Source organism: Tachypleus tridentatus, chromosome 3 (genome assembly GCF_004210375.1).
Source record: "Tachypleus tridentatus isolate NWPU-2018 chromosome 3, ASM421037v1, whole genome shotgun sequence".
Taxonomy (NCBI): domain Eukaryota; kingdom Metazoa; phylum Arthropoda; class Merostomata; order Xiphosura; family Limulidae; genus Tachypleus; species Tachypleus tridentatus.
In genome coordinates this window covers 90,307,549-90,549,290 of record NC_134827.1, presented here as the reverse complement: position 1 = coordinate 90,549,290, position 241,742 = coordinate 90,307,549, and the positions used below count along the sequence as shown (strand labels likewise).

General features: G+C 33.3%; 1 protein-coding gene across 10 annotated transcripts; it reads left to right on the top strand.

Annotated features, from left to right (window-relative positions):
• Positions 1 to 34,287: 34,287 nt before the first annotated feature.
• On the top strand, positions 34,288 to 234,891 carry LOC143247452 (ankyrin repeat and IBR domain-containing protein 1-like). 10 transcript variants are annotated; one of them, XM_076495583.1, is made up of 23 exons: positions 34,288 to 34,377; positions 35,177 to 35,275; positions 49,623 to 49,822; positions 57,602 to 57,809; positions 64,384 to 64,440; positions 72,180 to 72,305; positions 100,310 to 100,363; positions 105,101 to 105,218; positions 116,334 to 116,533; positions 137,790 to 137,878; positions 140,575 to 140,719; positions 150,449 to 150,624; positions 154,432 to 154,520; positions 158,950 to 159,095; positions 165,322 to 165,456; positions 171,010 to 171,096; positions 173,700 to 173,912; positions 182,234 to 182,461; positions 197,937 to 198,111; positions 210,623 to 210,736; positions 222,669 to 222,795; positions 226,184 to 226,407; positions 233,956 to 234,891. In XM_076495583.1, exons 3-23 carry the CDS (start codon positions 49,635 to 49,637, stop codon positions 234,315 to 234,317), a joined length of 3,261 nt encoding a protein of 1,086 aa, XP_076351698.1. In that variant the 5' UTR covers positions 34,288 to 34,377; positions 35,177 to 35,275; positions 49,623 to 49,634; the 3' UTR covers positions 234,318 to 234,891. The 10 variants fall into 10 exon arrangements, with proteins under 10 accessions (XP_076351698.1, XP_076351699.1, XP_076351705.1 ...); XM_076495584.1 differs by lacking the exon at positions 34,288 to 34,377 and adding an exon at positions 34,691 to 34,709; XM_076495587.1 differs by lacking the exon at positions 34,288 to 34,377 and having other exon boundaries at positions 34,832 to 35,275; positions 158,965 to 159,095; positions 226,310 to 226,407.
• Positions 234,892 to 241,742: the final 6,851 nt, after the last annotated feature.

Below are 241,742 nucleotides of genomic sequence, written 5' to 3'. Positions count from 1 at the left end.
TAAACTGCAGATGTGGAGGTAATCTCCTCTCAATTGCATCAAGCAAAAAATAAAAACTCAATTTTATGTAAATAGCTACATATACAATTTTATGTAAATAGCTACATATACAATTTTATGTAAATAGCTACATATAAAGCTTCAACTAACTTAAATAATTCTGTATTCCAACTGTTTACTGTAAATACTAAATGTTGTAAGTTATTCTAGACTCTAGCATGAATAACAAACATTTCTGCTCCTGCTTTGTGAACTTCACTTTGCTCAAGTTTAGTTTGAATTAGTTAATTGGTAGCATTGACTCAAGTTATTGATACTCGTCTGATTTCTTCAGCTTGTTGTTCAATTGTCTGATTCAACAAGTGCATTATATCAGGTCATCCCATAAGTAATGTCTGAAAATTTAATACAGAAAGTGCATCATCATTTCTGTCTTTGTAGAAGGCTTTAATGACTAAAATATGTAGTAGAATGTGTATAAAAATGTTCAGACAAATAAAGAAACTAACCCAACTCCACTTTTTCAGATCATTAATCAAATAAACTCTTATGAAGATGAATGTATCTGAGGAGCACATTAGGCATATAATGCTTTATGAGTTTAAAAAAGGCAACAGTACAACAAAAACTACACTCAATGAAAGAAAATGTCGAAGGTGGTTTCAGAAGCTCAGAACAGGTGACTATGACTACCGCTTAAGTGATGCACCACGTTCAGGTCGTTCTGTTGAATTTAATGATGATTTTCTGCTGTCTGCACTTGACGAATATTGTGCAATAACAGTTAAAAAACTAGCACAAAAACTTAATTCAACCCATTCAATAGTTTATCGTCATCTGCAACAGCTTGAAAAGGTGTCAGAACTTGGAAAATGGGTCCCCCACGATTCGACAGAAGCCAACCTTAGAACAAGAGTGGACATTTGCACTTTTCTGCACTCTCGTGAACGTAACTCACCTTTTTTGGACAGGTTAGTGACTGGAGATGAAAAATGGATATCTTATAAAAATGCTAAATGCCGCAGACAATGGCTCAGTGCAGGTAAACTAGCTAAAGCACAACCCAAAACGAACCTCCACCCTATGAAAGTCTTGTTAAGTGTTTGGTGGGATATTGTTGTTATGATCCATTATGAGTTGCTACCACTAAATGTAACGATTACATCAGACTTCTATTGTCAACAGTTAGAACGCTTGAATGTTGCACTGTAAAAAAAGAGGTCTGATTTGATCAATCGTACAGGTGTTGTGTCACACCAGGATAATACATGGTCTCATACAGTAAGGATCACATCTGTAAACATTGAAGAGCTAGACAGGGAAACACTTCCACATCCTCCTTATTCTTCAGATCTTGCCCCATCTGATTATCATCTATTCCGAAGTTTACAGAATTATCTTGATAGAAAAACTTGGAACACATGAAGATGTCAAAACTACCTTCTCAACTTTCTGTTCCTCCAAACCTCAAGAATTTTATTGAAGTGGCTTTCAGAAGCTTGTGAATCGTTGACAAGAAGTAATTAATAATAATGGAACATACATTATTGATTAAATAACATTAAAAGCGTTTCAAATACTTTTTCTTTTTCTAAACCTAAAATCGAACATTAATTAAGGGATGACCTGATACTTGTCTGTTCACCTATTAAATGTATCATTAACTTTAATCATTAACTTTCTCATTTACTTCTGTCAACTAATCTGTTCTAAAAATAAATTTTAAAATACTTCTGCCTCCATTACTTTATCCATGCTTCTGTTTATGTCTATCGGAAATAGAAATGCTATTTTGATATCGTTTAGTTCGCTCAATAATTCGTCAGTTTCTGCAAAATATTTATAAATTATATTTGTTTGTTAAACCCATCTGCGTTATCTATAATAGATCCATTATAGCTACTTCTTTATTTGTAGATGTTGTAATTTTATCGTTTTCATTTAATTTCAAATTTACGCTACGTTCTAAATCCAGCAATTATTCAAATATTAGTAGTTCGTCTTATAAACGTGTCAATAATCTGACATATTACAAAAACGGAATATTTTCTATAATTATCCATTTATTTTCTCAAAATATCAAATTAACTTCTTCAACAAACACAGTTGTTAACTTCTTTTCTACTAGAAAAACACTCATATTTTTATCTTGTTATTATGCCAACAAGTAGAATCACAAAAATACAGTGTATCTAAAATATGTCTGCAAATAATATGCATAACTTAAGTATTAGCAAGAAAGAATATAACATAAACATGGATGCAATTACACATATTATTAACCCACGACGAAATATAGCAACTATGTTTATCAAGATAATTGAACATGAAGTTAAATGCTCTTATTACATTTAATTCATCATTATTTATATTCACTGGTTCTATGTAACTCTGGTGGCACAGTCATATGTTTCCAGACTTACAATGCCAGAACACGTTGTATAAAGATACATCTTGTGTATCTTTATGCTTAACTTACAAAAACAAATGATTATTTGGTGTGTGCTATAATACTTTCAGGTCAAGTCTTACTCTTCGATTTCCAAGTGCTGGTGTTGTTTGTGGTTGCTCTGTGGCAGTAAATGATAATCATGTGTAACTGGTTCTTCCTATGGTTCCTCAGATATAGCTATTTCTATTGTCTGATCATTTTCCGTACTTTCTGGTTCACTCTCTGGTTCATTCTCAGGGATAGATTTATCCTTTAGCACATTTTACCTGATGGTATGTGCTCTTTTTAATGAGTATTTAACTCCTTAGATACTTCTTCTTCATCTGACTTCTCATCCTTTGACTTTTCCACTTCAACTTTTTCTGTTTCTAGTTTTCTTGTTTTGTAAGAGCATGGTTGTCATTCTATAACTTTTAAACGGGTCTACATGTAATAACTGTTTATTTCTGTTATATAATTCTAGAATTTTAAGGTTAACTGAGTTTCTTTGCTCAATTACTCTAAATGGACCTTTCCATAACATATTTAGTTTTGCAATAATTTTAAATATATTTTCTCATGTTGTGTCAGAAAAGTCTTTCATCTATTCTACCATATCTTTCCGCCAATGCTAAGTGTGCCGCAAATGCCGTGATATGATAAGTTCTCATAACTTTATACTTTAACTTATAATATTTAAATTATTTCTTCTGCAGTTTGTTTATTGTTCTGAATAATAAAATCAAATATATCAACTTCTAGTACCTCTCCTCTTAACACTTTTTGTCTTAATACATAATCTACTGGATTCTCTTTCTACTCTTTGACTATATGATCTAAACCTAGTTGTCAAATGCAGTTTTTACTTCCTTTATCAGATTAACTATGTGTTTCTCTTTATTGCCAGCATCCTCTTTACTAATTCTACTAAATTATGTATCTACGTTAGAGTGTTTTCTACCTGGTACGTATCTAACTTCGAAATCGTACACCTGTAATAGTAAAGACCATCTAGCTAATCTAGACCATAGGTCTTTCAAGGTCATTAACCATCGTAAAGGAATATGATCTGCAACTGCAATAAATTTTCTTCCATACAGAATGCTTTAATACCGTGTACTACAGCTAAAAATTCCTATTTTATTACTGAATAATTAATTTCAGCTTTTTCAAACTGTCTACTTTGATAAAAATAGTTCTTGCCCATTTTCATCTAAGATAATACAGCACCTATCACAAAACATGAGGCATCTATGCTTAGAAAAAAATCTTTAATAAATTGTGGGTAACTCAAAATTGGAACTTTCTATAGTGTATCTTTCAATTTTCAAAAGCTTCTTGCCTTTTGACTGTCCACCGAAATTTCATGCCTTGCTTAGTCAATTCTTTTAAAGATTTAGCCAACATTGAAAAATGCCGAATAAATTATTTGTAAATATCTTCTACTATTTTTAGTAATGGATAATTTCGACATTTTTCCGATTTCTTTAGATCAGGTTTTACGCCTTCTGCGGTGACCCCATATTCTACTTTTTTTTTTTTTTTAAAAAAAAATTCCATTTCCTTTGTTTAAGCTATAACTTAGAATTATGGAGTTTATATGTATATATATCTCAATCTACCTAAATATTTTTTTTTTCAAAAATAGTGTCGAAGCAATGGCATAGCAATATAAAAGAAACATTCTTTGTCATGCAGTCCTAATATACAATGTCCATCAATCTCTGAAATGTAGAGAAAGCCTTTCGTAAACCAAATGGCATTCTGTTAAAATGGTATTTACCCGAAGTTACCTTGTGTTAAAAACCGTTTTATCTTGTCTTCTTTCTCTATCACTACTTGCAAATAACCAGTTTTCAAGCCGATAGACGAAAACTGTATACAGTTACCTAGCCTATCTAACATCTCCTGGATATTGGAAAATGGGTAAAGGTCTTTGGTAATAATACAGTTCAGTTTTAGAAAGTTCATGCAAAACCCCAAACCACTGTCCTTCTTCGGTACGAGTACAACTAGTCCTATATACAACTAGTACAACTAGTTCTATTATCCTTTATTACATCTTGATCAAGCATATCTTTTACATATGCTTTTAATTCGACTCGGTGCTTCTCTGGCCCACTATAAAGTCACTATGCTATGGACGTATTATCACATGCCACTATTTTACGTTTTACTGTATTTGTGTTCCCATTAGGATCACCTTGTCCAATATATCATTATACTCTTCTTACAACTATATCAACATATACTCTTCAAAAAAAGAAACGCAAAAAACAAAATTTGAGACAAATTGTTTACAAGTTTATTCCGGGTAGTTCTGTATGACATGTGTGAAACTTTGCACATTCACTGCTGAACATCCATAGTCTGCCAAGGCGAAGTCCACGCTCACTAGTTAAAGTTTAACTCTACCTCAGCTTGCAGCAGCTTTGCAGGCTGAGTGGACAGCCATTCCACAGGATGTGATTCGTCATCTCATCGCTTCCATGGGCAGGAGATGACGAATCACATCCTGTGGAATGGCTATCCACTCAGCCTACAAGCTGAGGTAGAGTCTGCGGTTGAGGGTTGTCGCCGTCGCAGACGTCGGTCCAACTCGTCCCAAAGATGTTCGATGGGGTTTAAATCTGGTAATCTGGAGGGCCAGGGAAGAACGTTGATGTTGTGGTGTCTCAAGAAGACAGTGGTGAGTCGGGCTGTGTGAGGACGGGCGTTGTCATGTTGAAAAACGTCGTTGCCGTTCACCATGATGGGTTGCACATGGAGCCTAAGAATCTCGTAGACGGTTGCGTACGGTCTGATTCTGATCGGAAATCCTACGCAGCCCTGGTATGGTTGAGAAAGTTGACGTCGCAGTGGTGGTCCTATCCGGATGGTGACGTAACCGGATGTTGCGATCTTGTGCAGGCGTGGTCACACGAGGTCGGCCAGATCGTGGACGGTCACGAGTTGATCCATGTTGTTGGTAACGATTCCATAGCCTTGTGATGGTGCTTGGGTGGACATTCACAGCTCTGGCAACATCTGATCGAGATTCGCCTGCTTCCAAGCGACCAATGGCGTTGTTGCGTTGTGCTTCAGTCAGTCTTGGCGTAACTGTATTGCGTGTAGGTGGCTTAACACTGAGCTATGGAAACCGAGAACCCGTCACTTTTATAGGGATTTTGCACATGTTGCACTTGCGGAACATGCAGATCTCTCAAACAAATTTATTGGACACGAATGTGTTTTGGCGAAAAATCCGATGTTTTCCTCCGTTTTCAAAGTGCACAACTTTTATTGTCATTTTGGTCTGACAATCAGTGCCTTAACACGTGTAACATCACATACTCTGAGCTTGTAACATTATTACATATATTTCTCTTTAAAATAAAATATATCCCTTTTGCGTTTCTTGTTTTGAAGAGTATATAACTTACAACTATATATTTTTGTTTATCTTCTATAAATCCTACAGTAGAATTTCAGTCTATTTTATATGTTCGGATCTTCATCTTATTAAGTTTTCCTACTCATGCTAAGTGTTTATGAAGAACTATTTTTTTCGTTCACATTTAATATCTTTATCGGGAGTGTGTTTCTTTCAGACACTTTACCCATACAAGAAGCTACATAAATGCTTGTTTCTTCTATTTCAACAAACTATATTAAAATATATTCATCTTTTAATTAAATTTTTAACACCAATACATCCCATTTTAAAATACATATTTTCACCTGTTTTAAAGTTTTCTATCTCAGCTTCAACTACGATTTGATCTCTTGAAGATACATTGTACTTTCGTAATTTGAGCTAAACGTACAAGTACTCTGTGACTGAAACTATCTGGTTGGGATTCTTTGTTTATTAGTTCTTTACTGAGGGTACAATCATTTTCTGTAGTTACTATTTTAGCTTTATCACCATGTTTCGGGCCCACATGGCCAAGTGGTTAAGACACATGTCTCGTAATCTGAGGGTCGCGGGTTAGAATCCTTGTAACATCAAACATGCTCGTCCCTTCAGCCGTGGGGGCGTTATAATGATATGATCAATCCCATTATTCGTTGGTAATTTGCCCAAGAGTTGGCAGTGGGTGGTGATGACTAGCTGCCTTCTCTCTAGTCTTACACTGCTAAATGAGGTATGGCTAGCACAGATAGCCCTTCTGCAGCTTTGCGCTGAATTAAAAAAAACAAACCAAACCACTAGGTTTCGTTTTTGCTCTGATAGTTTTATTCTTACTAAATCGTTTAATTTTTGTAGGATTATTCTTAGTTTTTTTTTTCACTATTACTCTCTTTTGCCTAGATTTATCGACTCCCTTCTTATCTTATTACACCTAGGTCTTTACAGTGTCTCTCTGCATGAAAAAGTGTCAGTGTTATTTGAAAGCTGTGCCAGATCATAAGTCTTGCTAAAAACAACTAGCATTTGTATATCTCTAGTCAGTAAAGAAGAATCTAATGTTTCAGTACCTACACTGGAAGAAGTAAACCCTTTAAAACTTCACATCTCTTTTTTTCAAACATGCAACTTAATCAAAGTGAGCGATGTACTGGTATCATAGACACATAAGAAATCTTGTCCCAAAATACCATTTGTTTCTAAATCTACTTTTTATTAAAAATGTAAAAGATATTTCAATTTTACTCTTCCTATTCTTATCTGTACCCTGTATTTAATTTATCTAATGCATTCACTGGATCTCATGTAATAGAAGTTACTTCGGATATTATCAAGTGCTGTTGGATTTCTTTTGACAATAACTGATATGCTATGATTTGTCCTACTGTTACTACTGCTGGGGACACTTCATTAATGTACTTCACAATCGATCGTTTGTACCAAACTACTAGAACTACTTTTGACGTGTGAATCCGACTGAACAACACTTTTGACTATCCTTAGAGAATTGCTGAAATAGTATTTTCTGGTAACTTTCGCAAATAAGTTACAACCTTTGGGAAATTATTTGTCTATTCATTTTCTTTATTGTTCTACATATTTTCGCCATATAACTATAGAGTCTACATCTAAAGCACATGATCTATATCTGTTTTTCCTGATGGCATTTTTTTAGCCACATTCCCTCACTCAGTGGTTCCCAAACTGTGTGCCAGGGGTTATTTCAAATTTTCGAGAGAAACACAGCGATATTGACATCTGTCGGACGCCGCCTGAACTATTAGCTCAAGGTAGTTCAGATCGCGCTACATTCCTTTCGATGATGTTCTCGAATGTTTGAGAGATGTTTTTGGTTACTTGTACTTTTGGCTACACCAGTAACTCCTCGAACTTTTGCGTTTCTTAGATTTTGTATATAAATACCTGTCGACTCTCCAGGTCCGTCAGTAATCGAAACAACTAAAGGGTGTTGTGGTCAAGTGTCTGCGAGGTCTACCGAAGTTCAGTGAATTATTTTGTTGATTATTAGTCCTTGTGCATGAAATTAGAAAGATTTTTGAATATTAATAAGTGTGGGAGTGAAAAAAAGGATGGCGAACCACAGACCAGTGGCAAAGTTGTGAAGACATGGAATTATCGGAAATATAACTATAGTTATATAGATTTTGGTTTTACTTCAGTATATGTCAGTCATCAAGTGTATCCACAGTGTTATGATATCTAAACGTTTTGACTCATGAGTACATGCTTCTAATTAAACTAAAACGCCACTTAAAGGCCAATCATCCTAATGTAGATGGTAAATTCCGTAATTATTTTACCAGAAAGTTAAAAGAATTGAAAGAACAAAAAGGTGCATTTTGAAAACAAGCATCAATACCAAGCAATGCTTTTTTAGCATCCTACAAGGTGGCATATATAGTCGTAATTTGTAAAAAAAAAACCTCATACCATCGCAAAAAAAAAAGATTTTATCGGTTGCAGTGGACATGATGAACATTATGGTTGGTAAGTCTGCGAGAAGACTGCTTTCAAAGGTTCCTTTATTCAACAATTCTAACAGTCGTACAATCCAACACATGACAATAAGCTAACTGAAAAAATGAAAGGGAAGGAATTCGGATAACAGCTAGATGAGTAGATGGGTAGTAAGAAGGATGGTCATTTGATTTGCTACACATGGTTCGTGGATGTTGACAAAATTGTGGAAGATCTTCTCTCTTCTAAAAGTATCACTACAGGTACAAAGGCTCGAGACTTATTTGAGATCCTTGACACTTTTGTGTGTGTAAAAAAACTTAGACTGGACTATGTGCGTTGGCGTCTGTACCGATGGTGGTAACTCTATGATCGTCTGTTATGGAGGATTGCAGGCACTTATAGGAAGGAAAGTGGACCCACTGCATAATCCACAGGGAAGCCCTTGCATCAAAGCACCTGAGTCCTCCATTGAACCTAGTCCTGGAAAGTGTGTTGAAAGTGGTGAACTTAATAAAAACTCAACCACAGAAAGCAATGAATTTTAAGAGACTGTGTGAAGATGTGGGATTTGAGCACACGTCTTTGTTGCACTACTGTAGCTTGCAATGGCTCTCCCTTGGGAAGTACTGTCCTATGTGTTCCAATTACGACAGGAACTCTACTCTTATCTCGAAAAAGAAGAACACGAATGTGCTAAAAACTTCTTGGATACTGATTTTTTTGTCAAAATTAGCATACCTGTGCGATCCCTTCAAAAAACTGAATGTTAAATCTCTACCTGCATGGAAGCAACACGCACATTCTAAAATTCGCAGAGAAGGATTCAGCTTTCAGAAAATGTTACTACTATGGAGAAGAAAAATAAATGAATATGGTGGCAAAGACTGTTACCCTCTGTTGCAACAGTTTGTTACATCCAATAAAGTCGATTTGACCCACGAACTAAAATCTGTTTTTGAGGAGCACTTAACACAGCTCAGTGGCTGGTTTGAAAATTACTTTCCAGAAGATATGGAGAAATTTACATGGATTCAAGACCCATTCAAGGCTAAGGCCCCATCTAAATTTACCTCTACAGAAAAAGAAAATCTTATTGAGCTGTCTTTTGGCAGCATGGAACTAACTGAGTTTTGGATATCAATAAAAGATGAATATCCGCTGCTAAAGACTAAAGCTCAGCGAATTTTTATTCTATATGCAATGTCATATCTCTGGGAAGCTGGGTTTTCGGCGGTTGTTGTGATAAAAAGCAAGTGACGCGCGAAAATCATTGTGGAGCAAGAAATGAGAGTGGTGGTGTCCAATCTGATTCCAAGGTTTCAAAAGATATGCAGTGCCCAACAGGCGCACACATCCCATAAGTAACTGTAATTATTTTAAAATGAAATAAAAATATTGTTTTTACTTTCAATTTACGTGAATCATTCTTTCAAACGGCTATTAAGATATTAGGACATAAATACGTATTAAGTATTAAATTGTTTGGACTTAAGTACTTAATAAACGAAATTGTCAGGTTTTTCTTTTTGCTCAGGAACGTTGTGAAAAAATTGCTGAGACACTAAGGGCGTCGTAAACCGAGAAAGTTTGGGATACGGTGGTTTAACTCATTGCAGTTAAAGCGTTTAAGTTCATCAGCTTTTGGTTGAGCTGTGTGTTGAAAGTTCGTTTTATTAAACTTTTGCTTAATAATTATGTTTATAGCCAAATTCTGCTTCTTATATATTTGTTTTTCTCTTAATTTTTCTCTGGTAGCTACTCCTATGAAATCTGATAATATAGCATCAGGTGTATTTGCCTCATTTACATTTCCTCCGTTTACGTTGCTAATTAGCCATTCTCATAATTTGATTTCAGGATATCCTAAACCAACTCTTAACCTCATGGATATCTATATGCTCGTTCCCCGCTGGTACAACGGTAAGTATATGGATTTAAAACCCTAAAATCGGCGATTCGATTCCCCTCGATGGACTCAGCAGATAGCCCGATGTGGTTTTGCTCTAAGGAAACACACACATCTATATGCTCTCCTTAATCTATTTTGTAAATTCTGCAACCTATGACAAAAATCTGAGATCAATTCACATTTTACTTAAACTGCTGCCTGTATTCTTTTCATTATCACGTTAGTTATTTCTCGCATAACATAATCCTTTAAGACTCTACTAGCCACATACTCGAAATCTGCGGAGTCTCTCAATTGTGCATAAGCCTTGATAAAACCCTTAATATAAGTATATTTGCCTTTTGAGTATCAGTACAACTTAATATTCTTGCAATCTTATTGATAGAGCTTAAAACCTTTCTACATCCTCATCTAGCTTCTCATAAACTACTGGCATGGTAGATGTTAGATGAGTGGCACCTCTTTGTATTGGAGTTACTGGTTGTTTGATTTATTCATTATCAGCTCCAGATAGACTACAATGAGCAGATTGTTTCTCTTTTTTGGGTGTTTGGGATGCATCCTGTTCGACAGTAGCTCCAACACTGGTAGCTATTGTACCTTCTTATATCTATGCCTACTTAGCTTATACGACTAATAATTACCTATACTATTCTACAGTAGCCTATTATTAAGCTTACATTATGTGTTTCTTTACTTTACTTAATATGCCATTGGTTTACCCAAAATTAGATCCTGTCAACTGTACCATACTGTAATAGACTGCTCTATCGTACGAACGAGAAAACATCGTTTGGGGTGATAAGACATCGTTTACAAGTGGTTTATTTCAAAACCCAGGACAGGAAGTCATGAGTGGGTACACAAGTCAACCAGCTCGAAGAACTTTAGAAATAATACAAGGAATAAATTACACTAAGTCCTATTCTACACAAGACGATATATACTTCATTAACATTTATGAACATGAAGAGATGAAGGCTTATACTACATTAACGTCTATTAAAATGAAGAATTATACTTTAGTCAACATTTATTAACATAAAGGTTTATATTGTCAGAAACATTTCTTAGTTCTATGATGTTTTTAACCTTAACACCTTATCTACATTACTCAGTTAACTTTAACAACTTTTGCGTCATATCTTATGGTTCCTCCTAGCAATATTATCAGTTAAGAGGAAGTAGCAATTAAAGCTTACATGGTGTTAATATAGTGCAATTCTTACATATATGAGTAAACTGCCATTATGTATTATTGTATATCTCGGGAAATTAGCTGAAGGACCAGAGCAACTGAAACAACTGTAAAATCTGGTACCCTCTAAAACAACCTCGAGGCCGTCTAGTTAGAATCACTGATATGTAGATGTTTAATACGAGTCGATTTGTGAGAATAACCAATTTTCTTTGATACATTTTGCATATGCCATTAGTCGTGAGCACCTCTGAAATATAAACTACAAATATAATTCTTTGTCGTTCTGTTGAATACTTTAATTTCGTTTTTTTTTTATTTGCCTATAAGCATTTAAACTTGTTTGTGCTGATGTGTGAAATGTCGAAAATCGAACAAACAAAAACTAGTGGTAGTTCATATAAAATGTATCCGTGAGTGCACTACATATAGACTTCAGGACAGAACTGGAAGCGATTATTAGTGAGTGAAAAGTAACGAAAACACCACAGGTCATCATTCCATCTTTCTGACTCGCATCTGATTAACAACTCCTTTGAAACATTGTTAAGATTAGCCAAACTGGAAGCAATGCTTTTAAGAGAAGAAACAAAATATTAAGTCTCTAGAAGAAAACATCAACATCTTTGTGTATGTAGAAGCAACTCACTGCATGCGACTATTTTGGTTGAAAATAAAATATAATATAGAAAGGGTTCAATATAAACGGACTATATTTAGAAATTTCGCTAAAAACTAGAAAGCAGCATTCCGTAATTTTTAAATAATACTAATAAATTAAGGGTAAGGTAGTAAGCAGAATCTATCTATAACTTGGAATAATCATGTCTAACCGAATAGTGTAATTTTCCTGTGGCTGTTATGCGGCACCAACGGCCTTAAAATACGAAATACATTTTGTTTTTTCGAAACAGAGAAATGTGAAAGTTTCAGTTTTGAGTTCAGAGCCCGAGCACATTTGTCTTCTTGAGGCACAGTAAAACCAGCTTTCGTCCTGGAGTAGGATAAAGCTCAATGATAGGTTGCCTTGAACCACAGAGGTTATAGATTGACTATCAAGAAAACTTGTTCTAAATTTCAATGAACACACTGATGTCTACGCTGAACCTAAACCCCCTTAATCTAAAACATAGACCAAATCACGAGGAAAATTATCGTGATTAGATGCTGTATCCATAACTATATATCCAGCCATATGACGTGAAAGATATTGGCTTGACCAGACTAGGAAATGGGACAAAATGGCCTACAAATTCAATTGTAAACTGATCAGAAGTACGATTTGCAAATGCATACGAACTAGTATGAGATCCTGGGTATATTGGCATAGTTTTGTTATTAAGCGCAAAGCTACACAACGGGCTGTGTATGATGTGCCCGGTACGGGTATCGAAACCCAATTGTCAGCATTACAAGCTTTCACACTCATCCCCAATCTACTGGGGGACAGATCCTATCTCATATCCCATTTTGGATATGAGATTACACAAGTGATTTATTAACACTGTCAAATTCATTTAGTATACTTAGCTTCTAAAATGCAGTTTCATTTGAATTATGCCGTTCTTTATGTTGAGTAATAGTCTGGCTAATTATTATGTAGGAATACTTTAATTTAACCAACTATAATTCACCTCTTGATCCCAAATCCTAAAACAATGTAGCTTGACTAAGTACTCGAAATTCAAGACTTATATTTTCCTACTAATTGTTTGATTATGCCCTCAAGAAAAGTACTATAACTTATAATCTCATTGTGGCTTCTGAATTTTAAGTACAAGAACTTTTCGCTGATCATTTTTATGTCTATCTTTAAGAACAGTGAATGTTATTATCGTTCGTACTCTTTGGAAAATGAACACATAAAATAATATAGCCGTCTACATATACAGTATCATCACATCTTTCATTTCGACGTCAGACAAAATTCCATCATACAGTAATGACTTCTATACTCTTTTAACAGTTTTGTCTGTTCCAGTCCGAGCATTAGCTTAACTGTTGGTTGTCGAGAAATAAATGTCGTTTTTGAACTGCGAAGTTTGGAAAAGTATAAACCAGTGTTGTAAAACATGCTTTAGTCAAAGTAAGTATCCTTTGCTTCAACACACTTTTGCCAATGTGCAACAATACTGTTTATGTCCCTGCTGTAGAAATCAGTTTCTATGGCCACTGAACTCCCTGAAAGCCTCTTTTACAACTGTTTGATTTTGAAAGCGTTTATTGTTCAAAAAGTTATTACAGTGCTTAAAAAATGAAAATCTGTAGGAGAAAGGTCTGCAGAATAAAGTGGATAAGGCAAACTTTGATTCTCAATTCGTTCAATTTTTGGAGCGTCATCCTTGATAGGTCTCATAACGCCGATTTTGTTGATTTTCAGTCAGTTTTGCGGAACCCACTTACTTAACTTTTTCGTCTTTCCAATCGCACTCAGATGATTTGCAATGCTTAATTTGTTTGTGTCTAGCTTTTCTACAAGCTAACGTACTGTTGTGCGAGGGTCTGTCTCAACTGCTTCCCTTAATACCTTTTCATCTAAGGATGACTTCCTTCCACGACCTTCGTGGTCTTCAAGATGTTCATCTCCATGTCAAAACCTTTGCAACCAACACTGAACTGTACGTTTAGTAACAGATCCATGGCCGAATGCTTGGTTGATGTTCCATGTAGTTTCGGTAGCTTTTCGCCCAAGTTTGAAGTCATAGAAGAAAATCAGACGAAAGTCCTTCTTGTTCATGCTGCCTTAGGGGCTGCGAAACTTACTCTGAGTAGAATTGAAAAAGAAAACAATTAAGGCACCTTGTAAGCGACAAACGTTGGATTAAACCAACCAACGATAAGTTACTCAATATTTAGCTTCTAAAATGTCATCGTAAAATTCCGACATTTATTTCTGGGCAACCTAATACAAACCACGCCACTGAACAAATACATGAGTAGGAAAATATTAGGTTTTTCTCACTAGTATTCTGTCTAGCTCGTTACTTCCAATATTTCAGGGCCCGGCATGGCCAAGCGTGTTAAGGCGTACGACTAGTAATCTGAGGGTCGCGGGTTCGCATCACCGTCGCGCCAAACATGCTCGCCCTTTCAGCCGTGGGAGCGTTATAATGTGACGATCAATCCCACTATTCGTTAGTAAAAGAGTAGCCCAAGAATTGGCGGTTGGGTGGTGATGACTAGCTGCCTTCCCTCTAGTCTTACACTGCTAAATTAGGGACGGTTAGCACAGATAGCCCTCGAGTAGCTTTGTACAAAATTCAAATACAAACAAACAATCCAATATTTATTCCATTTTGTCATGATTTTGAACGAATATGTTTGTCTCCTATGTTAAAAATCAATCATTTAACACTTGGAGGAAAACACATGGATAAATAAATCATACAATTACTTTCGTCTGGCGGATAGAATTGTAAAGAGGTATTTTGATTGTTAATATTTGGGCAAATATAATAGTGGTATAGCTAAGCGGTTAGGGCACTCGACTCACCATCTGAGGGTTACGTGTTCGTATCTCCCGTTCTACCAAACATGCTCGTTCTTTCAGCCATGAGAATGTTATCAAGTGACGTTCAAACCCATTATTCGCTGGTAAAAGAGTTGGTGATGGATGGGGATGACTAGCTGCCTTTTCTCTAGTAGTTCACTGCTAAATTAGGGACAGCTAGCGCAGATAGCCCTCTTATAGCCTTGAGCGAAATTCAGAACAAACAAAACTAATAAACTGTAAGTGTGTGCAATGAAATACTTAAACCATAGATTACTTAAATATTTTCACAGACTACGGAAAAGCATTAGGTTTTGAATTCCAGTCGTGTTTCAATTTACTATTCTCGTAAACAATGTATGTATAGGGTGTGTGTTGGAACAGAGTTTATGTTTTTAAGGCACAAAAAAATTAAGGCATAATATAAATAAACAACAAAATAAATACATTTTTATCTAATATATTTTTACTAACTGTTGCAGTGATGTAATTTTATGTATGTTTATATACTACATCATTTATTTAAATATGATATAAGTACTGGTTCTTTTCAAAATTCTAACGCCATTATTTTCCATATCTAATGACATTTCATTTTATAATCTTACATGAGAAAACATTTCATGTTTCTACGCTCTCTCATTCCACCAACACACTCACTACTTGATTAAATGAATTTGAATAAGAACAACATTTAAAGCAGGAACTGACATAAAACACTCGAGTAGCATTAGAAACATGTAGGGTAAAAAGCCGCAATTGAAAAACTAGTTTGGTTCTTACAAATATTTACTAACAGAAAAAATTCGTAATATGCAATCTAAGGTTGCTTGCCTTAAACAAAAAAAAGTATCACGTGATAAGAAGAAGCCTGAGAACGCCTGTAAACGTAAAGTCTCTAACAGGAACACCTCAGTCTCCCTTATGAGGATTATTTTGGTGGATGAACCAATGTAGTTAATCTCTAAAATGTAATATAGCTTCACTGATATCAATGAAACATTTTACATTAATCATATTGCAATAATTAAGAACCGGTTTAACGACACAAGACTTTTTGAATGTTTTATGTATTTTAATATTAATTTTTTAAAACGTCTATAACCTTTTAGTGTCTTGTGGATTATCATCACATTTTTCCTGATCCCAGTAAATATTTGGAGTCATAAAACAGCCTAGTTTTGGTAGTAAAGGCGAAAATATGAATATTTCGCAATACATACGTAATGTCATCTCATGACTACAACTTCAGAATTTGTCAATACATCAAGAAAGGAAATTATGTGATTAGCTTGATTGAAATTGCATGTCAGCCATAACTTTAAGTCGAAGTTAATTTTATTTGACCATGTCTTCAACAGATGGTGTTACAAGTCAAATATAATTACTAGTTTTATTTGTTGGAATTTTAGCTTGGTCGGTGAGATGTTAAAATACGAGTCTAATCATTATCGGTCGGTTTATGAGTTTTTATGCATCGAGAGAAAATAAAACCATTTTTACTATTTGACAAGCTTATCACAGTTTCTCAACGCTAAGCTAGTTTAATTTTATTTTCTCTTTCACTGTAATTTTACATAGCTCTTAACGTTAGTAAGTTTCTGTCGCTTATTTGTTGTTTGTTTAGAATTAAGCACAAAGCTACACAATGAGCAATCTGTGCTTTTCTCACCAGGGGTATCGAAACCCTATTTTTTCATTGTGAAGCCCTGACATCTGTTACTTATTCACTTTGAATTTTTTAATATTACATTTGATACTCTCTGATAAAATGGGATTATTTGTATTAATAATTTATTTTATAACAATTATCTTTAATCCAAAACTTTCTTTCATAAGTTCTAGTTATTTTTATTAATGTAAATATTTTATTAATGTAAATATTTGAGAATTGTAAATTATAATTAAAGTTGATTATGACTAAGAGGTAATGACTGTTTTATGTTTGGCTTGTAACCAAAACATGAATTACATAATTTGTTAAGTTATTTTTACCTTCAGACACTTCCTTATACGTAAAGTTTGTAACATATAAGTTTACTGTGATGCATATAAATATGCTTTCGGATGACCCTCTTCTCTCCCAAGATCAACTTGGATTTTCATAAATATTTCTACTTGGATCGTTTGCCATATTTTCGCAAGGGCAAATACAGAGTCCAAGTGGTATTTAAGAGATTGAAATTACTCCCGAGGCGCGAGTTACTCTGTGGTAGAGGTCTGGATTCTGGTTGACGAGCTGGTCAAATCCGTGTGATATCATAAAATATTAAATTTACTTTAGCTGTAGTTGACTATAAAAGTGATATTCTTTCCCTGATCATGGATAATGGGTGGTAAGCTGATGTTAACTGGTTGCCTTTCGTCGGTAGCTCAAAATTAGGCATGGTAGCAAATAATCTTTGTTGTTTTGACATAAACACAAATACGAAACGATTCCCAACGCAAGACCTTCCTATCGATGGCCAGTAGTGAGGGACCATGCTTATGACTAGATGGTATCTTGATATCACGTTACAAATTTCAGTTTCTCACAACTTTAGTTGCTTTCCTTTTCAACCCCTCGTCCCACTTACCCTCGTGGATATTCAAATTGTATGATATTGTTGAAATGTATGATGAAGAAGATTTTGCGTTTCCTGATACTGTTGATTTGGACTTCATTTATCTATCTACAAGACATCAAATACTATAATACCAAGTTTACATCTTCGCAAGTTTATCTTCAATTAATTATATATGTAACCAGTTTCTAGTTTGAGATATGATAAACGTCTTGCATAATTTTGCAAAACAAAATCCGTAGCCATAGTTGTACTATTAAACTACAGCTTTTATACTGATAGACTATTATAATTCTTTGAGTTTCAATGCTACTCTCAGTGGTCATTTATCTAACACAGCCATTGTGTCTTTGGGATTATGAAAGAGTTACTGTGCTTGCTATAATGTTCGGTTGTTAAATACATTTAAGATTAATTTATTACGTTTTCCATAGAATACAAATTTAGATATCTTAGTAATGATCACTTCTCCTTCATTAGATACATTTGACACAGTTAGTTGATATTTCCTAGGGAAATAAAACTATTTGTGTACACTTTGTGTTTGTGTGTGTGTTTCAATATATTCACAGATCCTGCCAAAAGCTAATGTGGTTAAGCTTGGTAGGTCCATTTAGCAACTGGCAAACAGAAAGGTATAAATCAACGCTAAAGTTACTAGGATGTTTGAAAAGGTTAAATTGTTTCAAGCGAATGGTATAAAAATAAGGAATCCAATATGTTTCGTAAGCCTATGTTGTTCTCAATCGTTTCTAGCCAGGATAACATAGCTCGGATGTTTTGATAAGATTTCGTTGTTTAAAAATGTTTGAATATAGTTACAGAGAGCAAGGAAAAGGCTGGACATGTTTGGTAATGCTGAGTTGTGTTAAACTGTCAAAGAATTATAAGACCTATAGGCTGTTTAGAAAGGTTATATTGTTATAAAGTGAATGTTTTAAGGCCAGGGCAACTAGGAGTTTTGGAGATGTTATTTTATTTTCGAGATTATTAATCACGGACAAAGCAGCAAAGATATTTCAATGATATGGATGAAACGTAAGCTGTCACATTTGGTATGAGTATATTCAAGTGTATGAAAAAGGATGAAATAGAATGTTTGGAAAGGTTATAATATTTTTAAGTGTAAAAATAAAGGATACAACAAGTAGAATGTTTGGCATAATTATTTTATTTTTAAGAGCACGAATAAAGGATAAAACACCTTGGCTAATTGAAAAGTTATGGTCATTAGAAGAGCATGTATTGAGGATAGGGAAGTTTGGCTGTTTGATAAAGTTATATTGTTTTTCAAGTGTATAAGGATAGAAAAAATATGTACTTACGTTGCTGTAGTTATGTTGTTTTCAATGTGTGGCTGAAAGACAATGTGGGTAGGATGTTTGGTAAAGTTTTATTATTTTCAAGTGTATGAACTAAGAATAAAGAAACTAGAATGTCTGGTAAAGTTAGGGTTAGGTAGAATTCAAGTAAACTTCTGGCGAAAATCTTAAGGCCAATGAACATAGAGAAAAAATATGCATTTTGCGTTGGTAGACTCAACCACTAATTTGAGTAGAGCTTCAAAAGATAAAAATAAGAAAAGGTAAAATAAAAATAAAAAACTTTTTAGCATTTAATAGGGAAAATGTGAACACTATGAAATTAGCCTAAATACTAGCTGGTCAAAAGTTTAAGACCATACTGAAACGAAGCGTTAATCGGTAAACACGTAACGAAATTTAGTCATTTGTGTTCAAGCATTAGCGTTGTCAACATTTCCCACTGACATCTCCTGTGTTGCATTTGGTAAAAACATGGCAAAGGCTAAAAAGTTGACAAAGTTTGAACGTGGCAGAATTGCCGAGCTACAAAAGCAAGGTCTCTCTCAACGTACTATCGCTGGTAGGATTGGGCGTAGTAAAACTGGTGTTACAAATTTCTTAAAAGACTCTGAGGGATACGAAACGAGAATTTCAAGTGGTCGGCCCAAGAAAATTTCGCTGGCGTTGAGCAGGAGGATTTGACGGGTTGTCTGGCAAGACACCAGACGATCGTCAAACCAGATTAAGGCCCTTACGTACGCAGAATGCAGCTCAAGAACAACAAGACGGCATCTACGAGAGAAATGCTTTAAAATTCGTAAACGTCTTCAAAGGCCACACCTCTTTCCACACCACGGAACAGCTCGGTTAAACTTTGTTGAGAAGCACCAAACATGGGACATAGAAAAGTGGAAGAAGGTTTTGATCTCTGATGAGAAAAAATTTAACCTGAATGGTCCAGATGGCTTCCAACGTTACTGGCACGATAAGGATATCCCACCAGAGACATTTTCTACACGACACAGTGGAGGAGGTTCCGTCATGATCTGGGGTGCTATCTCCTTCAATAGAACAATGGAGCTTCGGGTTATACAGGGGCATCAAACAGCAGCTGGCTACGTTGGCATGTTGGAGAGAGCATTTTTATTGACTGAAGGTCCTCGCTTGTGTGGAAATGACTGGATTCTTTCAGCAGGACAACGCTGCAATCCACAATGCCCGCAGGACAAAGGGGTTTTTCATGGCGAATAAAGTGATTCTTTTGGACCATCCAGCGTGTTCGCCCGAACTGAACACCATTGAAAATGTTTGGGGTGGATGACAAGGGAATTCTATAGAAATGGACGTCAATTCCAAACAGTGCATGATCTTCGTGAAGCCATCTTCACCACTTGGAATAGCATTCCAGCCAGCCTTCTGCAAACGCTTATATCGACCATGCGAAAGCGAATGTTTGAAGTTATTCGCAATGACGACCGTGCAACTCACTACTGAGACCACTTGTTGGGCGTTTCCTACACTGTTTAGGACTTTTTTTTGTATGGTCTTAAACTTTTGACCAGCTGGTATTTAGGCTAATTTCATAGTGTTCACATTTTCCCTATTAAATGCTAAAAAGGTTTTTTATTTTTATTTTCCCTTTTCTTATTTTCTTCTTTCGAAGCTCTACTCAAATAAATGGTTGAGTCTAATAACGAAAATGCATATTTTTTCTTTATATTCATTGACCTTAAGATTTTGGCAAGCAGTGTATATCAACAAAGGATAAGTTAATTGGGACATTTGATAAAGTTATTCTGTTTTCTAAATAAGGATATAAATTAAGCATAAAATTGTTAGAGTGTTAAGAAAGATTAAAGGTTTTTAAAGGGTATGATTCAACAATGAAACAATTGTGATGTTTGAAAACGTGATTTAGGAATCAAGGATAAAGCAGCTATGACAAATAATAAGGGATGTATTAGGTTCTTATAAATGTGTAAAGCAATGATGATGCAGCTAGGATATTTGGAAGTATTATATTGTGTTCAAGAGTACCAATCAAGGATAAGAAAGCTAAAGTGCTTATTAAGATTATAATGTTTTCAAGTGTAGGATACAAGCATTATGCAGCTAGTATAATTAGAAAAATTACATTTATTTAAATGTATAAATCAAAGACAAGACAGCTAGGATACTTGGAAATGATTTCTTGGTTTGAAGTTCACAAATCAAAAGCAAGATAGCTAAGATATTCAATAAAGTTACCATGTGTTGTTTTGTATGGAAAAAAGGAAAATGAAACTAGGATATTTTATAAAGTTAGTTTGTTTTTGTGAATCAAGACTAAAAGTGTGTTGCTTTCAAATGTATAAGTATACATAAGAATGATAAAGTATGTAGGTTGTTTACTAAAGCGTTTAGCTTTGAAGTGTGTGAATAAATGATAATACCGAGTTTGTTTTATTATTTGTTTTTCCAATTTCAAGTTTTTAACTTATAGCTCCACCATTCTTAATCTATTTGAGATGAAATTACAGTTTTCGACTCAGGATGTATTTGCCATCGCCCAAAGTCTCGTAGATTAAATTATTCTAATTATGCCCAAAAGAATTTTAATTTGAATGTTCTCTGATGAGTAATCAAATCGAATAGGTTATACATGCGCCCTTTGCTAGCCCCCAGAAACATAGTTAATAAAAAAGAAAAATCTTTAATATTAATTTACTCTTAACCTTCCTAAAAGAATTTCATGTGGTGCGGCAGTTGAGGATTCTATTGTGGTTTGAAAGTGTATCAATCAAGAATATAGTTCGATCGATCTATGACTCAAATAGGCCTAGTCCACCACAATTTCCAATAGCAATAATACTAGCACCATTTTATTGCAAATTCAAACACAATCAGATGCCTTGGCATGAAAGTTGACTGACTAATTTAAGGAGTAAAACTCAGATAAGCACTTACAACTTACTTAATAATGCCCTGATATATAATATCTATGCATTAATTATTGTATATTTATTGGTCTTATAATTGTATATCCATTGATGTGCTATTTTTTCCCAGTTTTGATTTTCATAACTTAAAATCCAACATATAATAAGTGTAAATATGCACATATTTGAATAAATGGGCGATATATTATGATTCATTTAGTAATTTATATTATTTTAGCTTGTTCGTGGTCACAATTACACTTAGACTTGAAATATATCATAGAGAAATTTTATTTCATACTGTATTATAGTATATCTATATAGATCAGGAGTCGCTAGAAACCGCAGAGTCAATTACTGCTTTGACGGCAAAAAATATATAAAAAGTGAGAAAGTAACCAGTAAACTTAGAAATCATCACAATGAGTCTGGCGAACGAGCCCACACTAAACCGGACAAATTTTCTGCACTATGAAATATATCCATAGAGCTAATAAGAAGCAATAAAATGAGATTGGGCCCTTGACCCTCTTTTTCAGGAATAATGCAAGCAAGGCGTTCTCAAGTCCATTTCATCAGTAACATAGTGTGTACACTTGGCAAAGACAATGTCTTGTCAAACACTGCCAATATGCAGAAGTTCATCAATATGCTTAGCCCTAAGTTAGAGTAAGAGGGCTATAAGGTACTGCATGCCAGATCAGATGTAGATGTCTTAATTGTCCAAATTGCCATCAGGTTTGTGATTCATCTTAACACCGTTCTGGTTGGAATTGACACTGACCTCCTTTTCTTGCTATGTCATCAATCACAATACATTTGTTTCAAACTGTACTTCAACTCGAAGAAAAGCTGCATTCCAAGAAAACAAACTATCACAGTGCTGAGATATTAAGCTGCTTCAGCAGTCACTTAGGAAGAATGTGTGTGACAAACTTTCTTTTTGTACATACCATTTGAGCAGTGACACGACATCCCTCTGAAGAAGGCAAAATCCAGTCTACCACCAACAACAGCAGTTGTCGAGAAATTTGTCGTCGCAACAACAGAGGTGGATGATCCAGGACAAGAATAGTATTTTTGTCTCAAATGACTTACAACTAGTTCCATTATACCTTCTTGAGGCCATTTGTTACAACTGCAATGTGGCTGTCACATGCGATGCTATGGGTGCAGAAAATTTGGGTTGGACTGTTCTTTCATTCTAATAATGTGACTGAAAAATCTTGATATGGATGTCAAACGTTCATTGTTAGAGATACATAATGACGCTATATTATTAATATTATTCGTAACGATTCTTAGTAGCATGTCTGTTATATCATGCTAATTAATGCACATACAGGAAGTTGGGTTATCATGTTAATGAGTGTAATTTCTCATGATATAATATACTAGCACTGGTGTTTATAGTAATTACTTCAATGTATTATTACATGTAATTAAGGGAATATAATCTATAACGTATTATTAATTTAATTCTTTTATTATTTATTAATGTGAATTATTTATCCAACTGATTGAATAAAAGCAAAAATGGATATTTTTTGAAAAAAAATAAATTTAACAGATACTCTTACAGAACACTTTATATCAGTTGGGTATTACTAAAGTTAGAGAATTTTACGTTTACCCTACCCCTAAAATGCATAACGGAATTTGTTGATGAAATATCTTACCTAAGCATAGCAAGTTTGACAATGTTTCCTACTTGAATTCTGGTTGATTTTTGATGCATTATTCTCTTTTGAAATTGAAGCAAGAAAATATTTATTTCTTTACTATTGGAATTTGTGGGGGATGTATCACCATATTGACTAGATTAATAATACGTTTTTAAATGTACCAATTAGAAATAAAAGAGCTAAGATACTTGATGAGTGTATGCTATTTCCAAGTGTATTATTTAAAAATAATGCTGGTAGAATGTTTGAATGGTTATGTTTTTTTTTTAATTGTATGAACTAAAAATGATAAAGTTAAAGGTTTGTTTGTCTTTGAATTTCGCGCAAAGTTACACGAGGGCTATTTGCGCTAGCCGTCTCTAATTTTGTAGTGTAAGACTAGAGGGAAGGCAGCTGGTCATCACCACCCACCACCAATTCTTGGGCTATTCTTTTACCATCGAATAGTGGGATTGACCGTCACATTATAACGTCTCCACGGCTGAAAGGGCGAGTATGTTTGGTGAAACCTAGAAGTAAGAGTAAAGAAATGTTGGGGGTTACTAAGCATTAAACAGAATTAGAAGATAAAACTAGAATTTCCAAAATATAATGTGTGAGTAACTAAATTGGTCAAACAAAAAGGAATTTAAAATACAGATTAAGGACATTAGGTTGCGTAATAAATACCACACAAACAACACTACGGTTGCGTAATAAATACTACCACACAAACAACACTAAGGTTGCGTAATAAATAATACCACACAAACAACATTAAGGTTGCATAGTAAATAATACCACATAAACAACATAAGACAAAATTTTACAAGTCAAGACTAAAATTTAACTAAATCTCGTAACATTACAGCTTTAAATATCAGAGAATAACTAGAAATAATAAAATTTAATAAAGAAAAAGAAATATTAAACAGAGATGAAACCACTGATGTTTGGTGTGATGTAACATGCAAAAGCTGACTAAGAAATTATGTAAATACAAAAACAGTGTAATATCACGTGGCAGGAAAAAATTATAAATTAGTTTGTCTTACAGATAACTCCTGAAAACGACGTAGAAACGTTGTACGTTGGGAGTGCATTTTTGAAGTACTCGTTTACGGCTTCAATTAAGATTTTTAAAATTGTGTAAATGTGAAATGTTGGTTTGAATTATTTATTAAACATTAGAAGATACACAAACATTGACCATTCATATGTATGAAAGCATGCGTGATTATGTCTATAACTGAAAACGACATCTGTATCCTGTCATACTTCATTTATTTTCTGTGCTATATACCCCAGAATTTAAGCACATAGAGAAAGCTGGTGATTGACAAGAAGCGTCACACTTGCGCTTGTACATCAAACTAAGTGTATTTTGGACCCATTTTTAAAAGCTAGCAGTTTCTGGAAAGTAGCAAATATAACAGAGCATGAAACCGTATAAAACAAAGCCAAACACCAAGAAATAAAATAAAAAGTTGGGTTTAATAAGAAATGATATTGAAACGTACTAATAACTTTCTAGCTAGATGATTGAATTAATCTCAAGTAAAAAGATTGTACTACTGTTTTCAGCTTTAAATCAAACTTTTCTCGTCTGAAAATTTAACAGGTTTCCTGTGTTTCTTGGTTAAACATGAGTATCTAGTATATGGACAGGTCGTAAGAAAATTCGACTCGCAATCTGAGGGTTGCAGGTTCAAATCCCTTGTCCTACCAAACATGCTTGTCCTTTCAGTAGTAGGGTCATTATAATTTACGGTCATTCCCATTATTCGTTGGTGGTGATGACTAGCTACTTTCCCTCTAGTATGTCACTGCTGCGTTAGGGACGACTAGTGCAGATCACCGTCGTGTAACTTTGCCGAAAAATTCAAAACAAACCTATCCAATATTTTAGTAAATTTAGTTATTTCTTCTTAAAAAAAAAAAAAGAGTATGTATTTCTACAATACTTTCAGGCTGTATATGAACAACACGTACTATGTTTATTCAAACGCTGCATGAAAAATAATGAAGGGCAAAGCAAGTAGAAAAATGTTTTCATTCTCTTCTCCAACACATTTTAAAAACTGGATGTCAAATTTGGTTATATATAGGTACAACTGGAACATTACACAATGAAAAAAAAAACAACTAAATATATGTGAAAAGTAGTTTAATGACTAATTATAGCCATTTATCTTTTATCTTACATTTTCAACTCTTATCCCATTTACAAAATTCATTTACTTGCGTATAAATATTATTTATCCATTTTAAGAAAAAAATTATTGTTTTGTTGAAATGTATAAACGATAAATCTACGTGTAATTTCACCATTGGTTCTTATTTTTCAAATTCAAAGAACAATTGTCTTGTTCACAGATAAAAATTGAAACAATAACAAGAAAATCTGGAGTAAAATTAAAAGTAGAGTTTGACTGAATTAGATAGTAGCATAAAAAAGTACAAGTGTTTCAGTTTCAAACAAATATAAAACAGTTTATTCCCGAAGAAAACGAAGATATGGCCCTTGATAAATAAGTCTGTTTGATTATGACTGGTTTCACTATATCTACAAATACAGCAAATGGATATACAAATAACTTCATGTAGATACGGATACTTTTGAAATCAAATGAACATAATGTACAAAAATTAAATCAAGCATTAGCTTCATCTTAACCATGTTTCAAGCTCTGAGAAATCCCTAGAAGGCCTCAACACACACGTCAGGAAATTGGACTTCTTATTAAATTACTCCTGTATCTTTCTTTAGCTATTTCCAGTTCGTCAGGCTCAACCATAAAAAGATTACAGATTTGTTTTGACTGTACATCCCATATACATACAGTCAAAACAGCGCTTACCCTGTGTGTGGGGAGCCTAGTGGTGAGAAAAATCTGAGTTCACAGCTGCTGATGTTATTTCTACATTCAGTTAAATATGTTCCAAGAGTTTATATAGATATTGCAGTTTTGAAACATTTAACAGAATATATAAAGTGTTGTTATTTTTTTCTAATTTTTAAAAGGATTATTATCTTCCTGTTGGAACTCTATTTTTCTTCATATCAAGTTACCTTCGGATGGACCTGAATTTTAAATTTAAAATAAAAACTTAACATCAAACGTTAAACCGATAATCATATTTAACAATATATTATTTATATAATTTTCTAAATGCGTCAATTAAATATTTGTAAAACATTTTAACTCACTCAAATATACATCTTATAATCAGCCTTTTGACACCGAGGTTTTAAATTTAAGACCGGGAGAAGTTTTCTTTGTTTTGGAATTTTGCGCAAAGCTACACGAGGGCTATCTGCGCTAGCCGTCCCCAATTTTCTACTGTAAGACTAGAGGGAAGGCAGCTAGTCATCATCATCCACCGCCAACTCTTGGGCTACTCATTCACCAATGAATAGTGGGACTGATCGTCACATTATAATGGCCCCACGGTGCGACGGGAATTCTAACTCGCAACCCTCAGATTACGAATCGAACTTTTTAACCCACTTGGCCATGCCGTGCCTACCTGGAGAAGTAAACTGTTATGAAAATCAAGATACACTCGTTTTTTTTTCTTTTATATTTAGAAAAATAAATAACATAAGGATTTTTTTTTTCATATTTTACATATCTGCATAAAAGTCTACAATTTTCATTTCATTACAATATTCAAAATGATTATGGAACAGGAAATGGAAATGGGTATAAGGAACAAATACTACACGAATGCCTCCCTTTGTCGTATGAAAATTAAATGCTCATAACTTTCATCTTTAGATGTTGTAAGTCAACCAGTCAGAGAATTCAGAAAGTATCACACCAATATATAAGCTATAAAAGTATAAGCAGTCATACTATAACTAGAAGTAAAAGTGTGCTGCAGTCATGGTTCCCAGGGCTACAACATGGTATTTTAGCATAAACGTTTTAGCAGAAAACCAAAACTCTCCATCCTGTTAAGTTCACCATCTAATTGTCACAACTTGTTATTTGTGACTCATGTATGCGTATCGCGTTTCTATAATTGTTTTCATTACTGTATATCTTAAAATAATTTATAAACTTTGCATTATATTACAAATTACCATAAAAAATTACAATTTGTATCAATACTCAGGTAAAGCTGCAAGTGCATAAGCAGAGAAAAGGGGTGCTGCAAGTGCAACTGAAACTCTCAAATAACACCCATATATCACAGTTAACATATTAAACCAAAATTGTTATCAGAAAAAAATTATTTGACTACGCCAGGATTCGAACTCAAATAATTGTACGTTTTTTTTTATTTTTCATTGAGGCTATAGAGTTTTGTCTTTTATATAGGTACTATATATATATATATATATATGTATGTATGTATGCGTGTATTTTAGTGAAAATTAATACATTTTAATGAACTTAAATAAACAAAATCACAAGGAAGGATCGCGTTAAAATAGTAAATCCAAACCTCTGACTAATTATATCAGTTTGTTATGACTTAAAAATAAGCCGAAACAAAAATAAATTGAACAAAAATTGTTGCACTAATTAAAAAGATCTCTGTGTATAATGTGGGTTTATAAAATGTACCCTAAGTTTTGGAGGTGACTGTGGAAGTAGGAAGTAGAAATTTAAATTAGGAGAGCGAGATGTGAGTGCTTAAGCCCACAACGTGTCACATCTATATCACCCTTCACTGCCTGCAGACAGATGTGGGAAGGTGACTGCTATCCTAAGTAAAGAGTAAAAATTAATTGAAATAAAAATAAGACAAAAATAAGGAAATAAGGTAATAACGTACTACCATTTGGGGGTAAATAAGTTGAAAACTTAACTCTTGAAGTTAGCTTTCTATCCTCCAATATGGTAAAAACTCATTAATTTACAGCACAGCAAACAAGCTATACCAGCATGAAGCGTCCCATCCAGCTATCCAAACAAACTAGTGTAATTCCTAACCACCACCAATAAAAACTGGATTTTGATACCTGTAGTAGGCAGAGAATTTATACCCCATATTGAAGTAAAATGTTATGAGCTGTTAATATTTAAAGTCATGAACTTTCAAGAATAGACTGAATCATCAGTACTTTGGATTTCAGATGAAAAGGCAAGTCATCAGATATATGAAATCCATAAAATTAAACTGAAAAAGCTTATTATTAGTTAGACATCGTTCAAAAAATAATAAATTAAATAGAAATAGATACAAGCTATTATGAGCCTTATGATATTTAGGATAAACAAATGTAGTTTCCCATTAAATTTTGAAGTAATTCTAGAAAGTTTGTTTGTTTGTTTTGAATTTCGCACAAAGCTACTCGAGGGCTATCTGTGCTAGCCGTCCCTAATTTAGCAGTGTAAGACTAAAGGTAAGGCAGCTAATCATCACCACCCAACCGCCAACTCTTGGGCTACTCTTTTACCAACGAATAGTGGGATTGACCGTCACGTTATAACGACCCCATGGCTGAAAGGACGAGTATGTTTGGCGTGACGAGGATGTGAACCCGCGACCTTCAGATTACGAGTGTGTGTTTGTGTGTGTTTTTCGTATAGCAAAGCCACGAAAGGCCAACTGCTCAGCCCACCTAGGGGAATTGAACCCCTGATTTTAGCGTTGTAAATCCGGAGACATACCGCTGTACTAGCGGGGGGCTCAGATTACGAGTCACACGCCTTGACACGCTTGGCCATGCCGGACTTATTCTAGAAAGAGAAAATAGTAATTTTGATTTATTTTGTATTTTATGGTAGTTACGAGGTCGATCAAATTGATCTAGTCTATAGTGAATAAGAATAGAACAAATAAAATATAAAAGATTAAGATTTATCGAAAATGGAAGAGTTAAACTGAGGGTTTGAATCGTCAGTAGAGTCTCCTAACTGCTTGGAGCCCAGACGTAACTGCACCACGGTTAATGCGGCTATGTATGTATCAATAAATCAGCTAGTTTTCTCTTAACCAAGAAGATAAAACTTATAATATATAATGCATTTTAGGGTCTTGCATTTTATAAAAGGTTTTAGTGTGACTAAAGAGTTGAAAATCAATTAACGTATTTCATGATTATTAAAAATTTGACAGAACTTGTCAAATACTTTTTGAATCTAAATAACACAACACATAAATAAAGATATTTCGTATTAATAATTTGATAATATTCGCTAGATTATCAGTACTTCATATACCAACTAAAATAAAAATTGCATGTGATAAGGCTTTGATTCTTATATAACATAAACATGGTTTTTAAAGGATATTGCGTGTTGGCAACTAAAGTCTATTGTATCCGGCTCATTCTTCTTGTAATTTTATGGCCCGGCATGGCCAAGCGTGTTAAGGCGTGCGACTCGTAATCTGAGGGTCGCGGGTTTGCATCCACGTCGCGCCAAACATGCTCGCCCTTTCAGCCGTGGGGACGTTATAATGTTACGGTCAATCCCACTATTCGTTGGTAAAAGAGTAGCCCAAGAGTTGGCGGTGGGTGGTGATGACTAGCTGCCTTACCTTTGTCTTACACTGCTAAATTAGGGACGGCTAGCACAGATAGTCATCGAGTAGCTTTGTGCGAAATTCAAAAATAAACAAATAAACTGATCTTTCAAGGAGAGAGCTTGCAGAATACTTTAGATTTTAATTTTTCCTTTTTTTACAAAATAAAAAGTCATGTTTGGGTTGTTCCCGTCATCTTGCCCTTTCAACTTTTTAATCCAGTTAGCTAACTAGAGAAGTGGTACATGGAGTTGAAATTTAACTTTGTTGGTAATGAAAAGCTTGAAGGGCTCCTACCACCTGTTATGTCATCTACTACACTTATGTCCGTCAGTTATCAAGAAGAATCTTTAGCGTTTGGATTTCAATGTTCCACTCTTTTCATCATCCCGATGTCTGTAAAAGAACGAAAGAAGCCCATCCAAAATGTTCCAGCTACTGTTCAGCTTCAATACCAATGATATCATTGTCTCTACTACCAATTCAGCCGCAAGTAAAAAATAACACTAAGAGATGGATTTTGTCCTCTTTATTGAAAGGTGTAAAAAACAACAACATAACTTTATATATGTGATCTTTATAGATATGTAATGAATTAACTTGATCTAACAATATATACAAGTGTTTAGATCTTATGGTTTCTAAACAAATATACAAATTTATTATACAGAGATAAATTTAATAGTTACAGGTAATTAATATTTGCATAAAAGTTTAAAAATATGAACATTTTGTTAAGTATGCTGCTAAATGTCTGGAACTCTTTTTTTTTATTGCTAAAACATGAAACATGTATTATTAACGAAAATAACTGCTTCAAAAGGAATATATAGAGTACAGAGTAAATGTTTGTCTTCCAAGAGCATTCCATGTCTTCCATGAGATTGAAGTCTAATGAATGTGCTAGTAATTTCTTTTAACTGATCTTTTTTTACTTCAATAAATGTGCTGACCAGTTTAGAAAAGTTGAAGATAGTATAATCATTCAGTTAGTTGAAGTCATAGCCAATTACATTATCGTGAGGTGGAACAGAGGGTCGTAGGATGTAGTTCTTACAGCGTGTGATATTTGTTGTGCCGTTTTGCTGAATATTGAAGCCAGATCATCTATCAATATTTATTCTGCCAATACCAAACCTATAGGAAACTAAGCTGGATTTAGTTAAAAAATTTCCCCCAAATGAGTAAATAGCCTATAACCCTATATATATATATATATATATATATATAAGTTTACTTTATATTACACATCCACTGAACATGTGCTTAGAATCATTGCGAGTGATTTGTTTTGTGTCTTGTTGTGAAGTCTCTTTCTAACTGACACGGTGCAGCAAACCCAAGACAACAGATTCAGTTGTTTGCTTGTATTTGGATGATGGCCTAGTTCTGGTTTCAAAAGTAGTTCCACATTTTTAAAAGAGTAACCATTTAGAACTTTCTGCAGTTCATCCTTTGGAAGTACATATTAAAATAGTGATGAGATTTTTTTTCATCTTTTATTGCTCAATAAGCAGTTTACTTCTTGCAACCTGAACTTCCTAGCTGAGTTATATCTTTCGCGTACATCATTTTTTATTCACCAAAGATGTTGTTGTTTTTGTTTTAAATTAAGCACAAAGCGACATAATGGGCTATCTGTACTCTGCCCACCACGGGTAACGAAACCCGGATTTTAGCGTTACAAGTCCGCATACATACCGCTGAGCCACTGGAGAGCTTCACCAAAGATCCATGTCAGACCCAAAACATGCCTGTGACAAATCTACACGTATAATGTCGTCCTCTAAACACGTGCCTATCATTTCTTTTTGACTCAATTTCGTAGCTTGAGCTCGAGTCACAACACACAGGAAACACTTTTGGATTCTCCTCAACAACATCATTCTTAGATGAAACAGTGATCTGCTCGCTACCCATTTTGAATTCGGCAAGAACTTTCTCTCAGCTAAATCATTTCCAAATTATACATTCTTAATTGCAAGGAAGGTCTTACTCCAACCACAACTTGTCCCGAAACTAGATCTGATGTCGAACTAATGTTATGATGAGGAATATTAAGAAAATCACCTTCAATACCCTGAGCTATAACATACTCACCAGTGGCAGAGCTCGAATTTAAAGGTAATATACCTTCTAACAACAATAATTGAGCAACCCCAGTATCACGTAAATTACGTATAGGTATGGGATTAGCAGAGTCACTTGTCGAAGACACAGAACAAGCAGACATAAAAAGTCTAAATTCCTCCCTTACTACAACAGCCTTTTTATCAATGACCAAGTAAACAGCATCGGGTGATCTGGTAAAACTACGTTCATAAGTGGACACAAGCGCATTGGGTGTTGCCTCGTTTTCTTTTCCTCTTTTTCAAACTCCAACAATCAAGCATAACATAACCAGGATTGTTTTTTACAAAAATAACAGAAAGATTTTAAGGTTTTGATAAAGTTTTATCATGACTGTCTGAAGATTTTGAACCATAGGAGCTGATTTTGAGAGGAATCCTCAACCAATAATATTATTTGCTGTTACATCTCGCTAGTTGCTTTTTATACGAATCACGCGAGACTAGAACTTTCAAGAATGTTCCAGTGCGTTTTCGTAAAAAAATTCTGTACAAAGTTCGAGAACAGGCGAAAACTTACGCAATATACAGCTAACAATGTATGTCACGTGCAAAAAAGAAAACTATAGAGAAACAAACGTAGGCACTGAAATAAAGGTATAACGGTAAATCCGTTACATAGCTAAGCTACAAAAATACTGCCTACTTATAAATAATTTACCCAGTCATGATTGGTGATGATAGGAGCAGTAGTTTCCAAGATCCTAGTTTTGGACATATACATCGCAAGATCTGTTATAACAAAGATTCCAGTTTGATTTTAAAATTCTTGAATTTCAATACTTTTAATTACTTTACCTTAACTACTTTTAATGACTTACCATAGACTTGTACCCCGTTGGTAGAGTGGTAAGTCTTCGGATTTACAAAACTAAAATCAGAGGTTCGATTTCCCTCGATGGACTCAGCAAATAACCCACGGTGGCTTTGCTATAAGAAAACGCCTTAGATTTGATCTAAAGTAAAAAAAAAAATGCAATGTGACGATGAAAGAAGACATTATTGTTCAAGGATAATAAAAATGCAAGAACACTCTTTATGAATACAGATTTCTAACATGAATAATTCTTCCAAATATTATTTTGTAGTAACTGAACGACAAAAAACACAGAAGGATGTGTTTTATGCTTGTTTATAGTTAAGCGCAACACTACACAATGGCCATCTGTGTTGTGCCTACGATGGGTTTCAAAACCCTGTTTCTAGCGTTATGAGTCCATAGGCTTGCCGCTGTGACACTTGGGGCGTTGTGTTTTATATAAAATTGTTTAATGACTGGAAGTTAAAAACAGCGGAAAATTATATCAGTGAGCATTTGATCACAATACTCCACTCTATCTCTGCTTATGTCACTACACTTAACGATTATTTTGATGAGCTTTATCAAAACGAGAAAACTTTTATTCATTTCATTTTTTTTCGAAAGTTATTTACTAATAAACTAAAGTTATAAAAATGGCCAGGTGAGTTAAGGCGTGCGACTTGTGATCTGAGGGTCGCGGGTTCACATCCCCGTCGCACCAAATATGCTCGCCTTTTTAGCCGTGAGGGCGTATAATATTACAGTCAATCCCACTATTCGGTAGTAAAAGAGTGGCCCAAGAGTTGGCGGTGGGTGGTGATGACTAGCTCCTTCCCTCTAGTCTTACACTGCTAAATTAGGGACGTCTAGCGCAGATAGCCCTCGAGTAGCTTTGCGCGAAATTCACAAACAAACAAACAATCCTAATCTCAGGAGGCATTTCACCTATCTTTCTGTCCCAGAGATGTTTGTCGTAATTTGTATGCCAAATCTTCAATTCAAGTGAATTGTCGAGGTATTCAGTAGTCTTGTCTTAAGTCCATCTTCGTGTTTGGTGGAGATATACATTGATATAAAGTCAAGTGTGAATAAAGTAATAAGGTTAAATTCTGAGTCAAAATTTACAAATTTTTCTAGATCGTCACTGTTATCTTGAATATAAGTAGGAAAACAATGAAATATGGGAGTTAGAATTTAACTGAGGTGTAAATAAAGACCTAATGAACTTAGGATGAGATAGTGGTAACTAGAAATGAGTTCAATTTAGCAACTACTTCGAAAACTATGGGTCTACCAGAATTGTCGAGCATATTAGAATACGAAAAGTCTAGTGTTTTACAATTAAAGTTTAAGCTTCTAATGGAAACTCGTTGGATTTTATCGATAGTTTCATAGTTTATGGAAATTATGTCGATATTCATAAAAATGAGTATTATCAAAAATAGGGTTGGATGATTGACCTATTACTTGTCGGTGAGCTTCCTGTAAGTCCTTTCTTCCAAATAACTACTATATATAGCCTACTAACCTAACGTAAATATGAGCTTTAGAAGAGATCTCAATATTTTAAATTTGATCTATGTCTCCTCTAGCTACTGGGCATCCCTGGTTACGTAAGCTTCTTGGAATTATTTAGATATGTTTTATATTACACTTTCCTCTTTCTTTTTTTTTTCGTTTCGAGCTTTTTTCTCTTTATTTTTTGATTTCATATTTCGATCTCTTCGTTAATATTTTTGGTATGTCAAACAACTGTTACCTGATCTATAAAAAAATATATCAAAATCGGCAATAGCATAAATCTTTTAACTGGTATTACTGACAAACAATTTATCACATTTTCTATAATTTAATTAACACGAAATTAAGAGCTTAATTTAAACCATAAAAATTGCTTACTTTTACTTTATCTCCTTGCACCGTTAATAGAAGTTTCAATTTCGTAGTGAGTATTAGAAAATATTTGTGGTTAATTGCAAACAAACAAACAAAAAATTATATAAATAAATATATAAGATATATATATATATATAGATTTATAATAATTACGTAAGAGAACGTCTCTATTTTTCTTAGGTTCATCACTATTGTTAGAACACCTTGAATGTGTTGTTTACTACGTTGTTATTCTAAACAAATAGATTTGACGTGCACTGTATTTGTTGCAGGTTTGCAGTCGTAAGTACTATGAGTTAGCGATCTACTTTTTAAATTGTCCAGCATAGAAAAATGTGCCATCTCGCTAAAGAAACAAGCATAAAAAACTGTATCATTGCACGGATGTTTCAGAAAGCAAAATTTTAAGTGCTCAACAGTCTTTCTCTATTACTATTACTTCTACTATTTTAACTTTTAGTACGAAGCAGGTGCCATATCCATCACATTGAAACGTTAACAGTGTTATCCTTACAGTTTCTCTCAGTTTCGGGATGAATGGTTAAAACAGGAAGAAGTTGAACTCGGTGAGATATTTCTACTCGGGAAGGAGGTTCCATGATTATCGATTGAGAGGTAAGAGCAGATGAATTTTGAACTTCAACTTTAAAGTAACCGTATTAACAAACCTTGTATTGTATTGACAAGAATATGAGGGGAAAAAGTATTATATTTTAATTACACAATTGTAATTGAGTTACAGTTATTAATACAATCCGCATGAATAATGGAAATGCTACTGAAAAATGAGTGAAACTGGTGAAGGCTATAATTTATAAATTTATGTGAGTAAATTGTTGACATCAGCTTTACATTGCATGGGTGTAGTACTAACAATAGTATGTGAAGTGACAATTTTATTAATTTATTCTAAAGGGTTCAAAGGAGGATGCTGGGAAAAGGGTGAAATAGTTACAAGTTACAGGGATAGGTTAAGATCTCTTACTTTATCTTAAGGGAATAAGAGTGAGGAATAGTCTTATTGGAGCTTACAACAACAACAACAAAATATTAAACAGCTTATAATTTTATATTTCAAAGAACTTTCTGCCCTTAAAATTATTTACTTTTAAATGTTTCAGTTATTCTGTTTATTGGAAAATTCTCTGTTCTGATCATTGCTCAAAGTCTAAATTCATTTATTTTACTACTTTAAGTTCTTATAGCATTACAATAATAACAGTGTAACCTACTATTAAATGTATCTTTGTACCTTGCTCTCACCCTAAGCCCATCTGTACATCTTATTTTTTTCATTTTTATTCTGGCTTTCTTAAGTATAAAGACCTGACCAAAATTATGTGAAATTTATTAATTATCATGCACTCTGTAATAAAATTATCTGTAATTTGAGTTATGATACCAAGAGAAGAAATCATACTGCTTAATACAATAAATGTTTTAGTAGAGATTGGTGATATAATCATCTCTGTTAAAGTTATGTGTTTTATTATGTAAAGAAAACAAGAGAGCATGGTATTATAAGAGAAAGATTTGAAAGGCTCCTATAATCTTTTAGGTATGAGCAATGTCACAGAAAAACATTTGAATTTTAAGATCACTTCTTTCCCAATCTCAAAAGAAAGAAACTAAATAAAGCAACAAAATCCAAGTATTGGAGACCTTCATTTCACTTCACACACATTTAATAAATGTAAGCAGTACACACACAGTCATCAAGATGCAAATTTTTAATTAACAGAAAGATTACTTTGTTCAAACAAATATTGATTTATCCAGTTATTCCAATTTGAATGCAGTTTTTTTTTCCTACAACTCAAATAAACCATCCATATGTATTTTATCTTAGCTAACATTTTAGTTTTAAACATTAGAATTGAGTATTTGAGCTGCAACACCTATAGATACTCAAAATTTAGAATGAGTAATTATTTGGATGTAATGTCCCCTGGGATACATCTGTAATTTTGTACATATAATTAATACTAATAATATCATTGGTAGTTAAAAGGGGGATTTTAGCATTAGATTTATTTGGAACTTAATTTATAAACTGTTATTGTTAAATAGCATTATTTTAGTTACATATATAAATTTTGAGTGGCTGAAATTGTAATTGAGAATAAAAACTATTCAACTATCAATATTGTTAGGGATGGTTCAGGGGTAAGATAGATGGAGTTTAAAAGATGTGATACATTCTATTTTTGGGAGATGTTTGATGATTGTACTTGGTTGCAGTTTTCAGAAGGTTTGGAAAGATTAAATTATTTCACTTACAGAGTTCTTACTAAGGGTAAGTAAGAGATAGCTTTGGGTAAGTTGTTCTGTTAGAAGTTAACTACCAAATTAGATTCAGAAACGAAGAATTGGACTATATCTGTTATCTAAGGTCCTTGCACTGATTTGCTTCTTATCCTGTTAAGTTTTTCTGGATCAGTCTTGTTTTCCACTTCTTAAGTATCTTAAAGAATGCAAACCTCTTCCTCTTTTGCATTTCCTCTCACATCAACCAGTTTGGACATTCTTTATTCAGTGATCACTATTCTTTAGCTGCATGCCTGGCTTTTATGTGATCCATTGGACAACATCAGGGATTCACCTCCCAAGTGACATCTTTATTAACATGGTTTATGTGGTATTCTTCATCAGATGTTTATCAACACAAGTGGCTTACTTATTGTCAGTGATCTTTCAGGCATGGTTTTGATCCTTCTTGCCCACTGTACTGCTTTTTCTTGATTTTGTATATGGTTATTTGATAAAGTTTGGCATCTTTTTCCACTTCTCTGCATAAAGCAGCTTAGTAAGTTACATTTTGTTTTTCTGGAAGTTGTAAGGTTTTTGTGAATCTCTAGTTTTGTCCTTGCTTCTGAAATTGTTTTGGATTATTTGTCCTTGGCATCCTTTCATGGTACCTAGTTGGGATATCTCAGTGGCTCTCTATGCCTTATTTTCTCCACCCTTTATACCTTTGACACCTGTATATCAGGGTGGTTAGTTACTTATTCTCTTGTTGGCTAGTGAACATTGACATTTGTTTGTTTTTAGAATTTTGCACAAAGCTACACAAGCACTATCTGCGCTAGCCGTCTCTAATTTAGCAGTGTAAGACTAGAGGAAAGGCAGCTAGTCATCACCACCCACTGCCAACTCTTGGGCTACTTTTTACCAACGAATAGTGGGATTGACTATAACATTATAATGCCCCTATGGCTGAAAGGGCGAGCATCTTTGGTGTGACAGGGATTCGAACCTGCGACCCTCCAATTACGAGTTGAATGCCTTAACCTACCTGGCCATTCCAGGCCATCAGCATTCGTATGCATTTGTGATTCATGTCCAGAGGACTCTACCATTCCACTTATGTTTCGTTGTATCCCAATAGGTCCTTTTTCCCAAAACTTTAGTGGTTAGAGAAAAGGATAAGGCTTTCTTTTCTATTCATCTTTTCTCCATTTCTGTGTTTATGATTGCTTTAATAAGGATAATTGCTTATACCCAGTTTAGGGGTTTTACTGCTTTTGTTTGTACAATGACTTATTCCCTGTCACTTTGACCAATTGGATTCATTAGTTTATGAGCATTTCTCATGCTGGGTCTTCATTGATAAAACAGAGACTTTGGATTTCATTTCATCAAATTTGTTGTATCTTGATGGCCTTAGTGGTTTAGAGAAAATTGTATGGGCTGGTTTGTGGACTGTGCCTAACACTTTTGTATTTTATCTTATTATTTACATGATTTTCTGGTTGCCTTCTTGAAAGGATTTTAACTACCATGCATGGTTGTCTTCCACACATCAACTGGTTTCTAAGAGAAGCACATGACTACACGTCTTTTGTGTTTATTTCTGTTTGTTTTCAAGCAGCCTCTCATCATTTTCATTTTAATCCTACTCTGTGACAGGTGTTTCTTGGTCAGATATGCTTGTTTCCAAATCTGTGCTAGCTACCATTCAACCAGTAAAATTTTCTATAGCAGTGAGCTCTACTGAGATGGGGTGTTCCATAAGACAACCTAGTGCACTTTTCAAGTTGTAACAGTAATAACAAAATCAAATATACTACTGGACCATCACTAATGAACGACCATGAGTAAAGTTGAAAGGAACTTTCTCATCCCTGCTGATCCCTAGACTGAATAACTTGGGGTTGGTTTGCTTTTCAAAATAAGGAACATGGTCCACCTTTTACAATGTCTTTGGAGCATTGTTCCTTGTGGCTCCTAAACACAAGTATCCCTCTCCATTTTTCTAGTGGAGCATGAGAACCCTTATCACTCTCAGGTTCTAGATGCTGGAGTGATAGACAAAGGTTTATTCCTCCCAAGGTATGCTTGAACTCACTATTCGACTGAAAGAAAAGAATGCAAAGCTGAATGCCTTCCTACCAAAAACCCTGAATGGTTTTTCCTAGATGTATGGTAGGAGCAGGACCAGTCTACTCTGGATCCATCTTGTAATTCTGGTTCAGAGATGACTATTCACTATCCAGTTAAGATCAGTGTGGTCCTACTTTTAGGTCATTCTTTTCATTTCAATTCTTGATGACAAGAAATCCACTTGAAATAAAAATGTATCTCAGAATGGCTGGTATAGGTATTAACACTTATCAATAAAAGTGTTAATATCCATAGCACCTGTTCTGAGATACATTTTCACTTCAATGATTATGGAAGAGGGTGCCCAATTCCTGTAACTCCACACATGGAGCATTGACTACTGTGCCAGTGGTTGGACTTAATTTTTTTCACATCCTCCTTGTAATTCCTGGGGCAAGAGGTGATGTTCAAGAGTTAGGATTTTGATTTGTAATTCCAGGCCAGATAATCTCTGTCTCCTCTGGTTGAGTTTGGCATGACAGGTCCCATAATACTGAGTTTGTTGTGTTCCATTTTGTGCTTCTTCAGCTTGGGGCAAGATCTTTTCCACTTGATATTGCTTACCTTCTTTTTTTTTATTCTGTTGGCTTGATATACAACATTCTGTGAAATTCGTGTTAGGTTCCAATTAATCAAAACAAAATACAGAACAGCCCTCCTGCTCTAACCACTATACAATGGATCAAAATTTGGAGACACAGCCCTGTAATTCCAGTAATAAGACGTGAGACCTTGTCTGCCTGGTTGTGGCTTGGACAAGTTCATGTTTTTCTGGCAAGGTTTTTACTTTGTTTCTCTGGTTGGTTGGTCTTTACTGTCCAAAAATTAGAATTCATGTTGTCTGAGTGAAGAGCATACCTATTCCAGAAGTAGTGCAGGCCCCACTAGTGTACTATTATGATATCTCATTTGGGCACACCTATTTTCGGTGGAGGTACTTTCTGTATTAATCTTGCCCTCACTGGCTTATCCACCTTGTTAATGTGGGAGTTGTGGCTGAAGTTTGAGAAGAGGTAAATGTACGTCAGAAGCTAAGATTTTGTTTTACTGAAAATATATTTCTGATGATACCCCATCTCTCACCCTTCCTACCCATTATGTTACCAGTTTAGGGTCTTCTAATTTGGACTGTTTTGTGTCGTGAAAAGTAAATAGGCAGTAATAGTGGGGAACTTGTATACAAATCTGATATAAGGGGTGCATTGATGTAAGTGTTGAGAATTACAATGTTTGGGATAAAACTAAACAGTGAAGGGAGTTAAGTATTATCAAAAATACATTTTTGGTATAAGAAAATGTTAACTTCCATGATTTTGAAGGCTAAATAGTGGGATAGCTTCATAGACTCCAGGGGCATGACTTTATCATTGTGAATTACACTGGGTATAACTGTGGAAATGCTGAAGTATTATCCTGAAGACCATGTGTTCCCAAAGAATTTAAACAAAGTGAAAAGAGAGAAGCACATATAGTAAAATTAAGTGATTAGGAAGAACTAGAGTGGTTCATTACTCAACTGAAAGATATTCAAATAAAAGATGTGACTTTGAACCCAGTTATTCAGTGACTCAAGAGTGATACAGAAAAACTTCATGGTAAATAATTGCTTCATAGAGCCAAAAAACAAAGATGTATTTATTACATTGGGATTCATTATGCTTACGGTTACATCAAGAAAGTGAAGATACCAATGGACAGAGGTAACAATTACAGTTGATACTTCCATAATCTACACATTCCACAACACTTCCACAATTTCCCAACAGCTGGGCACTTAGGTTATTGAGAGGCACTGGAGTAAGACAGTTTTTCTATTGGGTTAGTTAATGAGGATCTGTAAAGAACTGATGTAAAGATGGAAACATTGCTGTGAGTGAAACCTTCCATGAAAAAAGCAAGATCAACTACACTAATATTGTGTACAACTTGAAAAAGTTGCTGGTCCTTTTCCTCAAAGTAACGATGGAAAATAGCTACTTCATGATTTGCGTGAACTACTTTACCAAAATGTCAAAGCATGCATTGTTCTTAACCAAGAAATATAAATTATCAAGGAAATTTATGAGTAAGTTCATCTTAAGATTTGGCTTCTATGGAATATCACTCAGATTAGGAATGGAACTTTGGATCAGCCTTCTTGTCGAAGTATGTCAGATCTGAGGACCAAAAGGGCAACGACAACAGCCTTTCATCCATTTACTGTTACATGATGGGGAGATACAATTGTACATTGTTAAATCAATTAGAATGTTGACTGAATTAACATCACAAAACAGAATCAAATTATTTTACTGTTACATGAGTTAACATACAGTGCTATATGATAATAATGGGAATACACCATGATCACTATTGTTTAAGAGAATACTTAGTGTCAAAGAATCATCTGTTCTTTCATCCAGAGAATAATCATTCACAAGAGTCTAACACAGAATATGTAAAAAGATTATGTAACTTTGCTTGGGAAGATGATAAATGATACAACTATAAAATAAAAAATTGCTATGACATTAATGTTGATAAGACATGATATGGCTGTACTCTATCAACCTTCAGAAGGGACAAACTCCAAAGTTAAGTATGTGCAGAAAGGGACCACATACTGTACTGAAAAGATTGAATGACTTGGTTTACTGAATTTAGAAGGATAGATGATTCAAGCCAAAAGTCATGGAAGCTCATTGGTGAGAGAACAACCAGCTGAGTAACTCCAGAGAAATATTTGTCAGTGGCAACTTTAATTGCTAATAATCTAAGGGTTTCTGTTAATACCACTTCCAGAAGATCATCAAAGGTGGTGTTGCTAGAAGAATCACCTGATCACTTATCCAGAAAAAGACTTCTCCTATGGCAAGACATCTAGTAATAATAAAGGACAGTAGATCATCTCATGTAATTTGAGCCTTGGAATAGACAATTTAGTATCATTTTTAATTTCCATATCGAAATTACTCAAAAAACTTCACAATCCTTAAAGGAGCAGTGTTGTGAGCTACATTTTTAATATTTTAATTTATATATTAATTAGATGGTAGATGGAATTAAATTAGTACTCAAATACCTAGAACATTTTTAGAATATAGTGAACAAGACACTTTGCAAAGTGTCTAGGTACAAAGCTAACTGATCAGAACAAATAAGTTTAAAGCAGTGAAGTATTTGCATCAATGTTAGTTATCATGTTAATTCAGTTACTTGACTGATTAACCTTGGAACTGTACAAGTTGTGTTAATTTTAGTACCATTTCAGGATATTTATATTTCATTATTATAACATTACATTGAAAAGCAAAAAAGAGACCTATGGGTTCATATAGGCTTCCCTATCTACTAAATTATACTAAACCCTAAGAAAACACTAAAACCAGTTCTTATCATCCAAATATTTATCAAGCTTTTCCTTAAACTCCCTTGGATTAGCTGCATTCAGCACATTTGAAGGCAACCCATTTCATAGTCAAGCCACCCTCTTAGAAAATGTCCTAGTCTTACTGTTCTTACCACTAAGTAGGAAAAATGATGATGCATCGACACTATCAATTCCCTTAACAACCTTAATCATTTCCACAGTGGACTTGGATTACACCAATATTGTAACCAAAATGATTATCAGAATTTTCATACCATAACTTTTAATAAGGTATATGTATCTCCATTACATTTGGCAAGATTTAAGTAAACATTACAAGTATTTTATACACAAAAATTATACTTTTTTTTTTCTCACTTAAATTTTATATTTTCAGTTATTTATTAACACCAACACTGTATGATTTGATTGATCTTATAACCACTGTGCAAATGTATGAAATAAACCTAAATTACCCCTTTTTCTTTTTAGAAGAAGTGCAAATTGAAAGAAGAAACTACAGTTGCTTATCCTAGATAGCTTTAAGTCTTATAACAGTTGTATGTGTTTCTGCTTAGTTTTATTGTTTTATTACACTTAAAACCATGTCTGACTAATAGCCCTGCTAAACAATTTGTAAATCAAGTTACCTTAACAAAGCTACTTGTGGACATACTTCATGGTAAATTAATATTACCACTTTTCATTATCTTACCTGATCCAACCTAATAAGTTTCTAATGTTTAAATTTTAGACAATTTTATAACAATAAATAAAATATATGCAGGAAAAACGAAAAATATATTACATACAATGTAAGTTGAAATCTCATTTTTTGTTGTTGGTTGCTTAAAAAACTTAAACCTACTTTTTTATTATAATGATGATAATAGTATATTAAGTAATTTTTACTTATTTATGAAACACACCTAAGAATACAAGATAAAAATACATCTAAAGCAATGTCCTATAACTATAATAATTTAACTTGGTTCCTCACTAAGGCATAAGAGCTTTAAAATAATTCCCTTAGATATTCAACCAAAAAACTGGGAGAAAAATTGCAAAGTGAAGATGAAATAGACAGTAGCTATACTAAAATTAACAGTAAAATATGTTATTGATAGATTAAAACTTTTGTCTTTCTGTTGGTTATAAATGATACAATAGAAAATGCAAGAGAGAATCATTGGCAATTTGAGATAAAGGAGATATGATGGGTGTGACAAGTGGATCTAACTGTCTAATGTTTCTGTAAGCAAAGAAGATTGAAGATTATAGAAATTAGACTTTTTCTGATAATGTCTATGTTATAATGAGTAATTTACATTAAAATTTGCACTTCAGAGATGAGTAGTAAATAAATTACAGAATAGGCAAGACCTATAGAATGAATGTCATGATTTTTGTACAAGGAGAGAGAGAGAACTTATTCAAATATTTTCTTTTAAAATTAAAGCTATGAAATATTAATGTTTGTTTTGTCAAATATGTTTATTACCAATTTTTTTTGTATACATTGGTAATAAAGTATAATTAAATTTTGAATGTAACCCCATAAAAGATTGTGATGCACACTTCAACCTAACTGTACTGGGAGGGTTAAAACCTCATTGAGATCCCTTCTAACTCTCTTTTGTTTGTTTTCTCTAAGAGAAAATAAGTTCAGAGATCTTAACCTATTCTCATATGATAACATTTCCATCCCAGGTATAATCCCAGTAGCTCTTCTCTGAACCCTGTCCAACAATTCAATGTAAGGAGCCTAGTACCAAACACAGTACTCCAAATGTTGCCTCACAAATGACCTATACAATTTCATTATAATGTTGACTTCAAATCAATACTTCTATAAATAAATAACACCTAAAATACCATTGGTTGTACCACTAACCAAAGTACATTGCCTAAATGATTTAAGATACTAATGATCCAGAACATCAAAATTGTTTTTTTCCATAATACTGTTAAAATTATTCCCATAAAAATTATACTCAATTTAAATTGTGATATCTCGCATGCATTATCAAGTATTTATGATAATTAAAAACTTTTTGCGATTTAGTCACCCAAATAATCTAAATCCTTCTGTAAATCTGCAGCATCCTATTCACAGCCAGCAACACCAAAGACATTAATATCATCAGCAAATTTAAATAAGCTATTGACCATTCTTTCATCTGTCATTGATGTAAATTAAACAAATTTCTTAATATCAAACCTTTAGGTACAATACTCATGAGATTAATCCAGTTTGACTAAACTCTACTTGTAACAACCCTCTACTTTATTCCATCTATTTGGTCTTTTATCCATTGGGTCAAATTTGTCTCCTGTACCTATAGATAATTTTTTTCAACAAGCCTATATGTGAAACTTTGTCAAATGCTTTTTAAAGATCTAGATTCACCAAATTCACACTTGTACCCTAATCTACTTAAGTAATAACCTTTTCAAAGAATATCAAAAGATTATTAAGACAAGGTTTTTTCCCATGGTGAAACCATGATGACTATTCAACAAAATGTAAACTTTGTCAAATGACTTTGAAAACTTTTTCTGTTCCTGATGTAAGACTAATAGACATGTTATAACTGGATTACTTTTTCTGAACTCTCTTGAAAAATAAGAGTAAAATTACCTATCTTCCAGTCTTCTGGCACTGGCCACTGTTGAAGAAATGTGAAAAAATTATAGTAAATGGCTTGCATATCCATTCTTTAACCTATTTAAAAATCCTTTAGTAAATATCTGGTTCAGATGCTCTATCATTCTTTAAACTTTCCAATTTTTTGTCTTAACAACTTGAATCATCTTGTTCAGTTTCGTTTCCATCTAGCAACTGTTTGGGATGAGTTACTTTGCTTAAATCTTTTATTAGTAAAAACTAAAGAAAAAGTATAATTCACTAATCTAGCCATCACATAATCATCAGATATTAATCTTCCAGTGACATCCTTCAATGACCATATTCCAATTCTAACATTATGCTTACCCTTAATGTATTTGAAGAAATCCTTACTGTCAGTGCTTAAAGTGGGGTAAAGAGGAAGCAGGATCATTTGTGAAATTTTGGAAGCTAAGTGCTGTATTTCTTGTTTATCACTTGTATTATTTATTATTATAAAAGTAACTAAAATATAAAAATGAGAAACATATTAGGCAAGAAGTTTAGATTAGATAAAATAATGGGGAAAAATAAATAATAAAATTATTTGTGAGATGTACTTGCAAGCAGCTTATGAATTACAAAATCAATATTGTAAAGTGATCTGCATGTTCACTAAGTGACTTACAATTTTTGAGATGGGATTATTAATTAGACATGGTTCAAAGAACAATAAACAGATGTATACTCTTATCAGTAATAGTATGTAAACCATGAAGGTTACCTTGAGGTTATGAACTTGGTAACACCAACCAAGCATGTAACAAGTTGTAGTAAGAGGGCTTATTTGCTGCACCTATTTTGTCTCATTCTTTCCTCGCTGTTATATGACATTTTAAGAATAAAATTTTGTTTCTCTTCTCAGTCACATGCCACCATAAATATTTATTGCATCATCTGTTGAACATTTTCCTACTGAGGAGCTTAGATACTACTCAAAGGAAGTGAGATAGTTTCATGCTCTAATGAAAGAGATGGGATAGCACCCCCCAAGTTAAAAAAGTTCTTATTTTCTTATATGGTACATTAACTCTTCTCACATAAATAGCTATTCTTGCATGCCACAAGCCATCTATCTCCATCCAATTGGAATTGAGTGGTTCCAGTGCATCTCTCATGCAAATCTTCATGTACTAACCCTCCACCAGTAAAAGTGGGACATAATCTTATGATGCTTTAGATTTCCTCTATTCAATTCTACCAAACTATTACTTCCTGTTTGGCATTATCCCTGTTCAGACATTCTTTGCCTTTTGGTTCCCCTCATGATTTTAATAGTGGGATTTTTTTTATTCTTTTTCTTTCTTTACATTGAAAAATTCTTTTAATTTAACTTAATTTCCCAGGCTTTATTTTATTTCTTCCTGAAACATATATTTTACATCATGCAGTTTTGTTTAAGTATTTATACAATTAATTTTGAAATTTGTGTTTCCACTTTTGGTGTTATACCTCTAGCATTATTTTCACAAAGTGCAGGTAGGAGAGATCTGTTGTTGGATTTCTCTGCTATTATCCCTCATGAAATTGTTCATTATGTGGGTCAACCTTCTTTATTGAACTTGCCCTTCCAATCCTCCTGACAAGCCAAACCTGTTGGAGCTGATTAAGATTTGATAGCAATTTTACACCACTGGATTTTACTGTGTTTTTTCTCTACCCCTCCTGCAGAATCAAATAAGCTTAATATGGCATTTTTTTTACAAGGTTTCTCAGATATCTTTCATCCAATTCCCCATTTTTCTGATTTCTTATTATCTCCATATTGGCTCATTGTTTGTCTTCAGCTCTTGCTTTACATAAGTGGTTTCACTGTAGTTGTGGTTTTCTAGGTTTTGAAGCAACCTTGTCCTGTGTATGTTTGTCATCTTTTTTCTTTTCAGGATCTTTGTATTTTTTCTTTAGTGATATGTTTTTGATCATGTATCTGATACTTTGCAATCTTGGGTATAATTTGTGTGTCAACATTTGACCTATTTCTCTTTGGTTGCATGTTTTTGCAGCTGGAGCAATAACACACTGTCGTTACTCTCCTGTCTTGGTCTTTATCTACCCATCACTGTTCCATTTTATGAGGCTCTTACCTTATTGTTTTATTTAATGTTGATGAACATGTTGCAAACAATGCTGTAGACTAACCAGAGGGTTCTGGTCTAATGGGAGCTTGAGTATATTGCTTTGTCACCCTTTAGTGGTCTTTCACTACAGTTTCTTGATTTGCTTGGATTTTATCTTTAAAAAAAGTATTAGAAAGACGTGCCTTACTACTTTCCCCACCTCCTTTGTCTTTGGTACCCTTTTCCTTCCTTGTGACTTGAGATTTTGCTACCTTGTTTTGTTCCACAGTTTCTCATTTCCTTATTCTTGCTAATGATTTTTTCAATGAGGATTGGACCTACATGTTTGCCTACCTTTCCATTCTCCATTTTCTCTGAGTAATTCTGTTTATTCATGACACTGTGTTCAGTCCTTCTGATATATTTCCTGGCTATCTCAGCTGTGGTCTTTGTGGCTTCTCCAGCTCCAGCTTTCTCTTATGTTGTTTTTTCCTCTGTTTTTATCCCTTCTGTGCTACCTTGAGTTACCAGTGTTTTATCCAGACCTTTCTGTCCTCCATTTTTGTGCCTGGATTTTCTCTGTGCTTCTCCCAGTGGTTATCATTGTTTGTGGCTTGCTTCATTTGCCTTTCCTACATGGAAGTTTCTCAATATGAATGAAATTTTGTCATCATTGGTTTCTGAGTTCAGGGTTCTTATCCTGATCAATTCACTCTTTCTTAATCATGCAGATTTTCTCTATTGATTTTTGATTGGGGGTCTTCTGTCTCCTTGGTCTCAGTTTGTGGCAGGTTCTGTTCCACACCTTTTATTTTTTCCCAATACCACAGGTACTCTTCTACACATTAACTAGAGATGTGTTACTTCAAGATTTGTCATCTGCTGCAACATCCTTCCAGATGAGCATATTAATGTGCCATACTATGTCTGTTTGAACCACTCTGCTGGTGCTCCTTATTTCACCTTCCCTTATGTTTTCCTATGTGATTAAAAGCCATTTGCCATCTATTTGCCTAAGTCACCAAATAATTTAAGCTCTTTTGTAAACCAGAAATATCCTCTTTACAGCCAGTAACATTTAATATCATCAGCAAATGTAAGCAACTTACTATAAACTTGCTGTAAATAAAAAAAAAAAAAAAAATTGTAGCACTGAGTCCTGAGGTGTCCCACTTATTATTTTAATTTAGTTTTATTCATGACAATCCTCTGTTGTCTTCTGTCCAGCTATTTTTATATCCAGTAAACCAATTTATCACATATACAAAAATAATTTAACAAGCTTTTCATGTGGCATCTTATCAAACAAAGACATAGATTTGCCAATTTCTTACATTCTCTTTCACACATACAAGCATTAACTTCTCCAAAGAGTCTAAAAAGATAGTAAGGCAAGGGTTTTCTACCATGACTAATAAATGAAATTTTAAATTTTGTTAAATGAATTTAGAGTTATCTTTCATCATACTTTCAAAACATTTCCCCTCTGATTAAAGACTTTTAAGCATCTTGAAAAGAGAAGTTCCATTAACCATATATCTCAGGACAACTGGTATGGATATTAACACTTTTACTAATAAAGCAGAGAATGGTGTTTCAACCTTCTTAGATCATCTTCAGGTTAACAAAGTAGTTTTCTGCTTTACTACCCATACCAGCCATCCTAAGATACATTTTTACTTCAAGTGGGTTTCTCACCATAATGAATAACATGACCACTATTCAAGGACTTAGGAAAAATATTAGCAAGTGGCTTACACACCCAGTCCTTTGCCTCTTTCAGGAACTGCTGGAAAATATAACCTGTTCCAGGATATTTTTTATTCTTTAAACTTCCCAGATGTTTCTTAACTAGCATATAGTTAATGCAATCATCTTATTAGATCATGTATTTTGTATAGCAGCTGTTCCAGGCAAGGAATATTAGTTAAGTCTTCAATAGTCAAATTTAAAAAGTTTTAGTACATTCTACAGCATCAACTATTACCCAAGATGGTTTACTGTGTACTCACTCATTAGAGTTATGGTTATTTAACTTTAAAAAATAACATAAATAAAATGCAGAATTATTCTCACTTATAAACTTGAATAATGAAATTTTATTATTGCATATAATGCTTTGTTTATTTCTCGAAATCTTTCAATTTTTTTATAATCATCTGTATTTTTGAAAATAATGCATCTTTAAAGTTTTATCTTATCTATGTTAAAAACTGTTAAAGATTTATTTATATATCTTTGTAAAACACAGACTTCTCAAGTTTAGTAAAGTTTAACTTGTTCTGTAACTCATTTCCAGACAGAATTTTAGTGAGCACAAAACTATAGAATGAATATTCAGTCTTTCCATTAAAATATTTGGTGTAGATACACCATCAGTAAGAAATGTATACTGTAACAGCAAGTGCATCTTTAGCTCAATGTTCTCATGATAAATTTATGTATAAAACTATTTAAGAATGTTATAAAATTTTTAAACATCATTGTTTATTTTTTCTATTGTAGTTGTATATTAGTATGGGCAGTGCCTCAAGCAAGTTCAGAAAACATCTGCAAAAATGTGATGAATATGCAGCCCTGCAGGTGTTCCAGAACACACCTGAATTACGTCGAACACTTGATCCAAACTGTTCATATGGAGATTCATTACAGCATAACACTCCCCTTCATTTAGCAGCTAAGCATGCTATGAAACCTCTTCTAAGGTAAGCTAAGTCAAATCATGTGATAATTTTATGATGGTGCAGGGTTTTATTTCTAATGTTACGAGTGTTAAATATGATATAGTTGTTGTAAATGCAATAGCAATTCTTTGCCCATTTAAGCATTAGTTTCATTTCTTCTCACTTGTTCCAGTCATCTGTACTGCACTTAAATTTTCTTGCAGATAATTGTTTTGTGATACTCTCCACCTACATCAACATGCCCTCTGTTCAGGTACTGTATGCAAGCACTGCATTAAGATGATTTTATCATTTTTTCTCAACAGTGTCACTAATGAGTTTCTCAGTATTATGATCATTTGGAGATACTTTGAACATTGTCATGTTGTCTAATTGATTTTGCAAAAATAATAATATTAACAAAAAGTATGTATCATTATCTTGTGATTAGCAAGACAACTATTGTATGAATTCCTAAATTATTATTTCTTAGTTATAGTGAGAAACATATATTTGGATTTGTAGTGGTCCTCCAGGGTACTCTAAGGCTGCACTTGAGGGTGATACTCAACATTTTGGAGAGACACTAGATTTGCTTTTTCCTGTGCTTTCATTTAGTCTGTTGGATTTGCAACTCCTATGTGGGTCAGTGTTAGGTTCCCTAGGGTAGATGTGGAAAATGACTAACACTTGTTTTGCTCTAACAAAACAACTTTATCATGGTTTTTAAATGACCTATAAAATGGAAAGGAAGCCACTTTGGGATAAGCTTTCTTTGATTTTTTATTTTTTTTTATGCTGGTTCTTTGTGTGTGTGTGTGTGTGTGTGATGTTTTAGGCATTTTCCAGTTACTTTTGAGCCTGCAACCTGATTGATGACTGAAAGATGTTGGAGTGAATATTTTTTCTCCATGCATGAAAATTGTGGTTAGTGATGGAAGGTTTACCTCTTAGTTACATGAATGAACAGTTCAGCCTTAGATACATTTTTATAGATTTATGTATCCTGATGGGACAGAATACATCTATAAACTTGCAACTCAACATCTACATTTTGTTTTCTTGTACTTTGTTAGAAGATCATCAGGATCACCAGTTTCTTTGAGAATGAGTTGAATCCATTATTAGTGGGTGCATTGGTTCAGTTTTTGGATTCTACATTCCATCCAGTTGTTATTGTGGTCTCAAATTTTGTCTCTTACAGAGGGGTCATAGTTCCTCCCCTACTTGTGAGCATGGATCTCAGACATCAGCTCTTCAGTACATTGGTACTCAGAAAAAAATTCTGTCTGTATCCAAGGTTTTCACTGCTTAGTTCAATTACCAGTAGTATTGGTGATTGTAGTATACTTTAAGGAACTGTGATGTATTGTATTCTTAACCATCAGTCTAGAAGCTCTGCAAGTCCTTAGGTCACAGTTGGTTTTCTGTACACATCTTTCTCACTATTATTCACCCAACCTGTCAAGCTTCATTCTCCTGCAGTTCATCAGGACTTGGTACATGGTTCTAGAATTATCTAAGCCTGGTTGGTCAAGGGGTAGTGAGAGAGTCCAACTAGGTTGTAGTAGGCTCCTATTTGCACTTTGCCTTAGTGGTGGAGTCTCTTCACTATCAGAGATTGTGGTGCACAAGGTTCAGTTACTGCAGTTAAGAGGTTTTTTCTTCAGTTTTATATATACTTAAAATGGAATATGCTGTATTGTACAAGTGTTCTTGTCATCTTCATTTTATTGTGCTGTGCACACCCCATTGCATGGATGACAAGTTATTGCTGGCAACATCTTGTGAATTGTTAGACTGTCACATCATGATTCTACTTTCAGATACAACCAAGACAGGTTTCTTTTTAGGACTGTGGCATCTATTCTTGTTCCAATTCAATATGTCATTAGTCTGGGTATTTTTTATCTTTCATCTCATCTCTAAGTCAAGCTCGGCTGTTTTTCATCCTGCTCATTACAATAGAGTAGGATGCCTCACTCTTACTCACTTCTCCTTCTCTCACTTTAGTGTTTTTTAAGTGACAAGAGATTGTACACATCCACTTCCTGATTTCCTTAGTTTCTTTAGTCTGTTGGGATCATTTTTCTATGTCAAGTGGTTAAGTTGGGAACCTACTACAATTGTGATTCCTGTACTGCCAATTCATCCAGAATTCCCTTCTCTTTACAAATGCCTTGATTCATGAATGGAGTATGTATACCAACAGTCAGGATTTCCAGAGTCTATGCACAGATAATGAAGATTTTCTACACAATATTTTGTTCATCTTGCTTTTCAACAGTCAAGATCTCATGGTTGGGCTTCTTAAGGGGTAAATCGTCATACTTCACTCTGCTATTCAGCAGTGGTGTCTTATGTTTCTCATCAAAGAGGCATATGGTCTAGAGCTCCTTATTTCTGAAATTTGGACTTCTTTCTTGGAACTAGTCTTACCACTCTTCTAGCTTGCCATGTTCCACAGGTGATGCTTGTGGTAGTAGGTTTATTGTCTCAGTCCAAACAGAATAGATGTTACACAACAAGGTTCAGTTGGACTGTCTTTCATTTTACAACTGTGATTGGAGAGTTGGCCTCTCACTGGATCACCCAACTACTGGCAGTTTGATTTCCAGTACCTCAGCTTTGGGCCTTGGAAATAGATGCTTTCCATCTGGACAGGATGGGATTACAACTCTTAACCTTTTTTCCACTTCACATGTTATCCATGGTAAGAAATATTTTTCCAACCCTTTGCCAGATTCTATTTATTGCACCATATTGGTGGTTAGACCCAGGTGTTCAACTTTTCCACTTCTTTTTTGGCTCTCTCTGTGGAAGAACTCATAATCGGACATGGTGCAACAAGTTATCTAGGAGCTCAAGCTTTTAGCATAGAGATTATGGTAGTTTTCACACAACATTGGTGTTTAATTTTTAAAGTCGACATACATCTGTCTCAGTTTCTCCTTAATCCAAAAGTCACTTTTTCAAAGATAATGATAAGCATCTCAGCAATGTTGTATTGAGAGAGGATTGTACCCTTTTCAATCAGTGATGTTAATCATAACTCTTTTTTTCACTTTGCATTTTGACAGAGGGTTTTTTTTTTCATTTTTAAGTCACCATTGTTTATGGTGGCCTTATCAAATAACATTCAGTTACTACAACTACCTATTTTTAAGTCACCAGTGCTCACCAGGCTCCTCACAATGTTTTGGGTAATTGGTCCCAAATGTCCATTTCAGCTACCTAATAGGTAGATTAAGGTTGTCTTCTACACCTGTTTATGACCTGTCTCTTGTATGCTGTGTATCCCCTTAACTGAAAGTTTATTTTTCATGGCTTTTCATGCTGTTGTTTGGGTATAGTGCTCACAAAACTCTGGATTTGCTTCAGTGTCCTTGTTTACACCACATAGGGCTCCATGGTGGATAAGGTCAGTGGGCATCAAAATATTATTTCTTTATTATTGATCCCTCAAATAAAAACTTAAATGAAATAGTGAAAAACAGTCCATGGGTAAATGACCATGTCATGAAGATTCTGAGCAGCAGTCTTCAACATCTCTAACACCTGTACCTCATTTTCTTATGTTGCATTCTCTTTCAGAGAAACCTTTAGGGCAAATGTCTCCCTTTTTTATTCAGAGTGGACTAGAGGGACTTGCTGATTCTCCTAAGTCAGCCAAAAAGCTTCCCTCTGGTGACATATTGATGAAAACATCCACTGCTAAACACAGTGAACTCCTCTTGCATTTGAAGGTGATTGGGGATACACCTATTGAGGTTACTTCCCATGCTACTTTGGATTTGTCACAAACAGTTATTGTTGAAAGGGATTTGAAGAACAGCTCAAAGTTAGAGATCCTTGCTGGTTTTTCCACCCAAGGATTGTCTGCAGTGAGGCATATCTCTACTCGCAAAGATGAAATTATGATGCCGACCAATGTCTTCAGTTTGACATTTACATCACCACATCCACCTGCTGCCTACAAGGCAGGTTATCTTAATTGCAAGGTATGACCATATATTCCAAACCATCCCAGATATTTCTAATGTCAATAGTTCAATCACTTGAAGACATCATTTTGTGGTTCCTAGATGTGTGCTTGTTGTTGTGGCAAGACCCACGATGCCTATGAGTGTGAAAGAGACCCTCATTGCATCAATTGTAATGACTCTCACCCATCTCACTTTCGTTCTTACCCTAAGTGGTTGGAAGAAAAAGAGGTACAGTATTTGAAAACGATTCAAAATATTACTCAGTCAGGCTTGAAAGATACTGTCCACTACTTCATCTCAGATGAATGCTACAGTGGGAGTACAGATGGATCTCTCCGTGCCTCTGAAAGAATCATTCTCAAACCATATGAAAAGTCTTTTTGACTTCCATGGTTAAGAAAGTTGATGAATCAATGTCAACACCCATCTCTGTTCCTCATATTAATTCCAGCAAACCACCAGATCCACTTCCTAAGTAACCAGGCTATTGAGCTACCTCTCTCCAAGCCTGGGAAGGATCCCAAGATTTCTTAAAACTACAGTCCAATTGCTTTGATGAGCTGTTTTTGTAAGACCTTAGGGAGGATGGTTAATGCTCATCCTGTTTGTTTCCTCAAATCAAACAATCTTCTCTCACCCACCAGTGTGGGTTCTGGTGACAACACTCCACCATGGACCACCTAATTTGACTTGAAATGTTAATAAGAGAAGCATTTCTCTAATGATAACATCTTGTATCAATATTCTTTGACCTTGAGAAGGCTTATGATACTATGTGGAGTTATGGCATTTTGCAAGACCTCCACTTATATGGGTTATGTGGCCATTTGCCCATTTTTGTTCAAAAATTTTAATGGGCAGGCAATTCTAAGTTTGTGTGTGTTCAGCATTTTCCCATTCTTTCCTACAGAAATGTGAAGTCCCTCAGGGCTGTGTTTGAAGTGTCACACTTTTCAATATAAAGATTAATGCCATCACTGAACAACTCCCTCTTACTGTTGAAGCTTCAAAGCTTTGATCCTTACCACAGCATCCTACCTGGGGTTGTGTTTTCCTTCCTCAGTGTGCCATACTTTTTCAGAACAAACAATCTACCATCATTCCTTTTGGCCTTTGTATCCAAGCACAGTTGGATGAATTGGTTCTGTCCTCAGATAACATTGCTTTATCCACTGATCTGTCCATCCCATCATGGCTTATTGCAGTCCTCAAATGTGACATTTCTTTAAATTACATGAGAAAAGCAGATACTCCAGATTGGAAATACTGTCTTTTATTTGCTGAACATCTTTTGAACTATCTCTCTATTCCCATTTATATGGTGGTTCAAAATCAGATGACTCTGTGGGCTCTACCATGGTTTGTTGTGGTTCAGTGGTTGGGCACAGAATCCCCTCTACAGTTTCTTTGTTCACTGCCAAACTGTATGCCATTTCTCTTGCCCTGGATCACATAGAAGCTAAGCAGTACTCAAATTTCACTATTTATACTGATTTGCATAGTTCTCACCCTGTTCTTGCCAATATTCAAAATTAGCTGGCCCATTTCTCTTTAATATCTACTTCTATCCAGTTCTTCTGGATACCAGGCCCTGTTGATATTTGTGGGAAAAAGCTTACTGACACCACAGCTAAGTCTGTCTGCTCTGGCACTATTACTGCTGTGCCTATTCCATATATGGAGTATGGTCCTGCATTTAGGGCTCAGTTCCATGCCAATTGGCAGTCAACTTGGGAGTGAGCAACATGAAAACAAGCTTTTCCAGATAAAACCCTCTATTGGACTGATCGTCTTGCTCCCACAAGGATCAGAAAGAGGAAGTTGTCTTAAGTAGACTACACATTGGTCACAAATTTTAAACTCATTGTTTCCTTTTATCTAGGACTGATACACCAATATGTGGTCTGTGTGACACTCAGGTCACAATAGCTCACATCTTACTGTCATGTTATCATTATGGCTCTCAACAACAGTACCATTTTAGGCATGTTTTGTCCCAAGGTTTATCCCTAATGTTGGACAATGTTATTGGCAACGGTGATACCATCCACTATACAAATGTATGTAGTTTTTTAAAGGCCATTGGCCATTTTAACACTATTTAAGTTTTTAATTCTTAAGTTATACATTGTTTTTTAACACAATTCCTTTTTACGAATTAAAGTACAATTAGTTCGATATGAAATTGGATTATAGCTGTAACGTCAGATAACTCGAAACCAGGACTGCAGAGGCTAACTTCAGGAGACTAACGCTATGTTTGACCTTCCCATTAGTCATTCTGGTGAGGAATAATTAAAATCATGTTAAAGAAAGTCCTTCAAAACTTTTACTACTGTACTTCCTCTCTTACTGCTGTAAACTAGATTTAAAAATTGGATTTAATACTATTTAAGTTTTTAACTAAAAAATTCAACTTTGTTTTGTTTTACCTTGATTCCTTTTTAAAAATGTTAATAATTTTACTTTTAATTTTTTATGGGATATTTGGTGCAGATAACTTAGTTGCTTTGCACCATAAAACACCAACCAACCAATCACAAAATGTCTAATTACAAGTGATTTCATACTTATGATTTTTGTTATTGCATATAAGTCCTTTGGAAGGACAGTGGTAAGTCTACAGATTTACAATACTGAAATTTGGGGTTTGGTTGTTACAACATCACAGCAGATAGTTAGTCTGATGTGGTTTTGTCTATAAAAACACATGTTGTAGTGTAGTTTAAATAAGAACATTGACAAACAATGATAGTATTAATATATACACATACAACAAAATAGCTGGTGCTCATTGTAACTATTATTTTAGGTGAAATAAGTATCATGATTTTTTTTATCACATCTCCATAATTCATTGTTTTATAATGATTTTTTTTCATTGATCACAATATATATTTTTGCTATATAAAAAATGTAGTAACAACGAAACAGTAAATTTACATATATTTAATACATTAAAAAATTGAGGAGTGTTTAACAAGTACTTGTACAAATCAGTTTTCTTGAAACAGACACCTTCAAATATTGAAATTGTTCACTTGTGTTTACTCAGAAGTGACGTCTATGCCATCTAGTGAGTTATAAAGAAAACAAATTAATAATTACATTAAGGAGCAGATTATGTAATATCTGCTATCTAGTGACAATTTATAAAATTACATTCACATTGTTCACAGTATGATAAGTATTACTACTTGGATGATTTATATTAAATGTGTATGTATTATGGAATTATCTGTCTATAATGATAAACATAATCAGATCTATGATTATTATATAAAAATGTTACATAAGTGTCATTTCCTTTGCCAATAAAGGATTGTATTCCAAAAATTGATTTTTAAAACAAGATATTTTGCAAAATGAAATATAAAAGTTTGGTAATATATTAGTTCTATTATATCAGAATTATAGATTTTCACAGAGAAGCTGTGTACCAAATATTATAACTAAATTAAGTCATTCGGAAATGACAATGGAAGTACAATCATAATTTTTACAAAGGTCAGCAGGCCCTCAAGGCATCCAAATTGTAATTCTGTACATTTTTTTTACCTTAAGGTATTTAATGCTCTACTAAATATATGTATCACATATGATACTTAATACCATCTACAAAACAGCTTTAGTTCAGTCAACTTTCACACTGTGAAAATTATAAGATCAAACTAATAAATAATTTAAAATTAAGAAAAACATTTTATTTATTTGTTAAGATGCTATAAATGTGAACTTAATATATAAAAAGGATATATACATATCCAGGTACAAAACTTTCAAACTGTTTTTAGTATGCAGACTTTTATATAACAATAAAATCATCTTTTTTTAGGATATTTTTGAATGAGTTGGGTGGAAATCCCAATAAAAAAAATGGTAGCAATAAAACAGCTTTACATCTGGCGTGCCAAGGAAATTTAATTCGTAGTTTATCTACTCAAGAAAGAAGAGCAGCTTGTGTTTCTCTTATTCTTCAGTGGCGTGGACCTCTTTTAGCCAATGGAGAAGAAGAAAGGATCAATTTAAGTGCTGTAGATGAGGTTTGATATGAATTTTTCTTAATTATGCATCATACTGTGGAAAATCATACACAACATTTCATTACTGTACTGACTTACCAGTAGACTATTATATGTGTACATTGATTATAAATACCTTGAAATGACAAGAAAGTATGTAGAGATGAAGTTGTGGTATTGATATAAAACATGTTGATGAGTATAGTAACACTGTAAATATTCATTTCAAAGCACTTCTAAATATTTTTTACCATAGGCTAATTCACAAGTTTTGTTTATAGTTTTTATATTAAAAAAAACACTAGTCATTTTTCAATTAGAAATGAATATTTTTAAGACTGAGTTTTTGTTCATACATCAGTGTTTATTACATTTGGCCTTCCATTTATAAGGTGGTTGCTTTCCTGGAAAATGCCATTTTAAATTGAAATCATGTAAAGATACTAAAGCCCTACAGAAAATAAGGGACTTAGGTTCTGGGCTTACAAGCAGAATGGATTTATTGTTATGCATTTATTTTAATAGCTATGTTTGTTTCACATTGATGCATGTGACTTATATTGTTGGATGTGTATTGTGCAAGTCCTGCTTGTTCTCTAAATTTGTAGACAATTCTTGAGAGTAAGATTAAACAATATTTCTTTTATAAAAACGTTAGTGTGTCTTGAACATTGTTGAACATTTATGAATCTTATGTTAAACTATATAAACTGATGTGCCGAGATACAGAAAAGAATATATTATTGGTCACTACAGTCAGTATACTATAGGCTTCAGAAGCTATGATTGTGACAAACATTTATTAATCAGAGAACTACAGAATATTACCAAAAACTTTTGCAAATTTTTATCAATGCAAACTGTTAAACTTTAGTGAATTAACTTTGAACTATAGTATTTTTATGAGAACATTAAATATCTTTATCTGCATTTGACCAAACAATAATAGAGCTAGCTTGCATTCTTGTCATGTGAAGTACATCTGTGTATCAACATAAAAGTAATTTGTGCCTTGTAAACTTGGACTGTCAATAAAATGTTTAAGTTCCAGACCAGATAGACTGAATATTGTTTGTGAGTTTGTAACATTTTTGTATATAAATAATTATGTAATAACTATTTGTAATAACTGTTATTATAAATTGTATTGTCATTTGTGTGTTAAAATATATTTCTGTTAAGAAAGAAGATTGTGTATATCAATCTTGTTGACAAATATTATAAATTTGATACATATTAGCACTTAATTAACTTCTAATTTAAAATTAAAATTTCCAGCTACTTGAAATATGTAATGTATGTAACATAATAAATCAGAAACTCATCCAAGATAAATTATAATATATAACAAAAGATAACTGTAATGATATTCATCATATTCTCTAGAAAATATGAGTTTTACAAAACATCAAAAGTTTATGATAATTACCATTATATATATTTATTTATCAAGTTTCTAAGTAAGTGTTTTATAATTGTTTTTATTATATTTAGCAAGTGTTACACCTTAAACAAGTGCATTTATCAAATAATTTTAGTGAAATTTAAACTTATTAACCTTTAATAATGAGAGGATGGGAAGTCAGTGTCTGCTTGCTTAGTGTGATGTGTGTGTGTGTGTTTTGTTATCGTAAAGCCATATTGAGCCATCTGGTGTGTCCACTAAGGAAATCAAACCCTTGGTTTTAGCAGTGTAAATATGAAAACTTACCACTGTCCCACCAGGAGATTGATGACTGTGGAGTGGTGATGGTAATAGATGTTTAAAAAAAAAAACTGGTGATGGGCTTATTGTTTGGCTTTCTTATGCAACACTTGATCTAATTTTCTTATTATTTCTCCTCACCATATGCAAACAATTGATTCGTTAAGGGCTGAAACTCTTGCTGCAGATTATTAGCCTTCACTCTAAACAAGTATTTCAAAAATCTTCATTTTCTATATAAAAATTGGTGCTTTTTTAGGTCTCTTTGTAGTTTGAGTTTTTTGAGGTAATGAAAAGTATTTCTAATTTTAACATGAAAAATACTTAGTACACGAAATATTCAAAACAAATATTCTATATTTATGGACAAATCTTTATTTTATTTTATTAAAAATGCTTCATTAAAAATATGATTTTTTTATGTTAACGACTTGTAATATTAACTGAAGTACTGCTAAATTTTGTGAAGATATACAGTGATATTAAAAGTTAGATGTTTAATTATAAAAAGACTTTAAACAAGTATAAAGATGTCAACTACTGCCCAATTAGCCTAACCAATTGTATCAACAAAATTTTAGAAAGAATAATTAGTTATCGACTATCTATACACTTAGAAGTAAATTCAATATTACCTGAAATTCAAAACGGATTTAGAAAATACAGACAAACTACAGACCACCTAATTAGACTAACAGAATTAATTACAGACAGCTTTATCAAAGACGAATGCACTGTAGCTTGCTTTCTCAACATTGAGAAAGCATTTGACACAGTGTGGCATAACGGATTATGTCATCGGTTAACGGAAATGGCTTTACCCCAGGGAGTTATTCGCTAGCTATCAACTTCCTGGAAAACAGAACATGTAAAATAGATGTGAATGGGGCCCACTCAGGGTCCTTTTCACCCGAGGCAGGAGTCCCGCAGGGAGGGGTAGTTGGCCCCATATTATTTATCATGTATGTGAGTAATATGCCACTGTTGGACCTAAATTTAGGATTTGCATCACAATCTGCTGACAATGTAGCAGTCTGGAAATGTGCCCCCACTCCTTCAATTGCAGCAACAAACCTCCAACCAGTCCTAAATAATATAGAAGAATACTGCCAGAAACATGGAAAAAAATTAATATTCCGAAAACCCAAATAATATTATTCAGCAGATTAAATAAACTAAAAATAGATCCACCCAAGTTATACATGAATGGACCACTTTTACTGACTGCTACTTCTGCAAAATTTCTAGGATTAACTTATGATACCAAATTAATGTGGATACAGCATACAAACAATTTCCTGATAAGAATCTGGAAAAGAGCAAATTATGCAAGAAGTCTTTCGGGTAAAAATCAAGGAACATCACTTGATAATATGATAAAAATCTACAAAAAAATAAATCAGACCTATAATAGAATATGCATCTCCTGCCTGGATAAACATAACACAAAAACAATTACAGAAACTACAAAGAATACAAAACTTAGTTTTAACTTCAGCATATAAAGTACCATGCAGCACTTCATCCACATTCATGCACAAGTATCCAAACATAGAAACAATATCTGAAAGACTCTTGCATAATGAACTAAACTATTATAATAAGAATTGGCATAAAAATGACTTAATGTGTGATCTCGACAGATACTACATGCATGATGAAGATAGACCTAAATACTTCTCTCACATAAATGTATATTTAAGAAATATAAAACAAACTGGCCACCATGCACTAGACGCTTAAAACTAGTTTTATTTTATTGTACCTTACATTATTTTTATTATTTTTTTTATTAGTGTTCCATATATATGGGGGGAAAAAAAGATTATATACAAGTGAAGAAAAAAATAAGAAAATGAATAGAAATATTGAAAAAAAAACTTTAAATAATAAAAAAGGGAGGGGGCAAATCAAGACTATAAAAGGACATTGCCCTGAAAAGGGCCTGAGTATGGTGTAATACTCTGGCCCAAAGTTCTACCCAATAACACAATGTGTTCCTTAGTAGATGACATCAAAGTTTGGGATGGAGGAAGAGGTCTTGTGCACCTGACCCTCCTTGGTATTCAAAAATTAACATGCCCAAATACCCACACAGAAGAAGCGAAGATTACACAAATAGTATTAGATTTTTGGGATAAAGAATAGGTTTTAGTCATGCTTTAAAAATCACTTCATGCTGTGACTAGTAACAAAACAGACTCAATATTTTCACAATCAAACCTTTAGAGAAAATACTTCATTAAAAATTTAGAATTTTTATGTACAAAAAACTTAAATAATCACTATAAGTCTACCAAATTTTGTGAGGTATCACATTCAGCATTAAAAGTTAGTATAAATTCTTATTGTGAAACTGTGTATATGAACTTGTATTTTATGGTGAGCATTTTGTGAAAAGGTTATTGTGAAGATGTGTACAGCAGATTAATAACTTATAGAGAATTAGTAAAAAATGTGTAACTTGGATAGATTAATTAGAATATTTAATGTAGTAATGTGTAAAGGAGATAGATAAGTGTAAGTAATTAGTGTAATAATTTGTAAAACAAAATGATAGTTAAATACTCTCAGGTTTTGTATACAGGCTGGGATTCTTTTACTGTAGATTTCTGCAACTTGTAAAAAGGGCAAAGTGTTTTGAAACAGTTCAACCCTAACACACCAGATAAATGGTGATTCAAGGTTTTTGTATTATCAAAGTAAAAATAGTAGAATGCTTTGTGCATCTAAAAATAAACATATTGTGAATGAGGATAGTGATGATGAATCATTAACTCGTAATTTATTCAGTATATGATGGTACCATACATTGGCAAAAGGCATGAATTGTATGTAGACAGTTATTACATTAGTGTGTCCTTGGCTGAGGAACTGTTAATCTGGATATGGAACTGGGTGGTACAGTGAATGTAAATTGCATGCTTGCAGCTTTGAATCCATCTCTTTAAAAAAAAAAAAAAAAAAGGGGGGGGGGAATGCCAATCCTGTGTTCATGAGGAAAGGAAAACTGATCATATGTAATTTTTTATTCTTTAATTATCTGTATTCACAAACTACCTGCAGAAAACTGCCATAAAGGTGACAGTTTACCTACTCAGAGGGGTTTTGAGCAATAAATACTGTATATCAAAAACTATTTAATAACTCCCAATTATTTTTTTATGAAATTAAGTGATTTATTTGTGTGAAATCAGAAAAAAAAAGAACAAGCTATAAATTTCTCAAATACTGTAACAATATTGGATGTATGACATCATCAAATGTACAAACTAGATTGAATTATTTGCATAACTTGAATCTTCAGAACAGTTGTTTTTATGTGTAAGATACAGATAATTCATGCAAAAATGTGTGCAGCATATAAGTTACAGATATTAATAAAATAATATGTAGAAGAGATAAGTCATAGTGATTAATGTAATCATGTGTAGATTAGTTAGGTAGGTCATAGGTAACATTGCATAACAATTTTTTTTTTTAAAGTGTTGCTTCCTGAAAAGTTTTTGCTGTTGGGATAGATATCTGGTAGGTATGCACAAATATAGTTTTGGCTTTGCTTCATCACATAGGAACTCTGAGAAATAGACAGTTGACTGTTTATTGGCAATAACATATTTAATTGCATTTATGTTTCTAATATGCTATTAAGTTCAACATAATTAAGTGTTTTGCTCCTGATTTTCATTTGTATTTAATGTCCGGTGCATCACATTACATTATCCAACAGTAGTAAGCAAGCATTGACAGTTGCCCTGATATCGTTTTTCCATTGTAGCTATATCCTGGTGAAACTGAAGATTTTGATGAAACTGTACATGATGGGGAAATTTGGATGTGATTTTTGTGATCAGCATCCAAACATCTATAAAGAACACCCAACAGTGTTCAAGAAGCAAAACCTTTGTTGTGCAGTGTAATTAATACAAGAATATGTAGAGTAAATTGATGTGTTATAGATAAATAATGCAGAAGTATTTTGAGCAGAGATATCTTATGTTTATGCACATTAAATAACTTTTAATACTAAACAACAATACTAATGTAGTCCTTTTTATAGCACAAAAAATAAATCTACCAACATTATGATAAAATTTAAAAATAGAAAAGAAATTACTAAAGTATTTGTAGAGTGGCCACTAGTGTAGTAGAATAACTCTCTGATCATTTGACCAAAGCATTGATCATGTATTTACATACACATTAGAGTTTTTTCAAAAATGTGTTATTTTCTGAATGAAAAAGCTTCTCCATAAGGTCTTGTAGATTTTATTCATCTCTGTAAACCCTGCCTCTTGTGCTGTATTGAAACATAAACTATAAAAACTATCTGTAAACAAGTATAAACTTGATGCTGAGTGGTCAAAAACACAATCAACTAAAGAAAGCAGTATGTTATTTGTTTATCTGTGAGTAGAAACCCAAAAATCAGAATACTTTTACCTTTAAAGCAACAGGAGAAGTTGCACTAAAATTTGTGACGTGTTTTGGTATTCAAAACATTAGAACTGTGACACTATGTAAAATGGTTTATGATCTCTGATCTAAATGAATGGATGGTTCTTGATTATTTATAATTTTAAAGGTTATTGTTTTTCAATGATAAAACTGATAATAATTGATGTAATGCTCTGTAGCTTGGTATTTTCAACTGCTGTTAATTTTATTTGTATTTCTCACAAATGCTGTAATTTTCCATGTTGAAGGTAACCTGTGCAATGATTGAAATATTAATAAGTAAAAAATATTTTTAAGGTTATAACAAATTTAATTTGACCTTAAAACTTACTAAGCTGTATCAGTTAACAAAGAATTTGAGAACTATAATGATGCAGATACCTATAGAGTAGGAAGAATGTTTAATTTATTAAAATATTTTTTGTGCTGCAGGAAGGAAATACATCTCTTCATTATGCTGCTGGAACTGGACTAAAGAAATGTGTTGAAGTAAGTACTACAACATTTTACTTTTAAATAGTTTTATAGTGATGTGAACATGTCTGTCTTGTTTCTTGATACTTCCAAGTCATCACTAATGGTTTATTCATGAATACATATTGTCATTTCACAGTTAGCTAATAATGGTATGTACACATGAGACAATTATTGGTTATTGCATGATGGCTAACAAGTGTCCTACTTCTTACTTTAATTGAGAGGCATTATTCATATACTGCATGTACCTAAGAAAATAATTTGGATAACATAATGAGCTTCTAACATTGACTATCATCACCTGATGAAGATCTATACTAGTAGCTCAAAATATCATCCAAAAACACACTAGACAAAAAATGCAACCCTTTAACAGCACCTTTCAAGAAGACCTCTTACTTTTTAGATCAGTTTAGAAACACATACACAAAAAGGAAAATGATACATGATATATTAACCATTTCTCAATGGGTCACGGGTCAAAGGCCATGTCATCATGTTTATTGACTTGCATTCAGAATTTTATTGAACTACTATTTTTTTGAATTTATGTTGGTAAGTTTGGAATCAAATTGTAGATTATAATTCAAACTTTATTATTATATATGAGTTAATTTCTTAATTTAAAAGTAAATATTACAAGGACCCATCTAAGTATAGATTTTAGTGAATCACATAGTATGTTGAATGTAACACTGTTTAAAAGTAGATGTTTATGATGTCAAAATACTAAATTTTTAGCTTCATACAAATTAGAAACTGAAATTACTAATATTAAAAAGCTGTAATATAAAATAAGAACCTTGTATATTTTTATTTTGCTGAGATATGACTTATGTACTAAATCAAACATGCTGGTCCCATTCAACTTTTTCCATTTATTTTAAAATGGTACCTTATATACTCTTATACAGAACGTGATGTGAATAACCAATCAACAGCTTAGAATGTCCCCAGAGTGATTTTTCCCTGCTATTTTAATCTGTGAAAAGGTTACCACATTTTTGTTACCCAATTTTTCAAAGAACTACGTTGTGTCTTTGGTCTGCTCGAAGATTCATATTTTTTAAAATCTAAAGACGTCTCGGTTACTAAGAGTGAATTATTTTTACAATAAATTTCTCCATGAATATGTTTGCAAAGTGATTTCTGTGTCAAAATTAAAAATATTTTTCTTCATCTGAAACTTCTCAAATTTCATTTGTATAATTTCTAAAAAACCCTAAATAGATTTTAATATTTTTTTAGTAAATCTTTTAATATGTTATTTACTCTCCCTTTTCTCTCTGTATAAGGTTAAACAATTTGACAAACTTCATAATCAGAAAAGAAGACTAAATTACCATAGTTTTCTTTCTAGAATGACTTCAATTTGTAGCATGAAATTACATTTGTTTGTCCTACACATCTTTAAACATGTAACAGTATTTGTGTATTTATACTTAAATTGTATTGTTTTATTGTCTTTAGAATCATTATTAACTGACTTTTCTATGATAAAATTCTTAAATCATGTAGCAAATGTGTTACCTCATCAAATTATGTAACCTACAAGCTACTCAAATATTTCATGAAGAAATTTTATTATTATTCTCTATTTTACTTAATATAACTTTATCAACCCAAAATATTTCTTTTATTTTTACCCAATTACAGAACGTTTTTATTTGTTTTTGGTAACACAGTTGTGTTTGGTTACTCATTTTATGTTATGAATTCTCCATTACCACCTTGGAGATAATATTTTCTATTACCACATTTACACAGGCTTCACGTCACTGTACTTTGCAGCAAGATTTTCAGCTTTATTTTTTAAGAGATTAATCATTCAATAAAGTAATTTTCATCTGGCCTGATCTTGAATATGGGGGTGTACACCTTTGAAAAACAGGTTGTTGACTAAGGAAAGATGAGATGTACTACTCTTATAGTTTATGAATAATTGTGTTGTTAATATTATTATTTGTAGTTATTTGGATTCCATAACATCTGTTCCATAAGATTGGTTAATAATCGTAATTAAGTTTAGTCTTAGTTGTATCTTTTCTCCTTTGCCATTCACTTAGGCTTACCATGGTCTTTGTTATTTTGTAATTCATTGTACTGGAATATCAGTCACTAGGGTAGCTTATTGTTTTTTTCTTCCTAATATCACTTTTCCTACTTGTATTATTTGTACTGCATACTTTCATAATTTTATACAATCACATCTGTTTCATTTTTGTTATTATATATCCTATTTTTTAGTTTACCTGTTGTTCTACTTCCAGGTTAATTGATAATTAGGTTAAATATGATGTTTGATTAGGTTTAATAAGTCTTTTATTTTCAGTTTAGCTGTGGTCATATTTATAGGCTAATCGATAATTAGTTTAAGTATCTTTAATACATAACATCACGTACATGTTTATTTCACAAGACAGTTTTTTAACACTTCTACTATATTAATTATTTCATTTTTGTTTTGTTTATAGTTTATATTTTGTACCATTGATTTTGGTTTATTTGTAATTTATGCTTCTTACCATTAATTTCATTTTGGAAAGCCCCTGGGAGTCAGGGTCCATCCTACTTACTCCTAATATTGCTTGCCTTCCTCTTAGCTGGATCTGTTTTCCAACTACCAAGATTTTGTAGTTTCCTCCACCTTATCATAGATTGCCTTCCAGGGCTCTACTGCAGAATGTGCTAACCCTACCTCAGTTATTTGCCTTAGACACATTTTACAGTATGTTCCCCTTCTCATAACATTGTTTCATGATGTTCTTTTTTGTCTATGTTTTGAAAGTGTGTACTTGCCTCAACCAATACAGGCTTTAACTTTTGTGGTTCATGTGGTATATTTCTTTCAACTTCTTGATTTTTTACCATGGTTCACATTTGCTCTCTGTGGAATCAAGATGATCTCCTCTGTTCTGTATATGTGAGAGTCACTTCATTGTTTCCAATGCTTCTTTCCATTTAATCCATTTCCTGTATTCCCCCCTGCTCCACTTCTTTGTCTCTGATTTCATTTCCCTTTCTCAAGTACCCATTGGGTTTGGATTGTGATTCATTTGGTCTATTATTACTTCTTTCCTTCTTCTCATCTTCACTTCCTGATGCCATCACTCTGATCATGCACCTTCCATTTTCCCTGCATGACTACCCTGTCATTCACTGGAGGTTCTTCATATGTCAAGCACTGAGTCTACATCTCATACGTTCATTTCCCATTCTCTGCTTTGGGTTGCTTTTTCTTTCTTGTCAGGGAACTGTCATCCACCTATTCCTATCTTTCACTGTTTTATGAGACTGTGATTGGGTAAGTTACATTTTAGTGTGTCTTCATTTTCTGGAGCATGACCCTCTTTTTCTTTCTGGATCCTGCTTGTGGTGAGTGGTGCCTGACCAGATATTCTTTAACCATTCAAATTTATATTGTCAAGCCATGTCAATGTGCATATTATGATTCCATGGCCACACAGTGCACACTGTGGAGATGGGATGTTCCACAAGATCACTTGCAGGTTTATCCTTGTGATAGGTTTGCTTCGTACATTCGCCCATCCTGGACTCTACTTACCCATGGACTACATGGGTAAAGAAGAAGTGGATAGCTGCCTATTCCTGCATGAGTTGAAATGAATAAATCAATGTGGATTGCTTTTTCAAAATAGGATTTCTTGGTTGCCCATTGCATTGTCTCAGGTGTTGTCATTTCTGCAGACTGTTCAGTGCACTTTGTTCCTCCAGACTCTCCATTGCATTTTACTCCCCTTTTCTTCTACTGGAATTTGAGAGTCCTTACCACTTTCCATTTCCAAGCTACTGGGGTGGCAGACCATGAGAACATCCTCCTGAATTATATATATATATAAATGATTATAAACCCATTTAAGTGGTGGTATTCTCCCGGTATAGATGATGAAATTTCCCCCACTACGTAACATTGGAGTGAGCCAACAAAATTGCAGTTCATCCCTTCGACAGGGATCCTTCATTCTACACCCACAAGGATCCCCATTCCCAGTTACTAGGTTTTGGATTTAGATCTGAACCAATCAACATAGGTTCTCACATATGTATTACAGATGTTTCTATTCCCTCATTTGTTTCTATTCTTATTACTCCATTTGTGTTGTGGATCATGGTGGAGGTTCTTGCATATTACTATGGTTCTTCCTTTATGCTGTTCTTGTTATTCCAAGAATGTTACTGTGCATGGTGTGGTTCTGATCATTATATATTTGAGTGAGATGGTTTACATTCAACATACATATTTTAGATGCTCAGTGTTGAGTTCCTCAATTGAACATTCAGTTTCTCACACTGTTATTATGTGTCTGTTGATAGGTCAGGAGTACAATATTCTATTTAGTCTCATGAACTTGATGTGAAAATGGTATTTTCCTCTTTTCTACCCCCACTAGATGGCTCTAGCCACTCTACATCTAGGGGCACATTTTTTAATCTCATCCACTTTTATGTTTTCTGGGATTGAATTTAATAAATAATGTATGGTTTGGATCAGTATTCTGCCATAGTTCTTTCCCATATTGATGTACTTTTCCATCTTTAGGCACATATAAACAACAGCTTTCCACAGTGGGCAAAGAGTATACCTGTTTCAGAAGTGTTGCAGTCTCCCATATGTGACCTTTGATTCAGAAGATCTCCTTCTGAAGGAGTGCCCTTTGTGTGCTTGTGAAGGATACTCCTTTCTTTCCCTTGCACTAGTCCCTCTACCTATTTAGTATTGGACTCTAGCTCTGCATGTAAGAGGAGTTAATGTATCATAGTGAAAGTTATAATTTTCCTATACTGGAAATATATTTCCGATATGTACTTACCTACTCTCAAATTTCCAACCTTTCTTCGTCACTTAAAACTGATGCTTCCGTTCTCTGCCAACTTTCGAAGTGATAGTTCAATAAAATTTGATAGAGGGAGTGGATCACACCGTTATTAGTGGAGAGTTGTCACATGACAGTTTACATGCAAGAAGCATTGAAATTAGTTGATTCCAGAAAGATGAAAGTTTCAAGACTTGTGGTGTGCTCCAAAATATTTTTGCATATAGTAGGCATCACTGAATGAGAATAGCAATTTACGTAAGAGGAGGTAACTACCTATTAGAATTACATTTTTTGTATAAGAAAATTATAATTTTCTGCATGCGTAATATGTTCTTTTGTCCTGATTTCAATTGATTTTGTTTCTTGTTTTACAGGTATCTAAAATGGCTCTTTACAGGATAGTTATAAATGATTAATTAACCCTGTAACATTGTAAGTTTTGAAATCTGTAAAAAAACAAACAAAAAAAAGCATTGTTCCTCTAATGTGTAGTCTCATAACTATGGTTTTTACTGTTAATATACTGATTTTGAAGAGTATAAAGTTGACAGGAAAGCTAAATTCCTTATATGAAGAGAAAGGCACTTAGATGCTTGGCTGTAAGCTACCATAGGGAGAAAAAAAAGAAATTAGTAGTTGTGCTTTCTTTGGATTGGCTGTCGTAAGTTTAGGACATTATTAATCAATCATTCATTTTGAGAACATTAATTATTTTGTAAACAACTGGGCTAACTGACCTGTGTGGTGGTCTAAAACATAGAGCAAAATAGATTATTCAGTATATATTGAAGAAAATACTTTCATTTCTTGTGAATTATAACTTATATAGTAAATAGCATGCCTGTTTATTAAAATAATTTGTGAATAAAGTTAGTTATTATTGGGAAAAAAATTCATAAATATCAATCATTTCATATTTTATGAAAGAACACCAACAAAGCCTGATTTTATCAAACTGAACAAAGCTACTTACTTGGAATTTATTTTTGTTTTTGGTCTGTAGTAAAACTGCTATTAAACAAGATAAACTTTTATACTCACTACTCCTTGATAATTGTACTTTATGAAGGTGCTTGAGGAAATGTACAAATTTGTTATTCAGAAAATAGTAATCACAGAAGAGTCCAACAATAAAATATATATGTGTACCATTGTAATACCTGCTGCATCTAAATATTTGTTGGATTTACTGTTAATGGTGTTCCAACTAAGATTCAATTGGATTAGTGAACTGGTAAGAAATCATTAGATCTTGACTGATATAACAGCAAAATATTGAACTGATAAAGTTACATTCTGGAAATATAGGTTGTTAATTTTATTTTATGTGTATAAATGTGTCTTGCAATAAACTCCTGTTTGCACTAAATAAAGTTAAAAATTATTATTACTTAAACCTAATTATTAATGAGCTTATCCATTTCTTTTATAGTAGTATGACTTAGTTGTTTTACTGCATGTTGAAACTTTTCTGTACCTTATTGTATTTCACTCAAACTTTAGTTAGGATTATCACATTTACTGTTATGTATATTGAGTACATTATTTGTATATATTTGACAAAGCATTTTATTTCAAATTCTATAGGATTTATTTTTTTAATTTTATATTCTTATAACAGTATGCATCTTATTTAGCATTAATAATATATCAAACTGAAATATACAAAACCAGTACTTTTTTCCTGTCCTCATTTTTTAGAAAGGTAAATACTTTTTAACCTAGCATAACTTTAAAATATGTAATTCTTAAATTGACATCCACTGAAAATATTTCTACTTGACAGACAATTACCTTCCAAAACATGGTTAATCAAAATGGAACAATCATGAATAATTGCTGACATATAAAAAATGAATATTTCTTTTTATTTTGGTTTGTGTAAAAATGAGAAATATCATTTTTCAGTATCATACATAAGTATTAGTTAACTATTTAAAATACATTTTGTCAGCTCTCATTGTTGTACAAATATTTGGCTGTTCAGTGTTACACTTGTAAAGTTTTCCTAAAACACATGGATGTTCCTAGTACATTACATTAATGTATGAGTTCTACAAGGAATTCTGTGTCTTTTGATAATTAATTCTTTACTACAGCTAGGTGTTCATACTGTTGCATATCATTATATTCTTTCAGTGGCATATGGTAGAAAACAGTTATGAAAAACTAAATTAATGTATTTCAATGAGGAAAGCTCCTTCTGATGTTACGTTATGAATACTAAGTGCTTCATATGACATTAAAAAATATAGTTAAATAAGCCTTGATTGTTACATGATAGTAAAATTAATAGTTGTATATAAATGTGATGCCAAATAACATAATCTTTGAATATCTGATATTAATGTGGTAGATTTGCTTTAGATACATGTAAGTGGGTAAACTGAATGGCATCAATAAACAAATAAAAGTTGTTTCAAGATGTACAGAATAATTCTCATTTGACTGTTTCATTTTTGCTTGTACTAAATTTTTTCCTAATAGCATGTATTTGATTTATAATTAGTCATTTAAAATATGACACATATGTAATACACTCATTAAAAGTTGATTATTCTCTCATTGAAATCTAAAATAAAATACAAGATATACTTGTAATGTTTACTGGGGCTTAACAGAGATACTCATCTCTTTGATATGTTTCTAAGTGTTCTTGTGGACAAATATATGGTACATGAATGTGTGTTTTTTAACTTTGTTATTTTATATCATATTGAAATTATCAGGTTAAATATATGAGGAATTACATATATCTATCTTAATAAATAAATAATTTTCAGTGAATTTAAAGGTACTTGTATAATTATTGTGCATTTGAATTTTAATTTATGTAAGATACAATACTTTTCTTAGCATTAATTGAGTTTGCTAATGTTTTTCATGCAATTAACAGTTTAGTATTTTTAAAAGCTCTTGGCAGCACATGGAGCACCACTATTTATAGAAAACAATGATAAGGACACAGCATGTGATCTTGCTGAAAGAGCTAATCATGAAGACATTGCTCATTTCCTGGAATCAAAGATGCTATTTTCAGTATGTATTATCTGTAATGATTATTTTATTATCATTTTTAATTATAGTCACACACTATTGTAGAAAGTTTAAAATTAGTTGTTTTTTTTACTTCTCTTGGAAACAAAGTACAACACATGCAAGAAAACCACTGCTCCAATTTATACAGGACAGAAAATGAGGACTGTATTTGTGACCACTTCTTGACGTGACAAAACAATATTAACATTTGAATAATTTTGTGCAAACTAGCTATTTACAAAGGTGGCTACATGTATTAGTAAAATACTTGAAACTTCAGCTGGACACAGACAATAATGCATTCACTAGTAAATAGTTTACTCTATGTTTAGGTGATGATTACCATTCCATATGACTAAATCTGTACTGATGAATGAGACTTCATTTGCCCATTGTGGTACAAGACAGCTCATAATTAACTTTGCTACTTGTAAAAAATAATTAGGGTTTGGCAATGAGTGATATTTATAACTTGTAAACAAATTGATGACTATCAGTTTTGCACCAGTTAATTCCATCTTCAGGTGTAAAACATAGCACTATATTTTACTAAAAGACACTATTTTTTATATTTTCATAGCATCAACAATAAAGTGCTTGTAGAACTAAGAACATTAATTTTGGGCCTCAACTTATAAATGAGCAAACTCTTTTATTCAGTGTCTTTGTACATCATTGGCATTGGCCAAGATTTTAAGGAAATTAGAATGGATGAGAAAGTCACATTTGCCTAGGGTATGCACAAGTATATTAGACGTAACTCATAACCTTAAGTTATTATGTTCTTTCACGTGTTAACAATTTTGTTTTAGTAGAATTAATATAACAGTGCTGACAGTGGGACAAGTAAATCTGTAAATAACAAAAGATGATTGTCAAGTAAGAATTTGGTTTTTGAATTTAAAAAGGTGTCTAAAAAGTACTTCAGCTGCATCTGCAAGTATACCTTGCAAATAACATTTTTCAGTTGGTACTTGATATGTAAAGAATTGTATCTACATAGAGTAGACTAATAACTAAAAAATATTTAGGCACATCCATAAGACAAGGTATATCAACACTTTAAATAACAGTGAAGTATTCTGTTGATAACAAAGCATAGAAAATCATTTTTACACAATAATTCTTTGATATTCATAATTTTTTTATGTAAATTCCTTTATGTGCTAGATACCTCATAAGCAGGGTGAAAATGTATTGTAACAAAATTGTCTTTACAAATACTATGAATAAAGCTTGCAAAATTAAAATACAAGCTTGTAAAGATTTTTATGAGGCACTTCACATTTGAATTACCCACTGTTAGTACTGGTTAATGAATCTGGAAGATCATAAACTTCCATTTTGCAGTAGTGTTTTGGATACAGATTTGTTAAGAACTTTGAATGTAACCATACTGATGTGTCTGGCCATGCTTAATCCTTAAACATCAGGAATGTTGTAGGTAGCAGCATCAGTTAATGATAGCTGCCATTTGAGGGGCAATCGGGTTCTAACTTTCGCAGTAAGAGTAGTTTTCCAGATATAAAGTTTTTGGTGAGTGCCTATGTCCAAGGTCTGTTTAATGAATGCACACACATTGACATATGTATCTATGGTTAATTCTTTTATTTTCTCTCTCCCTTTTTTTTTTTTCCATAAATTTTCTTTACTTAGATTTTATAATGCTGGCTAAATTATTTTAGCTGAAGTTATAATGGGAAAATATTGGTTTGAGTATTTAAGTAAGATATTTATGAATTACTGTGGTTGTTTTCATATATTTTTATATATAATCTAGGTGTAACTTTTCCACAAACCATCTTGTAGTTCCTTTTGATATTGTCACATATGCATTTCATTGTTGAAGTAGCAAAAATTACATAAAACATGAAAGGTTTATACATAGTTAACATAATTTATTGATAAGTAATATTTCTGGCTGTGGCATTTCTTAAGACCTAGGTACACATCATTAAAGATTTGAAAGATAAATAATGCCAAGTGGTTTAAACAATACAGTTTGATAATATTGTACAACAATATTGGTAATAAAGAAAATAATGTAATAAATACTTTTGAACTGTATGAAAGTAGGATATACATGAAATTAAAAGAACATCTTAGTCAAATAAGACTGAATAAAGACCATCCCAATGGATGATACTTTAGTAACTTGTAATATCATCAACTTCTTAAATTCTGTTATCTAGATGTTTGTTCAGTATATAATTTTCCACATCATTTGCATATAATACAGTAAATCAGCCATTGGGATATGCAAATGAAAGACTGTTGTATGTCAAAGGGTATAAGAATTTAACTCTATGTATTTGAGTATTATTGTTAACATATTTACAAATGACACACCTTGGTCGTTTATACAATTTTGTATTTATAAGAAGTAGCAGTAGTATCTATAACAAGATATGATACTGATTTTAGAATCTATTGTGGCTAAACGAAAATCTTCATGTGCTTTACTAACATCATAAATATGTGAGGACAGTATGAAAATTACTAAAGTACATGTACAAGTAGGTTTGTTGTGGAAAAAATTTAAATAAGTATCAGATAAAAACTAAATTATGGTAAGCATTCTTTCATTACAAAAAAAGCTTTCTTTGTCAGTTTTGCATTATTACAAGGCATAAGTTCTAATGCTGCATTAGTACTATTTTGTTTCAGTTGCCTTAAATTTATACAACCAAAACATTTTCAACTAATTTTTTCATTCTATAGTTGTACATTTATTAACAATAACAGGAATAACCTATTGTTATCTATAAATTTGGTTACAAGTAGGCGATATTTTTATAATAATGATTTCACAGAGAACATTTAACATCAGTGTGTTGTATTGTTTTATTATAAATTGCAGCTTTTACAGTAAGTAACTTTTACAGTGCTGTAAAAGCTGTAATTTGTAATAAAATATTTTTAATTGGTAAGTAAACTCCAAATGAAACTATTAATGTACTGTGTTCCAGGACTTGCAATACACATACAGTTAAACAATAACAATGAAATGTTATTTACAGGCCTGGCATGACCAGGTGGTTTAAGGTGTTTGACTCATAATCTGAGGGTCATGGGTTCGAATCCTTGTAGCACCAAACATTTTCTCCCTTTCAGCCATGGATGCATTATAATGTGAGGGTCAATCTGCCTGTTCGTTGGTAAAAGAGTGACCCAAGAGTTGGCAGTGGGTAGTGATGACTAGCTGCCTTCCCTCTAGTCTTACACTGCAAAATTAGGGACAGTTAGCCCTTTTGTAGCTTTGAGGGATATTAAAAAAACAAACAAACAAACTCTTATTTACAAAATGAGCACATAGTCATTTTCTGTTAGGTTTTTCTGTGGTCAAAAGTTTTGTAACCCTAATTTTCAAAAAAGTGTTGTGGGATCATAACTTAAATATTTTATTTAACACCACTTAATCAAAGAGTATCGAAAATGTCTACTGGAAGTCATAATTGTAGTACTTTGTATTTGCAGTACATTCTATGGATTTTCAGGACTTTCTTCATCTTCCTAAGATTGAACTTATGTGCTACTGAAGGGCTGAGCTACTGTTTAAATGTTACATTATTTAGCATGCATGAACAATTAACATTTTCTTCCCAATAAAATTTCAACTGCCAACTTAGCCTGTTTACTGGCTTGTCTAAGACTACAAGTTTGGCTCTCTGGTAAGCTTGATAAATAGACTTATTCTGTAAGCCATGGTCACTTACCTTTAATTAATGTTTGAAATTACAGTATGTTTATAAAGACCAATTTGATGGACACTATAGAAAGTTTGAATCTGTGTGAAAAGTTAATGTTTTCATAAATTGAAAATGTATTTCCAATAATACTTACCATCTCTCATACTTACAACTATTACTTGACAACCAAGGTTTCTTCCTTTGCCCATCTCAGCATAGGTTAAATTATTCTCATTTGATCCAGACTTTTACACCTCACTTAACTGCCATTGGCAGTATCTGTCTTTTGACATTTGTCACTTATGTCAGTGTGCCTTTGCATTGGTACTCTATATAAGCATTTTTTTCAGATGATATTTTCACTTTTTCTCTACAAAGTGGCCACTAACAAGTTTCTCTGTAATATCACTCAATCATTGAGCATTCATCATGTTAACTATTTGATTTTTGAATATGAATTCCCAGATTAACATATTGGACACAGGGGCAAATCAGATCTCACCTGTCTCACCATTGACATCTAGTATTGCTCTCAAATCAGGGAGGTAGACACTTCAGTTGACGCTGTTTGTGATCTTATCCATAGCGAAATGGAAACATACATTTGGTCCAGTGGTTTCTTCAAGAAGTTGTGAGGTTGCAGGCATTCATGGACATTCTGAGAGAGAGAGAGAATTTAGATTTGCTTTTTCCAGTGCTTTCTTTTACTCTGTCAGCTTCCCAGAGGTCAATTTGAATTAGATGCCTCTGACTCCTTTTCTTCAATAGATATGTATGTAATGTTTTGGGTCTTTCCCTGATTGCTTTTGAGTCTGTACCTTTCTTGGAGGTGGAATGGTCTGAGGGTGAATACTTAGTTCTCCATCCATCCCCTGATATTACAGTTCATATGAGGAGGTTTACTACTCAGTTACATGAAAAGACAGTTATGCCTTGTCTGCCACGTTTTTCAGAACAACATGCTTTAACCTACTTCTGCCAGTTGGATGCATATTTAGATTCAGAGAATAGACCCATTTCTGAAAAGGTGTGGTTTCCAAATAGAGGCTGTAGCCTACCTGAGTAGATCACAGTTTTTTAGGGTTCATACGACCCTCAATATAGAGCTGAGATGTTTATTTTCCCTCCACGTTTTTATGGAAGCCTGTCAGTGATTGCTATATCTTATTGATGAATAGTTGGCACCATTGTTAGCATTCATCTTGGTTTCTTTGTTAGCTTCTGCACTTTCTCTAGTCTGTTTGTATGTTGTTGTTATAATGTCACTCTCTGTGAGTTACCTGAGGCTGAGGTTAATTTTTATTAGCATTCCAAAGTATTTGGATTCAAAGGTTGATATCACTCATTTGCATTTATCCCTATCATTGTTGGCTTCTCAACTTTCCTTTTAGTACAGAAGAGGGGTTATATTTCCACCCATATTCACATGCTCCAACTCTTGATATTAGCCTCTCAGTCCATTGGTATCCAGAACAAATTCTGTTCACATCCATGAGGTTTTTTTGCTTGGTCAGAATGCTGCCAGCAGTGTCTGTAACTATCATATGCCTTTGAAGTATATGGGGGCTTGGATCTGCAAATTTGTGTATATACAAAAATCCTTGTGTCAGGATTGGTCATTCAGTTCACATCACCACCACCATTCTCCTCAAACCTGAAGTGTTTCTACCTCTTGTAGATCCTTGGATTTTTTATGTTTATTCCATCGCTATCATCAATTTATTGGTCAAGGAAGCAATGGAAAGCATCATTTCAGTTCTTCCTGGGTTTTATTCCCATCTTTATATTGTGCATAAGATGATTAAAAATTGGTGTCTCAACATCAATCTCTCTTCTCTTAGTCAATTCCTAGGTTCTCCAATGTTCATGATGGAGTGATTTCTCACTCTGTGTTGGTATTTTTTTGCCAGGACAGAATGATCAAGTTTGATGTTGCCTATCTGCACATTTCCATAGCAGAGTCATCCTACTACTGTCAGCATTTTGTGCTTGAATCTCTCATTCCTTTTGGATTTATGCAGATGAGATCATTTCAGTGATCTATGTGTGACCAGTTTATGATCCACAAGGCCTCAGTGAATTCTTCTGTTCTCTTGTTCAGAATCAACATTTTCAATCATGAGTTGTGGTTAGATCAGAAAAATACTATGATTTGTGTTTCTTTGTTATCACCTCATCCAGAGATCTTTATATTAATGTGTGCTTTGCTTTAGATATGGTGTACATATCTAAATTGTCAGGTATTCCAGAGTCTATGGATGGACAGCGAGGATTCAGCTATATCAGTAATTTGAACTTCTTCCTGTTCAAAAGGTGATGTCTCAAGGTCTGTAATTATTGAGAGGTAAAGCCATTATGCTCCTGTCAAGAGGGCATTTGGTTCAGATCTCTTTGTTTGAAAACCTTCGTTCTTTTATATTGGGCTCACTCACATCATTGTACTAGCTAGCCACATTCCAAGTTGGTGGGTTTTCTGGCAGATAAATTTTCTCAAACTACTTGGATTATCCTGAGAGAAAGTATGCTTCATCAAGGGGTTTTTAATGAACTTTCTCCATTTTCAGGACCCCAATTATTGATGCATTTACTACTCATTGGAACATTCCATCACCAGCATTTTGATCTCTGTTCCTTCTTCCCTGGCCATTTGCAATAAATGCATTTAGTTAGAACTGTACTAGATTGCACCTATGTGCCTACCCACCAATTAGTCTGTAACACAGGGACTCAACAATGATTCATTCAACTCATTGTTATATTCTGTTGGTATCACCAGACTGGCTGGCTGAACTCTAGTTTCTTCTTTTATGTTAAGGTAATGCAGTCCTTTGCACATCATTGGGTTTTAATATCTAAAGTTGTCATGAACATGTCTCAATCTGTACATCATCCCATAATGGGCACTTCTTAATTGAAATGGCCCACATATTGACAATGATTTATTGCAAGGAGGCTGAACCTGCTTCTTCTAGACATGCCAATGTTTAGCTTGGCTCTTTGACAAGGACTTCACATCTTCCACAATCATCCTATACAAGGTTGTGTTTTCAGCTTCTTTTACATACTTGAAGAGGCAGAAATTCTTTGAATCCACAGTGTTCTCCAACCTCTCATCATTCAAGTCCTTATCCTCATATATCATGTATCACATTTCCTTTAAGGTTTATTTTTTATTGCCAGTCAGATTTGTTTACACTGCATATGGACATGGTGCTTTATCATTCTACATCCAGATATGTCCTTACCTAAGACACTGGCAGCCATGGAAGGGGTTACATTTTTTTTACTGATTCATCTGACTACTATTTCTCACTTCTATGACCAATTGGATCTAAATAATTTATTTTGTCCAGAAAAGGCTTTGAGATGTTGTCCACACTTAAACTTTTAGAGATGCTGGAGAATGGATTTTTTATTTACTGTGTCCTTTCAAGTTTTCTGACATTTCTCTGTGGTTACTGTTAAAGGGATAGGTATGAAAATTGATCCATCTTGCTTATTCTGGACTCTCTTTGGTGGTGATGAGACTTTTGTGAGTCATATCTCATCAGATTTGTCACATTTCTATGTCCTTAGTGATGCAGTTAAATTGCCCACTGGAGACATTTTGTACACTCTTGTGCAAATTAATTGAAACAAATGGTCATTTTACAATATTTTCAGCATGGCAACCAGTGTAGGCTTGCTAGACCCGCTGATTTCATTTAATAGTCATTTTTTCACACAAACGGCATCATTAGCTGTGTTTTGTAGTACGGTCGATCTATTTTTAAGATATATGACGAATTTATGAGGAATATTATGTCATTCAAAATTGCATTAGAAGGGCAAGGAGACCAGTCAAGAAACAACTTCTTACCAACTCAATGAAAAACGGTATCACTGGGGTCTGAAATACAAGAACTGGATGCAAGAACAATGAAGGAAGGTGTTATTCAGTGACGAGACTCATTTCTTCATACAGGGTCAAAGAAGACTGCATGTTTGCAGATCTCCAAGTGAGAAACTTCGAGAATCTCACATCAATCAGTTCATAAAACATCCCTTGAAGAAGATGTTTTGCAGCTTTTTCAGCTACTATGGCATCAGAGGCTTACATATCATAGAAGGTATGGTGCGAGGACCACAGTACATCAAAGTTTTGCAGAGAAGATTCATTCCAGAATTGAAAAAGAGATTTCCAAATGTTATTGGCATTTTTCAGCAAGATCTGGCCCTTGCCACACATTGAAACTTGTGAAGAATTTTATGACTACATGCAAATAAAGGTGCTGGACTGGCCTGGAAATTCTCCGGACTTAAATCCTATTGAAAATCTTTGGGCGATTTGTAAAGAAAGACTTCAGGAAAAAAAATGTACAATGAAAGATAAGCTAATTGAGGCCATAATTGAGGTGTGGACTCGATGCCAAAGTGGATTAATGATCTTCTGAAAAGTAGTGGCGGTCATATCATGTATTAATTTGCGAGTAATTTCTGATTCTCAAAAATAAAATGCAAAAAATTGAAAAAAATAAAATTTTCCGTCTTGTTTCAATTAATTTGCACAAGGGTATAGGCTGGTGTGTGAACTTCCCCCAGTAGTTTTATCTTATGTTACAAGCATTACCTGGCAGTATCTTCCTGTGAGAGTTTTTAACTATTCACTGTAGCAATATTAACCACATTCACTAGATTATATGTACAGAGTGGGGAGTATTTTCATTAACAATCTTTTCTTTCCCTTCTAGGGTCCCTTACTTTTTTGTCACAGGATTCCATTCTGTGGTAGGTGCTATCCACTTAGGCATGATTTTATCAAACCAAATCCACTCTAGCAACCACTAACACAGTATACTTTATCTATGTTGTGACAGGCTCTGTAGAAATGAGGTGCTTCACAAGACCATTTAAGAGTCAGACCAAGTGGTATTACTGTATCATGCTGGTTCATAATTCAGGGACTATCATGAGTAAAGCATAAGGGAATCCTTCCCATCCCTGTCAATAAATGAATTGCATAAATCATGATCAGTTTACTTTTAAAAATTCATGAAATTTGGTTCACCTATTGCACTGTTTTTAAAGCATTGTTTCTCAGGGCTTTCCAATAACTCCTCCATATTCTACTAATGTAGTTTGGAAGTCCTTACCATCCCTGAACATTAATCTCTCTTCTCTCACTCAATTCTAGATCCTCCAATTTCCATGTCCACTTTACCAAAATTGATATTTGATGCTTTATTATATGTCCTGATCTGTATGCTTGCCCATCTGTTGCTTTTTTGGGTTGGCTAACAACTCTGTTAATAAGGTATGCTTTTACTCATCACATCCATTAAAGTAATCATTGATGTGGCCCCTATGTTTCTTAATAAGTCATTTGTGATAGCTGGCTTAGCTTTCTAAATCAGTCATGACCCTACCCTCTATCTTCTTTACATTTGAGGCAGGCTAAGCTTTCTTTTTTGTCTTTGAGATATGAGCTGTCATGTCATCTCCTTTTTCCAGCATGAGAAGTTTTGTCTCTTTTGGGGACTTTCTTCTTCTTTCTCTTTCACACACTCATATGCCTGTATCTCAGTAGACTCTGACTTATCAGTGAAGTAAATTTAAAGATCCACAGTTTTCTATGTATTTCCCTTCATCACCTCTTGCTATTGTGGTGACTCAGGTGATCCCACATGATTTTGGGCATTTCTCTTCTCCCACTTCGTCCAGATTCAGTACTTCTGAGCACTTATATGGGATTCATTATCCATGGTAGGCACAGCACAGATCACTCATTGTTGCAGCTTTGCAGTTAGCAACAACTTGATTTACCAACAAATGCCCTACAGTTTGGTCTCTATTAGGACTGATATCTCCATATCAATGCCCTTGAGATTCTAGGTGTTAAACAAGTTTGATGTCACTTTAAATCTTATATGTTCAACTTATCATAATCCCTTTAGACAACTTCACTGTTGTTTTGTAAATCAGCTGACAGGGTGGGATATGTTTTCTTTCTCCAGATTTCCTCTTTTATTTTCATTATTACCACATTCACTTGTCGCCTGTCTTCTAACCTTTTGACTGTTATGGTAGCTCAAATATCTTACATATACTAGATACATTGAGTAGAGTGATCTGTGTATTCTTGAGTGTTTTTAGTGGAGTTGTTTGCACTTTAAAAACAGTCCTTGCATCACCTCCTTTGCAACCCACCTTAATTTCAAATTCATACTTTTTGGTCTTCTCTCCTGAACTCTGGAGTGGATGATCTGAGTCCTGAGTGGTCCATTCTCTTTTTGTATTCCAATTTCTACTATTAGCAGTTACAGAGCAACTTTGCCAATGACCTTTCTTCTCTTCCCTGATTCTTATGGGTCTCTTCCAAATTTTTTTATCATTGGACCTCTTCATCCAGTACCTCTTTTAGACTGGAACTTCTGCTTAGTTCTGAGGATTGTTACATACTCCCTTTTTGAGCCATTGCCTACCTCTTTTCTGAACCTGCTTCTTCTTATAACACATTCCTTCTACAACACTCAGTCTTGAACATTTCCCTCACTCCTTTTCACAGGGACATCCTAATATTATCATCTTACTGCTCCTTCCTCCCCAGAATAGGAGGATGATCATATGTTGTCTTGCATTGCCCACCTTTTCTTTGTGTAGTTACTGTGAGCAATTGCACAAATAACTGTGTTAACTTTGTCACTATGGGTCATGGGTCAAAGGCCACATCATCACATTTGTTGACTTGCATTCAAAATTTTATTAAACTACTATTTTATGAATTTATGTCAATAAGTTTGGAATCAATTTGTAAATTATAGTTCAAACTTTAATATTATATGTGAGTTAAGTTCTTAATTTAAAAGTAAATATTAAAGGAATGCATCTGCATATAGATTTTAGTGAGTTGTGTATGTTGAATGCAGCACTGTTTAAAATTAGATATTTGTGATGCCAAAATACTAAGTCTAATTGTGTACAAGTTAGAAACTCAAATTACTAACATTGACAAGCTAGAATTTAAAATAAGAACCTCATGTTTTTTTTTATTTACTCAGATACAGCTTATGTACTAAATCAAACACAGTGGTGCCCCATTTAAATTTTTTTTTTGCAATAGTTCCTTATATATTCTGGCTGCAGAATATGAATTGTGAATAACCAATCAACAGCTTAGAATGCCCCCAGAATAGTTTTCTCAGCCATTTTAATCTGTGAAAATATTTCTTTCAATCCAGGTTTTCAAGGTAGTAGGTTGTGTCTTTAGTCTGCTATATTTAAAATTTAAAGACATCTTAGTTACTAAGCTTAATAAATTATAATGGAATTGTATGGTGTCAGTGCAGTTACTTATAGATTTTGGTTATTTATATGTGTATAATATTAAAAAAAATTGTTTGATATTCTCCACTTGTGAAATTATAAAAGGCTTAGCAATCTTCGTCCAGCAACAAAGGTCATAGCGAGAAGAGATGATTGTTTGCTTTACTTATTGATTTATTGTATTATATTGTAATAAAAATAAGTTTAGTAATTTATTTCTACATACATGTATAATGTATAATAATTGAAATGTGACTGTATATTACAAAATATTAGAACACTAAAACACAACCAAGACAGGGGAGACTAAAGGTCAGTTTATATTACTGGATATGTAACATGAGTGCATGTGCACTGCATCAATGCAAGTTATGTAATGTTAACTAGATGTGACTGGAAGGTCAAAATAATAAAAAATAATAAATACATATGTTCATATATATATGTAACATTATGAGACTTAAACTACTTGAACAATTTGTATTTTCATGTTATAATATGTAGCCAGTATGGCACAAAAAAGCATAATTTATAGTTATTTTCTAATTTTTTATGGTGGTTATGAGGTTGGTCAGGTGACAGACCCTGCATAATTAGGACCACCCCTCTAGGATGGTGGTAAATCTGGATTTACTGCACTAAAATTAGGGGTTCAATTCCACTCAGTAGACACAGCAGATAGCCTAATGTGGCTTTGCTATAAGAAAACACACATATACACACTTTATTAGAGCATAGAAATTAACATAAAGTGCAAAGTCTAGCTGAAAATAAATGCTTGAAATGTATTTAGGAGGTTTAAGAGATTATGCAAATAATATTTGATATTTTGGGGACAAAGAATAGTTTTTTTGATCAGAACATGAAATTGTTTTGCACTCAGACTAATAATGAAACATGCAATTTTCACAAACAAATCCTTAGTAAAAAAAAATGTCCTTAAAAATTGATTTTTTTATATACAGAATACCTGTAATCTTTACCAAAAGTCTACCAACTTTTGTGAAAATACACATGATGTACCAAAGCTATATTGCAAATACTTATTGTATGCAAACATGTAGATGAGCTTGTATATTATACTGAGCCCACAGTGAAAGGGTTAACTCTTTCCATAAAGGGTTGGTCAATGTGACCAACCTTGTAACCACAACATATCAGAAATTCCATACTCTAATTTTTAAAATATTTTGTGTACCTTCATGAAATTTTACAAGTTTTCAGTAAATATGGCATTCTTTTGTGCATATAAAATAAATTGTTTAGTTGACTGTTTTTGCTTAAGTTATTTTATACTTAATTTTATTATTTTATTACTTTTTGAACCATGTATAACTCAGAATCTTGCCACACAAGTTGTAAATTACATGGCAAATTTATAGATTACATTAAAGTATGGAGGATGCAATGCATGAGCTACTCACAAATATACTTCATGAAAAATTATTATTATGATATTTCATTAAGTTAGGTGATCTTATGTAATATTTTCCTGATTTTTTTTTTACATTTTATTTAGTTTTATAACAATAAATAAATAACACACATGAAAAAAAATAAATTTACAATTTACTTTTGACAGTGTTTTGATTTTTGTTGTCAATTGCCAATGAAATTTAAACCTACTTTATTTAATAATGATTGTGCTAGTACACTAAATTTTTATTTACTTAAACAATGCATCTGAGGACACAGAATAATATGCACAAAATGAATAATGTACTATTATTATTATAATTTAATTGGTTTTCTAACTAAGTATGGCATAAGAACGTTAAAATACTTCCATACACTTCTTGTTCTGAACATCACAAGAGAAACTTTCAAATTGAAGATAAAATAGACAGTATCTATACTAAAAATAACAATATAATATGTCATTTGATAGATGAAAACTCTGATCTTTCTATTGGTTATAAATGATGTAATATAAAATGTCGGAGAATATTATTGGCAATTTGTTAAAAAGAGGATGTGACAGGTGCATGTAGCAAGTGGGTCTAACTTTTCAGTATATTTCTTCATCAATAAAGAAGATTGAAGGCTATCAATATTACTTTGCTTTATAGCATGTATGTTATAATGTGTAATTTATATTACTGTATATTTTAAAGTGAGGTAGTAAATAAGTTAGAGAATTCATGATGATGAGAAACCCACTTGAAGTAAAAATGTATCTCAGGACGAATGGTATGGGTATTAACACTTTTAACTTGAAGATGACCTAAGAAGTTCAAAATGTTGTTCTCTGCTTTATGTTGATAAAAGTGTTAATACAATGCCACCCATCCTGAAATACAAGTTAGAGAATAAGCAAGACCTCAAGAACAAATATTAGGATTCTCAAAGAAAAGGAGATTAAAAATTTATTTCAGTATGTCCTATTAAGATTAAGAGATTAAAAGTTGATTTATTAAGTATGATTTGATTTCATTGTCATTTGTATACATTGAGAGTAAAGTAGCTTAAATGCAGATTTAAAAACAAACAAGGAAACAAATAAACTCACAAGAGTTTCTATTTTTTTTGCAAGCAAGACCAAAGCAGCAACCATGAAATCTCTTTATCAATGTTAGAGAAAGAGAATAATTGAAAACAAGTATCATATGGTGTAGCAAAATATGTAAAAAGAAGTAGAACAAAATATGGCTAGAAAGCCACCAATAACATGAGTAAAGAAATGTTTTCTATCTTTTCTTAGGTCTTCACATAAAGGGGATCAGTACAATCCCTGAGATTGTCACCTAGTGTTCAACAACCTGATTATTTCAATGATTGTTTTTCAGCAAGACATGAGAATTACAACTTTGGTAAAAGATAACATTGAATATATGAAAAATGTCTAATTGAAAACTTTTTCAAGTTTATTTTGTGTGAAATTTAGAGCAAATGCCCTTCAACAGGCAGTAATGACCATGTTAGAGTGGAATTAAGCTGAAATTTTCTGAACCCAATTCCATTGAAAAACAGTCTTTACTGCCTGACAAATAGCATCACATAAAATGAACTAGAGAAAGTTTTCATTCAAACATAGCTCATTTATTTTTTGTCATTTATCACAACTACCAGCTAAGCACTTAAGTTAAGCTAAGATGATTTGGAGACCGTTCTCAATGCCTCATCAATACCACTCCTGAATTATCACTACTTCTATATTTCATTGTCACTGCTTCTGCTGTGGTTTGGACCATAAGACAGTGTATAAAGATTTAGACACTTGGCAAATAGAAATGTTGGTACTGTATGGTGAATTAATATATTTTTATTTTTGTACAGTCATTGTTGTACAGTGAAGTTGTACCATTAAAGCAACATGATCTAATCAGCAATTTGAATACATAAAATTCACCAACGATGTCAGCAACACATGGTCATAATTAAGAAATTAAAAGTGAACCTCCTTCCACACAGGCAACATTGGTAATGTTTGACAGCACATTCTTGTCATAAAGTATGGGTATTCAGGTGTGATCATATAGCTTGCATACATAATTATATTTTCTGCCTTGTCCAATGTTTGTGACAAAATCACTTCAGTTCTAGTATTACTAATATTAGCATATAGGGTGAATAGACAGTGTCTGTACAGATAAGCCAACACTGTGATTAGGGAAAAACTCGGCTACAAATACAAAAGTAGTTTATGGAAAAACTGAAAAATTAGGATCAGTTGATGTTTTTGTGCACATTAAAATAATTTCCTGATTTCAATTTCAAGCTTGCATCTTTGGTTTGCTGAAACATCATGTTCAGGTCTAATTGGCAACCTAAACTTTGTGTCTAAGAACAGTAATGTTATCCCCATTTCTCTATGCAGATTTTTTTCAAGTGTAGGCTTCATTATTCTTGAGAAAGTAGCAGGTGTGTTAAAACAAACAGGATTCTTCAGAAGTAATTAGTAGAATTCTATACAATATTGTTGATATATTAAAAAAATATGTAGCTTTTACTACTTTAGAAACTCTAAGGTTATACACCTACAAGCAATTTGGTACCTAAATAGTTTTAAAACGTTATTTAAAAGTATGATGTGGACACGTTGGTAATTCTAAGGTTAGTAACCTTATCTGTTGTATTTCCAGGTGAAACCTGAGTCAATGGGTAAGTATTAATCTCCACAAAAACATTTCTTTAAGATTTATATCAGAAAAAATAAGATTAATTTATAAGCAAAGGAAAGATTCAATCTTGCTTAATACAATAATATAATCATTGTATGCAGATGAGATAGCTCTTGTTTCTGCTCATATAAAATGGTTACTGGTTCATAGAAGAACCTGAATTTTCTTCTCAATAAAGGCAGAATAAATTGTATCTAAACAACAGTTAATCAGTCCAAAATCTTAGTGCTTTATTGTGCAGTTCTCAGTTATGTGTATCAGTGATAATTTCCTTTTAATACATCTGAGGAGAGATAAATTCCCAGCTCATACTAACTTGTACACCATCCCTTCACTTACTGTGACCCATATCCCTGAGAAATTGACTGTAGGATGTTCAAACAAGTATAAGTTCTACATAACAGCTAGTGTGGGATTTTACAACCATTTACATCCTGTTGGCAAAGATGTTGCAAAATATGCACAAAATTGTTTAAAACAACATTCACAAACATACCTAAATAAAGATATATGACATTTAACTGTTATCATTTGCTACAGTTCCTCGTATTGGATTTAATTCAGCAATATCACATTTAAAGCTATGAGTACAATCCTACCTAAGGAACTAAATGGGTAAAAGAGTTTTTAGTGCCTCTCATTTTAGTGTTGTTTTTTTTAAACTGAAAAGCGTAATTATTTTTTGAAAAGTGAGCTCTTTGATTTCAGTATCACAGAATTGTTTTTTGACTTGTAAAGTGCTGGGAAAGCAGTTGCCTTTGTAAATATGTCCAAGAAGAATGGTTGTTTATTATTACTACAATCATTAGTTTGTGTAGCACCTTATTTTGGATGGATGTAAATAACCAGTTCAGTTGGACTAGTTTTTAAAACAGTGTCCAAGTAATGTTTCTTTGTAGCACAGACAGTGCAAAATAAATGTTACTCTGATTGTTTTTTTAATGGTCTACCTTCTTTAAGTTATGTAAACTTCCGAAAATTATAACAAAAATAAATTGAAGTAAAATAAAATAGTTAAATATTTCTATAATTTAGCCATACTGTAGTAAGGCAGGCACAAAACTGTTTGTTGAATTAAGGTTTAATATTACTTCCCTTCCAATCAAGCTACATACATAGAATGAAACTAAGGGCCAATCTGACAATAAGTATAACTAATTAAACATACTTTTCTTATGTTTCATAAAGGTTAAAATACATTGTTTCATTAGTTGGATAATTTTGCTTTTAATGTTACTTTTTGCCATAATCTCAGTAATTCACATGGTTCAGTCTTAGAGATTTTTGTGTCACTAGTTTTCAGGGGACTCACATGTAAAGTTATGAGATTTCTCAATGCTTGTCATAATGATATAATTATATAGCAATAGCCCTCCACCTACAGTAGGGTGATCCAACCTCTCTGTGCACTAGCTCCCTTTAAACTTTTGCACGTGTGATATTTGTTGGTTTTCTTCAACACTGCCCAAATAAAACGTTTGTTTTATGTTCATAATTTACAAAAGTTTGAAGCCTGTTAAAGTGTCTTTATTTTATCTATATCTTAGAAATATGAACTCTCAAGTTCATGTTACCTCAACATCTGAGTGAGGAATATCATAATTCTAGTAAAATTTCAAACTTCATTACTGAAAGCATGTTAAATGTGAATGACATGACAACCTATGTACAACCATTATGCAGCTGGGGGTTTTGAAGCCTGTTCATTTGTCTGGGATTCTTTCTTCTCATTCTGAGAGGAAATATAATGAGGAAGATTACTTTGGCCATTTATTTCCTACTCTTGCTTATGTTTTAGGAACCTCTCTCTCACATTACACACACATGCTCTGTTCTGTCTCTCTTTCTCATGTTCTATGGCTCTTCCCATTCCATCCTGCCACAGCTCTCACCCTAATGAACTTTTTGTTTTTCTCATTCTTCTAATGTTAATGTCAATGCTATGTCTTTTTTTTCAGGCCAGCTTCACTTCCATGACTTTATGCCTCCTCGTCCTCCCATATTCCTTTATCGTGGCCTTTATCCTTTATCATAATTCAAACTTCTCATTTCTGAAGTTTGTCTTGTCTGTTTAGAGGGTATACCTGTTAGGGACAGTATCACTCTCCATTGCTCAATTTTCTTGCCTTTGCCTAACCCTGTGTTCTTTACCTCATTACCTTTGCTCTCTGCACATTATGTCAGAAGCACCTCATTGACCCCCTCGGTGTGGATTCCTGTACATGGTGAGGGGACCTCCCAGGGAAGGTTCTGTTCTGTCTGGTTACCTTCTCTGGGATCTAAACATCCACCCACGTTTGCCATGCGTGGCGACCCGTGAAGGGGAGGAGAGGATCCTGGTGGTTGATGGGTCCAACCCTAACACACCACTTTGGCCTTGAATTTCTGTAGACGGGCAGCCTTTGGGTGGCCCCCCTTGGTTCAGTCGGCTGATCCACTTGGATTAGAGTTAACCAAGTACCAGTGTTGGAAGTTCTCAATGGGTATTGTGGACACTGTGCCTAATGCTGGTGTTTGGGTATAGTGCTCACGAAACTCTGGCGTTGCTGCATTGTCCTTGCATGACATTGTAGTGCGTCCCCTCGTAGGGCTCCATGGTGGGTGGGGTAAGTGGATACCGAAATTTTTCTTTTTTCTTATGGATCTTCATTCGAAAAATTTAAATAAAATAGTGAAAAAACAGTCAATAGGTAAGCAACCATGTCTTGAAGACTCTGGGCAGCAATCTTCAAGATCTGTAACACTTGTACCTCATTTTCTTATATTACATTCTCTTTTAGAAATACCTTTAGGGCAATTGTCCCCATTTTTTATTCAGAAGGGACTAGAGGGTCTTGCTGGCTCTCCAAAGTCAGTAAAGAAGCTTCAATCTGGAGACATATCAGTTGAAACATCCACAACTCACCACAGAGAACTCTTTTTGAATTCAATGGCAATTGGGGATATACCTATTATAGTCACCCCTTATGCTACCTTGAATTCATCATGAGGAGTTATTGTTGAGAGGGATTTGAAGAATGTCCCTGAGTAAGAGATTCTTGCTGGTTTCTCCACTCAAGGAGTTTCTGCAGTGAGGCGCATCTCCACTCGCAAAGATGAAGTTACACTGCCAACAAATACCCTCGTCTTGACATTTACATCATCACGTGCACCTGCAACCATCAAGGCAGGTTATCTAATTTGCAGGGTACGGCCATACATTCCAAACCCTCTCCGATGTTTCCAATGTTAGAGGTTCGGCCACTCAAAGACATCATGTTGTGGTGCCCTGACATGTGCTTGTTGCGGTGGCAAGGACCACGATGCCTGTGAATGTGACATGAACCCACATTGCGTCAACTGCAATGGTTCTCACCCTTCCTACTTTCATTCTTGCCCGAAATGGTTGGAGGAAACAGAGGTGCAGCGTTTGAAAACGACTCATAACATTAGTTATTCTGAGGCTCGGAAATTGCTGCCTGCCACTCCATCTCGAACAATTGCTGCTGTACTTCATTCCACAACTACAGTGGGAGTGCAGACAGATCTCCCTGTGCCTCCAAGAGAATCGTTTTCAAAACAAATAAAAAGGCTTTTGATTTCCATGGTTAAAAAGGTTGATGAATCGACTTCCACACCCATCTCTGTTCCTCCCATACATTTCAACAAACCTCAAGATCCACATCTTTCAGTTTCAGATACATGCATTTCTTCTGATACATCTTTTTCTCCCACCCCAGGAGGCAAAACAATCATTTGTTCACGTCCTCAGTCACTGGAATCCCCTTCCAATAACAAAGACCTGTCCAATCGACCCAGAGCAGGATTCATGGAGGTTGATAGACCTCCTCCGACTAAGGACAGTAAGGAAAAAAAAAAAGGTCGTAAACAGAAGGGTTCTCCAGCCACTTTGCCTACCCGTCATTAAAAATGGCCACCTTGATACAATGGAACTGTCAAGGTTTACGTTCTAATCTCGATGATATCAAAACACTGATTGCTTCCTACCATCCTGTATGTCTTTTCTTACCAGAAACATTTCTAAAACCTGCTGATGCAGTCACCATTCAGCGGTTTTCTCTGTACAGAAATGACAGGCTGTGTGATGGACGAGTACATGGAGGGGTGGCGCTATTGGTTGATCAGCATGTGCCCACCCTGTCTTTGTCACTCAACACACCCTTGAAGGCCGTAGCCATCCGTGTTTCCTTGGGTCATACAATCACTGTTTGTTCTCTCTACCTGTCTCCTGGAAAGACATATGATCAAACAGACCTTAATGCTTTCGTTGAACAGTTGCCATCTCCCTTTCTACTTCTGGGGGACTTTAATGGACACCATCCCCTCTGGGGAAGTGCTGTTATTGATGGGAGGGGTCACTCTGTAGAGTGTATGCTCTCTGATCACAATCTTTTTCTTTTCAATACTGGTTCTTCCACTTATTTTCATGCACCTAGTCAGTTCTTTACCACTGTTGATCTCTCAGTTTGCTCCCCTTCATTATTATCCCGTTTTTCATGGAGGGTTGACAATTATCTGCTAGGCAGTGATCATTTTCCTATACTTTTGAGAGAGACTGGCTGTGGTTGATGCCATCCTTCCCACATGCCCCGGTGAAAGCTGGATCAGGCAGACTGGTCCACTTTCACTGCTTTCGCAGAACTTGATCCTGCAATCGTGAACAGCCATCAATAGACGACTGTGTGGCAGCTGTAACAGGCTGCTCAGTGTATTCCTAAAACCTCGACACGTTTTCCATGATATCCTCGTCCATGGGGGAATCTAGCTTGCCACTTAGCACGGAAGGCTCAAAGACGGGTCTGGAATACTTTTCGAAGATATCTCACACTTTCGAACAGCATTGCTTTCTAACAGGCCCGTGCACATGCTAGGTGGGTAAGACGTCAAAGCCAGAAGGAATCTTGGATTAAGTTCACAACTAGCATATCTTCTACCACCAGTTCCAAGGTCATATGGGACAGGATTTGAAAGGTCAGTGGGCACTACAATTCTGTTCCCCTCTCGATCTTACTCTCTGATGGTCAGGAGGTGGCTGATGTCCGGAGCATCGCTCATACTCTAGGTCAATGCTTTTGCCAGGTATCTAGCACTTCTGCTTGTTCCTCCACCTTCTTGGCCATCAAGACTTGGGCAGAGCATTCACCTCTTTCCTTTAGAATTGACTGTCTTTTTTACTATAATTATCCCTTTAAACTGGTGGAACTGAAAGTGGCCCTTCATCGGTCTGGCAGTACATCTGTTGGACCTGATGATGTACACCATGACATGCTGCACCATCTATCTCCTGCTTCTCTTGATGTCCTTCTAATTGTCTTTAACCGGATCTGGCAGGAGAATGTTTTTCCTGATGCCTAGCACCAGGCTATTATTTTACCTTTCTCTAAGCCAGGGAAAGATCCCAAGATTCCTTCAAACTACCGTCCAATTGCTTTGATGAGCTGTCTCTGTAAGATTTTAGAGAGGATGGTTAATGCTCATCTTGTTTGGTTCCTCGAATCAAACAACCTCCTCTCACCCACCCAGTGTGGGTTCTGACGACAGCACTCCACCACAGACCACCTAATTCGACTTGAAACGTCAATCAGAGAAGCCTTTCTCAAACACCAACATCTTGTATCAATATTCTTTGACATTGAGAAGGCTTATGACACAACATGGAGGTATGGCATTTTGTGAGACCTCCACACATATGGCCATTACGTGGCCATTTACCCATGGTTATTAAAAAATTTTTAATGGACAGGAGTTTCCAAGTTCGTGTGGGTTCGACACTTTCCCGTTATTTTGTACAGGAACTTGGAGTCCCTCATGGTTGTGTTTTGAGTGTCACACTTTTCAGTGTAAAGATAGGTGCCATCACTGAACAACTTCCTCTCACTATTGCGAATGGGCTGTATATCGATGACTTTCACATCTTATGTCAGTCATCGAACATGAGATATATTGAACGGCAACTACAAACTGCCCTCAATCGTGTACTGAAGTGGACTATGGCGAACGGCTTTAATTTCTCTCTTGCTAAAACCGTTTGCATGCACTTTTGCCACCAACAGGGTATACACCCTGATCCTGAACTTCATATCAGTGAAGTTTCGCTGCTAGTGGTTCTTGGGACTTATCTTTGACCTTAAGCTGACCTTTATACCACACTTAAAGCAGCTATGGGTCAAATGCACAAGAGCACTGAACATTCTCCATGTCCTCTCTACTACCAGTTAGATAGCAGATTGATATTCTATGTTAAAGGTATATCGTGCTCTTATTCGATCAAAACTTGACAATGGATCAATGGTCTGTGGCTCTGCCAGACCCTCGGCCTTAAAGATGCTAGACCCCATTCATCACCAAGGACTTCGACTCTGCACTGGGGCATTCCACTCCTCCCCAGTTCAAAGTTTATATGTTGAATCTCATGAACCTTCTCTGCACCTTCTCTGCTTGCAACTATCTTTACTATATTCTTCAAAACTTTGTTCCTTACCAAAGCATCCCACCTGGGGATGTGTTTTCCTTCCTCGGTGGGCTGTAATTTTTCAGAACAGACGATCTGCCATTGCTCCGTTTGGCCTTTGCATCCAGGTGCAATTGGATGACTTGGGTCTGTCCTTGGATAACATTGCAGATTCCACAGGTCAGCCCATCCCACCATGGCTTACTACAGTCCTCAATTGTGACCTTTCTTTCAGTCATCTGAAAAAGGTAGATACTCCAGATTGGAAGTGCCATCATTTATTTAATGAACATCTTTCAAACAATCATTCCTTTCCCATTTATACAGAAGGTTCCAAATCAGGTAATTCAGTGGGCTCTGCTATGGTTTGCTGCAGTTCAGTGGTTGCACGCAGAATCCCCTCTACAGCTTCTCTGTGTTCACTGCTGAACTGTATGCCATATCTCTTGCCCTGGATCATATTGAAGCTGAGCAATACTCCAACTGCACTATTTATACTGACTCACTTAGTTCTATACTGGCCCTGGAATCGCTACATGTTGGTTCACACCCTGTTCTCACTGATATTCAAAACCGACTGGCCCATTTCTCATTAACTGCTACTTCTATCCAGTTTTTCTGGATACCAGGCCATGTTGGTATTCACGGGAACGAGCTTGCAGACATGGCAGCTAAATCTATATGCTCCGGCACTATCACCACTGTGCCTATTCCGTACATGGACTATGGTCTTGTATTCAAGGCTCGGCTCCGTGCCAGCTGGCAGTCCACTTGGAGTGAGCAACGCGACAACAAGCTTTTTCAAATAAAACCCTATATTGGGCTTTGGCCATGTAGCTTCCGTAAGGTTCAGAAGGAGGAAGTTGTTCTAACTAGACTACGCATTGGTCACAGTTTTTTTAACTCATCGTTTTCTTTTATCTGGAATTGATGCACCAGTGTGTAGTTTGTGTAACACTCAAATCACTATCAGCCACATTTTACTTTCTTGCCATCGTTACGATTCTCAACGACAGTAATATTTTAAACATGTTTTTTCCCAGGATTTATCTGTAATATTGGACAGTGTTATTGGTAATGGTGACACTGTCCACCTTGATAAAGTTTTTAGTTTTTTAATGGCCATTAATCCTTTTAATCTCATTTAAATGTTGGATATTTATTCATTACATCTTTTTAATTGTGGTTCCCTTTCACAGTTTCATTCTCTCTAGTTCAATTTGACATTGAAAAATGGCCAGAACATTAAATAACTCGACACCAGGACTGGAAAGGCCAACTTCAGGTGACTAACGCTACTGTTTGAACTACCCGTTAGTCGTCCTGGCGAGTTGTTATTCCAATGTTGCTGCATGTTTTTTAAACTTTTATTATTTTACCCTTTAGTACTGGCCATAATGACACACAACCCGGAACCAGGACTGGAAAGACCAACTTCAGGTGACTGACGGTGGTTCTGGTACTTGCCTGTTAGTCTTCCTAGTGGATTGTGATCGTTACCATTCTGCTACAGAAGTTCTTTACAACTTTATAGATTGGATGTCAACATCGGTTTTATGCAATTTTCTGTTTTTAATTGCTGTTTTGTTTTTACCTTCGTTTACTTTTACAAATTTTACTACATTTACTTTACTTTTACTTTTTTACTGGACATTTGGCTACTCATTATTATGATTTTGCTATATGTCTTTTAAAACTTCTATTATTTTACATTTTGATAATGGCTGCTGTGACACATAACCCGGAACCAGGACTGGAAAGACCAACTTCAGGTGACTGACGGTGGTTCTTGAACTTACCTGTTAGTCTTCCTGGTGGGTTGTGATCATTACCATTTTGCTAGAGTAAATACCTTATAACTTCTCTTACTCTGCTTTCTCTCTTACCATTGTAAACTAGGTGTCAACATTGGTTTTATGCTTTTTCTGTTTTTCAGTGATGTTTTGTTTTACCTTCATTTCCTTTTCTGTATTTTACTACATTTAATTTATTTTTAATTTTTTACTGGATGTTTGTCGCAGATAGCCTAGCTGCTTTGTGCCATAAAACATTAAATCCACCACCACCACCTCATTGACGCCTAGGTGACGTTATTAACAATTTGTCTTTGCTTTTCCTTTCCACCATGGTTTATACTGCTCACTTAGTTTCTCTGTTAATAGTAAAGAATATCCTTCTGTCCCTCCCTGTATTCCCTTCTCCTTTTTAAGAGACCTCTCCCTTGCCCCTTTTCTTAACCTTTCTGTTTATGGGGAAAATTATGATACTGTTAAATCTTGAGCAGAATTTGTTTTCCTTCCTCTTTTCCTGTCTGCCTTTTTCCAATAGGAGGATGACACACTTTTGTGTAAAATAACTCCACTCTGCAATTGCACTCAATAAATTCATCTAGCATTGATGTGTTTAAATTTCTCATCTATGTTCAATTTATTGAGATTTACAGAATCAACAAAATTTTGATTTTCGTTTTCTAGGGAATTTGTTTTAAAATCTTTAATTTTTATCATGAATTTGCAAGTAACGGTGACTTATATTTAGTCTTGAGTTTAGGATGTTGATCACACTTATGCCTTCTTTTTGCTATGGCTTTTGGAAGCTCATCAAGGTCATTACATCTATTGTTTAACATGTTATATTGCACCTTGACTCTCATTTCTTCAGCTATATTTCTTTCTCCTGATGTGGAAAACATTTATTACCCAATTCAATCAGGTGATGGTCATAATATAATAGATACAGTCATAGTAGACTGTAATTTTACAAACGGAAAATTATAGTCTCTTTCTGGATTTCTTTCTCAAGCACATTCCTTTTCCATCTCTTTTTCCCTGTGTTGTGTATTCCTTTTCCTTTTCTCATTTTCTGACCCAAGATTCTTGGGTTTATCTTGTCTTTTCTCCTTGCTTGTTTTTAGGTTTCCTACTGTCTCCTTTATCTAATAGCACCTTTTTCATGGCTGAATGTCTCATTTCCTTCTTGTTTGTGACTCCTCTTAATATGTAGACTTTCTTCACATTTCTTGATTCTATGTTGTTTGTATTTACCTGTTCAACTTGGAGGTCAACCTCTTTATTTTCTATTTCACTTTCTAGTTCCCCGTTCACATATTTTTTTTGTCTTTTTGCTCTCTACCTTTCCGTTTCCCTCTTCTGTCTCTACATTTTATCTTATGCATTTTTTAATCCTTCTTTATGTATTTGTTCTCTTCTTTATTTGTACTCTTCCACATCTTCTGCTCTATCCCACCATATTCTTGTCTCTGCCAGTAGGTTAATTTCCTCTTTTTACCCTTCCTTCTCCTTCTATACTTCTTTTTTCTCTGACTCAGTTTCTTCACCCAGATGTCTTCTGTGGTGTTCCTTTCCACCTGATGATGTGGACTGTTGTCATAAGATTGCTGCTCCCGATTTCCTCTTTCATGATCTTGCCTGTTACTTTTTATTTCTCATCTAGATCTTTCTCTTTTGTACCTGTGGCCCACCATAACCTGGTGGTTAGGGAGCTTGACTCATAATCTGAGATTGTGGGTTTAATTCCTCTTCACACCAAACATGCTCACCATTTCAGTCATGGAGGTGTTATAATTTGACAGCCAATTTCATTATCTGTTGGTAAAAGAGTAACCCATGAGTTAGCAGTAGGTGGTGATGACTACCTGCCTTCTGTATAGTCATACACTGCTAAATTAGGGACATCTAGTTCAGATAGCCCTTGTGTAGCTTTGCACAAAATGAAAAACGAAAACTTTTTCACCTTCCCATTCTGAATTTTAGGTTTTTCTCTTTTTTATTTTCATTTCTTCCTTTCATTATACCTAATTAATCATTCATCTTATGAGGTGTACAATTCTTTGAGCACCTCACTTTTATCCTGCTCTTGATATTACTTTCTTCCACAGTTGTTTTTAGTTTCTCCATCTTAGTCTGTTTCCTCATTCCTCCTTCCTTTTCCTTTTCATCTACCTCTAACTAATCCACAGTTTCTTTTTCAACTGGTTAGTAGTTGACAATAGTTAATGTGTTGGACACCTTCCCACACATCTTTTTTACCCATACTCCCTTTCCTTTCTGTTCTTCATTTTTATGTTTACCAAATCTTTCTTCTTCCCTTTAACTCAGTTTCACCCTCTCTTATATTCTTTGTCATAATGTAGGTCTTTGCTTGCCATATTGACAGGCTGGGACTAGCATTCCTTGCTGAATTATTCTGTTATTTCTTTCTTGAATGTTTCCTCTTCTCCTGTCTCCCTTTCATTCCTGTGGCTATTCAGTTGTGGAGATTTGTTCTAGGGTCTATATCCTTTCTCACACCCATTAAGTGTTTGGTACTTTTGATCTTTTCTTATCTTGTCTAAACTGAGCTCAGCCTTTTTTGCCTGCAAGCTGTGACGTATCTGACACCAGGTTTTACACTTCTCATTCTCTTATTATGCAAAATAATATTTTGCTCTTGGAGACTGGCTTCTGTATATCTCATTCATTTGGGGAAAAGCATAATGTTTTCTCCAACTCTTTCCCTTATGGACCTATGGTTTTCATTGATGGTGTCTTTCTTCCCCATTGTAACCATCTCCTTGAGGTACTGTGCTTAAACTATACTTGTACCATTTCCTGAATTTGCTTGCCACCTCTCACACAGGATCTCTCCCTTTTTTTATGCTTCTCTGTCTGTTTAGGACAGGACTTCTGATGATTTGATTCTGGAATTATTGATCCTTTCTCTATTCTTTGGACATGTTCCTATTTCTGCTCCTGCTTGTGGATCACTTGGTTTTGTTTCACTCAGTCTCTTGCATTGCCATTTCTTACATCAATCATCCATGAATATGATGTTCCAGCTCCTTTTACCTTAAGGTATTTATCATATAACTTTGGGCCCATTCACATCAGGTTGATCTTCTTGCCTATCATTTGCCAAAAATTCATATCCAGATGGCAGACCACCCAACTTGGCCAATCTACATTCTGTTGATTGAGTGATATTACCTTTGTTGGGTACATCTGTTACCTGTCACATTTTTGGGCTTCCTCTGTTGTGGCATAGTCCTCCCTTTTTTCATGCATTCATTCCACTACGCACCTGCAGTCCTAACCTTTACACACACTTTTTGAGTCCGATTATTGATGGCTCTTGGCTCAGCTTACCCTTGGTCCATTGGAAAATGGACTCCTTTTTCATTCTTCCCCTTTTTCACTTATGCTTTACTCTCATGCATTCCTCCTTCTTCAAGAACTGTTTTTCCTCTCCTGTGTGCATGGAAGTTGCCCAGTCTGTCACCCTTTGCACTAGACTTTTCACTTTTATATCACTTCTCTTGTCACATTCTTGTCTTTCTACCACCTCTTCCTATCATAGAATTTGACAAGTGTTTTGCTATCTATCTTTGTGCCATCCATTTCCTCTTGGCAGTCATCCTTTGGACACTTTTTTTCTTTTTGACTGTTCATCATGGGCTCTTGGTTTGTACCTCTAGTAATTATCAGGAAGTCTTGTCCATAGCTTTTCTCCTTTTCTGGTACCATGAGGGTTTTTCCCCATGTTCTTTCCATTTTGTTCTGCACCTACTTTCATTTTCACCATGCTCAAATGCTTGCGACTTTAATAGAGTTTATATGATCTGGTGCATGCCCATTTAGGTCATTATCTTTCTGCCTTTTCTACCATCTTTTTGTCTTGGCTTGTTTTCTCCTCCTTCACATTTATTATTATTGCTCTTCAGATGACTATTCTGTGGTTGTTTCTTGCACCATCTTCTTTTGGGCACTTGACTTGCAATCTGAGAATTCTGGGTTCATATTCCCTTCCCACCAAACATGCTTACCCTTTCAGCATTAAATTATCAGTTGATGATAGCCGCCTTTTTACAGGAAACATCAATTGATAGTGATTGCTGTTTAAGGATTAAATAGCAGTATGGTTGGAAGTGGGAAGACAGTGGCTATACACCTGTGTCCTTCTCTTGTGGCTGTTGTGGAGAGGTGTGGTATCATTGTGGAAGTGAAAATTTTCTTTACCTGAAAATGTATTTTTAATAGATACTCACCTCTCATACACATTTCCTTGCATCCTCTCCACTTCTGGTGCATCTTTGTATTCCTAGCCTCACTAAAGTATGAATTTCTTGAGTGCAACTGTATGAGAAAAGTTATTATGTATAGACATATGTCTTCCTTTGGTAGAGGGCTTTACTAAATTATTACATCATGAAGGTCACAAGAAATTAGGTGGGAGTTGCCTCAGAGCTAGTGAAATACATATCTCTTTGGCAAATGCACAAAGAAGATAATTGACTATGTGCAGAGATATTTGTCAGAAATAGATTTTCAGGTGAGGAATATGGTAACTTTTTGTGATTGTTTATCATAAGCTGAATATTGTACTATTCTTTGTTTCTAACAAACACTTTTTTTTACTACATTTGTTTGTTTCTTTTTTTTTCAGACAGATTCTGGTTGTACAGCTCTAGAAAATGATTTTTGCTATGAAAACCTTGAGGTAAATTTCATTCAGTCTTATGTTTAATGGTTTTTATAGAATAAAACATTGTCTCATAAAGAATGAAAAAATGCAACATAACATAAAATGACAATAAAAGGCCTTTTGATCCTTTTTGGCTGTCTTATCCACAAAATTAAAGTAAACCCTTATTTAAAAAAAAGCTCTGAAAGCCAGCCCTTATTATTTAATTAAATTCCCTTAAATTAATTGCATCCACCACATCCAAAGGCTTCCTATTCCAAGGACCAACCACTGTTTTAGAAAAATAAATCTATCTTAGCAGAAGGTAACTTCTTCCCTGATAAATTTTATGCCTGTGTTCCCTAGACTTACTAATCTCACCATTAAGTATGAAAAAAATATGATAGGTCAATGCTTTCAATTCCTTTACAGTCTTAAACACCTCTATTAAATCCCCTTTAACTCTGCTTTTTTTAAAGAGAAGACAAGCTCAGAAATCTTAATCTATCCTTATTTGACAACCTTTCTCTCCTAGGCATTGTATATTAGTAACCCTTTTCTGAACCCTTTTCAAAAATTCATTGTCATTTCTGAGGTAAAGAGCCCAAGACTAAATACAGTATTCCGAATGTGGCTACCCAATGATCTATACAATGATGTTATATAACCTCTTCAGACTTATATACAATATTTTTGTAGATGCAACCTGAAATCCTATTTCTTCCTCCATTTATCAACAGCACCTTACATGGATGGCTTAAGAGACTGATTAATTAGAACACCAACAATTTTTTTTCCATAACACAGTTGAGGTTACTCCCATTACAATAATACTAATAATACCAATAATGATATCCTACATGCATTAACTTGCATTCATTATAATTAAAAGCCATCTGCCATTTATGCATACAACTCCACCTATATTCCAAATTCATTTTCAAGGTAATAACATCTCCTTAGAGCCAGCAACACCCAAAAATATTATAACATTGAACATGGTATTTGCATTGTAATGAAATGTTCAAAACTATTACTAAATATTATAAATCTCTTGTGGGCATAACTTGGAACTTGAAATTAAGTATTTTTACTGAAACTTTGTTTGTAAATAAATGGAGTCAGAGTATTGACTGCTCTGAGTGCAAAGTGATTTTCATGTGGAGATTAAAAATGCTTTTGCTGAAAACCCTCAAATTTCATTTGTCTAATCTCGGGAACATCCTAAATAAATATCAATTGTGTTTTTTTTCAGAATATCTTTATAATTAAACTGTTAATTTCCTTACCCCAGCTCTTTAAAGGGTTGGTCAATTTGACCCACCTCATAACCACCATTAAAACTAAAGGTTAAAAAAGTGAAATAAAGTAATTAATACTGTCCTACCCCCTTGAGTATTGGCTGTGAAGTTCCAAAGTGTTTCTCCTGAGAGTTTCTACTTCTAATTTTATTACACAGTTTTTATGTTTATTTTAGTGTTAGCAGCTGAAATAGAAACTTGATAAACAAAAAGCAGTAAACACTGCTTCTACCATTAGACTGTTTATGAGACTCCATTGATAGCAAATAAGATCATGCAGCACAATAGCCGAACATTCCTGTAGAGTTTATAATAATCCAAGATTTGATAACATAGTAAGAGAGGATTTATAAGTATGTTTTCAGTACAGTGGTTCAAATGAAAATTGTCTAAAGTAATCTCTGTTTATTACTGTCACTAATAGTAAGCCCAGGATAGTCCAAGTAAATTAAGGTTGTAAAGGGAACAAATTACAGCATAATTTATTTCACCATAGTGAATTTTTTTAGGTTTGAATAGCATAATAAAAGTCCTAAAAGCTGTGGGACAGGAAATATGCTTAATTTGCATGAAACTTGCATGTATCTCAAGATGGCTGTTTATAGGTATTAAAACTTTTATTAAAATAAAGTAGAGAACAACGTTTTGACCTGCTTAGGTCATCTTCAGGTTAAAAAAGTTAACTTATATGGCCACCAAATATCTATATATTTTAATACCATTACTTTTAGAAGACATATTTTCACAACATAAACTTCTGAAATTGGGTTTCTAGATATGGTTAATCACATGAAAACTATTTGAATTTACATGGATGAAAGCCTTTTGAGTATAATTCTGATATATCTCCCTAGTACTAATCTGTTGCAATGAAATTACTTCAATATTACAGTTTTCTTTAAATTGGGGTACTTAAATGGAAGCTTGTAAGATTAAGATGTATAGGAGGAATGTAACACTGTTCATGGATTACAAAGTAATTTGTATAAATCCAGTATGGCTGTCAAATGTAGACATATAATCAGATTCCTACCTGTAAATCACACAAAAAGATGTCAAAATTCAAAAGTGAATGAAAGATTGTATGAAATACCTTTTTTCTCCCCCTTTAAATTGAAGCTGTAAACTAATGCAATAACTTACATGAATAAAGTATTTGAAATGGATTTTTTATCCTAATTTATTTATTACTAAATAGTAATGACAAAGTAGTCATAACAAAGTGAATGTTTTACTGATTATCATACAATAAACATGTCCCAGTTCGAACAAAATGTTGTCCTTCGTTTAGCCTGTAACAAAATACATTTCACAGACTTTTTCTGTTAAATAACAAACTGATATACAGTGATAATTTGGTAAGTATGCACTTGTATAACAAACCTGTATTTCAAGAATCACTGGGGTTAGGTTTTATGGTGAGCATTACTCTGCTCTAAATGTCTGTATCCTGATCATGGTCATTACTGAAGTCTAGCCCCTGCTGCATTTGTACAACTTGTCCCATGACATTCTCTGTAGATAGCAATGCAAGACAGCCCATGTTTTCAACAAGTACACCTCCTACATTTGCAATCTTGCTTGCAGAAATACTTTATAACATCAAGCACTTTTAATGATGCTGCAGGTTGATCAGTCTGAGTTGGAAGATATTCTTCATCACTCATCTGGCTTCAATTTTTTTGAGTTCCCCTACCATTCTCTACTCTGAAACCCATGGAGGTTGTGGCACCAAGCCACAGCTAATTATGGTGGTACAGTTTGTGCCTCAACATAAGATGCACTTTTAGAAACCTTCTCACAGAATGTTCTATATCATAATGCATCCAATTATTTCTCCCCTTTACTCAAACAAGGCAGCCCTTGCTGACGCTTGGTGGAAGGCAGTGTCCAGTATATTGTTGATGGTGGTTCTCTGCTTCATCGTCTTCCATGGCTTAGCAGTTTGTCATGTGTCAGTGCATGTGTGGTATGTACATTAGATATGTGAAACAGAAATATGGTAGGGACTTTCATCATCTATGACAGCTACAAAGAGGTTCCCACAATAAATGATGTTGCACACCTTAGAAGAAAAGGTTGATGTGTAAGTATGATAGTGAACTTTGCATGGGGAATAGTAATTCAGTCGAGGGGGAGGAATTCTTCAACAACATAACAGACAAACACCACTTTATCCATCATCTCAGTGACAACCTAGACATAGCTTGTTGTACCACTGATCATGAAAGGTGTAATGCTGACTTACTGACTGTGCATACAGCTGTGGAGTATGCTAGAAGCAAATTACCTTGTTATCCATGAATAGTGTTCTATTCCTCTTATACACATTGTTCTTCAGAAGTGCCATTTAAGTACCTAAATTTAAAGAAAACTGTGTTATGGAAGTAATTCTGTTGTAGTACATGAGGATTTGGCAGCAATATTGGAATTATGCTAATGAACCTTTCACCCAGTCAAATTCAGATAGCTTCCATGTGATTCTCCACATTGAGAAATCCTATTTTAGAATCTTAAATTGTGAAAATGTGTCCTCTAGGTCAATATTTAACAATATATAGATATTTGGTGGCCATATTGGTTTTATGCAAATTAGACAAATTTCCCATGCAAGTAAGTATATCTTAGGAGTTTTACTATATCATTAGGGAATCTCCAAGAAATGCACCATAGTGAAATAAACTGTTACAATTTATTCCCTTTTGAGTGAAAGTGTGGTCTAGATTTCTTTGGTTGCTAATTTCAAGTAAAAACTCAAAGTAAAACTTTAAATTACAAATGATTACCTAAAAATATCATTATAAAAAATTGTGTTTATTTGATAAACAATCATTTTTTTGTTTTTGCTTCTATGGGTTTTAAAGTAAAGTATTAATTTTTTTTTGTATCTTTATATTGTCATGCAAACATATTTTTTACTTTTTTTTTCATTTTAATCATGCCTTTCAACTTATTTTATGTTAGTTTACCTAAATAAATTAAATAGCAACTACATTTTTCTGACAATTGCTAGTTTTGAAACTGGCAACAAAACTTTAATTTTTACTGATGTTTTTAAAGAATATTGCATATGTCAGTTTCCAGTGTGCAATAATTGAGTTATTACAATTATTGAGAACTGTCAGTGAGAGCTATTTTCCAAAGAAAAATGGTGATATGATATCTCTCTTAAATTATATTAAAAACAAATTACAGATACATACTTCCTTGTAGATATTAATATAACTTCACCTGCTTCTGTAACTTGGGTTAGGATAGGTGAATAAAGTGATGATAATGGTAAAACCAACTTTGAACATACAAACTTTAAACGAAATATTGCTCAGTAGATGGTTTGCTGTAAATGATAATTTGTTCAGTTTTGGTTGTTGCAGGACTATAATGAATTACAACAGCCTACCAGAAACTGTTGCATAAGTGATTTAATATTAATGACATCTTGATCTGGAGATGTTGGTTTTGGGTTTTGCAGGACTATACTGGTTTACGACAGCAAGATCTTCAGGAAGCAAAAGACCAGCTACTAGTTGAGACAGCTGACATGCTTCATGTTCCATTGTTTACTGCTGAAGCCCTTCTTAGGAATTATGGTAAATGTTTCTTTGCTGGTTTTTTTTTCAACATAAAATATATCACAGCCTTGATACAAAAAGTAAAATAATTCCAAAACATGCTTACCATCTACTGACAATATATCTATTCTCTAACTTTGTCTGTCTAAACATTGGTCTCACATGCTCTAATCTTTCATACCCCAGTTAAATTATCTTGGTGACATCTAATTTGCAATTTTATCCACCCTTGTCAGTGCCCCCCCCCCCCAACTTGGTATGATATAGATAATATAATCACTTTTCTCAACAAAGCATTTTTCTCTAATGAAATGTTTAGTGTTGTCCTGTTATGGATTGCAATTTTCATGCCACCTTGTGGATTTCAGTGTAATTATAAATATATATATATATCTTTTAAAAGAAAAACTAAATTAGGCATGATATTTATGGCTATGAATTTCCATATTACTGTTGTCAGCAAGGCAGCTTATCCAACCTCCCTTATTCCCCTTTTGTTATCCAGCATCTTTCTACAGTTTTATCCACTGAGAGATGGAGATGTTCATATAGCCTGGGGTATTTTCTCCTGTCTTCTGAAGTTGCCTTTTTTTGTTGAACCTGAGGAGAATTTGAATTCTATTTCTTGACACTTTCCTCTAATACATTGGCTTCTCACAAAATCAGTTTGGATCTTACTCCATTACTCATTTGGACTTATGAGATTGAAGGGACCTTTAATTGTCCCCTTTGAGTCTATTACTCCCTTAATGTGGAGAATGAGACAACTTAGTTTCTCCTCCTTCCTGATTTTTCTGGTTCAGGCTGGGAGATTTACTGTTTTATTACATGAAGGGATAAACAGACCTTGTATTCTCTTTGTCTGTTTGCTTGCCTTGATTTTATGTCTCCTGGTGGAAGTATATTATTTTGGCTACTGACACATCATAAGTTGGAGTTATTTTGCTGTCTGTAGGACTTTCTCTTTTCCCTTAGTTCCTGCTGTATCCTTATAGGCCCTTTCTGAATCTTTGGTAGCTAGGAAAGGGGGTACTTCCATCTCTGCAATTCTTTTGCCATTAATTTTCCACACCTGCAATCAGTTGTAATTTAATCATTTGTTTTGGCCTGTCAATCTTGTAAGCATTATGTGAACCACTTTACCTCATTTTGTAGTGAACATCTTATCTATGTTTTCATTGGGAATTTTCAGTTTTCAGTTATTTTCCCCATTTCCTTAGAGGTGGATTCCCAAATGTCCATATTACATATTTTGGTCTTTAGAAGTGAGATATCTTTTGAATTGCATTTCAACAGATTCAGCACATTTTGTTTTTGCTGGCCATTTCATTTATCCAGTTCAGAACGTTTTATGGGCCAGAATTTAGATTTCTTCCAACGCTTTTCTCTCATATTTTTTACATGCTCTAGCAACTTTCTGCTGGGTGTTTTTCCTTAACCCATGGCCATAACTTCTTCTGGATTATAAGGAGGAGGGGTACTTTTGTCCAATCTTGTCTCTTTCTTTGTTTTTCCAGGGCCCCTTACATCTCGCTTTCACTAGAACCCACTTTGTGATGAGTGTTGCCTAATCAGATGGGCTTCTCTCACTCCAGTTCTGCACCAGCAACTGAATTGATTATTCCTACCATTGCTTATGACAGGCTTTGTAGAAATGACATTTGTAGACCATCTGGCATTTACCAGATGATATTACTACATTATCATGAACTGCCACTAATAGACTATCATGAGTAAAGCTAAAGGGTATTCTTCCTGTCCCTGCTTACCATTGGATTGAATATATCAAGGTTGGTTTGCTTTTGGAAATTTAGGAAACTTAGTTTAACAATTGTTCTGCTATCAGGATATTGTTCCTCAGGACTTTTCAACATGCATTACCCCCCACCCCACCCAGATTCTACTAGTAGAGCTAGGGAGCTCTTATCATACCCAGTTTCCAGTCACAGGAATATTTGATCAGTGTTGGTTTTGTATATTATTCGTGAAAAGAGATCCACTATCTCCTCATAATCCCAACTGCAAAGTGGTTTTAGGCTATTGGTTGAGTAAAGGTTCCTCATCCTCTCCATACTTCCAGGTGCAAGTGGGATACTCCTTCTTCATTCAGTTGGAGAGTGAAGACAAGTGTTCATAATTCCTGACTAGATGTGTTTTGTTCCTTTGGTTGAGTATGGCATACATGATCCCATCATTTTGGCCAAGCCTTGGGTGTTGCCTTTTGGATTTATTCAGGTGGAGGAGAAAATTTGTCCACTTCAGTGTTTCTTACTTTCTAGTCAGCTACAGGTTTGGATCCAATAGCCTTAGCCACCAAAGTGAGATATAGGAATCTAGACACCTTGATTCTAATCTGAAGTAATGAAACCTTGATGATGTGTTTGGGGCTGGTCTTTAATGGTTACTCATATACTCTTCCACACTTGATACAGGAACTCAGTTCCTGGTTCAGACCATACATGTTCTGAATGTAGTGTCGTTTCCCCACTCGTGTACCACTTTTATCTTGGTACATCACTGTTCTATGCAGATGCTTTCTGTGTGAATCATGCCCACATCAGCTCCTCCACCTTCTCAGTTTCAGATTTAAGCTGTATTGCCAGCAGATGGTATGTATGTTTTGAAAATTAATACTTTCCTAAACTGAAAAATATATATTTCCAATAATTCTTGCATCTGCTAACACTCTGATACTCTGCTCCCCACTAAGATTTGATATAAGTCTCAAAAAAGTGATTAAATTAGCTAAGTAAGATGCTAGGACATATTAATGAGGATGGAGAAATTTGCAAATTAGATATTATCAAAGGGCATATAAGTGGTATATAAAAGACTGAAGCATACAAGACAAATGATTTGATAGGCAAAGCCAATGTTGAAAAATGCCTGTATTATCAGTAAATGTAAGTATTATTAGAAATAGGTTTTTAGTTTGGAAAAATGTTAATATTCCTAATATTTTATTAAATAATATCATTTTTGCAGTTGCACAAGGTAATCTAATTAGCTTTGTGTTTATTACATGTATATCTGCTTATGCAAGTTATGCTTGTACAATAAATTTCAAGAGTGAAGTATCATGTTTGGTGATGCTGTGTTATTTGTTCAAGTTTCTCATGTTTTGATGATCTTTGTTCATTAAATCATCCAATATTATCTATCATACAAGTATCTGTTGTGAATGAATATTTTGTTCTAGTTATACTTTCAACATTTATCTGTAATTAGATTATTCTTTGAATAATCTTGTGTTTTATAAAAATAATTTTTAGGTAGTTGACCAAGAATTAATACTATTCTACCAAAATTGAAAAGTTTTCATTAGCTTTTTGTAAAGTATTGATGGATGAAAAAATATCAGTGATATACTTTTTAGTTTAATTGAATGATTAATGTCAAATTTTATTTTCTTGTAAACAGGCTGAAATACCCATAGACTGACTGGGAATATTTAAACTTAATTAAAACAATGTAAGTTTAACAGCAGTTGTATATTTAAATGTAATAACTTGAACATAAACTTTATCTCAAAATTTTAAAATTGTAACAAACCTTCTTCATAAACAGTATTTGCAGTCTAGCAGCTTTCATAGTTTGATCTTGAAACTTGAATCCATTTAGAATATTCATAATTGTCTAAAGTGTCAACACGAAGAGATTGGCTTAATAGGCTTGGAATAAATAACCATCAGGCTTTACAAAATATAAATAGGGTTAATTTCAGTTTTGACCCCATAGAACATTCTTCATAGTTCATAGAATTTACATACACATTTTGGTTGAGATTGGCCCAATAGGCTCAGAGTAGTCAGGGTGCAAACAAATGCACATTTTGTCTTTTTCAGAGTAATAACTTTTTATTGCAAGTCTTTTACTACAGGCCAGTGAGTTTTTTCTGTTTAAAGTTCACTTTTAAAAGGTTTTAATTGTAGAAACATAAATGTTATAGTTTTGAAGAATTAACTCATTCGTTATAGTTCAGCATGTTGTGAAATGTAGCTTATAATTAAGAACTCTAAATTTGTAGATTATGTAGTATATAAAATTGGTTATAATTTCTCTGTTATCATATCTGCACTTTTGTTTAAAAGATTATTAATATCTAGCTGAAGTATCTGTACCCTCGACAAAAGTTATGTAAATTCATGATTAATGAATGATATTCTTGGAACATAAAGTTGCTTCCCTTATACACAGTTGTAAAAGATGCAAATAATAACTTCAGGATATAAAATGGAAAACCACAATTTGCATGTATCTCTGCATGGACCCAACAAACCTTCATGCCAAATTTTTTTAAGATCCATCAACAAAGAGCAAAGTAGTGGTTAATAAAAATGCTTATAAAAACTGCAAAACTAAAACTTTATATCTGATCTAATAAAACTACAAACCATATTTGGTGAAGATCTATCTACAGGAGGTGAGATAGTGGTAGTGCAAAATTAAAAAATCCCCATAAAAACTGTAGAATGCAAAATTGAAAATTTGTATGTACTCTTACTGCCTTGTATGGTCAGGTGGTTAGTGAACTGAATTCACAATGTGGGTGCACAGTTTCAAATTCCTGTCCTGCCAAACATGTTTGCCCTTTAACTGAGAGGATGTCATAATGTATGGTCAATCTCGCTATTCATTGGTGAAAGACTAGCCTAAGAGTTGACAGTAGTAGTCTTACAATGTTAACTTAGAGATGGCTAATGCATATAGCCTTCATGTATATTTGAGAGAAATTCAAAACAAGCAAACAGTTTACACCCACATGAACTTAATAAACGTCCATGCCAATTTTGGTGAAGATCCATCTATAAACTGCAAAGTAGTTACATGGTCATACAACAGAGAGTACTGTTATATAGATTCATAAAATTCTGAAACATTATGAATCCTCTCAGAAAAATGCACTCCTGGCTTTCCTTACTGACTCTAACAATAACTTGAAGTTTTTTCTAACTCTAATCTGATTAGTAAAATATTACATTTCCTTTTCTACACTGAAGCTATTCTTAATTTGTATTATCTTATGTTTAAAGAAATTTCTAAGTAACAATTCTTATTTGTGAATTTGTTTTTGTAAATCATGATTTAAAATTTTTCAAAACTTGTATGTGTATAAAAGATAAACTAATCCTGTTTGTAAGCATTTCATGTAACAGGGAGCTACAAGAAGTTTATAATTTTAAAGTCTTGACCAGTTTTCTTTACTAAAAATGCTTATTTATGAGTTATTTTATATATTATTACATTACTTCTTTGGCCTGGTTTAGGTATCTCTGCAAGAAACCAAATATTGTACCCATGGAAAATATTTAAATAAAAATAATGTTTATCCATATAATATACTAAGAAAGTGAATGAATATTTTGTAAAATATTAAAAATTCTGAGGAAAAGTTTTTGATTAATGCATGTCACTATCAGTCCTTAATAACTTAAGAAAAACACTACTGTATAAAACAAAACATCTGAACATGAAACTTCTTTAATTAGTATAGTTGAAAGAAAAGTGCAAAAGAGAAATCATTAAGGATTAGCTGTACATGTAACAGATGTTCTGATTTATTTATCCCTCATAACCTTTCTTCTTTAAGTGATGTTTCAGTCACCACTATACCAGGGTTGATTTGCTAACTTATCAGATTTGCATATTAATACTTATCTCCTGACTCCCTACAGTGTGTTTTTACAGGTGTCATCACATGAGGTTAGAAATCCTATACTTCCTTGGCTGCCCATTAACATCTTTATTTGGAAGAAATCATCAAGGCTGGCAGGTGGACCACCCCCACATGTTCATCTCCCATTAACCCAACTGGGTGAATGTTTCTTCATCATCTAGATGTCAATACCTGTAGCAATATTATACACACCAGTTCAACTATGAGCTTTCTTTTGTCTCAAAAGGTCACATTTCTCTTTTATATTTGATCCCACTGTGTGGTAAGTGGTGCCTGCCTAGATTTATTTATTCTTCAGTTCTACACTGTATGGCCAGTAAGGTTAATAACACTCACCATTGAGATGTGATGCTATGCAAGCTATATTTCTAGTAGGTTCTTCATTGTGGGGTTTTGCATCATAAATACATCTGTTCTGAACCATACACTCATGGTCTAGTATGAGTAAAGCAGAGGGGGATTGCTGCCCAACTCTTGCTGCTTTTTAATTGCATAAGTAAGGAATTACATACTTTTAAAAATACTTGTTGCTGCATTCCCCCACTTACCAGCTTCTAGCAGCTGAGGTAATGGACCATGGAAACTTCTTCTTGAGTGTGCTTACTCAGTTGAATGTAGGGTGGTGGTATTCTGCCAGTGTATGTGACATTGATTATCCTCCCACTGCAAACCTGATGAACAGTTCTGGATGTTATATGGTTTTGGACTGGATATTTCTGTCACATACAGTTCACCCCTCTAGCTGTGAACCCACCTACCTACCACTGCATGGATGTCTGTTCCCAGGTGATTGATGTTCATTGGAGCTAGACCAGCTGACTTAAGTCCTTGTATGTGAATGAACTGGGACCCTCCTACTGCTGCAGATTGGAAAATACCTTTCCAATGTTCATGGTTTTGGACTGAAGTTGAGCCTGGCATCTTGCATGCCACTTTCCTACTATTGTCTGGACATTGTCAGTTCCTGGAAAGCTTTACAAGTCTTGGTTGTGTTAGGGATGCACACATGATAGCTTAGGTGTTTGGAATTGAAGTACCTTTGTTGTTGTGATTCATGATGTCTAAGGTGATAATGATGGTAGAGGACCTTCCTTCTACTGTGAATTAGGTGACCTATTCCCAGGTGTGCTTATTTTATATTGTTGTTGACTTCTCTTTTACAGTAGAGATAAAAATAGCTGAGAACCCTCCTCTTACCATTAGACAGAATGATCCATTCTCAGTTCCTCTGGTTTTTGGACTAGATTTGTCCACCTGTCTCTGGTCTGACAGGCCTTATATACTCTGTATCTGAATCATATGTGCCTCTTTTCCACCCTTTTAGCAACACATTAATTCATTGAGGGTGAAGAGTATGTCTGGCTCAGATGGGGTGTGGTACCCTGCTGGGACAGCAGTAAGTGATCAGATTTGCATCACTAAAATCAGGGGATTTGACTTCCCTTCAGTGGACACAGCAGATAGCCTGATGTAGCTTTACTATAAGAAAACACGTACCCACAAGTATGTTCCTCTAACAAGAGAAATCACACTCAATGGCTTTCTTCAGACACTTTCTAAAGAGTTCTCATTTAGGTAAACTTTGCACCAGTCTCTTCACCAGGTAGGTATGGGATTCTAGCTGTCATGAGAGAATGGGTAAGATATTGTTTTGGAAGTTAATATTTTCTTACACTGAACTTAATATATTTTCAATTATTCCAATTATTGAGTAACCAAAATATGACTTCTCATAATTATTTTGGACTGATTCATGTTTTTGCATATTGTCAGAATTAATTTGACTGACCTTGTAATCATCATATAACCAAGAAAGTATGCATACTTTAACCCTGAATGTACTAAGCTTAACTTCGCAACATTTGCTTAGTGTTAAGCAAACATTACACTTGTGTTCATAACAAATCGGGTTCTTAACGAAGTATTTATATGAAAGATTTCTCTTTGAATTTTTAAAGTATTTACTAAGTCATTATGAGTGAAAATTGATGCTCTCCTGTGCTGAAATTTTATTTGTAATAGATACTTCTCTTCCATAATAGCTTTTCTTGTTCAGTGCTGCTGTCTATATGCAAAAAACTTTTGCTTGCTACTAGCTTTGAAACTTCCATCTACCCCATATTTCCCTGTGGTTCAGTTGCATTGTAGCATGCAAGTAAGCATGTGACAACCTACCACCAATTAGAGCATGACAAACACTGTCTTGTCACAGGTGGTTTCCTGTATACTGTAGAAATCAAGCTTTGCTTTGAGATTAGGCAAAAGTGGGGAGAAAGGAAGTGGGAGGAGTTCAGTATTTGATGGAAATATATTCAATTAGTGATTATTTTTTTGACGTTAATTAACTTAATCATTTTTATTTTTCATGCCACTAACTGAAGAAATTTTACTCGTAAATATTCAACTTAATCACTCAGTTGTACTTCATGTTTACATGGAAACAATATAGCTCTAAAGCAGAAAATATTTTGGACTTGGGGGGGGGAACTTTGGGAGTGATGCATGTTATTATAAACATACAGTAGCCAATTATCAGACCACATTCCTGTATACATGTTGAGAGATGATGTAAACACAGCACGTATGCACAGTCCAAAATAAAGCTGACTACAGTAGTGAAATTATAGAGTTCTAACCTCTTCTTTACAGATAGTTGCTCTTGATAAAGCTGATTGTTTGCATAACCTTAAAAAAATTAATCAGTGTGTGCTGGTCAGTGTCATTTACTATGGAAGCAAAAGCTTTTGCTTTGGTGTACTTTTGATATGACCCATCATTGACAAAAGGTTTAACTTGCATTAATAAAAGAATATTTTGCAGTTGTAAGACTGTATTATATTCATAGAATTTGTGGCTGTATAAGATGAAATCACAATAAGCTATTAATTCACAAAGTAGAAAGCTTCTACAGTTTTGAAATAATTTGATATATAAGTAAAACTGATTCATAGATTTACCTGTTCTCAAAATTTGTGTTGTTACTGAAATAAAATATTCAGTAGAATAAAGTAGCTGTTATACATGAATTTTATTTTAAAAAGAAATACTTATGGTATTGTGTTCTACATTTTAGCTTATGATACAGTATTTCCATCCTCTCAAAAGATTACCTTTTCAAGTTCATTGCTGCCTCCCTGTGTGCAAACTTTATCTTTATGTGTGCCAGAAGTCTTCTGTTCACCCATTGAATCGTGATTCCAACATGTCATACGTCACCTATCTACCAATAGAAACATTATGTACTCGCATGACTTCCTCTATGTTCTTGTATCACTTCTCTTTTGGCAGCACTTGTACTTAGACAAGTTTCTTTTTTACCTGATTTTAGTTTGAGATATAATTTCTCCACAAAGTAGTTATACTTTATAAAACACCCAGTGCTCTTTAGAATTATTTCAATTCTGCCTCACTATAGTTGCCTCTTTTTTTGTATATACATTTGTCTTTCTTTGTAGATTCTTGAAGCATGAATTCTGAAGTTAATGTCACTGCTTTGGGTGTTTTAAATTCAACAGGCACTTCATCTCAGACATCATGTGTGGGTAACCACATTGGTTAGTTTGACATTACATGGGTCAACCTCTATCTCCAGACATTGTCTTACTTTCCCCTGAACATGTTGAATCTCTTCAGGCTGTTGAGGACTTTGATCATCTTTTTACACCTTTTGATTTTACCATGCCTTCCTATACCTTTCCTGAGGATTCAGTTCAGTGTTCCATGTTTTTTTCAGACTATTGTTCTTACTTCTTATGACCCACATCCTTCCTTACTACATAAACATTCTTCTTGACCCTATTTGGTTTTGTCCCTCTCATGTCATTCAGGTTTATGCTGAACAGTTTGCCTCCCAATTACACAATGGCATTAATGTGCACTGTTCCCCATGGTTTTCATATCATTCTCTCCTTGCTTGTCATCATACAAATTGTTCTTATCTCAACCAGCAGCAGTTTAACCTTCTTACCCTCACAATTCGTTTGTTGTAATTTTTCACTATTCATGTATATGAGGCTCTTCACAGAAATCTTAAAGGGGTTTTTGAGGACATCCTCTTCCTCCTTGCCTCCATGTTGGCTCATTCATTCTCTTTGGTTCTGGCATTACGTAGGTGATTTCTTTGTTGGGACCTTCTGGGTTGGGATGCTATCTTATCTAGGCCTTGTTTACCTACACCTTATCTCCTATAGGTAGAGAGGTGATGCTTGATGATTCATATGAGAGATGTGTTGGAATCATTTGATTCCAATAGGAGGTAGTGAAAGACTTGTGGAAAGAAAAAGCCTGCATGTGGGGGTGGCAATGAACAAGAATAACCAATCTTGTGAGAAGATGGAAGTACTTATCGGAAATACATTTTCATTATAGAAAATTATAACTTGTTGTAGATTTCTTCTTGGAAAAGTTTAGCATATTGGCATTATTGACTGTAATACATAACCCAGATTTACTAGGTAAACTTCTTGGCTACCAGAGGCTGAGTTCTTCTAGATTTGCAAATTTTAACTATTTTATTCTTGACCAGCAAATCATCCTGTTTAGCCTACCTTATTGTTTCCATGGAAAATAAGCTTTTTCATGTAGATAGGGAATTTCAAGAATCTTGTTAAACCTTTCAGAGATTTTGTAGACAAAAAATTCTCCAAACTTCCAAGGCACTGTTGTTAACTGAGCATGCATCAATAAGTAATGTTATGTGTTTTTCCATTGTCTGTCACCACAGTGAAGGACCAAAATATGCTTCTCTAAACTATTAACAACAAAGGAAATCAGTTTCTATGCCAAGTCACTGTGTTACTGTTAATAAGAAGACAAGGTGTTGGCAAGAAATTTCAGCAAGACTGTAGTTATCATTGCTTAATTCATCAATAATAATAATGATGGTCAGAAATTAAAAATCATTCTAATATGTCATGTAGTGCATAGTGCTATAATGTTTGTTTTTAATCCACAATCATAACTGGCTTAGTTCTTAATTTCTTAAAATTATTAATCACATAGTGTGCATAGAATTAATTTTAAGTATTTTATAACTATCCAAATAAATGTGCTGTTGAAAAACAAAATTAATAATTAAAGAGAGTATTGGGATACTAAATTTTTAAGCTGTTTATGTTCAGTTAAAGTTTAGGCTTGGCTCTGTTATAGTTAGTTCACCCATATTGTAAATAAAAGAATTCATGATTCATGACTTGTTACTAAAATGTGTTTCACTATTTTGTGTTGTAGGAGCACTGTAAAAGGGATGGTCCAATCTTACTAACCTAACAAACAAGAATTGGCACTAGGTGTAGTAACTTCTAAATTACTAACAGCTATGCACAAATAGCTTTTGTGAAACTTTGCAAAAATTTATGAAATTAAATATTCAATTGAGAAAAATACAATTTTTTATGAAAATAACAAAATAATGAAAATATTGATAATAAAAAAATATGGTTTTGTAAAAATTTTAGAATGGTCAAGAGAGACACTACTTGAAGCATGGGTGAGTGACCCAGTAGCCTGCTGTCAAAAGTCTGGTGTTCAGCCCCCACCTAGTGCTTTTCAGCAACTTTCAACAGCAAGTGTGTTGGACATTCAAAGTGAAGATGAATATCTTAACAAAGCCATCACAAGTATGAATAGCATCGATTCAACAGAAAAAGAGTTCTTGGTATATAAATGTTTTGTTGATATTTTTGAAGAAAACTGTGTGGAAGTTGTATATTTATTAGCTCACTTTTAAGATTACAGTTCATTTCTTTCTTTAATAAGTAATATAGAACTATCAGAATAGAGCATAAATTTATATTGTATTTGTAGAGGGAAGAATTGCTTTCTGATTTAAACATATACGTTAACTGCATATTGCATTAAGTATGTAAGGTCAAATATTAGAATGTCGTAGTTCAGCTGTGTCATACTGAGTATTTGATTTCTGTGTACACAGATTAAGCATAGTATTTGACAGTGATGGTTCTGCTGTATTAGATAACCAGTTGCCTACAATTGTATGTAGAGTGTACAAATAGTTTTCCATTCCAGTAGTATATTAACCTTCAACAACTTTGCATTATTTAGTTTTTCAAGTATAAACTAATGACAAAGATGAAGAAATGGCCCATAAAGTATTCAAATTTAGTTATTATATTAAAGTTTTGGGTGTTGCTTAGAAGGAGGATTTTTTATAAAAGGATTTGGATTACTTGTTGACCTGGATAAATAAATAGAAGATGTGTTTTAATTATAATAAATGCAATATCATAACTTGAATTATGAGTATAATTTTGATGGGAATAACCTTGACAGTGTTATGAAAGAAAAGGACCTTGGTGTAATTGCTCATTAATCTCTGAAACCATTCAAGCAATGTGCTGTTGCTAGTAGCAGGACGTATAGGATTTTTGGTTCTGTCTCCAGAATTATTGAATTCTAGTGTAAAAAAAGTTATAATTTCATTATGTAAATAATTTGTTAGGCTACATTTGGAATATTGGGTTCCTTATTTTATGAAGGATATTGATCTGTTGAAAATGGTTCAAAAGAAAGCTACCAGAATGATACCTGGTATGGAAAGGTTATCATACAAGGAAAGATTAAGATATTTGAAATTATTTTCTCTTGAAGAAAAAAAAGAATTAGAGGAGATCTGATTTGGGTATTTAAGATTTGTAAGGGAATTGATAATGTTGATGCATTTATCTTTTTTGTCTTTTGAATGGTAAGGACATGAATATATATTTTACCAGGGTAAGAGTCATCTTCAGCAAAGACTATTTTTTTTCTAATTTGGTGGCTGGTTTTGAAAAGAGTTGCCTTCAGATGCAGCAAGCCAAAGGGAATTCAAGGGAAGCCATAGGAAATATCTGCATGATAAGGATTACCTTTGAGTGTTTTCTTTTCATTTTAAAGTTTACTTTAATGGATGGGATTCATCAACAGGTCTTTTGATGCTGTAACTCTCCCACTATGGGTAGATCAAAGTGTGCATTTCACCATGACCTTTTGCAGGGTACATTCAAAATGTAATTAAAAGTACTTTATTATCTATGGATACGAATTAAACTTAAGTATGAATGTACATAAATTGTTAGAAATCTCAAGTTAATTAGGATAAAAAATGTTTGATTTATTTTGATTTTTTTAGGGTGTTTTCAAGATTATTCAAGTCAACTGGGACAATATAGATTTAAGGCATAGAAATTAATAGATAAAATGTAAAGTTTTACTGAAAGAAAAAAAAAAAAAACTATTTATTCATTTATGAGATCTTGCAGGTTATGTAAATATAATTTGAAAATTTTCAGATGAGAAAAAGTATTTTTTAATTTTAACAGAAAATGACTTTGTTCTCAAAGTCAGCACTTTCATACCAGATGTTAACAGACATTAGTTAATTACAAAACTGATTTTATTTGAACAAAATACTTGTAATGCTTACTGAAGCATTGCCAATTTTTTTGAAAGTACACAACAAAACATTAAATGTTATAGTATGGAACCTCTGAACTTTACTTTTTGATACAAGGTCAGTTACATTAACTGATCCCAAGTGGAAAGAGTTAAGTTATATATGTGTGTTTGTATAATTAAAGGCCCCATTAAACTATGATTAGCACAGTGTTTATCAATCCATAGTAAATAAAGTATAAAGAAGAAGAAAAAAAGCAGTGTGTGCTAAGCCAGTGGCTTCTCTTCTGGTCCCAAAACTAAAACTAATAAGAGGCTGGTAGCAGCTGCTGTCAGCCAGTTGCCTTCCCTGTAGCAGGGATGACCAATTCATAATGATGAATGCTGAGAACAATAAGCTTTTACCATTATACTTTGTCCATTGAACAATTACATTTTATTTAATGTATTTTTCAGTACAGCTTTGAAATTGCTGAGTCATCAGCATTATGAAACTAAAACAACATACTTGAAATGTATGATGTGCAAACATTATACACAAAATCTATAGATCTTTTATCTTGTAAATTACAAATGTAACTACAATATAAGAGGCTGTGATAGCCTTTAGAAATTGTTTTTTTTAAGGATATACTTTGATAAATCTGCATTTTCATTCATAGCATCTACTTTTATACATGTTGTTTCAAAAATATATATATCATGGACCAAAATAGTGGTTGATAATAGGGTCTGCACAAGAATTTTGGCAAAACTTTAATAGAACATTTGGGCAAACCACCTTGGAAAGATTTATTTTTTTAAACAATGCTCAAAATCTTTCTTTTCAACAGTTTAGATCACCCAAACATTAATAATAAGCAAAATAAGTGATTTCACAATTGATGGAAAAATTTTGATTATTGTCTGTTTTTTCGTATTATTGTCTCACCAGCCTTCAGAAAATTGGTTCTGTAACTTGCACCAAAATGCAAGCACATATACTATATGGAATGCTGTGAATGTTCCTGACCCATTGAAAAATTATTTTTCATTGAAAGTTGATTTACACAGTTATAAGTGCTTAACTTGTGCAGTGTTCTTCTGAGCAGCTGCTTTTGTTCTTCAAGTATGTTAAATCCATTTACTTGACCATGCATACAGAGCTTCCTAGCTCAGAAAATAATCACTTTAAAAGACACAAAGCTGTATTTAACCCTTTCATGAGAGGTCAAAGGCCATAACATTGCATTTGTTGACTTGCATTCAAAATTTTATTGCATTACTGTTTTATGAACTATGTCAATAAGTTTGGAATCAAATTGTAGATTATAATTCAATCTTTAATATTATATATGAGTTAATTTCTTAATTTGAAAGTAAATAATAAAAGAACATACCTAAATATAGATTTTATTGTGCCACATGGTATGTTGAATGTAGCACTGCTTAAAATTAGATGTTTGTGATGTCAAAATACATACAAAGTCTTTAGTTCCCTACAGATTAGGAACTCAAATTATTAGTATTAAAAAACTAATATAAAATAAGAACCTCATATCTTTTTTTAATTTTGCTGAGATATGGCTTATGTACTGAATCAAGTACAGTAAGCCTCATTCACTTCTTTCCATTTTTGAAAATGGCCCCTTGTATACACTTACTTCAATATACGACGTGAATAACCAATCGACAGCTTGGAATGTCCTTCTAGTGGTTTTTTGGCCATTTTAATCTTTGAACCTGTTGTGAATATATAAAGTGATGTTTTAGGCATTTGTTTGAAAAGACTGCTTTTCTACTGGTAAAATGTAGTGCATGTTTATTGGATGTTGTTTCCTATTCTATGCACATATTTACCTATTGCTGTGTATTAAAGAAGCCAACGTAGTAGATAGATAAAAATTGTGAACTTAAAATATACAAGTAGGAATCATAAAATGTGAAATTTCACAGGAATTTTGCTGCTTAATTCAATCTCCTTAACCTTGTCATGCTGTGAAATTTGCTAAATCACTCACTTTCCACCATAAAACATTTTGATATTTTCTTAGTGTGCACATTGTTTGGAAGGTACAACTTATGCAGTTTTTAGTGTATTAACCAAAAATTACAAAAAAAAAGTCAGATTTTTAATGAAATATTTCGCATCAGGCTTGGGATAATATACACGAGTTGGTCTACATATTTGCACATGTCAAGTATTTGCATTATATATTTTGATACAGCATGTGTATCTTCACAAAACCGGGTAGACTTTTAGCAAAAATTTAAAAAAAAAAGTCAGATTCTTAATGAAATATTTTTATGAAAGATTTGTTTGTGAAAATATTGAGTCTGTTTTGTTACTAGCCTGAGTGCAAAGTGATTTTATATTATGATTAAAAAAATTATTCTTCTTCCCACAAATCTCATATATTCTTTACATAAGCTCTAAAACCTACTAATTACATTTCAAACCTTTCCTTTGAGTAAGACTTCATGTTTTAATTAATTTTCTATACTGAAACTATGTGGGATCTGTCACTTGACCCTGTCATAAAAAATTAAAGAATAAATATAAGTTATGCTACTTTTATGCTAGAATAACTACATATTATAACAGGAAAATACAAATGTTTAGTTTAAATGGCTTAAGTTTCATAACATTATATATTTATTATTTTTTATTATATTCACATTCCAGTCATGCCAAGCTAATATTGTACAATAACAAATAAATCAAGAAGTAAACCAAAGAATTATTTCTTCTGGATACAACCTTTGAACTCTGTTGCTGCTGAACATAGGTTGCCAAGTCTTTTAAAATTTCAGATGTGGAAAACAGAAACGTTTTTTAGTTTATATATATACAGTTGAATAACCAGAAAAGCATAAATAATTATACTGTTACCATAGAATTCTTCTTAGTAACTAATATGTATTTGGATTTTAAAAAATACAAAACTTCAAGCAGACTAAAAACAAAACCTACCTCCTTGTAATCTTGATTTAAAAGAAGGAGTAGCCTTTTCACAGATTAAAATGGCTGAAAAAACAACTAGAGGGGCACTATACTGTTCATTGGTTATTCACAAGTCATATATTGAAGTAAGTGTATATAAGGGACTGTTTCCAAAAATGGACCCCTCTGTGTGGATTCCTGTTCGTGGTGAGGGGAACTCCCAGGGAAGGTCCTGTTCTTTCAGTTTACCTCCTCTGAGATCTAATCATCCACCCATGTGTTTGCCGTGCGTGGCGACCCATGAAGGAGAGGAGAGGATCCTGGTGGGTGAGGGGTCCAACCCTAACACACCACTTTGGCCTTGAATTCCTGTAGACGGGTGGCCTTTAGGTGGCTCCCCTTGGGTCATTCAGCTGGTCTACTTGGGCTAAAGTCAACCAAGTACCAGTATTAGAAGTTCTCAACGGGTGTTGTGGACATTGTGTCTGATGCTGGTGTTTGGGTATAGTGCTCACGAAACCCTGGCGTTGCTGCAATGTCCTTGCATGACATTGTAGTGCATCCCCTGTAGGGTTCCATGGTGGATGGGGTCAGTGAGTACCGAAATTTTCCTTTTTTCCTTTGGATCCTCCAATAAAAAATTTAAATAAAATAGTGAAAAAACTGTCAATAGGTAAACAACCACGTCTTGAAGACACTGAGCAGCAATCTCCAACATCTGTAACACCTGTACCCCATTTTCTTATATAACATTCTCTTTCAGAAAAACCTTAAGGGCAAATGTCCCCTTTTTTATTCAAAAGGGACTAGAGGGACTTGCTGGCTCTCCAAAGTTAGTAAAGAAGCTTCAATCTGGAGACATATTGATTGAAACATCCACATCCCAACACAGTGAACTCCTCTTGAATTCAAAGGCAATTGGGGATGTACCTCTTGAGGTTACCCCTCATGCTATCTTGAATTCATCACGAGGAGTTATTGTTGAGAGGGATGTGAAGAACGTCCCCGAGTCAGAGATTCTTGCTGGTCTTTTCACTCAAGGAGTTTCTGCAGTGAGGCGCATCTCCACTCGCAAAGACGGAGTTACACTGCCGACAAATATCCTCGTTTTGACATTTACATCACCACGTGAACCTGCCACCATTAAGGCAGGTTATCTAATTTGCAGGGTATGGCCATACATTCCAAACCCTCTTCGATGTTTCCAATGTCAGAGGTTCGACAATCAAAGACGTCCTGTCATGGTTCCCTGACATGTGCTCGTTGTGGTGGCAAGGACCACGATGCCTCAGAGTGTCACACGGACCCACATTTTGTCAACTGCAATGGTTCCCACCCTTCCTACTTTCGTTCTTGCCCAAAATGGTTGGAGGAAAAAGAGGTGCAGGGTTTGAAAACAACCTATAACATTAGTTATCCTGAGGCTTGGAAATTGCTGTCTGCCACTCCATCTTGGACATATGCTGCTGCACTTCGTTCCACAACTACAGTGGGAGTGCAGACAGATCTCTCTGTACCTCCAAGAGAATCATTTTCAAAACAAATGAAAAGCCTTTTGACCTCCATGGTTAAAAAGGTTGATGAATCGCCTTCTACACCCATCTCTGTTCCTCCCATACAGTCCAACAAATCTCAAGATCCACATCTTTCAGTTTCAAATACAGGCATTTCTTCTGATACATCTTTTTCTCCAATCCCACGATGCAAAACAATCATTCATTTGCGTCCTCAGTCACTGGAATCCCCTTCCAACAACAAAGACCTGCCTCATCGACCCAGGGCAGGATCTATGGAGGTCAACAGACCTCCTCCGAATAAGGACAGTAAGGAAAAAAGACATGGTTGTAAACAGAAGGGTTCTCCAGCCACTTCACCTACCCATCATTAAAAAAGGCCACCTTGATACAATGGAAATGTCGAGGTTTACATTCTAATCTGGATGATATCAAAACACTGATTGCTTCCTACCATCCTGTATGTCTTTCCTTACAAGAAACATTTCTAAAACCTGCTGATACAGTCACCATTCAGCAGTTTTCTCTGTACAGAAATGACAGGCTGTGTGATGGACGAGTACATGGAGGGGTGGCACTATTGGTTGATCAGCATGTGCCCACCCTGTCTTTGTCACTCAACACACCCTTGGAGGCCGTAGCCATCCGTGTTTCCTTGGGTCATACAATCACTGTTTGTTTTCTCTACCTGTCCCCTGGAGAGACATATGATCAAACAGACCTTGATGCTCTCGTTGAACAGTTGCCATCTCCCTTTCTACTCCTGGGGGACTTTAATGAACATCATCCCCTCTGGGGAAGTCCTGTTATTGATAGGAGGGGGTCGCTTTGTAGTGCATATGCTCTCTGATCACAATCTTTCTCTTTTCAGTACTGGTTTTTCCACTTATTTTCATGCACCTAGTCAGTCCTTCACTGCTATTGATCTCTCAGTTTGCTCCCCTTCATTATTCTCCCATTTTTCATGGAGGGTTGACAATAATCCACTTGGCAGTGATCATTTTCCTATACTTTTGAGAGAGACTGACCGTGGTCGATGCCACCCTACCCGCGTGCCCCAGTGATAGCTGGATCAGACATACTGGTCCACATTCACTGCTCTCGCAGAACTTGATCCTGCCATCGTTAATCAGCCATCAATAGATGACTGTGTGGCAGTGGTAACTGACTGTATTATACAAGCAGCTGCTCAGTGTATTCCTAAAACCTCGACACGTTTTCCACATTATCCTCCTCCGTGGTGGAATCCTGCTTGGCACGGAAGGCTCAAAAAAGGGCCTGAGATACTTTCTGTAGATGTCCCACACTTTCGAACCTCATCGCTTTCCAACGGGCCCGTGCACATGCTAGGTGGGTAAGACATCAAAGCCAGAAGGAATCTTGGATTAAGTTCACAACTATCATATTTTCTACCACTAGTTCCATGGTCATATTGGGCAGGATTCGAAAGGTCAGTGGGCACTACAATTCTGTTCTCCTCTCCATCTTGCTCTCTGATAACCAAGAGGTAGCTGATGTTCAGAGCATTGCCGATACTCTAGGACGTCTAGGTGAAAGCTTTTGCTGGGTATCTAGCACTTCTGCTTGTTCCTCCACCTTCTTGGCCATCAAGACTCGGGCAAAGTGTTCACCTCTTTCCTTTAGAACTGACTGTCTTTTTTACTATAATTGTCACTTTACACTGGTGGAACTGAAAATGATCCTTCATTGGTCTGGCAGTACATCTGTTGGACCTGATGATGTACAGTATGACATGCTGCTCTATCTCTCTCCTGCTTCTCTTGATATTCTTCTACTTGTTTTTAACCAGATCTGGCAGGAGAATGTTTTTCCTGATGCCTAGTGCCAGGCTATTATCTTACCCTTCTCTAAACCTGGGAAAGATCCCAAGATTCCTTCAAACTACTGTCCAATTGCTTTGATGAGCTGTCTCTTTAAGACCTTAGAGAGGATGGTTAATGCTCGTCTTGTTTGGTTCCTCGAATCAAACAACCTCTCACCCACCCAGTGTGGGTTTTGACGACAGCATTCCACCACAGACCACCTAATTCAACTTGATGTTTTGAAACATCAATCAGAGAAGCCTTTCTCAAATGCCAACATCTTGTTTCAATATTCTTTGACATTGAGAAGGCTTATGACACAACATAGAGGTATGGCATTTTGCGAGACCTCCATATATATGGGTTACGTGGCCATTTACCTATGTTTATTAAAAAATTTTTAATGGACAGGAGATTCCAAGTTCGTCTGAGTTCGGCACTTTCCCGTTCTTTTGTACAGGAACTTGGGGTCCCTCAGGGCTGTGTTTTGAGTGTCACACTTTTCAGTGTAAAGATAAATGCCATCACTGAACAACTCCCTCTCACTGTTACAAACGGGCTCTATGTTGACCACTTTCACATCTTGTGTCAGTCGTCGAACATGAGATATATTGAGCGGCAACTACAAACTGCCCCCAATCGTGTATTGAAGTGGACTATGGTGAACGGCTTTAATTTTTCTCTCTCCAAAACCGTTTGCATGCACTTTTACCGCCAACGGGGTATCCACCCTGATCCTGAACTTTGTATCAATGAAGTTTTGCTGAGACCAAGTTCTTGGGGCTTATATTTGACCATAAGCTGATCTTTATCCACACTTAAAGCAGCTATGGGTCAAATGCACAAGAGCACTGAACATCCTCAGTGCCCTCTCTTCTGCCAGTTGGAGAGCAGATCGATGATAACGTGACAACAAGCTTTTTCAAATAAAACCCTATATTGGGCTTTGGCCATCTAGCTTCTGTAAGGGTTGGAAGGAGGAAGTTGTTCTAACTAGACTATGCATTGGTCACAGTTTTTTAACTCATCGTTTTCTTTTATCTGGAACTGATGCACCAGTGTGTAGTTTGTGTAACACTCAAATCACTGTAAGCCACATTTTACTTTCCTGCCATTGTTAAGACTCTCATCGACAGCACTGTTCTGTCCCAGGGTTTGTCTATGACATTGGACAGTGTTAGTGGTGATGGTGACACTGTCCACCTTGATAAAGTTTTTAGTTTTTTAGTGGTCATTAATCTTTTTAACCTCATTTAAATGTTTGTTATTTATTCATTACACCTTTTAATTGTGGTTGCCTTTTCAGTCTCAATCTCTCTAGTTCAATTTGACATTGTAAAATGGCCAGAACATTAAATAACTCGACACCAGGACTGGAAAGGCCAACTTCAGGTGACTAACGCTGCTGTTTGAACTATTCGTTTTAACTACCCGTTAGTCGTCCTGGCAAGTTGTTATTACACTTTTGCTGCATGTCATTTAACACTTTTATTACTTTACCTTTTTGTACTAGCCATAATGACACATAATCCGGAACCAGGACTGGAAAGACCAACTTCAGGTGACTGATGGTGGTTCTTGTACTTACCTGTTAGTCTTCCTGGTAGGTTGTGATCATTACCATTTTGCTACAGGAAGTCCTTTACAACTTTGTAGACAGGATGTCAACATTGGTTTTACGCCATTTTATGTTTTGTTTATACCTTTGTTTCCTTTTACGAATTTTACTACATTTACTTTACTTTTACCTTTTTACAGGACAGTTGGCTAATTTTTATTACGATTTTGCTATATGTCTTTTAACACTTTTCTTATTTTACCTTTTGATAATGGCTGTTATGACAACATAACTCGGCACCAGGACTGGAAAGGCCAACTTCAGGTGACTGATGGTGGTTCTTGTACTTACCTGTTAATCTTCCTGGTGGGTTATGATCATTACCATTTTGCTAGAGAAAGTCCTTTACAACTTCTCTTACTCTGCTTTCTCTCTTAACATTGTAGAATAGGTGTCAACATTGATTTTATACCTTTTCTGTTTTTCAGTAATGTTTTGTTTTACCTTCATTCCCTTTTATGTATTTTGCTACATTTAATTTATTTTTACCTTTTTATTGGACGTTTGGCACAGATAGTCTAGCTACTTTGTGCCATAAAACACTAAATCAATCCAAAAATGGATGCTTTCATAAGGATTGGAATGAGAAAGTTTTTCTGGCTACGCTACACATTGGTGACAGTTTTTTAACTCACTACTTTCTTTTATCTGGTATTGGTGCACCAATCTGTGTTCTGTGTGGCACTCAAATCACAATAACACACATCTTATTGTCATGTCGTCGTTACAATTGAAAACTGCAGCATCATTTCAAACGTGATTCATCCTTGACATTGGTTATTGTCAATGGTGAGGGTGATAATGTCCATCTCAGTTGTGTTTTTAAATTTTTAAGGGCCATTGGTCTTTTGAACTCTATTTAATATTTTAATCTGAAAATTGGACTGTGTTCTGTTTTAGCATGGTTCCATTTTACATATTTTACTGGTTTTACTTTTTACTGGTTATTTGGCACAAATTGCCCAGTTGCTTTGTGCCAATAAAAACTAAACCAACCAAAAATGGAAACAGTTGAACAGGTCCACTATGTTTGATTCAGAAAATAAGACATAGCTCAGCAAAATAAAAATATATCAGGTTTTTATTTTACATTATAGCTTGTCAATATTGTTAATTTGAGATTCTAATTAATAGGAAGCTATATCCTTAGTATTTTGACATCATAAATATCTAATTTTAACCAGTGCTGCATTCAGTATACCATGTGACTCACTAAAATCCATTTTTAAATGCATTCTTTTAATATTTACTTTTTAAATTAAGAAATTAACTCATATATAATATTAGAGTTTCAATTATAATCTACAATTTGATTCCAGGCTTATTAATATAAATTCTTAAAATAGTAGTTCAATAAAATTTTGAATGCAAATCAACAAATGTGATGACATAGTCTTTGACCTGTGACCCATTGCAAAAGGGTTAATGGGAAACTGCGTATGAAAGGTTACTGGTTTCACTGTTGCATATCGTTATTCAGGTTGCTGTTGTTCATTGTTATTCAAGTTTCCTGTTTTTGGTGGATTTTAGCAACTATATTTCAGCAAGTTTTTACTGTAGGTGTTTACCATAATAGATTTTCTTACTCAGATGACAGTGGTGATTCTTTCTACTGTTTCTTATACCCATCTGAAATTGTGAGTGTGTATTCATTGTTTATTAACACTTCATATAATAGTATTTTGTATAGCTATAACTATATTTAAGTGGTTGGTGTTGAGGTAGTGGTTGTAAATATTATTGATAATTGGCAACTTACACTAGGTGTTTTGCTGTTGTCTATCTTGCATGTATTATTTGTGCCACTTTATTCTAGCAAAACTTATGCACAACAGACAGTTGAATAACATAAATATATACTATGTAGATCTAAAAAGGTAATCATGTTGCTGAATCTGTATACATTGCATTAATCTGTGATAAATTATCTTAAACATTATTTAATTCTGATGAGGTTGCTTTGTTACTCATATTTTGGTATATTATGTTGTGACATTGGAAGCCAGTCAGTAAATGTATAATGATACAATTTTTGTCTTTAAGAGGGTAATTTGAGAACAACACTGCATTTTGTTTGTTGTGGTTGCATACAAGTACACATGTTTATTCTTTGTTGTACGTGTGTTATTTATTTTGAATAGGTTTGTTGTGGATTTTGGATGGGAAAGAAAAAACAGTGAAGCAGTTGACTATTGAAAATGCATATAGCATCCAATTGAATGCATTTGTATATATGTATCTTATATTTTTATGTTAATTTATAGAAAATAAATGTTAAGAAACAAGATTAGTAGAAACTTATAATTTAAAAAGAGGTATAGGAATTGCCATAAAGTACAGAAACAAGTTGAATCAAATTAAAACATATTTTTTAGCCTACAATTAGGAACTGTTAAAAAAAAGTAAACAAAAAAGGCTGAAATAGTGTCTATTATTTTTTCAAGCTACAAATCCCCATTTTGACTCAACTGAAATTGATAAGTGCTATATACATCAAGAAAAAGCAAACTGGATACAGTATTAAAGATATACACTTTATTTCACATAAAAATATGAAGTTTAAATGATAAATTGTAAACCATCAGAGCTGAAATAGGTTATGTTGATGTTTTATTTTATTCAGCTGTCTTTTTACTGGGTGAAATGCACAATGATTTCACTGAACAAAGACCAAATAAACATGAAAGATTCTCAGAAGAAATTAACTTTGTTTAGAATTATATTACAAATCTAAGCTTCTTTAGCAATTTTCAGAATGCCATGACATCATGCAAGCTCCTATAGAAACTACATCTTCTTATTTTTCTGTTTTCATATTTTACCAAAATATACACACACTGGCTTAAGAATTATCCATTAAGCTAGCCATGTGTAATCTTGAGTGTGGACAACAGCACATGCCATGAAAATTACACAAGATAAACTTGAACATGTAAGATATATAAATTAGGGCTTTATAATAATGAAACATTTTAAGAGTTTTATATATATATATATATATAAAACAAACAGTGCAACAGAACTAACATTAAACACTTTTCACTATCAGTCCTAATTCTAAACATTAAGTTGTAATGGATAAGTTCTGTGACCATAGCATGCATACAAATGTGTTAGGATTGTTTCATTTCATTTCTACTTTGGTAATTGTAAGAACATTGATAGGTAACTGCCTTTCCATAACTGGCTACATACAATGAAAAGCAGTAGGAGTTAGGACGTTGTGGGTGTTAGCACTCGTCACCATACTCTTAATTGATTTTTCATAATTACTGGCTAGTTTAACATCAGGATTTGTGGTATATGTGATATTCCCAGTGTATTTGGGAGCTATTACCACAGACAGTATTTGTCTTTTGCAAAGACTTTCCTAATGTTTATTTTATGTTACTTTCATTGTTGTTTCAGAGTGCTGATTTTAATTGCTTGTTAACAGTTAATGTAAGTGATAGTTTTGAAGCTGTTTATTTCATTATATATAAAATACACCCATATCAGATAAAAGCAAGATGAATACAGCACCAATACAAATATAAGTAGTATTAGTTTATATTAATGTACATTTGACTGAAACATTAGAAAAATAACAACTGAATAATGAGGTACTTACAAATAAATATAGCATGATGTTTTGGAACAATGTGGAACCTATTAGTCCATCTGGCTGTTCTACACTTAAAAGAACCATAAAACTAGCTCTTAGCACTCACATAGTTATCAAGCTTTCTGTTAAACTTAATTAAATCTATTGCCTCCACAATATCTTGAGATAACCCACTCCAAAGGTGAACTACCCTGTTAGAAAAATAAAACTTAGCTGAAGATGACTTCTACCCTGCCAAAATTTGTACTTGTATCCCTTAGTCCTACTATTTCACTGTTAAATATGAAAAAAAAATTGTCAATACTATCAATTCCTTTTATAATCTTAAACATCTCAATAAGATTCCATTAACTCTTCTTTTTCAAGAGAAAACATTGTGAGAGATTTCAGCTTCTCCTCATATGGCAACCCCTCTATCACAGGCACCATTCTACTAACCCTTCTCTGAACTCTTTCCAACAATTCAATGTCATTCTTAAGGTAAGGAGCCCAAGAATTAACACATTATTCTAAATATGGCCTAACCAGTGACCTGTACAATAAAGTTTTTCCCTCTTTATACTTATATTCAGTATTTCTGTAGACACAACCTAAAGTCCTATTTGTCCTACCACTAACAACAGCCTTTCTTTCAAAATATTGTTAAAGCTATTCCTATCTAAATTATGCTTATAACTGAAATTATAATAACCCATGTGCATTATCTTGCATTACATATTATTAAAATCCATCTGCCATTTATTTCCCCAACTCAGTAAATGCTCTAAATCCCTTTGTAAGTTAGCAACATCCTGTTCATGGCCAGCAATACTAAAGATCTTAATACAGTGGAACGCCATTAAGCCGCAGTATTTGGGGGGTCAACCTGCTTAACCACGGCTTAAGTGGTCCGCGGCTTAAACCTTTGTGACTGAAAAGCCGAAGTCGCCAACAGCTCTGCCGAGGAGCCTCATCCAGGCCATTGCGTGATCATTATATTGGATTATCGAATTAAAAATAATACTTTAATTATTGATCACTTTTTTCACAGATTTACTGTGGATTAACTTTAATGTATGGAGAGGTGTGATTCGGTTACAATGGTGGCCTGTGACATAGAGAACCGATAAGGTAGATTAACGGTCGATTTCTATTGTAATATATTTTATTTATTTCCCAAATTAAAGCAAATTCTTTTTAAATATCCCCTAGAAGTTATAAAGCCAGGATTAAATTCATAAGCCGTGTTTGTACACATTCTTAAATTAGCGGTGAGCCACGATAATCATCGCTCTCAAGACTTGCTACAGCGGCTTAAGCGATTTCGTGGTTTACTGGTTTGCAGCTTAATGGCGCTCCACTGTATCATCTTCAAATGTAAGTTATTTATTGACTATTCCTACATCTATATCATTGATATAAATAAAAAAGAGCAAAGGTCATAAGACTGAGTCTTGAGGTACTCCACTTATGACATTAATTCAGTCTAACTGAATTTCATTTGTAACAACCCCTGCCTTCTTCCTTCCAGCCACTCTTCTATCTCATTTGTGAACTTATCTCCCACACCTAAAGAGAGAAAAATTTTTACAAGTCTTTTATGTAGTACCTTGTAAAATGCTTTCTTAAAATCCAGATACACAAAATCAACACCCTTGTAACCTCATCTGCATTAGCAGTAACTTTTTTAAAGTATGTCAAAGATTTGTAAGGCAAGATTTTCCATTAGTGAAACCAATTTGACTATCCAATAAAATTCTAAATTTTGTGAAAATACTTTGCAAATAATTTTGTAATAGACATTTCAAAACTTTTCCCACAACAGATATAAGACTGATGGGTCTATAATTACTAGGACAGTTTTTATATAACTTTCAATCCTCTGGCACCTGCCTGCTATTCAAGGACTGACAAAAAACAGTAGTAAGTAGCTTGCATATCCAATCTTTAACGTCCTTCAAAACCACTAGGAAAATACTTTCTGGCTCAGTAATCTTATTAATTTTTTAAACTTCCCAATTTTTTCTTAACTGGCTCAGAATTAATGAGGTTATCTTGTTTGATCTCAGTATTGTTTATCATCTGTTAAGATTGTGGAATACTGCTTAAATCTTATTTAGTAAAAACCAAAGAAAAAAAGCAAAATTTAATAATCAAATTATCACATAATTGTCAAATACCAGCTTTCCTTTATCCCCCATCAAAGGTCCTACCTCCATTCTAACATTTTTGTTACTCTTAGTGTATTTGAAGAAATCCTTAATGTTAATCTTAACATTTCCAGCCAACCTTTTCTCATACATCCTTTTTGATGTCCTAATTTCACCTAATTTATTGTTATCCTGTAATCTTCTGAGTCTCCTGTCATGTCAGTCAATTAAAATTTCTTAAATATACAATGCTTTTTTTTAATTTATCACTTAAACTCTTTGTAAGCCAACCTTTTTTTTGTTTACAGCTACCATTTTCTTTCTGTAAGGAGTGTGTTTTCCTTGAACATTTAAAAATTTATTTATAAAACTTTTCTCACATCTGATTATTGTCTCTGAATACCTCATTTGCCCAATTCACAACAGATAATTCTTGTTACATCCCTTCAAAATTAGGTTGTTTTTCTTTAAATTTGTGACCAAAATATCTTTGTTCCTTATCTCCTTATGTAGTAAAACATCAAACCTAATGGAGCAATGAACATTTGCACCCAGATGTTCCCTGCTTTCTACCCTTTTGATCATCTATGTATTTGAAGTTACCAGTAAATCTAAAATAGCATTATTTCTAGTAAGTTTCTTCACTAATTGGAGGAGAAAAGCCATCTTGAACAGTTTCCAAAAACCTTTCTTCCTTGTGGTTTGACTCTAGCATTTTACAGTCTATATGCCTGAAATTAAAATCACCCATAATTATGATTTTGTTAACAGCTGAAATCTTAATCTTATTGTAAAGGTTCTCATTAATTTCATAAATACCATTTGATGTACTGTAACCCACTAAAATCCTTTTCCCTTTTTGTCCATTAATAGAAACCCAAATGAATTCAATCTCTTTGCTATTATTTTTAATATCCTCAACTTAGTATGATGTAACTCATTTTTACATATAAAGCCACTTTTACTTCCCTTTAATATGCTATTTCTGTTAAATAGCTTGTCACCCTGCATTTCAAAGAAATTTTTGTAATCAAAATCATCATTTTTTGACCATGTTTCAGTTATTCCCATCACATTCACATCCTCCATTCCTACCAGTGCTCTAAGGTCATCTGTTTTATTTCTTATAATTCTAGCATTGGAATAATAACAACTAAGCCTATCCTTATGACTACTTCTTTACTAATGTTTTGTGATAAACGTTTCTCAGCCTCTTTTTTTTTTTTTTTTATGCATTAAGTTTATCCTGGCCCTCAACTCTCTTTAGTTTTAGTTTAAAATCTCTTACATCTGAGTTATTAGTCTTTGCAAACAAACCATCTATTCCAAAAAGCTTCTTTCTTTCACTGAACTGATTCCACAAGTCCAACCAGCCTCTCTGCGCATCCTTACGTACAAACTTAAGCCTAACATTTAGCCCTGGTGCCCACTTATAACTTCATCCTCACTGTCAATTCTGGCTATTATTCCTGATAAAATTAAATTATGAACTTTTACTTTAAATGCTGTTACCAATCCTTTCTACTTTTAATTAACTCCTTTGATCTACCATTTCCCACATCATTAGCTTCTACATGCATCACCAAAACTGCATCTCTCCTGACTCCTTTTATTGTATTTTCTGCTCTATCAGTTATATTCTCCATCTTTGACCCCGGGTAGCATAATCTGATTCTTTTTTCCTTATTTTCCTCACACACTATTCTATCCACATGCCTTATCAAGGAATCACCTCTTTATATAAACTTCTTATCATCTACATCCATCTCTGACCCTTTTGTTTTCCTTCCTTTCAATAGTTTCTCATCTGCAGAATCCAAGAGCTGAAATTTGTTTTTAAAAGAATAAGCTTATTACAACTAAATTCACTACTGTGTACTCTAATACTATTCTTTCTATCTTCCTGAAAGCCATTGTTAGCTGATGTATTCCTTGCATGTTAAAGCTTAATCTCTTCTTGATATCCTGCTGCTACTTTTGAATGTCATAGCTCTATGTCATTACCCACTTGCTTGAATTGCCCTCTGGAAGATATTGTGGGGGGCTGGTACTTGGATTACTCTTAATACTTTGCTATCTCATTACGCACTTGATCTGGCAGTTTCCTCTTCTGAGGGTTTTTGACTACCCCCTGTAGCTATTGTGACCACATCTGTTAGACTTTAACCAGAGGTAAGTATTTTTCTCAGTCATGTACTCTTCTATTTCCAGGATTTATTTATTTTTCATTAGATCCCATTCTGTAACAGGTGTTGCCCAGGCAGGTATGCTTTCTCTTCTCACTTCTGCACAAGTAACCACTTTCACTATAATTACTACAGGTTGCAACAGACTTTGTCAAAATGGAGTGTTCATAAAACCATCTAGGTGCCTACCAGATGATATTACTTTATTATGGAGTGCCAATTGTGGACAATTATGAGTAATGTTAAAGAGGATCCTGTATGTCTCTGCTGATCTTCAGGTTGAATAAATCAACATCTCTTTGCTTTCAAAATGTAGGGAACTTAGTTCACCTATTGCACAGTTTCCAGAGCACTATTTCTCAGGACTTCCCGATTTTCCACTCCCTCACACTGTATTTGGGACTTGGGAGTCCTTATCAGTCCTAGTTTCCAGTCACTATGAGCATGTTCCACCATTCTTGAAGAAGAGTGCAGAGTTGGGGGCCTTCCTACTTGGAGCCCTGAATGTATTTCCCATATGTAAATAGAAGTGGCAACATTCTCCACAGGAGCCTACTATTAATTCCAAATCAGATTTGACTTGAAGTTGTCCTGTTGGAGAGTCCATGGCCCTTCTCTTTGTTTAGTATTGGTTTTATATATTGTTCATGGAGTGTAGTCCACTATCTCCTCATAATTCCAAATGTAAATTCATCCCATCCTAGGTCCACGATTGAACATAGGTTCTACGTTTTCTCCATAATTCTAGGGGCAAGAAGAGTACTCCTCATCCACTTTGTTGGTGAGTGAATGTTCATAATTCCATGCTGGATGGTTGAGTATAGCATAAGTAATCCTGTCATTCCAAGCCTAGGGTTTTGCCTTTTGAACTTCTTTGGGTGGAAAAGAAAGTTTGTCCACTTGGGTGTTGCTTACTTCCTCATTGCAGTTCCAGTGGTGTGAAACATATTACTCTATGGCTATAGATTGGGATACAATAAAAAGTATGTTTTAACCATAATTTTTTAAAGCCAAAACAGTGCACATTAAAATTAAACAAAATACACTGCATTTTTTAAAAATTATCCCAGGGTACAAGCTACAACGTGGGATTATAAAATGTATCTTAGGTTTTGGAGGTGACAGAAGAAGTAGGACCCACATTGTGGTGGGGATACATTGTCTATCAGTCTTAGCCTCCAATTTGCTAGTCTCACATAAGAAATATACACGATTAGATTAGAAATTAGGAGAGCAAGATGTGGATGCTCAAACTCACAATGTCCCACATCTGTATCACCCTTCACTCCCAAGTTAAAATAAGAATAAGGAAAAGAAAAGATAAAAATAAAGAAATAAGACAAATGGTAGAACCAAAACAAAAAACTGCACTAATTGAAAAGATTCCTGGGTACAAGCTATAATAGCTCATAACAAACTTATATATAAAACATTGTGGTTCAATAGCTCTAACTACTAATGTGGGATACAAGTATCACAATGTTTTATTTCTAACACCAAGTTGTAGAACCTTGACTATCTGGTTGGGGTTAGCCTATACTGAAGATTACTCATATTCTATTTCACCTTTGATATAGCAACTCAGTTCCAGATGAAGAGCATTCCTGTTCTAGATGTAGTGTGATTCTCTCAATTTTGTATCTGTTTTTTCTCTCTCATGGTTCACTCCTGCTCTCTGCAGATGTTTTCTGTATCAATCATGTCTGCACCAGTCCCTCCACCTTCTCAGTGTGGGTTCTGACTATAGCGTCAGCAGATGTTAAGTTAGTTTTGGAAATTAACATTTTCATAAATTGAATATATTTCCAATAATACCTCTCCTGACACTCTTCTGCCCTACTTCCTTCTAAAAGACAGTTTATGCCTTGAAAAAGTAATTACACTGCTGGAATGAAGTGCTTATATACAGTAACTAGATAGAGTGAGCATTGAAGTTAGGGGAGAAATTTACAAATTAGAATTTGCCTAAGACAGTAGGGTATAAAAGACTGAAGCAAGCATTTTCAATGCCTAGATAGGCAAAGAATGGGAACCCTGGAGATTGAGAAGTGCCTTGAGTGTCAGCAGAGGTAAGTGTTATTGGAAATACATTTTCTGTTTGGGAAAATGTTATCCTAAGTGGATGTATCAGCTGCGAGAGAAATGGAATAAAAATGTTTTGGAGCTTTTAGTTTAGAAAATAAGAACCTAGAGAAAAAGTCATAGACTTTTACATGAGAAATAATCTGTCAACTATGAATACCCTTTTCACACATAAACACGCATGAATGGAACTGGTACTAAAAATTGTGCATGATAGTTAATTATTACTCTGCTATGTCTGTGATTGATTTAGTGTTAGTGTCAAATAGGAGAAAAATCTCATCCATTCAGAGTATGCCATCAGTCTCACTGGACTTGCACTATAGGTTGATAGTATGTAAAACCTTTTAAAAATAAGATGTATTTCATTTACTTGGAGATGTCAGATGAAAACCACTTCTGTTGTCTCTCTAAGAGTATGCTGACAGTGAGTTTGAAATAAAAAACGATCAATGAGTTGATACATTCAGTTTGAATAAAGCAAAACTTAATAATATTGTAATATTGTTCAAGTAAAACAGTGATTTATGTGAATGTGATGATGTAATATGATATTTACTTGAACCTGCAAAATGCTTAAAAAACAATGCAGTGGAAAAGCAGTCTGTGAATACAAGTGATTTGTTGTGTGTGTGTGTGACTAGTACTGTGAATTTGTATTGTAGTAATTAGGTAATTGGTTGAAACAGAATTATGGTTTTTGGAAAGATAATGAAATAGTTCTTTGTTTATATAATTTGTATTGTTTTTTTTTACATATGTGATAATAAGTTGCTTTTTTTTTGTATACCTATCTTTACTAATATTAACCATCATTTATTGATTAATAATGCAGCAGTGTCCATTGTATTCTAAATAACCAATTCAACTATCCAGATGCCTTAATGACCTGGACAATTTAGTTCACTACAAATGTGTTCAGATTAATAAGGTTTCATTGTGTACATATTGTATTTTTATATTTTTTTTTAAATTAAACTGTTTTCTGTTAATAAATTAGTAAACAGTTGTCATTTACAGCTAATGTTTATTCTTTTTTCTGCAATATATCAGGCTGTAATTTTTTAAGGTGTTAATATTTTTTCACTTTCAAATGTTTGACAGTCAACAAAAAAGTAGTAATACCATGAACATAACAAACACAAGATGAAGTGATATATTAACCATAATAGTAGTAACAAGTAAGCACCAGTGTGAGTCATCAGTTTGACCAAAATTGTTTTAACAAGGTTGATGATTTTTTTCTTGTTTGTAATGAATTTGTAAAGCAAAGGTACAACAAATTAATTTGAATAATGTCTTTTGTTAGCAAAAACTTACAGCTTGAAATTATAATCTTATTGGCTCAGTATTATTTATTTATCTGGTGCTTTTATGTGAGTATTTGTTAGTCAGATAATTTTTACTGAAAAATGTCAGTCTAGTATAATGTTAATTTTATCAATATACCAGTTTTATATCAATAATGTCCTTCTTCTTTAGTATTTTCTGTATTTATCTTGTATTTCTGTAACAGTTCTTTTGTAAAGATTGGAAGCTATATTTTCTATAAATATATAAACTGTTTATATAAGAAACACTGCACTTGAAAAGAGTATTAGTAGAAAAAATCATCTACTTTTAGTCATTCTGTTTTTTTAGTGTGAGATCTGTGCCAGTTTTATTACAAAGAATGAAGATCCAGTACTTGTGCCTTGCCTTCATAATTTTTGTCAGTCATGCTGGAAAGGGTATGTAGTTAATAGGTGTAATTATGCTGTTTTCATACATAATAGTGAATCACTTAAGTTAAAGATAAATTAATAGTAGTCATGCCCTCCAGTGGCTCAGGGCTATGTCTGCAGACTTACTAAAAACCAGGTTTCAATACCTGTAATGAACAGAGCACATGTAACCCATTGTGTAGCTTTGTGCTTAATTCAACTATAACAATAGTAGTTATTCTCTATTTTGAAATTACATTATTATTTGCTTCAGAAATAGTAATAGGTTGGTAGTAGTTGAATATTTTCCAGTCAACTCAAAATAATTTAAAAAGGTTGTGTGTCGTACATTTTATTTACCCATATATTTAATGTTGATATTATTATGCCTAACACTTCACACTGAGTCATAAATTTTTATTCATTTTAATTTAAATTTAAGATGGGTTAAGATAAAACTACACTAGGTCATAAAGGTTGATGTATATGTTATAAAAGATATTATGAAAGTTTAAAAATGTACTACTTAAATATTTTGAAGGACATGCATCACAGAAATTAACTATTATGTTATGTTACAAAAAACAAATATGTACTTAAACCATATATCTGAGAAGACAGCTTTTATTCTGAAATGTGTTCAACAAAGATTATCCCCCAAAAAATTATATATTTCAGCTGGATTTGTATTTAAGAAAATGAATGAACACAATTTCTTCACTTAATATGATTCAATTGTATGAATAGTTTTTTGTTGGTTATAACCCATGGAAAATGAATATCCTTAAATTCTTAGTGATTAAAAACAGAAACTGACTGAACCACCTTTGGTAAAAAGAAATACCTAACTTTCACATTTTTGTACTTGTATTGCATTATAGTTTATCATTCTAGGTTTAGAATACCATCCATGGTCGATTGTGTAAGTTTTCACTTTAAAGTATATTTCTGTCTGATGTCTAGACAGTTTTTATAAATCTCTTCCACTCTCTCTCATAAATCCTCTTGTGTTTATTTCTGTAGATGGTGAGAGGACCTCTCAGAGAAGGTTCTGTACTTTCAGTTTACCTCCTCTGGGATTTAAACATCCACCCATGTGTTTATTTGTGCATGGAAGGGTTGGAGAGTATCCTGGTGGTTGAGGGATCCCAACAATAACATACCACTTTGGCCTTGAATTCCTGCAGATGGGTGGCCTTGGGGTCTTCCCCCCCAGGGTTAATCAGTTGGCCAACTTGGGCTAAAGTCAACCAAGCACCAGTGTTGGACATTCTCAGTAGGTGTTGTGAACAATGTGTTTGATGCTGGTGTTTGGGTATGGTGCTTACAAAACCAAGGTGTTGCTGCAGTGTCATTGTTTGGCATTATTATGTGTCCCTTCATTGGGTTCCATGGTGAATGGGGTCAGTGGGCACTGAAACGTATTGCCTTTATTATGGATACCCCCATTCATGAAAAAATAATTAAAAATTAAGAACAGATTATTGGAAAATGACCATGCATGGCCAACGAAGTTGTACAGTCACCATCACCTTGATTTCTAATTATGCATTCTTTATCCAAGAAATTCTTAGAGCAGATGTTTCCCTTTTTTATTCTAAAGGGATTAGAGGGGTTTGCTAGCTCCCCAGATCCGTAAGGAAGTTACTTTCTGGAGACATTTTGGCAGAAACATCTTCACCACAGCATACCAAACTTCTTTTGAAATTGAAGGCCACTTGAGATCAAGAGTTCATGATGAACAAATGAATTCCGAGTCAACATAGATTCAATTCACTTAACTGGGAACTAGCTAGTGTTGTATTCTTTGCTAGTCTCATGCTATATACAAGCTCATTTTTCCCTGCAGAAGTTTTGTAATGTTTTATAAAGTTTTAAATCTATAAATGTTCCTGTACAAATACCTGTAGTTTCCTGATTAACAAGCAGTAATCACAATTATAGCTTCCGAGGTTTACAGCATACCAACTGTAGTGAACTAGCAATATTTACTGTCTCCCCATGTGTTGAAATTGCTACCTTTTATAATTGTTAGGCAAGATTATCGAAATTCCAGTTAGCAACAGTACTGGCACTTACATACATATATACATTATTGATTCTTATGCTTAAGAATCTTCTACAAATTTAGGGAATAGATGGGAATTTCATGATACACATTTCACAGTGTAAGTTAATATATTTTTAAATATATATTTAACTAAGACAAACACTGATATTAAAATAAATATGCAATACTAAATCTTCATACTCATTATACAAGTGTTTTTGCCTCAAAAAATTTTCAGGTTGCATGAAGAATATTCTCAATACAGATTTCCTATGTGCATATGAAAGCAAACTAAAAATATATTCTCAAATTTAGTTTTGCATTGGCCCATGTTTTTCTTTTTCACTAGAATGTATTTCTAGAATGTTAAAAATAATATTTGGTGATTTTTGTTTCATATCAAATAATTAAACATATGAAAAGTTTGATAGTAAGTACTCAATTTTTATAAAATATTAATGAAAATTTCTTTGACTATGATTTGAAACTGGGACTTCTACTTAGTATACATCTAAATGGTGGCTTTGTTATTAATTACTTATTCTGTTTATTTAAAATAGCATATAGTATTTTGTTTATTCAGTTTCTAGTAATTATGTAGATTAAAAACTTGTGAGTTTTTGGGAGAATGAAATCAAACATTGTGCATGCTAAAAAATTTTTTTTTATTAAGGTATCTGACTGTTAAAATTCAGGACGGAGATGCTCACAGTATAATGTGTCCTGCATATAAGTGTCCTCACCTTGTGCCAGTAGATGTCATAGAGAAATTAGTTTCTCCAGAAATGGTTCGTCGATATCTACAATTTGATATAGAGGTAAACCTTGGAATTGTACTTTTATATTGATGCTGTGCATAGTTTGCTGAAATGTTTTTAAACTAATTTACCTAGTGTCCACTTATAAGATAAGCACTTACTGTGTGATAGATAAGAATAGATTTGACAACAACATAGACATACTATGTCAATAAAGTAAACATATCATTTTGGAGCTTGTTCAAGCTGTTAACTGGTTTAGTTATGTTGACAAACTATGTAGCAAACAAACAATGTTTATTTTATATATGAAGATAAAGAGAGATTAACTCTTCTTTAAAAAATATGGCAATTTAAGGGAATAAAATAAAAACGTCATTAAAACATGATTGTGTAAATCCTAGAGACACAAATGGTTGAATTTTGCTTAGTATCTAAAGCTTTGAAACTGGAACTCAAAGAATGTATTCTACAAATGTCTTTTGACCTTTGCCTATTAACTGTGGTATTATTATGAAGTGTGTTGATATTACAATGTATATAGTGTTGGCAAGAGATAGTCCTTTATAATAATGAAAAGTTATATTTCTGTAGTTGACTCAATATGAAGTTTCTTGTATGTGTTTAATGTTAAAAGTATGCAGGAAGTAATTAAATTATTGAAGTGCATCTCTCTTGATACTTGAAAATGATAATATGTTTATACAATTCAGCATTACAAAGTATGCGAAGTTAAAAAGTAAATAGTATAGTATTCTCTGCATATGTGTATATAGTTATATATATCTTGAATTTTTGTCTTGCTGGCCTAAGTCACAGTGAAGTCCAACTTGTTGATATAATATGACAAAAACATTACATTTTTCATTTGTGGCTATAGGTGGCAGTGAACTTCATATATAATTTCAGAAAATTATATAGAAATTATGTAATCTAAATTTCATACAAATCACAAATAATCAGTTGTCTAAGAACTTTTATTCAACAAAAGTTTTTCTTAAGAAGCTCATAAGTAAAGGAAGCAGGCATTATTGGCTAAACAAATGTGTAAGAATTATTTAGAAGAGTCACATCGCATGCTTCAAAACTGTGAAAAAGGCTATAAATAAAAGAATGTTTAGCATAAATGTAGACAAGTGCAGGTGCTGAAAGTAGTGAAATAACTTTTCATATAAGTTAAGAGATCCCTACAGACAGATTTTGTGGTAACTTTTGATTCACTTGAATAAAATTCTGATGTGCTTCAAAAGTGTGTAAAAGGCTTGAGATAATAGATATTATAGCATAATCGTAGACAAGTACATGTGTTAAAAGTAGTGAAATAACTTCATACAAGTTAACATGGTTACATTGTGTGGCCAAAACAACCAGCACGACACGTTATGTATTATTAACAAGATTGGTAGTTTTGTGAATTCCCATTTTCTGTAACTGAGACTGTGGTATTTTAAACTATTACATAGTTTCAGTGAATGTACTCTGCTGGTCCCTTTCTTCACAAACCAAATTTCAATGCAATCCATTAATAAACCATGATATATTAAATCTACAATTTTTATTACATTTTTTTCTTTTTTTACCTTGTACGTAAAGTACAGAAAATTTAATTTTTATGGATTACTTTCATCTTTGCTATATTGATAGATAGATCTTTACGGCCTCTGATTAGATATAAAATTTGGTCTAAACATAAGCCATATGTGTAAAGTTATTCAAAGAAAGTACTCAGTTTTGGCCACACAAGTAATGGGTCTTAAATTTTTAATACAGCTTCATCTAAGAATAAAAGTGGACTGTTCTTAGTATTTTCTCATTCAGCTTAAAGATGGTTGATTACAATACAAAAACTGTAGGGTGAAAGATATTTAAGTATTGGTTAGGCCAAGTAAATTAGATTAACAGAGTCTAGCTCAAGTTTTCAGAAGAATCATATGTGAGAATGGTTGTTATTCATTATTCATTGCCAACTTTTAACCACAAATTTTGCTAAATTTTATAAAATTCTCCTAATTAAATATCATTTAGTGACTTGTTATTAACATAAGTAATGATTCTTGTTACAGATGTACTGGGCACATGGGTGATGACAAGAAACTGTAAATGTAGTTTTCGTGTTATTACTATAAAAGTTATTAACACTGTTTTAGATAGAAAAGAACTACCATCATATATTTTATAAAGAAACTGGTTGGTTCGATAAAGTGTAAGTCTGTTCCAAATATTAGGGTAGCAGTCCTAAAGCTTATGTTGTTTACTATTGACTATCACTTTTTTCTTACTTGCTGTAGTTTGTTGATGAGTATTGACAAAAAGTTGCAGTATGTTATTGAACACATTAGGTGTTTCTGATAGGTGCAGCCAAAAACAGATTAAGTGTATGGCTTTAAAGAATGAAATTAAAATTGGCAGCTACACTTATTTCACTAAGCTTATTAACTAAAATTTATTTAGATTTTATAAAATATGAAACTTCAAGCAGACTAAAGAGACACAACTTAAGTGATTGAAATGTTGGATTGAAAGAACAAGGAATCCTTTTCAAAAATTAAAATGAGGAATAAAACTGCTATGGAGACATTCTGAGCTGTTGATTATTAACATGTCATATGTTGAAGTAAGTGTATATAAAGAACCATTTCAAAATAATGAAAAGAGTTGAATTTGGCCACCATGTTTGATTTAGTACATAAGACATATCTCAACAAAATTAAAAGATATATGGTTACTATTTTATATTCTGGCATGTCAATATTAGTAATTTGAGTTACTAATTTGTACAAAATTATAGGCTTAACATTTTGACATCACAAGTATCTAATTGTAAACAGTGCTGCATTCAACATACCACATGACTCACTAAAATTTATATTTAGGTGAAATATTTTAATATTTACTTTTAAATTAAGAAATTAAATCATATACAGTATTAGTGTTTGAATTATAATCTACAATTTTATTCCAAACTTATTGACATAATTTGTAAAATAGTAGCTCAATAAACTTTTGAATGCTAGTAAAAAAATATGATGACATAGCCTTTGACCCCTGACATATTACAAATGGGTTAATCAGCTGTTGCTGTGGTAATTGTTTTAATTTATATGCTTTGAATTCTTCTGTTTAAAGTGAGGCTCCTGCCACCTCATAGCCTATAGAAGCTGTTTTTTTTTTTTATTTACTCTTATTTTGTAACTGTTTCTCTTGTGTGGTTTATTAAGACAATAATGATACTATTTTTACTGTTAGGTTATGACATTTTAACATAATGGACCAATAGGACTGATGTAACTATGACTGTATGTATAAAATCTTATTCAACTAGCTTACATACCTTGTTCCAGAGAAGAAGTGACAATACATGAAAGCAAAAGAATTCATGTGTGTGCTATGCAGGAAGTATTATTGCTAAAACCTTTCTGTACAACATTTATCATTGCCTGACTTCAGTGTTTTTGCTGTAGTACAATTTACTGGCTAATCAAAAAATTGTGTATTATAATCAGCAGAATGTGAAATTAGTTTTCACTTAGAAATACTGGCACTCTTTCAATGTGTGAATATGGATGAAGGGAAAACTTTCAGGAATATTTAAGTGGTAATTCAACCAGCAAAGTTAGCAAACAAGCAGATTGTTGTTATAGATATAAAGCACAATTTATATCAACACATAATCTGACATAATATCAAAAATAACATAATGTAGTCTCTACAGCAGAGTTTCAGGTTTGTTTGTTTGTTTGTTTTTTTGCTGTTTTTTTGTTTTGTTTTTTTAAAAGAGAACAAGTCCCTTTTAAGTTTAGTGCTTATTAAGCAAGTAATTCTATTCCTGCCAAATTGGAAGCTCAAGGTATCATCTTAGACAATTATTCAAACTGCTAAACTGATCCTCTGCTGGTTTTTCCTCATCCATAAATATCTTCCTCCCCATCAGTGAACTTAAATCTCAACTACAGTATCCCTAATGCTTTCAGACTCGGTGTGTGACATCATCTTTGATTTCTGATCCAACCATTTCACATCTGTGACATACAGCTTTATCTTATAAATATGTTAAGTGCATTATTGTGCACAACATGATCACTGCAGTCATTTCATGAGATACAGAATAGTGCAGCCAAAATTGAGATGTTTGTATGTCAGTCTTCTGGCTCAAACTTTCATTCAAATGGTTCTCTATAGCTTCTCTTTTTGCATGTAATAAATTTACATGTTGTTGACATGTAAACTCATTACCAGTTACTGCACATCTCAGCCAATACATGTATTCTTATAGACACTGTGACACATTAGCACTGGGTGACAGAATATACATTGAATCAGTAAGAGTTATACTTTCTGTCCAAACATCAAGAGGCCCAACAAACTTCCAGCTGATTGCTGTTCAGTTACATGGTATGCCATCATGATGTGTAGTATGTGCTCATTGTAATTTGTTAAGTTAGGGATTATAAGTTTCACATATGTATGGTTGATAGTCAGTAGTTTTCATTCTGTGAAATTATCTGATTGTGAATGGTGCAGTGATTCATAAGTGTTCAATACACTTAGTATTCTGCACAACTTTACAAGACACAGAGTTTGAAGTTTGCATCTTGATCTTCATGGATTATTTCTGGCACTCTGTATCCTGTTGTCTAATGTTCAATTATGTAGTAGTGATGACTTGCACATATTTACCAAACCCAACTATCACACTTCTCTATAAGTGGTATTGAAATTTGCTAAGTGTTCTATATGACTTTTTCTAGATATTTTATCTTGTACCATCTTTTGTGCATTACCTTAATAGGAATGAACTGTACTGAAATTACCACCAAAGTAATTAAGAAGGATCTGCTCATACTACATACTTTTATCAGCCAAAGGTGGTTGACCAACTACACTCAAACTATGCTCCGAAATGAAGACCTGCAGTTTGCTGCTTTGGCTTACCATGTCATGGCTGGCATTTTCTTTAGACAATATGACAGTGCAGTATTTACATCACATTTCAATACAAGTACAGCTAAAATAATCATTTTGACATGTTTACTATGGTGTGTGAATTTCTGTGTGTGTCCTCCAGCATTTGCATTCTACCTTAGAGAACTTAAAACAATAGCTATATCAAATTGTCTACCATGTTTTTGTGAATCACAGCAGCAGCATAACACACCGTTTTGCACTGAAACTTCCCAAGCATGCAAATATTAATCATCCAAACTGAATTTTCCAACCTAATATCTTCATCTTGCTGAAGGAAAAGTAGCACCTTGTGACAGTTACACAGGACAGTAGTAAGCCTGCAATGTTGCAATGCATATAATCATAGCTTTTTAAGTTTGGAAGGCCACTGTGTATGGTTTACTTGTGTAGTGAATTACTACCATGCAGTTAACAACAGTTGACAAACTTAACAACTGAAAATACATCTTTTTAATGTAACTCGTATACACAGTTATACAATCCATACTGTCCTGTATCTGCAACAATAACTGTTCTAGTCCCACTATTATTGGAATTTGTATCCAGTGTGAATAAGCAATCTTGTTGATCATATTCCATTGACTTAATTTAAATTGTTCTTTAGTGATTGGAATTACTGTTCATATTCCCCATTCTCTTCAAAGTGCATTTCAACCTTTGTCAGTGCAGACACAAGCTATCTTGGAGCAGTTGGACATAAATCATTGGTAATAAGATGAAAAAAAAAAAAATTTCTGGGGATCTGTTTACAATCCAGCACCATATGTCATGTGAACTAGAAATTCTGCTTAAATATACCTCAGCACAGAACTTTTCTGGTTTCAGTTTTAAGCTTACTCTCTTAATCTGCTGAAGTAGCAAGCTCAAATGTTCAACTAATTTTAGGTATTTTTACATTTTTTTTTTATCAACAGCACTTTTCAGTGACCACTGTTACACATACAAACATGACATGAAATTCATACAAACCATTTCTATTACTTAAAACAATCTTTAAGTCTTTCAGTATCCAGCTTTATATACTAGACTACCTCTAAATTTTAATGTACACACATTGTAGAATTTATGGATTCAGTCTCAGTATTAGATGGTTTTGCTATAGAATTGCAGCTTTTCTGTCACACAGACAAAATTGCCTTATAACGTTCAAAACAGATTCATTCCTTTTTTTTCTCTCTTTCTATTTCTCTCTCTCTCTCATGGGTTCATTCTTCAAACTTTGAACTTATTATTATTCAGGTACTCATATGTGGTAAGTACTAGACCATCCAAGTTGAACATTAGACATTGTACAATCTGTTCTGCTTCCAACTATTCCAGATAACAGCCAGCTTGAAATGTTTCATTTACTAGTATAGATTATTATGAGGCCATTCCTTTGAAAATTTAAAAGACTTAGCTCTTTGACCTCATCAACATTCAGCAGAGGAAAAAAAATTAACTTCATAAACAGGTGCTAGCCATTGGTTTATCCAGTCACTCTTGAGTTTTTGTCATTAGGATTGCCAAGAGATCCTTACATCCAAATAAACACAAGTCTGCCATTCAACACCAGAAAAGCAATGAATTATGAATTCAGATTCATCCACAGCCAGCTTTGCACGGTTGTAATTCTCTGACAACATTGATGGATTCTGTGATCTACTTGTTCTCACATACGTGTATTTGGTTACATCTTAAGTCCACATCTTCTTCAGATGCTTGATTCTTTGCTTTCTGATGTGAAAAATTCTGTTGGTAAATCTTCCTTTCTGTACCCCAATAACATGTGTCTCTGATAAACAACAACACCTCTAACTTCTGAAAAAAAGACCCCACTGAGAGATTTCAAGGTGACCGAGTCTTCTTTCACCACTATAGTTGAATTTGTGCTCTTGTGATGTGTGAGTGTCAAATGGAAGATCTTTTAATAGCAAAGCTTAAGGGGTTCTCCATTCATCCAGCAATAGACTCCTGTGAGCACTTTCAACTTCTCTAGGCCTAATTCTAGTTGTTAAACTCCTTCTCATCAATGTAAGTCTTGTAATTTGAGAACAGATTTCATTGTTGACAAAGTTGAATCATTGGTCATGACACAAGTATTTATTGCTGTGTGTGCTTCATCTTGTTATATATTATAAGAATAATAGTGATAATTAACTAAAAAGTAAAATACTACATGATTATTATATACATCAGTATCAATTTTGTTGTTTTCCAACAAACAGTCACTACTGTCAAAAACAACATTCTCAATGTAGTTGCTCCAACAAAATGTAGGTGGTTTCTTAATAAACTGGCTGTTGGAATTGGAATGTCTTAACAGCACCTAAACAATGGCAGTTTTGTCTCATAAGCCTTGTTCTAGATTTACTCACAGCTTTGGTTTACAATCCCAGAAGTTCTGGTTGCTTAGATTAGAGATAAATTCACTTGCATTTCAGGTGAGATTGCATTTTCTTTCTTTCTAACATATTTTCCAAGTATCCAGAAAGCAGTATAACCTTTCATAAAATAAAAGCTACTTACTGGCCCCTCAAACTACCAGATAAGATTAATTTTAATTACCTCATGTTTACAAGGCCATCCACTAAATGTATGGAAATAGCATTGGAGTTTCAATTACATTCTCATTGTAAGTTGTGAAAAGGTTAAAACTTGGTAGCTAAAGCTACCATATGTATGTGAGAAGGTTGCAACGTAGTTGTCCTAACAAGTATTATGAAGCATGCCAAACTTGTGAAATTATCTCTGTGTAATAACAACTCTCTCAACACAGGCTCAGTGAATTTGACTGACCTTTTTGTACTTGTTTAAAGTCTCTATAGATTTAATACTTCTAACTTTCAATATAGTTTGTACATCTTCACAAAACTGGAAGTCTTTTGTTAACATTTATTAGCCTTTTACAAAAAAAAAATCATATTTTTAGTGAAGTTTTTAATAAACTAAATTAAAAATTTGTCAATGAATATATATGTGACGTATTCATGTTGAATAGTTCATGTACGAAGTAATTTTCATGTAAAGTTGGAAAATACTTTTCCTTATTTCAAAAAATCTAAAATTTTCTTTGTGTATTCACAAAACTTCTTAAATATATATCAAACATTGTCTTGCATTAAAACTTTATATTTCTTTTGTTATTTTTAGTACCCAAACTCAAAATAAGATCATTAACTTTGACCAACCTCTTAACTGCCAAAAAAAACAGAAATAAATCTAAAATACTCCTTTGCTTTCTAGAATGACTTAAAATTGTAATATGAAATTACATGAGTTTATCCTAAGTGGATAAAAGTATACATCTGTTGATAATTAACTTTGTTTTAAAGCCTTTGAACTTTGTCTAACTACCATTTGCACCATAATATGTTGTAAATCACTCAGGGGCACATGCAGCTCAAATCATGCTATCAAATTACATTACACATTTGCTGCTCATGTGCTTACTTCATGCCTTGTGAACCATTTTTATTATATTATTACTTCTTTTAAATAATCTAATATAAACTAACCAAGAAAGATCCCTGTTTTTTACATTTTAGTTACTTTTATAATAATAAAAAAAAAGTAAACAGAAAAACAAAATTTAAATTATTCACTCAGTCTTTTTCCTTTCTGTCAGTTGTTGAGAACACTTAAGCTCACATGTTGCTAAATGTAGTAGTGCATTAAATAATTTTCATTTAATTAAATAACATACTAGAGTGGAGAACTTTCTCTAACTCTCATAAATTTTCTAGGTTTCTAACTGTGTAACAAAATCCATTACAAATTCATCTAAACTAGCCATTATGATTCCCATGAGAACCAAAGTTATATGATAGGTGAAATTGTTGTTTATCTATTCAGAACACAATGTAATACAATACAGTATTTGATAGATGAAAATCTTGATGGTCTACTGGTTGTAGGTACTATATGATTAATGGTAAAAGAGGACTATTAACAAAGACTGAAAGAGAGGATGTAACAGATAAGTAGGGCAAGAGGTGTGTGATTTTTCTATTTATAGTTCTATAATGAAGCAGAATTTAAGGCAATAAATAGTAGTCTGTCTGAGTAATAACAATTCCATAAGGAGCAACTTACATTTAATTTCATACATTTTGAAGGGGTTTTGGATATAATAGAGAAGAGAAGATACCAATATTAATTTTTATAACATAAACAAAAAAGTAGTTTATTACAATTTGGAATGTAAGACTAAAACTTTGTGTCATTAGCAGTAAAGGATACCAAGGTCGAAAACGTTAATCACTGCTAACTCTTTACATTATGCCAGTAGTTGTGTTTTCATGTTTAGTAATGTTGAACACCTTAGAAATAAAGTGAGCTAATAGACTTTCAATTTAAATAACATGTAGTTTCAATCTGCTAAACTCAGATTCTGTAACTGTGATCTGTTGCTGTCAGCTTCAACTTGTAACTTAGATCTGCATATAACCAAAGGTCGGTTGTAAAGAAATTTACTACTTATAACCAGTTTCTATTTATAAACAGGGTTTAAGAATTTCAGCTTTATTAGATTTTTATTTTAAAAAATGCAGTTACTTCTTTCTTTTGCATTAATTGTTATTGGTTTTATATGTTGCTTCCCCAAAAGGAAGAGCAATTATGCACATACATTACTTACAGTGAAAGATAAATAATATATGTGTGTGTGTGTGTCTATATTTTAATACACAGACATACAATAAAACTGACTGATAAGTTGTATTAATTTTCTTTTTGTTCATGATTGTTTGTTTTTAAACAATTTAGTAAGCATCTTATTTGTTCAAGCATTTTTGTATTGATTTAACATTTACCATTATTCTGATCATTTTTGTCATTGTAAAGGCTTTTGTTGAAAGCAACCCAAATATCAAGTGGTGCCCTTTTCCTGGTTGTGGACAAGCTGTTAGACTACCAGAAAATGAAATAGCAACACCCGAGTTTATTGCAGTTCCCAATACTTCTCCACCTTCTCCTGTTTCACATGCAGTAGATTGTGGTAATGGTCATTATTTCTGTTGGTAAGAATTCTTTTTGTATTAATATTCTATCAAGTGATAGAATATAAAGAAAGTTAAATAAACATCTTTCAAAGACTAAGAATAAATACACAAAAGTCATCAACTGTTAGTAAAAATTGTATATTTTTTACTTTTATCCTTTTTTTAATTTTGGAGAAACTAGTATTCAAGTATTTGTTGATTATATATTTACTGTTTCAAGATTGTAAATGGTTTGTTGTACTTTACAAACATTGAGTTTATATACTAGTTGTCATTTACTTTTAGAATGTTGTGAAAATAAAACTGGCAATACCCACTTTGTGACTTAGATATTTGTGAATGTATGTAAGGTTAATTGCATCAACATTGTAAATGGCTTGTTCTATTCTATAGACATTAAGATAAATTTTGTTGGTGTAACAGTATAGAAATACTAGTGTTAAAAGATTTTAGTCAAAATTACATAAATAGTGAGTATTTTTCTACAGGATACACATAAAACCTGTAAAAGACATTTAAGTAAAAGTGTTACCTGGGATCAAACTTGAAATTTTATGCCTGTGATTGAGCTAAAGCTCTGTGGCTACTGTTATGAACTGTACCAATGTAGAGTCATTCTAGAAATATTCATTGTTTCACAGAATACGTGTTCAAAGCTTTGATTATTTGACATCCAGTGCTTCACTGAGTGAAATGCCATTTTTTTATTACTAAACATCAAATTTTTCTTCTGATTAATGTGTTATAAAAAAAGTGATCTGAGACTGTCAAAGTTATTTGTTCAATATGAATTATAAAAAAAACTGCTATGTGTATTTTATGTTACTTCTGTTGAATGGAAGGTTAGTATGTGATAAAGAGAATTATGTAAAGCAGTGTTGATTTAAGCTATGTGTAATATTTGCTTTGATATTTCCATAATGGACCCTTGAATTAACCTTAACACATGTTTCTAAGATTCTGCTTGAATTCAATTGCCAACACTAGTAGTAGTGTCAGTGGCTTTAAATGAAGTTATTACTTCAAAAGCTAATGTTTGCATGCATGATGTTTTGTGTAGAAATATATTTATTCTAACAGAATTAAAATTGCAAAACAGTATTTTTAGTCTGTATTGTGTAGTTATAAAATCTAACATGCTGATATTTAAAAGTTTTTATACAGTGCAGTTGGAAAATGTTTCCTGGATGTTTTCAAATGAGATACATTGCAATTTACATCTGACAGACTTGTAAAACCTCAGGGAAACAAATGACAACATTCATAACTTGTACACATCTGTTTCTTTTGTCTCAGTGTCAGATAAATTTTCTCCATGCACTAACTCTCCTCCATTAGATTCAGCTGTACCTCTTCTACCAGCTCTGGCAGTTAGTGCCTTCAGCCTGGATTGGTCACACAAGTATCTTTATAAATACCCATCTATCCATTTATTTTGTCAGATGATTTCTCTTGTACATTTCACTCCTTGTCTAGTTCATCTGATTTCTCCCTCTTTGCCAACTCACCCAACAACTACTACTCTCATCCAATTTTCCCTCTTTTTTTCATTTACCTCAATCACATTCTGCTTCTTCATACCTGGCATTCATCTGGACCTTGGCAAAATGATCCAGTTTCACATGTCAAGTTACTTCCTGGTTAGCTAATTCCATCCATCCATCTTTCATAGATGTGTACATATGCAAATGTGATGTATTCCACAGTTGGTCTGCAACCAGAGAATTTCCTGCTGATAATCCTAAAATGGCTCATGTGACAGACATTTCTCATCTAGCTTTTCATACTTTGGGTCTTTGGTCTTCTCACATTTTGGATATTGGACAGCTTTTTTCCAATACCATTTGTTTTCAATACTTTTTCAGTTTTTACTTACGGTGTTCTTACCTTGCTCAAGTGTTACTTCCAGATATGTCTCTGGATTTTGGATTGGGTCATTTGTATGATGTAATATTTCTTTGATTTACTTTTATTTGAACCACTTACTCGTGTTCCATGTTTCATCTTTCCCATAAAACATAATTCCTTCTCTTAGCCTGTGGACGACGAAGGTTGGATTTGTTTGCCATTGACGTTTAGGTATGCCTTATCACCCTACTGGCCTACTCCTTTATCCAGATCATCATTTTCTCCCTAAGGCCTCAGCATCTTGGGACTGGTTTTCCCTTTAATTTCCCTTCCCTACATTTTCCTTCTTTTTGCTTAACCTGGATACTTTTCAGTATCCGATCAGGGATCTTAATTCTTACATAGCTCATGTTGCTCACTTCCAGGGTACACATTCACAACTCTTAATTCTCTAACAATCCTCTTGTCAGGATATTTTACTTTCTACCCTTACCACTTGAGTCCACCTTGTGGTTTAATTGGCTTACTATTTTCTACCTTTATCCTTCTGATCTTTGTTCCCACTGTCTTTCCATCAGATCTAGTACCTCACTCTCTCCCTTGCTTTTAATTTTCATGTCCAGTGGAAGAAATTCTGCAATCCAGCATATGGACCATTCCTGTTATGTTCATCTCCCCCTGTCTCTATCATATTGTGGTTTCTTTTTCATCGAGGCTTTCACCTATCATCTGTGGTCATGCTTCTGACTTTGGTGTAGCTCTTATTAGTATGTTTTTATTCACACTTTCTTTTTTTCAGGGGCCTTTATCTTATTTTTAGCATATGGATCCCATTTCCAGGGATTCTTTAACTCTAAATCTGCACTGTACAGTCAAGTTGATCAAGCTTTATCTTCCCTGGTTTCACAGTGATTACTGTTAAGATGGTGTATTTCACAAGATTGCTTTTAGGTGAAGAACTGGTTGTGAGAGGAATTCTACTGCTTCATAAAAAAAATTTAGATTATTTGGTGAGTTTGAAGAATAAATAGAAAACAGCTCATACTTGTTATAAGTGGTAATACATACAAATTATCAGAATTTGAATTATAAATATTTTTAGATGAATAAATAATAATAATGTTATTGAAGAAAAGGTTCTTGATATTGTGATTGATCAGTTTCTTGAGTTATTCAAGCAGTCTCCTGTGAATAATAGTAGGGTAAATATGATTTTAGGTTAAAAGTATAAAGTGGTTATAACTCCATTGTATAGTCACTTATTAGACATCATTTGGAGTATTGTGTTCAGTCTTGGGTTCCTTACCTAAGGAATGACAGTAAATTGTTGGAAAGGATTTGGAGCAGGGTTTTAGGAGGATACCTGAGATGTTTCCATCTCAGGAAATCAGGAAATTTTAATCTTTGAAATTGTTTTTCCTTGAAAAAAGAAGAGCAGAAAGGGATGAGATTTACTTGTTTAAGATTTTTGAAGGAACTGATAGAGTTGATGTATCAGTTTCTTTCATACTTAATGGTGAGAGTGATAGGACTAGATGACAAAAATAGGAATTTTAGCAGGAAAAAAGTTGTTTTCAGCTGAGGTAATTTAATTTGTTTGACTGAGTGGTTGGCCTTTGGATTGATTTGCCTTCAGATATGGTGAATACAATAACTTTGAGTAAAAGGGTTGAATGATAAGAATTGCCTTGCATTGTGTTTTGTTGTGTTTTTTTTAACTTTTAGTTTAGTCTATGGAGTGGCCTAGATGAACCAACAGGATTCTTCTTCTCCATAAAGTTTTTGTTACTATGTATAGTGGTTATTGCTTACTTTTTATTTTGAGAAAACAAAAGAACTTTTATTTAGGTAATTTTACACTTTACATATGGATAAACTTTTATTGTAGAAACTTCACTATTTTTGTCAGTTCTTTATGTCTAAGTAAATGTTTTTTCACATGACACTTTGAGATGACTGATTGCTGTCAATTTTCAGGGAATGCCTTAGCGAAGCTCATGCACCTTGTGACTGTAACAGATGGAGAGAATGGCATGCTAAGATAGCAGAAATTAAACCGGAAGAATGTAACTATGTTTCCTAATAAAATGTTGTTATATGCATGTGTGTACGTACATATATATATATAAGTAGAAAAATGCAAAGGTGATTAAATATATAAATTAGAGTTTTGGAGATAAATCACCTGTTAGAAACTATAATAGGTAATTTGTTTTCTCAGCAACATTTCAAGCGGATGCTCTTTTTAAAGCCAGAAACAAGCATAGCAATTATACGAATGTTTCAAAATGAAACAATACATGAAAATAAGATGTGAGGCAATATAAAACTACAAGAATTAAACAGTATAGTAAAACAATATTATAAAGCTACTGGCTAAACATATACTGGATGCCACTTATTGTGATCACTTCTTCACACAATTGCATTGATAATAATAATAACCGCATGATAACATTAACTGATAAAATAAAAATTCAGTAATTACAGTAATGGTTTTGATACAGGGTAGCAAACAGATTGCCTAAAAGTTTGAAAGTTCAATTTGTATGTTTATTGGCATATTTAAAAACAATTAAAACAAGAATTAGAAAAATTTATTGAATGTTGACTGTCTGCAATTGTTTTAGAGCAATTCATTAATACAACTTTCATATTCATACTGTTTTTGAAACTTGTCTGAACTATGCCATATACAAAGTCATAAAATTCGAAACACTACTTGGATTACACCACTTATTGAAGGTTTATCAACTTTACAGTATTTCACATTTTTTCAAATGATTGCAACAAAATTGTCTTTTTCCCATTTTTGTACTTAGCTCTTTTGCTTTCTGCCACACCAGTGGTCTGTTTACATGAAAATCTTTCCCTGAACATCAGTAAATGAAAGTTTTAATGCTTGTTTGACCTGGTCATCTTTTCCACTGTACTTTTTCTTACAGGATGGAAAATTCAGTTCAATTTTTTCAAAATTTAAAAAAAAAAAAGAGGTTGGGAAATTTTTAGTTGCACTGCTGTATTGCATTGTCTCATTTTTGATAATTTATCATTGTATTCTAAAATAATTGAAATTTTTGGGAGCTCTGTCTTTCAGAAAGTAATGAAAACAACTGTACTGTAATTATGGAAAGGAAATGCAAGTGTTTAGGATCTTACTGACAACTTAGTCATGCCCTATTTTATGGTGAAGCTTTCCCACAAAAGAACATGAACAAATAGTTATGGAAAGGAAAAACAACAAGAGTGTAGGGGATCTCAATGAGTAACTTAACTATTTCTATTTTATGGTGAACCTTCCTCAAGTTGCTTGACCTTGAGATAGTTAAACTGATTAAGAAGAAACAAAGTGCTAATTACTGTAAACAATGTTCTTCCTATATAATTTTTCTATGTTTGGTCAGGACTTAGTAATTCTGATAACATTATACAAATGCTAACATTATCCATGATTGCAATAAGCAGCATCCAGTGTAGCATTAAAAATTATTAAAAACATAACACGGCAAAAAAAAAAAATATATATATATATAGTGATAAAAGAATCTTCATTTAAAATTTTTATGTATCAATTGAACTGTTCATTAATACCTCAAGGACTTCATCCTTTTGCCACAGGTATCCTTTACTATGCATGACATAGTGTTTTACATTTAAAATTTTATTAAATTACATTTTGTTTTTGTTACACCATTTAGAATAGCATAAACTCTTAGCTAATAATCCATATTTTATTAGTATACAGGTGTTTTAAGTTCTTAGTGCTACAAGGCAATATTAGAAAACATCCTGTATTTCCCTTAGTGCGACATATGTGACACATTTTCTCTTAGCTTGTCCTTTTTCCTATTTCATCCACCACCCATTGAAAAAGTATGAATTCAAACATAAATTACTCTCTATAAAATTGTTATTGATCAGAGAAATCTGATTTTATAGTCTTAAATTTTGTGTGCTATTGAATAGAAAATCAAACCCCTCCTCTCACATCCTTTCTTTCACAATTCATTAACAGTTCTCTTTTACATTTAATTATAATTTACCTATAAACAATAGAAAGTCGAGGTTTACTTTTACCAAATGATTCACCATATAACATTAAGTTCTGAATTGTTAAATGTCAATTTCACGCAGAGTACTAACATCATTCCTCTGAGAAAGTAAGTGACCAGCTTGGATCAATTTTTAACGACTCTTGTCACTTAATTATAATGCCAGAAAAATTTTGAGAGACGAAGGAATTTGTTTACTTTTTGCATTTTATTAGTCTATATTGTTTTGTGCATTATTTAATCAAATAAAAATTAAGGGCATTACTGTCATTAGTATAAAAAATTAGGGTTACCTCTCTTTAAAAATCAAGAGCAAGAACAAAAAAGATTGGTCATGTATTTTATTTCTTGTTTTTCGTGTGTATTCTTTATGTATAATTATAAAAGTAATTAAAATGCAAAAATTTGGATCCTTTTATGTTAGTTAAGATTAGATTAGGTAAAAGAAATAATAATATTATAAGAAAAATATTACACAAGGCATACACACAAACAGCTTGTAGTAGCTTGTGAGTAATGTAATTTAATTGCATAACTTGTATGTTTGGTTATAATGGCACTGATAGTAGTTACACATGGTTCAAAGGGCAATAAAACAATAAAATGTCACTATAAGTAGATGTTTACTTAGGGTCAAGAAATGTAATTTCATGTTACAATTTGAAATCGTTCTAGAAAGAAAAAAAAAGGTAATTTAGATTTCAATTTTTTTTTATGGTTACAAGGTTGGTTAGTTGGGTCAATTCAATTTTGTGATAGGGTAGAGAAAATAACAGATAAACTATAAATTTTAACAAAAAAGTTTCACATACATTTAGAAGGTTTTAGGGATTACAAAAAGGAAATTTGAGATTCTTAAGATGAGGAAAAGTATTTCCTATTTTAATGTGAAAATTTCTTTACACACAGACTGTTCAAAACAAATATTCAATATATTCATGGACAGATTTTTATTTTATTAAAAATAATTCACTAAAAAATATGCTCTTTGTATGAAAGACTTGTAATATTTAACTAATATACAGCCATAGTTTGGGAAGACATACACATTATATTGAAAGTTAGGATTATTAAACCTAAAAAGACTAAAACACACACACATAAATGTCATGTGGTCAGTCAAATTGACTGAACAATTATTTAGAGAGTTAAACAACTCAAGATATATATAAAATAGTTTATTTGGTTTGATCAGTATGAAAATATGTGACTGTATTTTACTATGTGTACATCACTGCTTAATAGAAACCTAAAAATAATGGATGACTTGTGGTTATAAAATCCTTTATTAAAAATTATGTGCTTCATTGGAGATCTTCTCTATGCATTCATAATTTCTATTTGATATTCAATCTTGTAAATTTTCTTAATACTTTTTTATATTTAAATAATGATATAGGCCTTTATAACTTTGATTCATATAGTGTTTGTTTATTTATTGAATTTGAAGCCTCAGTCTGCTGAAACTTATCATTTATGTATTTTATTTTGGTGCTATAAAACTACTAATACAATAAAAAAACAATAATAATAAAGTGTTTCATTTACATGTAATAAGTATAAAAACAAAAGTCTTTCAAAATTTTGTAAGGACACAAAGTGTAATCAACAGAAATATCTTGGTGTAAAAGTGTAAAAGTAATTATGTTCATATGATAGGTTCTTATTTGTCTACTTTTATTATATTCTTGCTATAAAGAGTGTTAATTAATGTTTTGGTGTAAAATTAACAAAGCAAAATTTGTTTTTATTTACAAATTTGGAACTACATTATTCAGGTTTATAAGCTAGATTTTTGGTCTAAACTTTAATTACCTAATCATACAAATATGAAGTATAAAAAAAGAAAATTTTTGAGATTTAACATAAACCAATGTAATTATTTACAAAAACGATAATTTTATTATTTTTTAAAGAAATACTTGATGCTGAGATGAAACACAAGTTGATATAATCATTATGAAAACTGTTATTAGGAAAGACATCCAGCTTTTATTTTAAAATGTTTATTCATATTAACATCATTCAAAGAAGACATGTCTCTTTCTTAAGAGTTTGAGGTCTTGGCCTATTCTTTACAAATTTCAATGTAGAACAGGAAGATTAACTCCTTAACATTTAAGTTGAGGCTCCCTTCTCATCATCAACTATGGGATTTTTTTTAATGTAGAATGATTTATGTTTCTTTATTTCTTATTTAACACAAATGCCAGTGAGGTAAAAAAATTAATACTCTAGTCATTTTCCACAAAAAATTCTTTTTCATTTCTGAAAATAAAATATGACTAGTTGTATTTAGGATATAATCAGAATAATTTTTTACTGACACACTATTGATTCTGTAATGACTGAATTGCTAAAAAATTAAAAATCATTGTGATTCATGATAATATTTTTTTATCCTTACAAGAATCAAATCTGTTTAATTTCATTTGGCATAAAGTTTCTGTCATTTTAGTGAGAACCACATGTGCGAGGACAGAAGATGCAGCTAACTGTTTGTGGCTAGTAACTAATTCCAAACCTTGCCCAAGTTGTAAATCTCCAATTCAAAAGAATGAAGGCTGCAACCACATGAAATGTTCTAAAGTAAGTCTTGCTATATAGTGATTCTGTGGTTTATAACTTATGATCACTTGAAGTGTCCTAAAATAATATTTACCATACAGTAATGGCTTCCACAGTCATACAAATATGACTGCTGGATGGATTGAAAACTGTGATTGAAAGAAATAAAACTAGATTGTTTTTAGATAATATTAATCAGGAAATTCCATTTCATATATCCAGTTAGGCCTGATTTGTTTTATTTTCATCAGTTACTTATATTCTTACTTATTTTTACATATTGAGCCAGTTATGTAGCCATGAAATTAGCATAAAACACTGATGAACAGTAAAAGCATTGATTGATATAAGTGCAACTTTGACTCACATCCTAGGTGTATACAGATATAGGGGATATTTTTCCATCTATAATTTTGGCCAAGCTTAGTAATAATTGTAGCTTATTTTTTTAATAACAAAGTTGTTGTTAAACTTTTATGTGTTGTTTGAATGATAAAATAAATTTACTAATGCATACAAATAAACAAGCTTTTCTGTCATCTGAATAATTTTCTGTTGCAAGACTCCTAGTTTACTCCACTCAACTAACCCTAAATATTCTTACCTTATTTATGTGTTTCCTGTTGTTTTAAAACAGACATGAAGTCTCAGTGCACTTTGATTTCTCTTTTTTTTTTCTTCCCAATTCAATTGCCCAGGAAAGCATGGTGTTGTCTGGTAGTTAAGAGCTTGGACTTGCAAACTGAAGATCACAGTTTTGAATCTCTGTCACCAAACATGCCCACCCTTTCAGCCATAGGGGCATTACAGTGTGATGTTCAATCCTACTATTCATTGTTGAAAGAGTTAGCAGTGGGTGGTGTTGACTAGCTGCATTCTATTTAGTCTACCACTGCTAAAGTAGAGGCAGCTATCACAAATAACCTTTGTGTGCTTTGCATGAAATTCAAAACAAAGCTAACCAATTGTCCAGAGTAATCCCATTGTACAAAAGCTACAGCTGTGTGAAGTGTTCTAAAATAAAAGTTACCTTACAATAATCCCAAGATACAAACAAATTACTGAACATGTCCAAAGCATTATCAGTTATCTTTCCTTTAATTTATTATGATATAACACTGTATAGAATCTCAGAAAAGAAAGGTACTAACAGTACACTTCAGCCTACATATTTTCTGAATTATGGAACCATTTCTACCTATGCTAAGATTTGTCCATGAGTGAAAATTCTGATTTGTTACTTGTTAAATATTTTTCCTGTGTGGCATGACAAACCTAATATTTTGAGATTGCTTCAATCATCCTGTTATGGGCATCTTTTTCTGTGCATGTAATGAGACTTGACTGAGTTACATTCAACATATAATTAAAGTACGTTCTTATCATGGTGTACAAATACACTTGGCATCAAAATTTAGCTAATAATCCAATTTTTAATATTATATAAGTCTTAGTCTCTTAATTTTAATAGTTAATATTAAAAAAAATCTTCAATTTACTACAGTATGAGAATTCTGAGATTTGTTCTCTAGGTATTATCTCTTCTCTAATTTATTTACCACTCCTCTTGGAAGTATAAAACTGAACATAAATGTTGTCAATGCTCAGGCAAAGCATAGTGTTTTTAGCCTACAATTTTATTTGGTTACTGAGCCATAAACTAGAAAGTCACACTGCTCTCGCTATCCCCTCGGTGTGGAATCCTGTACATGATGAGACCTCCCAGGGAAGGTTCTGTTCTTTCAGTTTATCTCCTCTGGGATCTAAACATCCACCGACGTGTTTGCTGTGTATGGTTACCTGTGAAAGGGGGGAGAGGATCCTGGTGGTTGAGTGGTCCGACCCTAACACACCACTTTGACCTTGAATTCCTGTAGATGGTCGACCTTGTAGTTGCCCTCCTTGAGTTAGTTGGCTGGTCCATTTGGGCTAGGGTCAACCAAGTACCAGTGTTGCTGCAGTGTCCTTGTTTGACATTGTAGTGCTTTCCCTTGTAGTGGGCACCGAAATTTTCCTTTTTTCATTATGGATACTCCAATTAAAAATGTTAATAAGATAGTGAAAAACAATCTATAGGTAAACAACCACATCTTGGCAATTCTTAGCATTAATCCTCACCATCTGTACCACCTGTTGTACCTCATTTTTTTATATTGCATTCACTTTTATACAAACCTTTAGGGCAAATGTCTCCCTTTTTCATTCAGAAGGGACTAGAAGAACTTGCTGGCTCTCCAAAGTTAGTAAAGAAGCTTTGATCTAGTGACATATTGGTGGATATATCCACGTCTCAACACAGTGAACTCCTCTTGCATTCAAAGGCTATTGGGGATGTACCTATTGAGGTTACACCTCATGCTACTTTGAATTCAACATGAGGAGTTATTGTTGAGAGGGATTTGAAGAACATCCCAGAGTCAGAGATTCTCGCTGGTTTCTCCACCCAAGGAGTTTCTGAAGTGAGGCTTATATCCACTCGCAAATGGGTAATTATGATGCCAACTAATGTCCTCGTTCTCACATTTACGTCACCATGTCCACCTGCTACTGTCAAGACAGGTTATCTTAATTCAAAATATGGCCATACATTCCAAACCCTTTCCGATGTTTCTAGTGTCAGCAATTTGGTCACTCAAAGAAGTCATGTTGTGGTTCCTTGATGTGTGCTCGTTGAGGTGGCAAGGACCATGATGTTTATGAGTGTGGAAAGGACCCTCATTGTGTCAACTGCAATGGCTCTCACCCATCCTACTTTTGTTCTTGCCCTAAATGGTTGGAAGAAAAAGAGGTGCAACGTTTGAAAATGATTCATAACATTACTCATCCTGAGGCTCACAAGTTGTTGTCCACCATTTCATCTCAGACATATGCTGCTGCAACTTCAACACCCACTACTACAGATCCCCTTCCTTTGGTATTGGGTAAAGGCATTTCCTTGGATACATCTTTTTCTCCTACCCCATGATGCAAAACAATAAGACGTCCTCTCTGATGCTTCCAAAGAAAGAATAGATCTCAAAATAAATGAAAAGTCTGGTTTAAACAGAAGGGTTGACCTCCATGGCCACCTTTACAAAAGGTTGATGAATCAACTTCAACACCATCCTATATATCTCTCTTGAAACATTTCTGAAACCTGCCAATACAGTCATCTTTTAGCAATTTTCTTTATACAGAAATGATAAGCTGTGTGATGGACAAGTGCATAGATGGGTGGCACTGTTGGTTGATCAGCATGTGCCCACCCTTCCAACAAGTCCCAAGATTTCCTTGGGTCTTTCCTTCCTTTACCTGTCACCTGGATTGATCAATCAGACCTTGGTAAAGAACAGCATTTCCATTTTAATTGGATACATCTTTTTTCCTTTTCAGTTAATGGTGCCTACCCCATGATGCTTGGCTAGATATTCTGATTGCTTTCACAGAGTAGCTTCACATTCAGTCTGTTCCATTAACCCTTCGTTTACCATCTATCTATGCAACTGGGGCATTTGTTGCTCTTGGGCATTGACTCAGGGTTTCTTACCCAACAGTTGCCTGTATTTCTAAGTGTCTTATCTAAGTCTTTAAGGGGGTTTCTTTAGTCCCAATTCAGGTGGCATTTTCCTTACTTCCTGTTTTTCCCATTTCTGCATAGTCCTTGTTGTTCTTTCTATATTAATCCATTCCTTCTGGCTCCATCAGCTGCTGAAACATCTGTCACTCTTGGTTTGGGACATTTTTATAGTCCTTCTTGCCCTTACCTTATCTCTGTATGCATCTCTGTCTGTGTATTTCCTGTTCTACCTCTCTTTGATGACATATTTTTCCTCCTCTCAACCTACAGTTGTTGTAGGTCAGATAATTTCACATCCTAAGCATTACCAGGTCCTTGTGCTGCACCTTATCCTTTCACCAGATCATTATTTTTTTTTCTACAGCATCTGTAGCTTGTGATGTTCAGGTCTCTTTCTCCTAATTGCCTTCCCTCAGTTTCTGATTTCTACCCTTCTCTTCATTGAGGTAGACTCCTCTGTTGTTATATTACTCACTTAGCTTTCTGACAAGGTCTTTGTTCTCACCTGTTTCTCTCTTTGTAATCTTCCTCTTCCTGTGGCCTTTCACTGATTAGCCTAACCACTTAGGTTTGATGTTAGATCCTTGTGGGTTATACCTCTTTGTCTCCTTCCTGGCATGACCTCTTTCACATCAAATGCATCACCTTCCCTTTTCCCTTGCTTCTTATCTTCATCAGACATTGGAGGATATTCTACTATATGGTATGTGGAGGAGTTTGAACAGTTTATCTCCCACTACCTATGCCACACTGTGGTTTCTGCTTACTCAGGGTATCACCTACTGCTAGTGGTTCTTCTCCTGACTTTGGCATGGTTGTGATACAAGCTAAGATTTTATTCATGCTTTCTTTTCTTTAAGGAGCCCCTGCTGCAGATTCACTTTGATTCTACTTTGTGGCAAGTGGTGTCTGATCAGGTATACTGTCTGTACTATGAATGGGTTCCAATTAGATGACTGTAACCATTCACAGATATCTGTCCATCAAATTCACACTGTAGCCCATGTTGATTCCTAAATTTCCATGGCTGTGTATGCTCACTCTTGACATGGGATGTTTCACAAGATCACTCAGTCCTGTGATATTTGCATCATAATATGCTCATCATGGATGGCATCACCCATGAATGGCATGGGTAAAGCAGAAAAGCATTGCTGCCCATTCCTTCCATACCTCGGTTGCATAAATCAGTGTGGTTTACTTTTAAAAACAGATTTTCATGATTACCTGTTGCAGTGTCTTGGGTGTTGCAATCCCTCCAGACTTCCCAATGCACTCCTTCTCTTTTTTTCCAGTGATATACAGGATTTCTTACCAGTTTCCAGTTCAAAGCCTTTTGGGTGGTTGAATGTGGAGGCAACCTGCTGAGTGAGTTCCATAAAGATGGCCATAGCCATTCAGTTCAGAGTTAGTCGATAGTGTTCTGCTGATATAGAAAGAATTACAAGGTCCTTCAGATGGGTGATTTTCCCAGACTTGAGATGCCCAAATGCACTTCAGCCATCTAATTTAGTGACATTCTCTACCCCTTGTGTGGATCTTGATATCCAGTGAGTGAGGTTTTGGAGATAAAGAGAACCAATCATATAAGTCTTCTCTTACATTTTGTGTTGTCGATCTTCCGCTCTCGGCTGCTTTTCTATGTAGTTGGTCACAAAAGGCCTTTGTGACATATTTCTACTTCTGTCATGAATTTTCTCTCATTACAAGTTTATTGATGACCCTGGTCATTTTAGGCTTGTACATGATCATGGGGGTCAAATGCATGCAGTATACTTTCCTCAGGTTCTGGAGATATATTCTCAGGTCTCTTCCTTTAGGCCACCCTTATAGGTTTCTGGACTTTTTCTGCCCTCATGATAATGTCAGTACTCAGCAAATGAGGTTTCAGATGTAGCTCACTTGTAGAGCATGGTCTGTTGCAGCCTAGCCACTCTACTTTTTATGGCACATAATCTTTTACCCACCTTTCATCATGAGATTGAGTAGTTCTACATCTTTTATATCTCTTTGTTCCACCATCCTTTCTCATGCAGATGTGCTCTTTTCTTGTTCTACCATATCTGGTCCTCTTGACATTATTACTTTTCCTGGAAAAATATGTGATGCAGTGCCTCTCCTCAAATATTCTGATCTGTTCCTTTCAGTTAAGGAGTGTTCTTTGGATGATTTCAGGGGATATGCCTGTGATTCCTTAACACCAGTTTCTCCTCCAATTCAATGTGGAATTCAAGCTAATCTTGTGCACAAATGGAAAGTACCATATTGAAAGTTGTAATTTTTTTAAATAAAAATGTATTTTTGATAACTATTTCCCTCTTCTCGCATTTCCTATCTTTCCTCCACACATTCTTCCAGTACTCACGTCTGTTGCCAAACTACAAAATGAAGTTTAGTAGTGTCAAATGCATCACATTGTAGTATTGTTTTCCTGTTGCTGGAGAGGTGGCACATAATGTTTTACGTGGCAGACCTGTTGGAACTTTGGGTTCCAACAGATGGAGGGTTGAAGGCTTGTTGTATGTGTTCAAAAAATGTTCATAAATAGAGAGCAGCACAAAATGAGAAAACTAATCTTGTGAGTGGACAGAACTACTCATCAGAAATAAATTTTCATTTAGAAAAATTATAACTTTAATATGAGGATTAAGTGTATATATTGTTAAATAAATTGTAAAACATATTTTCCAGTGCAAACATGATTTCTGTTGGGTGTGCCTGGAGTCATGGAAAAGACATAGCTCTGCCACAGGAGGTTACTTTCGATGTAATCGCTATGATGCAGTCCATAAGGCAGAAGAGAGAGCTGGAATGTTGATTTGTGAAGTGAGTGGTCTTCAAATCCAGAAATTTAAAAAAGAATAAGGCCATTTTGTTTTTTAATCATTAAATTTCATACTGACAGGTTGACTCTGTATATACTATCAAAAGCCTTAAAAGCAGGTGTTATTAATAAAAATGGTAAAGGTATCACCATTATATAAATAACTCATGATCAAAGTAAGTAGCCTGTATAGATCAGAACTAAATATTAATCAATGATGTTGTTAACCTTATATGTTGGCCAATTACAAGCATGCTTAATGGTAAAATAAAAATTCATAATGACTTAAATGCATTTATTCATTAGTTTGGTATAACTGGATAATTTGATTAATATAATTTATTACTTTTGAGAAATTATTACGTTGATTAGTGACATGTAAACTAATAAGTTGAACAACATTACAATTAATTTAAATATCATGAAAATAAACAACTATTTTAAATTGGTGTTTTTGACTATTAATATTTTAAATTACTTCAACTACCCCATGACTGAAATATTGCCATTATATTTATTTGCTGTTAAGCACAAATCTACTTAACATTGGTCATAATCTGTGGTATTGAAATCTGATTTAACATTATGTTGTTTTTTGTTTTCATTTACTTAAATTTTGTTCAACTTTGGATCAACATGACCTGGTTATTTAAGGGATCTCACAATTCACACAATATGAAATAAATATAAATTATTCTTTGTCATTTTAGAATGACTGCATTTTGAGACATGAAACTACAATTGTTTATCCTAAAAAGTTTTAATCTTGTAGCAGTACACATTTATTTAAACTTAATTTTATTGTTTTAATGTCCTTTGACATGTATAACTAAAGGTCATAATCCTGTTAGAAAATGTTCATTTTTTCTAAGTTTTTTTTTTCAATGAGGTATGAATACTAGGATTATCAATTACTAGCACAAACAGCCATTTACAGGGTAGTATGTCTGCTAATGGTACTAATACAATAAATAATGGATCTAAGAATATAGAATAGCATGCACAAAGCAAATAATGTATTATAAAATATCAAACCAGTTTATTAATTTGGGAATAAGAGGGTATGATAGGTTAATGTAACAAATGGATCTGATTTTCTAGTTTATGATTCTGGGAATAAGTAAGATTGAAGGCTGTGACATTATGCTTCACTTCAGTAATGTCTGTATTATAACAGCTAATTTATGTTAAATTTCATACTTGTAAGAAGGGTGGTAAATAAATTAGAGAAGAAAAAAAAACCTAGAGAACAAATGTCTCTATTCTTATACTTACGGGAGCTTGAGAATTTTTAAATTAACTCCTAATAAAATTAATAACTTAAAAGATAAATTAAAATTTGATTTGTTAACTATGTTTTGATGCCACATATTTATATATGTTCACAACAAAGTATTTTAATTAAATTTTCAATATAACTAAAAATTCATAATGAGCTTTTTCACTTACCCATAGCAAAAGGGTTAAATACTAGGAACAGATACACATTTAATGCTAGTGTTCATTATCTCTAGGTAATTATGAGAAATTACTTTCCACTAATAAGTCATAAAAGCAATGAAATAATAAATTATGAAAAGTTAGTTGTTACTGATGAATAAAACGTATGAATAAAGATTTACTTAAGTTGCAATGAAAACTTGTTGTACAGTTGTCACTTAAAAGCAAATAAATGCTTGAAACAAGTGATATTTTTCTTTTATGAAGTCTGTTTGTCATTGATATTGCATAAAATTTGTTATTCCCTACTACACAATAAAGCAAAATATGAATGTGTTAACAAGAAGCATTTATTAAAATGTTCAGAATCCTCACAATTCCATCATCAGTAATGTAGAGGTACAACCAAATAAACAGTGTTTGTAATTACAATATAAATATATACATAAGAAATAAAGTAAACAATTTAAATATAAAATTACAAGATGAGAAAATGAAAAATGTGAAAAATAAGTTTAAATTAATTGATATATATATATATATATATAAAGCTTCATATATTTTTGTATCTTCTTACTTTTTTTAAAACTTTCCTATAAATGTTTTATTTTACAAAACTGAAAATTTTGTCTTTGTATTAAAAAAAAAAAAGGTGAATTTGATTATAGTTTGGTTAAGTAGAATGTCATTTATATTGTACACGAGTAATTGTAAGCATAGTGAAACTACATGCATTAGTTTTTTTTTAATCAAATCATTGTTAATTAGGTTTCATTTAATATATCTTGAGTTTTAAATGTGTTTTATGTTTATTTACTTGATATTTTTTGTCCATTCAGTTACTTAGGTCAATAAAGTAATGTAAACAAAGCCTAACATGGATGTCTTGTTATCAAAACAAAATTTCTTGGATACAAAACAAAATTATTTTGTTTCATAAGAAAGTAAAAACATTTCTTATCATATTTTGATGTCATTATTTAAATGAAATATAACATGATAAATAAGCTTATATAAACTTCTAAAAAAATAGAACTAATTGTAAATGAAGGTTGTTTATAAACACTTTTTCTTTTAGCGTTATATGATCAAGCTAAGTCTCTGTGCAAATCTCTACTGAACTGGAAGCAATAGGAGATTTTACAATTTAAAAAAATAATGTTTGTGATGTATTTTGATCAATGGTTCATGATTTCTTATAGGTGAGATAATTCCATCACAGCCTAGGTTTAGAAACATTAATTCCCAAAAGTATCGATAAAAACTACACTTTTATTCAAGTTACAAGGAAATATTAATGACATTTTGTTCCAACTTATAATGACTTCCTTCCTAAAGGAGCTACAAATTCCATAGTAAGCTTAGAAAAAGTTCATAAAGTTTAAACAATTAATGAGTTTATTGGGAGTATGCTGGTACCAACACATTATGAAAATTTGCAATTTTCATTTACCTGTATAAGGTTAAAGTATTCTTTTTATTGAATAAATTTCAACTCTGAATGATTAACATGCAAATAAATGATAGATTATTTTCTGTAATTTATTTAATTCAGTTGTGTAATTCTGTCCTTAAAATAGACTATACCACCTAGTCATGACAGAGCTAATTGCTATATAAAAGTCAGTTGTGTGGTGAGGTTCTGCAGCAGTCAGTCCAGTTATGAACTAAGAAACAATTATACCTAATTCAAAGTAATACACGGTGTTTGGAAAGTCACTGTGCACTTATATATTTATTAACAGACATGTTTCAATATAGAATACAGGAGACAAATATGAACGACAATTATAAACAATGTTGAAAGTGACCCCCCGTTGGCATCAATACAGGCCTGGATCCTTCTTATTTTGTTTCTAAACACCACTATCAGTTGCTGACTTGAAATAGACTGAATAAAATATGATTACAAAACTGCACAGTGACTTTCCGAACACCCTGTAGAAGAAAAAGACATAACATTTTAACTGCATGATGTCAATGTAAAATGAATTGTTCCTCTAAAGCTGTGAAACAGTACAAAAATTAGAATATAAGGATTAGATTGAAAGTGGTGAAAGATTAAGATATACTAGTTGTAGTAACTAACAATACATTTTATGAAATATGAATTTCTGTAAAAATACACCTCAAATCATGATTGATAATCATTACTTTAAAGAAAATTGTTCAGTTGAAATGCAAGTTTGCTGGTAAAATAGAAGCTTTCATTAATCAAAAATCTTCACAGCTATTAAAGCACATGGGTCTTATTCTGATTTTTGTTATAATGTATTTTTGTTTTGTTTTTTTGTGCTTTCAGAGCATGAATATTTTATTTTAGATTTTTTTTTCAACAGCAAAACTAGAATGCTTTGAAGTTAGAGGGTCATTGTCAACATCATTAAAGTTTTAATGTTTACATTTTGCTTGGCTTGTTATAAAGTAATGTATAAATATCATCAGAATTTTCTACTTGTTTGAAATAATATCAGATGTTCAGTAATAATAGTGTGAAGCCAGAAGTGATGGTTTGAAGTAATAATTTTTTTTTCTGTAAAATACAGAAAGAGTTGTGTAAAAAAAAGAAAAGATATATATAGGGTTCTATGATAATGAAAATCATCAGAATATAGAAACATGTGACATTTCACATGTGACATGTGAAGATTTTTATGTAATTTCATCAGTAGTTGTATACATTATTTGTTAAGTTTCAGTGTTTTACTTCCATGAAAATTAGTTATTCCCATTAAAATACATAGTACTAGACTTTGTGATTTCTCTGTGTTTATAATTAATTTTTCATTGTATACTTTAAATTTCACTCTGTGTGCTGTACTACGTCAGTGAAAGTAAGGTCAGTTACTTAATTTAAAGTGTCTCCTTTCCATGATAATTGTTTCTGAACTCTTCATCCCATGTATGAAATGACTTATGTTTGGTTATAAATCTATTAACTTATGCCACATTACTGTCAATGTGGTCAGGAGAGTGTACAGCTGGATGTTGTAATTCACATTTTTGTTCTCTAGGTCACTTGTATTTGATACATTGATTCAACATTGTTACTGCATAAAAGTTAGATATCCTTTTTTAATACTAAGTGTATTGTACTTAGAAGTGAAAACTGTAAAAAAAATTAAAACATAAAAGCCAATGAAATAGCTAGTAGGTAATAAAAATGAAAACACACTCAATATTGTTACTGAAAAAAATGAAGTTTAGCATAGTGGTGGATAATTACTTAAGCCATTGAGGTGGTACTCTGCTGCTAGTAGAAAATCAAATAGAATTTTAGAATGTGTTTATAGTTACAAGTTCAAAAAGTAGTTATCTCTACATCAATCACTATTTAGGTTTTACTTGGAATACTATATACGTTTTTATACCCTTTATACCTAAGAAAGGATATTGGCTTAATTGGAAAGATTTTAGAGAAGGGTTAGTTTAATAATTCTGGGAAAGGAAGAGTGATCTGGTAGGAATACATAAAGATTTTTTATCTTGAAAATACAAACCAATCGCTTTGATGTTTCAAAATTAACTGGAGAACTCACAGAGTAAAAGCCTCTAATTTATTTTTGTTATATTCTAAAAATAGTGAGAGAGAGAACATAATTGTAAAAAACTTTAAAAAGCAGGGTGGGCTATGGTTAAACAGTTTTCTTTTTATAAAAGGGTGGTTATTTTATAAAATGCATTGCTTTTGGCTCTACCATAAGTTGTCACTTGAGAAGAGTATAAAAGGGAGAATTGATAATCTTCTGTAAGATTCTGTTGGTTTCAGTTTTACCTTTTCTCAAGTGTGGTTATCATGTGATAGATTTAAAGGGCCAAGTGATCACTTGTTATGCATATGTCATGCAATATAAAATGCATCTTGCAAAAATTAATCTCACAAAGTAAATATTTTATACTGATATATGCACTTTTGTTTTTGCTATAAAATATAAACTTTCCTGTTTCCCTGCATCTAAAGAAAATAAATGTTAATTAACTAAATATTTTGTACAAGCAATAAACTAAAGGTTTTAGTATTGAAATTGTGTGTATATTTTAAAAAGTTGGTTAAATATTCTTCTGTTTACTGTTTTGGCTATTAAAGATTTTTCTATTTTTTTCATTTATATTAGGCAGAGGCAAAAAATAAACAGATGCAAGAGCTGAAACGATTTGTTCATTATTACACACGTTTTAAGAATCATGAAAATAGTCATAAGGTAAGTAATATATTCTAACACTGTTTATTTCTGGTATTGTAAGAAATCAGTCTAACATTTCATGATGTTGTTTTTTGACATTAGCATTTATAACTTGTTGCTTTTGTCATTGCATTATTTATCTTGTTGTCTTAAGCAATTGTGATAATAGATTAAATCATTTAAATTTAAAAATCATATAAGCATGTAAAAGTGTAAGTTGTTAAATGTACACCTTGAAATGACTGCCTGGGCCTGCACATATCAATGAATTACATTAAAATAATTATGTAAGTACTTTTTGATATGATTTCTTATTCACGTGTGTATAGGTGCTTCAGGGCTCAAAGTTACATAAAAATAAAAGAAATAATGTTTGAAATATGTTTTTAAGTACAAACACATATACTTATGAATTTAGTATGTGCAGATTTCACATTCAGAGAAACTTTCTCTTTCTAGCAAAAAATGTTGTAATAAAGTTCAACATTTTTGTAAATTACTATGATTTAATATTATTAGTGGATACTGAATAATGCTTGTTGGTTGGTTTAGAGTTTTGCTGTTTAAGGTATTTTCTTCTTGTTTTTTTTCTTAAGCCAGATTGTCTGGTATTATCTTTTTTGTGCTCCAATTAAAACTCTCTTACAATATTGATTTTAGCATGAAGTAATTGCAACTTTATTTTAAATTTGTGTAACATTAAGTTAAGTGTAACACATGTATATGATTTTATTTAGGTGAAACAAGAAGAGAACTCTTTAAAACTAATATTTTTTCTAACATCAGAAAGAAACCAAATGTTCCATATTTGAAAACAATATTAAAAGTCTGTAAAGTGAAACTGATCTAAACAGGAGGAAAAGTTATGACATGGCATGGTGGTTAGGGTGTTCAACTTACAATCTCTGAGTCATGGGTTCAAAATACATCACTGAACATGTTTGTTGTCATGAGAGCATTTTAGTGTGATAATTAATCCCTCAATTTGTTGGTAAAGAGCAATCCAAGCATTGATAGTTTTGACTACCAACCTTCCCTCTCTGGTCTTTCACTTCAATATTAGGAATAATATCCCAGATAGCCCTCAAGTAGTTTTGTGTGAAATTCAACAAACGATAACTGAAAAAAAAATTGCAGAAATTTCATAAATAAAAAATTTAAAAACTTTGAATAAATATTCTGGATGTCCTCTTTATTTTTACTAATTACCATTAGTGTTATTCTAAACTGTGTACTTTATAAATAATTGATTGCAACCTATGTGAAACACTAATAACTTAATGTGTACACAGGCAAGTATAACAGGTTTTGAATTTCTGTTATTAATTATACATAACCTGAAATTGTCTATTTCTTTTGTGTGTGATATGATGTAGTTTTAATTACTTAAAAGAAATGTTTCCCCTGTAAACCTGGTTTTGACATTAACCTTGCAGAATCATGTTTCATTTGTTATGATTTTGCAAGTGGTATTTATTGACTCTAACTTACTCATCCAAAGTATTTTTAATGCTTTGATTTGCAAAAAATTTACATTTCTACAGCTTTATACAATAATATATAGCATTGTTTTGTAATACACTTAGAACAAAGACTAAAAACATATTGAAAAATTAAAAATGGTAATCTTTAAAAAAGAAAAAGCAAATGCTTTTAAAATGTGTTATTTGGTAAGAATGTTTAGGAAATGTGTGTTCTAGTTTTATCATATACAAATATTTTGTAAAATATACGAGACATTAAGTAAAGCTGTTTCAGTTTATATGTAGTAAACTACTTTCAAGTTGATTGTCAACCAACCTGGATGAATGAGAACTTGTATGAACAATCAAGTTATTAGAGCGTGAATGCTGCACATATTTCCAAGATATTGTGAAATATATATATCCTAAGGAATATTCATAACATGACTTAAAAATTGTTGAAATCTATATCAAACTTTAGTAAAAGCCTGTAATGCACATTTAAGTGTAAGTAATGGCAACCTGATGAATATTTTTCTCATTATATTAGCTGTTACTTGAAAAGCATTATGACAGTTTATTTAAGAACTGCTGAATCTCTGTGCAGTAAGTTTGCATATCTTCAGTAAAACTAAACTTTTGGTTATGACCTTCTGTAGTAGATTAATTTGTGCTTTAATATATCATGTCAAATTATTTTTTGATGTTTGAAGTACAAGTTTTTCATATCAATACCTACTTTCCTCTTTTCATCACTTGGCTGATCCAATGAATTGTTTTTAATATATGATGTTTTTAATGTGTGCTTATTCTTTTCTCATTTTATTCAGTTAGTCCATATTGAAAACCATAGGTTCAGCTAAACCAGAATAAAAACTTTTTTTTTATCTCTCTAACCTGTAATATTCAACTTAAATATTGATTTATACATTTAGAAGTTTTGTACATGTTAGGCCATTTACTCGTGTTTGGAAGACCATGTATTATTAAAGATTTCATTCATTTGTCTGTACAGTTAAATGGCTTGTATTGTAAGTCACTGTCATCTCTTCTGTTGAGGAATTTTATCTCTGATGTAATTCTTATAACTTTTGTTTTTTTAAATGATGAGCAGAGAACCCTTGTAATTTAAAAAAAGTCATATCACTATATTTACAGTTAGAAGAACCACTTCTGGATACAATCAGGGAAAAAATTGAAATACTGACTTCCAATGTAGACGATCCTGTTGCAGCTGAGTTGGAAACTCGCTTCCTAGAAGAAGCAGTGCGGGAGTTACTGCGAGCACGGCGTGTTCTCTGTGGTTCATATGTTTATGGATATTATCTTGAAGATAATGGCTATAACAAGACAATATTTGAATTTATGCAGGTAATAAAGAAACTGTAACAGTATACTTTTTTTTATTTACCATCTTGACTTTTCTTATCCTGTCTCATATCATTTGCATAATTTCTAAAACCTCCAAAGTATATTTCAAACATTTGTTTTAGTAAGAATTTATATTTTATGTTATTTTATATACCATAACTATGTGTGGTCTGTCCTTTCATCAGCCTCATAACTATCGTAAAAAAATTAGTAAATAAATATAAATTTTAGCTTTTTGTGCTAAAATTACTACATATTAAACACAAAAATACAAATTTTTAGTCTAAGTAGCTTAAATCTCATAACACTATATATGTATATACATATTTTTTATTATTTTGACCTTCCAGTCATACCTAGTTAACATTACATAACTTGCATTGATGCAGTGCACATGCACTCATGTTACATATCCAGTAATATGAAACTGACCTGTAGTCTTTTCTGTCTTAGCTATGTTTTAGTGAACTAATATTTTGTAATATACAGTCACATTTCAATTATTATACATATATATATAGATAGATAGATAGATTATTACTATTTAGAAATAAATTATTAAAAGTATTTTTCTTAAAATATAAAATAATAAATAAAGAAATAAAGCAAACAATTATTTCTTCTAGTCACAGATTTTGGACTTGGTTTTGCAGAACATTAGTAGTTCAGCCTTTTAAAATTTTGCTTTTGGAGGATATGAAACAAAATTTTTTTTAGGTTTTGTGTATACAGTTGTGTAACCAAAAAATCATAAATAATTATACTGATACCATAGAATTACATTATAATTTATTAAGCTGAGTAACTAAGATGTATTTAGGTTTTAAAAAATATGGAACTTAGAGCAGACTAAAGACTCAACCTACCTTGAAATCTTGGTAACCTTTTCAGAGCATAAAACAGCTGAGAAAAATCTTCAGAGGACATTCTAAACTGTTCATTTGGTTATTCACATGTCATATATTGAAGTAAGTGTATATAAGGGACCATTTACAAAAATAGAAAGAGACAAATGGGGGACCACTGTGTTTGATTCACATCTCAACAAAAAATAAAAATTTGATGTTCTTATTTCATATTCTAGCTTGTCAATATTAGTAGTCTGAATACCTAATTTGTATGAAACTATAGACTTAATATTTTTGACATTGCTGACATCTAATTGTAAATAGTGCTACATTCAACATACCACAATACTGTAAGATTTATATTTAGGTATGTTTATAAAATATTCACCATTAAATTAAGAAATTAACTTGTATATTATATTAAAGTTTGAATTATAATCTACAGTTTGATTCCAGACTTATTTACATAAATTCATGAAATAGTGGTTCAATAAAATTTGGAATGCAATTCAACAAACATGATGCCATGGCCTTTGACCTCTGACCTGTTGCAAATGGGTTAAATTATCTTTAATTTTTGTCTTTTAATAAATTTTGTAATTTGGAACACATGTCCCACTACCTATGATAAGGTTTTCTACAGCATGTTGTTGTAATCTAGCATATACATTTCATTAAGTACTTTTCCATGTTATCATTAGACTAGTGACTTTGACTTGTATATTATCAACTTGCTAAATCAATTTTTATTTTTAAAAAGAAAAAGTGATTTTGTGTCATACAAATTGCACTTTCATATTTCCTTGTTTTTGATATATTCTGACATTCTAACACTCCTTAACAGAAGTCATACAGTAGTGTAATAGTGAATGGAGATGTCTTAGGGTCAATGATATTCCTGCTATTGTGCAACAGATGGTTGGTTTCATTCTAACTGTACATCCAAAATTTCTGACCTCCTGTTTCCTTTATCTCTGCTTAACATGCTCCACCTTTCAATAAGTTTCACCAATCTTGTTTTTGTTCTTGGTTTGGCTTCTAGTTCTCTCTTTGTAATAAGGATCTTATAGCTCCACCTACATCATTCACTTACTGAATTAATGATGACACATTTATGTGTCTCTTGTTTTTTCTTTCTTTGATTTTTTTTTCTGAATCTTGGTGTACCTTGCTGAATGAGCCTCCATCACTTGAGTCTTTTCTTTCAGCTTTGAGATCTCTTTCATTTCCATTCTTTTTTCTTTTCTCTCTCACTCTCCATCTTCATTCTTTACTAACCCAACTTCCTCAGTATCTGTTCACTCTTTACTTTGTTTTAGAGGCTTTACATCAAGACCCTTTCTTCTTTACTACAGAAACTGGCACATACCTGTTTTCCATCTTGCTTTTGATTTAATCTTCCATTGTGTTCAAATTAACTGTGTTTATGTGCTTAGTCAGATTACCTTACTTTCAGGTATTCACTTCCATTAGTCTTATGAAGAACCATCATTTGGCACCAAGCCTTTGAGGTAAGGTTTTTTGATATGATTCTTAGAATTTGGAAACTCAAAGTTAGATTGTTCTTCAACAGCCTTTACTGGTTTCTTTGGTTTCCAGATTTTCTTGGTCTTGGGGGATACAACAAGTTTCTCATTTTTGGGAGTCTTTTCAGATTTTCCCTTCTCATGTTCCCCAGCAAATGCATCTATATAATAAACACATATTAATAACACAGTGGTTTGGTAGTGATTATGTGTTAATGTACGTAATGTTTATGTAAATGTGTGGACTACCAGAGACATTGTTATTATAAAACCAAATTGGTATGTTTAAATACCAACATGGTACATTCATGTTACCATTCTACTACATTGTAACTACCTTCTGTTGGTTTCTACCTCTTCTTAGCACCTTGTTTATACCTTTCAGTTCCACCCAGAATACTTTCAATATATTCACTTACAAAAATAAATAAGAAATATCTAATATCATTGATACAACATTACAAATTAAAAATCATTACAAACATTTGCAGTGCAAATATGGTTGCATCTAAGTTTATGTCAAAAAATGAATACTTTGTTTCATGCATTATGAAACTCAGACAAAATGGATGCATGACTTACCAGTGATGTCATTATATTCTCTGTTTTACTTTTGTCTTCAATACATTTCAAATTTGGCTATGTTATATTTTAAATATTTTAATTGCTATTTAATAGTCCCATATGTTGTGAAGTAACATTCTGTTCTACGTTTTATTCACACATTACCAAATCACTACCATGTCACTACATAATAAATAGATAGTGTGCTTGCTGGGTTCCCCATCCTTTTACTCCTTTTTTTACATTTTCTCCCTACCTCTCAAAGGGTTGATCATCATGGATTGTAGAAGTGGCTTGTTTTTGAAGCCTCCTCTTGGCTCTGATCTGGTGAGAGCTCAGCTATCTCTCTTTGCACACTTGTGGACTCCATTTGACTTTTTTTTCTCTCTCTCTCTCTTTGGGTCACACAGACTCTTTTTACATGGTTTTTTCTCTTTGGGTCACACAGACTCTTTTACATGGATTTTTCTTTTTTCTCTTTGGGTCACACAGACTCTTTTACATGGATTTTTCTTTTTTCCCTTTGGGTCACACAGACTCTTTTACATGGATTTTTCTTTTTTCTCTTTGGGTCACACAGACTCTTTTACATGGATTTTTCTTTTTTCTCTTTGGGTCACACAGACTCTTTTACATGGATTTTTCTTTTTTCTCTTTGGGTCACACAGACTCTTTTACATGGATTTTTCTTTTTTCTCTTTGGGTCACACACACTCTTTTACATGGATTTTTTTTTTTCTCTTTTGGTCACACACACTCTTTTACATCTTTTACATTTTTTTTTTCTCTTTGGGTCACACACACTCTTTTACATGGATTTTCTTTTTTCTCTTTGGTCACACAGACTCTTTTTTTCTTTTTTCTCTTTGGGTCACACAGACTCTTTTACATGGATTTTTCTTTTTTCTCTTTGGGTCACACACACATGGATTTTTCTTTTACATGGATTTTTTTTTTTTCTCTTTGGGTCACACACACTCTTTTACATGGATTTTTCTTTTTTCTCTTTGGGTCACACACACTCTTTTACATGGATTTTTCTTTTTTCTCTTTGGGTCACACACACTCTTTTACATGGATTTTTTTTTTTTTCTCTTTGGGTCACACAGACTCTTTTACATGGATTTTTCTTTTTTCTCTTTGGGTACACAGACTCTTTTACATGGATTTTTCTTTTTTCTCTTTGGGTCACAGACTCTTTTACATGGATTTTTCTTTTTTCTCTTTGGGTCACACACACTCTTTTACATGGATTTTTTTTTTTTTTCATACTCAACCCTCCTTTTTTTTTCCATTGTCTTTCCACTTTAAAAGATTTCAGACACCTTATGTAATTAAAGCAGGCTCTTTGTCTACTTGTTGTCATTATTATATATCATTGTGTATGTATTATTGCACACACATACCTATATATGAGAAGTGATGGAACTCGCCAAAGGACCACAGATATCTTACACGGAAAACTTCTCTTTCTCAACATCTGCATCAAATAGAGAATACAGAGTTATTAAGCCCATCTGTCCCTTCTCAATACCCACTGTTTAAATAGGTTGCTTTTGCTTCAACAGCATATATACATTTTCTCTTCAGTGCTGTACTGCTCAAGAAAAAAAAAAAGCACAGATGTGTGCCCTGCCCTTACATCTGGTTAGTGCCTGCTGTTCAATATTCAGGATTATTCATGGGATATTATTGTGAGACAAGTGGGATTTGCACAATACACGTTTAACAATATACATTACATGCAATAAACTGAAACAAGCATAGATATTAAAATATATGTATAACAGTAAATTCATTACACTTCACTCTTTAGAGAATTAAAAATTAGCATTGGACAATTTTTAAGTAAGATAAAAATATAGACACTGATAACAATATATTAAATACAACACATTGTCAAAAAATTATACAATTTCACATATCATGACAATATATAACACAATTACTAAAAATAACCTTATGATCTTAAAATTCCATAGCATGTGAAAGTGTTTAAACACTAATGTTAACTTTCTGGCTTCACACAATCAATAATCACACAACTGACGTGGTCTTCAAAAGCTGAGATATATTTCAAAAAGCAACAGGAAATTTCTGGTTAGGTTTTCCAAATTGACATGCATGATAACTTTTATAAAACTGAGTAATATTCTGCCTAATTTTTAGCCAAAAGAAATGTCTCATAATTTTATCACCTTGTTTTTTGTCACCTAAATGACCTCACATGGAGATTTTATGGGCAGTTTTCAATATTTCAGAATGATATTCCTTTGGAACAATGATTTGATAAATTATAGTCCAGTTTTCTCAAGCTGGTACTTTTGATGGTCTCCATTTTCTCATGAACATCCCATTAATGAAGAAACGACCATTTAGAACTTTCTCCAGTTCATTTTTTTAAATGTGTATTTAAAAAATCTGCAGATCCTTTTCATGCATGGTGATCAGTTTACTTCTAGAAAATGAAACTTTGCCAGGTGAACTAGATCCATCACATCTCATTGTCACTCACTGAAAAATTGTCAGTGTGACAATCATTCACAAGATCCCTATCAGATACAAAAGAATGTCTGACACAAATTTATAATATCATCATCTGAACAAGTATATACCATTTATTTTGGGTGTAATTTTTTTGTCTGAGCTCGAGTAACAGCACATGAGGGAAACATGTCTGTATTCTCCTCAACAGCAACATTGTCCTTAGATGAAACAGTGGTTATCTTGCTAACCACCATGGGTTTGGCAACAACTTTTCCCCCAACCAAGCTGTTTCTCGACAATAATGATATACCCTTAAATGGCAGGGTAGGTCTTACTCAAACTATAAGTGGTCCAGAAACTAGGGCTTATGCTGAATAAATATTATGAAGAGGAATATTAGCAGGGCCACCCTCAACATACTGAGCAATAACAGACTCACCAGTGGCAGAACTCAAATATAAGGGCACAATATACCCTGTGACAACAATGATTGAATCGTCCCAGTATCATGTAAAATACGTATAGGTGAGGGACTAGCAGTATCATTTGTCAAAGACACAGAACCAATGGATACAAAAGGTCTAACTTTCTTCCAAACTACATCAGTCTTTTTTATCAGAGGCCAAATCAACAACATGAGATGATCTGGTGAAACTACATTCATGTGTGGGCATGAATGCCCTGAGTGTTACCTCCTCCTTTTTTTCTTTTTCAGACTCCAATAATTGGACATTACATGACCAGGTTTTTTTACAGAAATGGCAGACAAGCTTTGGTGGTTTTGATCAAGTTTGACTGGCTGAATATATCAAAATAGATAAGTTGGATTTTGAAGAAGAATCCTCAACATTAGGTACAGGTTTTTGCTGACCTGGCAGGAATTTCTTTAATTAAAAGTGATTTTGTGTGTCAAAGTGTAATCATTGGAAAGGCAGCTGCTTCCTCTAGTGTTTCAACTTTCTTTTCATCCAAACAATTTATGAGTCCACCACTTGTATAGCATATAAATTCCTTAATTAGACATTATTATCTTAATAAAGAGGTTTGTTTTATATAAAACATTAATGATATTAAAGAAATTAGCTTAATTCAAAAATTATTTGAGTTTAAAATTGAATCAATATTTGTATTGTCATAATAAATTTAATATACTAGGTCAGGTGATCCCATAGTATTTCTCTACTTTAGGCTTCTTGTACCCACACTCACTGCACACTACACTTATAAGGTTTCATAAAACAACCACCTCACAGCTCTCTTGCTGTAATGGGCAGACAGTAATTGAACTGTTTTATCTGGATAAAGGCATTTTGACTTCTGTGATTCCTCCTGTTTTGTTTACATAGGTACCTAACCTATATAATGTTTTGCAGTTTCATATATTATGATATATAGTGGTTTAGTAATATATCACAGACATAAATAAGATGGTCAGAGAATTAAATATTTTGGTGTGGGAAAAGTCAGGGTATTTCATTCCACTTGAGTTGTGCAAACAGTTATGTAGCTTATATGAATAATGTAAATTTTGTGTTGCTTATGTGAATAACATTGATGTTATGCAGCTTGTATGAGTGATGTAGATATTATGTGTCTCATATGAAGAATGTTAATCTTATGTAGCTTACTTGAAGGAGGTAGACATTATACAACTTAATTTAAATTAAAATGTAGATAAAATAAATTACAACTTGCAAGTAGAACATTTTATATGAGGTATATCCTTCTCAGAGCAAATACGAGAATATATACTTTTGAATAAACTTAATTAGATTAATAATTCATTTTTAATGTTAAACATGCATATAACTTAAGGCTTAACTTTTAACTTGAGACTATATCCAGAAAAAACGATCAGGTTGGTGCTAAAAAAAAACCTTTGACTTTATATTAATGGATTTTCCATTACAGTGCATGTTTAAAATGGTATGTTTTGAATGCTTAGCTGCATTAAGGACTAAAGTATCGTACTTCATGAGATATGTTTTTCACTGAATTTTGAATCTAAGCTGAAAGCTATTTCATCTTTTTTTTGTTTTCATGAACAATTTGTAGGCCCAAGATTAAACCAGAACCTTGTATGTTAAAGCCAGAAGCACAAGTTTGAGAAAAATTTTGTTCATTTCAGACATTATGGGACATACTTTAAAGATGATCACTCACAGTTTTAAATGTTTTTAAGAACTAATGTTTATTACACAGGTAAACATCAAGTAGTGGAGAATAGGGGTCATTGAGTAAGTTCTCAGTTTAATTTCTTCAGTAGACTTGGCCAGGAATTCTTATCATTTTAAAATGAATAAAATTAATAAATGTATAATTCATACTTTTAATAATGGAGTGTTATATATACATGTCAAACAAAATGTGAAATGCAAAAATCTTGCTTTATTTAAAAAAAAACCATTGTGTGTATAAGTATGGTACAATGGTAGTTTTCAGACTTAAATCTACATCAGATAATAATTAAATGCTATGCTATTAATACCCTAGCAAGTGGCATGAATTTGTGTGTAAGGTAGAAATTTTAAATTGATCAATTGTTAAGTTCTTATTTATGTCATATTTTTATAACACATATTTTTTTTCAGTAAAACTTTTTTCTTTGTTGTAACTGGGTTTAAGTACAAATGTGTTCATTCTCAAGATAGATTGTATAGGTATTAAGACTTTAATTAAAAGAAAGTACAGAACAACATTTCAACCTTTATAGGTCATCTTCAGGTTAACGTTAACCTGAAGATGACCTATAAAGGTTGAAATGTTGTTCTGTATTTTATTTTAATTAAAGTTTTAATACCCATACCAACCATCCTGAGATACAAGTTAGAGAATGAGCAAGACCTCAAGAACGTCAAGTGGGTTTCTCTTCATCATGAAATGTGTTCATTACCAGCATGATTTAGAGGAAGCAGCAGAAAAACTTTCAGAGATGGTGGCTCGTCCATACCTCAGGACTCCTCGTGATAAAATCATACAAACTACAATCTACTGTCGCCGCAAACGTCATGAGTTTGTTACAGCTGTTTCTAAAGGACTTATTCCACCAGAAACACCACCAAGCCTCCGTCGCACTAAACATAGACGTTACCCAGGCCTCATGGGCATTGATTCTGTTGAAGATGTAAGTATATTAAATAAAGATAATGACTGATGTCAAATGGTTGATGGTACTACTTTTGTATCAACTGTACTTCTTATAAGGATATTAAGAGTTTTATTGCAGTGATTTTATTTAAGAGATTAATATAATTTATGACCATTCTACATAATATGTGTTATTTTTCTTAAGGTTATGTTTTGGCATCTTTACTAACTAGATCAGTAAGAGCACATACAGATGTGCTCTTCTGAAAGTCACTGTGCAGTTTTGTCTGTTAATAAATATATAAGTGACTTTCCAAACACCGTGTATAAGAAACTACTATCAACAAACACAAAAGCTATTCCTAAAGAAATGTTTTCTTAATTTTTAATGAGTAGGTTAAAAAATGGAGGTTATATAGCTTTATGAATATATCATTTTCATTTTTTCAGAAATTAAAAAAATTAGGATATAGGTAATTATCACTAGAAACTGCTTAACACTCTAACAAAATCTCTTGGTGGATATCTATTAAAATCTTTAGAAAAACTCAAAAATCTGCATAAAAGAAAAGAGCTTGACTTTTAAATACTAATATACAGTAAGATAAACAAAACCAAAATACTCAACCCACATGCCTCATTTATGTCTTTAAACCCTGAGCCATTACATGATTTAGTGACAGAAAAGACAACTATCTAATTCGGTATTTTACAAGTAAAATCACAGTTATCATTCCTACAATAAAACTCACTTAATGACCAACTAGTGAATCTAGTCTCTTTCACACCTAAATTAAGAAGTTATGTTGCTTACTTAAGCAATCATCTATGTCCAAAATAAACACAGCAAAAACAATTTTTAAAAATTTTACTTATTAACTAAAAAAATAACAAACATACTGTACACCACACCTTTCTTGGATGACTGTAATTCTGAAACTATCAAAAAGCAAATTAAAGCACATCAATGAAGAAATTGAACTTCATCCTTACTCCACTAAAACCATTTGCCCCATATTACTATCAATAACATACAGAAAACCAACTTTACAAAACAGTACAATGAAACTAAATTAATTACTCTAACTCTCTGAGAATGGGTGAAAAAAAGTGTGCATGTCACAACCTTTTCCCAGAGTTACATTTGAAAGTTAATTAAGCAACTATTAAGGTAAATGTAGCAACAAAGTATAGTTTATAATTGAAGTTTTAATATTAAAAGTTTTAATTTCTTAATTTTAAAAGGAAATATTTCAATAAATTTTAAATTTAACTTCTCTGTATCAGATAACATTTTTTTGCTCCAAATTGATTGTTTTAGATTTATTATTTGCTTTTATATTATCTTCTATGTTTTGGAGGAATTACACACTTATACCTTACGTGGTTTTTTGGTAAAATGAAATTTGTAACCTCTGATCTTCTTGCTTTACAGAAATACAAACCAGAGAGAGTGAAACTCACATGCACACCCTTTCAAAAATGTTAGTAATTTTCTAAGACATTTGCTGTTTGATCAATTTTAACATTGCAAGAAGAAGTTTTCAATTTACTGAATGGGACAAGGCTAGTAGCTTTTGGAATAACCATTTTTGAATATTTAGTTTCCTATTCTTTGTTTTCAGATGTTGAAACTCTGCTTGATCAGATTTGTGAATTATTTAACCAATTTGTTTTAGGACATTCTGTTTCAATATTTTATGTTCTAAGTTGCATATTTAAGGTTTTAAGAATAATTTCTGAGGGATCATTACAAAAAATTAGCATTACAGTTTGTTATAAACATCTATTGTATGAGTACAAATGCTTGAGAAAGCCACTAATTCTGAGATAGGTACTAAATTTCTTGTTTTTTATTGGTATTTTTATTCATTCTTATGAAGGTAACTAAAATGTAAAAATTACAAACATATTAGGTTACATAAGAAAATTTTTGTAAACGAAGTTCTTGAATATTATGCATTCAGCATGAGCATCTGCTGGTAACTTGATCCTTTGTTTCTCACAAAGCTATTCCACATAATAAACAGATATGACCTACTATAATAGAGATTTAATGCAACTGTAATGAAATAAAACTAAATGAAAATATTACTTTCTGAGACAATTACTCACCTCTGTACAAAGATCAGCTATTTTCCTCGTGAATCATGCTATTCTGATTTAGATACTTGCATTCCACCAGCTTTATGAAATTCCTTCCTAAAATATTTATGATAACACATGAAATAGCATTACTGTAGCATATCACTCCACCAACAGGAGTTTAACACACTTTCTTTGCAAATATTTCTTCTACAATCATGTACAGCAATCTTCATTCTCTTCCTCAATACAGTTGTGTAGACTAATAATACTAAGACATGTCAGATTATTCATTAACTTTGCTTTATAGTGTATCCTTAATAGAAATTCACAATTCAGTGTGAATTCTTCTTTTTAGGAAGTTATGATAATTCAATTCACAATGACAAGTTTATTTATTCAAGAAGGTCTTTGTTAGTGGATGGCATTACAATCATTATCCAACATATCATTTGTACCTTCTTCTTTTGTTCATGCTACTTGTTTCTCTTCTCAGGAGTTTGAAACTAAAGGACAATATGGAGCATCTTTTTCCAACTTATAATTTTGTATTTTGTTCTCTCAGGGGAGTAAGTTCAGACCTCTTCAGGTTTCCAAAAACTAATTTCACAGTTATATGTTATTCTTTCCCCATTACTTATGGCACTTCTTGTTCTCTTCCTCACAACCCCTCTCCTTATTTTTTGTCTTTTCTCCCTTTCATAATATTTCTATTCATGCTACTTCCTTCCTAAAGCAGCTTTCTGCTCATAACACTATGCCATTTGCAGGCATACAGTAACTCTTTTTTTTTTCTTCTAAGACATTCACTTCTTGGAGTAACTTTTGTCAGAGTGGGGACAGACTCTGTAAGCTGGTATCTTCAAATTCTCAATTTTCCAGCCTTTGTGTCTTCCTTAACATCCTCCTTAGGTACCTCTTCTGTCGTCACTTCATGGCAGAAATACTCCACCATTTTTCTTGATGATTTTGTCAAGGATATCCAAACTCTTCTTTTCTCTTCCCTGGCCCATTCTACCTTATTAGTCCATTCCCTTCTTAAATTGATTTATTTTATAAGAGATAACTTGCTGTTCCATGTGTGACCACCTTTCTCCATAACCTTTAATTTGCCTCTTCTTCCATCAGGAGGTATATGGTGTTGTATCTGATTCTCTGGTATCAGAGACTGAAGCTGCATGCCATCAGTTTTTCGTCTTCTCTTTAGTATGACATTTAACCTAATCCTCAACCTTACCCAATATCAGGCCTTCCTTTTTTTGCTCCTCTTCATTCCATATTCACACTAACAGTTGGTGGTTCAGGCTCCATGCTAGCCTGTCACTCACAATTTGCCCACATGTAGCCATCTTTCACTCCATATTCAACCTCTGACCTTTTAACTCCTCAAATTCAACCTACTTCCCTTGTCTGTATAAGGCAGTCTCTGATATGTTGAAGAAACGAGCCAAAGAGTGACTACAACCCTTCTCTAGTCTATTACTTTCATCTCTTTATGGTCTTCCCAAAAAGACTGGGGAACAATGTCAGATCATCAACCTCTCTTCTCACAATCATTATTTGATCAGCCCTGACATTTGGTTGGAGAATTCCTTTTCTGTTTGTCTATTCAGCCTGACCAATGGATGACCAAAGTAGATGTGTTGGATGTGATTCCACACATTCAAATAGCCCATTTTCTGATGTTATCTCATGTTTCTTTATTGAGACTATGTCTCTAAGTTCAGGGTCTTACAAATCAAAATAGTGCCATTCCCACATGTTTTCATTTGAATAATGTGAGCATTCATTCATCATATACATTAATTATGAGTGTGTTTCCACTTTTATATGGATGGCTGGTTTCATTTTGCCCATTGTCCATTCCTAGAAAGAATCCTGAAATCACACTTCCTTTCTTTTTTTTGGAGCCACTCACATAGGCTGACTTGTCAAGGCCTCTAAATCTTTCTTCATATCAATCCATTATCAAATTCACCTTGGTATACTGTTCAATACTCACTTCAGTCATGCCCAGTCTTCCCATTCATGTTTACTATATTTAGAGAATCTACTCACCATGTTCCATGCCTCTACTATTCCAACTGTATGGAAAGTTCTGTTTCTTTTAGGGACTTGGGCTTCTCTAGAATCTCTCATTTTATTTTACCACTCATACGTCTGTAACTCCTGTAATGAAACATGCATAACTAATGAAATATCTACAAGTCTTCTTAGATACTTCTTTCTCTCTTTATCGTAAAGGATCTCATGTGGTGGTCAAACTAGTTGAACACTACCATTGGTGTTCCACTTTGTTTCCCACAAGTGACTTCCATCTTTTCATTGGCACATTTCTCACTGAGTGTAGAACATCCACAAACATTACCCTCCATAATCCACCAGGACATTATACAAGACTGACAACACCTACACACACACACACACACACACTAACCTGAAGAAGAAAGGTGGAAGACTTTTGTAACATCGTCCCCTACACTTGTGTCTCCACAATAGGCAGTTGCTGTCCATTCTACAAAGTTTCAACATTACCCTCATTTCAAGACCATAGACCTCAGAAGAGATTTCTTATGTTTATATTAGTTAAACACTGCAGAAGCTGTATTATTGAAGTTGTACAAACTAAATAGGATAGTTATAGTTTAACATTATGAGGTGCTTAAGCATGAAGTGCTCCTTTATCTCTGTCCTGGTGCCTTGGGGGAAAGGAGTGAATCCTCAAAGTGCTGAGGATGCTGGATCTACCAATGGACTGATGGTGTTGGTGGATGCCATTGTTGATGCAGCTCCTAGAATGTTTGGAAAAACAATCTGTAGCTTTCCTGTTAGTCCTGACATGGCCAGGTGGTTAGGGTGCTCGACTCTCAATCTAAGGGTGACAGGTTTGAATTCTCATCTCACCAAACATGCTCACCATTTCAGCCATGGGAGCATTGTAACATGACAGTCAATCCCACTATTCCTTTGGTAAAAGAGTATCCCAAAAGTTAGCAGTAGGTGGTGATGACTGAATGTCTTCCCTTTCGTTTTTCACTGCTGAAGTAGGGATGGCTAGATATCCCTTATGTAGTTTTGCATGAAATTCAAAACAAACAAACTTTCTTTCTTAGATAATTTTATTTTGGATTGCAGTTTTGGGAAGGTCCAGTGAGGATGAGAGATGTGGTAGTTTGCTGAAGTTGGAGATGCAGTATGGCCTTTGTTCTTATTAAGAAAATACCCTCTAACATAACACTAACTCTTCTCCTGGCATTCAGATTTCACTTTGGTTTTAGACATGGACTTCTTTCATGGTTTACCATCCAGAAGCATTGGATTATGGTCAGATCTGAAAGAATCCTCTTTTATTAGCTGCAGTGGATGGTTAGAGGAAAGTGGTATTTCAGGATATGTCTCAGAGACTTCAACAAACTACTTGTTGTCTCTGTTGTAACACAGATGCCTAACACATCATTCATTGGCTGTGCAGAGATAAAGAAGAGGCACAAGTGTTTCATCTGGTTAGAAACTGAAACATCAGAAAAATAAATTAAGAAGTTTGGCATCACAGATTCCTTCCATTGTTGTGCAGAGATTCAGGACTGGTACCTGCTGAAACAATAAAAAAAACAGGTTTTGACTGGCTTGGTAAAAACTAGTTTAAGAATTTGATCTTAATAAAATTCAGGATTGAAAATGTGGGTCTAAAGAACTTTGATTGGTTGTAATTTTTAAAAAGCTTAGATTCAAGTTTTAATGGTCCATTTGAAAATATATTCTAACCTAAAATTTTACTTACAAGTAGAGTATGAAAAACAACAAAAATAAACTTTGATCATCAAGTGCCACACCTGCAGGTGTACATGTGCTCATGTTTAATCTACTTGTAGGACAAAATCCCTAATACCTGTAGACAGATAAATTGATGCATGTTTTATGTTTGACCTATATTTTTAGCTGCATTCTCCAAGGTTGCCACAACTATAACAGTGGTTCAGAGCTATTTTGAAACCCTGACACATATTTTCCATTATCATTTGATTGTTACATAAAACCCCAGTGTAGTAGTATGTAATGGAGGGAAAACTGCATGGACCCACACAAAAATAGGTTGAATGGCATGTAGGAGATAAATAACGGAATTTTTCCAACCACAGAAATTCAATAATGTTAACATCTCATCTCCATTTTGAATATCTTCAGTTACAAGATTAGCAAAGATGAAAGCCAACTACAAAGCCACACCATGAAGGTATTACTTCTTGCTTTTGGCAATACATGCACAGTTTATGTTTTTGCTCATTATTATTGCAGTTGAACTAGAATAATATTAATAAAATATTTAAAAAACTATTTACTTTTGAAATATTTTAATATGATCAAACATATTAAAACATAATCAAACAACTACTGGGTACACTAAGTTTACATTTGTTATGCTACTCATCACTATTTGTGAATTTATGGCCATTGGAGATGTACCTATCAAGGTTACTCCTCATGCAACTTTGAATTCTTCCAGAGGAATTATAGTTGAGAGGGATTTATGGAACATTCCCAAATCAGATTTCCTCATTTGTTTCTCCAGCCAAGCTGTTTCTGTGGTGCACAGAATTTCCACTCGCAGAGTTGGAATTATGATGCCTATTAATGTTCTGATATTGGCATTTATATCACCACATCCTCCTGCCATAGTCAAAACAGATTACCTGAACTGTAAGGATATTCCATACCCTCTTAGATGTTTCCAGTGTCAGTGGTTCGGTCACTCAAAGACATAATGACATGGTTCTTTAACATGTGCTTGTTGTGGTACCAAAGACCACAACACCTACAAGTGTGAACTGGAACAACCACACTGTATTAACTGTTGTGTTTCACACCCCTCTTACTCTATTTCATGCCGTAAGTGGGTGGAGGAGAAAGAGATGCAATGCTTGAAGACTACAAACAATATCTCCTACACACAGGCTTGAAAGTTATTGTTCCCCACACCATATCAGACATATTCTGCTGTACTCCATTCAGTTGCCAGTGTGATTGCAAACAGATTTTTCCATGCTTCAAGCAGAGTTCTTTGCAAAACATAGGAAGAGTCTTTTGCCCTTCATAGTTAAAAAAGTTGGCAAATCTACATCTACTTCCATCTCTGTCCCTACCACTCCTTCCAGTGACTGCCTGGATCCATTTCCTTTGGCTTTGGGTGTTTCCTCAAGTCCATCCTCTTCTGCAGCTTTGAAATGGAAAATGATTATTCGTTCATGTCCTAAGTTGCTGGAATCTTTGTCCACAGACATAGACCTGCCTACTTGACTCATGGCAGGATCCATGAGGTCAATAGATCTCCTTCCAATAAAGAAAAAAACATGGTCAAAAACAGAAGGGCTCCCTACTCCATTCTCCTCTACATAAATAAAAATAGCCACTTTGATAAACTGGAATTGTTAGAGTTTTTGTTTTAATATAGATGACATTAAGGATTTGATTGATTCTTACCATCCTGTGTCTTTCCTCTTACAGGAAACATTTCTGAAACCTGCCAGTTGAATCACCCTTTAGCAGTTTTCTTTGTGCACAAATGACAGACTGTGTGATGGATGAGTGCATGGAAGGGTGGCACTACTGTTTGATCAGCATGTTCTCCCTGTCTTTGCTTTGGAGGAGATAGCTATCTGTGCTTCCTTGGGTCGTACCATCACTATTTGTTCTCTATACCAGACTCCTGAGAGACCTATGGTCAGTCAGACCTTGATGCTCTCAATGAGCAGTTACCATCTCCCTTTTTAATCCTGAGGGATTTTGATTAACATAATCTGCTTTTGGGTGGTGCTGATTTTAATTGGTGGAGTTGTTCCATTGAGCATATGCTCTCAGATCACAACCTTTCTCTCTTTAATACTGGTTCTTATACTTATTTTCGTGCATCTAGTCAGTTTTTTACTGCTATTGATCTATCTGTCTGCTCCCATTCACTTTTTGCTTACATTTCATTGAGGGTTGTTAGTAACCCACGGGGCAGCGATAATTTTCCTGTCATTTTGAGAGAGACTGGTAATGGTCAGTGCCACCTGATCCACATGCCTTGGCACTTGTTTGCTGCTCTTTTGGAACTTGATCCTACCATTATATTTAAGCCATCAGCAAATGACTGCATGGAAGCAGTAACTGACTGCATTGTCCATGCAGCTGCTCAAAGTATTCCTGAAACCTCAACATGTTTTCCATAGCATTATCATCCATGGTGGAATCCTAATTACCACATGGCACAGAAGTTTCAAAGACAGACTTGAAATAACTTTCATAGGTATCCCACACTTTTAAATCATATTGCTTTTCAGGGGCCCATGCACATGCTTGGCAGGTCAGATGTCAAAGTCAAAAGGAATCTTTGATTAAACACACATCAAGCATCTCTTGTACCAACAGTTCCAAAGTCATATGGGATAAGATTCGAAAGGTCAGTGGACAGTATACTTCTGTCCCCTTTCAATCTTGCTCTTTGATGGGTATGAAGTTGCTGATGCTCAAAGCATCACTGATACTCTTGGTGAAAGCTTTTTTCATGCATCTTACACTTCTGCTTCATCCCTCACCTTCTTATCCATCAAGACATGGTGAGAATGATCACCTATTTCCTTTTGGCTGATTATTTCTATGAATGTAATTGCCCCTTTACACTGGTAGAACTCGAGTTTGCTCTTCATCGGACTTGCAGTACATCAGTTGGATCTGATGATATTCACTGATAGATGCTGTGCCATCTCTTTTTTTCTGCCTCTCTTGCTATTCTTCTGGTTATTTTTAACTGGATCTGGCAGGAGTATGTCTTTCCTGATGCTTGATGCCTTTCTGTTATCCTCCCTTTTCCTAAGCCTGGAAAGGATCCCAAAATTCCTTCAAACTACAATCCATTTGCTTTGATGAGCTGCCTCTGCAAGATCTTAAAGAGAATGGCTAACGCATGTTGTGTTTAGTTCCTTGAATCAAACAACCCCTCTCATTCATCCAGTGTGAGTTTTGACAACAATACTTCACTGTGCATTCCCTTGATTTGACTTAAACATCAGTTAGGAAGCCTTTTTCAAGCAAGAACATTTTGTTTCTGAATTTGTTTACCTTGAGAAAGCTTATGATACTATGTGAAGGTATGGCATCCTGAGAGATTTCCACTCATATTGGTTGTGTGGCCATTTGCCTATTTTTATTAAACATCTTTTAATGGACCAGCAATTCTAAGTCTACATGGGTTTGACATTTTCTCATTCTTTCCCACAGGAACTTGGAGTTCCTCAGGGCTGTGTCTTGAGTGTCACACTTTTGTTATAAAGGGTAATGCCATCAGTAGACAACTCCCCCTTAAAGTTGCAAATGGGCTCTATGTCAACAACTTTCACATCTCGTGTCAGTCATTGAATATGAGTTTTATTGAACAGCAGCTACAGACTGCCCTCAGTTGTTTACAGAAGTGGACCACAGCAAACATTATCTTTTATCATTCTAAAACTGTTTGCATGCACTTCTGTAACCAGTGGAGTATTTACCCTGATCCCATACTCCATCCTTTGAGAATTTGTGCTTCCTGTGGTCTCTGAGGCAAAGTCTTGAAGATGTTGGACCCTGTTCATCATCAGGGGCTTCAGCTCTGCACAGGGGCCTTCCACACTTCTTCAGTCCAAAGATTGTACACTGAGTCTTATGTACCTCCTCTACACCTGTGCCATTTGTAAGTCTGCTGTATGCTTCAAAACTTCTATCCTTACCACAGCATCCCACCTGGGGTTGTGTTTTCCTTCCTCAGTGAGAGCCTTGCTTTTTCAAAATAGATGGTCTACCACAGTTACTTTTGCCCTTCATATCCAGGTGCAGTTGGATGAATTGGGCCTGTCCTTGGATAACATTTCTGTATCCACTGGTCAGCCCTTTCCACCATGGCTTATTACCATCTGCAAATGTAACTTATCTTTGAGTCATCTGAAGAAGGTTGATAATCCCAATTGGAAGTGTCACCTTCTATTTGTTCTCAGGTTTGAAATCAGGTGACTCTGTAGGCTCTGCCATGGTTTGTTGTGATTCAGTGGTCACACACAGAATCTCTTCTACAGTTTGTGTTCACTTGCCAAATTGTATACCATTTCTCTTGCCCTGGATCACGTAGAAACTAGGCAGTACACAAAGTATACAATTTATACTGACCCACTTAGCTCTATACTGGCCCTTGAATTGCTTCACATTAGTTCTCACTCTCTTCTCATCAGTATTCAGAATCAACTGGCCCATTTCTCTTTATTATCTACTTCTATCTCGTTTTCTGGATACCAGCCCACATCAGTATTCATGGAAACAAGCTCACTGACATTGCAGCTAAGTCTGTCTGCTCTGGTGCTACCACCACCATGTCATCCTATACATGTACTACAGTCCTGTATTTAAGACTCAGCTCCATGCCAGTTAGCTGTAAGCTTGGAGTGAGCAATGTGATAACAAGCTTTTCTAGATCAAACCTTCTATTGCTCTTTGGCAGTCTTGCTTTGTACTAAGAAATACCAACCAATTAACCAACCATTAATTTTCAACCAAGTGGTCATTCTAGCTGTTGATCTGGCATTTAATCCCAGCCATGCAATTCTTTGGGTACTTCTTCATCTAGCTTGTGTGTCTGCCAGTGATTTTCTTATCCACTTCATAGAGTCTTATTGACATTGTAGCAGTAGTAAATGGGCCATACATCATATTTATAGTAACATTAAAAAAAGGAAGCAACCAGAATCCCTAAAAACGAAAATTGTGTTAACACTAAGAGAGAAAATGTGAAAAGTAACCTTTATTAGTCCTCTCTCACACCCAATAAGCTAAAACAAAAAACAATTATAAATATAAATAACCTCTAGAAAGGTAATGTAAAACAAAACTCTTAAGTTACACTGGAAATTTCTTAACTTGTTCACTACTCAGTCATTGAATTATACTGACCATCTAACCTCAAAGGGACCATCAGAGTTTCCATATTATAACTTTTTACATGTTTTATGTCTCTTCACAAAATTTGTTAAGCCTTAATTAACATGATAAACTTTCTTTATACAGAATTTTTAATAAGTATTTTTATTGAAAATGTGTCCATGAGTATACTGAGTTAGAGTGTTGCCTACTCCAAGTATGGTGAGATTTTCATGTTAAAATTAGAAATACATTTGTTCATCAGAACATTAATATTTTCAAATTTAGTTTACACAGTCTCTAAAATCTTCTAAAAAAATTTTTTTAACAAAAAACTTTATATTTTATTGTTAAATTTCTATACCCCTACTCTGTAAGGGAGCCAGTCAATTTGACTTATCTTGTAGCTACCATAAAACTTTATAAAGGTTGAAAAATATTCAAGAAATTGAGTGATACTATTTTATCTTCTGTAATATTTACCATGAAGTTTCAAAGTACTTTGGGCCCGACATGGCCTGATGGTTAAGGTACTTGACTCGTAATCTGAGGACCATGGGTTCTAATCCCCATCACACCAAACATGCTCACCCTTTCAACCATGGGGCATTATAAAGTGACAGTCAATTTCACTATTTGTTGGTAAAAAAAATAACCCAAAAGTTGGTGATGACTTGCTGCCTTCCCTCTATCTAGTCTTACACTGCAAAATTAGGGACAGCTAGTGCAGATAGCCTTCATGTAGCTTTGCACAAAATTCAAAACAAACCAAACAGAAGTACTTCCCCTTGGGGTTTCTGGTTCTAAACATTTCAGTTCTATTTTCTATGTTTATTTTACTGTTAGCAGCTGAAGTAGAAACCTGCCAGTCATAGAATATTGAATTGCCACTCTTAACTCTTAGCCTGTTTACATGATACCATAATATTGCACAGCTAGTAGCACCTAACCTCATGCAGGACAATGACCAGAAGTTTCACACAGAGTTCGTCATAATCCAAACTTCAAGGACACAGTTGGAGGAAAGTTATTAGCATGATTATAGTACAGTGATGGCAACAAGACTTGCTTGTAGTAAGAATAGTAGAACAAAAGATTTGTTGTATGGTTCTGTACAAAGTCTGGGCCAATCCATTGAATTTACTAAATATTTTAATGCTAGTTATCCTCCCAGGGTGGTCAGAATTTGTGGTATAGGTGTATAAATGTGTATGTCTTGTTACTATTTACTCATGAATACTTAATTTTTAGTTATTTTCCTTAAAACATGACACAATAAATTAATACAATGATTTCTAGTACTTATAATGTTACTAAGTTGGTTTGTATTCTCTCATTTGGAGTGAATAACCAATTATTTTTTGTAAATTTCAATGATGCAAGTTATAAAACCAAAAAAGTACCAAATTTATATACTGATATGTATAAAACAACTCTTAACTTATCTGGCTTTCTAACCAAAATAAATATTTCTGTTCATGACAACCACTTTCTCCACAGACTTCAAAATTTTCAGTCAAATAGAAATTTCCCTTTAAGCCAATAACAAATACCTGACAGATTTACATGATTTGGAATATGCTCTTTTTATTCAGAGATTCTTATTTTATATTCTAACTTGCAAATGTCTGAAGTTTAATTTTTAATTCATTAACTAAGTAATAAGACATGCAGTATGACACACAGAAATATATATTTGGCATCAAATTAAAATATTAACACATATATAACATTAAAATTTGAATTATAAGCTACCTTATGATTACATTTTTATTGGCCTACAGTGAAACATTTCCTCTAAAATGTATGCAAAGTAAAGTATGAATATATTATGGTGTGATATAGAATTTTGAACTACATGATATATTATTCAAAAAGGAATAAATACAAGCAGTTAAAAATCTATACTGGTTGCAACAATGAATCATATGATTTTAAATATTTGTATGGATATTATTTTAGAGGAGGTGGTGTTTCAGAAATAATTTTGTGTTGTGCTTAAACTAGTTTGGGAAAGGCTTTCAATTGGTGAGAAAATATATATATGCATTATACACCTCCCTCTTCTTGTGGATTTGTTATATCTGGATTATTGACATTTTAGTCACTCTTGTTGTCATTACTGATTTAAGCACATGTTAAGTTATGTGGAGAACTTTGATTCTTCTCATGATACTTATTACCTCTTTTTTTTCTCCTTAAAGCTTGTCATCATGTTTTATTGAATTTCAGAAAGTTTAACATGAGAAATAACTATTTGCATAAATGAATTTATAGATGTTTTTAGAAAAAAAATCCTTCATGAACACTAATTCCTATTCAATTTTCTTAACTACTGAGTTTTATAGAATGTAGAACACTAGAATACAGTTCTTTAATCATTCATCTTACTCATTGTGAATGACAACAATATTAAATATGCACTATTTAATTAATGTTAATCTGGTACTTTTACTGATTATGAAGCTTTGTATGTAAGTTAAGCTGCTCATGCTATAAAAATAAGAATTAAACAATAGTACTTGACTGATGTTAGTTGCAAATAAAAAAAAACTTGTTCATACTAAATGTTAGGTCTATAACTTAACCTTCATTTCTCTTCTAGCATAAGTCTGTTGAAAAGACTTTAATTATATGTTTAAATCCAGAGTTGCAAAATCTTAATTAAAATTAACAATCTTTCCTCTGTTTTATCTGCCTCATGGCAGTCATGTATACAAGTGAAGTATCTTCAGAAAAAAAAATTCATTTAAGCTGTTAACGTTTTCTTTATTTTTCTGTATTTTGTACAGCATTTGTCAGCTACATAACTTTATCAATGTTTTGATTACGTGTGCATTTTTTTTTTCTCTGTGCTTTGTTCTATTTTCACACTGAACAGGATTTTTAGACAGTTGATATGAGTCTTACTTGGACAGCTTGATTTCTGCACTGTGATTTTACATATTTTACTGGATGATATAAATAACATTGGTACAACTGCCTTCTGTTAATCCTTCAGCTATGTCCTATTTGTTTTATTCTTTGTATGTTTTATTTTATGTTCTGTGTTATTACATTTCAGTGTACTAAGTATAGTATGATGTGACATAAGACTGTTCTGTTTAGCTGTAAAAGGTGTTTCTAACCTTTCTTACCACTGCCTTCATCTCCTTACCTCTTTTGTGGCAAAATTAGCTATTATTTTCTGAGATTTTGTCACCTAATTGACTTGCGTAATCATCATTAGGTACATAAAGGATCTTAAATAGTTGCTGCCTAAGCAGAATGAGTTGCTGTTTGCTGGAAATTTGACACACAATTAACTTTAGTGGTCATCATTAGTGTATGTGGATGGCCTTGGATGGTTATTGTCTCATATCAAGTGTTACGATAGCCTTTCACTGTAGATATTACAAAGGTACCAAACCAATTAGGTAATAAATGTTTATTCTTTACAAGTTTAGGAATATTTTGAGTTTTGGTAGGAACACAATGTGCTCTGAGAGATTAGTGCCTTTAGAAAACACAAATTTTACATTTTATATAATGCACATACACGCACATATATACAAATTTTGTGCTTTTTCAGAATGATCATCATTCATTTTTTCTTAAAAACGTTATAATTTTTACAATGACGTAAATAGACATAGTAGGATTTGTACTTTTAATGACTTTTGTCTAAATGAGGATTTCTGTATATTTGACTTGTACTTCAGCATTAAACTTCATTTATTGTTATGTTCTTTTCTCTAAATTACTTTTAAATATTAAATTTTACACAAATGTCAAATAATATTAGTAGTGTTTATATCTTATGTCTTCAATTGATATGTCATTTATAATTTTGAGTACAATATAAAAGTTTGTTGTTTTTGTTTTTTCATTTACTGCAAACATGACTTGAATTTACTCCTGCACTGTAATGGAAAATTCATTTTTGTTTGTTATTTTGTTCCATGAAATACATAGAACTATAATTTTAGACAATATCTTATTGTCAGGATGGAACTTGTTGTATGCTATTCTAAATTTTTGGAATTAGGTAGTGCACTGTTCTCTAGTATTTTAATTATGTCATCTGATATTGTGCTTGGTGTTGATACAGGCTTTTTAAAGTGAAAATGTCAAATTTAGGGACAGATTTTCACTTATAACCTCACATTTTCTGTCCTAAGATCTGTCTAACATATTTTTTCTTGTTTTTGTTTAATAAACAAACTTTTCACAACTTCCAGTTAGCTAGCAGTGCATGATAATTTATTACTGAGACATTCCTAGGGAGCTCTAAAATGTGATTTCAAATTTGATTTTTATTAATTATTCACCTTGTGTTGCATGAAAATAGAAGTTAAGCATGATGGTTGTTGTATTCCCTTTCTGTTTTCTGTACATTTTAATTACATCAGATCACAAGATTGCATTTTATCATATCTGTTAGTTACATCCCTAAAATTAAAGTTACTTAATACAATTGTTTTCTTATGTCTCTTTTTGTATGTCTCTAATGATGGTGATGTTTCCAGGAACAAATATCACAAGCTATCATGGCATCACTGTGTGATATGGATCCCAAAAATCCATGGGTGAAGGATGTACAAGGACGGCATTCGAACTTGTCGGCTATTTATGACTGGCCTGACTGTGATAGTGATGACAGTGAGGCATATACTCATAATGCATTGGCTGTCAGTATTTTAGGTAAGATTAATAGAAACAGGGAATGGTACATTTATTATTTTTATATTTCATTTGCCTTTAAATGTTGTAGTGGATTAAGTTTTAAATCTAATGAAAAATAAATTATGCATTTATGTGTCTACAGTTGGGCATATATGCTCTTTTATACTTTCTCAATGTTATTGTAGACAGTAATATGTTTAAACTGTAACAAGTAAGTTACAAGGCCAAAGTACAGGAGATTCTAAAGGATATGTACTACTTGATAATAAAATGAATACATACAACAAGTGAGAACTTGAAAAATAACACAATAAGACATCAGTTATTTGAATTTACAGCTTACTGCTGTTTATAAGTAAATATTTGTTACAGCCAGCTGTTATTTTAACATAAAAATTCATGGCTGATTGAAATGGAAAAATACTTCTGCAAGAGAGAAAGATGACCAAAGTAATTTTGTTGATATACTGTTATTCAAATCACAGTTCTAGATTGTCTATTCAAGTAATCATTCTTATAACACTTCCAGGAAAATAACTCCTAGCTTGCATCAACTTGTATGTAAGCATGTGAATATAATTCACACCCAATTGGAGAAGCAATACAGAAGCTTGACCAGATGAAAATAAGATTTGCTGAATTATAACTGTTGTATGTAATTATTTTTAGAACAAATCGTTGAAAAGGTTTAAGATGTTTTTAAAATATATACAGTCATGTGAAAGAGATAGGACACCCTATGAAAGCCTGTGTATTTTTGTAACATTTTTGGATATATAGATATTTAATCTCAATTTTAACAATACTGAGAGATTATAGTTTGCCCTACTTCTCAATGCAGAATTCTGTCAGCTGTAAGATGTTTGAGGGGTTTCTTGCGTGTACAGCCCATTTCAAGTCATCCAACAGCATCTCAATGGGATTAAGATTTGGGCTTTGACTCGGCCATTCCAGGACTCTCCATTTCTAAGTTTTCAGCCAGTCCTTGGTGGATTTACTGGTATGTTTTGGGTCATTGTCATGTTGCAGAGTCCACTTCCACTTCAGCTTTAATTTTCTTACAGATGGACTCGCATGTTCCTTAAGCACCCTCTGATACACAGTAGAATTCATGGTGGATTCTATGATTGTGAACTGTCCAGGTCCTGCTGCAGCAAAACAGCCCCAAACCATGACACTTCCACCTCCGTGCTTCACAGTTGGTATGAGGTTCTTTTCCTGGAATGCTGTATTTGGTTTATGCCAAACATGTCTTCTGTTCTGGTGACCAAATAATTCAATTTTGGACTTATCTGTCCAAAGAACATTATTCCAGAAGTCCTGGTCTTTGTCTACATTCTCTCTGGCAAACTTCAGTCTAGCCTTGATGTTTCTCTTAGAGAGCAAAGGTCTCCTTTTTGCACACCTCCCATGCAAGTTAAACTTGTGCAGTCTCTTTCTGATTGTAGAGGCATGCATTTTCACATCAACAGTAGCCAGATCCTGCTGTAGTTCCCATTATGATATGTTAGGATGTTTGGAGACCTCTTTTAGCATCTTGCGGTCTACTCTCGGGGTAAACTTGCTTGGACAATCAGACCTGGGAATGTTGGCAGTTGTTTCAAAAGCCAACTTGTTGACTATTTGTCGGATAGTGGAATGGCTGATTTAAAAATCTTTTGAGATCTTTTTAAATCTCTTACTTTCTGAAGGCCTCAGACAGCTCTTTTTCTTTTATCATGGTGCTCACTCTCACTTCAACAGTCAGGAGCACACTAGACTAAATGTCTGAGGTTTAAATAGGGCAAGCTTCATTCAAAATGCTGAGTAATGATCTTTTAATCATGTGCACCTGGTGTGATACACCTATGTGTGAGTTGAGCCATTTTAAGTGGGAATAAATGTGGGGGTGTCCTAACATTTTTCATCAGTTAGAGTATGCATTTTTGTATAATTACATTTACAGAAGATCTTGAAAAGTCTTTTCTTCACTTTTAATTGTTTAGTTATATTCCTATAATCTCTCAGTATTGTTAAAATTGAGATTAAATATATATATATATCCAAAAATGTTACAAAAATACACAGGCTTTCATAGGGTGTCCTAACTTTTTCACATGACTGTATACACATTAGTAAAGATACTATAAAATGGTTGAACCTGACAAGTTCCAATATGATCACTCATCTCTATACACAAAATGCTATTTTCCAGTAGAATTCATGCTAATCTGCCACCAGCTTTGTGAAAATTTCCAACTAAATTTCTTATGAAACGTGAATTTGCACTATTGCACGATGTATTCAAATAAGAGCCTAGCATATCTTTTACAAATGTGCCCTCTACCTTCACATCTGAAAGTTTTCATTCTTTTCCATAGTATAGTTGTGCAAAGACTTGTTTATTGATGTTGAAACTTGTTGAAATATTTTATATAAACAACATTACTTTGTTTTTTACCTTTAAGTGTGAATTTACAGTTTTATGTGAATTCTTTCTCTGCTTAAGTGAGTACAAGTATCAGTAACAATTATTAAGAACCTAGGAAATTCTTTGCCTGATGAAAACTTAACACCTGTTGTTCAAAATGTGGTGGAATTCATGTTGCCATGAGGAGAATCCTTATTTCATCCCTGCCATACAATTCCCTTCACAAGGTTTTTAATTTGAAGTTGATGTGGATGAAATGATTTTTTCAACTTGATGCTTTTGACTAAAGTACTTCCTTTCTTTCTCAAGGGCATGTTTAATCCTTTTTATGTTTTTTTATGAACTTATTACCCAGGTATTTGCCTTTTTTTTTTTACTCAGACCCTCTCAAAGTGGATTCCTGCACATGGCAAGGAAACCTTTCATAGAAGATTCTGTATTTGTACTTTACCTCCTATGGGATCTGAACATCCACCCATGTGTTTGCCATGTGGCAAACTGTGAAGGGGAGGAGAAGATGCTGGTGGTTGAGTTGCATCTGGGGCACTGCTTAAATTCCTGTAAATGGATGGCCTTGTGGTAGTTCCTCCAGGGTCAGTTGGCTGGACCTTTTGGGTTAGGGTCAACTGAGTACCTGTGTTGTACATTCTCAGTGGATGTTATGGACATTGTGTTTGATACTGGTATTTTGGTATAGTGCTACTCCTGTCCTGCTTCCAGTGACTGCCCAAGTCCATTTCCTTTAGCTTCAAGATGCAGAATGAACATTTTTTCTCTGGAATCTACTTTTACTGAGAAACATCTGCCCTCTCGCACCAGGACAGAATCTGTGGAGGTTGACAGACTTCCCTCTTGTAAAGAAAAATGATATAGTTGTAAACAGAATGGTTCTTCACCCAGTTTTCCTCCACTTAAATAAAAATGGCAACTTTGATATAATAGAAATTTCAAGAATTTTTTTCTAATTTAGATTACATTAAGGCTTTGATTGATTTCTATCATCCTATGTTTGTTTCTCCGTACAGGAATCATTCAAGTAACCTAACAATACTTTCACCTTTTGGCTGTTTTCCTTACACAAGAATGACTGTTTGTGTGATGGATGAGTTAATAAAGAATTGGCACTGATGGTTGACCAGTATGTACCTACTTGATACACCCTTGGAGGCCATACTTTTGTATATCTAGTCAGTTTTGTACTGTTATTGATTTGTCTATCTGTTCCCCTTCACTTTTTTTTCATTTTTCTTGGAGGATTGATAGTGACCCATAGGACAGTGATCATTTTCAGGGAGATTGGCTTTAATCAGTACTAACTGACCCCTGTGCCAAAGTGGAAGTTGGACTGGGCCAGCTAACTTTCTTTTATATCTCTCTTAGAACTCAATCATGCTGCCATAAATCTTCTGTTTATTAATGGCTGCATGGAGGCAGTAACTTATTGAATCATTCAAGCAACTATTCATTCTATACCAAATACCTTGATACCTTTCTAATGGTATCCTTTTCCATAATGGTCTCCAGTTTGCCAGCAAGCATGAAAGACACAGAAATGGACCTGAGATACCTTTTGCTAGTAACCTGCTTTTTTCAATTGCATAACTTTACAGCAGGCTCATGCTCATGCTAAACAGTTCAGAATTCAAAGGCAAGAGGAATCTTGGATTAAGTTAACAACTAGGATCTCTTCTACCACCAGTTCTAAAGTCATATGGGACAAAATTCAGAAGTTTAATGGGAAGTATTGTTCTCATCTCCACCTTGCTCTCCAATGAACAGGAAGTTTCAGATCTACAGAGCATAACCAATACTCTTAAAAAGAGCTTTGCTTGTTGTTCTAGTACCTGTGTTTCTTCTCCCACCTTCTTGGACATCCTCTCTTTCTCTAAGACTATAATTCCCCCTTACCATGGTGAAACTGAAGTTTGCTCTTCTTTGGTCTAACAGTACATCAGCTAGACCTCATGATGCTTACTATGAAATGCTGTGCCAGCTTTCTCCTACCTCTCTAGCTATTATTCTGATTGTTTTTAACCAGATCGGGTAGGAGAACGTATGTCCTAATGCTTGGTACAAGACTATTGTCGTACTTTTCTTAACCTAGGAATGATTAAAAAATTCCTTCTAATTATTGTTCAGTTGCTTTGACTAGCTATCTTTATAAAATCTAAGAGAGGATGATTAATGCTTGTCTTGTTTAGCTCCTTGAATTAAACATCATCATCTCACCTACCCAGTATGATTTGCATCAGCCAGTCATTGCTGTGGCCCACTTGATTTGACTTGATGATGAGTGAAGCATTCCTCAAGAGAGAACATATTGTTTGTCTTTTTTTGTCTTAAGAATGCTTATAACACAACCTGGAGGCATAAAGTTCTGTGGGACTTTTATTGATATGGGTTGCAAGGCCATTGCCAATTTTTATTTTTTACTAGACAGGAATTTTTCAGGGACTGTGTCTTGAATGTCTCAGTTTTCAATATCAAGATCAATGCCATTACTCGCTAACTTCTTCCTACTGTTGCAAGTGGCTTCTGTAGTAACAACTTCCACATTTTTAGTCACTCATCAGATATGATGTTTATTGAATATCTGTTTCAAATTGCCCTCTGTCACTTGTTGAAGTGGACCACAGCAAATGGTTTTACCTTTCATTTCTCCAAAACCATTTGCATGCACTTTTGCCACCAGTGAGATTTATATCCCAATCACAAATCCATTTCAATGGTTTTCTTTGACTGTAAGCTTACTTTAAAGTCTCACATCAATTATCTACATGTCAAGTATACAAGGGCACTGAACATTCTCCCTACCACCTCTTGGGGAGTGGATTTATGTTCTATGCTCAATTCAAGCTGGACTATGGGACTCTTGTATGTGGTTCTGCCAGGACCTCTATCTTGAAGATATTGAACCCTGTTTGCCATCTGGGGCTTCGGCTATACACAGGGCTTTCCATATTTTTCTAGTCAAAAATTTGTACACACAGACCCATGACCCTCTATACCTCCTTCATTTGCAACTTTCTCTGTAGCATGCTACCAAGCTTTGATCTTTGCCACAGCATCCCACCTGGGGTTGTGTCTTCCTTTCTCAGCGCGCTATGATAAAGAAGATAACTGTGTTCCAATAAACATCATATGTTTGAATAAAAAGTTAAACTTCTCTGACAAATATCTTACTAATGACATTTGCCATGTAAAAAATATGTATATTAAGTAAAGTTCTTGTTAGCTTGCAGCACAAAATGTAGCCTAGAGTTTAGACTATGGAAGTTTGACTTACTGGCTACAAAGAGAAACATTAATAAAAAACATAGTTACTAAAACAACAGAAACATACAATGCTTTTCAAAAGTATTCACCCCCTATCAAAAAGGACACATTCTGATATGGTGCATTACCTACTCTCACATAAAAAGCTATACTTGTTCAATGCTGCCCTCTATATGCAAATACAAAATTTAATAAGAATGCAAGCTACTCCCATGATGCATGTGACTTTCTCTGCTCATTGCTACCAAACTATCAATTTTCGTTTGGCAATACTTGTGTTCAGAGGGGTTTTGTACCCTTCATGCAATTTTAATCATTTATTTCCAAAGTGGGATTTCTTCAATAATTCTTATTTTTCGCACTGAAGAAGTATTTTACTTTAACTTCATTTCACAGTCTTTCTTTTTTTTTTCTTACTGCAGTAAATTCTGAGGTTCATGTTACCACTTCTAGTATCATACTTCCTACTACCATCATTTCACAAGCTGCAGGTAGAGGAGAGCCATCATTGGATTTATCTGCAGTTATCTGCTATGATATTGATTATTATATGGATTAACTTCCTTCCCCTGAACTTGCCTCATTAATCCTTCTGACAAGCCAAACCTGTCAGGACCAGTGAAAATTTGATACCATTTTACACAACCAGATTTTACTGTGTTTTTCCCTACTCTTCCTGCAGAATTGTCCTACTTTGTTACACAATAATATTCTTCCTTTCCATATTTAAATTTCCTACCCTTCCCACAGGGTGGTTTATCAGTTTTTATACACTGCCCTTTGGTCTCCTCTGTTTTTTGTCAGGTGGCCAGACCATTCACTTGTCACTTGCATGGTCATAGGTTGTGCTTTTCTCATTACATAGATGACTAGCTACTGTTAATTTGTTTCAAACAGGCATCTACTCATCACATCCAACACCTTCTCATGAAAGTAACTCAAGTTACTAGTTAATCAAGTTAGAAAACTTATTCCTGTGTCCTTCACAATATTCTGTCCATCTGGGTGTTTTTCAACATCCATTTTAATTGAATCCATTGTTCTCCTCTTTGACTTTGTTGAGTAGAGCTTTCAATTCTCCACACACATAAACTTTCCCCATATAAGAGATCCTTTGACAGTGTTCATTACTCTCCTTCTAATGCTGGTTGACAACCTACATTGGTGGTTAGATAACACTCACACATCAGTGGGTATCCCATTTTCTCATCAGCATTTACTTATTTTCATGGATGCATCTCTAGAGATGGATGAGGATGGGTTGATCAAAAGTAAGCTCCAAGGTATTGGGCTGCAGCTGAGAGGACTTATAATATCAACATGTTGAAGCTTCTCACTGTACATTGTGCTTTGGTTCATTTTCTTTAACTAACCATAGATTATCTAGTAATAATAAATTCCAACAATTCTACGATGGTTGCTTATCCCAGTCATGTGAAGGTGGCATCCATTCTCAGTACTTCTGTATTCAAATGTTTGGATCTTCTTTTTTGAGTCCACACACTCAGTATTTATGTCATTGCATGTCATGTTCTGTGTGCTTTCAATCTTGTTGTGGATCAGCTTTTCTGTCTATACAAAGTATATACAACTGAATGGTCTCTTGATCCTTTTATTTTCCATTCACTTTGCCTTTAGTAGGATACTCCTAATATCTGTACTTTTGGTATGCTTCTCAACCACATAATGCCTCTGTTTTGGTCTCTGATCCCTCATCCTCTTGTTCTGACTGTCCATGCTTTTGGCCAGAATTGGATCAACAAATACCTATATGTCCATCCTCATATTAGACTTTTTCAGTGGGTTATTTCAGTCATCCTTGCTACTCTGTTTCAAGTTTTTCTGATTGTTCCTTACTGGCTGGCACAGACATTGTTTCTATGGCTTCTTCAGCTCCAACTTACTCTTCATTACTTGTTTTCTTTGTCAACTTTGATGACCAGTACTTCATTGAGTCTTTCCTGTACTTTGTCTTCATGCATGATTTCATCCAGCACCTGACAAGGAGATCCACCTTGTTCTGACGGGTAGCTTCTTTTCTGGCTCATTCTATTCAGCCTGTCTCCACAGAAGTTCATGAACATAAATGTGTCATTTCTGTCATTGATCTCTGGGTTGAGAATTTTCCCCTGTTCAACCCAGTGTTCCTCGTATTACAAATTTCCTCACTTTGCTTTTTAGTCAGGGGTCTTTTGTCTCTGCAATCTCAGGTTCTCAGGCAGTTTTTTCCCCACCTTTTATTTTTCTCAATACCATGAGGTGTTTTTCTCTCACACTCTTTCACTGTTAACACATTTCTTCCATATTCATTGTCCACCATAGCAGACTGTCCTTCCAAATTAGAATGTTCATGAGATACTTCACTGCCTCACTTTTTCTCTGTTCAAACCACTCTCCACATGTTCCTTGTTTCACTTTACTCCTGAGACATATTTTCTTCTCCTCTTAATCTGTGGGTGTCAATAGACTGATTTATTTGCCATTGATGCTTCACATACTCTTTATCATAATTGCATATTTCCTTAATCTGAATCATTCTTTCTTCCCTAGAACTTTGGTAGCTCATGAAAGTAACTCCTTCCTTCCTTCCATTTCCCACCTTTATCCTCATCCCAATGTCAACAGATTTCTGTGTCATTTATATGCTCTTTACTGTTATATTGCCCACACAGCTTCCTTCTGTGGTGCCTATTTCCACCTCTTTATTCCTTGGTGACTGTTCTCTGTTTGTGGTCTTTCTCCTTCACCCTCATCAGATGGGTTTGGCTTTTAATTTAATTGGTTTATTCTTCTTTATAATATTCCTCTAGTTCTTTGTTCATGGTGTCTTCTTATCAAATTTGGCACCTTACCTTTTCATTGGTATCTCATTTTATCACCCCTTGAAGAAAATTTTTCAATCAGGCATGCAGACTACTACTAATACATTTATCTTTCACTATTTGCAAAAGATCATGTTTCTTTCTGTTCAGGATTTCATCTTCTGCCTATAGCCATTCTTCAGACTTTAGTGAGACTCTGACTAAGTTATTTGTTATTGTTCTTTATATCTTTTCAGGGAGCCTTTTTTCCTTTTTTTTTATTATTACTCATTATTTGGATCCCTCTCTGTGATGAGTGGTGCCTGACTAGGTATTCTTTAACTTATCAGTTCCACACTCTAAAACTATGTCAACTTATATATATTCTCATGGCCATGTAGTGCACACCACAGAGATGAGGTAGTTCACGAGATTTCTTGTAGGTTTATCATCATGATGGAATTGCTTACTAATTATGTCTGTCCCAGACCAAACTCGCCCATGGGACTACATTCGTAAAGCAGAAGAGGATAAATGCCCATTTGTGATATGTCTTGTATTGAATAAATCATTATGGTCTGCTTTTAAAAATAGGATTTTGTGGTTACCCATTGCACTATCTCAGGTGTTGTTGTCCCTCTACACTCTTACCAAATTTTTTATTCTATTGAAGTTTGAGTCCTTACCACTTTCCAGTTACAAGCCACTGGGGTGGTGGACCATGGAAGCATTCTCCTGAATGGACTAATGAAATATAATCAAAATATAAATGTGATTATAAAACCATTCATTTGAGAGTAGGGTAGTGGTGTAGGTGAGGTGATAGCCTCCAATATGAAACAATTAAATAAATATCGTTCATGGGTCTGGGGTTTCTTGGTTCTCTCCATCCTCATGAACTTGATGGGAAGATGGTATGATCCTCTTTTCTACCTCCAGTTGGATGTCAGTACCTGATGGCATGGTTTTGGATTGTAGTTGACTTATAAACAGTATGATCCTCATCCTACCCTCTCCATAGATGTTGGTTTCCAGCAGCATTGGGATTTGAACATAGTTGACTAACTAGTATACACCTATGTCATGTCCTTTTAATTTTACCCACTTTTCTATTTTCTGGGATATAGTTGCATAAATATGTATGTGTATATATATTATATGGTTCAGATCACTATCCAACATTAATTCTCTTCCACTTGGATGTGTTCCTCTGTTTTCCCATATATGCAGCATCTTTCTGTGACAGGCAGAGAAGATACATGGCTCAAACGTTATGCAGTCCCTCACAGCAGGTCTTAGAATTTCTTTTAGGGAGTGTCCTTCAGATGTTTTCAAATATTTTTTTTTCCTTCCCTCGCACTGATCTGTTCAGTGTGGGATTTTAACTATTTATGTAGGGAAGGTAGTGTACCATAGGGAAGTTGTAATTTTTCTGCACTGAAAATATATTTTCGATGAGTACTTGCCTCCAATCACACTTTCCACCTTTCCTCCCCATTAAAAACTGGTGCTTCCATCTGCTGCTAAAACTCAAAGTGATAGTTCAATAGTATTGAATAGCGGGAGTCACATACATCATGAAGGTAAGTTGAACTTTTATTGGTGGATGGTTGACACATGAGTTGCATGAAATTCATTTGAATCAACTGCTTGCAATGGAGGTGAGATAAAAGGCTTGTAGCATGCATTGATTTGCATATTAGAGGACAATACTAAATGAGAATAGCTGTTTACTGTGATCAGAAATACATTTTCAGTATAAGATAAATTGTAACTTATGATGAAATAAAACTTTTCAATATAAAAATGCACATGGCATTACAGGTTGCTTTGATTTTGCTCCTGTCTGGATTATTTTTTAAGACATTAGGCTAAAAGAAATTTATTTAAATAGTTTGCTCAGATAAAAAAGTTGTTATAGAAACTTTTTTTCAGTTATAAATGCTGTCTGTATGAGCATAAACATACAGACAAATATTACGACTTGTTGCAACTCCCAAATTATTATATATTAGATAGGCCTATACAATAAAGTGATAAATTGTTCCCCCAGGGCTTGAAAAGGGTGAAAAGAAAATTTCTAGTGAGATACAAATAAATTTTTATAATAAATAAAAGACATAGTCCAAATGGCTACTTGCAATAATCATGTTTGTGCTTGAAATAATAAAAAATATTTGTATCTCCGATGTCTACCAGTAGTTTGAGCGTGGTACTTCTCCATACTGGGTACGTTACGTCATCAGTGCTTGTCAGCCAATCAGTGCTCGCGTAGATGGGTATTTCTCGTTTTCTAAGTGGCATAGAAACACCAATGCGATCGTTCACAAGATGGAAAAAAAGAGGCCTCGTTCATCAGATTGTCTTGTTTCTGGCAAATCTTAAAGGACTAAAACTGTGAAAGGGCTCTGTCTACAGTATTATGCTCAGTCATTTGAAATAGTTGGCATCTCTGATAACTTCATGATTTTCCACTGAAGTATTGAGTTGTTGGTGTAGCTTTAGTGAAGAAAGCAGAATTATATGTCTTTGGCTTCAAGTTCTCTTCATTTATTAATATTAAATTTACACACATATAGAATATGAAAAGGCTTAGTTCTTCTTTTGCCACAGAATACTTCATGTTATTAAAGAAAATTACCTTTCTTTTTTAATTTGTTTAAGAATTTCATGTAAATAGTACAAAATTCAACATGCTTATTTTCATTCTCTTACTAATTCTCATAAATAGTGAATTGGTGGATTTCATTCATACATTGCTGTGCATACTTAATTTGACATGTACAGACTGTTTCTGTAAGATACTATTTAAAACTGTTAGAAGACTTGAATGTGATTAAGTTTAGTTGATAAATGTGTTGTGTGGAGAAACATTGCACCTAATTTTGTTAATCCAGAATCATATTGTTTTAATAAACCTGTATGAATTACAAATTTTTAATATATCTGTGTATAACATTAATGTGCAGAATTATATATATGTATGTGTATATGTATAACATTAGTACTCTTAGACAGTTAACCTGGGTAATTCAAAAGTAAGTGTGAGAACTTGTAATACCAGAAATTGAGTTTCAGTACCTGTGTTGAGCAGAGCACAAAGAGCCCATTGTACAGCTTTCTAATTAACGACAAACAAAACCTTAATGCAGTCAGATTCCAAATAAATTAGTTGTTGTGGTAGTTTTCAATGATTCATTGTTGTTTTGTAATCTAAATGTTCATTGGTATTATCAATGCATTTTAGAAGTTTTGAAAAGAAAATATTAAAGAACATTAACAAACTTTGCACCTGTTATAATGCAGAACTACTCTTAGTCAACAATGATATTTTGTAATTTTTGATGTGCAAGAAATATAAAAAGTTAAATGTCTTGCTAACTGTGAACTGTAAATAATAAGAGAGTTCAAAATAAAGAGTAAGAAAATATTTTATCTTTATGGGTAGGGAAGGTAGATATGCACTGTAACATAATGGAATATTAACATTTTATTTTTATGCAAGTTATTTGTTACAATATAAAAGATATTTTGATGTTTTGTGAAGTAAATATTAATTCCATATCTTTGCAATAACTTATGTTTAATAAATAAACAGTATTTTGTAGTGGTAGCTAGTTGAGAAAACTTCTGATATGCTTTAAATTTAAGTGGTGTTTTTGTGAAATATACTTCACAAATTTTGTATGTATTATTTATGGCTTCTTGTAAGATTAATTATATAATCAGTAGTTTATATTTCACCTGTTTTTTGTAGTTATTTTGTAAGATAAGCTTTGTATTATTCATGTGTTTGTATTTCTTTAAATAAATTTAACCTATGTTTATCATTCAATTTTAATATCAATTATGTACTTCAGCTCTATAATTGTAATGATTTTTATAGATTTTACTGTACAGCAAAGTTTTAGCTTATCAGAAAAGGAAAACTTAAATCTTTGATCAATCTTAAAATAAGATACCCATAGTTTAAAAATGTTTGCATATTATAGATATTGATAACAAATATTATATATCAACCTATTTTAATGTTTTGATATAGGGGTCTGTGCTCGAAAGGGTTGTCAAAAGGCTCGGGCTCGTAACCCAAGAACTGGTACACTCCATGAATATTGCTCATTACAGTGTCAACAAAATTGTACAGAAGGAGTAGAAGGTAATAGGTTTTATAATATCAGTTAATGTCTTGTGAAGTATTTATGGAGCAAAAAGGTTTTGTGTTTTTTTTGTTGATAAAGTAGAAGGTAATAGGTTTTATAATATCAGTTAATGTTTTGTGAAGTATTTATGGAGCAAGAAGGTTTTGTGTTTTTTTTTTTGGGTTTTTTCATTTCTTGGACAGTTATTTTTAATATCTGTTGTATAACCAAATGCTAAGTTTTGATTATATATAAATATCTTTTTGCTTATCCATGAAATACATTGTTTATATTTATCAAAAACTTAACTGAATAAACATTATTAGTCTTATGAACAAAATTTCCTTGAGGTTACACATTACTGAAGTAAAGCAATTCAAAAATAATAACAGAATCAAGAACTGAGACGAAATGAGCATAGTGAGGTCAGAAAAATGAAAAGAAAGAATAAAGAAATATTGACAATGTATTGAGTTAGGCATGCTAAACCTTCTTAAAGAAACAACTGAATGGCATACTTTATTAACTAGTTAAAAATAAAAGTGACTGTTGTGGAAATAAGTTTTATGTTATCAAAACATTTAAGGCAATTTGATTAAAAGAGCACTTTGTTAACATGCTTTTTGCATGTAAATTAATACTGGTGTCTGAGTACACTTTTTTGAAAACAGTTAAATTTTTGTTTTATAAGTTTAGCAGCAATAATAGTAAGTAAATAAAGTTTGATTGTGCTGTATGTTTACTTTTTGTTAATTTATTTATTTTTGTAGTTTTATGAAACTAACAAATACCATATCTATGAAGTTTAATTCTAATAAGTACCTTAACAATTAGAAATCTGCTGAAAATTCCAAATTGTATCTTAAACAGTGACAAAAACGACCAATGTTATATATCTATTAATTTCACAAAATAGCAAAAATATAGCTCAATTACATATTTGCTATTTTACTCTTAAATTAAAGTACTTATTTTGTTGTTGTTGTTGTTTCATTTTTGCCAAAGCTACTGTAACAATAGCCAGCATTATTCACGTGACAGAATAGTGAACTAATTATCAAAGCTGAAGAAGTGAGTAATTCAGATTATCACATCATGTTATAATTAGTTGCATTTTAGTACATTAATCAAGGAGAAACAGTAATAATAATAATAAAATCATAATGTATTTTAAAGCTTAAATTATTTCTACATTCATCATTTGTTTTCTTGTATTACTGTTTTAGAATAGACTTTTAATTAATTTTTTTATACCAGCATATCATACAAACTTAATAAATATTTATGTATGAAAATTATACAAATGATTACATTTTAATGATTCACTTCTTGTGGCATCTATAATTCAACAGAACAAATTGATAACATTTCAGCTCTACTCAATTCTTAAACAAAGAAATTGTCTCAAAATAAACACGATTCCAACACACTTTGTTTTCCAATTGTTAGTATCTGAACACTAAGTCAACATCATAATAACTAGCTGTCTCAGAAATCAGACTGATACTGAATTTTTCTCTTTCTAATCCTGATTATCAGAAACTGGTTCACTCGGATGCCCTGGACACTAAAGTTTATAAAGCTACTTTATACACTAAAGTTCTTCACTTTTTCTTTATCATTCTTTATGGAGAATAGTTTAGGCATAATTCTGCAATCATTATTTATATGAGTGAAAATTACACAACAGTCAGGCTACGCTTAATTCTAACATATAACTGCACGTGTAATATGGTTTCTGATAAACTTGATTGTAAGAAATAATTTAGAAAACAGTTATCCATGAAATCAAAATAAGTTATGGTTCTTTGTGATTCTTTAGTTTGGTCAGATGTAATGCTTTATATATTGTGTGATAAAATATTAGGACTATAACTTATTTATAACTTTGAAAATTAATTTGTCTTTACTCAGATGTGTTCATGTACAATTTATCTGAATTCTGAAACATATTCCTGTATTTACAAATTCTGTATGAACTTGTATAAAGTTGGCCTTGTCTTCTTAATTGTACCTTTTGTGTGTTTTTTCATGCTTTCATAGATAAAAATCTAGTTTCTGGACTACTTGGTGGATTACCCTCTGGACAAACGTTACTGAGATACCTAGCATGTTGATCTCAAATAAAAATAAGAAATTTGGAGACTTGTTTGTCTTTTCTTTTAATAGAACTTACTCTTTCTAAGTTCTATATAATGAACTTATAAAGAAACTTGTCTTTCCATGTGTTCATAGGTACAATCCTGGCACTTAGCCTGCTTGCTGAATAATCTTCTAAATAAATATCACTGTGATGCCTCACATGTTCCTTATAACATGGGTATACATGGCTCTTTTGGAAGTTCTGATGAAGCTTAGTATTGGTTGTAATTCTAAACAAAGTGTTTTTTTATTCAAAACTTTCCTGGGTGGTTATATTGTAAAATTGTGTGGTCAAAGTTTTCTGTAGCATTTGTTGTTTTCCATATTTCAGTTTGTTGGTGCATACAGAGTAGTTCCTCAAATTTTCAAGAAAGCAGATATTGTAAATTTTCATATACTAAGAAAGAGTTCAAAGTACAGTGAAAAACATAAAATCAAATGAAAGCAGATGCTGAAAGGTTATAAGCTGAGGTTATCAGGATAAATAATTGTGATTATCCAGTACAATGTTTGATTTAATTTTATATTTTTCAAAATTATTCATTTCACTACAGTTAGTGTTATGATAGAGAAAATAATATATAGAATTTAAAACTTTATTGAAATACTTTTGGTATTCATTCAGAAATATCAAGGTGTTATATAAACAGAATAAGAAAAGTGTAAGATGAAAATATGAAAAGTTTTTATTTTAAACATGAAAATCAACTTTTACTCAAACTAACTTAGTAGAGCATTTGGAAATTCACAGGCAGATCTTTAATTTTTTTTGCATACAATGAACTTGAAATGTTTATTAAAAGCTTTCCAGGTGCTGTAAAGATATATATAGAATTTTCAAATTGTAATAAATATTACTGTGGTAGGTTCACAGATATACAGTAGGTTCAGTTGGTGTATGTATCTACTCTTGGGAATATACAGAATACTAAGTGTACATGAGGTTAAAAAAGTGTTATTTTAATCTTTTCACTACATGTCATGAAGCAAAGGCCACATCATCACATATGTTGACTTACATTCAAAATGTTATTGAACTACTATTTTATGAATTTATGTTAATACATTTGGAATTAAACTGTAGATTATAATCTAAACTTTAATATTGTATAGGAGTTAATATCTTAATTTAGAAGTAAATATTAAAAGAACACATCTAAATATAGATTTTAGTGAGTCACATGGTAGGTTGAATGCAGTACTGTTTAAAATTGGATGTTTATGATGTCAAAATACTACGTCTGTAGTTTCTTCCAAATTAGTAACTCAAATTACTAATATTTACAACCTAGAATATAAAATAAGAACCTCATATCTTTTTATTTTGCTGAGATATGTCTTATATACTAAATCAAACACAGTTGCCCTGTTCAGCACTTTCAATTTTTGAAAATGAGAATGCCCCTAATGGATTTCTCAGACATTTTAATCTGTGAAAATGCTACCATTTTCTTTCAAATGAAGATTTCAAGAAGGTAGGTTGTATCTTTAGTCTGCTCAAAATTGCATATGTTTTAAACTCTAAATTCATCTTAGTTACTAAGCTTAATAAATTATAGTGGAATTTTATGGTATCAGTATAGTTATTTAGGATTTTTTGAGTATTCAACAGTATATATAAAAATACCTTAAAAATTTTGTTTGATATCTTCCATGCTTGAAATTTTAAAAGGCTCAACAACCTATGTCCAGCAGCAATGAAGTACAAAAGTCTCAGCAACAAGAGATAATTGTTTGCTTTACTTCTTGATTTATTGTCCTGTATTTTAAGAAAAACAAGTTTAATAATTTATTTCTAAATAATAATAATCTATATACATACATAAAATGTATAATAATTGAAATGTGATTGTATATAACAAAATACTAGTCCATTAAAACATAGCCAAGACAGGGAAGACTAAGGGCCAGTTTTATATTACTGGATACTTAAAATTAGTGCATGTATATTGCTTTAAGTCAGTATAATAAAAATATATATGTTCATATATAGTGTTATGATACTTAAACTACTTAAACGTTTGTATTTTCATGTTATACTATGTAGTCATTCTAGCATGAAAAAAGTATAATTTGTATTTATTTCTTAATTTTTTTATGATGGTTATGAGATTGGTTAAGTGACAGCCCCCACATAGAGTGTAAAAAACAACATAAAATATAGACTTACTGAAAACAAACATTTAAAATGTATTTAAGAGGTTATAGAGATTATGCAAATAATAGATGAGATATTTGAGATGAAGAATAGTTTTTAATCATTACGTGAAATCACTTTTCACTCAAACTAGTAACAAAAAAAGACTATTTTCACAAACAAATCATCAGTAAAAATATTTCATTAAAAAATCATATTTTTTGAATGCAAATGCTTGTAATCTTTACTAAAAGCCAAATGTCTAGATGAACTTGTGTATTATACCAAGCCCGTAGTGAAAGGGTTAAACAATGAATTCTTTTCACAATTGAAATGTTTTTCATGTAACATTTTGTTTTAGATGAAAGTCCATCTTTATTTTATGAACCAAAGTTTTGCTATTAATCAGTTTTGCAGTTTATTTATAATTATTTGTTTATTTGGCTAATAGTTTTAGCCAAGGTGTATGCTTAGTTAATCAACAGTGTTGTCAACAATCAAGTATGACTGATAATAACACTGTCTCTAATAATTTTTATCATAGTTAAAGGTTCATATTTATATTATAATTGCTGTTCTATTTGCTGTATGTTTATTATGCTTATAGGTATGTTTAGTTAACAACTTTATGTTAAAATGACTGTGACTGTTAACCTGCTTGAAACAGTTACTATTAAGTAAATATCTGTTTTGCTTTTAAAAGTCAGATGCAGCTCCTTTTATTGGCTGCAATAAAGTGCTCTTAAAGTGAAAGCTTACTACATGTAGGTATGTGGATCATTTGCACATACATAAAAAATGTGTACTTATTTAAAATGTTAAAATATGATTACACTTCTTTATAACATATTTTTCAGTTACATACATTTTATTTTATTTTATTTACATATATTATCTGTAAAAGTAAATGGTTTTCAACCAAACATAAACTAATAGTTGTGGTGACATCATCCATATATGTTGCAAATTTATACGGTTCAAGGTTGGAATCTTTCAAGGTCAAAACTTTACCTTTGTTACAGTCTTAGTTTTTTATTAGCAGCAAGAAACTGCTTTAATGGCTTGAGTGACTTAACTTTTACTATCTTAACAGCATGAAAAAAACAACAAAAATGAGTTTGAGTCATTTTAATGTTTATTAAATGTATGATCCAAATTATGATAGCTAGAATACATTACCTTATACATATTGTAGAATAACAATTTGGGACAAAGGACCTGTTTGTCCCCTTAGACTGTTTGATCCTTTAAACTAAACTAAAACTATTAAATAATGAAAAAAAAAACACCTCATAGTTAGCCATTAGCACCGATATAGTTATTAAGGTTACTTTTAAATTCACTGCCTCCACCACATCAATAAGTAATCAGAGCAACTATATGCACCTTGTTAGGAAAACAAAGCTGTATTACCTGAGGATGGCTTCTACCCTTCAAAAATTTATATTTATGTTCCCTTGTAAAATGAAGTTTACATTTAAAAAGACTTTCTAGCCTTTCAACAAGCTAGAAATAAAAAACAAAGGTTAAAATATTAAAGTGCATATGATTTGTTAACAAGATGTCCATTTTCTCTGAAACTGCCTTTATTGCTAATAAATTGTGCTATTTTGTGACTTTATGTCTTAGATAATAACTTTATACCTGCTTTGCTAATCAAAACTGACTGTTCATCTGGCATCTTTGCCTCAAACTTAAGTATTAATTAATACATGGCTTTAAAAATAATAAAGAAACAAATCATGAAAGTCACATTTGCAAGTCAAGTATTATAACTATTAGTAAAGGCTGTTGTCAGTCAAATTAAAGCTATGTTTTAAAATTTAAAAGCCATACTTTAGTCTGTTAGTTTCAGTTAAATTTAAACTAGATCTTGCAAAATAAAGATATGTGATTGGCTGAAAGAAATTTTATATGACAAAATATTAGTTCAGCCTATATCCACAATCCATATTGTAGCATAATTCTTAAAGCCTGAATGTAATGAAAAATCTATAACCTGACTTGAAATCCTATCAGATTTGTAAGAATTGTCATATATATATATATATATATATATATATATATATATATATACATGCACATGCTTGTTTATTTATCTCAGATGAAAGCAAATATTATTCCAAGTAAAAGAGACTATGTGCTGTTCCAAACTCATAGAAGTCAAATTTCCATAACTTGATCAAGCAAACTTGGTTGCAGTGGAATTTACTTTTAATAATCAAAAGCTACTTACAGTGCTAAACTAATGACAATAGGTTAGTACAAACATACAAAATAAAATATATCATAAATACTTGCACTATTACAAGGGAAAATTCTCTGGAAATTATCACATTGTATCAGTATAACAAGAGGGAATAAAAGTTTTCCATAATATTAGCTTAGTGAAATATCTGTGGTCATGAGATGGTGCTGTGAGCTAAAAGTTTGTACTTAAAAAAAAAAAAAAAAAACATTCATTCTATAAGCTGCTATTCCACAGTTAAATGTGATATTATTTTGTTATAATTATAGATAATATTGACTAGCAAAATCACAGAGTTAAACTAATTCATTATTGCCTATTTGTAAGGAGTTTCAAAATTATTAAATTTGTCAATGGTCAAACAGCCCTCTTCAAATACTTTTGAAATTCTGTGGCACTACAGAAAATACTTCTCATGCCAAAATTGATTTACAAAGTTTGAATGTTGAAAGAAGACAAAACTTAGTGTATATTTTGTTGGGTTGTGAAAGCCTTTGTCTCACTTCTACATACTCAATGATTGCATTTACACCACTACATGGACAACTGGCTCCTGTTAGCTCATTCCAAACTGGAGTCTTTTCAACACATACATCTGCTACTGACAAAGCAGTTTATGTTGTTGGATTCTCAAGTTGGAAAAATCTTTCCTTGTGCTTACCCAATATCTTATCTACTTGGATGTATTCTTCAATACCAACTTCATTTAGGCCCAACCTTCTGCATTTCCTCTTTGTTTAATGTAACTTTCAGTTCTTCACACTCTTACTGCTACCACTCTTTCTGGACAAGGTTCAATTGCTTTGGAGACTTGTGCTTCTGTGGAAGTCCATATCCACTTGGGTTTGGCACATATGCATTCCCATCACGGAGCTCTGCAAAACCAATGGAATATTGCTTGAAGTCACTTGTAGATTAACCCTTGAGGTAGATTCCTGTATGCAGTGAGGGGACCTCCTAGAAAGGGTTCTGTATTTTCAGTTTACCTTCTCTGGGATCTGAACATCATCCACCAGTGTGTTTACTGTGTGTGGTGACCCGTGAACTGAAGATTCTGTTGGTTGAGTGGTGTCTGTGACACTTCAACAAACCACTTTGGTCTTGAATTCCTGTATACAAGAGACCTTAGGGTGGCTCCCAGGATCAGTTAGGTTAGATTCAACTGAGTACCAGTGTCAGGCATTCTCAGCAGATGTTGCATATGTTGTGTCTGATGCTGATGTTTGGGTATAAAACTCATGAAGTCCTGACATAGCTGCATTGTCCTCATTTGGCATTGTAGTGTGTCCCCTCGTATGACTCTACAGTTGGTGAGGTCAGTGGCCACTGGATCTTTCTCTTAATATTACGGATCCCTCAAATCTTCATAAAAGTAATAAAAAAGATTATGGGTATGCTACCAAGTCTTGAAGACTCAACAGCAGTCTACACCTCACTTTGCATTTTTACCTCATTTTATCATAATGCATTCTTTGTCAAACAAACCTATAGAACAAATGTCTCTCTCTTTATTCAGGAAGGATTAGAGGATCTTTCTGGCTCTCCAGCAATATTCAGAAAACTACATTGTGGGGACATCTTGATGGAAACATCTACACCAACATACAATGAACTCCTGCTCAATTCAAGAGCCATTAGAGATACACTTATTGAAGTTACTCCCCATGCTACTTTGTATTTCTTGTGAGGAGTTATTGTTATGAGGGATATGGAGAACAATACTGAGTCAGAATATTGGAGTACTGCTTCCTCCTAACTCATCTAGATGTGTATCTGTTGACAGATCCTTCTATCCATGGTTGGTGGGATTCCAAACATTGGTCCTCAGAAGAAAAATTGTACTTTATCAACATCTTGGAGCTACTGGTGGTGTGGTATACTTGAAATCATTTTTTTCCTGTTGTATGGGACCAGTTCGTCATGATCCATCCAGGCATTTTCATGATTGTGGCTTATATCAGTCACCAAGGATACATACACCCTTTTCCTTTGTGGTTGAATGTTAGAATTATTTTATTGGGCTGGCACACTATAGATTCATCTTCTTGCAGGTCATTCTGGGTTCATTCAACCTTATTCTGAATTGACTTTATAGATGCACAAATGTTTATCCCACAGAGTGGTCTTTCAATCCTCAGGTTATCATGTGGCAATGTACTTGATGGGAGGCTCCTCATTTGGATGTTTTTGCTACTTTCCTCAGCATGAAGTTACCTCTTTTTCAGCCTGTGATTCCTCATTCTAAGGTCCTGACTGTATATGCTTTCAGTCAAGACTAGACCAACCAGTACCTTTATGCTTACCTCCTCATCAGGCAGTTCTTCTGGATTTGAACATCAGTTTTGATCTTCTCTGACTTACACTTCTTCATTTGAACCTTTATTCTCATGCTTCTTGTTTCACTTATCCTTTAAGACTTATTCTCTACTCCTTCTAGTCTCTTAGCATCAATAGCCTGATATTTCTTTTGTGTTTGCCATTGACATTTCACATACTCTGTTTCATTCTACATATGTTCTCTTTTATCCATATCAGCTGTTTCTACCTAAACTTTAATTACCTCATGAGGAACAATCTTCTTTCTTGCCAATTTTACTTCCATCCATTTACCACCTTTGTTCTTGGCCTGATCATAATAGACCTTTTTGTCCATTTTGTGTTCTTATTTTTACATGCCTGTATGGCCTCCTTCCATTTGAACTTTTTTATCCCCCTAACAACAGTCCTCTGTATGTGACCTTTCTCCTTTTTCCTTTACAAGTTGGGTTCACCAACTGATTCAATTGGCATATTTTGCCTTGTCTCTTTCTTCCAAAAATCTATTCCAGGTGTCACTGCATGAGATTGGGCACCTTACCTTTTCCCTGATGTCTCACCTCCATCATCCTTTGGAGGAAATTCTTTAATTGGATATGTGGACTACACATGGGTTCATCTCCCACCCTCTTAGTAGGGTGGCTATTTCTTCCTCATTAAAATACCACCTTCTGTCTGTTGCCATCCTTCAAACTTTGGTGTGACTGTGACTGGGCAAGTTATTTTTTTCTCTATATTTTTCCTTCCAGTAGTACATCCCATTTAGCCTGAGAACCATACTCAGTGGTGAGCATTACCTGTCTGGATCTGCTATCTATTTCTCAATTTCACAATGTACAACCAAGGTGTAAAACCCGTAGCCAGAATACCCATTTTCAGGATGTTGTGTTCCACAGGATTTGCTAGTAGGTTTTTCTTGCAAAATATTTGTTTCATAAATATACCTGTTCTGGACTGTACTGTATTTACATGGTTAAGCAGAATTGAATAGCTGCCTATCCCTGCTGTCCATTTAATTGAATAAATCAGGAATGGTTTGCTTTCCAGTATAGACATTTCTGTATAACCCATTACACTGTCTTTGATGCCTGCATTCCTCCAGACTCTCCACTGCACTTTGCATCCCTTGATTTTCTAGTGGAATGTAGGAGTCTTTTCCATTTTTCAGTTCCAAACTGCTGGGGTGGTGGGCCATGGAGTAGTCCACCTGAATGTGATCAATTCCATTCAGTAGCGTGAAAGTGGTGGTGTTCTGCTGGTGTAGTTGATCTTCAATCCTCCAATCATGAGCTTTGCCTCTGTTCAGTGGATCCCAAAGGTTTATGTTGAGCCCATTTTCTGTGCATTTCTATCCTGAGGGTGAGGTTAAATGATTTTTATAGAAGCAGTTCACTTCAAAAGTTCAGTTCACTCTTCTGATTAGGATCCCTTGTTCTACCATCATTTGTATGATGATTCCAACTGAGTGATTTTGGATTAGAGCAGGACCATAAATCTTCACATGTATTGGTTGAGCTTTCTCATCCTAACTCAGTTTAGTTGTTTCATTCTCCACATCTGTAAGCAGTTGGTCCCTGAGGTTAACAATGCATGCACATGTGAATCCTTAGTGGCAAAATGCACCAGTTTTATTATAGACCAACACTGGAATTGTTTTAATGTTTAAACATCATTTCTGCACCTTTTTGTTTCTTCTCTCCTCAAGTAGTACATTTTTATACAAAGACTTAGTATTGAAACTTGTATAATGTTGAATTTAAGTTATTGGAATATTTTTTCAGGAAAATTCAACATCTTTCAGGATGTATTAATCTGAGGAAAATGTTTTATAAACATTCCACCATAAAACCATACACAGTATGATTATAAGTGCAAATATTAGATGCAATTGGTGTTAAGGGTCATCCTTTCTCAATAACCTATAATAGTCTATAAAAAATACCAGAATGACTACTAAATGATCTAATTTTCAAATATTGTTTTTTAACTAAGAAAATTGTTTACTTTAACAAAAACCTCTAATCCACCTTCCCTCTTATCAGCTGGATCATGATTGAGTTTTGTAAATTTAGTACTATCATGGACAATTCTTCATCATCTTGTTTAAAATTACAATATTGTTATTCCTTTCTGAATTAAAAACAACAGTACTTTTATATCTTCTTAAATTTTTAACACTTTAAGTTCTTCAGCATTTAAACTAGAAAAGTGTTTGTATTCATTATGGTAATTGTTACAAGTAAGAGCTGTACCATTGATCTAAGTTCCAATATTATAAAAACTATGGCTTGAATTAATCCAAATCATTTGATGTGATGTTTTAGAAACTCATTATATTAAACAAAATAATCATCAAATTTAAATTTGTTAGAAATGCTCTGAGCTTATACTTTTTGCCCAGTGTCATTCAGAACACACCTAGAGAAATTAATTATCACATGATCAGGTTTCTCCAAGTCCATATAGTGTTAATGTAGAACAAATAACAGTTGAAATTTAAAGTTTTACTAATAAAACTTTTGATATTCATTTAGGGGGTTCTAGAAGTTATGCAAATAAAATTTGAAACCTGTAAGATGAAAAAAAAAGTATTTTTTTTCATAACAGAGAAAACATCTTGCACATCTGTAGTAAAAAACTTAATTAAAAATTCTGGTGTTATCTATATAAAAAAATGTGTTTACCAAAAGTTTGCCAAATTTCATGAAAGTAAAACTTTAACATTAAAAAATTATAGTATATGTATACTTTCATGATTACCTGATGACTCAACATCATTTATCTCAGGATGTAGTCTCCGAATCAAAAGACTTTTTATAAAGAGGCTTATTTGATAATTGGTCATAGATAGGATCCTAAAGAAATTAGCTTTCTGAAAAAAAAAGGAATAACACATAAAATAACTTGATTTTCAGATTCCCTATCAAATCTAGTGTAGTTGAACATTGTCCTATGAGATGGTGATATAGTTATCACATTCAGTTTGATGTTATGTTAGCTGACAGGTTACTTAGGAATTACCAGATCAGTGAAAATAAAAAAATCACATACAGAGAGACTTAATTCAATATTAATTTCACCATGTGTTTATTAAAAAACTTTTCAGATAGAAGTCACCTTACATATGAACTTGATTATTCTATGGACCTTCTGATTGCTTTGGAAATGTCTCGTCTACAGATGATTGAAGATATGAACAGAGTTCAACTCTCTGGGACTGAAAGTACTGTCAAGTAAGTTAAGAAAATAATTAAACTAAAGTATGTGGCATGCACAATATTCGATTTTTTTTATAAATTATACATGTTATTTAAAAAAGTGCTTTCACACAAATACACACATATATATATATAGACACACACACACTTTTCCTTCCTTCACAAAGACAATCAGTTTCTTTTCAAAGTATGTCAGTAGAACTATCTACCACATTATACTCATTTGTAGTTAAGTATTACAGCGAAATACATTGCTTGATGAAATATTTTGTTTTAGAATAATTTACAGTCTTTCAGTCTATTCTTTTTGTTTGTTTGTTTGTTGTTTTTTACAAATGTCAAGTTTGTTAAATTTTTGCTTGAATTTTTATTTCTTGATTAATTTGGGTTTTTGCTGTAAAAGAAGGTTCTCTAGCTACTTTTTAAATACTTATATACAGATAAAATCATCTTATTAAATGATTCCTCCAGTTAACTTTCAAATTACTGAGTTATGTAAATGCCATTAATTACAGTTGGAGTCCAAGTATTGCATCATTTTAAGTAACTTAATTTTTTTTTCCCTGTTAACACAAAACAATACACCAAATCAGTTGAGTGAAATCCCTTATTTCCTGTGTAAAATACAGCAATGAATGTGATTACTTGCAATATAGGTAGTATTTTTATTTTCACATTATTATAGTGTAACTTGTATTAAGGGACTGTGTAACCAATAAAGTGATAGACTTATGGTAATTTACTGCATAATTTGTAATAAAAATTGCATTTGAAAAGTTTATGTGCCCTAAATGGATCCTGTGGATTAGTTAAGGATTACAATCTGTGTGTTATAATGACAAGCATCTCATTTTGTGTTACTTTCTCAATTTTGAATATTTATATAATGTTAACATTCTATAACAAGTTACATAACTAGCATCAGTATCCTTGCCTCAGTAGGCAAAACATTTAACTTCAGTGTAGAATTATGAATAGGATCATATAGTTAATGCACAAGATATTTTTTAAGAAATTTCATTAAAATATCTTTCATAAAATTAAATCTACATGAATTAAATCATTTAATTTTGGAATACAGCTTTTCATGTTCACGGAATTCTTTTTTTTTTTTTTTCCAAACAAAAATGTTGATATGTTTTGGGGTCCACAAAAATTTCTTAAATTAAAGGGTCCTCAGATTACCAAAGTTATGAGTAATGTATTTTATATATGGCATGTTCTCTCTGTACTTTGTTTTCTTAAAAGTTAAACTATACAATTTCAGGGAAAGTGGTTTATGTTACTTTTGACATACATTTTGCATAAGATAATAATAGTCACAGCTCATAAATTTCTGAAAGAAACCACAGTTTCATCTCCTTTAACACTTATAATGTAGCTTAATTTTTCTAAGTTTTCATTTCATTCCTTATGTCACAGGCTAAGAATTACTGAATTATACAGAAGTTGAGTATATTATGTTAAAAGGACTATGGAGTTTCACCATGTCCAGTCAGACTCCATCTGATAACCATACATTTTGATGATAGTTATTCAGTATCCATCACAGAAACCTCCATCATAAATATGGTTTTCCAAAATTTTTTGTATTTTACAAGTGACCCAGAACATTGTCCTGACATCAAGCAGACTCTAATTTGACCTTTTTATCTACTTCCTTTTTCCTGTATTTGCCTATGGTACAGTATTCAGCAATAATTATAAAATACTTCAAAATCTTTCACATCATGCCATGTACCACTTTTGTAAAATTATTTTCACCCATTGACCAGTAAAAAAATGGCAAAATATATGTTAGTTTTCAAAGACTTTGGGCGTTTTTTCCAAATTAACAAAACAAGAAAACATGATCCAATCCATTGCAAGTTAATTGCCAGCTTACAGGTACAAACCAGTCATATAGCTGGGTAAAATGGAACAAGTGGGGTAAAGCATTGCTCAAGGATGTGATAGCATAATGCAGGCCAGCCTCAATATTACAACCATCTGACTAAGAGTCCAAAGAAGCAGCTTAGCCATGCTGCTCCTATAGTTAAAACACAATTGTCGGCCTAGTTTAAAAATTTTCTATCTTGCATGTAAGCCATTATATGCCAAATCACTGTATGCAGTAGATCATAAGAACATAATATAACAAGATATTCCATTTTGTGTAGCTCTTAAAGCCTTAATTTGTTATAGTCTGGGTATTTTACTGTACATATCATGTAAAAAAAACAATTTCAAGAAGAGATATTCTTTATGCTTTTTGAGTGCTTGACATACAGCAAAACTAAAATTACATATTTATTTATAATTCTGTTGTTATTTCATGTACGTACATATATTAGTTTTTTTATAACCTAAAAACAAGCTAAAACAAAAATAAAAAATAATAAACAAAAATGCTGCACTAATTGAAAAAATCCCAGGGTACAAGCTATTGTGTGAGATATAAAATGCACCCTAGGTTTTTAAGGTAACTGCGAGAGGTAGGACCCACATTATGGTAGGACTACACAATCTGTCAGTGTTAACCTCCATTTGCTAGTCTCACATAAAGAAATAAAATAAAAAAGTAGCAATAGATATAGAAATAGAAATTAGGGAATTTGAGATGTGGGTGTTTAAGACCACAACGTCCCACATCTATATCACCCTTCACTGCCTGCAGACAGTTGTGGGAAGGTGACTGCTCTCTGAAGTAAAGAAGAAGAAAGCATTAATTAAAAAATAAGAATAAGAAAGATAAAGTACTGCCATCTAGTGGTAAATAAATTAAAACTTACCTTTTGAAGTTAACCCTCCAGCCCCCATTATGGTAGAAAGGCACTAATTGGTAGCCCAATAAACAAATTGTACTAGTATGAAACGTCCCATCCAGTTATCTAAATAAACTAGTATAGCTCCCAACCACCACCCATTTATTAAGTCTTCTGTGACTATCACGCTCCAAACAAGTTTGTATATGTGGCAAGGTGTACATCTGCATAAAGTAGTGCCAGGTTGTTAAATGACTTGATTCATAACTAAAAATAGTTATTAGAAATGTTTAGTAAAACTTCTCCAATTTTTTATATATTTATATTTATGTAATACATTCTTATATTTCTTACAGAATAATTTAATAATCTTATTTAGTTTTTTTTTATTAAATCCATTATTATTAGTATTAATTTCCTCTAAAATATATATATATATATCTCTTCCAAGAGCCTTGTTATCTTTACTTACTTTCCTTTAGTATGTCAGTTGCCTTACTGTAAGATGTTGTACGAATATTATTTAGATTATTTTACGTGTAAAATACTTGCTTACATTAGTGTTATCTAAGTATAAGACTAATAACAATACTGCTCTTCACTTACTTCCTAATGCAGTTTTTATTAACAATAAATGTCCTGTTTCTCTAATTGCATAGAGTGAGTGAAGATACTTACCAAAATGATATAAACAACACTACCCCTGTTAAATATAATACCATTATTGCTAATACTGTTTCTGCTTGTGCTACTACTAATACTACTACTACCACTACTGCTATCAGTGTATCTGAAAATCAAGAGAAAGAACCACATGAATCAACAGAAAAAGAAGTTTCTCAAGATCCAAAGCCTTGTGATAGCCAGCATATTACTTCGTCTGGTGGGTTCCTTTTCTTATATTTATATAGATTTGTAGAAGAAAAATGTTGAATTTGTCTATTTGAAAATCGTCAGCTAGATGTGCAGATTCCATTCATCAATATAGTGATAATTATGATAGCCTGTGATCTTAGCTGGAAATATCTTTCGTTACAGTTGGAATTTGATATAAAATAACTAATGTAATTTGCTAAGAAATAGATTATGTTGCACCTTTATTCTGTGTTGTTTTGGTTTTGATTTAATTGCTTGAGACTGAGCTGTAAACTTTAGGTAAAAATGAAGTTGAAAATATTTCCATTTTAGACACACTGTGTATAGTACATTATTTTAGACTTGTTAAATATGATCTTAACATTTTATGTGTATCATAGACAAATTACTGATACACAGCAAAATTAAACTTCTCAGTACAAACTATGTCATCAGTGAATTTTACTTAATAACTTTTAGCTTACTTTACTTTCTGGGAACTGTCTTGGTAAGGGAAGTGTTAAGTTTAACCAAAACTTCTCACTATCAAGTTTGTCCTTATTTGAATTGTATTCACTCACCTGTAGAGAACTTCCTGAGGATTTGTGACTGTTTGTTATACTATATTTTTCATCTTAGTACAAATGTTCAAACAGTTAAAACAATGTTCGTCCAAATTGTCATTATTCTTCGTTAAAGATAGTTTTTAAACTTGCCTTAACTTGACTCAGTTGAAGCACAATAAACTGCACTAACTACTGAAAGAGATTTTTGTGTTTCTGGCAGTCTGTACCTGATACTGAGAAACAATTTTATTAGAAAGCCATATTTTTAAGTATTACAAAACTAAGTTTGAGAATGATCTAACAACAAGAATTCTGTATTCACTTGTAACTTTTATTTTATGTGATTGGTGGAAGCAAGGAATGTATTCAAATGGTTAGTGAAAACACTTTAAACAGAATATGAAAGGTAAGTATTTTGTTTTTAAAAATAACTGTCATTAACCTGAAAACCAGCATTACAAAACCAAAACTATCAACACTTTACTATCAACAATTTTACTGTAACATTTCAACTACTATCCTTTACATGTAGGCTGGTCAACATCATTGAAATTTCAGAGTTTAAGCAACCAGTGTTTTTTATATAATTAATTTTGAAATTATAATTAAGTCTTGTTGCAAGTTGTCATCAATTTTCACTTCATCCAACTTGTAAGTCTAAACATTTGAAGAGATGGATGGAGTCCAGTCTAGGCTAACACAGGTGAGTGGTTGGTGTACTTACTTGCTCATAGTAGAAGGTGCTAAAAGTGATGCAATATTTGTTGTTTGCATCTTTCTTTCACACTGTAATTAATTACAGTATGAAATGCATTAATGAATATTACCTTTTCTATGTACTAGAGATGAATGTATAAACGGTAAAGATCTTGGTACAAACATGTATAAAACTCAATTAGATATAATTCTGTGTATTGATATACTTGTAGTAAACTGATGATAACTGTCATGATACTAGTTTTCAGCTTTTTTGTGGTAAAGATTTTCCTTGCATGTGTATGTTTCATATTTCAGAAAAGATGTAGTTTAATTAACACCTTACTGTCTTACATTAATGTAATTGTTTATAGCTGTTTAACATTTACTTAATAGTTTATTAAATTAATGTAAGATACATGCAGGGATGCCAATTAGAAGGTAGCAGGAGAGGGAGTTATCTCCTCCAAAAAACAGAAGAATCTGGCAATAAATTGTCAGTTTTATGTTTGTGATGTGTGCCAAAACAGCCAATGAAAGGTCAAATATTATCACATTTGAGAGCTTCCAGGAGTTGACAGGTTTCTGTTTATTTTTCATGTCACAGATTTTGAATAAATGTTCATCTATTCATGGCTCACATTTCAGTGCATGTAACATACAGTTTGGAATACATGATGAATTTTTCATGACTGTTGTGTTTCACTATGTATGACATGTGTCTTTGTGACAAGTTCAACTGTTTGTCACTGTTGTGATTCATTACTTACAACACAAAATTCTGAATATATGCTCAACTATTCTTTGTTATTATCTTTTATTACCTGGCACACAAAGTTTGGGTGCATATTCAACTATTCATGGCTCACATTTCAGTGCATGTAACATGATTCATTACTTACAACACAAAATTCTGAACATATGCTCAACTATTCTTTGTTGTTATCTTTTATTACCTGTTGCACAAAGTTTGGGTGCATATTCAACTATTCATGGCTGTAGCATTTTAGTACTTAATACATAAATTTTGAATATGATAAGTTATTCATAATTGTTGTATTTCAGTACTTATAATAGAAATTTTAAGCGCATACTCCATTATTCAAAGCCATAGTGTTTCAGTACTTATTACCTAAATTTTGAATATATGTTAAATTATTCAAGGATTTTGTGTTTTAGTATTCATAACATAAATTTTGAATATATATATTCAGTTATTCATCACTTGTTTTTTAGTACTCATAAACTTTGAATAAATGTTCAACTGTTTATCACTGTAGTATTTCATTCTCAGCACAGAATTTGAGTATATGCTCAATTGTTCATGGCTGCTGTTTTTCACCACTTGTGATATATCTTTTGAATAAATGTTCCATTCTTCTTGATTGTTGCATTTCAGAACCAGTGACACTTGTCCTTACATTACACTATGTAACAAAATTTTTACTTCTTCTTGTTCCTGGGCAGAAAGTGTTATTTCCCAATTGCTTATGCCTAAAGTAAATGGAAAAGACCTATTTTTCTCTTCAAATTTTTCTTTTGTGACCTGGGATCATATAACGAAACATGATGGAAACAATATTTGGGGTCTGATACGTGAAAGTGATTTACATTACAGTCACAAATCTCAAAAACTACTCACTTCTAAAAATTTGTGTATAAAGATACATGTAAGTCTTCATAAATATGTTGTTTTATTCAGACCTTATGTAAATGAAAATATTCAAATTTGCCCGTTTTTACATAGAAAATAGGCTAATTTTTAAATTTCATTATGCAGGTCACAAAAGCAAAGTTTGAAGGGAATAATGGCCATTTTCTATACTTTTACAGCGTAAGAAATTAAGAAATAGCACATACTATCCAGGAACAAAATTTGTGTTACATAGTGTAATCTAATAAATACTAAAATGAAAATAAAAATATTTAATCTTTAAGCAATCTCAAAGCTTATTTCACTAAACATTAGTAATTTGGGGTAATGAAATGTGTTGGTACATTTTACCTAGTTTTATCTTATTTTTATATCCAGGTGGTTATGAAGCAAGTAAAGAATAAAGAAAATAGCTTCCAAACCTGTGACATGAATACTGATAGTTCTATTTTAAAATTCTCTTTTAAGGTGAAAGAGATAAAAGAAAACATACACAAAGACATATAGTCTCTCAGACAGTGTGTGTTTTGTGAATTTCAAAAAAAGGTGGTTCATTTTTCTTTTGTAAAATTTGCAAAGCTACTGAAAACATTTCAGTAAAATGTACTTTTTATAGTGTTGATATCAAGCCCTGATGCAGTTGAAAAGCTGAAAAAATATTTACCAGAAAGGATGCCACAGAGGACATTTAAAAGATTATTTTGTGAAAATCCATTATGATTTCAGTAGAGTTACTGAAATTTTGAAATTAAAATGAATATTGAACTTAAAAATAAACATTTAACAATGTTTCAAAAATTTTATTTAGGATATCATTTCATTATTTACTGGTCTCAGTTTTCTTCTTTCTATTTTTGATGACCTACTGGAGATATTCCAATATCTTGAATTGTTACAAGTGGTTGCAAGTTCCACAATTTTAACAAAACCAAACAGCATGTTTATCTTAGAATAAACACATTTCCTGGTTTTCCAGTTTGTTTTCCTATGTGTAAATGATTTTCTAGTGTCATGCTCATTATCAGTTTTGCTACCAAATTACTGATTGTAAGAAGTAGCTTCCTGCTGTAAGTGTAATTAACATCTGAAAACTAAAATACTATCTTACTGGCTTAGTTTTTGATAGACACTCATATACATTTGTACTGAAGTATAAACAATGCTCACTTTTTCATTATAATATTTTATGGATAAATTCTTTAACATTTTAAATTAGATTAGAAATATTTTTGCTAGTACTTAAGAAACCTATCAATTAAACTTGTAACACAGGATGAAAAAGAATGTTGAACAAATATGTATTTTTGAAAAAAATGGTAGAGTATACATGTGGTCTTTACTTCTTACAAGAAACCATTTTTTAAAATAATAATAAAGACATAGTACTAGGTAACTCTGGCAAATTCTTAAGCTGTAGACTTCCTTGAATGATTTTAAAATGCTTCATTATTTTGTTCATGAACCAAATGTATGTGAGTCCATAATGATGTGATGGAGATCTATATTTTTAATAGTTAGTTCATTATTAGTATAAAGGCTGCTGTAAGCTTATTTTCAAAAGTCATTAAATCTTTTGCTGTACTGAAAGGTTTGGTGTATTTCATTTCTTTACGTTGAAGTTTTGGAGAACCTGAATATGGCTTGTTATTCAGGTTCATATCCAGCAAATGCAAACAAATGTGGCAGGAGTTTAGTTTAGAGAGAGAGAAATCAGAAGAATTCTCTCTCCAACTGGGGTGTTCAGGAACGTTGTGGTTCCTCTTCGTCCCCTTTCGTGAAAGGTTATTGAATTTAGCTCTTTTTTTTTCTTATTAAATAATTTTTTAAACTCTCTTTTTGGGTGAAGGAGTAAAGTTTAGTATTATTTGTGAATGAGGCGCAGGTAGCACCGGAGAAAACGGCCAAATCCCGTCCCGAAAAACAGATGTCACGGTAAATGTGAACATAAATCTAAACGACCCGATTCGGGGCATGGCAATAGTTGCTTTGGTTCATATCCAGAGTTAATTGTTCTTTTTTATATATAAATATAATATTGTTTGATCATTGGTAGAGAAAACAAAAACCTTGTTCTCAACTATTCTGGAACCTTATACAGTGCATGATCTTTTGCCCTACCTACACATTAAAATTTAGCACAGTGCATGCTTATTCCCTTTTACCACTGCATAATGTGCCTTCCTAGCATTGTATTAACTTTGAGGATATAAAGTTTCAGCTATATAATTACCCAAACATGTAAGCATTACCATCATACAATCTTTTAATTGAATCATTCATTGAATACCATTGTCTTTTCACAATGAAACTTGTGTACAGTCTTGCTGCAATTTCCGACAGTTGATACTTCTTTTTATTTATTTACTTTAGTTAGAACAACCTTAAACATTTCCTCCAATCTGCAAACTCTACATATAAACTGACATCCTCAATACTAGTTTCCTTAAAATTATATAGTAATCCAGAGTTCTCAAATAAAACCCATTCATTGTGTCTATCATACCGAACAAACTGGAAGTGCTTAACCCCCAAGCTAGTCTTAACTATTGTATTATTTGTAGAATTAAAATAAACATGCAGTATTATGATTAAATATCAGTATTCTATTGTTAATACTGTTAAGCTAAAGTTTGACAGTTGACTAGTTTTTAGACTGTATTTATTAAATAAAACAATTTATTTAATTTGTCTTACAATCTCACTGCAAGTTGAATTATAACTAAGCTTAAAGAACCATGACATGTACTAAGCCTAATCTGACATCATACTGCACATTACACTACTAGAATAAAAATTAAAAGCTTATACCTTTTATTTTAGCCCCTAGTATTATTAAATCTAGTTATTATTTTTTTTTATTCAACTCTAGTTTTTCTAAAGATAAAAGTAATAAAACCACTGATTTTGTGATCTTTTAGATATTTCAGTTTTATGAATATAAAGTTTATTTTTTAAACTGTAATGGTTATCTTGATTCACTGCAACAGGTTTACACTTACCCTAATTAAAAGTAGAACTAATACTAGGATTCTTAAGCAACATTAAGTACTTCTCTGAATTTGTCACCAGCCTTGATAAGATATTTTTGATGCTTCAGTGCAGTTGCAAGTTCTCAATAACCATAGCTAAGACTCCTGATAACCAAAGTAGGAACAATATCTGCATCAGCATTTCCATGGTCCTTTCCAGGATAAAGATTAAAATTCCAGAGTAAACATAATAAAAAAGTTGATATAATAAAGACATTTACATGAGTAAATCATTTGAGAATATACTTATATTATTATTAGTGAAACCTGAAATAAGTTGTATTAATATGTATAAGTAGAAATTGCATAAAATGTGAATATTTCAGAACATGAAGCTTTATAAAAACATTAAGAAAAAATTTTAGGACAGCACATGTTTTGTTACAAGTTTGAAATTTGTTGGTAACTTCCACATGATGTTAATAACAGTTTGTTGGGTAACCATTTTGTTTTAACAGATCATATAGCATAAAAATCTGTAGAAGGGTTAATTAAATTGAAACTTCCACTTCAAAATAATATGATTTGATTACATTTAAAAATAGTCAGAATTTAAACCCTATAGTTTGTACAGAGGCTGGTGAAAGCATTTTTCAGTATTCAGAAGTTGAAAAGTTATTACCTGTTTCAGTGTTTTAATATTTAGAAGAATTGATTCTTGACAAAAGGTTTGCTATTGTTTTTTTCCTAGCTGTTATATAATAATGATTTTAGCCTCAAAAGCTGTTTCACAAAAAAGATTATTTTCCCTGAGTTTATAATGAAACATTTTGTAATGTTATCTGATACCCAGTTTAAGATGTTGTATTAGTGATATAATTCTATCCCAAAGGAAAAACGTTTTCAGTATATATATTAAAAGTTATTATAAAACTATATTTTGAGCATGCTGAAATTCCTCTTTGAAGGTTTATTTTAAGGAATTTATATATATATATATGTATTAGAGTTAGTAGTAATATACTGCTCCCTATGACTAATCCCAAAGTGTTTCTTTGCTCATGATCAGCACTGGAGTTTGGACCTGCCTTTTAGTATAAAGCAAAGTAATGGTTTACAACTTTGTAAACTGTTACTGCTGATAAGTTATATGCAAAACAGTGTGAACAGTATTTCACCTGTCCTGTAATCAAATATATAATAACTGTGTGGAGATTGTAATTTTTATTTGTAAAAGTGTAATTCCAATCAATTAAAAATGACCAATGTTTCTTAGAAACAAATTTTTGCAAAATGTTTGAACAGAGCTCTGGGTTGCAAACTGAAAGATTAACTTTTAATTTATCCAAAAAGTGATTTTTTTTAGTTTTTTTTATTTCAAACAAATAAAAATAACCAGTGGTATTAAACAAAGTATCTCCTAAAAAGCCATTTGGGCAAAATTTATGAATAAAGTTTTAGGTATTTTTCCTCACAGTGGTAATGTTAATTCACACTTACAAACATTTAAAATGAACAATGATGTAGCTGTAAAACATAGAAAGAAATTTTACACAGATGTTTTGATAATATTATCTCTCCAGACAATAAGGATATTAATTTTGTACTTGTGAAGGTAAGACGTTTTTATGTGTAGGTAAGATTCATAACATAATTTATCTTTACTTTGGTTGTGAAATATATTATTTCAGATTCATTGGAACATTTCATGCTGGAAACAGCAGTTCCACCCCCAGAAGAATTTCGTGGAGATGACCAGACTTTCTGGAATCCACCTGAGTCATTGCTTGAACCCCAACCTAATGTTTGTGCTGGTCATGATGAAACCACTTCAGATCTCACATTTCTTGCCAATTTACACTTTTTCATGAAGGGCTCTGAGGAAGATTGCCCTTATTCTCTGAAAAATCTAAGCCAGGAAAATAACACTGCTGAAAAACTTCAGAAAAACCTCCCTTCTTACAGTCAGGATAGTAATTTGGAGACTGACAGATGTCATGTAGAGGAAAGCACAAACAGTGATCAACCAAATGAAGAGGAACTCTTACATTGACATTTTGGTTTCATGTTAGTAGTGTTCTACATAGTGATAAAGAGCTCTATTGGTTAAACATGCTAATTTTGCAGACATTGTAGTCATACGTATTTACAAATATTTATAATAGCCTCATTCTGTGGTATGAGAGATGCACCTTTTGATTCTAAAATGTCATACATCAAAATATCATTGAAGAACACATTTTTTTAGCATTTTCTATAATACTTTTTCAATAATGTTAAACTGTCATGGGCATTTGTAATTTGTTTTATCAGTGTTGTATGAATTTTGACAACTATTTATAAATAGAACAAGGATCTTTTTTATGTAATTATAGACACAAAAACATTTTTATGAAATGTGTATTAGCTTTGTTGCAATTGTAAAAATTAACATACCTGTATTAATGAGCAATCTGTTACGTATGAAAGTACAATAATATGTTCCATGGTAATTTATGAAGTGCATTGTAAGCATTAATATGGATAAAGCCTTAAAGCTGGTGGTGATGAATATTGTACTGAACTGGTCTTGTAGTTTATAAATAGTTATTGTAATAAATAAATCTGGGTTGTTTTTCTCACACAAATTTTGTTGTAATAATTTTAAAGGTTCTCCTTAGGCAAGTTTTATTTAATAAAAACTGGTTATAAAGTAAACGTCAGTGGTTTACTACAATGACATGTCCAAAAAAGCTCAAAATAATTACAGTTATACTAGTTATTTAAGCATTTTTATGATGGATAGTTTTCTGAGCAAAGAAAGAATAATTTGTCCAAGATATACTTGTTAATTTTTGAAAATATATTTTTGTCATATTTTGTTTGAGTAATACACCAAACTAAATTATTAACTATTATTAGCTCATCAATATTCCTTCACAGAAATGTCTTGGTGAATGTATTTCCTTGTTTTCTCAAAATAATCAGAGGGGAAAATTCAAGTTTTGCAGTTTTGTTCACAGAAATATGGGATAGCTCAGTATTAAATAAAACAAATATATTACTTTTTCCATAAGAGATGGAATAGTTCTGCATTCATAGTTTTCACCAAAATAATGTATCCAGACTAAAACAGAAGTCTGTACTATTCTATAATGCAAGCAAGAAACTAATGCATGTAAAATGAAAATTTAAGAATGAATATTTAGTGCAGACAGCTATTATATAGCTTTGTACTAATTCCCTAGCCAATCATTCACAGAAAACAAGGTATTATTATCATAGAACTGTTACAAAAACTAAGATTTTTGGAAGTTATTAAGTTTTAGATTTCAAAATTATTAAACTTTTAGAAACGTTAGTGTTATAACACAAGTAATTATCAATTTAATAAAGAGATCTATGGTATATTAAGGTAAAATTGATTATTTCAAGAGCAATAGAATTTGTCTACTGAATAACAGAAGAACCAAAAAGATATCTGTTAAAGAGTAGTTCTGAATGTTTATGATTAGTAATGTTTTTATATTGTACCCACACTAAATACAATAAGCACAATATTTATTAAAATGTACCATAAATACAGTATATGCACTTGATTTGATCAATAGACTATCTTTATTACCACATACCAGAAACACTTGTACTAGATCAGAGCTATTCTTTTAATCTGGTCTGCCACACTGTTTGAATGTCGGATCTGTCATGTCATCCCATAAGTAATGTCCAAACATTTAATACAGACAGTGCATCATCATTTCTTTGTAGAAGGCATAAATGACTAAAATATGTAGTAGGATGTGTATAAAAATGTACAGACAAATAAAAGAAACTAACCCAACTCAACTTTTTTAGATTGTTAATCAAATAAACTCATGTGAAGATGGATGTGTCTGAGGAGCACATTAAGCATATAATGCTTTAGAATTTAAAAAAGGCAATAGTGCAGAAGAAACTACACGAAACATTCGAGGTGTTTATAGTACAAAGTCTCTCAATGAAAGAAATGTCGAAGGTGGTTTCAGAAGCTGAGCTCAGATGACTACAACTTAAGTGATGCGCCACATTCAGGTCGTCTTGTTGAGTTAAATGATGACTTGCTGCTGACTGCACTTGATGAAGATTGTGCTGCAACAGTTGAACAATTAGCACAGAAGCTTAATTCAATCCATTCAACAGTTCACTGCTATCTGCAACAGCTTTAGAAAGGCGTCAAAACTTGGAAAACAGGTTTCCCATGATTTGACAGAAGCCAACCTTAAAGCAAGAGTTAACACTTGCACTTCTCTGCACTCTCATGAACGTAACTCACCTTTTTTGAACAGGTTAGTAACTGGAGATGTAAAATGGATATTTTATAAAAATGTTAAGTGCTGCAGACAATGGCTCAGTGCAGGTAAACTGATTAAAGCACAGCCTAAAATGGACCTCCACCCTATGAAAGTCTCGTTAAGTGTTTGGTGGGATATTGTTGGTGTGATCCATTGAGTTGCTGCCACTCAATGTAACAGTTAAATCAGACTTCTATTGTCGACAGTTAGAGTGCTTGAATGTTGCATTGAAAGAAAAGAGGCCTGCTTTGATCAATTCTAAAGATGTTGTGTTACACCAGGATAATGCACGACCCTATACAGAATGATTACATCTACAAAGATTTAAGAGCTAGACAGGGAAAATCTTCCACATCCTCCATATTCTCCAGACCTTGTCCCATCTGATTATCATCTATTCCGAAGTTTGCAGAACTATCTTGATAGAAAAGAGCTTGGAACACGTAAAGATGTCAAAACTACCCTCTCCACATTCTTTTCCTCCAAACCCCAATAATTTTATATAAGTGGCATTCGAAAGCTTGTGAATCGTTGGCAAGAATTAATTAATAATGATGGAACATTCATTATTGATTAAATAATATTAAAAGCGTTTGAAATCCTTTCTCTTTTTATGAACCTAAAATTGGACGTAACTCAAGGGATGACCTGATAGATAAAGGAAAGATGCAAATACATATATGCATAAACTTTAACGAAAATACTATATATTCAAGACGTACGCCTATTTCATCAACAACAACGTTTGACTCCCGTCAACCTCATTTTAATCTAAGAGCAAATATTAAGCAGCAATGGATCACTGATTGGCTGCCATGGAGTGTGATTATTTCTTGGGCATAGACTAATCTATTGTGACAGGCAGGCTAGTAGGCTGGCCGTTTGAGCTTTGAATATTTCCAACAGACAAGTTATTTATATTAAGTTGAGGAATGTAATGGCAAGTGAAGCACACAAGCACTAACTTGAGGAAGTTTACAGTTAAAATAAAGAATATGACTAAGCCTAAAATTCAAACACTGAAACACTTTTAACATACTTTTACACAGTATTCAACTTGGAATAAACTTACAAAACTTCTTCAGTGTTAACTATCAAAACGTTTATTAATTTCTTAATTCCACTTCCGATATTGTTTACTAATTCATTTACAGTGATGTCGAGAAACCCACTTGTTGAGAAATTTATATGCAAAAACGGCTCGTTTGGGTTGAGAAAATATTTTACGTAGAAGAGCGAACAACGTTTCGACCTTCTTCGGTGAACCTGACGATGAAGATTTCGAAGAAGGTCGAAACGTTGTTCGCTCTTCTATGTAAAATATTTTCTCAACCCAAACGAGCCGTTTTTGCATATAAAATTCATTTACACTATATTGATTCAGCCATATGCTAACGATGTTATTCAATGCTAGGGAAGATATCAATAAGTTACGTACAGAGAGCTCAGTCGATAAATGTTGTACAAGTCCATCACAATGGTAATAATAGTTCTTCTATAGGCCTCGAAGAGTCTGCTCGACTTTTCGACTGGTTATTTTGATAGCAACTGCAACTTCGTTCTTGACTTCTTTTTTGACTGAATTTCTAGCTTTAAATGTAGGTTTTATACAAAATATTTCTTGGATTCTTATGATCTTTCAACTGGAGTACACATCCAGTCTCAAGTAGGTCTAACACTTAATTGTTTTTGTTGTTTTTTGTTTTGTTTTTTTGCTTTGATCATTTCATAATTCTCAAACCCAAAACAAAAACACTTGTTCATTGGTTATAGATAAAGTCCGTAAATTGGCAGCCTTCTTACTTGTATCCTTACGGACGCTTTTGGTATGAACACCAAACCCGAAGTTCCATCCTATTCCTTTCATGGCAATTTTGTGCAAAATAATATATTTCCTGTAGCTTTATTGCTGCTGTATTGACACCATTCTGTAGATAATAATCTAATCTCTAATGAGTTTTTAATGACCTCAGTATTGTCATTTGTGGATAGTATAAACAAAACGTTTCTCAACATATTTATCTTCTTGGTCAATCGTCATTACATAATAGTTTTATGCTATTATGAAAATTTATCACACTTCTCCTTACTGCATATATTACTTGAATCATTTGAAATGCCAGACATACTTCACTAGTTTAATCTCTAGCTGGTGGATCTCTTAATGAATAACGTGGTAACTTGTTGTGGCACAATTAATATTCTCACGAGTTATATATGACCTAGGCCTCAGCCACCTCTTGACACTGTTATTTTAATAACTGTATCTGCTGCACTGTCAGGATTAAGGTGATGGAGAAGGATGAGTCATTGGAAGAATGATCCTAAACTGTTGTAGAGGTATTTTTGGAACATTTTGGTCGGTGATTGGTTGAGGGCATGAGATCTTCATAGCTAGCTGGCTCCAGGTGTTGATGTTTTTTTACGGTGTTAAGATCCGGCAGTTTCTACCACTGTGATGGTCAATCCCTGACAGAAGTATTGTCCCTTCTTCTCCAGTATTCAACCATTCCTTTAAGCCATTTCAAGTTTGGGAAGTTTTTAAGATTAAAGATGTTGAGATGCTTGCAGGATTGATATGACTATCATAGAGCTAGTGAGCTACAATGATTTTTTTCAAAACCACAATAAGCACTTTTTCCAGTAAGGAGTTTCATTCTACTGGTGAATTCAAGACCAACTGAGACTGCCTGACTTCAGGGGGCGTAAAAGCTAGCTCAACAACAAACTCAGTCAGATTCCTTACGTCCTATGCATCAGCAATCAATGCATTTTCATCTAAGGGCTCTATAGGATTAAATGTTAGGATAACCCTAGGAATATTCAGATTGGTAGTGAAATTTAGCTTCACACCAAACAGATAATCTGAAACGTAGTAGTTATTGTTGTAGCTACTTTTTCCATGACAGCCTGACTGTAAAACACTTGGAGGATTTAGCATAAAAGAGAATAAATTTTTTGCTAGTTGAAAAGGAAGCAACCATCTTTTAGTAATTTGTTTTGTTCATCTTTCGTGTTTACGGTTACCTTGACAAGTGGAGTTTTTGTTTCGTTCTAAATGAGATTATTCGTTTTGTTTTTGTTATGTCATCGCCTTGCATTTTTAGTTCTTCCGTGATTTTGTTATCTTAGGTGTCAAAATCACACCTCTGATAACTACAGTTGGTGGTGTGGTGTTTTTAGGTGGCTGGATAGTGGCTTTGATTCTGAAGGCATCCTTGGGCCAAAATGTGGGCGAAGTCGTGTAGTTGTGTGCCTTTTATCATAACGTTTTCTGATATCCTTAAAGTAAAGGCCTGAGAAATATAATCTCAGTTGCTTAACAAAGGAATGTGTTGTGTGTTCTGAATGCCTTCAATAAAAGAGATGGGATTCTGTATTGAGGATCCCTGTGCGCTTATGTGTTTAAAATTGTGGGAGTGTTATTGGTTTTAGCCTTGTCTGTCATAGTGGTTGTATCTTTAGTTTCGTGGTTCTTAGAGCTTTTAGGATTGTTTAAAACCTCACTTTGTCTCCGTTTTTCTGGGTTAGGTTCTCCATTTTTAGTCAGCTGGCTGGTTGGTTGGTCCGGTGCCGAGTTTGAGTTTTCACTATCTGAGCCGTCTGTTGAAGAGCTTGAGATGTCTAGTGATATACCGTTTCCTAGTCTAGCTTCTTACACTTACAATTCACAATACGCTGACGACATCGCTATCTGGGTTATTTCTAGAAACCCACTAATGGCCGTGTCTCGCGTTCAGAAAACACTAAATACTGTCGTCAGTTGGAGCAACAAGTAGAGAGTGGTTTTAAACCACACAAAAACGCATTTGTTGACCATAATTAGCAAGCACTCAAACTGCTCACCTGAAACCATCATTCAAATATACAAGACTTACATCCGTTCGTTAATAGAATATGGATGTCAAGTCACATACAACATGTCGCACTACAGAAGATCCAAATATAACGAAATATAATACTAAGAGCAGAAAACCGACTACCAACATACACACCTGTCAAAATGTACACAAAATCAGTAATCTACCCACCCTTAGGAGTAGGCTAACTGAAATAACATACAAATATTACTTAAAAGCAGAACATGGTACAAATTAGCCAGCGCTCCTACAAAATACATCTCATCATACAACATATTTCAACAATCACAAACAACTCAATAAAACACATGATTATAAATAAGGTGCATATATGTTTATGTTTATATATGGGTTTGTTTGTTTGTTTTTTTTCATTTTCGGGCACAAGACAGGTAGAACATTTGGCGCCTGTCCTGTGAAAGTGGGTTTTCTCGGGGCACTCACGTTTCACCCCACAACAAATTCTGAGGCACTTGGATTTATAGATCCCAGCCACTCCGTGGCCCTGATCAAGGGACGTTCCACTGATTGATGTGGAGTTGGTCTGCGACTTGCTTTTTTTCTGCCGGCGGGCTCCGGACTTGTCCAATTCCTTTTTGCCGCCTTTGTCTCGCTCTGCTTTCTCATCTGTCATTTTCATGCTGCCCCACCTCACTTTCTTGCCTCAAACAATGACAAATTAAAATACAGGAAAACTCCCATGTATAGAAAAATAAAATTCCATGAACGGGGACGAAGAGGAACTACAACGTTCCTAAACACCCCTATTGGGGAGAGAATTTCTGAGACTTCTCTCTCTCTCAACTAAACCCCTGCCGAGGTTCCGTTTCGTTTCCCTAACTGAAGAGCAAGATGACCAAAATTATAAATAATTTTATCTTAAACTCCACATAATTCTGGACTGAAAATGTAATATCAGATAAATTTCAACTAGTCATAATGTCAACTAGATGTGAAGTAGCATTTCTGGGAGATTGATACATGTTCACACCCAAAAAACTTTCTGGTTTCCAGGCTTTACTGGGTTTCTGTTTGGCAAATACCTAAAGCTGTGTTGCCCCCATTACCATTCCTGTGACAACAGTGAAGGTTTGACCCAGAATCCTTTTTGTACCATCATATGGTTGTTACATGGGAAATGTTTCGTTCCAAGAGTGCAAAATCGACAATGCAAAAAGGTGAGCAGTGTATCTTCAGAGCTACAAGATCTGTATCGAAGCCATCAAAGAGATTATAAATGTTGGTGTGGACTGTATGAGCAGATCTGCATATGAACTGAAAACAGTCTTTCCATATACTGTAAAAATA

Coding starts and splice junctions, on each gene's coding strand:
- LOC143247452 (XM_076495583.1), top strand. CDS start 49,635: ATGGGCAGTGCCTCAAGCAAGTTCAGAAAACATCTGCAAAAATGTGAT. Junction 140,720..150,448: donor ATCTACAATTTGATATAGAG/GTAAACCTTGGA, acceptor GTCATTGTAAAG/GCTTTTGTTGAAAGCAACCC. Junction 171,097..173,699: donor ATCATGAAAATAGTCATAAG/GTAAGTAATATA, acceptor CTATATTTACAG/TTAGAAGAACCACTTCTGGA.